Genomic DNA, 288,358 nt, shown 5'->3' with positions numbered 1-288,358 from the left:
CAGGAAAAGAGAATGGTGTAATTACTGCGACGACATAACCGTAACTTGGAGGAACACAGATAACCGCTTCACGGTGTGATAAAGTTGACACTATAGGCAACGGGAGCCACGCCTTCATTCACAGCTCTGAGGCAACGACCGAGGTAAACACGGACAGCGCGCAGCAGTCCAGTGAGCACAATTGCTGTCAGCTGATTAGATGTACCGAACAACTGTCGAACATACAGAAGGGGAGAGATGACGATAGCGTGTCGGAACGAATTAGTCCACGTCCCGAAGTTCATACGAATCGTAAGAACGCTCGAAATGATAACTGGAATGATGACCGGTTTGACTACAAGCATTTTGTATCAGTCCGAAAGTTCCTTCACTACAAGGATGAAGGTAATCGCTTGCATCCAAAAACTTTTATGGGACAATTCGAGTTATCTTTGCCCCAACACTGGCCATTGATGTACCAGCTGGATTTTTTGTGCTCCCATATGGAGGGCGCGACCGCTGAGTACATGAGAAATGTAGTGAAGACGAGCGTCTCGTTCGAAGAATTCAAAAATGCCTTCTTGGGCAAGTATTGGCCTAAAGAAACCCAAGAAAGGATCAAACAAGAAATTATGATGTCCAGAGATATGGAAGGGGCAAGGTACCGGAGTCCGGTCAAATTTTTTGAAAATGTGACAAAAAGGAACCAGTACCTAGACAACCCACGTAGCGGTGCGGAAATCATCATATTATGCTACATGAAACTTCCCATCTCGTATCAACAATCACTTGTCGGTTGTTGTGGTAGTGATACTGAGGTATTTTAGGCATTTTGCGCGAACTGGAATTCGCATTTCAAGAGGAACAGGCGCGGGAGAAACGCCGACAGCGTGAACAAGATAACAACCGTCGCAATAATGGACCTCAGTGGGATAGTAGGCCAGTGCCGAACTACAACGGCCACAATCAACTCGAAAAGAAGGTACACGGAAGATGAGCGACACTCTCCGGTGCAACATAATAAATTACAAAGGACTTGAGGCGGTAATCAGCAATCGGGAAGGAACAGGAATAATAGTTACCAAAATAACAACCAGGAAGAGGTCGAAGTCCGCTCCCCGAAGCCTGGTCCATCCCACCTTAACGGGCAGGATTACGAATGACTACACCAGAGCGCGGACGTAGTAAAAATAGGCTTATAATAAGGATTTTGTTAAAGTGTCTTGTTTGTTTGTGTATATACTGATCTTAGTGGTAGAATGTCTCGTTTATATGTGCCTATATTTTGTGTTTTATTATTAATAATGATAGCTCGCCTCTCGATGCTGTGAAAGTGAAGCACTAGATTATTTTGTAAAAACACATTATTAAAGAATGGAATGCAAGTATTTCTGGGCGTATCCCAAGAAAAGGATTGATTAGGAACTCTGTAAATTACAGAAAAGTTCCCCGTAATTGTATCTCCGTCAATGGAGAACATATTTAAGGCGGCCAGTCCCGTAGGTCGTTACGAAGACGCACTGGCGCATCTCGTATGCCCTGAACAAGTAAGAGGTGGACAGCTATGCGCATTGATACACCAGAAATACTTGTTGATACCAAAATAGTGTAACAACTGCGAGTGTGAGCAGTGAGCTATATTTGTGTTATGCCATTATGACATTGCTAATCCGAAACATGTTCACAGGCATTATAAAACCATTCGTGACAAAAGGAGAAAACGGGAAGAAAATAGAGGAGAGAAGAAGTATCGCAATAGAACACGACAAAGAACGCTATCCAAACATCCAACAAAAAATCTTGGTAAGACTGACACATGTCTAAGTTTGTTGTGTATTATACATGTTCGAAGACACATTAAGAGGGACGTCTGCCACATAGGGGATTCAGAAGAAAAAACAAGATTAGAGATAAAAAGTAGAAAATACTAGGTATGTAGTCGGGTTGGCCAACACCGTGTTAGTCGTAGGAATTGGTAGTTAGAAATGGTGATGGGATCCTGTCCAAATAATCTTGATTCCCTACTCCTTGATTGTGTGTGTGTGTGAACGACTGTGAAGCAAGTTGTCTTGTACATTTTTATGTTTATGTATAAAAAAATAAAAAATAAAGTATGGTACTGATGGTTAAACATAAGCACTTTAAATGTACTAAAATTAGTTGTCTTAGTGTGTTAAGGTGGCGTAACTGAGCAAGAGGGAGTTGAAGCTACGACAGCTGGCACACCGCACACGAGCTGACAAGGAACGAGGACGACAGCAATGAGGGGAGCACACAGCTGATGATGATGGCATGCAGACCACACCCTGAATCGACGGGGACGGTGTTCAACTCAGCAGCCAAGGAGAGGTGACATCGAGAACCTCTGTGTACGACTAAGAGGTCGGTCCTGGTCTCTGTACACGGTGCGGATCGGGGGCAGCAATGAAGAGGTCCAAGAAGGTTTCTATATTTGTTGCTCGCCACGTCAGGTGGAGCGACAGCCCAGCTGACCTTTTGTGCCTAAGGACACCAACTTTGAGGGCCTGTGCAAAAAATAGGCTCTTGTCATATCATGGTCCCTCCCTTGCCCTAAAACGTCTATAGAAGGAGCAATGGCTGAGCCGCGAGAGGTCACCGATCATAGATGCACCGATGGGGTCTTGTGCCTATCGGACAAGATGTCAACAACGACCTCTTAGGTGAGAGCCATCCTGCCTCAAGAAGATACGGGTGCGTGTGGTGCAATCTCGGTAATCGACGTTCCTCTCTTCTCAGCCGTCAGCCATCCCTCAACTTGCTAGTCAGAACTAATATCACTTCCGTTCCTGCAAGAAACTTGTGCCGTGTGTGTGAGTGTGTCAGTGTGGATTCAAATGAATAACATCTACCTCAAAAAAAAAAAAAAACGTAAAGTACTCATTTGTTCTGTTTATGAATTATGCTATAAGAAGGTTATGATGTTATAAATGTGCCATTTGTTAAAACGTCATACATTTGTCATGCCACGTCTCTTTGTGTTGGAATAAGATTTCATACATATACCTTGTTACAAATACGCAACAGTGGTTGCTCAATACTCGATGATTCTTATTATTTTGGTTCTTTTTCTATTGATATGTATAAAAAAATATGGGTACATGTGTGTACACAATCCCAGACACTGGACTGGGCCAGACCTCGTTGAATTGTGTAAAGATGACACTTACACCATGCACAATACAACGTCCAGAGACAATGAGACAAAAAAAACCTTTATTTATAAAATATCAAACGGGCGTTCACATATAATTGAATTAGAGCAACCACTATCAACTTCACAAAATGTTACACGAATATTGTTCATGTATGTTTTTAGGAATTTAAGTCGAGTAGGGATGGGTAACTGAGAGTGAATGGACCTTAAGTTATAATTGCGGGTCTTGCCATTCAAATGACAAGCACAGAGGTGCTTGAACATGTGTATTTGCCCTTTTCGACGTGTGTCCTTGTAATATAATTGTAGTTTTCTTTTGAGTACTCTGACCAATAATTATCTCAGGAATCGGCAGAGATTAAAGTAAAATTAGACTAAATAATGACCATGTCTTTAACAGTAAATCCAGTCATTGAAGGCAGGTACCCTAGGAATGAGTGGGAGTTTGCACCAGAGAGGAGGCAGTGGTAATCAATCGCCCGTAACTACTCACGTGAACGGATTAAAAATACCAGTTATGGAGATATTAATTTTGTACCACAGGTGGTAACACCATAGGAGTCATCACCTGTACTACAAAATTGATTTGAAGAGAGGGGCTATGTAAGATGGCAAGAACTATGCCCCTTACATGAAGTCATTAAAGATCACCTAGCTCTCGTTGAGCGAGCAGTAGGGCTGAACAAAATGACTGACAAGGCACAATGCATCTTGTAGAGGGTATAGTATGGACGTAGTGGAATAATTAATGTCGGGTGATGGTTTTAAAGTAAGTCACACGACATGAAAACTTTTTGGAAACGAGTCGATTTACTGGACGCTAGTTTACCCCATGGAAGTATTTAGAGATGAGCGTGGCCAGCCGGGGGAGCGGCTAAGGGAAGCGACAATAGGCAGCTTAGGGCGGCTCAAGCTCTGAGAAAGCGGTAACGGTGAGCGGCCTGCAGCCGCCTTAAGATGAGTGACAGTGAGTGGGTGGTTAACCTCAACTCCATGCTGCTGTACCGGGAAACAGACGTAGAACTTTACACCTGTTGATAAATGTCCGTCGTCCCGTTTTCTGTGAAACATGCGAGAAAGGCGCAAAGCTACGGTGGAGCGGTCAACAGAGGTCAAAATATGCGTGTTCGTGACTATAGCAACTTCACGGTGAATACTTTCTTTGCGTTATCCGATATTGCGGCAGTTTTGCACTCTCTGTTGATCTGTTAGTCAATTAGCTGGGGTGAACACACGCCAAAAGCAGATAAGTGACGGGTGGGGTGTTACAATACTACTTCTTTGAACTTAAGCTTCACTTACATAGTTTGAAAGGATTGGAGACTGTCTCTTAGAAAGGTGTCAACCTAATTTTTAGCTGCTTTTATAAATAGATATATTTCACGTTTAGTTTTGGTGAATTTCTTTGTTATGGAACTGAGACTCGCTACGACTGTGTGTTCACTAATCCCTGTATCCGTCGTGATGCTCAGGATTATTTGTTGCTAAGAGGTCAAGTGTGTTTTCGTAATCATTTACAATTTGAATGGCCTCGTGAAATAATTGTTCAAAATAATTTTTAAAAAAGCATTTAGAACAATTACGGCAGTTGTTTTCTACCTACAATATGGTCTGAAAGTGTATTTTTGTCAACATACGGAAGGTAGATTGAAATCACTGCCGACTATAATTGTATGAGTGTGGTACCTATTTGTGATGAGACTCAAGTACTTTTTGAATTGTTTCATCTGAGACCGGGGGTCGTTAAAAGGAGCCAGTTATTAATTTATTCCGGTTGTCGAATATAACCTCTGCCCATACTAAGTTACAGGAACTATCTGCTTCAATGTCGCTTGTGAGCTGGAACACACATTACATTATTTAGCCTTAAGTTGTGCTTCTTGTTTCTGTTGTAGTGCAGATCATTTCAATTACGGCTTTTCCCTCGAAAAACTAGGATGCTTTCTCTATGACCGTGTAAATAACAGAGCTAAACAATGTAGAACAACAACGTACGTTACAAGCATGGCATTCTGTATTACTTCATTTCCTTATTTCTAACATTTTAAAATTTTATGTCGACTTTAGATGACGTGTCAATCATAGATGATCTTATCTCTATTTAGTGAACGTATTTTCAGTCATGTTTTGAACATTGTCCCGCTAACTTTATTAACTAATGTTTCGCCGCAAGGGATATCGCATTTTAGAGAGTAAATTAATATGGAGTATGTCGTTCTTCTTTTCAAACATTCACATACCCATTTCGTCTTTCCTTATTGTCTTTTGGGCATGCAGTTGTTGTAATTAAAGTAGGCACAAATGCATTGAACAAAAAGAAATGATAAGCGTACATTCGCATTCACTTCGCATCATTCCTTTCTTGTTGGTCTCATGGCGATGGACTGTTTCTATCGCAATCAGTAAGCGTGAAAGGAAGCTACCGTACAGACAGAGGGATCTATATTTAAACTTGGCAAAACTAATTACATACTGACATAATAGGCGGCATTGCTTTCGTTTCCCAAAAGTTATAAATATTTCTATTTCGGAAAAGAAGCTCTGTATTTGGCCAAGATGGCGAAGACGAAGGTCCCTTACTTACTGGTTGTATCGAGTAAGATGTGGAGACGGCGGTTTGAAAGCGGACAGAAATAGGAAGGGCGTCCTTTACCTGAGGGATCGCTACGTCGCGAAGGGGCAAGTGTGGCAAATATCTGGCGTGGCCAATGTCCGGCATTCGTAACATTCAGTCCATCCAGATATTGATCTCTGTGATAAATGTGTGGTTCACTTTAGGCCTAAATGAAAACTCAATACATGCTGCCTAAAGTGGCCACCGCAAAAACAAATTGCGAGTGCAACATCTTCTTATCCCTGCGCTGGAATTTATGAGTCAGGGATTGGTTGCTTCGCCATCAGGGAAAAGAATATTATTAACTTTGGTTAGGATTAGCCAGAGAGTAGCGCAGTCGAGCTAGAGGGAATATATGGCGCTCGTGGAGTCTTGTGATTGGCACGAAACCCTTGTAGGCGCGCCGGCCGGAGTGGCCGAGCGGTTCTAGGCGCTACAGTCCGGAGCCGAGCGACCGCTACGGTCTCAGGTTCAAATCCTGCCTCGGGCATGGATGTGTGTGATGTCCTTAGGTTAGTAGGTTTAAGTAGTTCTAAGTTCTAGGGGACTGATGGCCTCAGAAGTCCCACAGTGTTCAGAGCCATTTTTTTAACCTTGTAGGCGTGATTGCGAAGGTGATTTTTGCAAGTTTATCGAGATTTCATGGAAAGGGAGGAGTGGAGAAACATGGCTTCTGATTCCCACTCTGGTCTGGAGAGGAGATTCTGGTCTTTTGTTATGAGTGGGTTGCACTTGGGACACTCGTCCTGAGTGTGACTTCGCACAGGTGTTGGCTGGGGAGCCTGTGGTGAAGTTTCAGCTGCACCAATAATTTAGACCACAGTCATCTCAGACATCTCTCTGTGCCAAGGACAAAATTATTCATATCAGGTCTGCTGCCTTGGCATTTGATCTCCTTGTGCACACTGTTGTGTAAGTGAATCAAATTGTTCCATGGTATGACCAGCGAACAGGTGTGTCACACGCTGGATTTTTCCGAGATTTCGGAGCTCCATCGGAGTTGTGATTCATCTAATAGATCACCAAACCGCGGCTTTGCACATTTTATGCCTGCGATAACGATTTACACGTGCCGTGTATCGGTAATCTGCAGATGCTTACGCCACAACCATCACGTGAGACAGCGCCAAGCATCGAGAAAGGAGTATAGTATAGCTGCTCCGGCTTGTTAGGGCAAACAGAATCACAATCACGTCACTTAGCTGTACCAATGTAGTTTCTGCGTAGAATAAATAAATCAAAGTCTATTCAGGGTTAGATAATTTCAGATTCCATTGTCCATGTTTTTAGCCAGGGTTAATGGGATAAAGAGACATACCTTGGCCTTTCAAAAACCAAACGCCACCCAGTGGAGTACTAATTTTTTGTTGCTTCTATTTGTGTTTGCCAAAATTTCATGATTTCTTTGACAGTTCGCTTGTGCTGTTTGTCCTATTTTATAATCAATAAACTTCTGCGATTATTTTAATAAAAGTTAATCATGTATTGGTATATTAATCATCCATCAATAACTGACTACAGTAATGACATGCCAACATTACATTAAATTATTTCAGCAATCAACCTTTATTTAAGATTCTGATAAAAGTGATAACCTCCAATGCAAGCTAACAACAACAACCACTGTCAGAGGAGAGAATCAGTGTACCAGACACATGCCAGGTAGACAGGTGGAAGGCTTAAAAGTTAAAGTGACTGTTGTCAGGATGTAAACTTACAATTGTCTGTGGCCTTTTAAATCAAACTGCAAGACAGTGTAGTCTGGCAAACTTCTTTTCCGTGTGTACAAAGTCCATAGCGTGCAGTCCCTCCAACCAATGGATTACAGTGCCTGGTATGACTTTGCTGTTGCCATGCTGGCTGAGATTGAGGAAAATGATGGCTATCTGGATCGTGTCCCTTTCTCAGATGAGACCAAATTTCAGTTGAACGGTGTTGTCAATTGACACGATGCCCAAAATTACAAACGTATTAAAACTGCACACAACGATCTGCTAGAACCTAATCAAACCCCAGTGAATAAATAACCCTACAAACCAAAATTACTTATGAATAAATAAAGCTACCTTGATATTTCATATTAATAATACTACACTACTTTTTTCATTTTACAGTCACCATTAGCTGACCCCTTTGCAATTAATAACTGGACCCCTGTACACCAAAGATAATGTGGTGTGTGACCAAAAAAAAAAAAAAATCAACATTCATACAAGAAAAGTAGAAAAACCGCATCTTTCTGATTTCAATTCTTCCCCGTTGCATGTCCAAATTAAATATATTCGGATACTATACAGTAGTTACACCTGTTGCAGTAATTGAACAAGAACTTTACTTTCTCCTTGATTTGTAGCTCATTACTCAACTCCCACAGTTGCACAAAACACATTTTTATTTCCACCTAAAATTCTTAAATATAACTAATAAAAATACTCACAACATATACGCATCCCACAGAAAAATACTCCTCCAAAAATCTTAAAGTAAAAATAATATAGGTAATAGAACTGACCCTCAAAGCATTAACGCGCCATATATGACGTCCACTAAAGCAGATTCCATTTTACCCACATCATTATTATTACTGTTGCAAGCTACACTTTTATCTGTAACAACACAACATACAAGTACTTGCTTAGGCTACACAGCTGATTCTGATTTACTGTTTAGTATAGATGCCAAACCAGTGCTATTGCCGTCTACATTCCTAACACTGCAGTCCCCTTCATTAAACAAACCACCCATATTAATTTCTCCCTCTTGATTCCTTGCTTTTTTGCACAAATTTGTCTTATGAGCACTTCATCGATTATGCTGCTTAAACACCCTCCCACGACTGCTTCCATTTCACATATCCTCTCTTCCCTTATTTCTCTATTTTTATCGTTATAGAGCCCCTGCTATCATACCTATAATCACTTTCCCATTTCTTGTTCCCATGTCTTACATTATTTCTTGTCGCAAAGCGGACACCAGTTGAAACCTGACAAAACTCTTTCATATTATATCTATCCCCTTTGTGCACTGGCCCATTGATCAATTCAGAAACTGGTTCTGTAATCTAGATTGCTTGGCTTGACTTTAATATCTATTTAAAATTAACTGTTGAGGCGCATATGAAGTGGAGTGATCAGGACATTGATTTGCCCATGCCTGAGCAGAAGCTTATAACAATTTTGCAACAAACTTAATTCGACTTTCATGATTCACTCCTTCAATTAAATAGTCTTTGCATGCTGCAAGGAAATTCATAGCATGGTATTTGCTTCCTCCTGAAAAACGTTTTCCACTACGTACCTGCATCGTACTCTATCCCATATTTCCAGAAGCACTGCATAATACCAAATTACTTATCATATTGTTCACTATGTTGATTTCGACATTACTCCTTACAGTAACATATTCTTTACAGTAACAGCAATCACACGTTTTTTTTTCCTTCCTCGGGTTTCTAACTGTGTCAGCCAATTCACCCATCAACAAAGTTTTTGTTTCTTTATTGCAAGCCACAATACTCCTATCTACCTCAGTCAGGACTTGCTCTGTCTCCTAAGACTTTGCGTTATACAACTGCTTGCCTGAATCAATCTCAGCCCTTAATTCAACCTCAGCCATATCAATTTAGGATAACCCCCCCCCAACCACCCACCCACCCACCCCACCCGCAAACTTTACAGTTAGGTCCACCACTTTACTGTCCGAAACACCTCATCTTTTAAACTCCCCATACAGCTTTCAAATTCAGTTTTTAATTCATCTTTGAAACTCCCATGTAACATCCTAAATCAGCTATAGAATTTCGTACTTTATCTTCCAACAGAACTTTCTACTCTGCCTACATTGATGAGCGAAAACATTAAGACCACCTAGAATGAGATTTTCACTCTGCAGCGAAGTGTGCGCTCATACGAAACTTCCTGGGAGATTAAAACTGAGTGCCCGACCGAGACTCGAACTCGGGACCTTTTTCCTTTTGTGGGCAAGTGCTCTACCAACTGAGCTACCCAAGCACTACTCCGAACCCTCCTCACAGCTTCAATTCTGCCAGTACCTCGTCTCCTACCTTCCAGACTTCACAGAAGCTCTTCTGCGAACCTTTCAGAACTAGCACTCCTGGAAGAAAGGATTTGCGGAGACATGGCTTAGCCACAGCCTAAGGGATGATTCCAGAAAGAAATTTTCTCTCTGCAGCGGAGTGTGTGCTGATATGAAACTTCCTGGCAGATTAAAACTGTGTGTAGGAGACGAGGTACTGGCAGAATTGAAGCGGGACGGATCGTGAGTCGTGCTTGGTGGAGCACTTGCCCGCGAAAGGCAAGGTCCCGAGCTCGAGTCTCGGTCCGGCACACAGATTTAATCTGCCAGGAAGTTTCATTATGACCACCTGTTTAATAGCGTGTTGGTCCACTTCTGAAACACAATACAACAGAGATTCTGCTTGGCGTGAATTCTACAAGTCCTTGACAGGATTCCAGAAATATGTGGCACGATGTCTACGCACAGGTCAAACAATTCTCGGAAATTACAGGCGCCTGATATGTGTTCCTATGGGTACAGATCAGGCTCATTTGGTGGCCAAAACATCAATGTCAGTTCATTATAGAGCCCCTAAAACCACTGTAGCACGATTCTGACCTTTCAACACAGACAGCTATCCTGCTGGTACATGTCATCGTCACGGGGGGAGACTTCAAGCGTGAAGCGACGCAAGTGGTCCGTAAAACTGTTCACGTAGTTAACTGCTGTCATGATGACTTCGATTACCACCGCAGATCTCATGGAAGTCCAACTCAATGTACCCCATAGCATAACTCTGTCCTCACTGGCCTTCATCTGTGGCGCAGTGCGTGTTTCGTGCAGCCATTCGCCTCCACGATAGCGTGTAAGGGCCCAGCATGGACCTGGAGTAACAAGAAATGCGATTCATTCGACAAGTGTCACGTTTCTGTCGATCTACGGTGAAAACTCAGTGCAATCATAACTGACGATGTCGTTGGTCCAAGGCGCTTCAGTCTGGAACCGCGCTACCGCTAGGATCGCAGGTTCGAATCCTGCCTCGGGCATGGATGTGCGTGATGTCCTTAGGTTAGTTAGGTTCAAGTAGTTCTAAGTTCTATGGGAGTGAATACCTCAGTTGTTAAGTCCCATAGTGACCAGAGCCATTTGAATTCTTGATGTCGTTGGGTCAACACAGGAACACGTAGAGGTCGTTTGATGTGGAGCTTCAAGTCCAACAACGGCCTTTGAACGGCGTACTCCGAAACACTTGTGCCTTTACCAGCACTTTACTCTGTCAGATCTGCCACAGATCGCTACCTATCCCGGATTACACAGTGGGGGATCCTCTGACCTCCATGTTCTGTGATGAGACGTGGTCGCCCAATACCATACGGCCCACTCGTTATTTCACCATCCTTCAACCGCTTTCCACAGGTGCTCACAACAGTGGTACGCCAACAGGTGTCCGACCAGCTTCGATGTTCCAGGGATTCACGTTTCCAGCCGCAGCGCCACAACTATATGTCCCTTGACAAAACCGCTTATATCTGTGGATTTCCGCATTTGTGGCCCGTATCGTCTCTATAATTACTGCCCATTCGTCTCTCTTCCGCTTACATTCCTTCCTTACTGCGTCACGTACCTGCAACACCATCAGGAGGTATCCACCCTCGCGCTGGACGTGATCATAATGTTCTGACTCATCACTGTATATCACTTGTCTGATTTCCAATAGATCTTTAGATACCCATTTTCATAGAGCTTACCTGAGTGATCACCGAACTAAACTTCTCCATCATGGTTAGCACTGCTAATTTCTCCCGTCTCTGGCGACTTCTTGCTCTCGTGGTCCATCGCTTTGGCTAGCGATAGTGCCGAAAATCACAAAATTAGCGCGCCTGCTGCTACACTTACCTCGTTTGTTGTGACTGCTGCTCTGCTGCTACTGACAACTGCAACTCTTGTACCGCTGCGTTGTGGTGAGGGGTGCCGCCAGCGTAAGGTGCATGGCTTGGCAGCGGTGACAGCTGCAGTTCTCAGCCAGCTAGTCCCCTCTCAGACAGACATTGCACGGTGATACTGTTACCCAACCAACAACACGTTTCTTGCAGATCGCTGAATTGGTTTCACACAGTCCTACACTGCCTTACTGAATCAGTTCACTGTCAACTATCCTGCACCTAGCCCACATATGTGATTTCACGGAATATTTATTAAATGGCAAATGCGAATGTTCTCAGAGAAGACCAACCATATTCGACAATATGGATAATAAATGATGAATGCAGAAGCTAAAGTTTATTTTTTCCACAAAATACTGGTTCAGTCGAGAGCTCATGAGCCACCACGTGCACCAGCACGAATCACAAATTGTAAAACCAAAAATCACTGCTTGTAGGGCCTCTGAAATGCGTGGTCGGCCTTTTCAGTGTTGGCTACACTACAGTCTAGGGGCCATCCAACACATCTGTCACGTTATATACCAAAAAATTCAGCCACGAGTTAAAATATATGCAGGCAGGAATTGGCGGTGAAAATAATGTGCACCACTCGCAGTGTTTTTACTCTTAACAAAAATGCCTTTACTTTAAACAAGGTAACACTTATCACGGTTGATAATCATTCAGCCGGCCGTTGTGGCCGAGCCGTTCTAGGCGCTTCAGTCCGGAACTGCGCGACTGCTACGGTCGCAGGTTCGAATCCTGCCTCGCACGTGGATGTGTGTAATGTCCGTAGGTAAGTTAAGTAGTTCGAAGTTCTAGGGGACTGATGACCTCAGATGTTAAGTCCCATAGTGCTCAGAGCCATTTGAACCATCTGATAATCGTTCAGTGAAATAATGATTTAGTGAGTGAGGGATTAAATGAAACAGAACAGTATCATGTTAAACTTCAGAAAAATTATGTAAAATAGTCAAAGAGCCATTAGATAAAGTTTAAGGTTAAAATTCCACAGTGCCGGACTGTATAACTTCTGAGTGCAGCTCACTCTCAAGAACAAGAATTAAAGTTCAGACTGTACTGTCTAATACAAAGTACTCAACGTCCACATACAGAAAATACTTCAGAGTTTCCACTGTTGACACACATGAATATCGCAAGTCCATGTCTCTGTACTTAAAATATTTCAACTCACTCGGAATGTGACCTACTACTACACATACATGCCGTCTGTTCTAGATTTCAATACTGACAGCCGAACGAATGCCAACAAGGAAGCCTTGCACAAAGTTGGCCATAACTGTTTACGTCCTGGCATTGATGTGAGTCAACCTTACACTCTTCCGGCCTAAAATTAATGTTAAATACACGTATCGTATATGATTTTTGAACTTGATTTCCTCAACTTTCCAGTTATCGGGATTTACCGCTACGGTCGCAGGTTCGAATCCTGCCTCGGGCATGGATGCGTGTGATGTACTTAGGTTAGTTAGGTTTAAGTAGTTCTAAGTTATAGGGGACTGATGACCTCAGAAGTTATGTCCCATAGTGCTCAGAGCCATTTGAACCATTTGAACTTTTATGTCACTAAGTATGTTTAGTTTTCGTTGCATTTAATTGCATTTGGTATTTTTTCTGGCCACTTCCGTGTTTCACGCCAGCGACCGGGTTTTCTATACCACAGGTCAGTGCCGGCATTTACCTGACTTGTGATCTAAAATACTCAAACTCTGGGCGTCTGCCAATCATTGCGCCTCCAAGGGTGCCGCCACCTATTGAAGACACTACAAAGCTCGTACAGCTACTGAGCCTGGCTTGCCTCTTGCGACCCACGTCCTCAGCTTTCTAACGATCGTCAGTTTCGATGCTGACGTCGTAAGACATGCTTGTACAGCTGCATGTTTTTTAAACCCTCGTCACCATTATCGGGATTTACCGTCTCAAATGGCACCAACTTTTTAACAATTAAGATTTGCCACAATTTGCTTTCTTAAAAAATATTTATTAGCTTAGTGGCCAAACAGATAGGTTGTGCGGGGCTCAAATGTTTGATTACAGACTTCTTGGTATATCTTTTGTTGCTCTTTGTTACGACTTCTGCACCACTTGTTAGCAGCAGACTCAGTGGCTGCTCCAAAGACTGAGACGGCGTGGAGTTTTACAATGATTTATTAAACTTTCTTTACAATTTCTCCCTCGTCGTCGCTGCCTAGCCCTGCGGTTCCCTCCGCCTGGCTGCTGACGTGTAGATTCTCCGACAATGCACGCAACGCGCGCTGCTGATCGCCCTCGTGAGCCTCAGGCCACCAGTGCTCCGCTGAAGCCAGGATGCCCTGTGGTTGAGATGAACCCGTCGCCGTGAGGTCAGCTGCCGACGCCTGCTGCACTAGTGGCTTGGAAGCCGTCCGTCGTGATGTCTGCGAGGTCCCGTCATGGACGGACCACGCGCCGTGGGGCCGGGTTGCCATAAAGTCCGGGCGTTAGTCCCCAGTGGGGCCTGTGACCAAGACCGCGCTGCGGCCGCTCCTGCTGGAAGTACTTGATGTAGTTAGTCAGCCATGGTGCCGACCGAACTCGGGCCGACCTCCAGAGCTGAAGTTGACATCTGACAGTGGCTCTGAGCACTATGGGACTCAACTGCTGTGGTCATAAGTCCCCTAGAACTTAGAACTACTTAAACCTAACTAACCTAAGGACAGCACACAACACCCAGCCATCACGAGGCAGAGAAAATCCCTGACCCCGCCGGGAATCGAACCCGGGACCCCGAGCGTGGGAAGCGAGAACGCTACCGCACGACCACGAGATGCGGGCATCTGACAGTGAACAGATGACTCCTGCGAGCTGGAACAGACTTCCGGAATCGCCACCTACAATGATTGAACATTCGGACACGGACCACGTCCGTCCTCAGATCCGAACTGCTTCCTAATGGCTTCTGTCTGTTACTGCCTGCTCTCCACTATTTATATCCGGCATGAGGACGTTTTTACCCTCGGTGGTAGCTTTTTGTTATTACTCCCGCAGTATATTGCAGCGTAACTTAGCATGCTGGCCTCACTTCCCCTTACTCAGCACTCTCTGAGCTTCGCTCGGCGCTCGGTCTGTGTGCGTCCTTGCGTCAGTCTGTTGGTACACTGTGCTGTCAGCAAGGCTATCTGTGGCTGCCTACTTCGCAATGTCTCGGTCGCAGGCGTGCCTCTGTTTTGCCTTTCTCCACTGCGTAAAGCAACGCTTACTACATGTGGCCGCAACATCTTATTCACAAGAAGCATGTAGCCGTATGGTTTTCTTATGTCTGTAAAGTTTTATGAAGTAATAACTCTATCTCTATCCTACAATATAAATAAATCTTTCAATAATTAAAAAAAAAGTTAGCGCAATAGGTAGACTACCAGGCTGTGAAAGGCAGGTTCGAGTCCCTCTCCAGCGCACAGTTTTAATCTGCCAGCAAGTTTCAAGTCAGTGTATACTTCCCCTCAGAGTGAAAATTCATTCTGGAAACCATTCTCCAGACTCTGGCTAAACCATGTCTGTGTCATATCCTTTCTTCCAGGACTGTTAGTCCCACAATGTATGAAGGAGAAATTCTATGAAGTCTGAAGATGAGAGATGAGGTACTGATGGAAGTAAAGTTGTTAATCAGGGTCGTGAGTAGTATTGGTCAAGGAGTAGCGTCTTTGATTCATAATCAAAATGTATGTGATCATGGTTTCGAATCCTGCCGCAGCTAAAATTTTGATTAATAATTAGCATTGGCGGCCGAAGACTTCTGGCATAAGAAGTCACCCTCATTCTGCCAACGGCCTTGTCAGGACAGACAGAGGTTAAGGGCACTCTGTTGTTCTAGGGGTGGGAAACTGCGCCTTAAAACAGAACAATCAGCAATGATCAATGGCATGAGGATGCAGAAGGCAATGAAAACCACTGCATTAAAGTCACGTAACGTGTATCCACAGGACATGTGACCTGTAGTTGAAGAAGTGTCATGATGATCTCTCCATTGGCAAAAGATTCCGGAATAGTCCCCCATTCGGATCTCCGGGAGGGGACTGCCAAGGGGGGCTACCACGAGAAAAACATTGAATAATCAATGGAAGAATAACGTTCTACAATTCGGGGAGTAGAATGTCAGAAGATTGAACATGGTAGGGAAACTAGAAAGTCTGAAAAGGGAAATGCAAAGGCTCAATCTAGATTTAGTAGGGATTAGTGAAGTGGAAAGAAGACAAGGATTTCTGGTCAGATAAGTATAGGATAATATCAACAGCAGCAGAAAGTGGTATAACAGGAGTAGGATTCGTCATGAATAGGAAGGCAGGACAGAGAGTGTGTTTCTGTGAACAGTTCAGTGACAGGGTTGTTCTTATCAGAATCGACAGCAAACGAACACCGACAACGATAGTTCAGGTATACATGCCGATGTCGCAAGCTGAAGATGAAGAGGTAGAGAGAAAGTGTATGAGGATATTGAAAGAATAATACAGTATGTAAAGGGATATGAAAAGCTAATAGTCTTGGGAGACTGGAATGCAGTTGTTGGGGAAGAAGGAAAAATTACAGGATTATATGGGCTTGGGACAAGGAATGAGAGAGGTAAAAGACTAATTGAGTTCTGTGACCGTGCGGTTCTAGGCGCTTTAGCCTGGAACCGCGCGGCTGCTACGGTCGCAGGTTCGAATCCTGCCTCAGGCATGGTTGTGTGTGATGTCCTTAGGTTAGTTAGGTTTAAGTAGTTCTAAGTCTAGGGGACTGATGACCTCTGATGTTAAGTTCAATAGTGCTTAAAGCCATTTGAACCATTTGAGTACTGTGACAAGTTTCAGCTACTAATGGCGAATACCCTGTAGAATAATCACAAGAGGAGGAGGTATACTTGGAAAAGGTCGGGTGATGTGGGAAGATTTAAGTTAGATTACATCATTGTCAGACAGAAATTCCGAAATCAGATATTGGAGTGTAAGGCGTACCCAGGAGCAGATATAGACTGAGACCACAATACAGTGAAGAGTAGGCTGAAGTTTAAGACATTAGTCAGGAAAAACCAATACGCAAAGAAGTGGGATACTGAAGTACTAAGTAATGACGAGATATACTTGAAGTTCTGTAAGGCTATAGATACAGCTATAAGGAATAGCTCAGTAGACACTACAGTTGAAGAGAAATGGATGTCTCTAAAAATGGCCATCACAGAATTTGGGAAGGAAAACATAGGTACAAAGAAGGTAACTGCGAAGAAACCATGGGTAACAGAAGAAATGCTTCAGTTGATTGATGAAAGAAGGAAGTACAAAAATGTTCCAGGAAACTCAGGAATACAGAAACACAAGTCGCTGAGTGACGAAATAAATAGGAAGGGTAGCGAAGCTAAGACGAAGTGCCTGCAGGAACATCGAAAAAGAAATGACTGTCGAAAGGGCAGACACAGCATACAGGAAATTCAAAACAACCTTCGGTGACGTTAAAACCAAGAGTGGTAACATTAAGAGTGCAATGGGAATTCCACTGTTAAATGCATTAAAGATCGGATATGTGGAAAGAATACATTGAAAGACTATATGAGGGGGAATATTTGTCTGATGTGATAGAAGATGAAACAGGAGTCGATTTAGAAGAGATAGGGGATCCAGTACTAGAGTCAGATTTAAAAGAGCTCTGGGGGACTTAAGATCATATAAGGTAGAAGGGATAGATAACATTCCATCGGAATTTCTAAAATTATTAGGCAAAGTGGCAACAAAACTACTATCCACGTTGGTGTGTATGCCTGCGACATACCATCTGGCTTTCGCAAAAGCATCATCCATTCAATTCCGAAGACGGCAAGAGCTGGAAAGTGCGAGAATTATCGCACAACCAGCTTAACGGTTTATGCACCCAAGTTGCTTACAAGAATAATATACAGAAGAGTGGAAAATAAAATTGAGGTTGCGCTAGATGACGATCAGTTTGGCTTTAGGAAAAGTAAAGGCAAGAGAGAGGCAATTCCTACGTAGCCGTTAATAATGGAAGAAAGACTAAAGAAAAATCAAGACACGTTCATAGGATTTGTTGACCTGGAAAAAGCGTTCCACAATGTAAAATGGCGCAAGATGTTCGAAATTCTGAAAAATGTAGAGGTAAGCTATAGGGAGAGACGGATCATATACAATATTTACAACAGCCGAGAGGGAATAATAAGAGTGGACGACCAAGAACGAACTGCTCGTATTAAAATGGGTGTACGAAAAGGATGTAGCCTTTCGCCCCTACTGTTCAATCAGCACATCGAAGAAGCAATGGCGGAAATAAAAGAAAGGTTCAGGAGTGAAATTAAAATTCAAGGTGAAAAGAGAACAATGATACTATCCGTTGATAACATTGCTATCCTGAGTGAAAGTGAAGAAGGATTACATGATCTTCTAAACGGAATGAAGTCTGATGAGTACACAGAGTAAATCGAAGAAAGACGAAGGTAATGAGAAGAAGTAGAAACGAGAACAGCGAGTAACTTAGCATCAGGATTGATGGTGACGAAGCAGGTGAAGTTAAGGAATTCTGCTACCTAGGCAGTAAAATAATCAGAGACGGACGGAGCAAGGAGGACATCAAAAGCTGACTTAGTAAAAAAGGTATTCCTGGCCATAAGAAGTCCACTAATATCAAATATTACCCTTAATTTGAAAAAGAAATTTCTGAGAATGTACGTCTGGAGTACAGCATTGTATGCTAGTGAAACATGGACTGTGGTAAAACCGGAACAGGAGAGAATCGAAGTATTTGAGATGTTGTGCTACAGACGAATGTTGAATATTAGGTGGACTGATAAAGTAATGAATGAGGAGGTCTACGCAGAATCGGAGCGGAAACGAATATGTGGAAAACACTGATAAGGAGAAGAGACAGGATGATAGAGGGCAAAAACTGTAGAGGAAGACAGAGACTGGAATACATCCAGCAAATAATTGAAGACGTAGGTTGCAAGTGCTACTCTGCGATGAAGAGGTTAGTACAGGAGAGGTATTCGGGGCGGGCCGCATGAAACCAGTCAGAAGACTGATGACCAAAAAAAACAAAGAAATCTCTTTTCAAAACACTGTCTACGCCGTTCAACCGGTCTTTCAAGTCTATAGCTGCATCTGACAGAGTTACAATGTCGCTGGAAAACTTCAAAGTTTCATTTCTTCCCCCTAAACTGTAATACCTTTTCCCAAATTTTTCTTTGTTTCCTTTACTGCTTGATCAATGTAAAGAATAAATAAAATCTCTGAGACATTGCAGCCCTGAGATATGACGACCTTCTCAGCTACCGCTTCCCTTTCATCCCTTTCGATTTTTGTAATTGTTGTTTGGTTTGTCCACACGATATAGATAACTTTTCATTGCCTGCATTTTACCCCCGATACCTTCAGAATTTCAAAGAGCGTATTCCACTCAACAAAGTCAAAAGCTTTCTCAAAAACTGTCAATGCTATGAATGTAGCTTTGCCTTTCTTAAATTTGTCTTCTAAGAAAGTTCGTAGGGTAAGTATGGCTTCGTGTGTTCTAACTTTCTACGGAACCCAAATTTTTCCGAAGTTGGCTTCTACCAATGCTTCTACAACAATTATTTCAAGATACACAGATGATAAGTTCATTCGTTACTCTGGAAGAGGAATTCCCCAGACATATCATATGCTTTAATTCAAGATAGATTATCGTAAGTATTTCCCGTACTTTCTTTATGCATGCATCAGTATGTGTGTCGTAGACAATTTATACTCCATACAGTTCGTGTCAGTATTTTGCAACCATGACTTGTTAATCTGACGGTTCGGTAATATTCACACCTGTCGGTACTCGAATTTTTTGGAACTCGCATCGGTACAATCCTCCTGACATGTCTTGCATACAAGATGGAACAGTTTTGTCATGGTTGGTTCTACCAACGACCTCAGTAATTACGAGGGATTGCCGATTACTCCAGGGAACTCCATTCGACTTAGGTCTTACAGAGCTCTGTTAAATTCTTCTCACAGTTATCGTATCTTACATTTCACCTTCATTTACTTTCACTTCCCTCTCCGGAGTACATAGCCTTATTGCAGCGAAGAAATTTGCGTGTTCGTGTGAAGCTGAGGGCTACTGCGGTGGTAGCGAAGCTACTGGCATGGTCTCCCATGCCGGACAGGTGTTAGCAGGAGAGGCGTGTCCCGTAACACCCCATCTCTTTTCACATTCCTTTCCATAATCATTTTCCCTACACTCTAGGAGCCAACGGCGAAACAGTTGGAATAGGAACATTTCACACCTACGATTCCAAACGGTCACGTAGTCGAAACCGGTCATGCCAGACTAACTGGCTGTAAAGGTGCTGCTCTACCGTCTTTGAAGTTGTGTGAAATCATATGTCTCTTACCCATGTGCCGTGACAAATGGTTCCAGAATCATAGTGAGTGGGTGCTTCTTCGAAAATTGAGATCAACCTTAAACAAAGGCGCGCGAATGAAAATTTCCCCTGTAAATTCAGTGGAGATGGGATGCGGACAGTGGTAGCAGGCTTGAGTAAGACTGCAAGCTGCTATTCAGGACCTGCATACTGGCAGCAGGTGTATGACGATCGCCTTCCTGGGTCCTCCAGTAACTACTCAGAGATCCGGTCCTACACTTGATAGTGGGCTGGCGTATTTAGGATAACCGCTGCTCGCTCTGAATGGCGAGGCCCTAGGGAAAAGTGGACTAAATATTGATAGTCGCACTTGTATCTGGTTAGCACCCTTTTGTGAGCGAAAACATAGAAGGAACAACTTGACTATTGGAACATGCAACGTCAGAGCCCTTTTGAACTTAAACGATAACAGACCAGAAAAACGAATAGCTCTCATCATCGACGTGCTACCTAGATTAGATTTAGACGTTGTTGCCTCAAGTAAACCCAGACTATCAGGTGAAGGACATATCACTGAGTCTAGTTCTGGGTATCAACTTCTGGAAATAAAAAGATGCAGGAAAACCACACAATAATGATGTGGGATTTGCAGCAGAAACAAAAACAGTGAAACAACGTCCATTAATGCCTATTCCTCTCAATGAAAGAATTATGACTCTTCGGATTCCCCTAACTGGAGGAAGCTTTATAATCCCTGTCTTTGTCCTGGCCCCACATTAGACATCGAGGAGGATACAAAATTAAGTGCACCATCGACTGCGTAGTGTTGCTGTAAAGATACCTACTAAATATAAATTATTTTTACTTGTCCACTTCAATGCTAGAGTGGGAAGAGACAATAATTTTCGGGGAACATCATGGGTGACCAAGGTGTTGAAAATTACAGTATTACATCTTTGTCTCTGAGCTGGGCATGAGCTTTTTATCACCAACACACAATTCCGCTTACCTAATCGTTATGAGTCTAAATGGGTGCATCCACGCTCCAAACACTGGCATCACTTGCCAGCGTGACAAGAAAGACGTCCTAATCACAAAAATGGCTGGAAATGTTATGATTGCTACATGTTCAAAAACTGCTGGTTAGCCATATCAGGCTCCTAGTCCATCGTAAACCACGGTTCTGCTTCTCAAATCCTTCCAGTAAATAACTCAATATCAAGAGCCTGCAGAATGAAACTGTTCGCTCTCTCGTGTAAGACACACTTCTGGATCGACTTAACAATACACTAGTTACAACAATGGATGTTGAAAAGGAATCAACCGCTTTAAAAAGCACCATCAGAAAGACTGAAGAGGAGGTCATTGGCTTATATACTAAGAAAAACAAGATCGGTTTGATGGCAATAACAAAGTGATTGAAGACCTCATAACTGCCATACCTATCTCTTGCCCCAGATCCATCCTCGATGAAAAAGAAAACACGTTTCCAACGGCTCAAGGCGAAATTTCAAACTGAAGTGAGAACTGTAGAGAACAACTGGCTGCAACAAAAAGCCAAGGAACTCTGAAGTCTGTCAGATGCCACGGACTTGCAGAGATTTTACGCTGGATAAATATACGGATCTTTTCATTGCTCATCAGGAACGCTGAAATCCACCGATATTATGAACCTCCTCACGGACAGTCAAGAAATATTGGAATACTGGAAATAGAATTTTAGGTCACTCTTACACCGTTGTTATACTGCAGCTGGCGACTTTTTCAAACATGTCCCACAACATCCAACACAACCTTAGGTGTCATACCCCCCGACATTTTATGAATGCAGCAAGACACTAGATAGTATAAAATCGACCAGGACTTGACAAAATCCGACTGAAGATCGTTCAGATTGGTGGACTGCCTCTAAAAACCATTCTCTTCTCTCTGTTTCTTCTAATGCACAAAACCATAAGTTACCATCTGACATGAAGAATAAGTTTGTTTGCGTAGCGAAACGCGTCTGGGAAAAAGAAATTAAGTTGCAGCAAGAAAAGGCGGTTTTATTTACAAAACAAGTATAATATGAAGAACTTCAAAATTGCCCCACCTTTAAATAAGTCGACCGAAGCATCTGTTTTAATTACTGTGGCATATCCTTGTCCTACGCAGCAGGCAAAAATTTTGCTAGAATTCTATTGAATGGCCTCCAGAATCTTCCCGAGGCTATACCTCTTGAATCGATACCTGCAGGAGAGGAGCAGAAACGACATAGGCCTTTACTGTTTATGTTCTATGACCTAGAAAAGGTCTTTGACACGGTGTGCAGAGAAGCCATATGGAAGCTCTTCAAACGTTTTGCCCTGAACACTATGGGACTGATTCAAGCTTTCCATGTCTGCGCAAGTACCAAATTGAAACACCTGACAAATTCCCTATTATTAATGGGCTCAAACAAGGATGTGTCCTCGCGCCAACGTCTTTTGCTCTGTACCTAGCAGTCAAACAATTCAACTATAGAACTTAAATATAGGATTGAAGGAAGTTATTTAATCAGTCCAGACTGCATTCTAAATGATTTAAAAGTCTCATTCAGGTAACTGAACTGCAGTATGCAGGCAATACTAGTTCTTCCCCTCGCACACCTGCAGAGCTGCAATTGTTTGTGAAGTGTTTAGTATTGCATATGAATGTTTTGGGCCTGTTCATCAACATCCGGGAAACAAAGGTACTCGCACAGCCAGCTCCTGGAACTTCCTTTCCGGATTTCAATATCTCCATTTCCAACACACTTTTCGAACTAGTAGATCACTTCCTCTACCTAGCAAGGCTCTTATCAACTTATCGTTCATCGGAAGAGTACGTGGAGAAGAGCATTCATGCTTTTGGACGTCTTTCTGAATAAAGGCTTTACACTATGCGCCAGACTGATGGTGTTATTGTTTTCTACGCTTCTCCATTGAGTTCTGTAATAAACTTCAGCTAGTAATAACGAATACTCTGTTCAAGAATCACAATAGGAGGAGGTATACTTGGAAGAGGCCGGATGATACGGGAAAATTTCAGTTTACGTCCTCGTGAGAAAGAGATTCCGAAATCAGAAATTGGATTGTAAGGCACACCAAGAAGAAAACATAGACTCAGATCACAATACAGTTGTGAGGAACATTAGGCTGAAGTTTACAACATTAGTCAGGAAGAATGAATACTCAAAGAAGTGGAATAAGTAAGTATTAAGGAATGGCGAAATACGCTTGAAACTCTCTTAGGCTATAGATGCAGCAATAAGGAGTGGCTCGGTAGGCAGTACAGTTGAAGAGAAATGGACATCTCTAAAAACGGAATTTTATACCGTGATGCAAGGGCAGAAGCACAAGTTGCTGGGGATCTGCCTTCTGTTTTAGCTAATGATGAGACGTGTGTGTCTAGGGTTTTAAAGTCTTGTGCTGTGTCTGGACTCTGGCCTAAACTTTTAGGCTGGAGGTTTTAGTGTTTTGCAGAGTGGCTGACTCCTCCCTTTCTTCCTTGCGGTCAGCCAGCCACTTCCATCTGCTACATTGTTTTAGCTCCCTCTACCACTTTCTTCCTGTGTTGTCCATGTTTTACTGCAGACGCCCTGCTTGGTCCCACGCTTCGGTGTGGGTAGGCACATATTTTTCAAAGCTTGTTACCTGTGTTTTATGTTCTGTTTTGTCTTACTGTTCTGAGTATTTTCTTGACACCCGTCTCACTATGTTACTGAGCGGGCGCTGAAGACCTTGCTGTCGTGCGCCCAAAAAACCCTCTACTATTACTACTACTCTAAAAAGGGCAATCGCAGAAGATGGAAAGAAAAAACATAAGTACGAAAAAGCTAACTGCGAAGAAAGCATTGATAACAGAAGAAGTACTTCATTTTAACGATGAAAGGAGGAAGTACAAAGATGTCCCGGGAAAATAAGGAAAATATAAATGCAGGTCGCTGAGGAATGATTTAAACTGGAAGTGAAGGGAAGGTAAGACGAAATGTCTGCATGAAAAATGTGAAGAACTACAAAAAGAAATGATTGTCGGAAGGGCAGACTCACCACACAGGAAAGTGACATTAAAAGCAGGGGTGGTAACATTAAGATTGCAACGAGAATTCCAGTGTCAGTTGCAGAGGAGAGAGCGGATAGGTGGAAAGAATACATTGAAAGCCTCTATGAGGAGGAAGATTTGTCTGATGTGATAGAAGAAGAAACAGGAGCCGATTTAGAAGAGATAGGGGATCCAGTACTAGAGTCAGAATTTAAAAGAGCTCTGGAGGACATAAGATCAAATAAGTCAGAAGGGATAGGTAACATTCCATCGGAATATCTAAAATTATTAGGGAAAGTGACAACAAAACGACTATTCACGTTAGTGTGTAGAATCGTATGAGTCTGGCTACATACCATCTGACTTTCGGAAAAACATCATCCACATAATTCCGAAGACGGAAAGAGCTGGAAAGTGCGAGAATTATCGCACAAACAGCTTAACAGTTCATGCAACAAAGTTGCTTACAAGTATAATAAACAGAGGAAGGTTAAATAAAATTGAGGATGTGCCATATGACGATCAGGTTGGCTTTAGAAAAGCTAAAGGCACCAGAGAGGCAATTCAGACGTTGTGGTTGACAATGGAAAGAAGACTAAAGAATAACCAATACACGTTCATAGGATTCGACCTGGAAAAGCGTTCCACAATGTAAAGTGGTGCAAGATGTTCTGAATTCTGAGAAAAATAGTGGTAAGCTATTAGGACGGACGGGTAATATACAATATGTACAAGAGCCAAGAGGGAATAATAAGAGCAGACGAGCAAGAACGATGTGCTCTGATTAAAAAGGGTGTAAGACAAGGATTTAGTCTTACGCCCTTACAGTTCAATCTGCACATCGAAGAAGCAATGGTAGAAATAAAAGAAAGATTCAGGAGTAAAATTAAAATTCAATGTGAAAGGAGATCAATGATACGATTCGCTGATGATATTGCTATCCTGAGTGAACGTGAATTACATGATTTGCTGAATGGAATGAACAGTCTAATGAGTACAGAATGTGGATTGAGAGTAAATCGAAGAAAGACGAAAGAAATGAAAAGTAGCAGAAATTAGAATAGCGAGAAACTTAACACCAGGATTTATGGTCATGAAGTAGATGAAGTTAAGGAAGTCTGCTACCCGGGCAGGAAAATAAGCAATTAAGGAAGGAGCTAGGAGGACATCAAAAGCAGACTAGCAATGGCAAAAAGGGCATTCCTGGCCAAGAGAAGTCTACTAGTATCAAACATAGGCCTTAATTCGAGGAAAAAATTTCAGAGAATATACTTCTGGAGTAAGGCATTAAATGGTAGTGAAACATGGACTGTGGGAAAACCGGAATAGAAGAGAATTGAAAAATTTGAGATGCTGTGCTACAGACGAATGTCGAAATTTAGGTGGACTGATAAGATCAGGAATGAGGAGGTACTGCGCAGAATCAGAGAGGAAAAGAATATGTGGAACAGACTGATAAGGAGAAGGTAAAGGATGATAGGACATCTGTTAAGACATGAGGGAATGACTTCCATGGTACTACAGGGAGCTGTAGAGAGCAAAAACAGTATAGGAAGACAGAGATTGGAATACATCCAGTAAATCAGCAAATAATTGAGGGTGTAGGTTACAAGTGCTACTCTAAGATGAAGAGATTGGCACAGGAGAGGAATTCGTGGCAGGCCGCATCAAACCAGTCAGAAGACTGATGAACCCCCTCCCCAAAAGAAAAAAACCTTTTCCATGGTTGCGAAACCTGGAACCTATTTCTTCGTGGTCTTAAGCAACTAGAAAGCTTCAACCAAGCTCAGATACATTACGATCATAAAATGGGATGACTTCGTATCAAACACTGCTGTTCTTAAGAAATCAAAATGTACAGTACAGGAGCCACCGTTATTGGTCACCATCTCGTATGGATTGGGCATGTCCAGCGGATGAGGAAGAACGGACTTCCTCGACAAATTTTGCATAGTGAAATGAGCACAGGTAGAAGACCCAATGGCGCTCCTCTGAAGCCCTATAAGGATCAGTTCAAGAATCTAAATAATGAACCGAGTAACTGGTGCACCGCAGTAGAAGATGGTAATCGCTGGCGTACATCGGCTTCAGTCGCTGTCTCACATTTTGAACAAAAAATGGTTCAAATGGCTCTGAGCACTATGGGACATAACATCTGAGGTCATCAGTCCCCTAGAACTTAGAACTACTTAAACCTAACTAACCTAAACACATCACACACATCCATGCCCGAGGCAGGATTCGAACCTGCGACCGTAGCAGTCGCGCGGTTCCGGACTGAAGAGCCCAGAGCCGCTAGGCCACCGCGGCCGGCCTTTTTGAGCAGAAACGTCGGAAGCAATAAAATGAAAACCGTCAGAGATGCAAACTCCGCCAGGCCCAGCCACACCCTCCATCCTGTATTATGTGTTATCTATGTGGCAGCATGTTTCACGCCAGCATTGGTCTGGTAAGCCATCAAAGGCACTCTCTTGCCTGAAGTGCTATGTAATAATGAAAGTGCAGGGCTAAAATGAAAACTCGGATATGAGTATCAGCCGACAGCGACTTCCTCTTCTCTTTCTAGAGCATTGTCCTCAAGTGCATTTCTCTTTTATAGTGTTCCTATGAATTCCTTGCATGTTTCAGCCTTCCGCTCTGACTATATCTCTCGAAAACACCACGAAGATAAATTCAGAAAAGATCGAGTTCGTAGACAGCACCTGGAACTGATTAGTGGGGAAGTACCCATGGTGCACGAAATATCCTCTGCCGTCTTGTGTATCAGACATTTGCGCTGTGCAACACAGTTAAGGATGACTCCTTCGGAACCACATTATTATGTCCCATCGCGACGCGTCAGTTTGAAGTTTGGTTCAAAAGTGTCTAAAACCCTTCTCTGTACCGGTGCAAAAGCATGGCGCTCTGCGACGTCACCCTCGGGTTCGGCGAAGCTTCAGACAGCAACATGTCGACAAGTGTGAAATAAAGCGCAGATCTCAGAAGTTCATTGGAGGTGTAAAGTGGGCTAATGACGTCACATTGGCACCAAATTCAACACAATTTTGCCCATCGCCACCGTGGACGTGTCACACGATGGCAAGATCGTCAGGCCTCACCCACATTTCACTTCTTCTTTTGACGCCTCGGGGATGGAGGTCAGCACCGCGACGCCCAGCGTTGAAATCACGCCGTTTTCTTGTGGATGGAAGAGGAAAACATTTCAGAATCTGAGTGAAAAGGCCTTAGAAGTTGGCATAAAGGACGTCAACGAAACGATTCATTTCCTTGAGGCGTGGATTCCCACACATTTCGCGGTCGAAAAAGACTGTTCGCAATGTGATGAACAACAGGGCGGCGTCCTTGACATATTTTGACACTTCTGAACCCCTGCGGGTTATTCAACCCTTCTCTAAAAGCATCCTAGGCGAGCAACCCCATTGGACGTGAGACTGCACCTCTTTAGACTTCAGTGCGACAGCAATTGTTGCTCTGGTGTACAGGAAGGAAACACTAGGAGCCGATCACAACCATTCGAAGAAATTTGAACGCGATCAGAAGCAGCAAAGGAATCTTGCGCGGTTTCAGTCGCGTCGGTAAGATGTAATTTGACACTCATTTCACAAGTATAACTGTTACTACTTGCATCGGAAGATTCAGTAAAAACGATTTTAGATTCGGCATGTAGCAGGCGTCTGCCTGTTGCAGGCTTGTGTAACGTGTTATGAATTCTTAGATTGCATCTGCTGACCGAAATGGGCTACTTCGCAATATTCAGCATCGATTCTGCAAGCGCTGATAATTCAAAGCTCCCGTTGCTATTTGTGACCACGGTGACGTATGAGTTGTCGAACGGGAACTCAGTTGAATTCGTTGTTCCTCTACCAAACTTTTATGTAACGCCAGTTTGTAGTAGTAGTAGTAGTAGTAGCTTTATTCATCCGTAAATCTCTTTTTACAAGGCTACAGGTTATGTCATAGTATTTACAAGTTTAGACCAATTTAAAATAAGCTAATTCGTGTACACATATATTTACAGACTTCTAGTTAGAGACAATCATTAGATTTACTCCAAGCATACAACATTATTTTTACAAATAACTTATTAAATAATGTAATGCCACACTGTTCACTCATATCTCACTATCAGTCACTGCACACACTATACGCACATTGTTTCATAATACTTCACTCACTACACACACACACACACACACACACACACACACACACACAGACACACACACACAATGGTGATCTCTGGGTCATTTTTTTTTACCGCAACTTCTCATTTGCTATCCTGAGAAACTGAGTCAGCATCCCTCCACAATGAGTGAGATGTTGAGCTCAGAAAGCGAAATAGATGTTAGTATTGTGCTATTCATAGCTTGGGGGTAAGTGTGTCTAGAAAGGAAAAAAGAAAGAAAAAAAATAAAGTGAAAGTGTTATATGGAATGGTGCATGTTTTATAATCATTCTTATTATTATTTATTTGTATAACATTTTTTTTACCGAACCCTTACTCTGTTTTATCTAAGTAATCCTTCAATATATAAAATGTATTGCACAACGAGTTCTTTTTAGCTGCCTTTTTAAATAATTTCTTTAATCTCTTTCGGTAATTTATTGTACAGTTTTATTCCTTGGTAGAAAATGCTGTTTTGTGTTTTATGTTTATTTTTTCTTGGTAAATGTAAGTTGGGTCTGTCTCTTGTTGCATGGTCATGGGCATATTCCTTAAAATATGTAGGACTGATATTAAGAACATAAAATGCACATTTGTTCATAACATAATTTGAATTGGGAAAGCAGCATATTGTGATCTCTTTGACAGTTAAATTCACAAAACTGATGTCTACTGGTGGAATACTGGATGCCTGCCTAAGTAAACCCGATAAATCTATTTTTCTTCGTCTCTTTTTGCGCGTGTGCTCTGTGCTACGGTTAGGAAGATGTCACTGAAAATAGTGGCTAACGATTACAGTATTTAACATCATCCGTCTTACACCTGAGTATCGTTTAGCTTAGAAGTTTCTTTGTTTAGCGCCAAATAATACTTTGCCTTTGTCCTGTTCTTAAAATTTTCCATTTTTTGTGAATAGCGCGGTTTTTTGTGTTGATACAGTGAAGAGTTTTTCAGCAATCCTTATCAATCACCTCCATCTCTTGATTACAGCTTGCTCTCTACGTTAAATTAAGCTCTCTCTCTCTGCTTACACTGTAAAGGTCTGTAAAGGTATTTCTGATACACCTTGTAACTTCCACACCTTTCACGTTATAGGTAGATGCATTACGTATTGCCAATAACTTTTTCCTATGAAGCGTGAACAAACTGAGATACATTACGCAAGAAACAGATTCAGCCTGAGTTTGTTCAAAATATTATTCCATATGAATCGAAAAACAAAAAAAATAAAAAGTGTTAACTTTTTAATTTATTGATCTTTAAAGCTGTCAGTTTTTCTTCAGACAAAAGTTACTGAGCCTAAACCTGTTATTAGGTCTACTAAGTCGTTATTGCAATGTAAGTTTTCATGTGTTAAATGTCTTTCTGCAATAACCTATCCCGCTGGACGTGCAGTTGTCCTACACGTGTACGGTGAACATTAAATGTGGAAAACTTGTACCTATTTCACATACAGCGTATCCACAATCGTCACATGCCACATTCCACACGAATTGACCTTTGTCACTGGTTAATCGACAATCATGATTTGCTTTCATTATTGTTGTTGTGGTCTTCAGTCTAGAGACTGGTTTGATGCAGCTCTCCATGCTACTCCATCCTGTGCTAGGTTCTTCATCTCCCAGTACCTACTGCAACCTACATCCTTCTGAATCTGTTTAGTGTATTCATCTCTTGGTCTCCCTCTACGATTTTTACCCTCCACGCTGCCCTCCAATACTAAATTGGTGATCCCTTGATGCCTCAGAATATGCCTTACCAACCGATCCCTTCTTCTAGTCAAGTTGCTCCACAAATTTCTCTTCTCTCCAATTCTGTTCAATACCTCCTCATAAGTTATGTGATCTACCCATCTAATCTTCAGCATTATTATTATTCACTAATGAAGTCACACTGCACGGAATGTAGTTAACAGCACATGTAATAATCATCAATGGTCACTCTATAATTCACACACTACAGTGGAAATCAATTTCCAAGTTCGCTTTTCGATCACTGTTTGATGCGGCTTGATTGGTAACTTATTGATAGGTCCAGTCATTTTAGAAGAACAAATGACGGGACACAGTTGATCAGATTCTGAGATGTAAAAACGAAAGGAGGAATGCGAAATGAACAGCATGGTCGCATCATGGACGCTACTGCTCTCATTAGGGAACGTTGAGAGAGACTGAGACAAGCGACACAACATGTTTTCCAAAAGTGCACAGGTCCACTGAATAGTGAAAAGTATGAGATCATCCACATGAGCACTAAAAGAAATCAGCTAAATTTTGGTTACACGATAAATTACACAAATCTAAAGGCAATAAATTAGCTAAATACTACAGACTGCAATTATAAATAACTTAAATTGGAATTATCACATGATAACGTTGTGTGGAAAGAGAACCAAAGATTTTGATTTATTGGTAGAACACTTAGCAAGCGCAACAAGTCTAGTTAAGAGAGCACCTACACTACACTTTTCCGACCTCGTCTGCAGAACTGTTGCGCGGTATGGGATGCATATCAGATAGGACTGACGGTGGGTATCGAAAAAGTTCAAAGAAAGGCAGCTCGTTTTCTATTATCGCGAAATAGAGGAGAGTGCCACGGATATGATACACAAATTTGGGTGGCAATCATTAAAACAAAAGGCGTTTTTCCTTGCCGGAGGATCATCACATATCTCTTCCAAATTGGAAAATATTTCGTTGGCGCCCACCTAACAGGGGGAAATGGTCATCATAACAAAATAAGAGAATTCAAAACTCGCACGGAGAGATTTAAGTGTTGTTTTTCCTGCTCGCTTTTCGACAGCAGGAGGTGTTTGCTCCGCCATTCACTTCATCGTGAATCGCAGAGTAATCCTGTGAATGTAAATGTAGATGCTGAAGTTGATGGTCGGATATTAGAAAATTTATTATCAATTGTACAATACTGCAATGTGATGTCTACGATAATGTTTAGAGGTGACTGTGTTAAAAATACGTATTTTTCGATTGATACTTTGTAAAACGCATGTTGTAACGTTTAATAACTGTTGCACATGTGTAAACCTAACAGTGTATTGAGTTGTACATAAAATGCATAACATTGTACATTGAATGTGTTCCATCTCCGAAACTATTCGGAATAGGGCGTATATCCATATGAAGTTTTTTTTCTGCAGATGATCGCTCCTCTCATATCCCTGTATGCTGACCATTCCTCCTGGAGCACCCTATAGATTCTTAACAGGAAATAAAAAGAGTAGGGGACTCGCGATCTAACCCAGAAGAACACCTAGTGTAGCAAATGACGTGCTGTCCTTTTGTGAACAGCTTAGTATGACGCCCTGCATTTATTTCTCTAATAGTACCTAAACCAAGCACTTGGTGAAAGCGTCTACCATGAAAATACAGCTTCTCTGGTAGTAAGTTTTGGCTAACGCAGTTAAACCTTCGATAACATCTAGAAGATTGTAGCCTATGAAGGGTTATGACTTAATATTGTTGTGTCGCCAGTAGACTTGTAAACATCTGTCTCAGTAGAGCTGGCCATTGGATATCCAAGTTATTACTGATTAAAAAAAACATATCATGGCACAAGTGAATGACAACGCGATAGTACATTATTTTTTCAAAAACGTTGGAAAACTGTGAGAGATGAGAAATTAGTCGGTTGTTATTGACATCTGTGCAGCCACGTTTCTTATAGAGATGCCTGGTGATATATTTTAATATGACTGACAAAATGCTCGTAATTTAGTTAATCATTGTAAATGTTATTGAGAACATTATCCATTATTGGATCACAACTTGTTAGTGCTTTATTAGAAAACAGAGAAACTTTTAGTTTCTCAGGTCTCTATCTTCTTCAGAGTGAGCATGTATGGGAAATTTCAATTTCACTAAATGTGTCATACTTTCTTCTATCTGGGTCCCCAACAGGTACAGATTTTTAACTGTGGTAAACGTTCTTTTATTGGCATTATTAATTTCACAGAAATCTGTACGCTATGCATTATAAACTAATTTTGGCCACAATCGTCAGTAGCAAGTGATCAGTATGTCTAGATGTATCAGAAATATGCGTTTAATGTTCGGACTTTATGTGCATTTGCTCCCAAATATTAACTGCCGGCATATATACTGAGCTAATTTAGTGACAACCATTGCCCTTCTGAACTCAGTCATTGTACATGGAACTTCACGCTAATGTTGGACAACTGCTTCGTCAGTGAGCTGTTAAACGTTATGTTCTGAGCTAGTAGAGCAATAATCTCATTTTCTTTTAGAATGCATTTATTAATAATTTCTGTTAACCAGGAATTGTGTTTCACAACATTCACATTTTCTTTGATAGAAACACGGTCGTCTCCTAAGGTTTTCTCCTTGCCTCTCTTTTCAAAATATTTCACACTGCTTTGAGCTTCAGTGTCAGACCAGGTGTTGCTCCTCATCATTTTATTACATACTGTACTATTTACAATATGAAAGTACCTCTGAATCCTTATACCAGCTGGCTATTTTGGCGATGTCCCCTCTTAATCCTGAAACTACTATTGTACGTGTAATAATGAAGGTTCCTTTCGTCACTTCCCAGTACGATGGTTTTGTTCGAGTACATGACATTTTTCCGTCACACAAACTTCGCGTAGAACGGATTTCGCACTAGCGTCATCAGTTACAGAGGTTTGAAAAAAGTAAGGAAACACCACTATGAATGCATGCTTGAAGATACATGCCGATGCTAGCCAAGCCTGCAGGTTGCACTGTCGGATTTGACCACAAAATGCACATGTGCGGTGTCCTCAGTTCCTCCCAAGTGTCAGGCGTGGTCAGAACAGTCTTCTGAGTAGTTGTGAGTGCACTGTGTCGTAGCTCAGAATGGTACAAGATTCCCATGAAAACAACACAGGACTTGGATTTATTCATTCCGAGGCGACTAACCTGTTTAGAATGTCAACATGTTTGCTACACCGTACTGGAGGCGGTAATGTGCTGTGTTTTTGGTGTCCTATATTTTTGTCCTCTCCCTTTACTGTATGAGTAAGTGATGTACAGTGTAGATCCGCCCTCAAATTATACCACTGCGGATCCATGCTGTCGGTATCCTGCCTCTATATGCAAGTTATTATGCACGTTTTATTGTCAATCACAGCGCCACGGTGGTGGTAAATTTGCGGCAGTATCACGGATTTAGTATGAAACTATCTCCGGATCACCGTAGCTGTCAGCAGAACGTGAAGTATCACACTGCTCTTATTTCAGGTCTGCTGTATGTAGAACACGCCCACCTTCAGTTAATGAGACATGCTGATATCAATCATATATGTAGATGATGACGATAGGGGTTAGAAATATATTCGTTAATGCTCTTTGCTATTTTTCCGCGTACTTTTCGGCACCCGTCATCTCCTGTACTTAGGTGTTCATTTCTCTAAGCAGCTGCATAGCAGTATTAATTTGTCTGGTTAAATCAATATTCTGATGATTTTATCACCCATAATTCCTGCCATGACATTATATTGGATGCGTTACTTCCATGATAGCTGGAGGAAGTGCTTGTGCCTATACGTTCCTGTTGTGGTAAATTATTATCTTACTCTGTGAGAAGCCAGTCTGATCGGGAAGTACAGAACAAGCTTTGAACTATAGATTTTCAGCGTCCGTCTTAGAATCTATCGGCTGAACTATAAATTGGTGTTGTGTCTCGTGGCCTAAGACTTTCCAAGCACTGTAACTGGTACGTAAGAAGTAACTGATCATTTTCTTTTCTATGGCATGCGGTGGTGTGGAATGATAGGACTCGAATTTATCACTTAAGCTATTCACACTTGAGAGAATCACTATTTATTTTCAGATACCAGCATAACCACAAAATCATGTGTACGGAATGGTTGATGTAGGTGCTATGTCTACCAACAGCATCACAATCGGAGAGCTAAATACAGAGTTATACACAGCTAGCAAGAAACGAACAATGAACTTCAATAGGAATATAGCTCACTCCACCGAATACTGACCACTCTCGACATAAGTAAAATCCCCGATGTCTCAACAACTTTTTACTTACAGATGTATGTGTGGTGCTACTTTTCAGTAGATCTATCTGCTCGAGGAATGTTGGACACACTTTTGAAATACTCATTCAATAATCTCAATCGATAAACATTTATTTCTAAATTACCTTGTCTCTGATGTCCTGAGAGTTCACAGTAGTTCACGATAAGGTCGTGCAGTGCCCTTATTGGGGAACAGCTCCATCTGGCCAAGTAGAGTGTTTGGTGCACAACCCATATATGGGACGCCGTTGTATTTTCTTCCATACGATATACCACCGGTCTTTATACTTACACAACTTTCAGTGGTGTGTTGAATAGCTAGGTGAGTCTGGGTTGGGTAATAGATACCTGAAGAAAAATAGTCCGGCGTCTTACTGCTCCTGATTATCACGTAGGTTTTGCTGAATGCATGGCGTCCTATCACAGCAAAAAAATCTGTTATAGATCTGCCTGCATATACTTACAATCAGGCAAATGTTTTGCCGTTGCATCCCATAAAAGTCATTAGCCATAGATAATCAACATTGATCCATTAGAGCCCTACTGCTCGTTAGAGTTTTCTGTCATGTTCTGCTACACGTATGCGAAACATTCCATTAAGCTGTTATCTCTTTCAATCTTCGAAGCGCACTTTGTTCCCTTCCCCTTCCACATCCATCATTACTCGCCCCACGTGAAGAATTACAGCAGGGCCGACTGTATTAATTTCTTTGATTTCGACATTAATGTGTCAGTGATAAACATTACATTGACTGTAACGTCATTACGGATCAATACAGCAAGTCGAGTATATAAATCTGTCACGTGTAAAAGAAGTTGGTGAATCAAGTACAGTTCGGTAGTATCGATCGAGAATAGTAAGCAACCACTGCCTCGAAATCTCAAAAGTTAGAGTATTGAAGCCTAAGTCATAGTTTAAGTTATTCGAAATATTGCATTAAGCATTTACAGTGAATAAGATAGTTAATAAGAAAATTGAAGCCACAGAGAGTGACAGCATACTACCATGTAACGCCTGTAGGTTAAGGAATCCTAGTTCGTATTTTTTGAATAGTGATTGGAAGATCAGGGCGTAAACTAAGTCATACTATCATGCTTCACGCGCTCTGTTCGCGAATGTTAGGAAAGGGAGAGAGAAATAGCAGTATAAAGAACTCTCCACTATGAGCTGTACTGGGATTTGTGAATACATTTGCAGATGTAAATTCAAGTGCCTGAAATACGCCTCGTTGGCCGTTTTGAAGCTTTAATCTGTTATGCCTTAGTGTTCCAAATACTGCTGAGCCCTGGTGCTTTGTTCTCTTGACTTGTGCATAGGTGGAGACGATGTGGTATCCATATTTGGATAGCTGCTATGATAGAGTAAACCGAAAATATCCGGGATCAATTCGGCACATACTCTATGTTCGTTTCAAAAGAGGCTCAGCTGGGAAACTAGAATTGATTGTATTTACGCGTAATTTCCTTGTTGTTTGGCACTGAGTCAAGGAATTAATACTGTATCTTGCAGTGACTCAACGGTCAAAAAATATCTTCTGAATATTGTGAGTTTCAGTAATTGCCACAACGAATAGGGACAGCATATTTCACCGTATTTATCTTCACCATTTGATATGACATTCACTCATTTATTTAACAAGCTATGAAAAACGATGAAATGTCTGTTACCAAGTAGGACAAGGAATACGAGAACCTAGCAAGGGTTTAATGATTACAGCAATGTTTCTACAATGTACATACCATCCTGACGTACAAGAGGAAAAATGGCATCATGATCTGTTTTCTGATGGAATTTTGCTTATAACAGTACAAAATGCATATTTTTGGTATCGAGATCTCGTTTCTTGGAAGAATTTGGACGGCTAGTGTTTCGTCTTTAGTCGTTGCCATCCCTGACTTGGAAACAATACTGAACTGCATCAGCACAGTAGCAGTGTACAGGACGCCGCCAAAAGGGAAGTGTTTTAAGATTTAGTTAGTACATTTCTCATCGCGTTTTTCAAATAATCCAGAACAAATTCTCTGTGGTCTTACGTACCAGGCACAATCGAGGCATTAGCAGACGCTACCGTTTCCAGTACTATGCCGATAAACCAGCTACATGCGCCACAGCTGCTCGCTAATGGAAGTCGTGAGAACCAGGACTGTGCCCGAGGCAAGATGTACGGCTGGGTCTCATACCTAAATATAGCAACTCAATTTTATTGTTATCTTGGAGGGTTTGACATGATTTAAACATGAAGATTAGCGTTTATACTGGAATGATTGCTGGTTGATCTTCGAATTCAGATTATTCTTTGTTAGGTTCTTTACGTTCTGTTGCTCAAACCATTTCATATGACGTTAGATTAGCCTTGATTTTACTATCTTTAATTATTTTAATTGGTAGTTTTAATATATTTGATTTTATGACTTAATACTATTCGTGGAATATTAGACACAAACAAAAAATATTTACTAAGATAAAATATAGAATAAATATACTAAAGTATAAAAATGATAATAAAATATAATAAAAATACGAAAATAAAAGGATAACATGGTGGAATGAGATATGTGAAGAAGCCATAGCAGAAAGGACTAAAAAGTGGGAAAAATGGAGACGCTCAAAGAAAATTGAAGATTATGAGCAAATTAAACAACACAGAAAGGAAACACGCAGATTAATCAGAAATACCAAATGAGCCTTTGGCAAGAAACAATACTCGTGATGTTTATCAAAGTTTCAAGAACAGATTAAAGGGGTACCAAACTTCAAATGTCTGTTTCAAAAATGAAAATGGCAAAATTGGGTTAAACAATACCGAAAATTGGGAAATACTAGCACGATATTTTCATTAGCTTCTGAACTGTCTTCAACCAAGTCATAAATTGTAATTCTCAGATATTAATGGAAACTATAGAAGAAACTATAGAAGAAATTCAAGAACTAATTAATACTCTCAAAAACAACAAAGCCATAGGGGATAATTCTATTTCAGCTGTACTTCTGAAGTGGTGCTTGGCAAATATAACAAAGAAGCTAAATTTACTCTTAGAAGAAATATAGAAAGCAGAAGAAATCCCAGAGATATGGAAAATCGCCTTGATCTACCCATTCCATAAAAAGGTAATAAAGATGATGTAAACAATTACAGAAAAATCTCTTTACTGCCAGTAGCGTATAAAGCATTTTCCATGACTTTTTTTAAGCTGAACAGAGACAACACTAGATAGTCAATTATGTGAATATCAAGATGGTTTTAGGAAACCAAAGGAAGGTTATGATCAGAACAAATATTTAATCTCAAGTCAACAGACTACTTACTTCTAAGGATATTGTAGTTCTGTTCGTGAATTTCAAAAAGTCTTTTCATTCTGTTGATAGACAAACTGTAGACAAAATAATTCGAGAATTTGGCGTAAAGTCTAAACTGGCAAACCTAATCTGTGAAACACCCACAGATACAGTCTGTAAAGTAAAATTTATGGGAGAAATTTCACAGCTTTTCAAAATAAAAATAGGCATACGACAAGGTGACGGCCTATCCCCAACTCTTTTTAATAGTGTGTTATAGAAAATAGCAAGAATTTGGAACGAATAGCTTATTGAACTCAACATCTTACCTGTAAGGTTACTAAGAGGAAGCAAAAAGATCGAAATCCACTGTCTTGCATTTGCAGATGATTTTGCTATAGTTTCCGAGAATGTGGCATCTGCTACAATACAAATAAATCTCCTGCAAGAAGGAGCCATCAGAACTGGCTTAAGAATTTCTGCAGAAAAAACAAAATTTATAACAAACGTTAAAAATGCTCCAAAATTTTTGAGAACAGATACTGCCCAAATAGCGAGGTAAGAAAATTCAAATATCTAGGGAAGATAATTCAAGAAAGTGCTTTGGAAAAATCCTCAATACAGGAAAGTTTGCAGAAAATGGGAAGACTATATGGTATCACCATATCACCAGCTGGGTCAACGAATTACAAAAGGATTTAGAAAGAAACAATATAAAAATGGAAGACAGAAACAACAGATAAGCCTTTCTGGAAAAAGTATTGAAAATGGAAGGATTCCAAGGCAGGGTAGCTAAAAAGACTCGTTCAAAGTGGTCTGAAGACAGAAAGAAGAAACATAGTGAACAGATGAAGGCACACTAAAAGAAAAGAAAAGAAAAAAAATAAAGGAAACGAAAATGAAAGAAAAGAAAAGAACAAAGAACGAAGAACTGAAATTACAACGTGGTCCTCAGATGGCCTATTTGCAGTAAAACAAAAAGTAGAAAAAAGTTCTTATTGAACACTAAAGATATCTTCACAAATGCGATCGGTCCGTGCACAGTGCGTGAAAATGCTGTACTTCAGGGACTCATTCTCGGATTCTATTGATTACAGAGATACGGGGTGAACTGTTTTGAACAGCAGTTGGTCTAGCAAGGATTTGTTTACTTATTGGAAGAAATGGCATACTGTAGCTATCCTACAGTATATAAGACTTAAACGTTATGCACTTCTCCAGTTCAAACAAATTAAGTGAATGGGTTGATTCTTTTGCTTAGGTGTTGCCTGGGGTGGACTTTAGGGGTCTTAGAAAACCACGATTTGCTCATGGCCGATTCCTGAGGAAACCCTAAAAAACCGTGACTTTTGGGTACGAAAACTGCCAGTTGTGGGGGTGACCACTTCTATAATCTCCATTCAAGACAGACAGTCGAGAATTTTACTGTATGTTCTTAAGATAATATTCTCATGGCATTTACAAACTGTTTTCGATGTTGTAATCCGTTACCGATATCTAGAGGTTCAAAGATACCATACTTATGCAGAAAACCACAAAACTGGTTTCTATAATTTTTGCACTGTGTGTCGTAGCTATCTAAATAACTAACCATACCAATTGGCTCAAATTTTAACTGGACATTCTGTAACATTCATTGAGAAACAAATTCCCGTTTCTAAAATCTGCATTCGTTACACACCAGAAAAACCATGATTTTAGGGTTCTAAAAGTACCAATTGTGGAGATGGCCACTCCTGTAATTTCTGTGATGGAGGATCATCGTTTACAATATATTCTTTAGGTGATAATACTGGGTCATATCGAATCTTTTTTAATATCATTATCCATTACCAAGAACCACAGGTTCAGAGTTGTACTTTAGCAGGATAACATGCATGTAGTATTTGGTCTCAGGTGTAAATGTAGTTTAAGTGACTTTTTCAACATGTGGCAGGGTTCTAGGGTCTTCACAAGAGTTGTGAAATCATCAGACTATGTCTTTAATAAGCATTTTTGCACCAATGAAACTTTATGATGCACTGGCTTCATATAAGTGGCACTTCACACCTATACAGGTATACCCAAAGTGGTACTGCAGTCATAAAAATGGACTAAAATGGTCTTAACTTAAAATCACTGCCAAAGGTATGTAAAATAGAGGGCTGCAGATTCAGTAAAATATTTCTAGCAACATTTTACTCTTTTATGATACAAATCATAAGTTAAGCACTTGCAATGAACTGCAGTAGATGAGGAAAGTCTTGAGAAAAAACGTGAAGCAAATTATTTTGTGTTAACTTCATATTATAAGTACTGTTATTTGTTGTTTGTATGTGTAAAAAATATAAATGTCTCGAAGTATCTGAATTTACTGTCAAAACTTTACTGACTTACAAAATTCGTTCATTGCTGTAGTTGGGAAAGAAGAGAAACTGCAGAAAATGCTTGTCACAGAGCGCAAAAGTCGAATGTTTTCTTCTTGGAAAGACTGACAAAAAAGGGAAACCAGCTGCTTCAATCCTCATTCCGCCTTCCTCACCAAAAATTTTGGCATATGAACATATTCGTGCTTTTTTGTGCTAAAAGTGAACAACAGAGAGACAATGACAGTGGAAGAGAGGGGAGACAGTACCAGTGGGAGAGAAAGAGAGAGGAGACAGTGATGGTAAGGGAGAGAATGTGTCAGTGAAAGAGAACAAGTGTTGAATGAAGACAATAACAATGGCATCGCCCCACGTTGTGGGTTTCCTACATCAGGGGCAAGTATACATTCAGGGGCAAACCTATTGTTCTGTTGATTGACAGGTTCTTAACCTATTGTTCTGCTGAGAGGGTTATGACCCACTAGGGATAATCCATCCTTTTGCTTGGCCTTCCTTTTGATATATGGTCAGTGAGAGATGGTGGCAGTAAAAAAAAAAAGAAAAAGAGATATGGACAGAGATAGAAGCAGTGGAAGGAAAAGAGAGAGGAGGCAGCGGAAATGTCAAAGATAGACGAGTGGAGACCATACTTAGACTTCAGGATCTGGGTCCTCCCAGACCAACAACACATAGGTATGGGGGGGAAGGATGCATTTTGGACAGAAATTTTAAACACATGGATACAGGGGGAAAAACAAGTTGGACCCCCTGAAGAAGTATGGTGGTGACTGTGGCAGTGGTAAAGAAAGACAAAAGGAGACAGTGTAAATGTAAATATGTGTGTATGTTTGTGTGTGTGTGTGTGTGCGTGTGTGTGTATGTGTGTGTGTGTGTGTGCGTGTGTGTGCGTGTGTGTGTGTGTGTGTGAGAGAGAGAGAGAGAGAGAGAGAGAGAGAGAGAGAGATGGCAGTGAGAAATACTGTAAATCAATGGGAGAAAAAAGTGACATTAGGAGAGAAACATATAGACATTGGCGTGGGAGGGACATGCTGAGTATGAAGGCTTCACTACAAAGAAAGACTGGATAAAAGGATTTAGAATGTTATATGTTAAAAGAGCATGAATATGTTGGCATGTCAAAATTTTTGGTGAGAAAGGAGGAATGAAGAGTACGGCAATTGTTTCTGCACTTTTCTGTAGGAGTCTTCTCAAGAGGAACATATTCACCTTTTTGTACTACGACAAGAACATTTTCCTGCTGCTTTATACTATGGTACTGTGCGTTGCCGAGCGAATTAACGGTTGTTGATAGTGTAATAGATAGACTCAGAGCACGCACCAGTATGATCGAGCCACTATTAACAATACTAACCTCAGTTGCATGTTGGCTGCAATGTTATCCCGTGTTGAACATGAGCACATTGAGGAAATTATGGAGACTGTGACATGTCATTTCATTGTGCAAGAAAAAGCACAGTATTCGGATGAAGAGCAGTAAGTTTATATTTAGGTGTATGAGAGTAACTGTTCCTGATTTTCTGATGGCGTAGAGGACAAGACTAAACTATACTTATCAATAGTACAGTGTCTGCAAAGATTTCGTTTCTTGTGCAAAAGCCAGGGCTCGTCATTCTGAATGTGGATGCTATCGTTTCAGCTGTTACTCTTACCATGGAAACAATAAACTTCTGAAGCTAGTTTGTTACTGCTGGAGACAGAATATCTTCTATGAAAACTGTTAACTTAGTTTCGGGTGTTAAGATACACAGAATTGTCTTACTACGAAAGTGAGGAAAGACAGGCTTTCTAACTATAGAACTGACACCGAAAGTTAATTTGTCTCCCTTCAGTAAGAAACGTTTTCTGAGCAACTTTTCTGCATTCACATTTCTGATTTCTACAGACATTTTCAATCACAATTAAAGTAGATTACTGTGGCTACCAATTTAAATAATATTTATGAATACTTTACAATTTTCACTGTATTTAATTGCAATAATTTCGTAGAAATAAAACAGTTAATAGTACATCTGCGAGATGTGCCCTTGATAAGATCATGCTCTAATTTTCACAATCGTTTCGCAATGAAGTCCTACCAGCTCTCTTATTACGCTTGTTTCATACAAGTGCAAGTTAAAAACGGAGTGTTACTGGTCAAGCTCTCTTAAGAAAAATGTTGAATTTTATGCCCTTTAGTATTTCAAAAAACCTTGTATAATGTTCTATTACAATCTGAATTACTTGGAATTACTGCGGCTTTGAAAGAACTAACACACCAATCAGATTAATCATGAATGAGTGTGCAAAGATTTAATATATCGAAAAAGAATACTAGCGCCATGATTGTCATGAAATAGGAGACAAAGAATAGTAATAAATGATTTGAAAAGTAGTGAAGAAGAGTTTTAACAGCCCAAAACCACCACAGCTATGGAACTCCTCTACATCACCTACACCCTACATGGAAACGGAGGAAATTGATACGCCTGATAAATTTGCAAGGTCGACTTCATACTCTATCGGTAATGAATTATTGTAAAATGTGTGTATGATTCGTTTTGTTTTATTTTTCAAATGGCTAAATTTACCTTCATTTCACATTAAAAGAAAAGGCTAAGTATTGCACATTGAGGAAATGTCTGCCGCCAGTAACTCTGCCATAAGCCATTGGAAGAGTGTCAAAGATACACATAGGTACACATACATTTGGAAACAAGGTTAAAATTTTAAACGTATGCGTCTCATTCAAGAAGTCCAATTGGAGAAAATAATGTATTCAGTGTTGATGTATGGATTGTTTTTTAAATATTTAATTTCTTCTTCTAAATCTGTTGTGATACCTTTATGGTATTCATTGATAAATAACTTGCGTGCCTCAGAGACATAACCGTAAGTTATCTTTGAGTATTTCCACAAAACCCAAATGTTTCAACCAAAAATCTTCACTGTTTGATGTTGAGTTTTCAAGTTCGACACTAGATGGTCAATAATGACATAAAATACACTTATCTTGAATAAATCTTTGGAGTTCACATCTGTCACTTCCTTTGGTCATAATCTGATTTCGTCTTCTTAGTACGCACGTCTCGAAATTCAAGATCGATATTAATTTCTATGGCAACAATTTTAGATAGGGAGAATGGCATCTCAGTTTTTCACAAACATATTTTAAGTCATTTAATTAGCTCTCAAAGTGTTTTACCTCAACATCAATGGTAATACTTCGAGCTCGTAGTAATTTTATCCTGTATTCAATCAGTACCAACAATTTTAGCTAAACTAATCCTATGATTAAACACATGAATGCTCTCACTTAATCCAGAACACGCTGTACCTCGGGGCGTATTTCAGTTGACAAATTTAACTTACTGAGCGTTTCAACAACAATGGCAATCTTATCCAGGTAAGCTGCAATTGGAATTGCAGCGTCAACCCTTAGCACTACAACAGGTATCAGCCATGGAATATAAAGAACTTCGTACACATTGTTTCAGAATTTTCAATCGTTATTGATTGCACTGAACAAGCTGTAAAGAAGTTGAATCCCTCCGAAAAAAGTGTATGCTTCATGACAAATCTCAGTTGCATGAACTTCACATATATGACGAGCACATAGAGGAAATTTTGCAAGAGTATTTCACTGAATAAAATGTGTCTGTGAGAACCTTTAATGTTATTTCTGTTTCATTACCTGGTTCGCTGCATTCACTGACAGGAAATGAGCATTTCACAAGTGTTTATCGAATTAAATGTGCAATAACAGCTCTCGTTTTCTCATTACAATCTATTAATTCCAAAAAAACGTTCATTTATTTCACATTTACCAATTTCCTTCTTGAAGTAAATATAAAACACAGGATAAATGTTGTTTGTTCTGTATGATTTGAATCAGAAGTTGGATAAACAATAATTGTATAACACTTCTCACTTTCTCTCTGTTCCAAGATGGACACAACTAGAAGTAGATTCATTATATCACTTGATAGATAATGCTCTTGTAAAGACTTTCCATCTTCTTGTTCGTCTGTGACTTTCTTAATATGTTTCGCGAGAACTGCATCATAGTGATGCTAGAGCTCTAATTTTCCATTATTTGTACATCCAATTTTCAGAGTTGAACTTCTGAAGGTCAAGCCTGTTTGACCAAGAAATAAATTCACGTCAAGACACATGAGAGTTCTCACGTATGCTGCCTATTATACACGCAAACAAAAGAACATCATTTCTTTACTTCCGAGCATCAGCAGGGTCAACATACCTCGTTCATGTTATTTCATTTCTTCACCTTTATGAATGCATGCATGTCCGGAGTAACAGGCACTGCGACGATTATAACTGTTACGAAACAGATGAAATGTATTCGCAGTTGCGAATATAGACAACCATCATCCCTATAATGGAACGACGACAGTGAAAATTTATGCCGTATCGGGGCTTATCCACCGAAACCGAGCAAGCGGCTTTCCCTTAAATTTTTTTTGTATGTCTAGCCTTTTGAGAGGAGGTCTTGGGGACGATGGCCGTTTGCTATTGTGAGAAAATGAAACCCCTACAGCCGTACCTATGATTTTATTTATTTTTTAGCTACCAGTTTCGGCGCTTCAATGTGCCATCTTCAGGCTGCAGTTGATGCTGAAGGATTTTTCATGATCCCTATATATATATTGTATCAGTGGCCAACATAACTGGTTATGCAGACTGTCTGAAAACTTTCGTGTCAGCACTCGAACTATAAACATGTTTCTCCAGTCAGTTGGCAGTTGGAGTGGTATCACCAAAGTTTTCAGATGGAATATACATGTTGGATGTACGAGTGCAGTTTGTAGACACATCCGTCTTCTTTTAGAATACTGCTCTGCGGTATGGGATCCTTGCCAGATAGGATTGACGGTGTACATCGAAAAAGTTCAAAGAAGGACAGTACGTTTTGTATTATCGCAAAAGTGGGGAGAGAGTGTCACTGAAATGATAGACGATTTGGGATGGAAATCACTACAACAAAGGCATTTTTCGTTGTGGAGGAATCTTCTCACGAAATTCCAGTCACCAACTTTCTCCTCTGAAAGCGAAAATATTTTCTTGACACAGAACTACATAGGGAGAAACGATCACCAAGATAAAATAAGGAAAACCAGAGCTCGCACAGAAAGATACAGGTATCCGTTCGTTCTTTCTGCGAGCCCTACGAGATTGGAATAATAGAGAATTGTGAAGGTGGTCCAATGAACCCTCTGCCAGGCACTTAAATGTGATTTGCAGAGTATCCATATAGGTGTAGACAGTTGATGACATATGGAAGTTTGGGGCACTCTGTGAAGCGTGATCGGATGCCTAATAGTAAGGCGATCGCTCGTGATAAGCGGGAAATCGGAGTTCGAGTCGTAGTTCGGCACACATTTTCAATATCATCATTCCATTATACAGCTGATGGTTACCCATATTCACAACTGCGAGTAGATTTCATGTACATCACAAGATGGTTTTAGTGCGCAATGTCTAAAGAAAATACTGTGCATTCGATATTAAACACGAAAGTGAATTGAATACGATTGGTCTGCATGACTGATAAAGCTGAAGAACTGGCGTGGAAAGCAAAAACTAGATTGGTTACGCTGGTGTTGGGGTATTGTTTTTTTTTATTTATTATACGACACAAATTTATTTTACTATATCAGTCTGATATTTGCCGACTTCACAAATTGGGATAACCGAACACTCAGAGACTTGGTCCACACCCTCGAGGCTTGGGGATGGAGGTTTGACCCGTCAGGCCTGAACAACCCGGCGTGGGACACAATATCTCTCTCTCTCTCTCTCTCTCTCTGTCTCTGTCTCTCCCTCTCTTGTACATGAGCTCCACCATAGGGCAGGTGGCTGTGTGCTGTCTGCCTCTGTGCCTCTTATGTTCCGGCCTTCCTACAGAGTCTGGTACTTAGTTTCATGTAAATAGCCCTTTTGCAGGCAAAAAAATGTATACATAACCTCTAAACTCTTTTCTCATCATTTTGGCAGAAATCATGACCAACTGTCACTCAGGCAACAATCCCAATGTAATTCATAATAAACCTCTGTCATACAAATGAATAAATTAATGAAACGCAGGTTAATGTGGGGTTATCTTCCAGTAATTCATGGGTTATATATAGACGATACGTAAATGAATGTTGATATGTAACTGTAAGCCTTGAGAACTCTTACATACAATTTTAAGTAATCAGTAAGTACGTGTTTCCACGTAATACTGTTTTCTTAAAAATGTTTGCATACATGTCGTCAATATGTAACATAAATTTTATATTTACCCTAGTAGGCCACTGGTGCCACCCCCTGCTTCCAGTGCCAGATCTCTGTAGTTACTTAAGGGGACATTGTACATGAAATGCATTGAAATATGTCATTTTCTGTTTTCTACTTCATGATGTACTTCGGACTTTCCTGAACGTTTCGGTATATAATACAAACTCTGATATTTGTGAGGCCAAATAGTGTTTTGAATTTTGATGTGTGACTGTCAAACTTCACAGCTATTCATATACTGCCACAGTTGAGCAGTCATATCTTGGGAACTACAGTGTCTAGAAGGCTGTGAATTGCTTTGTTTTCTGCCTATTGCTACGTCTCAGAAGCTGGCATTACGAATAAACAAATCGGTCCTTTGTTTCTGATATTAGTTTTCGTTGAGCGTAATGTGATTATAGGCTATTTTTGTAGTAAGCTAATTTCTATTGCTTTTTATAGGTCAATAAAATGACTAAGCCTAAAAGTAACTTCAAGAAACGCAAGTTTGCGGGTAACAGATATGTGAGACCTGCATTTTCTACTGAAGTACTTGAAAACACGTGTGCTAGCAGTGAAGGAAACCACGATAATGTTTCTGAAGTGATCACGCCCCTAGTGCATCGGAAGGGAAAGTAACTTTAGAAACCGGTGACCGTGGTAAAAGTAATGATATTATGGAAAACGTCATTATTTATCTGCAAATCCTTGCACAAGTTTTTTCTGAAACTCTCTCTTGCTGTCTTTGTGGTGGTGAAGTTAAACTTTGTATTGGATATAGAATAGGTGTTGTGAGAACCGCAAAAACGAAAAAGCATTTCATACTTCATCAACGGGTTCAGGTAATGAATTGTATGAAACTAAGGTGAAACTCTTCTATGGCCTTAGACGCATTGGTAAAGGTTCAAGGGCTGCTAACGTTCTTTGCACTGGGTTGAATTTGCCAAAACCACCTTCTAGGTATACGAAATATGTAACAGCAATTGGGGACTCTGTAAATGCTGTGGCTGCAGATTCAACTGTTGCTGCTACATCAGAAGCTGTTGAACAAAATGAGGGTGACACAGACATCAACACTGCTGTGGAAGGATCCTGGCAAAATCGTGGGATTAGTTCCAAAAATGGTTTTACATCTGCAATAAGTATTGAAATTGGAAAAGTTATGGATTTTGAAGTTCTCAGTAGGTACTGCCAAGGTTGCACAGTGAACCAGAAGAACAGATTACTTCATAAGCAGCAATCTATAAAAGTTATGATAGCACTAGTGGAGGAATGGAGGTAAAAGGAGCAGTTAACATCTTCTAGCGTTTGCAGAAGGAGAGATGTGTCATACATGTGCATTACTTAATCGATGGAGACAGCAAGGCTTTCATTGCAGTACAAAAGAGTAAGCCATATGATATTCCTATACAAAAACTTGAGTGTGTAGGACATGTCAAGAAAAGGATGGAAACACATCCGCATAACCTAAAAACCAAGGTGGATAATACAAAATCGTCTGATGGCAAGACAATAAAATGTGCTGGAAGACTAACGGAAAAAGTAATTGAAGAATTACAGGAATATTATGGGAAGGCCATTAGAGATAACTGTGACAATTTAGAGAAGATGAAAAGAGCTGTGTGGGACACTTTCTTTCATCGAATATTAACCGATGAAAAGCCATGTCATGCTTTGTGTCCACCTCCACCAAACACTTGGTGTAAATATAGGCAAACTGAATTTTCTGGCACCCTACATGAATTTACACATAAACATTCTCTTCCTTTGGCAGTAATGGAGGCAATCAAACCAATTTACAGAGATTTGGCAAATCCTGAGCTACTAAAGAAGTGTTTACATGGGAAGACCCAGAATGTGAATGAGTCCGTCAATAATGTTGCGTAGTACCGTGTTTCTAAAACAGTATTTGTTGGCCTTATTACTCTAAAGTTAGCAGTGTCTGATGCTGTAATAACTTTCAGTGGTGGGAACTATAAAAGACTTAAGGTTCTGGAGAAGTTAGGGGTAAGATTTGGGCAGAACACAGGTAAAGGACTGCGGGAATCGGATGAACTTCGTGTACATAAGCAGAGTTAGCAGCTCAGCAAATGATGAAAGAATCAAGAAAGAAAAGGAGGAGGCAAGCACTGGGCTGTTGTGACACTGAAGAAGACCCAGGAAAATTCTAGTGCATAAAAGACGCAGAAATGTAAGTCTGTATAAGAATTCGTAATAAAAACGTTTTAAACCTCAATATCTCTTAACTACATTTTTTGCAATAAATGTCCCATTTCTTCTAAAACAGTACTGATGGTAGAGACACGAAATATTCATAGCATGCAAAGTGTGAGGTTCGACACATATGAAACTAGAATAATTAAAATATCTTGAGTTGTTTTGTTTTTATGTTCATTTATTTACAAAATTCTGTCAAAACTAGAGTGTTTGAAAAAAAGATAACTTGTCCCACTATATAATTTTAGTAATAATTCTAGTACAGTGTATCTAGAAAGGTGCATTCAATAATTATGGAAAATTGTAAGTTGGTGTCTTAAAAAGTTTCCAAGATAATGGGTCACAAAATTCGATAATTTAACATTGGTGGCATAGGACATACAATGTCCCCTTAATTATATCCCAAATACTGTGACAAAGCAATGTTGGTGAGGCTACCGTTGAAGTTACTTGAGCCTATAACTAGCTGCAACTCGTCCTCGCGGTTCATTTGTCATGGACGTTTATCGCCGATAGCACACAGATTGCTATCGGAATACAGAGTATAGATAATAATGTGGAAACACCGGGGGGAAACGCTTGCTTGAACATAAATGCAGACTTGTAAGCTGCGCTGTTGTATTTGTCCACGAACGGCACCTCACTTTGCAAGTGTCAGTCGTGGTCACAACATTGTTTTGTGTGTTGTGAGTGTATTATGTCGGATATAAGCGACTTCGAACGTGGGCAAATGTTTGGTGCTCATATGTTGAGTGTTTCCGTGATCGTATCGAAGATTTATACCGCATACACGGAAAGAGGAAAAAACATCCGCTGAGTCACAACACGGACGAAAGTGTGTGTCGAGTCACAGGATTGCGACGAAAAATATGAAGACAACAGTTGCAGAAGTCTCTGCAGAACTGAATGTCGCATTCGTGAACCCTTTCACAACGAAAACAACGCGAAGGGATCTCCATAAGCAAGGAATTGTAGGGCGAGCTGGAATTAGAAAATCGCTCATCAGTGATGTGAATGCCCGTAACAGGGAAACATGGAGCCGAAGCCGTAAAAAGCTGGAATACGAAGCAAAGGATGAGTCTTCTTTCGCGCTATTTCCAATTTCTATCCGAGTTTATGGTCCAATAAGAAACGTGGCGGGTTCACTGTTGATAAGTGTAGCCATATCGTGATATTTCATCGTCCATGGGTAATCCCCAGGACAGCATTCCAAGGATTGTGACTACTTTGGTTGACCTGCCCCATCCCATGGAACAGTGTGGTTCCCAATGTGGATATTTTGTTTCAAGACGACAGGGCCGCTGTTCATACAGTTCGCATCGTTCATGACTGGTTTTGTGAGCACGAGAATGAATTGACGCATCTTCTCAGGCCACTACCACCAACAAGTCAGTACAGCTCATTATTATTGAGCCTTTGTGGTCGACATTTGACATCCATCATCGTTACCTGCATTTGCCACTATTTTGTAAGAAACACGGTCTAAGATTCCCATGGAAACCGTACAGGATCTTATTTTATCCATTCCGAGACGATCGGAAGCTGTTTCAAATGCCAATGGTTATCCTACACCGTGTTAGGCCTGGTAATTTGTTGTGTTTTTGGTGTTTCCAAATTTTTTTCTATCCCTCGTATGTGTAAAATAAAACCAGTACTGCCAAATCCAAAAATGTCATAATAAAATAATGGAAGTACTCACCTTGTACCACCATGTGACAAACTGGAACACTGGCAGGCTAAAGAATATATGAAATAAAACATCTCTTTCTTCCTGTTTCTCGCTCTCTCTCCAGCCACCAAAGAGAATACCTCTTTATTTAGTAATACTTAACTCAGAAAAAAATCGTTGAATACCGAACAAATGCAGCTTCCCCACGTTGAAATGAAACATGTGGTACATATCTTTATTATTTTATTTTTCTCCATACAATATACAAATTAATAGTTCCATAAACACTTAATATGCATAAATAAATACTTTACAAGCAGTCAAAAATTAATTCATTAAACATGCAACAACAGCATTTTGCCAAATGTTCTGGAATAATTTGAGTAGACAATTTCAATAGGAAAGCTATCGTTATTTGTGCAGTATGATATGTTCGAAGTAACAGGGTGACAGACATATTGTTCTTTAGAAAAAGACAAACTGTTTCATTTAATTTATGAAATTGGGGCAGAAGCTGCACTCGATAACACCAAGTACAGTAAAAGTTTTTAACTAATTTTTTTTGTCATAAACAACAATGGGTTCATAGATGATCAAAGCTGCATAAATGGTACAATAATCAGTATCCATATAGATATAATTGAAAAATTTCACATAGAACCAACAGAGTTATAAAAGCGAAGTAAAGACATTAATAAGGCAGCCAGTTCACAGTGTGGAAAATATCTTCACATAAAGTGATTCGAGAGCGTATCTCCCAATTATTTTGAAATCAACCATTTCACAAAGAAAATATCTACAAATACATTCACCCTAGATATATTTCCCAGTAGTTTTCAAATCAATCGTTTCGTGCAGTTGCAGCAGACGATAGTCTTTGCATGACGCATTTATTTGCATTTTAACGAGCGAAGAAATTCTGTGAAATGGCACCTTTAGCGTAGGAAAACAAGATATATGAAAAGATGGTAGTAAATGACTGGGTGTTAATGAGACGAATCATGATAAAGAAGCTGTGGAATAACGTTCTCGTAGAATAATTAGAGAAGTATTTTTGCTAAGTACGTTGAAAAACGTGAAAGAAATTGTACATTTTCAAGAGAATAAATGAACAGTTGCCAAGTATTTGTAGTACTTTCGTTTAGTATGCTTATCGTTGTGTGGTTCGTAAATTTTGAAAGAGAGTTATTATCTCTCGCCTTTTTGTGATACAGAGACAAGATATTATACCACTGAAAGTAGTTTCAGGTCAGTTTTCATCTTACAGATGAATTTATGTAAACAAAATTCAGTGGCAGGAATTTTTTCCAGTTTTGGAAGTTTAATGTCATTGCAATCGCTGCGTACAGCGTGCGTAGCTTTTCTTAACATTAAATATAAAGTTATTTCACAATTTTTTTTTACCAATTCACGTTTACAAATTCTGATTCTAAATAACTAGCTTCTCTCTAAAATATCGCTACAGCGTACAATTTCTGCCTGTATTTGTTGAGTGCTGAAAGCGCTTTTCTACCGTAATTATCTTTCGTACTTCGTAATCTGGAACCCTCGCGGCTACCGTGCACTAAATCCAAACACTAAACTAACTTTTGACTGTGGTGTTCTGCTGGCGTTGTTGATAGTACAAATTGAATACTACTTAGCACTTGCCGATCCGTATTATGAATACAGGACTGCAACCTCACTTTAAAATCTATGTGCCTAATAAGCTTTCTAAACATTCCATACTCCGATTTAGCACGTTCTTGTAGTCGGCAGGATTCTTCACAACCGTACACAGAGAAACGTACAAAAAAGGAAGGGCCTTGAAGCGAAACGTTAGTTTTGTATTGAATCTGCTCTTGATACAGTGTGTAATTTGACGAGCGCTTGTTCGAGGTTCATAATTGACTAATGGATGGGTCATGGATGCGGGAGTTTACGATTCACGTTCCCAGCACTCCCAATGGCGAAAGGCTCCCGGCCAAGTGGGGAGTGCGACGATGTTCAACCAGTTGCTGACTGCAAGTGCAAGGCATTTGATAGCCGGTTAATCATACAACGAAAGAAGTGTGCGATGTGCATTAGGTTATAAGAGTGTAATCGAATACAGTTGTATTTGATCAAAAAAGTCTTATTAAAGAAATTAATATAATTTGAGTATTTTTGTAATAGCGGAGTCGTTCAGCTCATTTGAAACAGTGAATCAAGTCTTTAAACATGCTTATGTAAATGTTTCACTGGAGAATATATTTTATGCGTTAATGTATTAATTTTACATAAAAGATGGAGAAAATGTTGCGAATGAAGACTGGGAAATACGCAAGAACCATTGTCAGTCATGGCGGCTGTTGAGTCACAATGTTGGATACGCACGTACGTGTTACATCGTACGTGGCCGATATTTTCTTTCATCAACTCATCTCTGAACTCTTACGTTGTCAATAAGGTTTTTCGTGGAAACAGAAACACGGCGTTACTTCCGATTGAATATATTTACAATCATTACGAAAAACAGTGGGTAGGAGAAACTGTGCAGAATTTCAAAATTTGTGCTTCGAAATAAATGTATAGCAGAACAACATGTATGTCGTTTCGTGTTCTCGTAGATTTTCAGTCTTTGAAATTAATTACAATGAAACCTTCATTGTTCTCGCGTTACCTTGATACGGCTTGGATAGGCAAAGTTGATCCATTCAAAGACATTGTTGATCCCTTAAAAAACAATTTACGACTCTCAAGCTTAAAGCAAAACAAAATATAATCTCTTCACTTTCGTAGCTACTGTACTGTCAACGTGTTTTTAGGTTTTACTTTTCTAGCGATGGTGTTGTCTTTCTCATAAAGCAAATTATGAATCCCAGAAACGACTGCCTTATTTCTTCTGATAATATATGAAAGTGACAAGAATTGGTTCTTATCTTACGCACCAAACGTAAGCATCTCTGAATATTTAATACGACAGTATTTCCTCTTTCTAGGCTGTGCATTTATCCCGAAGGAATACTTCAAATTTTCCAGCATTAAAATTATACTTTCGACGTTCCTTAGGGTCTTAGGGTACGATAGACTACACAACAATTTTTTACTGGGAACTACAGTTGGTGGGGGAAGTTTTTATAAGATAGTTACCTCCTAAGCATCTTTAAAGACCGGTAGTTTCTCGTCGATCACTAAACGTCATACATGTATTTATACACAAACATTTTTACGTATTGGAAATTTAAATAGAAAGTAAATATAGTTTTCTAAAGACGTTGAAATAGTGTGTTAGTGTGGAAGCTAAACGGCACACCAAAAAAGCGCCGACTGCGGCGCCGACTGCGGCGCTGGTTGGCGGCGTCCGTCGACATCTCACTTCGGCCTGGAGTCTGCAACAAGAAACAACAAAAGAAATCCATTATAAATATAACACTGTGGGTACGCTCATTAGAATATTAACAGAATGTCGGCTAACAGCAACATTATTATTCTATGATTTCTACAGGATGCTTAAGGAAGGATTGCAGACGATCTAGGAAACTTTTGCACAAGCAGTTAGAGTTTAATAGCTCGTTTAAACGTTACTGATGCTCCGTATAGACTGTCGTCCTGCTACAAGGCTCTAGCAGACGGATTTCTACACGAAGTGCTGTGTGCTGCCGGCAAGACGTGGCGAATAATACACCACTGGCCATTAAAATTGCTACACCACGAAGATGACGTGCTACAGACGCGAAATTTAACTGACAGGAAGAAGATGCTGTGATATGCAAATGATTAGCTTTTCAGAGCATTCACACAAGGTTGGCGACGGTATCGACACCTACAACGTGCTGACAGGACGAAAGTTTCCAATCGATTTCTCATACACAAAGAGCAGTTGAGCGGCGTTGCCTGGAGAAACGTTGTTGTGATGCCTCGTGTAAGGAGGAGAAATGCGTACCATCACATTTCCGACTTTGATAAAGGTGGGATTGCAGCCTATCGCCATTGCGGTTTATTGTATCGCGACATTGCTGCTCGCGTTGGTCGAGATCCAATGAATGTTAGCAGAATATGGAATCGGTAGGTTCAGGAGGGTAATACGGAACGCCGAGCTGGATACCAACGGCCTCGTATCACTAGCAGTCGAGAAGACAGGCATCTTATCCGCATGGCTGTAACAGATCGTGCAGCCACGTCTCGATCCCTGAGTCAACCGATGGGGACGTATGCAAGACAACAACCATCTGCACGAACAATTCGACGACGTTTGTAGCAGCATGGACTATCAGCTAGGAGACCATGGCTGCGGTTACCCTTGACGCTGCATCACAGACCGGAGTGCCTGCGATGGTGTACTCAACGACGAACCTGGGTGTATGAATGGCAAAACGTCATTTTTTTGGATGAATCCAGGTTCTGCTTACAGCATCATGATGGTCGCATCTGTGTTTGGCGACGTCGCGGTGAACCCACATTGAAAGCGTGTATTCGTCATCGCCATACTGGCGTATCACCCGGCGTGATGGTATGGGGTGCCATTGGTTACACGTCTCGGTCACCTCTTGTTCGCATTCACAGCACTTTGAACAGTGGACATTTCATTTCAGATGTGTTACGACCCGTGGCTCTACCCTTCATTCGATCCCTGTGAAACCCTACAGTTCAGCAGGATAATGGACGACCGCATGTTGCAGGTCCTGTACAGGCCTTTCTGCATACAGAAAATGTTCGACTGCTGCCCTGGCCAGCACATTCTCCAGATCTCTCACCAACCGAAAACGTCTGGTCAATGGTGGCCGAGCAACTGGCTCATCACAATACGCCAATCACTATTCTTGATGAACTGTAGTATCGTGTTGAAGCTGCATGGGCAGCTGTATCTGTACACGCCATACAAGCTCTGTTTGACTGAATGTCCAAGCGTATAAAGGCCGTTATTACGGCCAGAGCTGGTTGTTCTGGGTACTGATTTCTCAGGATCTATGCACCCAAATTGCGTGAAAATGTAATCACATGTCAGTTCTAGTATAATATATTTGTCCAGTGAATTCCCGTTTATCATCTGCATTTCTTCTTGGTGTAGCAATTTTAATGGCCAGAAGTGTACTCGCCGCGTCCGCGACGTTTGATACGTAACGTGTGCCAAATGGCGAACAACTCAGTAAACTAGGCCAATCTTGGCGAACCGCAGGTTCCTGAGTTGAGTCCTGATGGGCACAAGCAGATCTCGTAATAGTGAGCTCAGTGCGTGTTTCGGAGAGTACTGTGCGGAGCGTTGGTGCAATATTGTGTAGTATACGCTGACGGGGAAAAGAATCGTAGCACCAAGGAGTAGTGCGACATAAACGGAAGTTGGTAGGCGTGCTTCTACATCTGTAAGATGATGTCTGTTTAATTTTCGCGCCAGTTTTGCGTTCAGTACGTGCTGTAACGGTCTTGAGAGCTAGTTACCTTCGATATTGGACACGGTTAATTGATGTTAGTCAAGAACGCCTTTAAGGCGACAAAGGCGCCATTATCAACAGCTCACTGAGCTTGAACGAGGTATGTAACAGGGCTACTAGAAGATGGATGTTCCTTCCGCTATATTGCAGAAATACCCGGAGAGTAGCAACTCTACATTATTGTTGGCGGTGGTGGTCGCGAGTGGCCTCCTGATTGCTACGTAGCACTACCAAGTGGGAAGACCATCGTGTCCGGCGTATGGCTCTGGCGCACTGCACTGAATCTACAGAAGTAATCTGGGCAGCAGTTGGCACCACCGTGACACAACGAACTGTTACAAATCGGTTACTTCAAGTGCGCCTCCGAGCCAGACGCCCTGTAGCGTGCATTCCAGTGACCGCAAATAATGGCCACTTGCGACTTCAGTGATGTCAAGCCAGAGTCACTGGAGGCAAGGTGGAAGTAGTTGTATTTTCTGATGAAAGCTGGTACTGCCTCGGTACCAGTGATGACATCGTGTTGGTGAGGAGGAGGACAGTTGAGGACCTGCAGCCTGGAACCAACCTCTCTGCGTGCTAGACACACAGGTCCTATATCTGGAGTTATGGTCTGTGGTGCGATTCCGTATGACACCAGAAGCACTCTCGTGGATATCTCAGGCACCCTGGCTGCATAACTGTTCGTCAGTCTCGTGAATCGACCTCTTGTGCTACTATTCATCAACAGCATTCCAGAGAGTGTTTTCCAACAGGATAACGCTGGCCCACATACCGTTGTTGCAACCCAACATGCTCTACAGGATGTCGACGTTTTGCCTTTGCCTGCTCGATCACCACATCCGTCTCCAATCGAGCACTTAAGAGATGTAATCGGATGACAACTCCAGCGTCAACCACAAACAGCATTAACCGACGTTGTATCCACCGACCAAGTGTAACAGGCATGGAACTCCATCCCAGAAAGTGACATCCGGCACCTGCCGAACATAATTCATTCACGTTTACATGCTTGCGTTCAAAATTCTGTCAGCTACTCCAGCTAGCTCTTTATTCGCACGAAGTAATGGCCGCTATCGACAGGTGTCTCAAGTTGATTCCGCATTTCTAGATTTCCGGAAAGCTTTTGACACCGTTCCTCACAAGCGACTTCTAATCAAGCTGCGGGCCTATGGGGTATCGTCTCAGTTGTGCGACTGGATTCGTGATTACCTGTCAGGAAGGCCGCAGTTCGTAGTAATAGACAGCAAATCATGAAGTAAAACTGAAGTGATATCAGGTGTTCCCCAGGGAAGCGTCCTGGGACCTCTGCTGTTCCTGATCCATATAAATGACCTGGGTGACAATCTGAGCAGTTCTCTTAGGTTGTTCGCAGATGATGCTGTAATTTACCGTCTAGTAAGGTCATCCGAAGACCAGTATCAGTTGCACAGCGATTTAGAAAAGATTGCTGTATGGTGTGGCAGGTGGCAGTTGACGCTAAATAACGAAAAGTGTGAGGTGATCCACATGAGTTCCAAAGGAAATCCGTTGGAATTCGATTACTCGATAAATAGTACAATTCTCAAGGCTGTCAATTCAACTAAGTACCTGGGTGTAAAAATTACGAACAACTTCAGTTGGAAAGACCACATAGATAATATTGTGGGGAAGGCGAGCCAAATGTTGCGTTTGATTGGCAGGACACTTAGAAGATGCAACAAGTTCACTAAAGAGACAGCTTACACTACACTCGTTCGTCCTCAGTTAGAATATTGCTGCGCGGTGTGGGATCCTTACCAGGTGGGATTGACGGAGGACATCGAAAGGGTGCAAAAAAGGGCAGCTCGTTTTGTATTATCACGTAATAGGGGAGAAAGTGTAGCAGATGTGATACGCGAGTTGGGATGGAAGTCATTAAAACAAAGACGTTTTTCGTCGCGGCGAGATCTATTTACGAAACTTCCGTCACCAACTTTCTCTTCCGAATGCGAAAATATTTTGTTGAGCCCAACCTACATAGGTAGGAATGATCATCAAAATAAAATAAGAGAAATCAGAGCTCGAACAGAAAGGTTTAGGTGTTCGTTTTTCCCGCGCGCTGTTCGGGAGTGGAATGGTAGGGAGATAGTATGATTGTGATTCGATGAACCCTCTGCCAAGCACTTAAATTTGAATTGCAGAGTAATCATGTAGATGTAGATGTAGATTTTTTGATTTGCAGAGGGGACCAAACAGGAGGTCATCAGTTCCATCGGATTAGAGGAGGAAGGAGAAGGACGTCGGCCGTGCCCTATAAAAGGAACCATCCCACAATTTGCCTGAATCGAATTAGGGAAATCAGTTTAAACCTGAATCAGTATGGCCGGATGCAGGTTTGCACCGTCGTCCTCATTTCACATTTGCAGTGGCTTATTTCGTGATTACATGAATCCGTCATCTTTCAATTTTAATCACTTAAATATGTTACCTTGACAAATGTATTCCCAAAATTTCATTACTCTACATAATTAATTTCTCGTCTTGCAATTTTTTCCGCCAGTGTGTATAGGAAGCTGTAGTCGTCGCTTACACGCCCAGATGAAAACCTCAATGTCGAGGCGTGCCACGTTCCGATGGAGTGGATGACTGTGGAAGCAAAACAGCTTTCAGCAGGCAGCCTCAGGAACAACTAATATACCCCCGCTTGTATAAGCCTTACCTACGCGAACGGCGTACTGTCAGGGTCGACCCGTAGTAACATCATTGCATCAACTCAGTTCACTAGAAGACTACTAATGAACGGAACGCCTAGGAGGAACAACATCCGAACCAACCGAAATGCCGGCCGGTGTGGACGAGCGGTTCTAGGCGTTTCAGTCTGGAACCGTGCGACCGCTACGGTCGCAGGTTTGAATCCTGCCTGGAGCATGGATGTGTGCGATGTCCTTAGGTTAGTTAGGTTTAAGTAGTTCTAAGTTCTAGGGGACTGATGACCTCAGATGTTAAGTCCCATAGTGCTCAGAGCCATTTGAACCATTTTGTTAAGTCTCACAGTGCTCAGAGCCATTTGAACCATTTTGAACCAACCGAAATACTGTGGAGGATAAGGAACAATGTCAGCTCTTAAGATTTCAGTTATCTGTATCATGTATTGCAGATGTTTTCTCAGTACTGAAATGCGATGAGGGTATTTCTCTTTTTTTAAAAAAAAAAAGGATTAACGTTTCATACTCAAAAATTGCATTCCAGGTGTCCTTAAATCAGTGAAACGGGTCAGGAATGCACTTATTTGGAAAAAAGAAAAAGCGCATCGGAAGGATATGGTGTTCATGTAAGAAGCATAGCCAAACGGGTGAATGGCGAGCATGAGAAAACACCTATCTTAGGCCTTCCTGGTGCATTATTATGTACCGGATGGTTATAATTAAACTTTCCCTGTTTAACACGTTGTAACACGGAAACTAATTACCGTACGAAGACCATGCTTGATAACATTAACGTCCAAAGTATGGGGCGCATGATTTCCATGCGTCGCAGCTCCACCGTCCAGTTCTAACAACGGTCACCAGGTGGCGTGATCAGTCATAGTGATTCATAGTCTCACATGCATGACCAGTCGCAGTGTGCTTTTTGACCGGTCAACATGAGCGTGGACAAAAGGAGCAGGGCATCATTGGCGAAGCTCTATTATCAAAACAACAGTAATGCTGTAGCCGCACTTCGAGAATATTGCCGACTGAAAGGATTACGGAAGGGTTCTCTTTCTCCACCCGCTGTGCGGAGCATGGCGAAGAAGTTCGAATCATCTTGAGAACTGGGCGTCGCACCGGGAAGAGGCTGACGACCGGTTCCAACACAGGTGGTTGATGACAACTCTGCGAGCAATTCCCTATCTTCAGGCAGTGTGCGTGCTGTGTCACGACAGTTGAACATCTCGTGGTCCACTATATGGATGGTGGTCCGAACCATTCTCAAATGGTATCCGTCCAAAATCCATATCGTACAGCAGCTTGCACCATAGGAAGCCCAACGACGTGTTGACTTCACTCTTCACTTTCTCGCAAGGATTGCAGTTGACGAAGGCTGGCCCTGGACCATCTCAAGGACTGGCGAGTCTCATTTTTCTCTGACGGCAGAGTGAACACACAGAATTTCCGAGTTCGGGATCTTCACCTCCAGTCACTGTGTATGAAGTTCCTCTTAATAGTGAAGGTGTCACAGTATGGTGTGGCTTCACGGGTACGTTCATCACTGGCTAGTTCGTTTTTGAACAGGTTGGCGCTCAAAGACCAAACACGTGCAGTGTTACTGGCCAGCGTTACTGCGATATGCGTCGACAACATATCATGCCCGCCCTACAAGAGAGAGACGCATTGAAGTCAACAGTTTTCATCCAAGATGGGGCCTCGTCGCACATCACTCGTAAAGTTCATCTGTTTCTGCGAAACACATTTAGAAAAGATCGAAGTATCAGCCGATCGTTTCCACATGTTTGGCCCGTACAATCACATTATCTCACTCCCTGTGATTTCTGGTTGCATGTCTACCTGAAGGACACAGGTTAGCAGGAGAACATTCACACATGTGCTGATTTGAAGCACAGCATATCAAGAGGTAGCCAGAATACCAACGGACATGCTTCGTTCTGCTGGGCAAAATGCAATAGTGCACTTTCAGACTCTTCTGGACACTGATGGGCACAATATTGAGCCCCTTTTGTAGCAGTAATGGTAGCGGTATGTAATGGTATGATATACCGTAACAGCACATTAAAAGTGTTTCAGTTGAACTGATTCTGCGTTATTTCTCTTCCCCATGTCCTTGGCATTAATGCTACCAAGTTTGGTCCTCGTAACGTAATTAGTTTCCGTGTTATAGCTTGTTAAATAGGGCAAGTTCCATTGTAACCTTCAACTAGAACTGCTCTCGAGTATTCAGCCGTCAAGATAGTGATATATCTCGGCAAACTAACCTGTCCCATCCTCAAGCGCTCATGATGAGTGAATATCTTCACGAGGGTGACGAGACGATCGCGATATACCTTCTTTCGCGAAGATGGTCCGTAAAATTAAAATTGCTGCCACCGACTGGATCACTAGACGAGCCAGTCAGGTCCCGTTCACAGGAAAGACTACATAGACACGACACGACACCGTACCAACATTCCCCCTTGACTGAGGGGCGTGTGTTAATGCTAACAATGCACTAGAACCGGCGATATGCACGTATGCCGGGAAATAAGTACGTCTAGCGACTAAGCGGACGAAAGTTGAACAACGAAGAATAACTGTAAACATCTATGAAGGGAAGACAATGGTAATGTGACTTTACCTGTCCCTGAGAAGGGACTAAATTCCGTAGCGAACACTTGGTGTGTTCATGGCACATCGAAGCGGATGCGCAATTGCGCTCGACAAGGATTTCTGGTCTGATGAGTACAGAGTAATATTAAAAGCAGCAGGAAATGGGTTAACGGGAGCAGGATTCATTATGAATAGAAAGATAGGGCAGAGGGTGTGTTAATGTGAACAGATCAGTGATAGGGTTGCTCTCATCAGAAACGAAGAGAGAGAGAGAGAGGAAAAGAGAGAGAGAGAGTATATGAGGATGTGGGGAGGGTAATTCAGTATGTAATGGGACATAAAAATCTGATAGTCAGGGGGGGGGGACTAGAATGCGGTTGTACGGGAACGAGTAGAAGAAAGGATTAAGGGAGAAAATGGGCTTGCTAGTAGGAATGACAGATCAGAAATACTAATTGAGTTCCAGTAAATTTCGACATGGGGTCCTAAAACGCATACTTTTCCAGAAATCAAGAAACTTTTACAACTGCCGCTTCTGTACCCACATGGTAAACACTTACCGGCTACAGCACCGGTAGCGCAATGGCAAAGGTAAGTGGCTCGGAATCAGAGAACCCGGATACGAATCTCGAAGAAAGTTTGCGGATGTTATTCTTTCCGTTTGTATTTTTCCATATCTCAATTAATAGGGATAGGAGGGTTAATATGGTAGTAAATCAATAAGGAATGATAATAATAAGGTAAGAAAATAAATTTCTCAAACGTCTTTGGATAGTAAGCAACTAAAATGTTACTCCAGGTCACTTTACAATGGTTCTTCCAGTCACTGTTATGTGTCCTCACTTTTCTTCGAAAACATTCGAAACAATTATACTCACGGCACCAAGAACATCTAATGAATGCAATCTTTCGACAACTACACTGTTCCTTCTGAAGAGTCGGCGGAAAACAAACTTGGTTTACATTTAAAAATATGTCTTTTTCGGAAATTAATTTTGATGCGTACAACGCATACGATATCATTGCCTGAAAAATCGGTGCTGAAAGTTGGTTATGAATTGTGCTGTGAATAGTTATTGCATCCGTGCGGTTGTGCAATTCCCGCTGGGTTTCCAGAAGCACACTGCAATTCTGAAGCCTGGAAATAAAGTTTTTCGCCTTGCGATAGAAATAAACATCGCACGGCTGGCACACAGGTGTGTAGTTCGGCAGTATTACTTTTACTGTGCACCTCGGCTGACCCTCGCCATCTATTGTGTCATATATTGTAGTATTAATTTGCCCACTCCAGGAATCCAATATTAGACAAAACTTGTTATGAGAAACGTATGGTTTTAAAACATTCTCAAGAAATGTTCTGTAAATCGCATTCGTCAGTTTCCCGGATTTGGAGCAGGTAATGTAAACATTTTTTAACGAGTCGGTTAAACGATCGACCTCTTCTATAACCCGAGGACCAAATGTAACATTCGTTTCTTGTAAACACAGGAAAACTTTAGGGAACACTTTTCCAGAGGATGTGATAGTATATTGCGCCGTGTACGAATGTGTTAGTTTGTTTTTACTACCAACTGCGACAAGGGTTCGTTTTTCTCCCTTATGCGATAACGTGCGTCTAATGTTCACCCGATACTCGCATCCTGTTTGATCGGTGTTGATCACGTAATCTCGATTAAAACCGGTCATTAAGTGACGCCGTTTGCGTGCTGAAAAGAGCCGCCACTTTCTGTATATCTTCTATATTTTGTACCTCCTTATGAGAGACGTATTTAGTGACGTGCCGTTGACGAATTTTATACTCCGATTTGAAATTTCTTGCCCAAGATAATGATGCAGCAAACGTAAAATCCTTGTTGGCCGTATGTTGAAGTGGTGCACCTGCAGCCCACTCCTGAAGTATTCTCGTTGTTACATTCTCGTTACGACAACGAGATTCGACAAATCGGTCGTATGTCCACTTATTTGTCGCCTGGTAATTGTCGTATTTTGTCCCTCCTTTAACGATATCACTTTCCCACAATTTCATGTCCTTCTTCCTTTTCAGGGCTGTTGTTGCTCCATTCTTTTGGAGTGCTTGTAAGTTCCAATTTGGATTATTCCTAGCTAGCTCTATCGCCTTTACTTTTACTTCAAGGGATATAGCGCCGTAGTTCAATCGTTTAGTAACCGGTTCGTAATACTCATCGGGAACAGATGATGCACATATTCCCAGTGACGTGGAGATTTTCAGTGTTATGACCATTTTGCGATTCACTAGTCGGGATATTTTCTACTGAATCACCTTCTGCTTCGTCTTCATGGTATAGTACTTCGGTATCAACAAAAGTCTTTTCGTTCGTCAGCTCCAAAAATCGCTCGACGATAGCCGCTCCTATCAATCTGGAACGCCGAGAAACACAACTGCCTGCTTCCGGTAGTGCATTGATAATGCATCTGTCTTGCAACCTTTTTTTACAAACCAAAACACAGCGTCGGTAACTTCCCGCTTGCCATCGTCTGTGACAGGCACCCAACTATATATTACAGCGCTAGTCGAAGGGTGTACATCCTCCATTATTCAGATTATGCACCTGAAAGATATGACACAGCAAACAATAACTAGCTACTACGGCATAAACAGACGATCTAATTACTACAAACTACATACGGAAGAACACTGTATTCATTCACAAAACGTATTTCATTCGGCCTATTAACGATGGAAAAATCACCACATGTGTCCGCGAGGTTCGCGGGAGCCTAAATAACGGAAAACAACTCTTTCCGATTGACTTCTATAAGGCTCGCGCTGGACAGTTTCACTATTCCAGGTTCACAACTATGATATGACGAAGAGGCAACCGGGACAACATAACTCTCCCTCCGTGCCTTCTGTCCCGTGCCTCGCTGTAAACAAGCGTCGCGCGGTTGGCTATCTGTGATCCCTCGTGAGGAATTCGCAGCACTTTTACTCAGAGTTGTTTTCATGTGACAAGGCTTAAAAGTTTAATACTTTACTAACTCACGGCGTTTGGGAAACTAGTTTGCCTACCTTATTATTATCATTCCTTATTGGTTTACTAACCATATTAACCCTCCTATCCCTATCAATTGAGATATACAAACGGAAAGAATAACATCCGCAAACTTTCTTCGAGATTCGTACCCGGGTTCTCTGATTCCGAGCCACTTACCTTGGCCATTGCGCTACCGGTGCTGTAGCCGGTAAGTGTTTACCATGTGGGTACAGAAGTGGCAGTTGTAAAAGTTTCTTACCGCGATTTCTGGAGAAGTATGCGTTTTAGGACCCCATGCCTGATGATGAAAAATGCTCTATTTACAATTATCTATCGAGCCCGCCCAGTCTGAGTCCATTGCTCGTCATAGCCTTTAGGGGCGATTTTCTCAAAAACGCGGGGGTGTTGACCCAAGATATCTTAGATTCCTTCGTTTTAGGTTGTACACAAGCGACCTGCCAAATCTGAGCCGAATCGGTTGGCCGTGTCTGAGGCCTTCCCCTTGTCAGTCCATATTCAGTACTCATTAGACTATTCATTCCAGTCAAAAAGATCTTGTAATTCTTCTTCTCTTTCGCTGAGGATACCACCGTCATCAGCGAATCGTATCATTGACAACCTTTCACATTGAATTTTAATCCCACTGTCGATACTTTCTTTTATTTCCCTCACTGCTGAACAAGCTCTTGCAGCAACAGCAGTCACGGTGGCCGACCAGGCGAGCACCATCGCCAAGGACGACCACGGATAATCGCCATCCACAGACTCTCAGTCTGTGGCTTTAATTCCCCAGCGACGTGAGTTTCGCCAGTTCCTTCAGGAGGAAGGTTCAAAAATGGTTCAAATGGCTCTGAGCACTATGGGACTCAACCGCTCCCCTAGAACTTAGAACTACTTAAACCTAACTAACCTAAGGACAGCACACAACACCCAGCCATCACGAGGCAGAGGGAATCCCTGACCCCGCCGGGAATCGAAAACGGGAACCCGGGCGTGGGAAGCGAGAACGCTACCGCACGACCACGAGATGCGGGCTCAGGAGGAAGGAATTGACGTATGTCTTTTGTGCGAAACTCACATCAAAGCTGGCACAAATGTGCTTGCCGCAAACTACCACTGCTACCGCAATGACGGCTGACGCCGGCCGGAGAGGCCGTGCGGTTCTAGGCGCCACAGTCTGGAGCCGAGCGACCGCTACGGTCGCAGGTTCGAATCCTGCCTCGGGCATGGATGTGTGTGATGTCCTTGGGTTAGTTAAGTTTAATTAGTTCTAAGTTCTAGGCGACTGATGGCCTCAGAAGATTTTTTTTTTTTTTTTTTTTTTTTTTTTTTTTTTTTTTTTTTTTTTTTTTTTTTTACGGCTAACGGCTGGCGGTGGCACCGCCGTAAACATCAAGAGACTGTTGCAGCATGATGCGATACACTTGCCCGAGCTAGACGCCATGGAAGGCAGAGGAGTGGCAGTCAACAACGCTGTCGAGCAGATCGCATTCATCGCGGTATACCAACCGCCCTGCTGAACCTGGAAGTTGCTGACATCGACGCTCTGTTGACAATGAGGCGGAGATGCTTTCCATTGCTGGTGGTTTTAACGCTAGGAACACGCAGAGGAACTTCCGTCTCACAAATGTCAGCGGCCGTCGCCTCCTGCGCGCCGCTCAGCAAAACGGCGCCACCACACTACGGCCATTCGATCCGACGATCTACCCAGCCAGAGGGCAGCCGGACGTGCTCGACGTCTTTATCCTCAACGACATCGAGCAACACACTTTCCCCACAACATGCTGCGCTTTATCTTCGAACCATCTGCCAGTCATCTATGAGATCGACATCGTAGGTACAGCACTACCTACCCACCGCCGCTGCTACAAGAAAATGAACGTAGTTCTCGACCTGCTGGAGGACTTTCCTAGATATTGACGCCGCAGGTTCCGACGCCGCAGTGGAGTTATTCAATCGTCAGCTACTACGAGCGGCCGAAGCAGCCACACCAAGACGTCCACGTCAGCAGCAGGAGCACTCCCGGAAAACTCTCGCCTCACATTGTGGAGGCGATCAGGGAGAAGAACAGGGTCTTCTGCGAGTAGCAACTCACACGCCAGCCGGACGCCAAACGCCTTCTGAACCGTACGAGGCGTGACTTCAATGCGGCGGTTGAGGAAGACAGAAACCGGTGTTGGGGTGGCCCGGTGTCCACACTTAATCCACAAGATGGTGGCCCGTGGCGAGTCGTGAAGAGCTTCCTTCGCCAGCGGCAGCGCATCCCTCAGTTACAGGTCGACTAGAGCGTCGTCTCCAGCCCAGATGAGAAGGCCAGTGTGTTGGCAGACACGTTTGCTGAAAACTTTACAGCTATATGGAAGGATGCGGAAATAGAGGCAGTACCGAAGACAAAGGATGCTCATCTGGCCACCAGCCACAGACCCACCAGCCTGCTTCCGTCCCTCTCGAAGGTGTTCGAGCGGCTCTACATCGAAAGGCTGCTGCGACACGTCGAAGAAGAGTCGATCACGAGCAATTTGGGTTCAGGAGCGCAAATTCCAGCACCCACGAGCTGCTGCGGTTGGTAAAAAAAGCTATGCGTCCCTGGAGACGCGAGAGTACCTTGGGTCGTTGCTACTCGATATTTCTAGGGCCTTAGTGTGGCACAACGGCCTCGTGTACAGACGGAGTAGCGACGTCACGCGGAGACCTGATCCGCTCCTACCTCACCGGACGGACATTCCATGTCCGTACTTACGACGCAAGATCGACGCAACGGCCGACACGAGCGGGAGTGCCGCGGGGGTGGAGTTCGGCCCTCTGCTGTACTCCATTTACGCTGCCGACGCTCCGCGGGTGGCGCGTGTGAAGCTGGCACCATATGTCGACGACACGGCGCTACTCGCGCGCAGTATGAACGCGGCAGAAATGAGGCGACTTTTTGCAACTTGGCTGCGTTACCCTTGGCGCTTGGTCAACCAAATGGAAATTGAAGTATAACGCCACCAAGAGCCATGCAGTGGTGTTCACGAGGAAGCTGCTGCCTCTACATCTGCCGCCGGTCACCATCATGAGAGGCCCCCTACCGTGGAGCAAGGCCGGCCGCTACCTAGGGGCTACTCCAGACCATCGGTTGATATGGCTGCCGCACGTCAGAGACATAAAGAGCACAGCAATAGGGTGACTTCGCGCCCTATACCCTCTACTCAACCCGTCGTCGTCGCTGCCTCCAAGCCATGACGTAACACTGTATCGGACACTGATCAGACCAGTACGCAGCAACAGCGTGGGAAAATGCGGCCGACACCAACATCGGAATGCTGCACAGGGTGCAGAACCGAGCGCTCAAGCTCGCTCTGAGGCTTCCGAGAACATACAGCACGCAACTGCTGCACCAAGGCACTGGCATCCCGCTGCTGGGCGAGAGATTCAAACAGACAGCACGCCACTTCTACGGAAAGGCGGAACATTCCTGGAACTGGCTCATTAAGGACTTGGGCCGCCAAATACACCGCAGGCCGACCACGAGTTGGCCTGAACTGCTCCGGGAGTATCCAACTACTACAGCAACCTGAGGACGATACAGAAGCCAACCAAACAAGAGGAAAATCCGCAAAGAGAGGCAAAACAACACTGCCACAGGAATAGTGTACCAAACGCTCAGCCCGCGCAACAGTAAGCGCAGGATATGCTTGTCACTTTCAGCCACCACCGACCAAGATGGATATTTCGATAGCCGGTATATTGACGCAGAAGAAGCTGAGTAACATTATTACCGTGGTTAGTGGTTATGATACTAAACTGTTGCATGGTGGGTCGTGAGTTCAAAACTCACCTGAAGTGTAAAATTTTAATTTCCATATTCGGTTCCAGTAAATTCTAGAAGTATTCACAAATGTCAAGAATCATTGTATTGGAACGTTCTGCAACTGTATACATACCGTATGGGTTCTGGCGGGAGGCAGTTCGCTCCGCGCTCTTGTAGGTGCAAGTGCCGAATAAACCTTCCTTGAGTGAAATTAGTGTTCGTCATTCATCTAATTACACCTTATTCTACGTGACATTATTCTGGTGAGGCCGCCGGGTATTGGAACTTGTGATAGCGCACATTATTGACGACACAGTGGCTCCCATCAGGCCAAGACAGAGCCGCCGTTTACGTGGCGTGAAACCCGAGTTCGAGCCATATTCAACAGATCGCAATCTATCGGAGACAGAACAAGAAGAGGACGTTACGATGACAGCAACTGTGTGCCAGCACATGAGACATCCTTCCAGGTTATCTGGTGACGTTGGCCATGATCCAAACAAGGGGCTGAAGGTATACGAGCGTATAGCCAAATTTAGCAAATGGGATGACACTGTGTGTGTGGCTATCGTATTTTCCTACATGGAGGGCACTGCCAAGCAATGGTATGAGAGCAACGAGAAGAAGTTCACAAGCTGGGAAGTATTCCAGGCGGAACTGTGCAAGTATTTCGGCGACACGCAACGACAGAAGTGCAAGGCTGAAGATAACTACAACATCCTACATTTAAGACGTCTTGGAGCTGTGTAAAATAGCGGATCCTCATGTGGCATTCTAGGAACGTAACTTCGCCTGGGTCTCGACATTTTCACTGTTTTAAAGGGAAATGAAGGACGAGAGATTGGGTTCAATGTTTGTTCAACTTCCTCTCTTATGACCTCTTGAAGCGTCTAGGTTTTTTGCTCGCCGTGAAATCCAAGTGCCTTCTGAACTTCCTCTCTCACTATCTGCCGAAGAATGAAGGAGGATGTAAGTTTGCACATCTCCTGAAGGAGGTTTCGACAGCAGACGACTTCATAAAATGGTGCCAGTATATCGAGACAATGCATCAAAAAAGAATTACACGCAATAAGTTTAACGGCTTCCAAACGCCGTATCGATGACTGTGATGGAGTAAGGAACTGATTTCACAAGTGTTCTTCGTCAGATAGGTTCAAAAATGGCTCTGAGCACTATGGGACTCAACATCTTAGGTCATAAGTCCCCTAGAACTTAGAACTACTTAAACCTAACTAACCTAAGGACATCACACACACCCATGCCCGAGGCAGGATTCGAACCTGCGACCGTAGCAGTCCCGCGGGTCCGGACTGCAGCGCCAGAACCGCGCGCGTCACATAGTGAAAGAGGAAGTTCAGAAGGCACTTGGATTGCACGGCGCGCAAAAAAACGAGACTCTTCAAGAGGTCATAAGGGAGGAAATGGAACAGAGATTGAACACAATCTCTCGTCTTTCATTTCCCTTTAAAACGGTGAAAAAGTCGAGACCCAGGCGAAGTTACGTTCCAACATTGTCGCATGAGGAACCTGTTTGGGCACCAAGGAAGACTGACGTCTGGAGGACCAAGGATAACCAACCAGTAAGTTTCCACTGCGGACGACCGGGACATGTGGTGCGCTGCTGTCGAGAAAGGCAGCGGATATTCGATGACGCCCGCGCCAGAAGACAGCAGATCGACCTTAGCCGACGCTAACTCCGGGACGACGAAGATGAACAAGAAGATGTGGGTGCAGGACGACATAGGTCACCATCACCGCAAGCTAGCAGCTGGAGAGGCCGCTCCCCAACACGCCGATCAAAGTTGCCATCGCCGTTTTGAAGCTCCAGCCGATCACCTAGCCACCGCAACCAGAAAAACTAAAGGGTGCGACCTTCCTTGGAGGCGAGGCCGCCGAAGAGGGAAATCCTCCGCCTCGATCATTACAAAAATGATAGGAAACTACGTCGATATCCTCATGGATGGCCGACCAGCCCAAGCTCTTGTGGACTCTGGAGCATCATATTCAGTCATTTCGGACAAGTACCGTCGCCAGTTGCAGAAAACCGTATTAGTCGACATAAAACATCTGAGCTGAAGGTGGCTAATGGGAAATGTGTAAAACCTACAGGAAGATGTGTCATTCGTGTGAGTATAAGTGGCCATAAACAGCCCTTAGAATTCATCGTCTTACAAGAGGCTAGTAATGACGTCATTCTCGGATGGGACTTTTTTAAAGCTTCTCAGGCAATTATAGATTGTGGTCGCTCGAAGATTATGATAGACGGGATGAGATGCTTGGACAGGAAGATGCGCAATCGAGTGTGTGGAGACTATGTGTGCTGGATGAAGTGATCATTCCTGCAGTCATGTGTCATGCCATGCATCAACCCATGGATCTTGTAGTGGAATGTAAGAGAAGCATACCATTGAAGAATAACTTAGTCATCCCAGCCTCTGTCGTCTCGTTTAAGTACGGATTCGGTGCATTGTGGATAGTTAACGGTCGCAGAGAACCGCAGATCCTTCCAAGACGCATGTGCGTAGCAAACGCTGATCCGTTAATTGCCGAACAGCTGAGCCTCGCAGAAACCTCCCATGCCGAGTCTGTGGGCAAAATTAGCGCTACCACTATGAGAAAAGATCTTCTAGCTCGACTATCACTAGATCTCTCTATGGAACAACAGAAGAAGCTACTTGCCATTCATCTGTTCCATTCTAGTTCAGTTAGATCTCTGAGTAAATATCTGTACACGAATGTTTTTCAAAAGTATAATAAGTTGACATGTCCAGCATCCTTGAAGTGATCCACGGATGAAACACACTGGGTTTACGATTACTAATAACGTAAACCGGAACCATCACACAGATAATGTTTGGAGGAAAACAATTCAAAGACTTTGATTTACTGGCAGAACACTTAGAGAATGCAACAGATCTACTAATGACTACAATAAGCGTGGTCTTCCTCTCCTGAAGTACTGCTCCGCTATGTGGGATTTGCATCAGATAGGACTGACGGTGGACGTCGAGAAAGTTCAAAGAATGGCAGCATGTTTTGTAGTATCGCGGAATAGGGGAGAGAGTGTCACGGATATGATAAGCGAACTGGGGCAGCAATCATTAAAACAGAAGCTTTTTTCGCTGCGGTAGGATCTTTTCACGAAATTTCAAACATATTTCTCCCCGAAGGTGAAAATATTTTGGTGGCGCCCACCTACATAGGGAGAAATTAACATTGTAATAAAATAAGAGAAATTAGAGTTCGTACGGAAAAATTTAAGTGTTCGTTTTTCCCTCTTGCTGTTCGAGACAGAAAAACAGCCGAAGGTGGTTCGATGAAACCTCTGCCAGGCACTTACTTGTGAATTGCAGAGTAAACTTCTAGGTGCAGATGTGAAAAAAAGCTACTACTACCGCTGCCATATTAGGGACGCAGAAAAGGCCTCTTGAAGCAAAACGAAAATAAATGATTTACAAAACAGAAATGGATGGTTGAAATTACTAGCGAATTCCTTCTCAACACATCACAAGCTGCAGGAAATGCGGAAGGTGAAGTTCAGTAACAACTTATTCATGGCGTTACATCGTTCTTCAGAACAATAATAGCAGCTAAAGTTCATGTGTATCTCATAACTACCTCAGACTCTAAAATAAGTGTTAGATTAAGTTTTCCTGCATGTGGTATTAAGTGGCAGTGTCCTGGTACCTAACAGAGCTGTCAGATTCCTTTAACAGTGCTTACGGTAGCTTGTTCAAAGAATCGTTTGATATCGCAAGTACTACTTGGTCAAACAGGAACCTCGGCTCTGGGACCTGGGAATATCTGGACTAACATTCGCGAGCTTTCCAAACAGCACCACGCCACAGACTCATTGATCAACAGGTAGTAAACGCGATATGTGAACGAAAAAATTTATTGTTGTTTGAGATCATAAACTGTGCCATCTCAGAAAGCTTGAACTTAGATCTCATAAATGGCTCTGAGCACTATGGGACTTAACATCTGAGGTCATCAGTCCCCTAGAACTTAGAACTACTTAAACCTAACTAACCTAAGGACATCACACACAACTATGTCCGAGGCAGGATTCGAACCTGCGACCGTAGCGGTCGGGCGGTTCCAGACTGAAGCGCCTAGAACCGCTCGGCCACACCTGCCGGCGATCTCATAAATCTCTTCAGTTGGGATGCGTTCGAGAGCTGTTATTATGGAAGCGCATTAAATTTCATGCTAACAGTGGTTAACGAACGAGAACTGGCAGAGCCGTAAATGGTAGGAAAAAAACTGATAACACTGGTTTTTTCGCTGTTACGTTGCAGTAGAAGTAGCGCTATGGAGCAGCTAATATTAACATAACAACGCTGAACAGCGCATTTTTGCACACTTGACAACAATGGCTAACACACACGTAGCCTTAACAGTAGCAACTGCAATCTCAATATCAAAGTCCACTTTTAGTCGGCCAAAAAGATAGGGTCTTCGACTATCCCTGTCTGTACTCCAGTCCATGTGACCTGTGGTGTTAGCCGCATGAGAATAACTACACTCCTGGAAATGGAAAAAAGAACACATTGACACCGGTGTGTCAGACCCACCATACTTGCTCCGGACACTGCGAGAGGGCTGTACAAGCAATGATCACACGCACGGCACAGCGGACACACCAGGAACCGCGGTGTTGGCCGTCGAATGGCGCTAGCTGCGCAGCATTTGTGCGCCGCCACCGTCAGTGTCAGCCAGTTTGCCGTGGCATACGGAGCTCCATCGCAGTCTTTAACACTGGTAGCATGCCGCGACAGCGTGGACGTGAACCGTATGTGCAGTTGACGGACTTTGAGCGAGGGCGTATAGTGGGCATGCGGGAGGCCGGGTGGACGTACCGCCGAATTGCTCAACACGTGGGGCGTGAGGTCTCCACAGTACATCGATGTTGTCGCCAGTGGTCGGCGGAAGGTGCACGTGCCCGTCGACCTGAGACCGGACCGCAGCGACGCACGGATGCACGCCAAGACCGTAGGATCCTGCGCAGTGCCGTAGGGGACCGCACCGCCACTTCCCAGCAAATTAGGGACACTGTTGCTCCTGGGGTATCGGCGAGGACCATTCGCAACCGTCTCCATGAATCTGGGCTACGGTCCCGCACACCGTTAGGCCGACTTCCGCTCACGCCCCAACATCGTGCAGCCCGCCTCCAGTGGTATCGCGACAGGCGTGAATGGAGGGACGAATGGAGACGTGTCGTCTTCAGCGATGAGAGTCGCTTCTGCCTTGGTGCCAATGATGGTCGTATGCGTGTTTGGCGCCGTGCAGGTGAGCGCCACAATCAGGACTGCATACGACCGAGGCACACAGGGCCAACACCCGGCATCATGGTGTGGGGAGCGATCTCCTACACTGGCCGTACACCACTGGTGATCGTCGAGGGGACACTGAATAGTGCACGGTACATCCAAACCGTCATCGAACCCATCGTTCTACCATTCCTAGACCGGCAAGGGAACTTGCTGTTCCAACAGGACAATGCACGTCCGCATGTATCCCGTGCCACCCAACGTGCTCTAGAAGGTGTAAGTCAACTACCCTGGCCAGCAAGATCTCCGGATCTGTCCCCCATTGAGCATGTTTGGGACTGGATGAAGCGTCGTCTCACGCGGTCTGCACGTCCAGCACGAACGCTGGTCCAACTGAGGCGCCAGGTGGAAATGGCATGGCAAGCCGTTCCACAGGACTACATCCAGCATCTCTACGATCGTCTCCATGGGAGAATAGCAGCCTGCATTGCTGCGAAAGGTGGATATACACTGTACTAATGCCGACATTGTGCATGCTCTGTTGCCTGTGTCTATGTGCCTGTGGTTCTGTCAGTGTGATCATGTGATGTATCTGACCCCAGGAATGTGTCAATAAAGTTTCCCCTTCCTGGGACAATGAATTCACGGTGTTCTTATTTCAATTTCCAGGAGTGTATCTATGTTGAACGCTGTCTTCAGCAGATGTGAGAGATACTAGGTATATTATGTGCTGAATACTCGTCTTTACGTGGTACCATAGTCTAAGAAAACGCAAGATAGGTTTCCAGACCCAGAGTTAGGGCATGTTCGCCACTTGGATGCTAGGAATAATGTAGTTTTTATATCCTTTTCCTTTTTCTGCCGAGCAGGAAATATATATTCGAAGCTCCCAAGGCATCCGAAGAGATTTTTAACATTTTCAGTGTTCCATTAAATTCATCGTATTTCTGGGATGTTGTTCGCAGCACTGCACCCAGCGGTATTTGCCATGCTACAAAACTACTATTGGCATTTGACTACAGCATGCCGATATCGAATCTTTTCTGTGTGGAAGAAGAACCGATACGGTGTTCGGAGGGTGTTGCTGGTTGAGAAACACAGAGTGCTTATAACTGAAGTGCAGATACAGAGCTCCAATGTGGGCTGTAGCTAACGTATGGCAGCGAAGCTTGGTAGACATTCTAATGCGTTAGCGCGGAACTGATCTACGCTGGGAAAAAAAATTAGTTCCAGTTTTGGCCATTAGGTGCAAACCTGGCGCTGTGAATTCAAGAAAGAAGGATAGAAATATGGTTAATTGTATGGAAACTTTTCGGTCTATTTTACATTGTTACCACTACAAAACCCAGACGATACAGTTGCTGAAACCTCATGATCCGCAGCAACATCTAAATTTGCTCTTCTGTCTAAGAGCGGTTAGAAGTTGATGATATGTGGCCGGGCAATATTCTATGGAGTGACGAGGCAAGTTTACTCTACAGGTTGTAAATATACACACATCAAAAAAAGTTTTGCATCACCTCGGTTCCGAGAGTTCCGGAACCTGTACAGAAAACTGGAATAGAGATCAACATAAACATCATTTCCGCCCTTTTTATTGTTCATGAAAACCACACATTCCATGTTGTACCACCTTATAGCGAGACCTTCAGAGGTGGTGGTCCAGTTTACTGTACACACCAGTACCTCTAGTACCCAATAGCACGTCCTCTTGCATTGATGCTTGCATGTATTCCTCGTGGCATTCTATTCACAAGTTCATCAAGGCACTGTTGGTCCAGATTGTACCACTCCTCAACGGTGATTCGGCGTGGATCCCTCAGAGTCGTTGGTGGGTCACGTCGTCCATAAACAGCCCTATTCGGTCTATCCCAGGCATGTTTGATAGGGTTCATGTATGGAGAACATGCTGACCACTCTAGTTGAGCAATGTCGTTATCCTGAAGGAAGTCATTCACAAGATGTGCACGATGGGGGCGCGAATTGTTGTCCATGAAGACGAATGCCTCACCAATATGCTGCCGATATGGTTCCACTATCTGTCGGAGGATGGCATTCACGTATCGTACAGCCGCTACGGCGCCTTCCATGACCACCAGCGGTGCGCGTCGGCCCCACATAATGCCACCCGAAAACAGCAGGGAATCTCCACCTTGTTGCACTCGCTAGGCAGTGTGTCTAAGGCGTTCAGCCTGACCGGGTTGCCTCCAAACATGTCTCTGTCGATTGTTTGGTTGAAGGCATATGCGACACTCATCTGTGAAGAGAACTTGATGCAAATCCTGAGCGGTCCATTCGGCATGTTGTTGGCCCATCTGTACCGCGCTGCATGGTGTTGTGGTTGCAAAGATGGATCTCGCCATGGATGTCGGGAGTGAAGTTGCGCAACATGCAGGCTATTGCGCACAGTTTGAGTCGTAACACGACGTCCTGTGGCTGCACGGAAAGCATTATTCAACATGGTGGCGTTGCTGTCAGGGTTCCTCTGAGCCATAATCCGTAGGTAGCGATCATCCACTGCAGTAGTACCCGTTGGACGGCCTGAGCGAGGCATGTCATCGACAGTTCCTGTCTCTCTGTAACCCCTCCATGTCCGAACAACATCCCTTGGGTTCACTGCGAGACGCATGGACTCTTCCCTTGTTGAGAGCCCTTCCTGGCACAATGTCACAATGTGGACGCCATGGAAACGCGGTATTGACCGAGAGACATGGTCGAACTACAGACAATACGAGCCGTGTACCTCCTTCCTGGTGGAATGACTGGAAGTGATCAGTTGTCTGCCCCCCCCCCCCTCCGTGTAGTCGGCGCTGCTCATGCATGGTTGGCCGGCCGCGGTGGTCTCGCGGTTCTAGGCGCGCAGTCCGGAACCGTGCGACTGCTACGTCGCAGGTTCGAATCCTGCCTCGGGCATGGATGTGTGTGATGTCCTTAGGATAGTTAGGTTTAAGTAGTTCTAAGTTCTAGGGGACTACTGACCACAGCAGTTGAGTCCCATAGTGCTCAGAGCCATTTGAACCATCATGCATGGTTGTTTACATCTTTGTGCGGGTTTAGTGACATTTCTGAACTGTTAAAGGGACTGTGCCTGTAATACAATATTCGCAGTCAACGTCTATCTTCAGGAATTCTGGAAACCGGGGTGATGCAAAAACTTTTTTTGATGAGTGTGATTATACATACGCAATGTATTAGGAACTGGAACGTGGGCTTAGTCGAGAAAGACATAATGTTGATTTTATTATTAGCCACCGTTTACACAATTTGTTCAGTGTGAGCACCAGAGACGTCGCCAAAACGCTGCATTCGTAAAATGAGGTGATCAGCAGTTACTCGCAGCAGTTCCGGTGAAATCTCAGCAACTCGTCCCTGCATAAGGGGCTTCAGAGACCTAACGTGTCCCTCGAAAACGCTCTCTTTTAGATATCCCCAGAGTCTAAAGCCACGTGGATTCAGATCGGGTGATCTTGCAGGCCATCCATCAGAAAAACCTCTGGAGATAACACGTTGGTGGAAGGGTGTCTTAAGAATTTCTTTCACTGTGTGAGCGAGATGAGGTATTGCCCTATCTTGCATGAGAACAGTCTTCCAAATCGGGAATTGCATACTGTACAAGGAGGTCTCGATAACATGCAGACGTCACGGTACATCTGACAGGCCCTCTGCGTGTGTTCTCGTCATAGAATAACGGACCGAGAAGATGCTTGTCAACCCACGCCACACAGTCACTTATGCCGAGTGCAATGACTCTTCGTCCACAACAAGCGCACTAACAGTACCCAAATTCGGCAGATCTGTGTATTCACTACGCCGAGAGGTTCTAGGCGCTTCAGTCCGGAACCGCGCTCCTGCTACGGTCGCAGGTTCGAATCTTGCCTCGGGCATGGATTTGTGTGATGTCCCTAGGTTAGTTAGGTTTAAGTAGTTCTAACTCTAGGGGACTGATGACCTCAGATGTTAACTCCCATAGTGCTTAGAGCCATTTGAACTATTTGTGCATTCATTGCATCCTGTAGTGAAAAATGTACCTCGTAACTACATAGAATATTGTCTGGCCACCTGTCATCAACTTCGATCCGTGCCAGAAGCAGAAGAGCAAATTCAAAACGTTGCTGCTTATCTTGAGTTTTCAGTTACTGCTCCGATTGGGTCTTGTATGGGTACAAATGTAAAATAGACAGAGAACTTTCGTACCACGGTATGAACAGTTCTCGTGGCACCGCACTAGCACCACCCAGGACACGCGCTGCGTGGTCAGTTACAGTAACAGAAACCTGGTCAGTAACTTCCATCAGGTTAGGGAGCCTATCCCTCCCAGGTGCCACACCAAACTCACCCGTGTTTTCAAATTTCATTACCATCTTCTCTAAACCATTTCATGACATCGGGCCTGTTCTCTCAATGCAGCGCTGTAATTGCTGCCATTCATACAAAACAGTTTCACTAAGAGCGCATGGTTCCTCTTCTCGATATCCTTTCTGCTCACTCACATTGCGCCTTGTCAAATGACAGTGTAGATGTCATACAGTCATACGAACAGTGTACAGCGCCAGTTTTGTAGCTGGTGGCAAAAAATGGAACAAATTTTTTCCAGTGTAAATCGGCTCCACATTAACTCATTAGCATACCTACCAACTCTGACTGTCAAAAGATAATTACCTCCGCAAGTAGCTGCACCCGGTACTACAGTCTATAATGCATACGTGTGGTACAGTCACCTGTCCGAGGCGGAAGACCACCCCCGCCGCCACCACCACCGCCCCCGCCGCCACCTGGGCCCCCGCCGCCGCTGCCACCGCTATCCGAATTCTTGGAATGCCGCGACTGCTGCTGCTTATGTTGTTGCTGTTGTTGTTGGTTATGATGTTGCTGTTGCTGGTAGTGCTGTTGCTGTTGCTGTTGTTGTTGCTGCTGCTGGTGGTGCTCTGGGGGGTCGGGGCTGTCTTTGCTGTCCGCTTTGCCTGCAACAAGAAATACGTATGTTTTAGATCATGTGATAGTAGAATGTGAGGTTATATCCCTACTCATTCTCCTGAACAAAGCAGCTCTAGGACAGGCTCAGGTGAACGAGTGCACACAAATCTTTACACTCACTTTTCCGCAAATGCTTGTACAGTTAGCTGTAGACCTCCCCCCCCCCCCCCCCCCCAACCCCTCACAAGAAATAGCTCAGTTGTAGGAAGAAGCACTGGAGTGGAACACAGCTTTATTTATCATCACACAATATAGTTTAAACATCCTTGCCAAAGATTTCCGTAAGTAAACGTGACTGACTCCTAAATCCTATCAGTACAAAGGCCCTTTCAGGTTAATCATAGTGTAATTAAGACGCCACAACTACCGCTCAGTGCTAAGTCCTATCCTCATGGCATATATACTTGCGCAACCAGATAGCATGCATTTCAAAACCTTGTATGTAAGTGTGTCCTGCGAAAGACTCCCTGATTTCAAAATTAAATATCTACAATACTAAGATCGATAAACGAGTGAAAAACAATTTATTGTGAAATCTATAAGAATTTTATACAGAAGTTTCGAAATAGTTCGAAAAACTGCTAAGAGATGGCGCTGCACTCTCTGCAGTTCGTACAATATAAGCGTGAATAGCTAAACTCGTCGTCTTCAACCACTCTTAGCAAATTATATCATGATCTTTTCGAAATGTCCACCACTCGCAGTACGGAGTTGGTGCGAAAGAACAATGGAATTTTCCACCACATCCTGTAGTGTCTCAACAGAAATCAATTCATGTGCCGCACAGAACGCCGATTGAAGCTCTTGCAGCGTGGTGGGATGGTTCCGGTAGACAGGGTCTTTCAATACACCTCACAAAAAGTAGTCACAAGGAGTCAGAGTTTTTTATGGTTTTAGGGCGCAAAACTGCTACGGTCATTAGCGCCCGGTCTGTAACTTAGGAAAAGGTAAAAAAAAAAAAAAAACCTGGAAACCAGCAACAATATGAGCGAAACGCAAAAAAAGTGGGGAAACTAAAAACATAAGGAAAGCTTAAAAAATCACTATATAAGGGGGTTGTTTGTCTCCAAAAAGAGCTTCAAATGACTGACGTCATCTCACTGACACTAATGAACTCGAGAACGCGATCGGCTGAGCGTGTGTCATCTGCTAAAATGGAAGATATATCAGGCGACAGCTGTAGACGGGCGCGTAACGGAGGAAAATAGGGGCACTCAAGTAAAAGGTGTCTCACCGTCCACAGTTGAGAGCAGTGGGGACAAAGCGGGGGAGGATCGCCACTCAAAAGATGTCGATTGCTAAAAAGACAGTGCCCTATCCGGAGTCTAGTTAAAATTACCTCCTCCCGACGACGAGTTCGGGAGGAAGAGGTCCAAGCACAGAGAAGAGCTTTCACGTCCCGCAATTTATTATTGGGAAGTGTCGACCAATGTGCGTGCCATAAAAGAGCAACACGACGACATAAAATACTCCGTAGATCGGCGAAGGGAACCATGCGAATAGCAAGCTGAAGAAAGACTGCGGCCTTGGCCGCTATATCGGCCGCCTCGTTTCCACAGATACCAACATGTCCTGGAATCCAGAGGAATGCCACAGAGACACCCCGCAAGTGGAGCAAGTGGAGGCAGTCCTGAATCCGGTGGACCAGAGGGTCGACAGGGTAGAGAGCTTTGAGGAGAGAGTTGAGCGAATCTGCTCGTATACTGTATCCGCTGATGGCGACGGATGTATTGGACAGCCTGGAGAACAGCGTGAAGCTTCCCAGTAAAAACCGAACACTGGTCGGGAAGCCGAAATCGATTAGGGCTTTCGCCAACAATATAGGCACTCCCAACACCAAATGGTGAGGAGTCAGAGTTGGTGAATATTTGCAATAATCCAACACAGTGACTCTATTCCTCAAGTACTCCTCAAGAGAGTGAAACACCTTTTCGGTGCGACATGGTTTGGCCCCCTCTTGCATGAAGCACTCTGTGCCTGGTCGATACTCCAACGCTAGCTGTGTGGCGCTAAACTGTTCCAGAATTGCAACGTACCGTACACGAGTGATCGTTTTTCGCATAAAAAGTGGCCAACAACGCCTCCACTGCATACCGCAGCCCAGGGAGTAACTCTGGGAGAATAAAGTCGTTTTGTTTCATACAAATGGCGACTTTCGGAACCCCAAAACCGGGGATTTTATTTATTCGGAACCCCATTCATAAGGAAGTGTGCTTCATCTGTGAACCAGGTGCAGCCAACATCACGTCCTTCAATACCAATCATCGTGAGACCCTCGTCCACAAAGTCAGCCCTCTGTGTCACAGCTTGTACAGGTATGGCCTGGTGACACTGGATTATGAATGGAAACTTGTGTACGCTCTGCCTCAGTAATTTCTGCATGCTGTAACACTTAAAAACAGTCTCTGTTGTAATTCTTCGGACGGATTTCCTTCGATTTTGCTGAATAATTCCAGAGACTACGCCAACATTTTCATGGGGACCAACATTCGCCGCTGCCTGTCCGTTAGAATTCGGGGAAGGGTTTGCGAATGGTTTTTGCAGCAGGTACTTTTCGAAAATTAAATCGTGTTTGAAAACTGCGCTTTGTTGCCGTAGGACTGGTTTTAGGGCTTTTTTTTTTTTTTTTTTTTTTTTTGTGATACACCAGCATCGGAGCAAATGATTTCAACCTCTTCCTTTGGTACGCTAAGCTCGTTTCATATTTCGACGGTGGAAGTGATCACTGAGCTGCGGCACTTTATTTATATCCACTACGTATTGTAATTATAACGCTATCTGTTAACAGTTTTTCGAACAATTTCTAAACTTCTGTACAGAATTCGTAAACCTTTCACAATAAACAAACCATTTGCTTCCAGAATGAGATTTTCACTCTGCAGGGGAGTGATCGCTGATATCAGGCTTCCTGGCAAATTGAAACTGTGTGCTAGATCGAGACTCGAACTTGGGACCTTTGCCTTTCGCGAGCAAGTGCTCTACAACTGAGCTACTCAAGCACGACTCACGACACTTCCTCACACCTTCAATTCTGCCAGTACCTAGTCCCCTACCGTCAAAACTTCAAAGAAGCTCTTCTGCGAACCTTGCAGAACTAACGTTCCTGGAAGAAAGGATATTTCGGAGACATGGCTTAGCCACAGCCTGGGGGATGTTTTCAGAATGAGATTTTTACTCTGCAGCGCAGTGTTCGCTGATATGAAACTTCCTGGCAGATTAGAACGGTTTGACGGACGAAGACTCGAACTCGAGACTTTTGCCTTTCACGGGCAAGTGCTCCACCGACTGAGCTATCCAAGCATGACTCACCATCCCTGCCAGCAGCCTCATTCGTGCCAGTACCTCGTCTCCCGAGTTCGAGTCTCGGCCCGACATACAGTTTTAATCCGCCAGGAAGTTTCATATCAGCGCACACTCCGCTGCAGAGTGAAAATCTCATTCTGGAAACATCTCCAAGGTTTTGGGTAAGCTTTGTCTCCTCAATATCCTTTCTTCCAGGAGTGCTAGTTGTGCAAGGTTCGCAGAAGAGCTTCTGTGAAGTTTTCAAGGTCAGAGACGAGATACTGGTAGAATTGAAGCTGTGAGGAGAGGACGTGTCGTGCTTGGGTAGCTCAGATGGTAGAGCACTTGCCTGCGAAAGGTAAAGGTCCCGAATTCGAGTCTTGATCCGGCATACAGTTTTAATCTGCCAGGAAGTTTCACACAATTTGTTGCCCTCGTCTACCGATCTTAGTTTTCGAGATATTTAAGTTTGAAATCAGGGACTCCTTCGCGGGACACACTGTATCATTACAACTTCCTGAGTGTGAAGAAGGTAGTATACCTTGGCCAGGTAATGAATTAATCAGCCACTCTTCCTGGTGTTCACACGCTATGCCTCAACAATGTGGTGGTAGCATTCAGGATTATAGCACACTGTGTCACCTTTTGTTCCTCACTTACCTTTCACATTGCCACGTCAGGTCTCTAGTTGACCTTTATTGCCATATGCCCGAGTAAAAGCCATAACAACTCTTCATTCCTCTACATTTTCAAGTGCAGTATGTTCGGGGATTCTTGCTTTTCTGTAAGCATATATTACTAAACAAAGGCATTGAATCAAATGACATTTCTGCACACCTGCATGTGTAACCTGCTCCAGTAGCCCAGAGATCACACACAGACGTCAATGCTAAATTGTTGAAGTTATACCACGAGAGGCCAGCCTACGCTTACTGAGACATGATTATGGTGCTCGTTTGATGTATGGCGATAGATAATCCTTAACGCACATTATCTGATCAAAAGTACACGGATACGTTTTAGTCTACAATAATACGTCCAACCTTCGCTTTTATGAACTCTGCTGGGGACACTTTCAATGAAGTGTCTCAATATCTATGGAGGAATGGCAGCTCATTCTTCCCCAAGAGCCGAAATCAGACATTGGGGATCTGGAACAAAGTCGATGTTCATACTCATCCCAAAGGCGTTTCACTGTGTTCAGTTCGGGACTTTAGGTAGGCCAGTCCATTTCAGAATATAACTGTCTATAAACCATTGCCTTTCACACGAAATACACCATCATACCGCAACTATACCTCGTTCGTACTTCATTGTTGGTTTTATGCATTAAAACCCTTCCACTGATTGCCATAGGGCACAGAGTGATTAATATCTCCAAATCAATCGTTTCCAGTCATCCACCGACTAGAGGCATCTTTACACCAACTCCAGCGTCTCTTAGCACTGACTTCATTGAAATGTATGGCTTACGAGGAGCTGCTCGACATTTTGTCCGTTTCCTTTTAACACCTTAGGCCCAGTAATCGAGCTTGCTGGGCTGCTGGTAACACTCTGGATCTCACGAGTGATTCCATTCGCTGATTTCGTGAGATTTTTTACGACACTCCTTCGCAATGCTCGACATTCTCTGTCCGTCAACAGATGAGGTCTGTCTGGTCTTGGTTGAGCTATGGTTGTTCCACTTAACAATAACACGAATGGTCAACTAGGGCATCACTAGAACGGTTTGGAAGGTCCCTGATGGATTTGTTACTCTCGTGACATCCAATGACTTGCCCACGTTCTGAGTCGCTTAGCTGCGCTGACCGTCCCATTGTGATGTTATGACGTTACTGTTTCTGTACTGATAACACAATATCCTCGCCTCCTGTCATACTGTCGCGCCCGTCTCTTCTGTCAACATTGCACGTTGCATTGGAGTGTCCGGGTACCTCTGATCAGATAGTGCTTGTTCCGAAGTCATTAACAGCCATTTGATATCAGGTAAATACCTCCTCCAGACTTTTCCAGATTAATCGTCTCAGTCTTTTGTTTTGACCATCTACCAACCATGCGCCTGTTTACACGTCCCACCCACAGATATTTAATTATCATTGCAGTAATAATTACACAACTGGCCATTAAAATTACTGCACCACGAAGTAGACGTGCTACAGACGCGAAATTTAACCGACTGGAAGAAGATGCTGTGATATGCAAATGATCAGCTTTTCAGAGCGTTCACACAAGGTTGGCGCCGGTGGCGACACCTACAACTTGTTGATATGACGAAAGTTTCCAACCGAGTTCTCATACACAAACAGCAGTTGACCGGCGTTGCCTGGTCAAACGTTGTTGTGATGCCTCGTGTAAGGAGGAGAAATGCGTACCATCACGTTTCCGACTTTGATAAATGTCGGATTGTAACCTATCGCGATTGCGGTTTATCGTATCGCGACATTGCTGCTCCTGTTGGTCGAGATCCAATGACTGTTAGCAGAATATGGAATCGGTGGGTTCAGGAGGGTAATACGGAATGCCGTGCTGGATCCCAGCGGCCTCGTATCATTAGCAGGCATCTTATCCACATGGCTGTAACGCATCGTGCAGAGCCCGCATCTCGTGGTCGTGCGGTAGCGTTCTCGCTTCCCACGCCCGGGTTCCCGGGTTCGATTCCCGGCGGGGTCAGGGATTTTCTCTGCCTCGTGATGGCTGGGTGTTGTGTTCTGTCTTTAGGTTAGTTAGGTTTAAGTAGTTCTAAGTTCTAGGGGACTTATGACCACAGCAGTTGAGTCCCACAGTGCTCAGAGCCATTTGAACCATTTTTTTTTTTTTGGATCGTGCAGCCACGTCTCCATCCCTGAGTCAACAGATGGGGACGTTTGCAAGACAACAACCATCTGCACGAACAGTTCGACGATGTTTACAGCAGCACGGACTATCAGCTCGGAGACCATGGCTGCGGTTACCCTTGACGCTGCATCACAGACAGGTGTGTCTGCGATGCTGTACTCAACGACGAACATGGGTGCACGAATGGCAAAACGTCTTTTTTTCGGATAAATCCAGGTTCTGTTTACAGCATCATGCCGGTCGCATCCGTGTTTGGTGACATCGCGGTGAACGCACATTGGAAGCGTGTATTTGTCATCGCCATACTGGCGTATCACCTGGATGGTATGGGGTGCCATTGGTTACACTCAGATGTTTAGGACGGGTGGTAGGGACAGAGCATCGAGTGACATTATACTGAGTGCACTATCCGAAAATTACCTCGAGCAATTAAACAGAGAACCGACTCGTGGAGATAACATCTTGGACCTACTGATAACAAGCAGACCCGAACTTTTCGACTCTGTAAGTGCAGAACAGGGAATCAGTGATCATAAGGCCGTTGTAGCATCCCTGAATATGAAAGTTAATAGGAATACAAATAAAAGGGAGGAAGGTTTATCTGTTTAGCAAGAGTAATAGAAGGCAGATTTCAGACCACCTAACAGATCAAAACGAAAATTTCTGTTCCGACACTGACAATGTTGAGTGTTTATGGAAAAAGATCAAGGCAATCGTAAAATGCGTTTTAGACAGGTACGTGCCGAGTAAAACTGTGAGGGACGGGAAAAACCCACCGTGGTACAACAACAAAGTTAGGAAACTACTGCGAAAGCAAAGAGAGCTTCACTCCAAGTTTAAACGCAGCCAAAACCTCTCAGACAAACAGAAGCTAAGCGATGTCAAAGTTAGCGTAAGGAGGGCTATGCGAGAAGCGTTCAGTGAATTCGAAAGTAAAATTCTATGTACAGACTTGACAGAAAATCCTAGGAAGTTCTGGTCTTACGTTAAATCAGTAAGTGGCTCGAAACAGCATATCCAGACACTCCGGGATGATGATGGCATTGAAACAGAGGATGACACGCGTAAAGCTGAAATACTAAACACCTTTTTCCAAAGCTGTTTCACAGAGGAAGACCGCACTGCAGTTCCTTCTCTAAATCCTCGCACAAACGAAAAAATGGCTGACATCGAAATAAGTGTCCAAGGAATAGAAAAGCAACTGGAATCACTCAACAGAGGAAAGTCCACTGGACCTGACGGGATACCAATTCGATTCTACACAGAGTACGCGAAAGAACTTGCCCCCCTTCTAACAGCCGTGTACCGCAAGTCTCTAGAGGAACGGAGGGTTCCAAATGATTGGAAAAGAGCACAGGTAGTCCCAGTCTTCAAGAAGGGTCGTCGAGCAGATGCGCAAAACTATAGACCTATATCTCTGACGTCGATCTGTTGTAGAATTTTAGAACATGTTTTTTGCTCGAGTATCATGTCGTTTTTGGAAACCCAGAATCTACTATGTAGGAATCAACATGGATTCCGGAAACAGCGATCGTGTGAGACCCAGCTCGCGTTATTTGTTCATGAGACCCAGAAAATATTAGATACAGGCTCCCAGGTAGATGCTATTTTTCTTGACTTCCGGAAGGCGTTCGATACAGTTCCGCACTGTCGCCTGATAAACAAAGTAAGAGCCTACGGAATATCAGACCAGCTGTGTGGCTGGATTGAAGATTTTTTAGCAAACAGAACACAGCATGTTGTTATCAATGGAGAGACTCTACAGACGTTAAGGTAACCTCTGGCGTGCCACAGGGGAGTGTTATGGGACCATTGCTTTTCACAATATATATAAATGACCTAGTAGATAGTGTAGGAAGTTCCATGCGGCTTTTCGCGGATGATGCTGTAGTATACAGAGAAGTTGCAGCATTAGAAAATTGTAGCGAAATGCAGGAAGATCTGCAGCGGATAGGCACTTGGTGCAGGGAGTGGCAACTGTCCCTTAACATAGACAAATGTAATGTATTACGAATACATAGAAAGAAGGATCCTTTATTGTATGATTATATGATAGCGGAACAAACACTGGTAGCAGTTACCTCTGTAAAATATCTGGGAGTATGCGTGCGGAACGATTTGAAGTGGAATGATCATATAAAATCAATTGTTGCTAAGGCGGGTACCAGGCTGAGATTCATTGGGAGAGTGCTTAGAAAATGTAGTCCAGCAACAAAGGAGGTGGCTTACAAAACACTCGTTCGACCTATACTTGAGTATTGCTCATCAGTGTGGGATCCGTACCAGATCGGGTTGACGGAGGAGATAGAGAAGATCCAAAGAAGAGCGGCGCGTTTCGTCACAGGGTTATTTGGTAACCGTGATAGCGTTACGGAGATGTTTAATGAACTCAAGTGGCAGACTCTGCAAGAGAGGCGCTCTGCATCGCGGTGTAGCTTGCTCGCCAGGTTTCGAGAGGGTGCGTTTCTGGATGAGGTATCGAGTATATTGCTTCCCCCTACTTATACCTCCCGAGGAGATCACGAATGTAAAATTAGAGAGATTAGAGCGCGCACGGAGGCTTTCAGACAGTCGTTCTTCCCGCGAACCATACGCGACTGGAATAGGAAAGGGAGGTAATGACAGTGGCACGTAAAGTGCCCTCCGCCACACACCGTTGGGTGGCTTGTGGAGTATGGATGTAGATGTAGATGTAGATGTCTCGGTCACCTCTTGTTTGCATTGACGGCACTTTGAACAGTGGACGTTACATTTCAGAAGTGTTACGACCCGTGGCTCTACCCTTCATTCGATCCCTGCGAAACCCTACATTTTAGCAGGATAATGCACGACCGCATGTTGCAGGTCCTGTACGGGCCCTGCTGGATACAGAAAATGTTCGACTGCTGCTCTGGCCAGCACATTCTCCAGATCTCTCACCAATTGAAAACGTCTGGTCAGTGGTGGCCGAGCAACTGGCTCGTCACAAACGCCAGTCACTACTGTGGTATCGTGTTGAAGCTGCATGGGCAGCTGTACCTGTACATCGCATCCAAGCTCTGTTTGACTCAATGCCCAGGCGTATCAAGGCCGTTATTACGGCCAGAGGTGGTTGTTCTGGGTACTGATTTCTCAGGATCTATGCACCCATATTGCGTGAAAATCTAATCACATGTCAGTGCTAGTATAATATACTTGTCCAATGAATACCAGTTTATCATCTGCATTTCTTCTTGGTGTAGCAATTTTAATTGTCATTAGTGTACATTTTCGACTCCAGTCTGTTATCGGATCAATCCTGTCTTTCCTCTTGATTCCCAACAGATATCTTTCTACTGATCGCTGAACAACCCACAGTTTTTGAACGGTTTTCACATAAAAAGTCCATATCTCACTTCATAAATCAGAAATAGTCACACTTTCTTAGTTTCAGGCACATCACGGGCTCAGTTTTATAAATTCTCTCCAGTTTACCAAAAGATATCTACCTCGTTCATACTCTTCTAGTTATACACTTTGCTGCCCATTCAGTTATATGTACATTCATTTGCTTTAAAAACAGTATTATGCTTTCATTGTTAACCTGCACCATTTTCTTATCGAATACGTTACTGTAGCATTAAATGAATTGTCTTCCATACCTACTACCAAACTGGTTCTAATAAGTTCTTTCAACCGCCATTGTAGTTTATTTGCACTAGGCAGAAACATTGTAAGCAGAACATAAAACATTCGTGGTTCACATACGTTGCATTAACCCGAATGTTATGGAGTATGGTTTAACGTATAAAAGTATAAATACAAAACGCGCCTGAGTCCCAGTAACAACTGGCTCTACTCTCATTAACAAACTGCAATTTGATGGTATCCTATGCTAACTTCACATAGTTTTGGTGATGGTGAAGCACTAATGAAATATTCCGTACCTGGCTGGGCGCTGCAGTCTTCATTCGCCGTGAACAGCACCGCAGTACCAAAAACACCACGGCTAGGAATAGAACTCGCGTTAAAAGATACAGTCAAACATCTTCATGGCGAAGACAGTCGATTATTTTCTGAGAGAATGCCCCTGCTGATCCCCACATCATGCGTTCAGAATCGATCTTGTATTGGGCGTATGCCATGCAAAACTAAAGGCAGTTTACACTGTCAGTCCACCACGGTTGCGGAACTTCAAGATGCTGAGGGCTATTAGGATTCTTCACTTAAAGTGCGATAATTATTTTGGCTTATTTTTAGAAGTGAAACTCGGCCACCTCAAAAAACTTGTAAAACTTATAACAGAGCACTCATTTGAAGTTATGGTGATTTAAAATTATTATCAGAACGATTACACCACGCACATAATTTTTTTTCTAGTGACTTTTTTACAATCATTCCATCCACTATTACTCATAATTTGAAACCGAACATGTAGTTTTTTGCAATGGAATTCATAGATGAAATTTCGTGACAGCGAAAGTCCGAATTTTCATTCGAAGTCACAGAACTCAGTAACCGTTAAATAATGTTCATCTCGATTGAAGCTAAAGATTTGCGACGATCAGTGCTCACAGAGCACACCGTCTGCGAATAGTGAGCATTGAGCAAAATGGTTTATTATTTACGGTGGGCTACTACCGGCTAATCACAGTCGCAATTACAGTTAAAACCGACGTTTCCGGTAGCATGTTCTTTTAAAAACTGCCAGACTACCGGTATGTGCAGAAATATCTGTGAGAGGAATGGCAGTGCAATAATGGGAAGTCGATGGCAGAAATTCCGCTTTTGACGCAACCTGTATTGCATTTTCTAGGTTGCACTCACTACATTGCAAGCGACATCTGCTAGACGATTTCTGAGTAGAAAGACCTGCTGGATGTTCACCAGCAATAGGGCCTATGTATCAGAAGAATACATCGACCCGTAATGAAAACTATTAAGTACCTTCCTCTTGTCTAGCGCCCGGTTTATTCGGTAAGCCACTATTATCTCCACGATCTACCCACGTCCCCTTTCCCCTTGCAGGCTGTAATACTATGTTTCTCTATTCAGTTCTTTTTCTAGGCTTCAAACGAAACGAAGCCTAGTTCCCACATGGGGAAAGAGAAGCTAAACAATAAAACAGTGAAACTAAATATGCGATACTCCCGGCAGTGTTCTGAGAGTGCATTTCTAAAATAAGTAAATATCTGCGTTTATTTCATATTATTTAATTCTGTTTCAATTAGCTTACCGTAATTATAAACCATGTCTACCATCAGAATTCAATGAATCGATATTATAATGCTTGTGGAAACGTGTGAGTAGAAAACATAGGAACAGGCGAATATAATCTCTTAATGTAACACGCTAGTCAAATTAGGTTCCATATTATTATCCTGTTCTATTATTTTCACAAAAAGAGTTCTGGCCCATGTGTGTTAAAAATTTGGATTGAAAATCTACAAATTTGTATTGTGTTTTCATTTATTTTTGTTCGACTATCCCGAATCGAGCCATTTCCTCTACGATTTAATTCTATCTCGTTGCCATATTATGATTCGACATTCATTTTGAATTGAGTGCAACATATTACTTTTATCATCATTCTTTTCCTGTATCTTCTTTGGTGAACTCTTGCTTACGAGAACTGAATTATTTATTTGGGGCAACACAGTTACTGAAGTCTAGCTTTCAGTATTATTTGTGTGGCTGCGCAGTCCAGCTTCATATGTGAATGCTGCATTCAGCTATCCAGTGCAGCTTCGTATGTGAATGCTGAATGTTGTTTTGGTCTGAAGATAGGAACTCATCCTCGGTAAATAAGCGGAAATCTATTGCAGAAGAGTCTCTTAATCTGTCGTGTCTATGATATTTATGAAGTAATTTCTACCGCTTCAGCCACTTTTTACGAATATCTAATTAGCAGGACGCGTTTCTGCAGCATGCTGCCATCATGAGGTGCATTACAATTACATGTACATTACAGTAATCTTAAGTGCCATTACTAATTAGGTACATTTGCTGTGTCTTCTAGTGAGGTATCGAAATAGTATCACTGGTTGTATGTCGATACATGATTTCGTCTGGCAGAATTTCAGGGCTATTCAAAAGCACTCTCCCTAATCGAAGTAAAAAATTCCGCTAACTTCTTAATGTGGCGTCACACCGCCCTACTAGTGGCTCAAATGGCTCTAAGCACTATGGGACTTAACCTCTGAGGTCATCAGTCCCCTAGACCTAGAACTACTTAAACCTAACTAACCTAACGACATCACACACACCAAGCCTGAGGCAGGATTCGAACCTGCGACCGCAACAGCAGGGTGGTTCCGGACTGAAGCGCCTAGAACCGCTCGGTCACAGCGGCCGGAACTACTAGTTGGACCAGCAGAGTAGCAAGGTCTTTTCCTACCAGTATATGATACGTCGGGAGCACCCATGTTACAATCACCCGAAGAGGTACCCCTTTCTTGTCGATCTTCGAAAGACCATTTAACGTAGCGGGGAATAGTTCAATATCAATTAACACTCTTGGTAGTCTCCTACGACAAAGAACATTTCTTCAGGAGGCTGTTAGTCTTTCTCTCAATTCTTTGTGTGGGGTCAGCACCGACATTGAGATACACTGAATCAGATGGTAAACGCTCCATCTTCTAAAAGTAATCCTGCTTGTCCAAAAACGCTGTGGCATTTCCCTGTCCGCGAGTAAAATAACAATATCCAGCTCAGTTCTAGGTGAATGTTAAGCAGCCTTCTCAGTTATTGTTTGGCCTCATGGCTGTGAGAATTTGAACAACTTTTTGTTATACCGGAATTGAGTCCACCCAAATATTCTTTTCACGAGGGAGGTGGGAAAACGTGGCTGCTTTCCCTTCCTCGATGTGCTGGTCAAGAGGAAGGTTGATGGTAAGTTCGCACAGGCTTTTTATAGGAAGCCTACTCACGCTGACAGGCTGATAGTTGTCACCGTCCGGCTCATCCCCATGTGGTGCTTCGTCCGTTGCTTCACAGGGTGAACGTCACCTCAGATCCTGATAGTTTGTCGGCTGAGTTAGCCCGTTTTGAGGCCACCTTTCGCCATAATAGTTATAGAGAAAGAAAGATAAGACGTGCTTTGCGCTATCGATCAACTGTACAGCGGGTGACTGACGATAGTACCGAGGTGGTACCAAAGTCTGCAGCCTTTTTGCCCTGCGCAAGGAGCATTTACAACAGAATTGGTTGTATTTTGCTGACATATGATGTGAAATGTGTTTCTCGCCCAACATCTAAGATTAGGGTCCTTTAGATACCGTAAAGTATTATCTCTGTTTGCGGAAGGCGTGTGTCTACCGTATTCCTTGTACTTGTGACATGTCATATATTGGTCAAACTGTGAGGGCTGTGGAGGACCAGTGTAATGAGCAAAAGCGCCACAGCCTAGCAAATATGCTATTGAAGAACATTGTCTTGCCACCGGTCACCATATGCAATATAACAACACGGATATTCTGGCATTTACTTCTAGCTATTGGGATAGTGTTGAAAAGGAAGCAGGTGAAATTAAATTAGCGGGTAGCTCGAAGATTCGATTCCTGCCTCGGGCATCGATGTGTGTGATGTCCTTATGGTAGTTAGGTTTAAGTAGTTCTAAGTCTAGGGGACTGATGACCTCAGATGTTAAGCCCAATAGTTCAAAATGGCTCTGAGCACTATGGGACTCAACATCTTAGGTCATAAGTCCCCTAGAACTTAGAACTACTTAAACCTAACTAACCTAAGGACATCACACACACCCATGCCCGAGGCAGGATTCGAACCTGCGACCGTAGCAGTCCCGCGGAAGCCCAATAGTGCTTAGAGCCATTTAAACCATTTTTTTAGCCGGTAACCTAACAAATAGAGACGGAAATCTTGCTTAAATTCTGCATGGAATCCTCCCCTTCGTCAAAAGACAAAGTTGGTTATTAATTTTAGCATCTTTGGTCATGAGATGGCGCAAGTGTTTACAGTGTGTGTGTGTGTGTGTGTGTGTGTGTGTGTGTGTGTGTTTCCGGAATTACTCTCCAAATCGACGTTTTAAATTCCCTTATACAGCGCTCGCTTGCTTGCCACAGGTTTCCCTTCAAAATGACACCTGTCGAAATAGCGGCGGTTGTCGAAGACGTCATCCGGCTGCATTCCTTGAATGTTGTTTATTTCATTTTTCTTTAGTAATGCCAAGGCATTAGTAAATCTTACACATTTCATAATACTTCTTCGTGTTGTCACACTACTTTTTTTATTGGAATCACTTTTTAACTACATCACCTAAATCGAGCAGACTTGTCTAACCTCGCCACCTTATGTCCTACCGACACCTTTATTCCGTGTTATGTTTAAATTTCTGGCTAGTGTCCTGTCTTCTTGTTAATGCTGATCTTTTTGAGTACATCCGAAACTTTAGTGAACAAAACTCTATGAGAGTCTTTTTACAAGTCAGGTAAACTGCACATATTTCCCTGCGTTTTTAAAGGATCTTTCACGAAGTATTGGTGAATCATTACCTGTCTTGAACCTATTATCATTCCGAAGCCGAACTGCTCATCATCCAGTTCTCTCAACTTTAAATTGCAATCTTGTGTCATTCTTCTTCTTAGACTCTTTGCTGAATGATATACCATACTCATTGCCCTATATTCTGTAGATTTCATGGATACGTTCTAGACATCCACCGATGTCCTGGAGCAACAGGTTGACATACTGTTAACTCGTCTAATAGTTCTGTGCGCCGCAAAAGTAATTTATTATGGACATTATCAAATGTTCATAATAATGCACTCGACAATGTATAGCAACTCGTAGGACTGTGAATGTACCGCAGTTCTTTATGTGACAGCTCTCTGATGTCGTTAACGCCCAGACACATTTTTGCTCTGCATGTGACAACATTGACATCACGATTGAGCAATTTAAGGGTATTATGCAGATACATTATGTGATCAAAAGTATCCGGACAACCCCAAAAACATACCTTTTTCATATCAGGTGAATTGTGCTGCCACCTGCTGCCGGGTACTCCATATCAGAGACGTCAGCAGTCATTAGACATGGTGAGAGAACAGAATGGGGCGCTCTGCGGAACTCAACGGACTTCGAATGTGGTCAGGTGATTGGGTGTTCCTTGTATAATACTCCTGTACGCGAGATTTCCACACTCCTAAACATCCGTAGGTACACTATCTCCTATGTGATAGTGAATTGGAAACGTGAAGGGACACGCACAGCACAAAAAAAAAAAAAAGCGTGCAGGCCGACCTCGTCTGTTGACTGACAGAGACCGCCGACAGTTGAAGAGGGTCGTAGTGTGTAATAGACGGAGATCTATCCAAACCATAACACAGGAATTCCAAAATGCATTAGGATCCACTGCAAGTACTATGACAGTTAGGCGGGAGGTGAGAAAACTTGGATTTCATGGTCGAGTGGCTGCTCATAAGGCACACATTACGCCGGTAAATGCCAAACGACGCCTCGCTTGGTGTAAGGAGTGTAAACATTGGAAGACTGCACAGTGGAAAAATGTTGTGTGGAGTGACGAACACAGTACACAATGTGGCGATCCGATGGCATGGTGAGGGTATAGCGAATGCCCGATGAACGTCATCTGCCAGCGAATGTAGTGCCAACAGTAAAATTCGGAGGCGGTGGTGTTACGGTGTCGTCGTGTTCTAAGCATCTTCTTGCTTACCACTGTTAAAGAGCAATTCGGGGATGGCGATTGCATCTTTCAACACGATCGAGCACCTGCCCAAATTCACGGCCTGTGGCGGGGTGGTTACACGGCAATAACATCCCTGCAATGCTAATGGGCTGCGCAGAGTCCAAACCTGAATCCTATAGAACATCTTTGGGACACCGACGGAATCGATACCTCTGTTCAGTGCAGCACTCCGTAAAGACCGGGCTGCCATTTCCCAAGAAACCTTCCAGCCCTTGTTTGAACGTATGCCTGCGAGAGTGGAAGCGGCCATCACGGCTAAGGGTGGGCCAACACCATACTGAATTCCAGCATTACCGATGGAGGGCACCACGAACTTGTAAGTCATTTTCAGCCAGGTGTCCGGATACTTTTGATCACATTTGTTGCTGTTTACACAGAGATATTGCCATTGAGTCCTCCTGCTGTCTCTGTTGTGCACCACGTGAATAAATATGCGTTTTGAAATATAGAAGTGTACACGTCAACTGCCAAGATCGCTAAATGTTACTTTATTTTGGAGAACTAGTTTCGGCAGTTTAAGTTGCCATCATCGGATCTCATGCAAGCACGAGTAAACCTCAAGGAATCAAATGGTTCAAATGGCTGTAAGCACTATGGGACTTAACATCTGAGGTCATCAGTGCCCTAGACTAGAACTACTTAAACCTAACTAACCCAAGGACATTACACACATCCATGCCCGAGGCAAGACTCAAACCTGCTACCGTAGCAGCAGCGCGGTTCCGGACTGAAGCGCCTAGAACCGCTCGGCCACAGCGGCCGGCCTCAAGGAATGTCCATCACCTGTACGATATACACTCCTGGAAATGGAAAAAAGAACACATTGACACCGGTGTGTCAGACCCACCTACTTGCTCCGGACACTGCGAGAGGGCTGTACAAGCAATGATCACACGCACGGCACAGCGGACACACCAGGAACCGCGGTGTTGGCCGTCGAATGGCGCTAGCTGCGCAGCATTTGTGCACCGCCGCCGTCAGTGTCAGCCAGTTTGCCGTGGCATACGGAGCTCCATCGCAGTCTTTAACACTGGTAGCATGCCGCGACAGCGTGGACGTGAACCGTATGTGCAGTTGACGGACTTTGAGCGAGGGCGTATAGTGGGCATGCGGGAGGCCGGGTGGACGTACCGCCGAATTGCTCAACACGTGGGGCGTGAGGTCTCCACAGTACATCGATGTTGTCGCCAGTGGTCGGCGGAAGGTGCACGTGCCCGTCGACCTGGGACCGGACCGCAGCGACGCACGGATGCACGCCAAGACCGTAGGATCCTACGCAGTGCCGTAGGGGACCGCACCGCCACTTCCCAGCAAATTAGGGACACTGTTGCTCCTGGGGTATCGGCGAGGACCATTCGCAACCGTCTCCATGAGGCTGGGCTACGGTCCCGCACACCGTTAGGCCGTCTTCCGCTCACGCCCCAACATCGTGCAGCCCGCCTCCAGTGGTGTCGCGACAGGCGTGAATGGAGGGACGAATGGAGACGTGTCGTCTTCAGCGATGAGAGTCGCTTCTGCCTTGGTGCCAATGATGGTCGTATGCGTGTTTGGCGCCGTGCAGGTGAGCGCCACAATCAGGACTGCATACGACCGAGGCACACAGGGCCAACACCCGGCATCATGGTGTGGGGAGCGATCTCCTATACTGGCCGTACACCACTGGTGATCGTCGAGGGGACACTGAATAGTGCACGGTACATCCAAACCGTCATCGAACCCACCGTTCTACCATTCCTAGACCGGCAAGGGAACTTGCTGTTCCAACAGGACAATGCACGTCCGCATGTATCCCGTGCCACCCAACGTGCTCTAGTAGGTGTAAGTCAACTACCCTGGCCAGCAAGATCTCCGGATCTGTCCCCCATTGAGCATGTTTGGGACTGGATGAAGCGTCGTCTCACGCGGTCTGCACGTCCAGCACGAACGCTGGTCCAACTGAGGCGCCAGGTAGAAATGGCATGGCAAGCCGTTCCACAGGACTACATCCAGCATCTCTACGATCGTCTCCATGGGAGAATAGCAGCCTGCATTGCTGCGAAAGGTGGATATACACTGTACTAGTGGCGACATTGTGCATGCTCTGTTGCCTGTGTCTATGGTTCAAATGGCTCTGAGCACTATGGGACTCAACTGCTGAGGTCATTAGTCCCCTAGAACTTAGAACTAGTTAAACCTAACTAACCTAAGGACATCACAAACATCCATGCCCGAGGCAGGATTCGAACCTGCGACCGTAGCGGTCTTGCGGTTCCAGACTGCAGCGCCTTTAACCGCACGGCCACTGCGGCCGGCCCTGTGTCTATGTGCCTGTGGTTCTGTCAGTGTGATCATGTGATGTATCTGACCCCAGGAATGTGTCAATAAAGTTTCCCCTTCCTGGGACAATGAATTCACGGTGTTCTTATTTCAATTTCCAGGAGTGTATTATGTCACATGAAAATAAGTCATTCCAGGAACATGAAGTATGTGATGCACCAGCATGTTAATTATAAAACTAGGTTTAAATAAAATGTCATCCATGTTGCACCGACTCCATTCATATGTTGTATGAACATGAGCTTATGTAGTTGGAGTAACATGCAGGACATGTTATATAAACCTTGTGTTATACTTGACATGCCGCTGTATCACGTTCTTCATGTCCCTGGAATGATTTCTTATAACGTGACACGATATTTCCACAGATGATGGAGATTATTGAAGTGTATTTGCATCAGATCCGGTGATGGCAACTTAGATTGCTGAAACCGGCACTAAACATAAAGCTACAGCTAGTGATCTTGGCTGTTGAATCTTTTTAGTTCTATATTCCATATTATCCTAGACCGGCCTCATACTTGAGTAATGTCAGACATATGAAATATGCATCAGGTCGCCTGCCACGTTTCCTCCTGCAACTATACACATAAAATAGCGTGCCGCATGTGCAAATATCTTTCTCAGTCGTTTCTTTGAATTTAGAAGGCCGCAGAGTGTACCACTTAAGGTACATTTACACCAGTGTGCCCTGCGGCTAGTCGCCGTGCGGCTGTAACTTGCTCCAGACGCAAGCAGAGGCGCTCAGTGTGAAAACGGCTGTGAATGGAATCCACTTGCACGTACATACTGAGGGAGAGGCATGCACCTATACGCGTGCGTCTACTTGCATGTGTGGCGAGCACAGTCGCACGGCGACTAGGAACAAGGCGCACAGGTGTAAACGCACTTTAAGAACGATACGATACCTCAGTGTCGTATACAAACTGAGATGGTGCAGTGTTTAACAAACTCGAATCCCTTCCTGAGGAGAGGAAGGTGGAGTGGGGGCGGGCGGGGGGGGGGGGGGGCGGAGAGGGGAGCAGTAAAATAATCTTTCACTCATCCATATTTCGAGTTATCCGGTCCCTTAAATCATTTAAAGCGAATTTTGGAATGGTTTCCTTGAGAACTGGGACACAGTTGATTTCCTTCTCCTTACCACTATTTTCTTTTGCCAGGAAATTAAGCAGTGCTAGCCCTTTTTCTCTTACTTCCTAACGTGCCTCTGTGAGAAAACGCTATTAAACAGTCAACAGAACGTCACGTGCAGCGCTATGTAGACATTAAAATATTGTCTGTGGAAATGTAATGATATACCACAGCTGCAAGTGGGATACGGAAGTACTAAGGAATGATGAGAAACGCTAGAAATTCTCTGAGGCTTTAGACACTGCGATAATTAGTAGTTCAGTAGCCAGTTCAGTTGAAGACTGAAGAGGAATGGCCTACTCTAGAAAGGGCAATCACAGAAATTGGAAAAAGAACATAGCTACAAGGAAGATAACTGCGAAGAAAACTTGGGTGAGCAGAATAAATACGTCATTTGACCGATGACGAAAGGAAGCACAAAAACGGTTTGGGAAATTCAGAAATACACAAATACAAGTCACTTAGGAATGAAATAAACAGGAAGTGCGGGGACACTTAGAAGAAATGGCTGTATGAAAAATGTGAAGAAATCGAAAGAGAGATGATTGTCGGAAGGACTGACTCAGAATGTAGGGAAGTCAAACAACCTTCCGTGAAACTAAAAGTAAGGGCGGTAAAATTAACAGTGTAATGGGAACTCTACTGTTTACTGTTAAATACAGAGGAGAGAGCGGACAGATGCAAAGAGTACATCGAAGGTCTCTATGAGACCTGATGACGCAATAGAAGGACAAACAGGAGTTGACAGGGAACAAATAGGAAACGCAGTCTTAGAACCAGAATTTAAAAGAGCTTTAAACAAGATCAGGTAAGGCGGACGGGATAGATAAAACTCCATCGGAATTATTAAAATCATTGGGGTAAGTGACGACAAAACGACTATTCACGTTGGTCTGTAGAATGTTTGAGGCTAGCGATACACCATCAGACTTTCGGTAAAACATCATCCGTCCAAATCCGAAGACAGAAAGAATGCCCAGGTACGAGAATTATCACACAATCAGGTTAATAGCTAATGCATTCAAGATGCTGACAAGAATAATATCCAGAAGAGTGCGTAAGAAAAATCAGTACGTTTTAGATGACGATCAGCTTGGCTTTAGGAAAGTTAAACGCACCAGAGAGGCAGTTCTGCCATTGTGATTAATAATGGAAGCACGAATAAAGAAAAATCAAGACATGTTTATAGGATTTGGCTATCTGGAAACTGAAAATGGCGTAAGACGTTCGAAATACTGAGGAAAACAGCGATAAGCTAAGAAAAATAGGGGTAAGTTGTAGGGAAATATGGATAATATACAATATGTTCAAGACCTGTGTAAACAGTAAGATTGGAAGGCCAAGAACGAAGTGAACAGATTAAAAAGGATGTACGACGTGGCTGTAGTCTTTCGCCCCTAGTGTTCAGTCTTTACATCGAAGAAGAAAAAAATGACAGAAATGAAAGAAAATTTCAAGTACGGGTTTAAAATTCAGTATGAAAGGATAGCAATAATAAGATTCGCTGATGACATTGCTATCCTCAGTGAAAGTGAAGAAGAATTACAGTATGTTGAAAGAAATAAACAGTGTAATGAATAACAGTATATGGATTGAGAGCAAATCGAAGAAGAAATAATGAGAAGTAACAGAAATGAAAACAGCCAGAAACGTAACATCAGACTTGAGGATCACGAAGTACACGAAGTTATGGGATTCTGCCGCCTCGTAAGCAAAATAACCTATGTAGGACAGAGCAAGGAAGACATAAAGAGTAGACTAGCACTGTCAAAATGGCATTCCTGGCCACGAGGCCAGGAATAGGTCTTAGTTTGCTTAGGTCTTAGTTAGAGGAAGAAATTCCTGAGAATGTACGTTTTTGAGCACAGCGTTGTATTTTAGTGAAACTTGGACTGTAGAGAAACAGTAACAGAAGAGACTCGAAGAGTTTTTGCTTGGTGCTGCAAAAGAATCTTGTAAATTAGGTGGACTGATAAGGTAATGAAAAACTGAAGAAGGCGACCATGGTGAAGAAGTGGGACCTAGAGAAGATAAGATCCAATAAAGAACAAGTTACAGAAATGCTGCCACTTGAGTTTCTTAACACATTACGAGACAAAGAACCACCTGATAATGTCAACGAGTACTGGAATATGCTAAAAGAAGGAATCATTAAAGCAGGACAGCAAAATATAGGATATGTAAAAGGGAAAAGGGCAGAAAAACCATAGGTCACACAGGAAATGATTTCCAAGATGGAGGAGAGAACAAAATTTAAAAATAAGAACACTGAAGATGCAAGAGAGATGTACCGAAGGTTAAATAATGAACTGCGAAGAAAAACAGAGCAGGCTAGGAAAATGTGGCTAAAATGGGAATGTATTGCAATTGAAGAACTGAACAGGAAGTGAAGATACGACTCACTATTCCACAGAGTAAAGACTATGACATGGGATCAAAACAGAGCTGGAAGTGCTACTACGGAAATTTTGAGTAAAGACGAAGAGGTAGTGTACAAACATTGTGACGATGTCCTCCAGAGATGGGAAGAATATCTAAAAGAGCTATATGACACAGATCGCAAACCAGAAACTCTCGAACTCGAATCACTCAACAGTGTAAGTGATGACGAGAAAGTACCAACCATCATAATGGAAGAAGTGAAGTCTCCCATAGCTGCCATGGAAAAAGGCAAAGCAGTAGGTACAGATACGATACCGGGAGAAATATTAAAATGCTTGAACCAAGTTGGAATAAGAGAAGTATTGAGGTTATGTAATAAAATATATGACAGTGGTGAATGGTCTCAGGACTTTCTGATAACAGTACTGATTCCATTACTGGGAAATCAAGGAACCGAGAAATGCAGTGAGCACAGGACAATCAGCCTCATTTCACATGGAGCCAACGTGATGTTAAGAATAATTAATAAGAGACTTAAAAAAAGTAATGGAGGAGAATCTTGGAGATGAGCAGTTTGGCTTCAGACGTAATACGGGCAACAGAGATGCACTACGGCTCCTACGAATCTTGTGAGAAAGGAAGAGACCTCTATATTTGCTTCATCGATCTAGAAAAGGCATTTTACAATGTGGTTTGGGACAAGCTGGCGACTATAATGAGGGAAAAGAGAATGTACTGGAAAACCAGAAGACTGGTAAACTCATTACATCTCAATCAAAAAGCCTCAGTTAAAGTGAGAAGAGAAAGTACAAACTGGATCGGAATAGGAAAAGAAATAAGACAAGGATGCTGTCTATCACCTATCCTTTTCAACCTCTACTTGGAAAATATGATTGACCAATGAGAATTAGATGACAAAGGAGTAGGAATTGGAGGAAGAAGAGTAGGGTGTTTGAGGTTTGCTGATGACATGATCTTTCTAGTCGCAGGGGAAAAAGAATTACAGGATTTAGTGAACACCATTGAAGCTAACAAAAAAAATTATGATATGAAAATTAAAACAAAGAAAAAAGTATTGGTCCTAGGAGGAAATAAAGATTATGCTGAATTGAGAAATAATAGAACAGGTGCAAAATTTTAAGTATCTTGGAACAGGATACACACCGACTGGAAGTGCAGCACAGAAATTAAAACAAGGATAGCAATCGCAAAAGAGGCATTTTATAAGAAAAGAAGAATTTTCTGCAGCAGTCTGGACAGAGAACTGAGGAAGAGACTCATAAAACAAGGACTTTGAGGAAGAAAGACAGAGAAAGGCTGGAGGCTTTTGAGATGTGGACATGGCGGAGGATGGAAAGAATAAGTTGGATGGACAGAGTAAAAAATGGAGAGGAACTGAGAAGAGTGGGAGAGACAAGACAGTTACTAGATGTAACAAAAAGAAGAAAAAGAAATTGGATTGGGTATATATTAAGAAAGAATGACGGACTGATAAAAACAGTTATGTAGAAGGGAAAAGGAAGCGAGGAAGAAAGAGATTTCTGATACTGGATGACGTGATGGACGGTACAACATTCAGCAGCCTTAAGAAGGAAGCAATGGATCGCAGAAAATGGAGAGGTAAAGGACTCGGTAATACAGAAAAAAATTAATGATGATTATGATAAGGTAAGGAATTTCTCCGCAGAATCACCGAGGAAACGAATATTCGGGAAAAAACTGTCAAGAAGAAGGCACAGGACGATGGGACATCTGTTAAGAAGTCATGGATTAACTTCCGTGGTACTAGAGGCAGCTGTAGAGGGTAAAAACTGTAGGGGAAGTCAGAGACTGGAATATATCCTGCAAACAACTAAGGGCGAAGGTTGCAATTTCAACTCTGAGACCGAAAAGTTGGCACAGGGGAGTAATTCGTGGTGTTCTGCATCAAACTAGTCGGAAGAAAAAAAAGATAGAGAGAGCGAGAAGCAGATAGTTGTAACGCCATCCACATACCAATTCTATAAGTATGGAAATATTACGCAACGAATTTCCCATCTAGAAATTTCTGTAAGTTTCTATTCGAAAGCCATACAATCTTGAATCGGCATGCCAATCAAGCAAAATCGCTGTGAGCACTGGGGCAATCATCCCACCGATGCACCAGGTTGAAGGTAGCCGCCGGCCGAAGTGGCCGTGCGGTTCTAGGCGCTACAGTCTGGTACCGAGCGACCGCTACGGTCGCAGGTTCGAATCCTGCCTCGGGCATGGATGTGTGTGATGTCCTTAGGTTAGTTAGGTTTAAGTAGTTCTAAGTTCTAGGCGACTGATGACCTAAGATGTTAAGTCGCATAGTGCTCAGAGCCATTTGAACCATTTTTTTAAGACAGCCGTTCGGCAAAACACCATGTTCTGCTGTGCGACGAAGTCCGTAGCTGCCTCCAGCACATCATCGTCCCACAGGAATCGTCGCCCAGTCAATGTCTTTTTTAAGCAACCTACGGCGTAATAATCGCATGGGAAGGCATCAGGACTGTAGGGCGAGTGCTCGAGTGTCTACAACTTGAGTTGGCGTAACTTCTGCGGGGCAGTATTTGCTATATGGCGACGTGCGTTTTCATGAAGCAGCAACAGCCAGCACGAAACTTGGCGCACCATTCTATAAAGGTGGTTTTCCACAGACACACTGCACAGGCGTTAAATGGGGGAGAAACTTCTGAGAATGTACGTTTGGAGCACAGCATTGTATGGTAGTGAAACACGGACTGTGGGAAAACCGGGACGGAAGAGAGTCGAAGCGTCTGAGATGTGGCGCTGCACAATCTTCACTATCGGATGGTCGTCTGCCAGTATTTGAGCTTCGGCAGCAAGAGAATAACAGCACGTTGGTCCTGTTTGGACGCATTTGGTAATAATGTCGCCATACTTCACGTTTCGCATCTACCGCACGCACGTCGGAAATACGCGAATGCCGTACTAATCCCTTGGCTACAAGTCTGTGTCTTATACGTCCGCCTCACAGTTGCGCTACGTTGCAAATACACTGCAGCAACGCCCTCAAACCGAAACGTTTTGATCTCCTCTTATGCAAAAATTACTCTGGAAGATTAAAGATTTTTCCAAATGTGAAAACTGCGCCAAGGTGTATGATCATACCGGCCGCTGTGGCCGAGCGGTTCTAGGCGCTTCAGTCCGGAACCGTGCCGCTGCTTCCGTTCGCAGGTTTGAATCCTGCCTCGGGCATGGATGTGTGTGATGCGCTTAGGTTAGTTAGATTTAAGTAGTTTTGAGTCTAGGGGACTGATGACCTCAGATGTTCAGTTGGTTCAAATGGCTCTCAGTACTATGGGACTTAACATCTGAGGTCATTAGTCACCTAGAACTTAGAACTACTTAAACCTAACTAACCCAAGGACATCACACACATCCATGCCCCAGGCAGGATTCGAACCTGCGACCGTAGCAGTCGCGCGGTTCCGGACTGAAGCGCCTAGAACCGCTCGGCCACTGCGGCCGGCAGATGTTAAGTCCCATAATGCTTAGAACCATTTGAACAATTTTGCATGATCATGTACATATGACCAAAAACTGTCGTAATCGAGAAAATTTTGTTAATACTGTACGTAATAGACGATGTGTTACGTTATTACTCTACTTCATACCAATTAGTTAGCAAGTGAAATCAAGTTAAGAAGAATGTTATCATAAACAAGTTTCAGTTTAGAAACCTTTTGAGACAAAAGCTAATGACAATCAACAGAAATTTCTATTATTGAAGCACCGACCACGAAACATCCTGTGTTCCGAAGTACACTATCCTCTAGGCGTAACACTCTCCCCTACTGAAACCAAAAAATAATTGAAATTTCGTTGTTTGCCATCATTCCTGGTGCTGCAATTTTAAGTGCCAACTGTGTACCTCTCTATCCGATTACTCCAGCGAATCCTGGTATAGTATCTGCCTTCCTAAAACTAGTGGTATGTGGTCATTGCATTTCAAATAGCTCCACCCTCATGCTCACAGAGGTTTAGCAGTTGTTGCTGTTTCCAGTAATTAATGGCCACCAATGAAATAAGCAAACAGTATGGGGAAATGGATTGTATATTGTTCGGTAAGCAACCGTGCACATCCTTATCAACAGCTTTCCGAAATTCTTTAAACGCATTATTTAGCTCGACGTCACTAGTTACTGCGTTTGGTATGATTATCTCGTTGTGTAACAAAGCGAGCAATGAAACTTAGCGGCGTATGGACAGTAGCTCTGCAGAATCGCTAGACAGTTTTGTCTTTGACAAGACGACAATCGATAGTTAGGGGAAGGAAGCCAGTGTGCACTCCGTGGGCATTCCCGGGGGAGTCATTCCGGATGTGGAAATGGTGCTTCCGGATGCCACGAAGAGTACAGAGTGCAGCCAACTGCAGGTGGTGGCTCATGTCGGTACCAATGACGTGTGTCGCATTGGATCGGAGGAGATCCGGTCTGGTTTCGGGCGGCTAGCGGAAATGGTAAAGACTGCCAGTCTTGCTTCCGAGATTAAGGCGGAGCTCACCATCTGCAGCATCGTCGATAGAAGCGACTGTGGTCCTTTGGTGCAGAACCGAGTGGAGGGTTGGAATCAGAGGGTCAGGCGTTTCTGTGACCGTGTAGGCTGCAGATTCCTTGACTTGCGCCATCGGGTGGTGAGTTTCCGGGTTCCGCTTAATAGGTGAGGAGTCCACTACACACAGGAGGCGGCTACACGGGTAGCGGGGGCTGTGTGGAAGGGACTGGGCGGTTTTTTCGGTTAGACGGTCTCAGGGAACCACAAAAGGGACGTCCGTCTAAAGTGGGAAGATAAAACACAGTAAGGTAGTTGTAGAAGCGATTGGTATTGTACTTGTAAACTGTAGTAGCTGTGTTGGGAAAGAACCAGAGCTCCAAGCCCTAATATAAAGCACTGAAGCTCAAATAGCTGAAGGTACAGAGAGCTGGCTAAAGCCAGAAATAAGTTCAGCCGAAATTTTTCAAACGACCTAACAGTGTTCAGAAAGGATAGATTAAATACAGTTGGTGGTGGAGTATTTATTGCTATGAGAAGTAGTTTGCCTTGTAGCGAAATTGAAGTAGATATGTTAGTCAAACTGCCTATTGGCTTCTGTCTCGGGTTCTTCGGCCGACGTTCATCTAATGAAAAATCATTAGATGAACGTCGGCCGAAGAACCCGAGACAGAAGCCAATAGGCAGTTTGTCAACAAGTGGCCACGAAAGCCTCAACAATTTTGTAGATATGTTAGTGTTTTGTAACGTCCCGTCGACAACGAGGTCATTAGAGACGGAGCGCAAGCTCGGGTTAGGGAAGGATGGGGAAGGAAATCGGCCGTGCCCTTTCAAAGGAACCATCCCGGCATTTGCCTGAAACGATTTAGGGAAATCACGGAAAACCTATATCAGGATGGCTGGAGACGGGATTGAACCGTCGTCCTCCCGAATGCGAGTCCAGTGTGCTAACCACTGCGCCACCTCGCTCGGTTGAAGTAGATAGTTCGTGTGAAATAGTATGGGTAGAGGTTATACCTAACAATCGGACTAAATTATTAACTGGATCGTTTTACCGACCCCCGACTCAGAAGATATAGTTGCTGAACAGTTCAAAGAAAACTTAAGTCTCATTTCAAATAAGTATCGCGCTCATACAACTATAGTCGGTGACGACTTCAATCAACCCTCGATATGCTGGAAAAATTATACGTTTAAAGCCTGCGGCAGGCATAAAACGTCATCCGAAATTGTACTGAATGCTTTCTCAGAAAATTATTTTGAACAATTAGTTCATGATCCCACTCGATGCGTAAATGGTTGCGAAAGCATACTTGACCTTTTAGCAACAAATAATCCTGGACAAATAGTGTTGTGAGGAATACAGGGTTTAGCGACCACAAGGCAGTTGCTGCTAGGCTGAACTCCGTAACACCTACAACCATCAAAAAGAAACGCGAAGTATATATATTTAAAAAAGCTGATAAAAATGCTCTTAACGCCTTTTTAAGAGACAGTCTTCACTCCTTCCGATCTGATCATGTAAGTATAGAAAAGTTGTGGAATGTTTTCAGAGAGATAGTATTGACAGCAATTGGGAGCTACATACCGCATAAATTAATAAGTGATGGTACTGATCCCCCATGGTACACAAAACGGGTCACATCGTTGTTGCAGAAGCAACGAAAAAAGGATTCCAAATTTAAAAGAACTCAAAATCCCCAAGATTGGCAAAGTTTTACAGAAGTTCGAAATATGGCGCGTGCTTCAATACGAGATGATTTTAATAATTTCCACAACGAAATTCTGTCTCGAAATCTGGCAGAAAACCCAAAGAGATTCTTGTCATACATAAAGCACACCAGTGGCAAGACGCATTCAGTACCCTCAATGCCCGATAACAACGGTGAAGTCACTGATGACAATGCCACTAAAGCAGAGTTATTAAACACAGTTTTCCGAAACTCCTTCACCAAAGAAGACGAAGTAAATATTCCTGAATTCCAATCAAGAACAACTGCCACGATGAGAAACATAGAAGTAGATATCTTCGGAGCAACGAAGCAGCTTAAATCACTTAATAAAGGCAAGGCCTCCGGTCCAGATTGTATACCAGTCATGGTTCCTCTCAGAGTATGCTGATAAAATAGCTCCATATTGAGTAATTATATGCAACCACTCGCTCACAGGAAGATCCGTTCCTAAAGACTGAAAAATTGCTCAAGTCACATCAATACCCAAAAAGGGAAGCAGGAATAATCCGCTGAATTAGAGGCCTACATCAGTAACGTCGATTTGAAGTAGGGTTTTGAAACATATACTGTATTCGAACATTATGAAGTACCTCGAAGAATACGATTTATTGACACATAGTCAGCACGGTTTCAGAAAATATCGTTCTTGTGAAACACAACTAGCTCTTTATACTCATGAAGTAATAAGTGCTATCGACAGGGGATGTCAAATTGATTTCATAGTTTTAGATTTCCAGAAGGCTTTCGACACCGTTCCTCACAAGCGTCTTCTAACCAAACTGCGTGCCTATGGAATATCGCCTCAGTTGTGCGACTGGATTCGTGATTTCCTGGTGGAAAGGTCACAGTTTGTAGTAATAGACGGAAAGTCATCGAGTAAAACAGAATTAATATCCGGCGTTCCCCAAGGAAGTGTTATAGGCCCTCTTTTGTTCCTGATCTATATTAACGACATAGGAGACAATCTGAGTAGCCGTCTTAGATTGTTTGCAGATGATGCTGTTATCTACCGTCAGATGATCAAAACGACTTGCAAAGTGATTTAGATAAGATATCTGTATGGTGCAAAACGTGGGAATTGACCCTGAATAAAGAAAAGTGCGAAGTTATTCACATGAGTACCAAAAGAAATCAGCTAAATTTGGATTACGCGATAAGTCACACAAATCTGAAGGCTGTACATTCAACTAAATACTTAGGGATTACAACTACAAATAACCTAAATTGGAATGATCACATAGATAATATTGTGGGCAGAGCAAACCAAAGACTGCGGTTCATTGTCAGAACACTTAGAAGGTGCAACAGGTCTACTAAACAGACTGCTTACATCACTCTTGTCCACCCTATTCTGGAGTATTGCTGTGCGGTGTGGGATCCGCATCAGGTGGGACCGACGGATGACATCGAAAAAGTACAAAGAAGGGCAGTTCGTTTTGTATTATCGCGAAATAGGTGAGATAGTGTCACAGACATGATACGTGAATTGGAGTGGCAATCATTAAAACAAAGGCGTTTTTCGTTGCGACGGGATCTTCTCATGAAATTTCAATCACCAGTTTTCTCCTTAGATTACGAAAACATTCTGTTGGCACCCACCTGCACAGAGAGGAATGATCATCACTATAAAATAAGATAAATCAGGGCTTGCACAGAAAAATTTAAGACCTCGTTTTTCCCGCGTGCTGTTCGAGAGTGGAACGGTAGAGAGACAGATTGAAGGTGGTTCATTGAACCCTCTGCCAGGCACTTTATTGTGAATAGCAGAGTAATCCTACAGTATTTATGGCGCTCTCCGTTGTCCGACCGGTCAGTCGGCAAGATTCGGCGGAGGAGTGCCTGTGAGGATGTCCAGCGCAGTCCCGGACGAAACGTCAGGAGCAGAAGAGTTTCATTGACCACGGCCTCACATCCCGAAAGATTTACCAGCATCTATGACATCCGGTCGTGAAAACTTTCATTCTATGATGTGTTATGAAATTGTTTTGGTGTCGTCTATGGGTTAACGTTTTAATTCCCTTTAGAATATGGACCATGCAAATGAACTACATATTCATTCCAAATTAACTGTTTACTGCGATGTCTACCCTGATCCATAATATTGATATTCGTTTCATACATCTGCTCTGAGCAGAGGCAACTAACCTCAGAACTTAAAATTAGTAATTTTCTCTTCTCCTTCTCAAAAACAGTACTTAATCTCCCTTCAACCACATCTCTTCGTAATTCCATCACATTATTTTCTTTGCCACTACACATTTCGCTCTTCGCATTTCATTACTGAGCGACTGTTATGTCTAGCATTCTTGTGATTCTTTGTCTGTCAAGTTGGCAAAGTGAAACCACTGTTTCCTTCGTAATCACTTCTACTGCTGTACAACCAGCTGCCTTCAAAGCCGTTGCTTGACATTGTGAATTCGACTCATAATTTCTCAATTCATGTTACAATCCTAGCAGGGTGAATATTCTGAACATTAGATCGAATTTCTCCATTTGCCGTTATTGACTGTTTATTTCCCCAGTCGTTTCAGTACCTTTGTATGCCTTTATGCCATTACTGCAGAACAAGGTTTCCAAAATCAATGCCAGGTATCAGGTAGCTCAGTAGTAACTTCCTAACTCTCGATATGAAACAACCATATGTTCTCCTCATGGAGCTTTTGAATAGGAGTTCTTGAAACCACATTTAATAATCTTTCTCTTGTCTTAGCCACTACCCGTAAACTGTACTCTTATGAATTCTTTTTTTTCTTCGCATCCATGTCTACCATGTTCATCAGATTTAAGTCCCTCTTTTGTTTTCGCATTGTTATCCAGTGATGTGGAAAAAAATCTCTACAACTGAGCCTTTCAGATACCTCTGATTTTGATCAGGATAACTCACTGACGGTTCTGGGTCATTAACTGATTCTACGTCTCATTTTCGCATACAGAAGAATGTCTTTTCCGTAATTAGTCAGCATTGTGGTTTCCACTTCTTCGTCAACACAGTAAATAAAGTTCTCTTTTTTACATCACTCGGATTGATCCTCAGTAAATCTAACGACTGTGTATCCATTTTCTCATAACGTAGAGCTCAGAGCCGCTATAATTGATTATTATAACCATTGTGCGAGCAGACTTACACAGACAAAAGTTATACAACGTATCATATAGTCAGTCACCTGCTTACTTTCGATCTTCGTACCAGTACATATCCAAAAGCACACTAACAAATATGAAAAAATATACAAAATGCGAAAGCCGTGAGCGAAACATTAGGTGCTGGTAGCTGAAACTGACGAATCGACTGACACGTTCTGTAATTTACTTCAAGAAATATGCGAGATGTTATCATAAACAAAAACGAAGCAAAAATTTACATCCTGTAATTCAAATTGCAGTTACCAAATAAGTAAAAAGGACTATTAAAATTTTATACTAACTCTCAAAGAATAACAAAAAACAGCATACGCACATTATATGACAGAAACTACATACAATTACTTGTGCTCTACTGAAACAACACAGATCTAGACCACACTTGAAAGGTAGTTAATTAGACATAGAAGCTTAGGAAATATTAAATCTGTCTTTTCGATTATGAAAAAGGTGTATTCATTTTACCATAAGCAATCATTTCGGTCATTTAAAACGTAACCAGTGTTGCATTTTCGTCTAATTTCCACTTGTATCTGGACGTTTTATCTCCACGCTAATTTCAGAAATATTCCTGCGTTTGGTAGCGTTGTTCTTGGCCTAGTATCACACTGATTTGCAGTACGTGAAACACTAAATATTTCCACACTAATATTTGTCAAACATATGTTACTGGAATGAATATTTCTTTGTAGGGAGGTCAAAACACCGTATCTTGGATGGAAAGTTATCGAGAAACGAAAAAGCAACTTGAAGAGTGCCCCAGGGAAATGTGTTGGGACTTTTGCTGTTCATATTGTTAGAGATAATTAATAGTAACAGTTATCTCTAAAAAAAGTTCTAGGCGAAAAAGGGTGCTCACATATTCTGGCAGTCTTGTTACGACTTCCAATTGATGCAATCATTGACAATTTTAATTTTCATTAATGAAACATTATGTGCTTCACATCACGCAAAATCTGTGGTTTCGTATGACTGCAATGACGAAGAGTGACAACTGGAATCAGTCAGCTGGATGTGACAATTTCTAGCGGTGTAAATTGAAGTGGTCATAGAGGTTCAAGTGTTGGTTACTGCGACGGGTCGCCTTAACCACTTTGGCTATCCCTATACCTAACGCAACTGATGGCAAAGAATTAGCAGGCAGTACATAAATTTCGAATTATTTCGGACAGCTGTGGATGGTAAATAATGTCTGTTATTTGAGAGCTGTAAGTAAAGCATTACAAGCCTAGACGGGTACTCTACTATACCAACAGTGGTCTCGGTTCCCTGTAGTGTCATTCTCCCTGGGCAGGAATACAGTTAGTAATGTTGGACAGCATTCGGTGGTGAATGTAGAGGACTATGACTTAAGGATGTAGACAATGTGACATATGGAGGTTCCGGTCACTCTGGGGAGCGTTCAAGTATAGCGCAGGTAGTTAAGTAGTCTGCTCCCGATAAACGGGGAACTCGGATTCCAGTCATGATACGGCAGAAATTTTAGATGGTACATCTACACCTAATACAGCTGATGTCAAAGAATTTGCAGTCAGCGAATAAATTTCGAATACCCCTAGAAGTTACATATACTAATTGGAGACTTTTACAAAACAGATGTACAAGTGAAAATGTATTTTTAATGTCTCCTTACAAGGCGATAACGAGGCATGGGAAAAATACAGATATTTTCAGCAGTAATCAACTTATAAATCACCATACCAATTATAGGGCTCAGCTAATTTCCAAGAAAATGATAGAACATTTCAGTCAGCCAAAGGAACCAGCTTCAAGAATTTACAGAAACAACAGGCTGATGAAGCTAAATATCATTTCTATGAAATTATTTCCTAGGATATTGTCTCTCGATGGAGGACAAACAATAAAAAAACACTGTCAGAATTTGATGATTCATGTATTGATTTCTACAACAAAATTTTGAACGCAAATTGCTTAAACAGATAGTAAACAACTATAATTGCATCAATGACAGCACGAACCCTCGGACACAAGCATTACATCACCCCCCCCCCCCCCCCCGCCCTCATTTTTTTTAAGTCATCAGTCATTGGTCTGCCCTACACTAACTCCTCCTCTATGTCAACCTTTTCATTTGCAATATACGTCCTAAACTATTTGCTGCATTTATTCCAATCTCTGTCTTCCTCTATCGTTTTCAATCTCTACAACTCACTGTAGCACGATAGAAGATATTTCCTGCTGTCTTAATAGATGTCCTATCATTCCCTCCTTTCCTTTTGTCAGTGTTTTCCTTAAGGTAGTTTCTGCGTCGATTCAGCAGAAACGTTCCTCATTCCTTTCCTTATCAGTTCATCTAATTTTCAACATCTCAGGTTCTTCGATTACCTTCTGTTCCGGTTTTCCCCAGTCTACGATTCACTGCCGTACAATGCTGCGCACCAAACGTATATTCTCAGAATTTTTTCCTCAGATTACGGCCTATTTTTGATACTAGTAGACATACCTTGGCCAGTAATGCCCATTCCGCCAGTGCTAGCCTATTTTTTGTGGTCTCCTTGCTACGTCTATCATGAGTTATTTTGTTGCCTACGTAGCAGAATTCCTTAGCTTCAACTACTTCGTGATCTCTAATTATGACGTTAATTTTCTCGCTGTTCTCCTTCTTTCTTCGACTTACTCTCAATCTGTATTCTATTTTTTGTTAGACCATTCCATTAATTGGTCCTATAATTCTTCTTCACTTTCACAGATGACAGCAATGTCATCAGCGAATCTTGTCATTCATATCCTTCCACCTTGAATTTTAATCCTACTTTTGGACATTTCTGTTATTTCCGTCATGCTTCTTCGATGTATAGATTGAACAGCAGGGTCGATAAACTAAATATTTATCTTACGCTCTTTTTAATCAGCCCACCTCGTTCTTTGTCTTCCACTCTTATTATTCTCCTCTTGGTTCTTGTGCATACTGTATATCACCCGTCTTTTCCTATAGCTTACCACTATTTTTCACAGGATTTCGAGCATCTTGCACCATTTTACACTGTCGAAAGCTTTTTCCAGGTCGGAAAATCCTTTGAATGTGCCTTGATTTTTCTTCAATCTTGCTTCCATTATCAAACGTAAAATTAGACTGCCTCTCTGGTGCCTTTACCTTTCCTAAAGCTTAACCGTACGTCATCTCATAGACCCTCAATTTCCTTTTTCATTCTTCTGTATATCATTCTTGTCAGCGATTTGCATACATTAGATGTTAGGCTGATAGTGTGATAGTTCTCGGACTTGTCGGCTCTTGCAGAGTTCGGAATTTTGGTGGATTATCTTTTTCCGGAAGTCTGATGGTATACCACCAATGTAATACATTCTACACACCAATGTGAACATTAGATTTTCTTTTTGCCACTTTCCACAATGACTTTAGAAATTCCGATCGAAAGGTATCTATCCCCTCTGCCTAAGTAGTCCAAAGCTCTAAAAAATTTTGATTTTAATATTGGATACATCATCTCTTCCCCTTCGAAACCCGTTTCATCTTCTATCACGTCCTCAGCCAAGTCGTTTCTATCACAAAGACCTTCAGTGAACTCTTTCAACCTATCCACTCTCCCCTCTGCATTTAACTGCGAAATTCCCATTTCATTCTTAATGTTACCGCCCTTACTTTTAATTTCATCGAAGGTTGTGTTTACCTTTCTATATGCTGAAGCAGTCCTTCCCACAATCATTTATTTTTAAATTTCTTCGCATTTTTCATGTGGCTGTATTGCCTTAGCTTCCCCGTATTTCTTCTTTATTTCATTCCTAAGTGACTTGTATTTCTGTATTCCTGACAGGACTGTCAAGTTTGAGATGACCATGAGAAGAAGATTATATTCCTATAGATCAAATAAATAGTGACGACATCTGCATAATTGAAAGTAACACAATTGTCAAAATCCATCTGGTAAGTTCCGTCAGTTTCAGTATGAAGACATGAGAAATGTCAGATGGAGATGAATGTTTAAACATTTCACTCTTAAATAAGGTTACTAAATGTACTTAACACAATTGAATTATACAAAGAATACACAGAAAAATAATAAGTAACATACACAAAGCTGATAGTCTTCTCATTAAAAGCTTAGGATATCTTCATGCACTTTAGGCAGTATAGCTGAAGTAAGTACTGAATTTGGATTAGAAACGGATAACAAGTAAGTAATAAACTTGTTCGTCATCTTGGTCGTTCTTTATCCCTTGGAATCCAATAAACAATTCGCTTTGTCATTCTACCATCGCTTAGCCTTGCTACACTCGCGCTCTCCTCCACTTCTTCTTCATTGTAGTCATGTTTATCTCTTCAACTTCAGTTGGTTCTCTGATACATTTTTTATCTCAGTGCCTTAAGTCAGAACCGCTTGTAATCACTGACTGTAAACTTTCATTTTTAGTGACATCTAAAGATTAGTTTTGGGAACTCTCTTTAGCTTATTGAAAGCCATTCATCAAGTTGCCTTATGCAACACCCCTAAATTAAACTACTACTCACCCAGTTCTATGGCTTCATTGTTAAATTTATAATTTTCTTTCGATATGTAAATAATAAATCACATCAATCATATACATGATTTTCAGGTTAATTTTAAAACTTGCTCCATGAAAAGTTCTTGTACATTGCTGAAATCTATTGTACTGCAGACTACAGTATAAAGTCATTTGTAAAATGAAGATGATAGGGATATGTCCTATTAAAATGTTTGCTTCCTCAGCGTTTTAATTTATAGGATCACAAGCTTCTTCTAGAACTGATGAAAAAATCTTGTACTATGAAATCTTTTTGCTTGCTTCTTTATCAGTTTTCATTTTCTCAATATCTTTGTGAAGCTTAATGGAAACTTCAGTATTGATGTACACAATCTTCAATATTCTAATATTGGTGGAATGAACATTTTGTTTTTCAGAGACTGTTGGTACAAATTTTGTGACACTGAAACAAACTCTTTACAATATCGACGATTCTTAGGAAAAGAATTAATAGAACTCATTGGTCCTTCCCATGATTTCATTCACAATTTGCAAATGTTCCATCTAATTCTAAAATCAAATTTCTTCTTTTGACAGATGAAAATTCAACTCATTCCTATGCAATTCATCAATATTTTAATGACTATTTTATAGATATATGAAGATGATAGCTCCTTAGCTTATTATGTCTTCTCAGTCCCATTACTGTGAAATACAATAAGTGCAGCATTGCTCATGTTTTGGGGAGTTTCCTGTACTGCAGGTCTTTTGTAAACATTTTCCAAGTTCAATTTGTGTCAGTTTTCCTTGGACTTTAACAGTTTCTGTTTAAATACCTTCATTTACCAGGCTTTTTCACTTCATTTGTTATTAACTGTAGGCTATTACAATTTTCATTTCTATCTGTGCCTCTGACCAACTTTTTAAACTTAGTAAACAAATGAAGAAATCTTGGGAGGCATGTATAATTTTATTTTTGTTGTTAGTTACAATGCTGCCAGATAAAAGTTTCTGTCTTTTCTTCTTCATAGTCTTACTGCTTTCAATTGATTTCTCTTAATAAATCTGCTTTATATATTTTCTGTCTTGTCAACGACATTTCTTATTAGTATTGTTTAATTTATCATATTATGCAGAAAATCCAATATTAAATAAAAGTGTAGACCTATACACTGCATATGTAATTGGATTCTCAATTCAAATTTTAGTAGCAATGGTTAGTAATTGTAAAACGAGTTTTTGATCTTAAGTGAAATGCTTGTCATAAAATAAAAATACACTCTTGGATTTGAGGTAAGTACTTATTTCTTCTATAGAACTTCTTTGCAATAAACTGACATGAAATTCTGAATGTGTGTTAGCTAAAATAGATTCTGTTGTAAGTTTCCCAACATCAAATTTTTGTATGATGAAGTTATTAACATTAAAATATTGAAAATTGAAAACAAATGGTATATTAACTAATAATACAATACTTTACACTCATAAGTCATAGTATAAAAGAAGTGAATAAAATGGTGCTCAAACTACAAGTCAACAATACATTTGGAAATTTTGTAAAATTTATTTCTAGTGATCTAAAATCTATTTTGGTATTCTAAATATATACAGCATGTACAATAGCTTTAATTAAAAGTTAAAGAAGTGAATCTGAAAAACTTAATTTGGAAGTACCAGTAACTGTGTTACATTAAATACTATGTAGAAAAACTAAAAGAATAATAATGGATAGAAACTAACTGGAAATTACTTTGGAGAGGATTTGACTCGACAGTAACAAGTAATAAACACCAGTTCAAACCCAGACCACAGATCTAACTTGAGCATCTGATTATATCTTAGGGTATCTATAGAGTAGTGACTATAAATAGCACTAGTTTTATAGAATTTAAGTTAACAAATATATGTTTATGATTATATGACATGAATTTTTTTCCCCTGTTACAATGAGGTCATTGGAAACAGAAACCTAAATGTTGATGAAGACATTATGAAGAGGCATTATTCTTTCAGCATTTTCTGTTGTCAATATCATAATATTTAATGTAAAATTAATATGTTTGCTCATTTATCCCTATCAAACAATAACATAAAAGCCTCTATCTGCTCCCAGTTACGATTCTTTATATTTTTAGTTTCTGAGTTAGTCATGACAGTTTCTCTCATCCTCTGTTGATCTCTTGTGATGTATTACAGTTTCCTCTGTCTCAACCTCTCCCACCCCTTCATTCATGACCACTGCTGTCAGTACCCCCAGTTTAAACATACCTGCCTGTAATTTAATTTTTGTTCTGCTTTTCATCATGTAGTGTTAACTGTTTTTTCTGTTGTAGCTACTACTATTTCCATCATGTGTATCAATTATTTCGAAGTGTTGGGTTCCATGTTAGATGTAAGGACTTCTAAAATGTGAGTGATAATCACTGTAATGTAAAATGTGTAACAAGCCTGATACCACTAATCTTGCCAGAGCAAACAAATAAACGAAATACAAAGTATTATATTTATACTCTAACTATCTCATTCACACAGATAAGTGTATGTAGGGATCTCTAATCTCTCTAATATGACCAGAGTTGTCTTGGAATGTTATAACAGCTAGTCTTTTTATATCTTTTTAGATTTCCAAATTTCTTAAGTTACATAATACTAATGCTCACTGCACTGAGGTTTTCCCATTTTACTATGCTTTTCAAAAAATATAATGCTTCATGACAGGTATAAAAAGGTAAAGACTTTTGTAAGTGTATGTATTACATATTAACACTGAAAAACAGATAAAAATACAATAAAAATTATCAGAAGTAACGACTTGTCTAAGATTCAAAAATTGCCATAAAGAGGCCTAATGGAACTATAGAAGTCTAGCATAAGAATGTGTTTATTTGGAGTGTAGTGCATTGTTTAAAAAAATGTGGTACAATCAATAGACATGTGGCTTTTAGAAATATGATGATTAGTTTGAAATAATGGAGACTAGATGCATTCAGTAAGGTGTGGCTTAGGATTGATTTACAGGGAAAGATATAAACAGAACAAACATGTTAAGGGGAAGATCTCACTTGCAGAAAGTTAAAACAACTGTAACTGAAGATATTTATTTGGAACAAGCTATACCTCCGAAAATGTTTTAGTTGTGGAGGCTTTCAGGAGTTACAGCAGTAAAATGTATTACAAACCATACTGAAGACTGTTAACAGAAGTATTGCTAGTGCAAACTTACAGTCACTGTTTAGCCTGTTGTGCATGATATTATCTCTGTTCCTCCCATTGCTATGAATCTCATAGAGAAATGGACTGACTGGTCGTTCAAATTTGAAATGTTTTTTAAAAAAGTACTTTTAATGCTGAAAGTGAAGTGGAACAAATACCTTTAAAGTAGATCATAATATTATTTATTGTTTCTCCCACAAACAGATTTTCCAGTTTAGTTCTTTATCAAGTTATTGGCCATATTCCTTCCCAATTTTACGTCCATATGTAAGAACCAATACAACAGTTCTGTTTGTTGCTTCATGTTTCACAAGAATGCTTAGTGGTGAAGATATTGGACTACTTGTTAAGAGAAGCAGGGTTCAAATCCAATACAAATTATTTATGTTTTCTTGCTCATTGCCCTATTTCTATTAATTCTAATGTCAGATAAAGGTATCACTGTCCTTGACACCAAAATTAACTTGATCGCCCCATTGCTTTACATAGTGGTTATATACTCCTCTCTTCTGTCCTTTCAATTGGCTTACACAGCCATTTATAGAGAACCCATGGATTAACCCTCCTACTACCACGATTTTTTTGTTTCACTGAGTAGCACTAGGATCATATAGCTCGATGTTATTTACACAGGAAGGAACTAACATAAAACATAGATTACAGTTGTTTGATGTAATAGTCAGAGTTCTATTTTAGTAAATGCTACAATCAAGAAACAAAAATTTAGACTAGGGTCATAATGACCCCAGTATTACTCAGCACAAAAAACACGAATAAATTTTAATGTGTTGTAAATATAAAATTGACAAAATATCATTTTATACAACTGACTCAGAGGGATTAAGTCATATTTAGATAATAATAGCTTTGAAAACAAGGGAGATGTAATTTTCGAATGTCTGTAGGGGTCACAATGACCCCAGTGGTACAAGGAAAGCTACAACAACGTCTGAGACAAGAAACACTAACAACACATACAAAAATAGACGGTAAAAAGGCTTTTAATTCTAGCAGATGTTTCGGATAGCACCTGTTCAACGTAAAATTCATCATTTTGTCTTCGTAAATGTCACATTCAAGAAATAAATAAACAAAATTCGGGTCATATTGAGCCCACTGATACTCTGTGCTAAAACCATGAATAATTTTTAATGTGTTGTAAATATAGAAATGAAAGGGAGAAAGAAATATACTCTGAAAATAATGGTTTTGAAAACCAGGAGGATATATAATTTCATTGTTGTTATAGGGTCACATTGGCTCCAGTGGTACTAGAGCAGTTGACGTGCACCTGCAATCATGGTGCAGTTTGACATTTTTCACTAATACAAATCATTGCCAGGCTTGAAAGATGGAAATGGGTCTGGCCGCTATATGTCCCAATATTTCATCTGTTCCCAATAATATCGCTCTCTAACTGACATTACACCATTTATAATTTTCATTTACTATGTAGAAACCGACAGTTAATGAGCACAAATTTAATTTCCTTTTGGAATTCCCCTTTTGATGGAGAAAAGAGAGTATCATGTGATTTAGAGAACTTAATTTGCATTTGTAGTAAGCTACCCAACGTTTTCTGTAATTCATGTCCACAATTTTATTTTGTCCTCTTCTCTTAGCTTACTTTATTTTGAACAATGGTTGCCATTCTCTGCTTATTTTCAAAATTACTTTATTCATTGAGCTACTCTGCCTACATGTCCGTAAAAGGCATCACTGTCCTTTCGCTCTAGAACATGTATCTTGCATAACTGTCGAGGCCTTCGGTTCAGAGGAACTTTATCCTAGTTCCAAACGATTTCGGGACATTACTTCTTGCCGTTTCATGTTTTCTCTGTCGATGCCGATTACTGCTCACATACTTCACGTATTATGTACCTTTTTCTAAGTTTTCTAAAATACGGTTCATTCATCTTCAGCCTCATTTCCTTCACTATCTGCTTAATATGTTGCTTATCTTCCACATTCTATCTATTTTCCAGATATCTCCAAGCTGTGGTTCTCCATGAGACATAAGAAAAATCTTTATTTCATTGCAGTGAAAATGAAGACTATAATCGTCACAGCGAAAGCAATACATGATCTTACATTAGTCTATTCCTCGCACAGACGCTGCTTGTAACCCGATTTTGTCGTATGATTCAGATCGTTATACACATGTGATGTCTCGTGATAAATGTTCATACTTGCGGTGGCAAAGACAGTAGTGCTCTGCAAGTAGAGTAATGCTTACTGTTGAGCTTGATAACGAGGAGAACGCGGGAAGTGCCATAACCCGATTCCAATAAATTTCGCTCAGTGGAAGGGGAGCAAAAATAAGCGAACACTTGTCTCGGTTTATCCCTAGATACTCGACCGTCTCTGAGGAAACGACCGTCAAAATTGTTGACGTAATTTAGACGACTTTTTGCTCGTGATCAGCTCATCTCAATTGGTGGCATAGTGGCTAGCGTCGCGGCTTCTCACTTTTGTGTCCCATGTTCGAAGCACAATCATTGTTTTTATCTGTTTTCTTTTTTCATTTCTCTACTCATGTCCGTAGAAGATCACAGAATGAATGTTTCTTATCATCTTATCAACTTAGGGAATACAAAGGCGTCATACAATGAAGAACCAAAGAAACTGGTACGCCTCCCTAATATCGTGTAGCGCCCCCGCGAACACGCAAAAGCGCCGCAACACGACGTGGCATGCACTCGACTCATGCCCGAAGTAGTGCTGGAGGGAACTGACACCACAAATTTTGCAGGGCTGTCCATAAATCCGTAACAGTACGAAGGGGTGGAGATATCTTTTGAACAGCACGTTGCAAGGCATCCCAGATATGCTCAATAGTGTTCATGTCTTGGGAGTTTGGTGGCCAGTGGAAGTGTTTATACTAAGAAGTGTGTTCCTGGAGCCACTCTGTAGCAATTCTGGATTTGGGGGGTGTCACACTGTCCTGCCTGAATTGCCCAAGTCCGTGAGAATGCACAATGGACATGAATGGATGCAGATGATCACACTGGATGCTTAGGTACGCATCACCTATCAGAGTCTTATCTAGACGTATCAGGGGTCCCATATCACTCCAACTGCACAGACCGACACCATTACAGAGCCTCCACCAGCTTGAACAGTCCCCTGCTGACATGCAGGGTCTATGGATTCATGAGGCTGTCTCCATACCCGTACACGTCTATCTGCTCGATACAATTTGAAACGAGATTCGTCCGACCAGGCAACATGTCTCCAGTCATCAACAGTCCAATGTCGGTGTCGACGGGCCCAGGCGAGGCGTAAAGCTTTGTGTCTTGCAGTCATCAAGGGTACACGAGTCAGCCTTCGGCTCCGAAAGCCCATATCGATGATATTTAATGATTCGCTTGTTGATGACCCAGCATTAAAATCTGCAACGATTTGCGGGAGGGCTGCACTTCTGTCACGTTGAACGATTCTCTTCAGTCGTTCTTACATGATCTTTTCCGGCCACAGCGATGTCGGAGATTTGATGTTTTACAGGATTCCTGATATTCACGGTAACTCGTGAAATGGTCGTACAGGAAAATCCCCACTTCATCGCTACCTCGGAGATGCTATGTCCCATCGCTCGAGCGCCGACTATAACACCACGTTAAACTCAAGTAAGTCTTGATAACCTGCCATTGTAGCAGCAGTAACCGATCTAACAACTGCGCCAGACACGTGTCTCAGATAGGCGTTGTCGACCGCAGCGCCGTATTCTGCCTGTTTACATATCTCTGTACAACTAGTAAAGGAATAAGGACAACGTTATTTCAGTATACACTGGAAAACATTCGTGTAGTTATCTTCTAAGAACGTGGGTGGGTAAATGAAAAACAAAAATAACAATAGCAATCGGTTTTCGAACACGGATTAGAAAAGATGTGATGCTGTGGCGCTAACCACTGTGCCACCGTTTCGGTTGAATTATTTAGTCGCCAAAGGGCACAAAGATTTCGAATACTTTGACCGTCGTTTTCTCAAAAACGATCGAATATTTGCAGATAAGCTGAGATGTGTTCGCTTATTTTGATCCCTCTTCCACTCAGTGAGTTTCTGGAAAATCAGGTTATGGCACTTGTGTTCTCCTCGTAAGGAACAACTTTAGCTTTCAAACTATGTTCCACGAAGCTCAAACCTAGTCTTCGCGAATTAAACCCCTAATTTTCATTGAAGTCAAATTAGGCGGACTTCTGTCCGTGAGCAGCGAGTTCAGGACATCCCAATTAGTTTCTCTACCATTTCGCTGAATCACTTCCGCAGATCACGAAGTGGTTTACTTAGCAAGGCCCATCTCACCTGTCGAACCTCACTACCTAACATAACCACTGTCACGTATCAAACCACGTTAATATACGTGTACTCGACATTGGTGCATGCGAACGTGCACCGGTTTAGAAGTGGCCCTGGGCTGTTAAGAGGTACGAGGCACGAAGTGTTCTGAGTCTACGGTTTATTGACTGCTGTTTGTTAGAGCTAAGAAACTAACTGCATGTAAGCAAAGTGTAACGTGCAGGAGGAGAGTGGTGCTGTGGGTGCGTGTGTGGGTGTAGGTGTAAGTGCGTGCAGACTCACGCAGGCTGCCCCTGAGTTTGCGCTGGTGGCGCTCGCTGTACTCGTCGTGCGCCGTCATCCGCGCCGAGTCATGCCCGTGCAGCGCCAGCGTCGGGAACACGGCTGCAACAGCAGCGCCGTCAGTGCACAGCGGCTACAGCAAGAAACACAGGCAAGCGGCTGCCGCCAGCACTCCGCAAAGCTCTGCTGACAAGTGAGTGTGCAAAGGAAAAGCTCAAGCTCTGGCCGAATGCGTCCGCGCGGGTGAGAGTGCACTAGTGTAGAGTACGTGGTGCGGCCCACGTCTTTAAAACAACAAAACGAACAAGAAAGAAAGAAATCGTGGAGTGCGACAGCCGGTCCTGTAGTCCCTCTCGTATTCCAGCAGCCTCCGGTCTGACGCCACCACGCAGCGCTTTAAATACAGAGCTACATTTAGACGAAATCTCTGTATTTCATGTAGTCAGTTGACGCAGCTATAAACCTGTGTAACGAGTAAGTAAAAATACTGCGAAGTACAGATAAGCTCACTGGACAAAATAACAGTTACCCCCTAAAACATCACACTGGTCGATATGTTGCGCTGTATATGGTGTAGAAATGTTTCCATACGGTCATGTTACCCTCCACCACTGACTTGAGTCATGGCAGTAAAACCTTTGGTATGTGACACTCGGCTGTGTGAAATTATCGCAGTACGAAGGGTCGACTTCAACAGACGACCCAGTGGCAGAAAGGAGCTATCATGTTGCGACTTGCACGTGATCACCCCGTAAATAAACCTGCCAATTTGTGCCGTATCAGCTCGGGTAGTCCAACGTGTCTACAAAAGCTGGCGTTACTCTCGCAGCAATGTCACGCAGCACCGTCTACGGCTACATCTACATCAATGATCTGCAAGCCACCCGACAGTATGTGGTGGGGCGTACTTCTGATACCACTAACTGATCCCTTGTTCTCTGTAAATGGCGTGTGGTAAGAATGATTGTCGCGAAGAGTGTGTATTAGTTCTAATTCCTCGAATTTTCTGATCCTGGTCATTCTGCGAAATTTATGTAGGAGGAAGTATTAAACTGTCTGACTCTTCCCAGAAAGTACTCTCTAAATTATAACAGTAAACCTCTCCGTGTTGCCCTATGCCTCTCTTGTAAAGTTTGCCACTGGAGTTTGTTGAGCATCTCTGTTGCACTCTCGGGCCAATTAAATGATCGCTTGGCGGATCGCGTCGCTCCTCATTGCATCTTCTCTCTCTCTCTCTCTCTCTCTCTCTCTCTCTCTCTCTCTCTCTCTCACTGTCCCTCCCTCCTATCAGTCCCATCTGGAAACAGTCCCAGAGCAATACTCACGAATCAGTCAAACAAGCGCCTTGTAAGTCACTTCTTTCGTGGATGACTTACATTTTCTTAAGATATTTCCTCGATGGGGAATATACCTGGCATTTTCTTTCAATACTATTTGTTCTATATGGTCAGTCCACTTAAGGTCACTCTGGATAGTTCCTCCTAAATACTTTACGGTGGTTACTGTTTCCAGCAATTTGTTATCACTAGTGCATTTGTACAGTAGTGCATTTCTTTTGCCATATATACGCAACATTTATATTCAGGATCAGCTGCCACAGCCCGTGGCATTCATCAGTCCTCAGCAGGTCATTTTTCAAGTTGATACTATCTTCTGGTGTTGTTACTCCATTACACACAATCGTGACATTTGCGAATAATATTAAAGAGTTTCCGACGATTTCTACTAGATCATTTATATACATTGTAAGCAGTATCGGTCCTATCACACTTACTTATGGTTCTGCCGAAATTACCTTTATATCAATCGATTTTGTTCCGCTCAGAGCGACTGCAAGGAAGTCTTGAATCCAATCGCGTATCTGGTCCAATACTCGGAAAGCTCGTATCCATCGCAGTTAGTTTCCGAGCGAGCATTTGAACAGCGTGCTGTGGACATTTCTACTCGGTTCGTCTCAGAAGGCCACTAATCAAATCGGCACGCAAGCTGCAGAGCTTCAGTTGGCCAAATAACGCTGAAACTGCATAGCGGTTGACCAAAGTCGTGCACTGTGACCCCATGTGACTTCACGAGTCGCTATTTTGCCTCTTTTCAAATAATATAATGCGTCGTGTGCACCGACGACCGAACGAAGCGTTGAACACGCATTATGTGGAGGGAGGAGTTCAGACCTCAGATGGTTCTGGAATGTTTTGGGGTGCGTTTTTCGGGCCATGACTTGGGCCCATTCATTCACACTAGAGTGATTACGAACCAGGATGTTTATTTCAAAAGTGTCGGTGACTTCCAAATCTTGCATTACGACACGAGCTGAGTTCACTGGGCTGTACCCATTCGTTCCATGTTCGACGAACACTCAAGTAGCCAATAGGCACCTCGACTGAGCCGCTATATCACCCGATCTGTCCCACAGCAGAAGTCTCTCCGACTATTTGAAACAGCAAGAGGAGCTTATCAGTCATCATTCCCTCAGTTTGGTGATTCTATGAGATTTAACGATCAATTAGTCGGTTCAGCTGAATATGGGTTACAGTAAGAAACTTTTGCAATATCTTCGTCGAAATGAGGCCATTAACAGTGCCAGTGCCGGTGTTACACGGTACTAGCGTACTGTATCTTTGGTGTTAATGTTTCTTTCCTCCAGTCTGGTGATGTAGCTTAAAGTCAGCATTAAGCCCAAAAAGCTCCCATAAATAGAGAAGATAGTAGTTGTGAATTAAACACTGGCTATCTGTGGGAATCACAGTGATGAAGAACAGCAATACTTCTCAATGTACCCGACCAAGAACGAAACTTAGACCGCAGTATTCAGTAGGTCCTGATTTTTAAATTAGCGTTCTATGATCGAAATTTATTTCGTAATTTCAATTAAGTACTTGAAGGGAAAGCTGGGATGGTTCCTCAAACCAGGCCACGACCGATTTCCAATCCCAGCTTTTGTCCAGTGAGCGGTTGCGTTCCAACTAACCTTGAGGTCGACATGGAACTTACCTTTAAGCTACCTTCCTTTCTTACCGCCCATTAAACATGGAAGGACGCTTCGACTTACATCAAATCTCCACCATTTACGAGGGGCAGTCAAATGAAAACCGAACACCCGCCACAATGGGACCATTCAAAGATAATCACCACCTGCGTTAAGACATTTATCGCAATGAAACGAGGCGATCAGTTCCTGATTCGTAGAACTCGGTCGGCCGCTGACGGATTCACAACCACACCCACTCTTGTACTTCCTCGTCCGACCGAAACTGACGTCCAGTCATGTCTTTCTTTAGGGCGCCAAAGATGTGAAAATCGCCCTGTGAAAGATCCGGGCTGTACGCAGGATGCTGCAGTGTTTAACACAGCCTTCGTCCGATCAGCATTGTGGGGGCGTGCGTTTTCGTGCAGCGGAATGATTCTGTCCGATAGCATCCCTGGGCGTTTGACATAATGGCGCGTACAGTTTCTGCTAAGTGTCTTCATAGCTCTACGCTAGACTGTGGTTCCACGCTCGAGGAACTCGACGAGCAGAGGAAGCATACTGTCGCAAGGTAACGTTAGCCAGCAAATTGCCAGTCGGACGAAGGCTACGTGATTTGCGCATCTTTGGAGACCTGATCAAAGACTTGCATGGACATCGGTTTCACTCGGACGAGGAAGTGCAAGAATGGGTGCCGTTGTGGATCTGTCAGCGTCGGACCGTGTTCTATGAAACAGGAATTTACTGTCTCGTCTCCCAGTGGGATAAATGTCTTAAAGTGTATGGTGATTACTTTTGAATGGAACTGTTCCATGGCCCTTTGTGGCTGGAGTCCAGTTTTCTTTGGACTGCCCATTATATCCTTCAGGGGAACAACAGCGGCAGTGAATTGATGGAACGTTAATACGTTGTGTATCATCAGATTTCACAGCGACTGACAGAACCCTTTTACCGTTTTTATTAATTTCGTTACCTGAACGAGAAATGACTATGGAGTCAAATAATATAGCATGTACAGCACATTTTGTATTTTGAGTGTCATGAAGTAGTTAAGCACGTATTAAGGCACCAATGACACGATTTTGCGGTCAGAACCTCCTGTGGATGCAGGCTTGCGCGAGCGGAGGATATCAGATAGGCTAAATTGTCCACGATTATGTTATTACTGTCTACGAGATCTGAAAGAAACACAGTATCGACACTAGGTGTGACAAGCTTATTTTTTTAACATGAGATGATACTTTTCTCATTCACCAGTGATGTCTTCAAGCACCCTACTTACTGCAGGGACAAGACCACTAGGCAAAACAATAGCCGGCCGCGGTGGTCTAGCGGTTCTAGGCGCTCAGTCCGGAGCCGCGCAACTGCTACGGTCGCAGGTTCGAATCCTGCCTCGGGCATGGATGTGTGTGATGTCCTTAGGTTAGTTAGGTTTAAGTAGTTCTAAGTTCTAGGGGACTTATGACCTTAGCAGTTGAGTCCCATAGTGCTCAGAGCCATTTGAACCATTTGAACCAAAACAATAGCTCAGCGGAGTCGCTGGAGGCAAGCAGTGTGCCAATTAACCGGGATGAATAAATAACACGCACCGCAGCGTCCTTCCGCAGAGCCTGAGGTGCCTTTGTTATAAACCGGTTAGAAACGTCGACAAGTTGGAATATTTTACACGAAATGACATCCGTTTTTAGTGCAACAATTTATTATACTACAATCCGTGCGTTGTAGTCTCTCGTATTTCGTATTTTTCAAGTGCTTAAACTTGTTCTACTACAATTTACAGAATTATGTCGTAGCAGACTTTTAAAAATTAACAAAACTTTACGTTCACTCCTAACGATTGTATTTTCCAGTATATTTCGTGTATGAGATGAACCCCCTCCCCCCTCCCCCTCCTCCAAGCTCGTAGATATTTGAAAAAAGTCACTTTTCAGAATCTCCAATAACGCTTTCTGAAATGTTACTTTTGCTTTTTCCCTCTCTTTAACGAACTCCAAGCAGAATTTCATCAATTATGATTACGATATAGCCTATTTTAAAATAATTTACAAAATGGTTCAAATGGCTCTGAGCACTATGGGACTTAACGTCTATGGTCATCAGTCCCCTAGAACTTAGAACTACTTAAACCTAACTAACCTAAGGACAGCACACAACACCCAGCCATCACGAGGCAGAGAAAATCCCTGACCCCGCCGGGAATCGAACCCGGGAACCCGGGCGTGGGAAGCGAGAACGCTACCGCACGACCACGAGATGCGGGCAATAATTTACAGTTCATTGTGTAAAGATCAGTTACCACCCCAATGACTATCAAGGTTGTTTTCACAGTTGATTCCACAAGGGCCTATTACCGCCATTATGACCTTTACATCAGTCATATTTACCTGCACGTCAGAAATACGCAGATCACCAATCACAGTGGGCTGAAATAAGGGGAGATGTTACAATGCAGAGAAATTCTGACACCTCTGGTGAATCTTTTATTTTAAATCGCCGTTTCTTACTCGTAACGAAGGAAAATATTTAGTTTTCATAAAAGCCATTATACGTTTACAAAGTACACATTAAATACAATTTCAGTGATATACAGGGTGAGTCACCTAACATTACCGCTGGATATATTTCGTAAACCACATCTAATACTGACGAATCGATTCCACAGACCGAACGTGAGGAGAGGGGCTAGTGTAATTGGTTAATACAAACCATAACAAAATGCACGGAAGTATGCTTTTTAACACAAACCTACGTTTTTTAAATGCAACCCCGTTAGTTTTGTTAGCACATCTGAACATATAGACAAATACGTAATCAGTGCCGTTTGTTGCATTGTAAAATGTTAATTACATCCGGAGATATTGTAACCTAAAGTTGACGCTTGAGTACCACTCCTCCGCTGTTCGATCGTGTGTATAGGAGAGCACCGAATTACGTAGGGATCCAAAGGGAACGGTGATGGACCTTAGGTACAGAAGAGACTGGAACAGCACATTACGCCCACATGCTAACACCTTTTTATTGGTCTTTTTCACTGACGCACATGTACATTACCATGAGGGGTGAGGTACACGTACACACGTGGTTTCCGTTTTCAATTACGGAGTGGAATAGAGTGTGTCCCGACATGTCAGGCCAATAGATGTTCAATGTGGTGGCCATCATTTGCTGCACACAATTGCAATCTCTGGCGTAATGAATGTCGTACACGCCGCAGTACATCTGGTGTAATGTCGCCGCAGGCTGTCACAATACGTTGTTTCATATCCTCTGGGGTTGTAGGCACATCACGGTACACATTCTCCTTTAACGTACCCCACAGAAAGAAGTCCAGAGGTGTAAGATCAGGAGAACGGGCTGGCCAATTTATGCGTCCTCCACGTCCTATGAAACGCCCGTCGAACATCCTGTCAAGGGTCAGCCTAGTGTTAATTGCGGAATGTGCAGGTGCACCATCATGCTGATACGACATACGTCGACGCGTTTCCAGTGGGACAATTTCGAGCAACGTTGGCAGATCATTCTGTAGCAACGCGATGTATGTTGCAGCTGTTTTGGCCCCTGCAATGAAGTGAGGGCCAATGAGGTGGTCGCCAATGATTCCGCACCACACATTTACAGTCCACGGTCGCTGTCGCTCTACCTGTCTGAGCCAGCGAGGATTGTCCACGGACCAGTAATGCATGTTCCGTAGATTCACTGGTTTGTGAAACCCGCTTCATCGGTAAACAGGTAGAAATGCAACGCATTCTCTGTTAATGCCCATTGGCAGAATTGCACTCGATGATTAAAGTCATCACCATGTAATTGCTGATGTAGCGACACATGAAACGAGTGAAAGCGGTGACGATGCAGTATGCGCATGACACTACTTTGACTCAGTCCACCGGCTCTCGCAAAGTCCCGTGTACTCATGTGTGGGTTCATGGCAACAGCAGCTAACACACCAACTACACCCGCTTATCCTGTGACGGGTCTGTTACGGACCCGTTTGCGTGCTACGACCATACCTGTTGCATACAGTTGGCGGTAGATGTTTTGCAATGTGCGGCACGTTGGATGCTCTCTGTCCGGGTACCGTTCTGCATACACCCTGCAGGCTTCAGCTGCATTTCGTCGACACTCGCCATAGATGAGTATCATCTCCTCCTTTTCAGAGTTCGAATACACCATGGTCATAGTTCCTGCAACACTACACTATCACAGACGTCTGGTAACACGGTGTACTACAGTTGGTCTGCGTGCGGAGACGAATGCAGAGTAACAATAGCAGCAAGCGCTACATGCGGACACTGCGACAGCTAGACCAAACCACAACAGTGCACTACAGCCACACTCGTAAACACGGTCGTCATCGTAAACATGCTCCTGCAGATGCTGCTCGCCGACCGTGGCCCGTGTTTGTTACAACACGCAACTGAACGTCGGAGGTTTCAAGCGTCAACTTTAGGTTACAATATCTCCGGATGTAATTAACATTTTACAATGCAACAAACGGTACTGATTACGTATTTGTTTATATGTTCAGATGTGCTAACAAAACTAACGTGGTTCCATTTAAGAAAACGTAGGTTTGTGTTAAAAAACATACTTCCGTGCATATGCGTATGGTTTGTGTTAAACAATTACACTAGCCCCTCTCCCCACGTTCGGTCTGTGGAATCGGTTCGTCAGTATTTGATGTGGTTTACGAAATATATCCAGCGGTAACGTTAGGTGACTCACCCAGTATATTGCGTGATTTACCTGGTAAACTGTGGAAGTTGAAATTATATGTTAATCCGTGAGTGGAAAGTGCAATTACATATACACAGAAATATTAAATGCGCCAGCTGTAGGGAAGTTGTTATTTCACACGAATCGCTGACTTAAGACCACATCTAAATTTTATTATGGTTAATCATTTCAGAAGCATAAAATTCTGGACACACAACTTTTACAGTATTTTAAACTTTCTTACAACTGATTAGCATTAATGTTACTACAGTGCATTCGATGTATGATCTCTATCACGTTTCTTGAATGATAAGTCTCCACGGTTTTAAGACAAACTAGGGAAACTGACGAGCTGACTTGCACTCATTTGCACCGCGTTTTTTTTCTGGTAGATGGGCAACAATGGCAGCATTATGAATTAAATTATTTATTAAGAATAACTGTCGATTCAGGCGATAGACTTCTCGCCGCATTCTATATTAGCTCACAAAGCATTTCCATCCAAAAGCATCGTGACAGATAAGCCACGGCACCACCATCATTTCCCTAAGATCAACTCGTTTCAAAAAGGGCACATTCCTTCGGATCAGATTCACGGTTCCCTTCTACCTGTTACCTACATCAAAACTGCTGCTGAACTCTGTTTCATATCCTCTCCTGAGAACTGCTGTCCAGTTCTCCTCAAGTATTGTGGGAATTAACAAGATGGAACGCGCATCCTACTGTGTAATGAGTCACTCTTTTCCGGTGTCTAATATGAGACTCCTTCCTTAAAGAGGCAATACACTGGTCTCGAGTAACGCTCGACAGTTTGTAGCAGGGGAGGGTGTTGTCCCTTGGAACACACTTCTTACTTTCGCCCCTAGTCAGCTCAGGAATTGATGTTTAAATGAAGGCATTCACTTTTCATTTGCTGCAGTCTTCCTCCCTTTCTCCGAATTTTCAGAAACTGCCCCAAAAAATTAAGGTCTTTTCTAATGCGAAAACGTATTCCAAGGTAAATTATTTTTAGGCTACCTACGAACAATTAATATTCTATTCAAAGTTAAAAGCCTTGCACTCGATAAAACCTTATCTGTACAATATTCAGTAGTCTGTCTATTACAAAGAACTTTACTACACATCAATAATTTATATTAAACAGAAATATTATGAAAATTACGTTTTAACTTAAATACTATTTGATATTGAAAGTACCGGAATCCAACAGAAATTTGCAGTTTCAAGACAGGTGAAATTGTTAAGACATTAAAGAAACTCAGTAAATTTGCACCTATCACATTTTCGATGGTAAAAGACCTTCTTGTGTTTCAAGTTACATCATGGTGCTCCATTAACGAAACATGGCTTCACCGTCCACGCGCTATTTAAGCTGCTTTAAAAATATATAAAATTTTACTTGCCGTAAAATTCTGTAATTGAAGAATTAATAACATATTCCAAATTGCTTATAAGTATTATATAGCACTTAAATATGTGGAATTCCAAATATTTACAACTGCTGCACAAAAGACAATTTCATGTCTAACAACAACATAAAGCGTAGAAAGCGGCGGCAATTGCTTATGTCACTCTCCAATGCGCGTTCCATCATGTAATTCTAAAATCAGTCACCAGACTGAAATACCGACCGTAAAACGTAATATGTTCCTAGATACACTATCCTCTAGGCACAACACTCTCTCCTCCAGAACTGTGCTTTCCGCAAATATCATTCTCTCTCTCTCTCTCTCTCTCTCTCACACACACACACACACACACACACACACTGTTTTCACGTTAATGCATCTCTCTGAAAGCTATTGTGTGGGGGTCAAAGATGGATACTCAGTTATAATTATCTCATCGTGTGAGTGGTTCGCAAGCGCCTGTTTGCAGTAGTGGTACACATAAAAATCCTACAGCACAGTGCTGTAGCTACATGAGAACAAACACAAACATAATTACACATATTTAATTGAAACTTAATGACTACCCCTCGAACTCTGCGATCATTTATCAACAATTTCACACGTCACCGGACAATTTTTATCACGTTATTACTATGCGGTTGCTGTAGCACATACATTCTCATAAGCATTTAAGACAGACACAAACCTTGCACTGTGTAACGACCCACTGCGCCTTCATGAAGGCAACATTGCATTGTGGAATGAAATCCACAAGACACAAATTCGCGAGACACTAAAAGCATCGAGGTCATCCTGATTCGAAACGACTGAGGCGCCGTCCACAATACAGAGAGTTTGATCGGAGCTCGTTCGTAGACGCATACACACTGTTCGATGGTGTGCCAGACTTGTTCGGCACGATTAAGCGCCAGTGGTCGTGAGGGTGACATGTGCACCCCCATGTCCGTGTAGTCTTCTCAGAAAACATCCTGGCACAATTGGAGAGCAGAGCGATGGGGAGGAGTTAGGGAGACGGTACGGGTGGAGCATTGTCTTGCTCAAGGTACTAGACACGTGCCAAATGCTGTATGTACACGGCCGCCCGAATTTAGGTCTTTAATCTTTCGCCTGTAAGTGGCGATAGCAGCCCTATCAGGCTTCCCATTTCATCCCACGTTAACATCCGACACAAGAGAATAACCCAGCCACATGCCATACCGGTGCTCTGTTGGCGGTAGTCGTACATCCAAGATAATCGTTGTACCCGGTGAGATGCAGTGAGGAGAGATACAAATTTAGAAGGGTGTATTCTGAGTCCTATTGTGAAGAGATGCTTTTTGAAGCACAATGGCGAATAATTTTCTGTACTGCGGCCCATGTATCCCCTGTTAAAATCCACATCAGAGAAGGTGTACACCGTCGTCCAAGCGTTGTTGCCCGAGGCAGTGGTTTTCCCCGTGTCGAAGTGCTAAACGTTTACCCTTGACACGGTGGATGCTAAAGCCCGGTGCCTGCGCGGTCTCTCAGGTGGAGAGTCTCATGCGCAGCACAACAATAAAAACGTGCCAATGAGCGTCTGGCCAATCCCGAGTTTTACTGACACGTCGGTGCCCAATCCAAGCTATTTCAATCGTAGTGGCGACAAGATCGCTCTTTCTTATCTCTAATGTAGTTAATTATTTCAAATCATTAGCGTTTATTCACACAGAAGGCACTTTTTTCTCATCTGAGTGCGTTGGTATTTGAATTTTACATCAAATCGCTCCTGCGCGTGTCCATATACTTCTTGCCTCTTACTCAGCGAAGTGTCAACTTGTCCATTTCGTTGGTTGATAGAGGCAAGTCCCCGCTTTCTGTTACTGTCTTTCCTCGTCCATCTTAGACTGATTCAAAGGTTTCGAAAATATTCATAGACCCTGCAGTTATTGTTGACAATGCATCTCTGTCGGGAGAACACGTTGTAAGCCGGCCGCGGTGGCCGAGCGGTTCTAGGCGCTTCAGTCCGGAACCGCGCGACTGCTACGGTCGCAGGTTCGAATCCTGCCTAGGGCACGGATGTGTGTGATGTCCTTACGTTAGTTAGGTTTAAGTAGTTCTAAGTTCTAGGGGACTGATGACCTCAGATGTTAAGTCCCATAGTGCTCAGAGCCATTTGAACCATTTTGAGATGTAGCCCCACCGTGTCAGAGAGGGGTTGAAACGTCCGGCAGTATCAGCAGCGTCGAAGGTTGTCAAGAATGTTGTTCCATTGCTCATCGCACAGCCACTGTATTTTCGACCGCGAAATGTGACGTGATCAACGGCTCAAGGAAAGGAAAGATATCGCTAACGCCCTTCATGCCACCCCTTGATGCCTTTTCGTGTGTATTCTGAGCGGCTGGGTGTCCAAAACCATTTCCTCGCCCACACACAAGAAAGCAGCAGCAGGATTTCAATGCTGGGTGTCCCATTTAATCTCCATCGTAGAGGCGTCAAAAGAAGGGATGAATTTTTTTAATAAGAGGGAATGTGACGGGCTTCCCATCTTGTGACTTACCTCAGGTGGCGTTGGACAAAATTGTGGGCAAGTTTGTTGCTAATGTGACCCGACACATGAACTTCTGAACTCTGGTCTTCTTTTCGTATGTGTCGATACGTTTCTGTTGAAGCGTCGGCGAGCCCGAGGATGCGTCTCAGGGCGCGAAACTTTTGCACCAATACGGAGGAAGGTTGCAGCCACCTTTGAGCCAAGCTTCAAAAATACTCATTACAACAGTAGCTCAAATGAAGGCAAATAACATATACTTGCAGAGACAGTTCGATGCTGTGAAGGGGGACACATTCTTGTACAGTTTATTGGCGTCCACCCTGGATGCTAATACTGCTAGCCTAGTTGAACTTTTTTGGGCAAGACAGAAAAGGATGTAGTAGAGTTGGTGGATAATCTGTTGACAGCTGCAAAGCTCGATTGTTGTACAGATGACCGTTTGTTTCAAATGACCACATTACATTTAATAGGAGACGCAAAGACACATGTAATGCACCATAACCTGAGGGATGCGCATGAAGGGCTTAGTACCATAGTACAGAAAGCACAATCGTTGTAAGTACCGTCGCGAACACACAGAAACAGGATGAATCTATCGGAAGTTTCGTGAATGCATTAATAAAACTCAGTGTTAATATCTATGACTTTACATATAATGGCGACACGAATAGGATCCTTCTGCAAGAAGCAGAGAATAGGACATTAGACGCATTTTTATGAGTATTACCAGCCGATGTTTGGAGGAAAGTATGCGCAGGGTTTACGCAGAACTTGGTTAAAGCTATAAGCATAGCTGTTGTTTTAGAAGAAACAGATGGATAAGTCGAATCCATGATAGGAGAAATAGTTCTTACAATGCCATCAAGTGTTACTAGTATGGACATTGGGGCTACATGTGGCGGGACTGTTGTCAGCCAAAATATAGGAAACGTGGGAAAATTGGACATCGAGAATGCGGCTGTAGACAAATTAAAGGGCATAATAAGAAGGGACGTAGTGGGATTAACCAGCTATTTAACTGCAATGGAAGTCCCTAGGGTCGCCAAACGGCGTCGCCAGTAACTCAATGAAAATGTATAAAGAGGTGAAATCTTACTTAATTGGAGTAGTTGACGGAGGGGAGCACAAATTCTTAATAGCCACAGGTGACCAAGTGTCCGTGGCAAATTTGGGTCTCGTGGAAATGAGGTGATTAAATCCCCCATGGTATAAATTATGCAGCGTTGGTAGTAATGACAAACATTCGCTAAGCTCAGCGATATTAAGTTTTCAGGTGGAGCCAAACAATTCTGGGAATGTACGGACGTTTTACCTCGTACAGTTGATGCAAATCTAACCCCAAAATCGTACAGTAACTTTTACAAACATCACGCTAAAATTCTCTTTGGACAACGTGAAGTAGAATTTGGCGGCACATCGTCCCGTGTGGGAAAAACTGTAGTCATCCACACATTGTCGTAAGGCTCATATTTCGTGCAAGATAGACCAATTAAACTATGCCCAAGAGCGTTAAAGATCAGATCACACGGTAAAACACCGCAAGGCAGAGAAGATGCTATGCCTGAACATAGGCACAGTGCTGCCAGTAAACTTGTTGTGCGTAGATAGGGCACTGAGAAAAAAATTTCCCCTATTACTATCCTAAGAATTATTATTGGACATTTAGGAGGTTAAATCAAACATAGCTAAAACATCAACATTTAGGCATTTAGGGTGAAAAAATCATTAATTGCTAGAAAAAATGTTTGTGGACTATAGCACAGTGCTCTGTGACCAGTAGTGTTTTGTGCATATGGGAGACAAATGATGAGTGAATAGTAACTGTCTGTATTGATAATTTTCGGACCGAAGACATGGATTTGTCTAAATGGTTGCTGTTCGCCAGTTTAGATGCCCTAGAGAACGGTGATATGAATATCATGAATTCAGACGCCAAACATAAACAAGCTGAAGGTATAACCGTGTTATGGGAGGAGATGAAGTATTTAAAATGGCAGAGCAAGTAGTAACAGAAGGATTATTATTGGACTTTGAGAACCAGTTTAATCCTTGTGGGTCTTTACCAGTGACCCCGGTGACGGAACATAGAATCAACCACCGATGTACAATTTAGGCATATGCGATGCCCCATCACCTACAGCCGCTGATACAGGACTTCACTGATCAGTAGTTACGAGATGGTATTATTGAGGAACGTACCAGTCCGTTCGCTGCAACTGCGATGACAGGGCCGAAAAGGAGCTGGAACAGAATGAGGAAATATCTTTCCTGCTGTACCACAAGCCCCTCAATAGCTGTACCACTACAGACTCGCCTGGATCACATGAGGCAATGTTAAGTATTTTTCCGAAATACGCTGCTGGAACAAAAAAATTAGTGCACCTCGAAAGACGACATCGATTTTGATCTGATATCGGCATACCACCTGGGGGACAGGAGATGTACTGATAATGGCTTCAACGTCGTCCGCCAACAGATATCGTAGTGGCATAGCTATCAGACGGCCATCTGTGCCGGCCCTTCGATAAGAAATGCTCGCAGCCAGAAGGTTGAGTGTGGTGCAAACGTGTGCAGCAAGCAGGCGACCATGCCATAGAGGTACACTAGTGCGTCCTAAAGCCAAATGAGCGAGAGTGAAAGAGGTAAAATCGTGGAATTCCGAGGGTCGGATGGACTTTTCGAAGAATTGCCACACATGCTGGACGTGCTGCGTTAGATGTGCAACGATGCTGGTACTGTGAACATTCCTCACACCAGCAGAAGAAGTTCTGGACGTTCACTCAGCACAGACGCCTGCCAGGCTCGTCGTATTATGAGGCTAACAGTGATAGGTCGGCCAGCTACCACGTTACAGATAAGAGGGCTTGTGAGCCCAGACGTAGCAACACAAACTATTGCGCAGCGGTTATTACCAGCAGGAATACGGCCACGTACATCTCTAGCCCGTCTTCCGCTCACGCCCAGCATCGACGTGCAGGGCGTCAGAGGATCACACGGAAGAAGACCTGGCGCGCCGGGGACTTCAGCGACGAAAGCAGATTCTGCCTTTACGCAAGTAATGGTCGTTTGCATTTATGACGTAGACCTGGTGAATGCTGTCTTGTAGAGTGCATTCGTGCAAGACACACTGGGCCCCATTCCAAGCCTCGTAGTCTGGGGTTCCATTAGCTACCACTTTAGTTCACCTTTGGTGTTTCTGCAGCTAAGTAGCGCTCTGTACCTACATAATGTTGTTAGTCCCGTTCTCGTACTGCTGTATCAAGAGGAAGGTGAGATGATGTTCCAACAGGATAAAGCTCGCCCAGGCACTGCCCTTGAAACTCAACATGCCCTTCAACACGTGCAGCAACTTCCTTGGACAGCACGACCTCCGGATTTGTCTCTAAACGAGCACCTATAGTATACAATGGAATGAGAAAGGACTCAAGCGATTCGTCGACCAACAAATATTACAGAACTACGTGAAAAGGTCATACATGCGTGCCATAATGTATACCAGGACAGTATTCGCCATCTGTAAGATCGACTGGGCGACAGAATCAGCGCCTGCATTTCCAACTGTGGAAGCTACACCACATACTGTTTTGGATGTTTCAGCATGGGTCGATACCTAGTACCTCAGAACCACTTGTGCTATTGATCTGTAAATGTAATCATCTCATGTACGCCACATGCACTGTTACAACAATAAATCTTGAGTGAATTGGAAACATCCATAAGGGTGTACTTGGTTTTTATTTTTTTCGGCAATGCAGATTTACAGAGTGGCTGTCATCAGCTAGAGATAACACCGAAGAAGCAGCCTAAAATAGCATTTACAGTTCCTTGGGTCACTATCAGTATCTGCATAAGCCATCTGCATTAAAAGATGCACCAGCCACATTCAACGTCTTTTGGATGTGGTGTTGACAGTATTATAATTAAAGCAGCGTCTGATGTATATGGATGATATTGTGTTTAGAAAATGTATGGAAGACATTGAGAGACGGATAAGGGAGATACGGCATTTAAAAGCTTATGTACAGCACACCTAGCTCTCAATACATAAAAGTGTCACTTCGTGCTGCAGGAAGTAAGTTAACTGAACACTAATTTCTCATCATGGGATATGAGCAGTTCGTAGATCGGTGAACGCAGTATGAAGTTTTCCAACGCCTCATACAGGGAAAGAATTGTAGTCGTTTTTAGTCTGGAAAATTTATCTTGGAATTTGCATAAATAGAATAATCCCTGGTGCATTTATTGAAGAAGTATATAAAATTTCATTAGACGTGGAAATGCAAATGCGCATTGGAAAGCTGTAGGAATAGTTGACAACTGCTGCGGTGTTTGTCATTCGAAATATGAAAATGAATACATGATATTACCTTGTCACGTTAGTTATCATATATTTGGATGTGTGTTAAGTGTGGAGAAAAGAACATCCAGTCAGCTACGCATCACAACAGTTAAACAAATCGGAGAGGAACTACTCTACCACAGAGAAACAGATGCTGAGTCTAATATATGGCATGACTTACTTGCACTGTTATTTGTACGGTAAAAAGTGGAAGGTTGCAATGGATCACACAGTAATGAAATGTTTATTGGGATTAAAGCTTCCATCTCTTGGGCAAACGCATTGAGCTCTGAAACTGAGCGAATTTGATATCAGAGCGGTACATAAACCTAGTAGATATCACATTAACGCAGATGGCATCATTTGATTGATTGGTCTCTTACGGACAGTACATTTTACCGTTTCAAAGTGCCAAGAAACACAAGCTTCTCACGAGGATTGTAAACAATTTGCAATGCAATCACAGTTCATTGTACATGATGGTGTATGATGCAAGATGACAAACTTGGACTGCTTGTCGTACTTGCAGTCGTGATGTGAGGAGAAGTTTTAGAACAGGCATATGATCATGTATTATCCAGTCAGAACCAGAGAACTGCGAGAAGCCACACATTACTGGTGGCGTACGCTGGTGCCGAAGACTTCTGGCATAAGAAGTGACTAAAGTGAGAGATGACCATGAGCAGTAAAATGAATAACCAACGGCAAGATAACTTTCTACCAGTCGGGGCATGGAACCTCAGGAGTCTGAACATGTTAGAGAAGCTACAAAATCTGCAAAGGGAGGGTTTCTGCCCAGACGAGTATATCAACAGCAGCAGAAAACGGTATAACGGGAGTAGGATTCGTTATGAATAGGAAGGTAGGGCTGTGAGTGAATTAATGTAAACAGTTCAGTGATAAGGCTGTTCTAATCAGAATCGACAGCATACCAACACCGACAAGAATAATTCAGGTGTACATGCCAACATAAAATCAGGAGACGAAGAGATAGAGAAAGTATATGAGGATACTGAACAGGTAAATCAGTACGTAAAGGGAGATGGAAATGTAATAGCCTTCGGGGACTGCAACGGGGTTTAGGGGAAGGAGTAGAAGAAAGGGTTATGGAAGGATATATGAGATCCGTAGTACGAATGGGAGAGAAGAAGGACTAATTAAGTTCTGCAATAAATTTCAGCTTGTAATAGCGAATATCCTGTTCTTGAATCACAAGAGGAGGAGGTAAACTTTGAAAAGGCCGGGATATACGGAAATATTTCAGTTATATTACATCATTATCAGGCAGGGATCCTAAATCAGATATTGGATTGAAAGGCACACCCAGCAGCAGGTATAGATACAGATCACAATTCAGTAATGATGGTGTGTAGTGTGAAGTGTAAGAGACTAGTCCGAAAGAAGCAGTGCTCGAAGAAGTGGGATTCCGAAACACTAAAAAAATAAAAGATGCGCTTGAAGTTTTACGAGACTATGTAAACTGCGATAGTGAATGGCTCAGTAGGTAGTTCAGTTGAATGGCAAGGGGCATCTCTAAAAAAGGCAATCGAAGAAAATGTTCAAATGAGTGTGAATTCCTAATGGACCAAACTGCTGAGGTCATCGTCCCCTAGACTTACACACTACTTAAACTAACTTAAACTACGTGCTAAGAATAACACACACACACATGTCCGAGAGAGGACTCGAAACTCTGGCGGGAGGGCTGAGCAATCCGTGACAGTCGAAGAAGTTGTAAAGAAAAACGTAGGTACAAGGAAGATAACTGCGAGTACATAATGGTTTGCAGAAGAAATATTTCAGTTGATCGACAAAAGACGGAAGTACAAAAATAGTCAGCGAAATTCAGGAACACAGAAATACGAGGGCGATTCAGAAAGTAACCTCCGATTGGTCACAGTGCGGGTTGTGGGGGGAGTAGCAACGCCATCTGTGCGTTCACGCACTCAACAGGTCAGTCAGCATCAAGCCGTGGTCGAGTGAACGTCGTACCTGCGCTAGTTTAGTTTTTGTGGCAGTTTGAAATGTGTGCTGCAATAGAAAACCCCGCCAAATGTGAAGTGCGTGCTTTCATAAGGTTTTTTACAGCCAAAGGATATTCTGCAGCAGCTATTCATCGTGAGCTTTGTGCCGTGTATGGACCAAGAGTTATGAGTGAAGGAGTTGTCCATGAATGGGTACGTTTATTTAAAAGTGGACGAGAAAACGTTCATGATGAAGAGAGGAGTGGTAGACCATCATTGGTGACTGACGAACTCGTTCAGACAGTTGATGCCAAAGTTCGTGAAAATCGACGTTTCTCAATGTCGGAGTTGTCTACTGGTTTTCCACAGATTTCTAAGACTCTCTTGTACGAGATAGTGACAGCAAGATTGGGTTACAGTAAGTTCTGTGCACGATGGGTGCCCAAAATTCTTACCGACCACCACAAAACTCAAAGAATGGCCTCTGCATTAGACTTTCTGTCACGTTATGAGGACGAAGGAGAACCATTGTTAAACAGAATCGTGACCTGTGACGAAACCTGGATTAAGTACGTGAACCCTGAGACAAAAGAACAATCAAAGATGTGGGCACATTCAAATTCGCCTACCAAACCAAGAAAAGCCTCGCAAAATTTTTCTCCCAGAAAACTGATGGCAACGGTGTTTTGGGATGCCAAAGGGGTGTTGTTGGTTGAATTCATGGAACGTGGTACGACCATTAATCAAGACGTGTACTGTGAAACAATAAAAAAGTTACGAGGGGCTATACAGAACAAACGTCGTGGTATGCTGACTTCCGGTATCGTTTTTTTGCACGATAACGCCCGTCCTCACTCTGCTCGCAGAACAACGGCCCTTCTTGAGTCCTTCAAGTGGGACGTTATTAACCATCCACCTTACAGCCCAGACCTGGCGCCAAGTGATTATCACCTCTTCATGCATTTGAAGAAATGGCTCGGGTCACAGCGGTTTGATGACGACGAAGAGCTCAAAGATGCGGTCACAGGCTGGCTCCAGGCACAAGCGGGTGATTTTTATGCAGAAGGAATTTCAAAGCTTGTGAAGAGATACGATAAGTGCCTCAATCGCTATGGAGACTATGTAGAAAAATAGTGCAAAGATGTAGTTGTAAGATGTACATATTAAAATATTTTTATTTAACTTGGTGTATTTTTTTAAATCAACCGGAGGTTACTTTCTGAACGGCCCTCGTACAAGTCACTTATGAAGGAAATAAATAGGAAGTGCACGGAAACTAAGACGAAATGGCTGCATGGAAAATATGAAGAAATCGAAAAAGAAATGAGTCTCTGAAGGACTGACTCATCATATAGAAAAGTCATAATAACCTTCGGTGAAATTAAAATTAAGGGTAGTAGAATTAAGAGTGCAATGGGAAATCCATTGTTAAATACAGGGCAGGGAGCAGATAAATGAAAAGGGTACATTGAAGGCCTCTATGAGGGGGAGGACTGGTCTGATTGCGTGATAGAAAGAGAAACAGGAGACGAGAGGGAAGAGAAAGGGGATTCAGTATTAGAATCAGAATTTGAAGGAGCTCTGGAAGACTTAAAATCAGATTAGGCAGAGGGGTATACGATATTCTATCGCGACTTCTTAAATCATTGGAGGATGTGTCAACAAAACGACTGTTGTGTCGAATGTACAGAGACTCTGAATATACCACCAGACTTTCGGAAAAAATTTAATCCACACCATTCGAAAGGTAGCAAGAGCCGACAAGTGCGATAATTATTGCGCAATCAGCCTAACGGCTCATGCATCCAAGTTTCCGACAAGAAAATTGTACAGGAGAAAGGAAAATATTGAGGATCTGTTAGATGACGATCAGTTTGGCTATACTAAAGGTTAAAGCACCAGGGAGCCAATTATGACGTGATTAATAACGGAAGCAAGCCTGAAGAAAACTCGAGCTGGAAAACGTGTTCGACAATGTGAAGTGGTACAAGATGTTTGAAAGTCTGAAAAAATAGGGGTAAGCTATAGGGAAAGACGGGTAATATACGACACGTACAAGAATCAAGAGGGAACAATAAGATTGGAAGTCCAAGATCAAAGTGCTCGCATTGAAAAGGGGGTAAGACAGGGATGTAGTCTTTCTCGCCCACTGTTCAATCTATACAACAACGAAACAACGACAGACATAAAAGAAAAGTTCGAAAGTAGGATTAATATTCAAGGTAAAAGGATATTTCCTAACGGCATTTCTATCCTCAGTGAAAGTGAAAAAGAATTACAGTATCTACTGAAAGGAATTAACAGTGTAATGAGTACGGTATATAGATTGACAATAAATCAAAGTAAGACTGAAGTATTGAGAAGTAAGAAAAATGGGAATAGCGAGAACCCTAACATCAGAATTGGGGGATCACGAAGTAGTCAAAGTTAAGGAATTCGTTTACCTTGGAAGTAAAATAACCCATGATGGATGGAACAAGAAGGCCATAAAAAGGGCTTTCCTGGCCAAGAGAAGTCTTCTAGTGTCAAACACAGGCCATAAATTGTGAGAATATACGTTTGGAGTATGGTAGTGAGACATGGACGGTGGGAAAACCCGAACAAAAGAGCATCGAAGCACTTGAGATGTGCTGCTACAAAATAATACAGAAAATGAGAAGGTAAATAATGAAGTGTTTGTCAGAAAAAACGACGAGGAAAGGAAGATACGCAAAACACTGACAAGAAGAAAGAACAGGATGATAGTGCATTTGTTAATACATCATGAAATAATTTCCACGATACTAGAGGAAACAGTAGTGGCAAGCAAGTGGGTTGCAAGTGCTACTATTTGATGAAGAAGTTGGCACAGGAGAGGAATTCGTGGTGGGTCACAGCAAACTAGTCACAAGGGAGACGACTCAAAAGAAAAAAAAAAGACACGTAGAGAATACGTGTTAAAAGTTGCGTACCATGTGCACAGCAGGCTGAGTTGATAAATTAGTGTAATCCTCTGCAAAGGTTATTGGACGCCATTATTATTTTTTTTTTTATAGATGACTGCAATGGATATTTTAGGGCCACTTTCACAAATTCCAGTGGAGAAACGCTAGATTCGCACCATAATAGATTTTTCGTGATACGTGAGGTGGTAGCGATCGTGAATCAAAAAACATAAATGGTAGCACAGGCAATGATGAATAATTAATTACTAATCTTCGGTGTCTCTTAATCGCTAATCATGGACAAGGGCCGCAGTTTTATGTCAGAAACAAGGAAACAGTTGCGTTATCTATTGTCTATACAGAAGTCCATTACATTCAGAAGCAAATGAAAGAATTGAGTGTATGCATCAAACAATGGGGGAAATGTTATGCCGCTATGGGAATAGCCATAACAATTATCGTGAAACTCCTTTGCCATACACTGTTGCAGCTCACAATTCTGCATTCAGTGAAAGCGTAATCCTACCACCACATGAGATGGCATATGGTCGGAAAATGCAGTCGCCATTTGAGATAATCATACCTGAAGAGGGAATGAAAGGAGAGCCGGTATTAAGTTTCACAAGGACGATACGCGAAGTGTCGGGGCAAGTACAGGAAGCCAATAAGAAAGCTCTCGATCGTCAGGCAATTCTAAGTTACTGGATTACCGTGAGTGGTGCTAGCAAGCCCTTAAACCGCTAAGGGGAAAATGGAGACACTCATTACTCGGTATCACGGTCAATATTAACTGATGAAATGACGTCACTAGTTAGCGGTAACCTGCAGCTGCTGACACGTACCATGGTTGTATATGTCAGACATATATGTCCTTTTCCAGGTGCCCCGAGTCACTATTACTATTGCAGCACCAGTCCTGTAAAAGGGCAAGTGGATAATAAGACGAAGGACAGGCAGGTCACACGCCTGTAACCTGCACACATATTATAACATTCATCAATGCCGCAGAAGTGATGGTGTATTAAGATTTTAGGTGTATGGTGTTACATTTCACAATAATGAGAACATGTGAATTAATGTTGAACAAATCATAAATGATTTTGTTGTTGCATTTTGATTGAGACATTGGGCTGTGGCTTAAAATATGTGGGTGAAGTCTATTTGTGTGATAGCGTATCGTAAGGGGATATCATATGTGCAGTTTCTTGAATTGATTTGCAAAGTTAGCGTAGTAATTTAGGGGGTGGTTGTGTTGTTCAAGGAATGTCAGATGACGCAAATAGTTTGTATATTTTGTTGTGTGATGAGTGTAATTATGGGTATTTATAGATACAGGAACATTTTTGCAATGTTCAGGAAAGGTACGCAGGTAGCAACAAGGTTGTTGCCGAACTGGGATGGGAGTTAGGGAGAGGGGGGGGGGGGGGGGAGGAGAGGCTCTTGGAGAGATCGTTTGTTGTTTTATTCACGTGTGTGTCGATGTTACAGACCCGATGGACACGCCACAGAACGCAGCGAAGAAAGATGGATGAAGAACAATAAAAACCCTTCTCTACTTTGGCTCGCGTACAAATTTCGTCGAATAGTTTTGAACCATGTCCATTGGTTCCACCCCGTACAACAGAGCTAAAATTGTGGTCACACTATATTGCAAGCTGGTAAGATCATATCAAGTAGGATTGCAGCCCGGCGGTATCCTTAGATAAGGGTTGAATCGTCCGGAGGATGCCAACAGAGTCAAAGGTTGTTACGAACGCCGTCTTTTTGCACATCGCATTGCAAACTGCCATTTTCGACAGTGAAACACTTGAAAATGAACGTTTCCAGAGAGGAGGTGGTTTCATTCGCACGCTTTATGCCACATTCTGAGGCCTTTTCGTGTTGATCGTGAGCAGCGGTGTGTCCAAAGTGTTTGAAATGTTTTTCTTGGCCAAACACAACAAAATCGCGTTATTTCATGGCAGCGCTTACGATTCGCCTTCGCAGAGGCGTCAAGAGAAGGTTTGAGAGGTGGGTAAGGGGAGATGTGACGATCTTCCCGTGGTGTAACGCGGTTACGGTAGCGTTCGACAGAGTTTTGGTGAGATTTCGTGGCAATGTAACATCATTGATCCACCTTACACCTTCCCATATGAACTTCTAACCTCTGGCTTTTTATTTGCACATGTCGACATCTCTCTGTGTGAAGCATCGCTGTGCCCGTGGACGACGTCGTAGGCCGTCACGCTTTTACACCGTTACAGAGGGAGGTTGTGCTACACTTCGAGCCAAATTTCGAACTTCATCGTCGCAATGGGAGAGACGATGTTTCAAAGAAGTGACCCTTCAACGTTTCTTGTGCAGTGTATTTATACTGGCTCGCTCCAGTATTATTCTGACAAGGCGCCACTTGCAGCCACGTAGCTATACAGCGTGAGGTAACCTAGTGCTTAAGTGTGCCTAGACGGTGCCTTGCGCCATGTGGCATCAGCAGTATTGTGATGTTTTGAAGGCAGCATGCTGGCTCAACTTACTACAGGTTGCGAGGCCTTCTAGGGAGAGACGCTAACGCGACAGTGTCTGTGTACTTTCTTACAGAAGTCAATAGTCCAAAAGAGGAATATATTGATACGATACCTATTCTTACAGTTGTTAATGAAAGGTTTGGCAAAGCTTGATTAGGAGATATTTGGGACACGACAACCGACACAGTGCAATTTCGTTTGTTAGTCACGTGTCTCGATACAATCAAAATACACTACTGGCCATTAAAATTGCTACACCAAGAAGAAATGCAGATGATAAACGGGTATTCAGCGACCAATATACCAATATATTATACTAGAACTGACATGTGATCACATTTTCATGCAATTTGGGTGCATAGATCATGAGAAATCAGTACCCAGAACAACCACCTCTGGCCGTAATAACGGCCTTGACACGCATGGGCATTGAGTCAAACAGAGCTTGGATGGCGTGTACAGGTACAGCTGCCCATGCAGCTTCAACACGATACCACAGTTCATCAAGAGTAGTGACGCGTATTGTGACGAGCCAGTTGCTCGGCCACCATTGACCAGACTTTTTCAATTGGTGAGAGATCTGGAGAATGTGCTGGCCAGGGCAGCAGTCGAACATTTTCTGTATCCAGAAAGGCCGTGCATTATCCTGCTGAAATGTAGCGTTTCGCAGGGATCGAATGAAGGGTAGAGCCACGGGTCGTAACACATCTGAAATGAAATGTCCACTGTTCAAAGTGCCGTCAATGCGAACAAGAGGTGACCGAGACGTGTAACCAGTGGCACCCCATACCATCACGCCGGGTAATAGGCCAGTATGGCGATGACGAATACACGCTTCCAATGTGGGTTCACCGCGATGTCGCCAAACACGGATGCGACCATCATGATGCTGTAAACAGAACCTGGATTCATCCGAAAAAATGACGTTTTGCCATTCGTGCACCCAGGTTCGTCGCTGAGTACACCATCGCAGGCGCTCCTGTCTGTGATGCAGCGTCGAGGGTAACCGCAGCCATGATCTCCGAGCTGATAGTCCATGCTGCTGCAAACGTCGTCGAACTGTTCGTGCAGATGGTTGTTGTCTTTCAAACGTCCCCATGTGTTGGCTCAGGGATCGAGACGTGGCTGCACGATCCATTACAGCCATGAGGATAAGATGCCTGTCATCTCGACTGCTAGTGATACGAGGCCCTTGTGATCCAGCACGGCGTTCCGTATTACCCTCCTGAACTCACCGATTCCATATTCTGCTAACATTCATTGGATCTCGACCAACGCGAGCAGCAATGTAGCGATACGATAAACCGCAATCGCGATAGGCTACAATCCGACCTTTATCAAAGTCGGAAACGTGATGGTACGCATTTCTCCTCCTTACACGAGGCATCACAACATCGTTTCACCAGGCAACGCCGGTCAGCTGCTGCTTGTGTATGAGAAATCGGTTGGAAACTTTCCTCATGTCTGCACGTTGTAGGTGTCGCCACCGGCGCCAAACTTGTGTGAATGTTCTCAAAAGCTAATCATTTGCATTATCACAGCATCTTCTTCCTGTCGGTTAAAAAATGGTTCAAATGGCTCTGAGCACTATGGGACTCAACCGCTGTGGTCATAAGTCCCCTAGAACTTAGAACTACTTAAACCTAACTAACCTAAGGACAGCACACAACACCCAGCCATCACGAGGCAGAGAAAATCCCTGACCCCGCCGGGAATCGAACCCGGGAACCCGGGCGTGGGAAGCGAGAACGCTACCGCACGACCACGAGATGCGGGCCCTGTCGGTTAAATTCCACGTCTGCAGCACGTCATCTTCGTGGTGTAGCAATTTTAATGGCCAGTAGTGTACTTAAAGTGAATTCAGACAAGTAACACCAGTGCTAGTACCTTTTTTTCTCCCCAGTGCCTCACACGCAGTCGGCCACTTCCATTTTGCTAGGCCATTGTTTTTTCAGCTACACCCTCTGTGCGTTTTATAATAATTTTTTTTTTTTTTTTTTTTTTTTTTTTTTTTTTTTTTTTTTTTTTTACATGCTACGACTGCGGAAAGGTACATTTCTCCACACTGCATTTACGCCCAAGATGAAGTTGTGGTCTCGGGTTAGAGAGATCGTCTGATGGAACTGTGCGCACGTGCCGAGGAGACCGAGCAGCCTGCCCTCGCCTCCGAGCAGCCTGCCCTCGCCTCGAGCGGCAGCAAGTGGCTACGGCCGGCCGCCGCCCCTCACAAAGGAAATTCCCTTTCTCGAGCAGGCGCTGCGCCGCGCCGGCGCCCCTGCCTACAGCCGAAAGGTCGCCGGGTCGCCAAGGTGCCCTCAAAAGCGTTGTCGCAACGCAATTGACTACAGTGACGAAATTTTCGCTACGACCCTACTCCTCCTGTCAGAATTACTCCACCTTTGTAAAGACACTATGAGGTTATGGGTGCCAACGCGGCTTTTCTATTCTTTTTAGATTACTGTTAAATATGCGTCGTTATCATCACACCTCAAAGTGACAATTTCACACTCGCTTCTCAACCGTAACCCACTTTCGCATCGCTAAATGACATGCAGAGAACAACGAAGGAAGGTTACAGTTTATTTTTAACGTTTAACCTGTATTGCCCTCTCTGTAAACGATGTACTAACAGCGAACGAAGAACTAAGTAAATCTCTTGATATTCAACTGAGTCCTTTTAAGACGCAGAACTTATGAGTCGCCTGAGATTTATGACAGACGCGCAGTACTAATGTTTGAAGATCTGGTCAAAATATGAGGATGTTGTTTGCGTTGAAACAAAATTTCATTACTGCTATATTAAAGGTTCCAAAAGAAAACGGCGGATCTATACTTCCGAATTAAATTTAGACGAAACCGTTGTTTTTGCGGTCGCTTCTTACCAATCTGTATTTATGCATACCATCCATTAAAATTATTAATTAAATAGGTGTTTTTCGGAGTGTTACAAAAAGACTGTAATCTCTACGTGAACTGAGATGAAATCTTGGGGTTAATTTTAATTTGCCCGTATGAATATATAACTTTTATTTTCGAAAGAGTACTCTGACTTTGCCGGCCGCGGTGGTCTAGCGGTTCTAGGCGCTCAGTCCGAACCGCGCGACTGCTACGGTCGCAGGTTCGAATCCTGCCTCGGGCATGGATGTGTGTGATGTTCTTAGGTTAGTTAGGTTTAAGTAGTTCTAAGTTCTAGGGGACTGATGACCACAGATGTTAAGTCCCATAGTGCTCAAAGCCATTTGAACCATTTTTGAACTCTGACTTTTCAACGATATGTGTGCTACATGTATGTACACACAACAATGAGATACTTTTTATAATTACGTTTAGGATCAAACCTTTCATTTACCTTTCACAAATGCTGGACGTGTGGCAAACATCCACACGATCGTTAAACTCCGCCCATGCTTTTGTGATCAAACCAAAAGTTGCTGTATAGCGTCGCAGTTCACCTTCAATTGTTGAAGGAGGAGAGGGCATAGACGGAGTTATCAGAATTTTTTTAAAAAAAGGAAGTCGCATTTGGTAAAATCAGGCGACGTCGGTGGCAAACGGTACAATGAGAGAGCCACACGCCTCTTGACTGCACAAGATGCAGTGACGTACTCTGGATCAAAATCACACTGTACAGTATTAACAGGACTGGTCTTTCAAACGGAGAACGCAAAGTGTCTTTCTTCGTTGTACTATCGCCATCTCTACTCTACGCACATTTGGTAAAGAACGAACAAACGAGCAAATAGCCTGCACTGGGGGAAACCCGCCACGCTCCACCACCCTGTTAACAACATGAACCAAAACCTGACGACTGGCGTCAGATAAATTTAAATACTATGTCTAAGTTAAAATTCATCCCAAATTACCATCTTCATAATCTTATAAAGCGGCTAAAATACGCTGTACTGTAATGTTCTGCAAATCAATAGACATAAATCTGTAACAAAGTATGAAAGAAATTTAATTTAATCAATTACAAAGTCTTGCGCATTTGAGTACACACCTGAGAGAGCAAAATCACGAAACGAAAGACATAGCACAAGGCATATCAGTTCCTAACACTGCTGATAAAGACAAACATCTAAACATTCTACACGAACTACAAACTTTTACTCACTTGAAAAAATACCCGAGTAATATTCGTAACGTCCGCAGCTCGTGGTCGTGCACTAGCGTTCTCGCTTCCCGCGCCCGGGTTCCCGGGTCCGATTCCCGGACGGGTCAGGGATTTTCTCTGCCTCGTGATGACTGGGTGTTGTGTGATGTCCTTAGGTTAGTTAGGTTTAAGTAGTTCTAAGTTCTAGGGGACTGATGACCATAGATGTTAAGTCCCATAGTGCTCAGAGCCATTTCAACCATTTAAATATTCGTAACGAACAAACTAAATACCAAGCAACAGTTTCAACGAAACATAAGACTTTATACTCTTCGTATTAATCCTTACATATTTTACTTTTATATTAGTTATATTTTTACATATTTTGAGCAGCATTCGAAATAAGTATGGAGATTTAGCCAAGGAAGCTTCCCAATGCACCGTCACCGCGTTGGAATTACTCCAATAGCGTTCTGTGACTGCAATAACACTACAGAAGATGGTATCAACCACATTGTCTTTGGATGTAAAAAACTGGAGACACACAGCCAATTTTTTTTACAACTATTATGTCTTCTGAAAGCAGAATTTTCCTACGAGTGCCACCATTCTGCTTCCTTTGAATAATGCTGCATATAACAAAGAGCTTTCCAATTTTTTATAAACTACCCATATACAGGGTGGTCCATTGATAGTGACCGGGCCAAATATCTCAAGAAATCAGCGTAAAACGAAAAAAACTACAAAGAACGAAACTTGCCTAGCTTGAAGGGGGAAACCAGATGGCGCTATGGTTGACCCGCTAGATGGCGCTGCCATAGGTCAAAAGGATATCAACTGCGTTTTTATAAATAGGAACCCCCACTTTTTATTACATATTCGTGTAGTACGTAAAGAAATATGAATGTTTTAGTTGGATCACTTTTTTCCCTTTGTGATAGATGGCGCTGTAATAGTCACAATCATATGGCTCACAATTTTAGCACCCTGTATATTTGTACACACATCAAAAAAGTTCTTCATCACCCCCGTTCCCAGAACTCCTGAAGATAGTCATTGACTGCGGATATTGTATCACAGACACAGTCCCTTCGACTGTTCAGAGGTGTCACTAAATCCGCCCAAAGATGTAAAGAACAGTGCGCGAGCAGCGCCTATTAGACGGAGGGGGCCGACAGTCCATCAGTTCCAGTAATTCCACAGGAAGGATGTACATGGCTCGTGTTGTTTGCAGTTCAACCATGCCTCGGAGTGAACCAAAGCGATGTTGGAGGAGATACAGAGAGACAGCAGCTGTCGACGACATGCCTCGCTCTGGCTGCCCAAGGGCTACTACTGCAATGGATGACCGCTACCTACAGATTATGGCTCAGAGGAACACTGTCAGCAACGCCACCATGTTGAAAAAAACTTTTAGTGCAGCCACAGGACGTCTTGTTACGACTCAAAGTGTGCGCAATAGGCTGCATGATGCGCAACTTCACTCCCGACATCCATGGCGAGGTCCATCTTTGCAACCATGACACCATGCAGCGCGGTACAGATGGACCCAAAAACATGCACATGCGGAATGGACCTCTCAGGATTGGCATCACGTTCTCTTCACCGAATAATATGTATTCAACCAGAGAATCGTCGTACACGTGTTTGGAGGCAACCCGGTCAGGCTGAACGCCTTAGACACACTGTCCAGCGAGTGCAGCAAGGTGGAGGTTCACTGATGTTTTGGGGTGGCATTATGTGGTGCCGACGAATGTCGCTGGTGGTCATGAAAGGCGCCGTAACGGCTGTACGATACGTGAATGTCATCCTCCGACCGATAGTGCAACCATATCGGCAGTATATTGGCGAGGCATTCGTCTTCATGGGCGACAATTCGCGCCACCATCGTGCACATCTTGTGAATGACTTCCTTCAGCATAACGACATCGCTCGACTAGAGTGGCCAACATATTCTCCAGACATGAACCCTATCGAACATGGGCTGTTTATGGATGACTTGACCCACCAACCACTCTGAGGGATCTACGCCGAATCGCCGTTGAGGAGTAGGACAATCTGCACCAACAATGCCTTGATGAACTTGTGGATAGTATGCCACAACGAATACAGGCATGCATCAATGCAAGAGGACGTGCTACTAGGTATTAGCAATCTGGACCACCACCTCTGAAGGTCTCGCTGTATGGTGGCACAACATGTAATGTGTGGTTTTCACGAACAATAAAAAGGTCGGAAATGATGTGTATGTTGATCTTTATTCCAATGTTCTATACAGGTTCCGGAACTCTCGGAACCGAGGTGATGCAAAACTTTTTTTGATGTGTGTAATAACAGCCTAGCACTGGGAACTAAGTTAACTTTTTTGTTATTACGTATTTTATATGTATAAGCTCTGAACACTTGTATTTCTAGTGCTCCTATTTTTGTGGTTTTATGTAATAACGTGTGGTGTTAATCGTTAATGTTGTGCACTGTTATGTCATCAACATGTTGATTGCGCTATGTGTCTCGTATTTCACGTTTAGCTGGCTAAATGGCCGATAGCTGCCGGAGACTAAATAAATAAATAAAATACAGAGATCGCACAAACTACCGAAACAAAAAGAAATATACACGATCTTTGGCATCTTTAACAACAAATATGCCACTGATATTTGAAATCACGATTTGTCTCCTTTCTTGTCAAATGTACATGTGTTGGACAGTATATAAAATTAACGGAACATCTGAAAAAATTCTGTGAAGAAAAAATGTAAGGAAATACTGAATAGTCCACCCGAAGCATACGTACTTACAAACATATTCCACCTCCCATAACGTATAGCCTACAGCAATTATTATGTGTTATTTTCACATATCACCTGTAGGACCGCTGATGTTGGATATGTGCTCGATACCGGTACCATAAATTTTTTTAAACAAATAAGGTAAGTAGCCTTGTCATTAAATATGCAAACAAAAATGTCGTTCATCAACTTTCATTTTCTGCTTGATGCAAAAGAACTTAAGAATACTTTCGATATTTTCCTTGTGTGGGAGATATTTGATGGTGAAGCTCTTATATACACTATTGTGCAAAATGTAAGAACGAAAGTAACTTTCGCTTGATTATCTCTGCCAAGTAACATAGCTCGTTGAAACTTGAACCAAACGAACTGCTGCATTATCTCATGGAAAGTAACGGACGGAAGTACGCAGTGAGAGGAACAGAAATGACACCTTTATTCATAGATAATAATTACCTGAGGTCACCGAGGTTTGTGGTGATGCCCTGGACGTTACAAAAGGCAGGACATGATTCGTAATAGCTAGTGTGACACCACGGGCTGCACGGCATGTTCTGCAATGTACTCCTACGCTGGCCAAAAGGCTGGTAAGGAACTCTTGTGGCAAGTAGTTCCATTCCTCCACCAACGCTGCTGACAACTGCTGCATGGTCTTGTGTGCACGTGGGCTCAATACAGCTCCCCAGCGCATCCCACACATTCTCAGTGGGATTTAAGTCGGAGTAACGGGAACTCCAGTCCATTCGCTGAATATTCGTTAGTTCCAAGAGCTCTTATTCCTGCGCTTTTCGATACAGTCGCGCAGTGTCATCCATAGAATTAGTGACGAATCGAACGCACCTCTGAAAAGACAAACATTGAGAGGAGTATAATGTCACCATAACGTTGAACGATGATTGTATCCTGTTTGAAGATTTATAGGTCAGTGCGTCGATGTTATTCCTCCCGACACCATAACTTGTAGTCCACCAAATCTACCATGTTCGACAGTGTTACTTGGTGCATTACGCGTTCCCATGTCTCGTCATCTGAAAATATGTCCAGAATCACTACTCAAAAAATTCGCTCTCATCCGAGAACAGCACGCCATCCGAATCCTCGTTGGACCTGTTCCTATCCTCTTGCCACCATCACAGGCGGTACCGCCAATGCTGGGTTGTCAACGGAACAATGTACTGGTCGCCTTGCCCCTGTGGAGCGTATTCATACATCTCCCATGTAGTAACATTGAAGCTATTATTCAAGATCCGTGAATCAAACGTCTGTGGATGGAAGTTAGTATGCAAAACCAACTAATAAACTTTATAAACAGTCAAATTGTTCTGATTACATATTTAGAAAATTTGTCAACATTAATGTGACTCCGACTTGGAATTACTTGTAGCACAACGTAATATCCTATAAAGAACTTGCAGCAGATCCCAGTTTTAAGAAAGATCACACAAGAGAAAATAAATACTTAACGATTATGTCCTCGAGCAATACTACAATTTCTATTGGAAACCTTGTTTTTTTTTGTCTTTTGTCCTTTGATCACACAAGAGAAAATAAATACTTAACGATTATATCCTCAAGCAATACTTCCATTTCTACTGGAGGCCTCGTTTTTTTTTTTTCTCTTCTGTCGTTTTAACCTTTTCTGAGTGTTTTCTTTCACGTTTGTGCAGATATTGGTTCCGAGTGATATGTTTGTTGCACTTCAGGATCGTCCAATTATTGAATTGTTCTCCCGACTGGTTAATGGTTTAGACGCGATTGTTTAGTTGCAGAACTTAATTTTTGCGCAATGTTTCCATACTTCTACCTAGAAGGTAATTCGTTTTTTAATAGTAAAACACATCTCAATATCATTGTTTATCAAACTTAATTTATAATATTTAGTATCACAAAACTATCACTAAATTTGTGCAATTACTAGTTTTGAGTAGTTTACAAAACTATTATTTTAATCCGCTCTCTTCTTTGTAGTAAGACTGGGAGACCAAAAACGAACTGCTCGGATTAGAAAGGGTTTATACAGGGATGTAGTCTTTCACTCTAATATTCAATCTACAAAGAGAAGAAGCAATTATGGAAGTAAAAGAAAGGTTCAAGAGTGAAATTAAAATTCAAGAGGAAAGGATATCGATGGTAAGATTCGCTGATGGCATTGCTATCATCAGCGAAAGTGGAGAACTGCAGGATGTGTTGAATGGAATGAACAGTATAATTAGTTAAGAATATGAGTTGAGAGTAAACTGAATAAAGCCGAAAGTAACGAGAAGTAGTAGAAGCGAGAACAGCGAGAAACTTATCAGAACAGGGGATTACGGATTAGACGAAGTTAAGGAATTCTACTACCTAGGCGGCAAAATGACCCACGGCCGACAGAGTAAGGAGTACAAAAAGGAGACCATCACTGGCAAAAATGGTGTTCGTGGACAATAGAAATCTGCTAATATCAAACATAGGTCTTAATTTGAGGATAAAATTTCTGAGAAAGCACATTTAGAGCACAGCATTGTACAGTAGTAAAACATGGACAATGGGAAAACCAGGACAGAAGAGAATCGAAGAGTTTGTGTTGAGGTTCTACAGACGAATGTTGAAAATTAGGTGGACTGATAACATTAGGAATGAGGAGGTTTACCGCAGAATCGGAGAGCAAAGGAATATATGGCAAACACTGACAAGAAGATAGGATGGGATGAGAGGACATCTGTTAAGACATCAGGGAGTAACTTCCATGGTACTTAAGGGAGCTGGGAGGGTAAAAACTGTAGAGGCAGACAGAGATTGGAATACATCAAAAAAGTAATTGAGGGCGTAGTTTGCGTCGCTACTCTGGGATGAAAAGTTGGGCACAGGAGGAGAATTCGTGGAGGGCCGCATCAAAACACTAGAAGACTGATGACTCAAAAACTTATTTTAATGTAATCTGACAGTTATTACGGTTTATCTAGCTTATGTAGTGCCTGTGAAGTACCCCAACATTATTTTCTGTGGCAGTAAGCATTTAGACGTATCTTAAACATCTTCTCCAATCGACACTTCTTACCAGTTACTTTGGTTTTACTAATTGTGTGAACACATATCTCTCACGATAAATAATTTAAATTCTTTCTTCTAAAAAAGTTATATTTCATGAATAATTTTCATTTTCTTTTGTAAGGAAATTTGATTGCACAAAGCATTCAAGCTTAAGAAATATGGAACATTTAAATTACATAAGGTAATTGTCGTGAAATAATTCTTGTTTTTAAACAATATCGTAGATAATCCATTTCAGAAATATCTTAGGTGTTATCATTTCTTGAATAAAGCTTTTTAACGGAATATCCTCTCATAGAGGACAAATGTGCACACTGTCATAGAGTAATGAAAAATGGCAATGAGTGAGAGGAATGTCAGTGTTGTTTTGATGTGGGATGTTTGATAAAACCTACATGAGAAATTATGGTGGTCACTCCCGGAAATGGAATTACTGTTACCACTGTTACACAAAATTGGAAAAAAATCAGCTTATCCAGAAATTTAGAGCTGATTCTGCAGTTCTGCAGAAAGGATTAGAAGGTTTGCGTGCTGTGGTCTGCAGCAGTAATTCTAATATTAGACCAGAAAACTGGATTATAGTCACACCTTGCATTGCACCAATGTATTTCATGTCAAAACATCGTACATCTTACTAAGACAGGCACTACAGTGTCGTACAATATACAATGGTCAGATGTTAACAATAAAATTTATTGTCCGGTTAGATACACATCATACAAGAATACAAGAAAAGTGTTGTACAGTGGGACCATAAACACTAACCCATTCGCAGGGTTTGAGAGATTACGGGTAAAACGCTGCGGAGAAATGTATAAAGCAGACACTGTAGATGGAAAATTTAATTCTTTTGTACACACATTCCTACAGCACTGAGTTTTGTTTTCCACTGAAACAAACAATGAGCAGTTGCACAGAAGCAAGGACAAGAGGTGGATAACCCGTGGGATTAAAACATATTTTTCTTGAAAGAGTAAGCTTTACGTAATTCAGAGAATAAACATTAGTCAATATTACTGAATTATCACCAGTGTTATTGAAACTTCCACTCTGTCATTATAGCCAAACACTCATACTACGTTCAAAAAATTCAACGCTCCAAAAATTGCAACATTGTTAAATAAGAAACAAACAAAACTAGTCATCCAAATAGAGCTCCCAGAAACAACTTTGAAAAAATAATGACGCATTCAAGTCATTGGTCATCAAATTCACTGATTACCTCCTCACAGTGGCTACAGACATTCCACCCAGATAATAAGCAACCAAGTACAGTGGCATTTGAATTACTTGTGCAGACACTGCATGTCCTACCGACAGATATTAGTTTCAACAATGCTACAACTCAGGAGATTACAGAATTATAACAGAATATTGAAGTCTCGTGCTGACATTATATAGGTTTACCCTTAAGCTATCTTTTTTAATCAAGCAATGATCCAGACTAAAATATGCTGTAGTAATATACTCTATAAAATTGGAGACAAACAAAGCACCTCCGCCTAGAAACATATATCATTCGTCCCAATCTTTTCAAAATATTTGATAAAATAGTCTGTTATAGAAAACAGCCTAGTTTGACGGAAGAGAACTTGTTACCCGCCTCTCGTTTTGGCTATCGTAAATGATCTTCTACACAGAAAACAACACATGATCTTACAAATGAAGTGCTAGCAGAGATAAACAATTCCTGCTGGAATATTCTGTGACCTTGCTAGGGCCGTCGATATTTTTAATCACAAACTATACTTAGCAACATTAAGTGCGCCAATAATGGCATCCCTCCGTAACAGGAAGTAGGTCTCATTAACAAACTGTATCTTGGGCTTCGAAATAACCTTGGAGAGTGGGTATATGTGAAGTTCCACAAGGATCGGTACTGGAGCCACACTTGTTTCTAACCTGTATAAACAATTTTCGAATAACGTAACAGGGCAGGTCAAAATTTTAATGTCTGCTGACGACACAAGCACACTAATAAAAAGTCCAAATTCAACTCCAGCTGACACACCTTAGATGATTACTGAACAGGTCCACAAATGGTTCACAGCTATCAGTTTAAGTCATAATCTCATATTATAATGTTACGCAGTTTCAAAGAAGCAACAAAACTATCATGCAGCGTGAAAAGTAGACATTAATGGTCATACACAGAAGGAAGCGTAGATTGTAAAATTCCTAGGGTCCTGATGGGTAACAAGTTAAAATAGACTCAACATATGAATGAACTAATGAAGTGTCTTACTATCTTGACCTAATGAGAAGAATGTTGGGTTATTTTTCCACTCGCTGTTAGCCTCTTGGGCAGTACACACAAAGTAAACAAAGTGTATGTTCGGAAGAAGCTAGTAATAAGAATATTGTGTGAAACAGATAATCGTAGATCATGCAAAAGCCTTTTTAAGGATATTTGAACTCTTACCTTCACTTCCCAATACATTCATTCCTTAAATGCTTTTTTTGCTGAGATTAAAAACCAGTTTCAGTCAGATTTAGTGTGCAGAGTCACAATATAAGCCACAAAAACATTTTGCAAAAAAACTGTCGCCTTGGAAGCAAGAAATTGAGAATCCCTACAAATTCCGTAGAATATTAAAATCACCCTCATAAACCACACTCTATAAATCATCCGAATATCCAAGTAGGATATTTTTGCCGTTTTTCTTTGAAAAATATCTTGTAATAAAGTAAATATTAAGCTACCAACAATAAATAGCTGTCATATGGTAAAACGGAGGACGTGACAGTTCTCTTACTCGTTTACTGGATCAAATTTAAACAGCGTAAGCGTACAGATAAGGTTTCTATGATGGCTTTGTCTCACGTCAGTGTAGGTCTTGACTCTTTCCACATCCCTGAAGATTTTCATTCAAGGTGGGATCCACGGAACACGACGAATGAGTGAATGAGCTGAATGAAAGGATGAATGGTAACATGACAAGACAAACGAGTAGCGTTTCACAGCATGTCCGTTACAAGCCAGGAAAGAGACAATACCATTGTTAATCTAAAAAAAAGTACATTTTCATTTTGCATTCGAAAGAATTAACTTGTTTACCCAAAACACAATTATGAAATGGAAATACTATGCCACAGTAACGGTGTATGAATAATAAGGTAATATAACTGCAAGAATCTCTTTCGAGTACTGAAATTTCATTCTACTTACTCGAACACTGTCCAGTGACTTTAACGCATTGGCACCCCATTTACGTTAATTAATGTATATTCTTGAATTTTGGAAAATGTATCTTGGCAAACCAATTTATAGAAATATGACGAACTTGGGGCCTAAATGTGAAATTTTGATCCGTCCTCATTTGAGGACACTGAGCTGTTGGCAGTTGTTTTAGCCTTACACTGCTTAATAGAGAAATTAGAAGGGATAAGAAAATCGGTAATAATAAACTCATAACATAATTTCAAAAATTGAGACCTTTTAACATTGCAGCGCATCATCAATCGTGAATAATTTAATGATTATAAAGAATCCGCCTCGATTGCAAATAGAAACCGGATGTTGACCTAGGTTTCGGCGCCGATAACCATGCCTTTTAGTGTGCTCCGAAGAAGGCGTGGTTATCAGCGACGATACCTAGGTCAACATCCGGTTTCTATTTGCAATCGAGGTTGATTCTTTATAATCATAAATTTCAAAATTATTATTTACTTTACAATAACTCACATTTACAAAATTTTTAACCCACAATCTTTCCAAAACCCAAATTTAGTTAAAGTCTCATATAATACTTGAGGAAGCATTACACGCATAGCATAGCATTAAGCTTCCAACAATATGTACCAGGATTTCCTTTACAGTTCTCAAACTGTCATCTTCTTTGCTTTTCACGCTTCTGGATGACTTGCAGTTTCAAGTAATACTGTATGCCTGGTACATTAATCCTGGGAGATTAGAGGAGTTTCGTTTGTCTTCCCTTAGTCGATCTCATTTCAAGTATGTTCTGGCAATCTGTCTTCTGAATTCATTCACTTAAACAGATGTTCCTCTTAATAGCCAGGTACGCATTTACAACAGTCATATATACCATCCTCGTAAAAAGGTACCTGTGCCACTTTTTACCACTCACTGCTATTGTATTTTCGTCGAAGATCGACACCTCTCACGAAACTCTTGAATGTGTTCAACGCATGTGGTCGTGGAACACTGAGCTTTCCATTCTCGGATGGATTTCAACTTTGGACTTTGATGGTACGGAGCACAGTGTCAAAATTAGTTGCTAGTGCAACACACTTGTTATCATTCCATTTCGTGACCAAAATTTCCTTCTATCAAATCTGAACTCAAAATATCCCCGTCTTTCGTGTTTGATTACACTATCTAGTGACAGGGGTAATTCCCTGTTCTGTTTCCTCTGATGGTTCCTAACTCCTTCAAGTGAAAGAGCAGGTGAAAAAATACGTTGTAACTGTTCGGTTCATCAATAATGGACAACATTTTCAAAACTACTTTGGAACAAAATGGTAGATCCGCATTGTCATCTTTGTGGTACTTCCCTCAATATAGTAAGAAATTTTAACAGAAGCCATCATTACCACTTTATGTCCATAGTTCATACCAAAAGCGTCTGGGCTTGAGTCTGATCAACTGCTTTACAGGGTGATATCCATAGTATCTTACAATCATTTCATCAAGCTGATAGAGTTTTCTGAAAGTACAGATTTCAGTTCAACATACCTTTTACGACTCATTGTATCTTTCACTCTTTGAACATCATGATCATTATCTGCAGACCAATAATCTTTTTTTACTGGACAATTAATGGTAGGGAATAAAGGTCAAGAACACTAAAAATTCACGAATTTCATCAAGTGCAACTGACAAAGTATTTTATTTTTACTCTTTATTCTTTTTTATTTTTACGCTACCTGGCGTATCTTCCTGTTCCCTCTAGTCATACTTACAATATCTTCTGAAAAGAGTTCTTCGAAAACCTGTACTATACTTTTCTTTCAACTCTATTTTTTTTCATTTTCAACTTTTCTTTCAATTCATTCGACGAAGAATAAGCTTTCTTCCCTAATCCGGGAAATCAAAATTTAGGAATCTGAAATTTAATTTAATCTTAGCGGGCTCTGTTAGAAGGAACAGGAACAACGTCTTTGTTCTCTCTTTCAAGGAAAATTTCGCTAGTACCTACAATATGGCTTTCACAGGTAATTTCTAACAAATCATCTTCAATATTTTGCTCATTTGTCCGCTCATTTATATCTGGAGGTAGAACTACTATATCTGCGTCTTTCTACTGCCCCTTCCACAGTTTTAAAAATTTGGCGAGTCCTCACAAAGAAATCTAAAAAAAAAAAAAAACGAAAACCATTTACTACGGAAGTGTCCAGTGTCCTCAGATGAGGACAGCAATTTTTCATGCACTAGAACACAAAGTGCAATAAAGTATTTTAGCCAACACTAGTACTAAACGCTTCACAGTTTTATACAGCAGCCATAAAGTTGCTGTGGTCATACCTTAGACCAAAACACTAATAAAAACAAAAACAACCATCAGGCTCTACAAAAAACTCGACTCTTCTTAACAGTCTTTAACTAAATACCTGTAACATAAAGATAACAATATTACCCATTGTGGAAGGAAGCCCTACTTTACCACAACAAAAGCCCATTGTTAAAGTAGCATACATATTAATAATAACGGAGAAACCCGCTGTCCTCAATCGATGACAACTGTCGCCAAGTGGTTAACGCGACCACTTGTCAAAAGCATGAATATGCTCCGCTAGGACATATGTATATTTTTGTTGATCCATTGTGCGTTCCAAAATGACGAGATCACCCAGGGGATGCCCCATATCATAATGCTCCCTCCTCCGACCTGGATCCTTCTGATGATTGTTGCAGGGTGTTTGCTTTCAGACGTTTCAGGCGTTTCACGCCGTACATGTCACCACCCATCTGCCCGGTGGAGCATAAACCGTGATCCATCTTAAAAGGCCATATGTCGCCACTCAGTGGATGTCCCCGATGAACTACGCCAGCATGGCTGCATGAAACAGCCGCCTCCTGCGAAGGCCTGTACCCGATAACGTTCGCTGAACGGTCGTTGAGGAGACACTTTTGGTAGCCCCCATCCCCCCGGTTCATCTGGTTGGTCAGCTGCTCAACAGTTGCATCAGTTGCATGTCTATATGCCCGTATACATCTCCGCCGCCTTCGTTCAGCCGTGTCATCTCGGCAACAGTTTTGCATAGCGCCATTTTGCCATGCACGGTATACTTTCGAACATTTTGCAATCTTAGCCGTTTTGGAAATGCTTCCACCCCTGGCTCGAAAGCCAACAATCGTGCCCTTTTCCACGTCAGATAAATCGCTCCGTTTCCGCATTACGACGAAGAGTGCACTGTTTGCCGAATCCTCCGATACGCTTTTTTTTACACTCCATTGCTAATTCTGCCACCTGCCGTCTGTGCGTGGTTATTGCACTCTGAGGTGCTCACATTAATGTGACTGGACAGTGTAGTTCAGCGCGAAGGAAAAAGTTTACTCAATTCAACCAAAATCACTTTTGTTGAGAACAAAGTACTGACTTAAAAAATTAATGACTCCCGACAATCAAGAACTATTTCATGAACATCCTCCTGTATTCTGGTTTTTACAAATATTTCTTGTAGAATAAAAAAGACTCAATCTTATATGTTTGACAATGTATGTTTGTTAGTTCCTCCAGTACCCCGATGACAATGGTGAAAACCACTGTTTGCTATCACTTGAACTTCCTCTCTGGAAACGCAATCTGCGCTCGCCTGAGTGATTTATGCTGTCGCGGTGCTTGTCACATTCCGTTATTTTAGTACTGTTATTGCCTAGTGGTAGGAGCAGAGAGGCGATGGATAAACCATATAAGTATATATCGTAATTGGTTTAATAGCCCAGATTTATCCACTAAACACCACAGCAATTTGCGTCTAATCAAACTTGTTGTGGACGGGTATCTTTATTTGGCCTGAAGTTGACTGTTCATCTGAAACCATTAGCATCTGCTAATTTAATTACTAAATGTGGTCTTTAGTAAAACAGTATTTAGTTCTGGCAACTTAGGTTAATTATAAATACTTCTCCTCGTACGTCGTTGATTGACTGTCGTTTCATGGCAGTAGCTACAAAACTGTGTGCTTCAGACCTGTGATTATTTGTACAATTCAGGCCGATTCGAGCTACCCTGCTCCTACTCTGGGCTTCATCATCGGCATGTTTTTTTCCTGCCTATATATCGTTGCATCTACAAAACTGGGGGACTTTTATTGCTCTGATAGAATATTTTGCATTAGCTGGTGCTGTTCAAACTGTCCTAAAAACAAAGCAATCGAATTTGCAATTTATATTAAAAACCTCCCCTAAATTATTGCGATTTTAGCCCCCGTTAAGTGCAATTGATGCGCCCATGTGCCTTTTGATGTCCTCGGCAAGGTCCGGCCCTTATTTCTGCGGTTACCTTCATTGGAGGCGGTGGGAAGGGGAGGGGGGTCGGATCTCCTCTGTGTTCGGCATATTACTGTTTCTGCTGGACAGGAAAGCCTGCCTATAAAGCTAACCGTACATCACCTGTCGGTAATCTTAACCACTTTTGTCTATTCTCTGCAGATTAGTCTACATTAAGGCCAATCGTCAGTGTTGCTATTTTCACAAACGTTGGTACACAGGGTGAACCTAACATACACCGATGAAATTTCGGAAGTTGTTCAGGAACATTATCTGAGCATTTCGTACAAGAGATCTGGTGTTTCTTTACAGATTAATTGCACTTCTTACCACGATATACCTCTGATTGCATACTGCATTGAAAATACGTACACAACAGTGCAAATGTTGTCAGTACGTCAAATAATACATTAGTTCCATTCACTCACAGTACTTTCTGTTACGGCGTAAAGTCAGCGCCGGCACGCCAGTCGGACACGACAGAGAAGAGAAGGCTATGAGAAGAGGTCAGCCAGTCGCACGCTGACCGATCTCCCTCCAGGACGACAACTCGAAAGCAGCAGCCCCCACGTGAAGAGGACATAAGCGCCGCGCCCGACTGGTGGCAGACCACTTCGATAGCAGCGTCAACGTTAGCCACTTCGTGAGGAATAGTGTTTGACCATGTGCTTGCGACACATATATCAAAGTTATGTATTGTATCTTGTCATATTGTAATAAAGCTCATTAATATGAGTTGTTTGATTAGCGAACTGACAATGCAGGACTCCTAGACAACATTTTCTATTGAAAATAGCAATACCCACTTCAATCTTCGGCCTCAGGCTTGCATTCATTACTGTTCTAGTATTGTTTTCTGTCTCGGATTGTTTTTCCGGCTGTATCAGTTGCACCTTAACGGCGAAGCTCATGAAAAGTTGGTCGATATACACCTATTTGGTTCATTCTGTGAAATAAAAGCGTAGCACATCGACGATAGTCTAAGCTTTTCTTTCAGCAACAACAACCACACAACAATACTTTTCGATTTACGGTTAAGAGAAAGCGCAGCCTTGGCAAGCTAGAACACCGGATCTATAAGTGAATGTTACAAGCCATTGCTGACAATTGTACCACTAGTAGTTGGGACAAATGGTTCAAATGGCTCTGAGCACTATGCGACTTAACTTCTGAGGTCATCAGTCGCCTAGAACTTAGAACTAATTAAACCTAACTAACCTAAGGACATCACACACATCCATGCCCGAGGCAGGATTCGAACCTGTGACCGTAGCGGTCGGTCGGCTCCAGACTGTAGCGCCCAGAACCGCACGGCCACTCCGGCCGGCTAGTTGGGACATTGCATAAGCTCTGAACAAAGCCAAACAAGAGTTCTGAGAATCTCACATGAACAAAAACTTATCAATATCATGATCACATATTAGAGGATTTTTCACTACTGTAAAAGTACTCGTACATTGCCTGAAAAAAAAAATCATCCAGAACGGAGGAACAAACGAAGTGAAACTTCGCAAGTTGGAAGAGTATGTGACATCATTTCAGTGAGTAAAAAAATCTAGTCGGATTTACGAATAACTTCACAGTACGGGTCCATTTATCAGGATGACATTGCACGCACATCCCCCTCCCCCCCTCCCACCCCTCCACCCACGTCCCACGCCATCTAGCTCTCTCTCCTCTAGGCTGGATGCATCAGTGGTTCGGTTGGGATGGATGTCAAAGTAGTTGTATCCTCTCCTGAGACTAGCTGGCCCACCTGTTGTAACTGGTCCTTGATATCCTGCATACTGGCACTGGGATGAAGTAGATGTCGAGCTAGTGCCACACATGTTCTACTGGGGGACAGATCAGAGAATCTCGTTAGCTACGGGAGTACCCCAGTATCGCGCAGGCTGTTCATAAAAACACGTTCTATGTGTGGATGAGCATTGTACTGTTAAAAATGGCGCCACGCCATTGTTACTTGAGAGGGTAACACATGAGATAAGAGGATGTCCGTGGTGTACTACTGTGCAGTCAGAGTGTAACGCCGGAAATGCATATCCTTCCTATTTCCATCTATTGTACTGTAAGTTTTTTCCTTAATTTGTTACCTGAATATATGACATTTCTGTGCCTTTATATATTGTAATTGGTTTACTATTTGTATATATATATATATATATATATATATATATATATATATATATATATATATATGTATTTATGTCGATGTATAATTGGTTTGTTTCGTAAATATTATTTGTATTTTTACGCTGGGTCTTGCCTAGGGAAAACTGCTATCGAACGATTACATCGATAGGTCGTGTGAAGAATCAAAGTGTGTAGGATCTTTGGTAGTGTTAACTCTGCCGCGTGGAGCGCGGGCAGAGCAGTTGGGGTCTGGCTGGAGTAGCGAGTGGAGCAGGTGTGTGGTGTGACGCTCCCGCGAGTTGCCGCGCTTTCGGGGTTTAGCAGCATGTAATTGCGCTCGACTTGCTATGTTAGTTTCTGGCACGGTGTCGCGGACGGGAAGCATTAGCCGGCGCACATCAAGAGCCCGTTTCGTTTGGTGACCGTGTCGAGAAGAAGGCGCGCCAACATCCAGCTTCTGCAACAGCGACGGCCGACAATGAGTGACCGTCGCCACCTCCTCGATCGACGGCTTCAAACCTTCAATCAACTAACAAGGAAGACCAAAAGCACGTAAAGTTTCAGAACTGTATGGCAGACCTCAGCTTTTCAAATTGTTCCATTTGCCTCGCAAAATTACAGCAACTCAGCATGAACCTTTGTTGCTCATTGTCCCAATTGCATTACCAAGCAGGGTCCCTTCCTTTTCCGAAATGAAACCGAGTGTCGTTGAAATTCAGACGCCAGCATTAAAGTACTATCATTGCATTTCATTACTTTAGTTTCCAAGTGCAGTTAAAGCATAGCTGGCTACAATAGTTAGATTACACAAGCACAAATTAAGAGTGCGAGTTTTGTTAGCATATTTTAGCTTACCTGTGACTGCAGCTCAGCTTGGTACGTACTAAATTTTACTATTGTTAATTATTCAGAATCATTTAATTCAAGTTCAAAGTTAAATCTCTTGTTTCTAAATTGCGTAGAGTCAAGTTGCTTTTGAAATGATTGTTGAGGTAGCCCAAGGCTAACCGTATTCTGCTGGATTTCGATGTGCTTCAGAAAGAAAGCTCACTATTAACTTCAGTCACTAAATTAACTTACGATTTTCGGTTTTATTAATTCTTTTGCTAAATTAAGTCAGAGTGTAGCGAAATTTATTACTTCTGACAAACTTTCAGTTTTCACACTACACGTGTCAACCTTCAGTTGCCACGCTTCTAGTGCTAATTATATGTGTAATAACCTTTCTTTTTCAGTTACTATAGTAATTGTCCTTAGGACTGGCGACCGTGATTTCCCCCAAATCTCAAATATCTAATTACCGCTAGTTAATTGTTGACGTAACGGCCGCACATTTACTTTCTTTATTAACTTTACCCCTTTTCAAAATTAATTTCCACCAGTTTCATTTGCAATTTTCCTTTCATTTAGATGTAACCCTTTCCTCCCTCTTTACCGACAGATTAACTTCGGTGACGATTGCTTTCCCAAATTTCCCATTAGGTACACGCGGTTTAATTTTTCACTGTCATTAAGGTCGATAAGTGAGGGGGAGGTTACACGTGGCGACCTGGTGACAGGACAATTTTCAAATTTGAGGTTGCTCTGGACACGAATTTTGCATTGTGCAAATCTCGTAACAAAGTACTGGTTACGAAATGGTCGATACGTCAGCGAGAATATTAGTCTGAGGAATCCTAATTAGATTTGAGATTTGTTATTTATATTGAAAATTATTAAAATGAGTGAAGGCAACAATTACCAAAATTTGGTAGACTTGGGTACGGAACAATCGGTCGAACAGTGGGAAACACGCACAGCGGTACCCATTGTTCAGGGGCAGGCGGCTAGCATGAAAGACGCGACCGCCGAGACGCAACAAAGAGCAGAAATGGAATTCCAAACATTAGAAAATGTTTCGGAATCGGAAGTGAAGATCAAATCGGAATCCCTTGATGACGAATACGGGGGGACAATTAAAGAGGAAGCCGCTACGGAAGTAAAACCGGTAGTTTCCGGGAATTTAACTGATTTATTGAATGTTTTGATTAACGAAATCAAGGCTCAGTCTAGCAAGATAGAAACTCAATCGGCAGAAATTAAAGCTCAGTCTGAAAAAATTGACAGGAAGCTAGACAATCAGAACAAAGCTATTAATGTTGTTAACAACAATGTAGGAGTTGTTAACACAAAAGTTGATAAAATCAAAGAAGATATTGTTGTGATTAATACCGAAATCGGTAATCTTAAACAGGAAATGATAGGCGTTCAGGCGGAAATTGCGAGCATAAATACGCGTTTTAATTCCGAAATTAGCAGAATCGAGAAAAGTGTAGGAGACGCAGTTGCTCCGATCATCGAGAATAAGGTTGTTGTTGTTGTTGTGGTCTTCAGTCCTGAGACTGGTTTGATGCAGCTCTCCATGCTACTCTATCCTGTGCAAGCTTCTTCATCTCCCAGTACCTACTGCAACCTACATCCTTCTGAATCTGCTTAGTGTATGCATCTCTTGGTCTCCCCCTACGATTTTTACCCTCCACGCTGCCCTCCAATACTAAATTGGTGATCCCTTGATGCCTCAGAACATGTCCTACCAACCGATCCCTTCTTCTGGTCAAGTTGTGCCACAAACTCCTCTTCTCCCCAATCCTATTCAGTACCTCCTCATTAGTTATGTGATCTACCCATCTAATCTTCAGCATTCTTCTGTAGCACCACATTTCGAAAGCTTCTATTCTCTTCTTGTCCAAACTATTTATCGTCCATGTTTCACTTCCATACATGGCTACACTCCATACAAATACTTTCAGAAAAGACTTCCTGACACTTAAATCTATACTCGATGATAACAAATTTCTCTTCTTCAGAAACGCTTTCCTTGCCATTGCCAGTCTACATTTTATATCCTCTCTACTTCGACCATCATCAGTTATTTTGCTCCCCAAATAGCAAAACTCCTTTACTACTTTAAGTGTCTCATTTCCTAATCTAATACCTTCAACATCACCCGACTTAATTCGACTACATTCCATTATCCTCGTTTTGCTTTTGTTGATGTTCATCTTATACCCTCCTTTCAAGACACTGTCCATTCCGTTCAACTGCTCTTCCAAGTCCTTTGCTGTCTCTGACAGAATTACAATGTCATCGGCGAACCTCAAAGTTTTTATTTCTTCTCCATGGATTTTAATACCTACTCCGAATTTTTCTTTTGTTTCCTTTACTGCTTGCTCAATATACAGATTTAATAACATCGGGGAGAGGCTACAACCCTGTCTTACTCCCTTCCCAACCACTGCTTCCCTTTCATGCCCCTCGACTCTTATAACTGCCATCTGGTTTCTGTACAAATTGTAAATAGCCTTTCGCTCCCTGTATTTTACCCCTGCCACCTTTAGAATTTGAAAGAGAGTATTCCAGTCAACATTGTCAAAAGCTTTCTCTAAGTCTACAAATGCTAGAAACGTAGGTTTGCCTTTCCTTAATCTTTCTTCTAAGATAAGTCGTAAGGTCAGTATTGCCTCACGTGTTCCAGTATTTCTACGGAATCCAAACTGATCTTCCCCGAGGTCGGCTTCTACTAGTTTTTCCATTCGTCTGTAAAGAATTCGTGTTAGTATTTTGCAGCTGTGGCTTATTAAACTGATTGTCCGGTAATTCTCACATCTGTCAACACCTGCTTTCTTTGGGATTGGAATTATTATATTCTTCTTGAAGTCTGAGGGTATTTCGCCTGTTTCATACATCTTGCTTACCAGATGGTAGAGTTTCGTCAGGGCTTGCTCTCCCAAAGCCGTCAGTAGTTCCAATGGAATGTTGTCTACTCCGGGGGCCTTGTTTCGACTCAGGTCTTTCAGTGCTCTGTCAAATTCTTCACGCAGTATCGTATCTCCCATTTCATCTTCATCTACATCCTCTTCCATTTCCATAATATTGTCTTCAAGTACATCGCCCTTGTATAGACCCTCTATATACTCCTTCCACCTTTCTGCTTTCCCTTCTTTGCTTAGAACTGGGTTTCCATCTGAGCTCTTGATGTTCATACAAGTGGTTCTCTTATCTCCAAAGGTCTCTTTAATTTTCCTGTAGGCAGTATCTATCTTACCCCTAGTGAGATAAGCCTCTACATCCTTACATTTGTCCTCTAGCCATCCCTGCTTAGCCATTTTGCACTTCCTGTCGATCTCATTTTTGAGACGTTTGTATTCCTTTTTGCCTGCTTCATTTACTGCATTTTTATATTTTCTCCTTTCATCAATTAAATTCAATATTTCTTCTGTTACCCAAGGATTTCTACTAGCCCTCGTCTTTTTACCTACTTGATCCTCTGCTGCCTTCACTACTTCATCCCTCAAAGCTACCCATTCTTCTTCTACTGGATTTCTTTCCCCCATTCCCGTCAATTGTTCCCTTATGCTCTCCCTGAAACTCTGTACAACCTCTGGTTCTTTCAGTTTATCCAGGTCCCATCTCCTTAAATTCCCACCTTTTTGCAGTTTCTTCAGTTTCAATCTACAGGTCACAACCAATAGATTGTGGTCAGAGTCCACATCTGCCCCTGGAAATGTCTTACAATTTAAAACCTGGTTCCTAAATCTCTGTCTTACCATTATATAATCTATCTGATACCTTTTAGTATCTCCAGGGTTCTTCCATGTATACAACCTTCTATCATGATTCTTAAACCAGGTATTAGCTATGATTAAGTTGTGCTCTGTGCAAAATTCTACCAGGCGGCTTCCTCTTTCATTTCTTAGCCCCAATCCATATTCACCTACTACGTTTCCTTCTCTCCCTTTCCCTACACTCGAATTCCAGTCACCCATGACTATTAAATTTTCGTCTCCCTTCACTATCTGAATAATTTCTTTTATTTCATCATACATTTCTTCAATTTCTTCGTCATCTGCAGAGCTAGTTGGCATATAAACTTGTACTACTGTAGTAGGTGTGGGCTTCGTATCTATCTTGGCCACAATAATGCGTTCACTAAGCTGTTTGTAGTAGCTTACCCGCGTTCCTATTTTCCTATTCATTATTAAACCTACTCCTGCATTACCCCTATTTGACTTTGTGTTTATAACCCTGTAGTCACCTGACCAGAAGTCTTGTTCCTCCTGCCACCGAACTTCACTAATTCCCACTATATCTAACTGTAACCTATCCATTTCTCTTTTCAAATTTTCTAACCTACCTGCCCGATTAAGGGACCTGACATTCCACGCTCCGATCCGTAGAACGCCAGTTTTCTTTCTCCTGATAACGACATCCTCTTGAGTAGTCCCCGCCCGGAGATCCGAATGGGGGACTATTTTACCTCCGGAATATTTTACCCAAGAGGACGCCATCATCATTTAATCATACAGTAAAGCTGCATGCCCTCGGGAAAAATTACGGCCGTAGTTTCCCCTTGCTTTCAGCCGTTCGCAGTACCAGCACAGCAAGGCCGTTTTGGTTATTGTTACAAGGCCAGATCAGTCAATCATCCAGACTGTTGCCCTTGCAACTACTGAAAAGGCTGCTGCCCCTCTTCAGGAACCACACGTTTGTCTGGCCTCTCAACAGATACCCCTCCGTTGTGGTTGTACCTACGGTACGGCTATCTGTATCGCTGAGGCACGCAAGCCTCCCCACCAACGGCAAGGTCCATGGTTCATAGGGGGGGGAGAATAAGGTGACGGAACAAATTCAATTAGTGAGAAAAGACGATCAACAGAAGGTGGAAACTTTAAAGGTTTTAGTATCCGAAGTAGATACCAAAGTGAGGAAGCAGGCTAATACCTGCGAAGAGAAAAAGAGGGAAGTGGAAACGCTTGCGACAACCACTTGCCAAGTGATTACGAGAGTGTCGGAATTAGAAAAGAAACTTGAAGAAAAACAGAGCTATGTGCCAATCTGTGCACATAGTTATTGTTGACGAAAGAGGAGCGGTTCGACCCCTTGAAAATAGGCGGTATATACGCGACGGATTTAATTAAAAACTGTGAAAGAGTTTTACCCAGATCATGGACTAATGAGAGAAAAATTAATGCGGTTATTGATGTGTTGGCTGGTGATGCCAAGCGTTGGGGCTTAAACCTCAACATTACGAACCTGACCTTTGACGAGTTTAAAAATTTGTTTCTGGCTGAATACTGGTCAGAGCAAAAACAGCAAAGTGTCTGGCGCGAATTTGTCGTATCGAGGCCTTTCGATGCAAATTCGCGCGGCTCGATGAAGGAGTTTTGTGAGGGCTGGATCCGCAAGTTGGAATATTTGCGTGATCGCCGCACGGAATCCGAAATAGTCTGGGAACTCTACAAGAAGCTTCCAGATGATAAACGCTACGTAGGAAGCAATTACAGGACAATCAATCATTTCCTGGAAAGAGTTGAGGACGAAGACAATTGGCGCAATAATCGCGATACTGGTAGAGGCCGTGGTAACAACAACGGGTACCACAGCAACCACAACAATCATAACTATGGGAATAATGCATACCGCAATCTTGGCAGCAATAACAATAGTGGTTCGGGCCGTAATGACAATCGATACACTGCAAATAATAACAGGAATGACGGAAACCAGTATCATACTAGCGTGATACGGGCTTCGCAGAATAGTAATAACGCCAGAGTGTGTGATCAGCCGCCTCAGCAGCATCCGGGGAGCGTATCTGCTGGGACGAGACAGGGAAACCATTAGCCGCGCCGGTGAGGGGCCGACCGGGCGTGGAGAAATTTTGGCGGCCCAATAACAGTAGAAAACCCAGGTGTCGTCGTTATGAAAATTCCGTGTGGAATAATCAACGGCGGGAGAGTGTGCCAGTGTTAGGAGAAAGGAGTGCGCCCACAGGTAGTAAATCAGCTGTATACACGGCAGTAGGAAGTACATTCACTGTCAGTGAGAACAATTTAAGTAGTGTTCCGGAAATCGATTATAAAGTGGTAGCTGTAATACCCACAGCGGAACTGGAGATTGAGTTTAAGAATGATTCGCAAGTGTTGAGAGAAGATCAGATGTCGGATAAAACGTCCGTCATCGAGCGAGGGGATGCAGAGAGGGATGAGGTCTGGTTAAGGCAGTTCGGTCGCTTATACGACGAACTAAGAGATTATAGGGGTCTGTATGGGAGAAGCGTTTATGGGGAGCGCGGGCAGGATTTGCCGCGTTTCGTCCCACAGGAAGATAGTATTTGTGAAGTGATAGGAAGTTCTGGCCCTAACCGGCAGACTTTACTAGAAATAGTTGATGTTAATGGGGAGCACGAGCAAGGTTCGTCGTGTTTCGTCCCGCAGGAGTTAGATGTTGAATCAGTAACGGAAAGTTCTGGCCCTAACCGGCAGACCTTACCGAAAGTTATAGTGGTAGAAGTAGCCGACCCATCCGACGCAAAACTCCAGTTTATACATTGCGAAAGTATTGAGGAGAGAGATTACGAGAATTTTAGTGATAGCCGGACACGATTGGTAGAAAAGCATGTGGATTACAGCGTGTATGAGGTTAGAGCTGACATTATACGGTCAGACGATGGCAGTGTGGGTTGCGCAGATCCAGAAGAAGTAATTGCAGATACTACTGGGCACATTCCTCCAGGTAGATTGGCAGATGAGATCGATCTGATCAAAGAGGAATCAACGAAGGTGACAATTAGTGAATCGATAGCAAAGCAACACTCACTAGTTGACGAGTTACAGGATAAGGTTTCGGTATTGGAGGCGAAGCTACAGACTAAGCCTCAGGACAAACGTGTTGAAATTAAAACTGTATGTGAACAGATGCTGAAAAAGCCGCCAGATAAGCCGGATTTAGGATCAAAGCCGGATGGTTTTTTCTGGAATGACCTGGATATAGACGAGGATTTACTGTGGGAAAATAAAGAAACAGTCGAGGAGAAGTGTAGACAGATAGTAGTGTCTGTTAATATGCGCGACCTACAACTAAACGGGTTGATTGACACCGGTGCAGAATTGAGTGCTGTATCTGGGAAAATATTTGAGTTACTGAAAGACAGACCTGGTATCGTAGTTATGCCAGTAACAGGAGTGAAAATTATCGGTGCTACTGGGAAGGCCAGTAAACCGGTCACAAAACAGATTTTTATCCACTTCGAGATATGTGGGGCACGATTTGAGCAAGAGTTTGTCGTCGTGCCAGACTTAACTACGGAAGTAATTATCGGGTTAGATTGGCTATTAAAGTACCGTGCAGTGATTAACTGCGAAAGCAAAACTTTGACATGTATGTCACTAGATAAAACAATGGTAGTTGGTTTTTGACGAGGCAGGAGACGGTGTGCATAGGCAATACCAGCCTATACACATTGTTAACTGGCCGGATGACATTGACGCAGGAATGAATTTGAACTGCTGTAACGTGAGGAATCTCAGCATTGACAAAAGTGTAGAAAGTGAAGTGGAAGAGATAATCAAATTCCCTCCACGGATTGACATTAGTATTGGTGTGAAAAAAGATCGTTTGCGGGAAGTAATGAAGCTAAAAGCTGATGCTCGCATACGTCGTCATGACGCTAAAGCGCGTTTTGCTAAGTTTGCAATCGGAGACTTAGTACTTGTAAAAGCTCATGAGAAATCGAGCGAGATAGACAATGAAATCTCTAAATTTAAGTTTGTTTATAATGGACCATATAAAGTCATTGGTATACCTCGCACAAATGCTTATTGCTTAGAGTATCCAAGCTCTGGAAAACGATTAGGTATACGGAATATTGTAGACTTGAAATTGTACCAACCTAGGATTGATTAATACCACAGAATGGGTAATTTGTACAGTATGTAATATAGAGTGTAAGATTTAAGGATGTGCCATGTTGCGATGCTTTTGCCTGACCTAGAGGTCATTAAAGAACTTGTAATTAACAAGTAATTAATTTTTGATTAGACGTTTTAACCAATTGAAAAATCCAAGCTGCTAGTTTAAGTTTTCAGCTGAGTCACAGTAGATTAAGGAATGTATATATGCTTTTGTAACTAGCTGTCAGATTTCATGAATGCATGAATGTGTGTTTTACTAGTCATTGCCGATGTACTTAGACGCTGTTTTAAGTTTCAGGCTAGTACATGCGTGTGATGATGGACAGTGTTGAGTTATCCACTGTGATAGTATTAAGGGACTCCTTGAGATTACTCGGGAGTGAGTTTTCCTAAAGAATTCAGTGAAACGGACGTTCTGGAAATGCCGCTACACAGGCGAGTGAGATCAAGCGTGCCGCACAGGCGGGCGCAACAATACTGGCAAGGTGGAGCCGCTGTCGGCTCTTGGGTCGCTGTCGGCTCTTGTGCCGCTGTCGGCATTCTTTGTACTTGCGAGTACGGAAGGCGGAGTTGTTTTTCTTCCCGGACAGCTGATGTGAAAGAATTCTGCTGTCAATATTTATGTTTTTGTCGATCTACTGTATATTATTTTCTTGTTTAGCGTTAAGTGGACTCTCATGACGAGATAATAATTATGAAAAGGTTATATAAAATGTGTATTCTATGTAATTAATAATTAATTTGCGTATTTTGATCTACCTGTTTTTATGACATGTACTCTAATTAATTTTGCAAATAGTATTCCATTTCTTATAGTGTTACGAATTTTAATGATTTTGGAATAGCTAAACCATTTTCTATGCTTTCTATGAATTTTAATATTTTGTCAACCTGTTTTATTTTGTGCAAGATGACAGAGTGGAATAAGATTAGGACTGTCTCCACTCAATTTTTATGGTCTAAAAATTGATTTATGCTTAATTAGACGAATGCTAAATTTTGATGATGTTTTGAGCATATGCATTTCCGCTGTTTCTTTTTTGGGACATTTTCTGAGTCTGTTTAGGTTACACGAACATCCTCAGACAATGTGGGGCACGTGTAACGCCGGAAATGCATATCCTTCCTATTTCCATCTATTGTACTGTAAGTTTTTTCCTTAATTTGTTACCTGAATATATGACATTTCTGTGCCTTTATATATTGTAATTGGTTTACTATTTGTATATATATATATATATATATATATATATATATATATATATATATATATATATATGTATTTATGTCGATGTATAATTGGTTTGTTTCGTAAATATTATTTGTATTTTTACGCTGGGTCTTGCCTAGGGAAAACTGCTATCGAACGATTACATCGATAGGTCGTGTGAAGAATCAAAGTGTGTAGGATCTTTGGTAGTGTTAACTCTGCCGCGTGGAGCGCGGGCAGAGCAGTTGGGGTCTGGCTGGAGTAGCGAGTGGAGCAGGTGTGTGGTGTGACGCTCCCGCGAGTTGCCGCGCTTTCGGGGTTTAGCAGCATGTAATTGCGCTCGACTTGCTATGTTAGTTTCTGGCACGGTGTCGCGGACGGGAAGCATTAGCCGGCGCACATCAAGAGCCCGTTTTGTTTGGTGACCGTGTCGAGAAGAAGGCGCGCCAACATCCAGCTTCTGCAACAGCGACGGCCGACAATGAGTGACCGTCGCCACCTCCTCGATCGACGGCTTCAAACCTTCAATCAACTAACAAGGAAGACCAAAAGCACGTAAAGTTTCAGAACTGTATGGCAGACCTCAGCTTTTCAAATTGTTCCATTTGCCTCGCAAAATTACAGCAACTCAGCATGAACCTTTGTTGCTCATTGTCCCAATTGCATTACCAAGCAGGGTCCCTTCCTTTTCCGAAATGAAACCGAGTGTCGTTGAAATTCAGACGCCAGCATTAAAGTACTATCATTGCATTTCATTACTTTAGTTTCCAAGTGCAGTTAAAGCATAGCTGGCTACAATAGTTAGATTACACAAGCACAAATTAAGAGTGCGAGTTTTGTTAGCATATTTTAGCTTACCTGTGACTGCAGCTCAGCTTGGTACGTACTAAATTTTACTATTGTTAATTATTCAGAATCATTTAATTCAAGTTCAAAGTTAAATCTCTTGTTTCTAAATTGCGTAGAGTCAAGTTGCTTTTGAAATGATTGTTGAGGTAGCCCAAGGCTAACCGTATTCTGCTGGATTTCGATGTGCTTCAGAAAGAAAGCTCACTATTAACTTCAGTCACTAAATTAACTTACGATTTTCGGTTTTATTAATTCTTTTGCTAAATTAAGTCAGAGTGTAGCGAAATTTATTACTTCTGACAAACTTTCAGTTTTCACACTACACGTGTCAACCTTCAGTTGCCACGCTTCTAGTGCTAATTATATGTGTAATAACCTTTCTTTTTCAGTTACTATAGTAATTGTCCTTAGGACTGGCGACCGTGATTTCCCCCAAATCTCAAATATCTAATTACCGCTAGTTAATTGTTGACGTAACGGCAGCACATTTACTTTCTTTATTAACTTTACCCCTTTTCAAAATTAATTTCCACCAGTTTCATTTGCAATTTTCCTTTCATTTAGATGTAACCCTTTCCTCCCTCTTTACCGACAGATTAACTTCGGTGACGATTGCTTTCCCAAATTTCCCATTAGGTACACGCGGTTTAATTTTTCACTGTCATTAAGGTCGATAAGTCAGGGGGAGGTTACAAGAGGTTCCTCAACTACTAGCAACAGTGACCTGAAGTTATAACGGTTCTCCACACCATGACGATTGAGCAACATGCTGTGCCTCTCCAAAACAATTTAAGAATCCAACCTCACCCCAGCTCGCCACTGTATTTGCCAACGATGGTAATCCAGGGTAGTGCAACACCGCGATTCATCGCTGAAACAATGCTACGTCATTCATCAGCAGTCTGTTGTGCTGTTAATGGCAGCCTACATATGGAACAGTAACTCCTTAGTTTGGCCGTTGCTAGTCCCCCTCCTCGCCCCACTCCCCCGATGCTGAATGACATAATGTTGCAGGAAGTCCATTTCTTACTCTCGGTTGGCAGGCACAACTATGAAGAGGTTTCGATGTGGTCGGTGCACAATACAGCGATCCTCCCTTGTGGTGGTCAGCCGTGGTCTACCACAACCTTGACGACGACTGTGCTTGACGTCACGCTCCCAAGCAGCCAAACATAGGACCACCGTCACGGACGATTATACCAGCTGGTCAAGTGGGTACACACAATGAGCCCTTCTTTCATTTTCAGGTGCCGACAACGCTATCTCATACAAGAGGGCGACATCTCCGTGTCCTCCACAGCGATCAGTCCTCATCTGACTCTGTTCACGCCCCTTATATCCCCTACCTGGTCTGGCTCAAATGGCTCTGAGCACTATGGGACTTAACTTCTGAGGTCATCAGTCCCCTAGAACTTAGAACTACTTAAACCTAACTAACCTAAGGACATCACACACATCCATGCCCGAGGCAGGATTCGAACCTGCGACCGTAGCGGTCGCGCGGTTCCAGACTGTAGCGCCTAGAACCGCTCGGTCACCCCGGCCGGCTACCAGGTCTGGTAACAATACTAAACACGAACGACACTAATACACCCTGGTAGCCGTTCTACCTCCAACAGAGAATTGCCACTGTAATCGCTTCCATATTCGCCAGTTATGTGAAAGTGTTCGAAGTTATGTTGGCGTCCGATACTGTCTTCTGGGTGCTTCACATATTTTGTCACGCAGCATATTTTGACAGAAACAAACTGGAATAATAAACCGAATAAATCTTTAGTACCTTATTGCCCTGTAGCTAGCCACCAAGCACCGCGGATCACCGACGACGAAATCGAAAAATGTTCCTGAATAACATCCGTTGGTGGAGTTCGTATTCACCCGATTCATTCATGTAAGGTGCTAAACGTCGTCAGCTTTTGGTCAGAGGAACAACTGTAGCGGAGCGATACAGCTGGTGGCAGTGCTCATTTAACAAGTGACTCTGGGCCCGAGGGCAGTGATTGGCGCGCCAGTCGGCGGCTAAGTGAGGCGGCGGTGCGTGGCGCCAGGCCAGCCGCCCCCGCTACCCCAGACTCCGCCTCCATCGCCCCCGCTGCCTCTGCCACAGGCCCCGATCAATGCGCGCCTCATTCAGCCAGCACCGCACCCGAAATAGCGCGCAATCAGCCCTCACCACTCTCAGCCGCTCTCGCTCACTAAACTGCTGCGAGCCTGTTACCCCTGGATGACACTACTGAGCGGCAACGTCCGATGCAAGAAACTTGCTTCCATTATTTGTGACCTTCGTAACGAGGCAGAAGCTGGTGTTTAATCGTGTTTATAGGAGCAAGTGCTTTCAGACCTCGTTGTTCTTGTTGTTGTTGTTGTTGTCTTCAGTCCTGAGACTGGTTTGATGCAGCTCTCCATGCTACTCTATCCTCTGCAAGCTTCTTCATCTCCCAGTACCTACTGCAACCAACATCCTTCTGAATCTGGTTAGTGTATTCATCTCGTGGTCTCCCTCTACGATTTTTACCCTCCAGAGCCGAGGTCGGCTTCTACCAGTTTTTCCATTCGTCTGTAAAGAATTCACGTTAGTATTTTGCAGCTGTGACTTATTAAACTGATAGTTCGGTAATTTTCACATCTGTCAACACCTGCTTTCTTTGGGATTGGAATTATTATATTCTTCTTGAGGTCTGAGGGTATTTCGCCTGTCTCATACATCTTGCTCACCAGATGGTAGACTTTTGTCAGGATTGGCTCTCCCAAGGCCGTCAGTAGTTCCAATGGAATTACTCCTGGGGCCTTGTTTCGGCTCAGGTCTGTCAGTGCTCTGTCAAACTCTTCACGCAGTACCTTATCTCCCATTTCATCTACATCCTCTTCCATTTCCATAATATTGTCCTCAAGTACATCGCCCTTTTATAGACCATCTATATACTCCTTCCACCTTTCTGGTTTCCCTTCTTTGCTTAGAACTGGGTTTCCATCTGAGCTCTTGATATTCATACAAGTGGTTCTCTTTTCTCCAAAGGTCTCTTTAATTTGCCTGTAGGCAGTATCTATCTTACCCCTAGTGAGATAAGCCTCTACATCCTTACATTTATCCTCTAGCCATCCCTGCTGAGCCATTTTGCACTTCCTGTCGATCTCATTTTTGAGACGTTTGTATTCCCTTTTGCCTGCTTCATTTACTCCGTTTTTATATTTTCTCCTGTCATCAATTAAATTCAATATTTCTTCTGTTACCCAAGGATTTCTACTAGCTCTCGTCTTTTTACCTACTTGATTCTCTGCTGCCTTCACTACTTCATCCCTCAGAGCTACCCATTCTTCTTCTACTGTATTTCTTTCCCCCATTCCTGTCAATTCATCCCTTATGCTCTCCCTGAAACTCTGTACAACCTCTGGTTTAGTCAGTTTATCCAGGTCCCATCTCCTTAAATTCCCACCTTTTTGCAGTTTCTTCAGTTTCAATCTACAGTTCATAACCAATAGAGTGTGGTCAGAGTCCACCTCTGCCCCTGGAAATGTATAACAATTTAAAACCTGGTTCCTAAATCTCTGTCTTACCATTATATAATCTATCTTATACCTTTTAGTATCTCCAGGATTCTTCCATGTATACAACCTTCTTTTATGATTCTTGAACCAAGTGTTAGCTATGAATAAGTTATGCTCTGTGCAAAATTCTACCAGACTGCTTCCTCTTTCATTTCTCTTCCCCAGTCCATATTCACCTACTATGTTTCCTTCTCCCCCTTTTCCTACTCTCGAATTCCAGTCACCCTTGACTATTAAATTTTCGTCTCCCTTCACTACCTGAACAATTTCTTTTATCTCATCATACATTTCATCAATTTCTTCATCATCTGCAGCGCTAGTTGGCATATAAACTTGTACTACTGTAGTAGGCATGGGCTTCGTGTCTATCTTGGCCACAATAATGCGTTTACTATGCTGTTGGTAGTAGCTTACCCGTACTCCTATTTTTTTATTCATTATTAAACCTACTCCTGCATTACCCCTATTTGATTTTGTATTTATAACCCTGTATTCACCTGACCAAAAGTCTTGTTCCTCCGGCCACCGAACTTCACTAATTCCCACTATATCTAACTTCAACCTATCCATTTCCCTTTTCAAATTTTCTAACCTACCTGCCCGATTAAGGGATCTGACATTCTACGCTCCGATCCGTAGAACGTCAGTTTTCTTTCTCCTGTTAATGACGTCCTCTTGAGTAGTCCCCGCCGGAGATCCGAATGGGGGACTAGGGGACTATTTTACCTCCGGAATATTTTACCCAAGAGGACTCCATCATCATTTAACCATACAGTAAAGCTGCATGCCCTCGGGAAAAATTACGGCTGTAATTTCCCCTTGCTTTCAGCCGTTCGCAGTACCAGTACAGCAAGGCCGTTTTGGTTAGTGTTGCAAGGCCAGATCAGTCAATCATCCAGACTGTTGCCCCTGCAACTACTGAAAAGGCTGCTGCCCCTCTTCAGAAACCACACGTTTGTCTGACCTCTCAACAGATACCCCTCCGTTGTGGTTGCACCTACGGTACGGACATCTGTATCGCTGAGGCACGCAAGCCTCCCCACCAACGGCAAGGTCCATGGTTCATGGGTGTAGGTCAGACCTCGTGTATGAAAAAAATTTTAAAAAAAGAAAACTCACCCATCGAAAAGCAGACTATCATATGAGATGTCCTCCTTATATAGTGTGTAAACAAATAGCTCCTCCGGCCCTGCGTCATCCTATTTGTATTGCAGGAACGTGGGTTGGCTAGTCTTCGCTTACTGCCCGTCTGACACTTTTTTGTATGGTCAGAAGTCGAGCTTATTGACAGAATTACAGACAAATGGTAACAGAACAATGAAATGAAGACCATATTGTGCGTATTTTGTGTGCCTGAAGCTAAAACACAGTATCAGCCCAATTGCTACAGAAACGGCTGTAAGGGATTCGCTTCAAGTCGCACACACACTGGACTGTGTATACCGTAAAGCGCTGTTAACTGGGCGTGCAGTTTCGGTTGGTTCCTGACCCACCTCCCAACCTCAGACTGTAGCGCTGGAAGTGTTGTACAGTTGAAGGTGAACAAGCCAATAGAACCTTTACAATTAAACTGAATGTTCAAAGTCATTGGAAGGACTGTCCCATTTGAAAATGTGCCGTGTATGCCACCCCAATGTTGTGGCTAAATGCAGCATATAGTGCGAGTGTAGGCAAGAATTCTGAACAGTCGGTTACAGACAGGCGAGCGCAGAACACTGCGAAAGTAGCTAGTTAACATGCAGTAGTCTGAACGTGGGATGATAATCTGTACAATGCACATAGGACACAGAGTATCGGAGCTTACACAATATTTAGGATTTCCAAGGACAAAAGCGTCTAGGGCCATCTTTAGTATGATGCTTTAAACACCGCAGTATAACAGAGAATTTTCATTAGGTTTCAGAGGACAGTGCCTAACGCAAAGGAAAATGGAGTGTTAAATAACAGCATTCTATTTTGAAGGCCGTCAATGTTTTGAAACTTTGTCCCGGAACTCTCGCGAAGCGTCACGGTATATTTTTGACAGACTCTAAAGATTTGTCTGTATATACCTGTGCCAGAAAAAGATATTCCAAAAAAGATGTATTTCCTGTACCAAGTTGCCTCTCGCCTAGATGAAGTTAAAGAAAAACGAATTATTCTTTTCAAATAGGCCAATAAACATGAAATCCTGTCCGTACAGTGGTATATGTAAGTCATTTAAACAAATTTTTCATGTCAACGAGGAACACTAAGTTAGTTGAACCCATATGTCATCAGTTAGTAACGACTGTGCTTCTTCTCTGACGTCCAAAAACATAGTGATCTTTAGCCGAATGTCAATGAAAAAGCAGAGTTTTTAACGTTTTCTAAGTTTTGAATTTGGCTATTTGATCAGCGACCGTTTACAAAGTAAAATTGATGTAATAGCCCTCGGTGGCAAAAAAAGTCTTTTGACCTAGGTTTTGGCACTACAATGAGTGGCTTCATCAGAAGTGAAACACTCAAACTGTCATATCACGTATAAAATAAAAATCAAGTGATAAAGTTTGAGCCACAAAATTTCTTTGGAATAGAATACATGGAAGGCAAGCCACTATGGACTGCTCACACATGTCGAGCTACAGGTAGCATCAGACTTGCCTTCCATGCATTGTATTTCAAGAAAAATTTTGTGAGTTAAGCTTTATCGCTTGATATTTATTTTATATGTGACATGCCAGTTTGAGTGTTTCACTTCTGATGAAGGCACTCATAGTGGTGCCAAAACCTAGGTCAAAAGATTTATTTTTGCGAGCGAGGCCTGTTATTGATTTAATTTTAGAGTTTTTAACCTTTATTATCGTACGGCTTAGAGAAGGGTATACAATATGTGTGAGAAAAGTAATAAAATTGATTTTTTTATTCACCAACATTTTTAATTTTTTAAAACAATGATGCTGTCCCCCTGAAATAGTTCCCTTCGGCAGCTATATACCGGCGGAGTCGTCGTTCCCAGTCATGGCAGCAGTGCTAAAAGACTTCAGTTGGTAGGACCTTTAAAATATCGGTCATATTCTTCTGAATGTTCTCCAGAATCCCAAAATGACGACCTTTTAAGACATTTTTCAACTTCGGGAAAAGAAAGAAGTCATAAGGACTCAAATCAGGTGAACAGGGGTGTTGCGGAACAACAGGAATGCGTTTTGAGGTCAAAAATACCGTCATGGAAGTGGCCGTGTGACACGGGGTGTTGTCATGATGCATCATCGTCTTGTTTGCAATGTCCGATTTCGCTCTATTCACTCTTTTCCGGAGCGTTTCAAGGACATCTTGGTAACAACTGATTGACAGTTTGTCCTGGAGGAACAAATTCTTTATGCACTGTACCCCTATTGTCAAAAAGACAAATCAGCACCGCTCTGATCTTTGATTTGCTCATTCGAGCTTTTTTCGGTCGAGGAGATGTCTTGGTGCGCCACTCCTCACTTTGTCGCTTTGTATCATAATTCATCACCACTGGTCACATGACTGAGCTATTCGTAGTCATTGGCAATCATCTCAAGATCAGCGCTCATGTTTCTTCGAATGTCCTTCAGCTCAGTTGTGACGTTTTTCGGAACCATTTCGGCACAAAGTTTTCGCATGTGAAAATCTTCGGTCAAAATTTGATGTTCGCTGGAATTGTTTAACAGGTCACGCATCATCTTTATTGTTAAAAGTCGGTCTGATTTCACAAAAGCATGCACACATTCGACGTTTTCGTCCTTTTTTGTAGTGGAAGGTTTCCCTGAGCGAAGCTGTTCTTCAACGTGTTCTCGGTTTTCCAAAAATGATCTGTGCCCGCGAGAAATTTGTGTTCATAGGGTCTGTTGCAACTTTTCAGAGGTCACACTCACGCCAAGTTTAACACAAAACCAGACTGCATAAAATTGCTCTAAATTCCACTGTTCCATTTTCGTAACACACAACAAAAACACCACTGATGGCGTCCTAAAAAAATTATGTAGTAGCTGTACGGAGCTGAAACTCGGACGGATCATCTGGGAAGGATGTGCACACCGGCCTATACAAGTAGAACAACACACAGCTGCCAGATCGCTCGCAATTTTTCCAGTCTCATTATTTTTCTCACACACCTCGTATGACGACGTGGTGTCCCAAAATTTTGCAAAACGGCTTTGATTTCATGGTGTCTGCCCCGTAACTAACGCAATGCAAAATGTCCGCGGCACTCCAGTATCTCTAAAAGAACGATCTGACGCCAACCAACATGGAATGGGAAAACATCGGCCAAGCGAAATACAACTCGCGCTTTTCTCAAATGACATCCTGAAAGCCAGATACAAAGCAGACAGTTGGGTGCAGTGCCACACCATCGCTTATTAGCAAAAGTGCGATTGTATGGGGCATCAAACTAAATTCGTGACTGATATGACAATCTCTTGGTAGACAGGAGGCATCATGTTAATTTGGATTGAAAGGCATCGACAGACGTAGGAGTAACTTAAACCGTGCTCCTCCAACACCAGAAAAATGTGATGAGACTCTTGTTGTTCACTCTGTCTGTTAAAGACCTAGCAAACAAACTCTGAGATTACTATTAATATCATCAGTGATCTCAAAGATTTTGCGTAAGATAGGGGTAACTATAATGAAGTACTATCTGGAGAAAGCTTGTCCGTATTTCGTTTTATGTTCACACGGTATATGCACGTATATTCAGTTGGATGTTAACAAGATTTCACTTTGGTGCAACGTTTTTGTTAAAATTTGCGCTCATGAAACAAAGAACGTAGTAGTCAATGACTACGACATCAGAGATTCACAGCTAGGATCATACGATACCTGATGTATCAATTTTTAGGGATGTTCAGGTGGACTCATCACATAGCCTCATGGAAAGCAGATACGAGATGCGGCTGAGTGGTGGGACACTAGGAAAATGCAATTTACATACGAAATTTCGTCATTTTTTCACTTGCTATTGGCTGCATTTGTTGCTATAGGTACATTTTTGTTCATAAGTAAGAAAGATTCTGCGATGCATTTTGCACAGCATGCAAACCATATTTAAAGGTGTATGAAACTCTAGAATTTATTTAATTTATGAAAAAATGAATGAGCTGTTACATTTTAAACTTCATGTTTGGAAAAAGTTCACACTTTATAGTTAACTATCTCAGTTTTTACCACAGTTTTTAATAGATTTGGAAAATTCTAGAGTTTCATACACCTGTAAGTATGGTTTGTGTGCTGCGCAAAATTAATCGAAGGATCTCTAACTTATGGAGAAAAGTGTACCTGTAGCAACTAATGCAGCCAATAGAAGGGGAAAAAATTATGAAATTTCACATGTAAAAAAAATTATTTTGTTACGTTTTTGAACTTCCATTGTTATGAGTGTGAATCCTGAATCCCTCCTGGCCGTGCTGACAAAGTTTTACAAATTTATTTGTTAAAGTATAGATAGTGAAAATTAAAATGTCGTATGGTGCCTCTCCTGCTCCAAGTCGGCCCGTTTGACGTCCTACCCCCCTTAAACACTTCACGGCCACGGTAGCTCGCGATGTGTGCTCCACCGCTGTTGTTGCACTTGGGAGGGTGTGTCTTGGGTAGCGCGCATTTTGAGCTCGCGTGTTGGCGCGCGCACTTCACGCGTGGCTCGGGGAAGCTACAGCGGCCTGTCACATGTGCCACCCATGAGCATCAGAGGCACTGGGCCGAGTTTCATTCCGCAGACTACTGACGGTGGCCTGAGTGTTAGCCACCCTCATCACCAGAAAGAGCTTCTTGTTCTCCTTATTCTTACAGCCGATCTCCAAGAGTGAAGGTGACGCGCTCTGCGTCTTTGCGGATTTGATGCGCTCCACTGTTCGCACATCAAATCTGATGTCCTCCAGGACTTATTTTAGAGCCCAAATCTGCAGCAAAAAACAACGGAAGAAACAAACATTAATAGCTGCTAAGCATTTTACTACAAACGACGATTCTCTACCCCTAATCATTTCCAAGTTATGATTTTTTTTAAATGATAGCGGAACGTTATGGGCACCCTGTATGTAATTAATGCACTATTTGTGTCTTCGATGCTCGGTTCTGTTCAGACAGCTTGCACGTATTGATGATGAAGTTTCTGATTACATTCTGAAAATGCAAAATAATTACCCATAATGCTGTTCAGTGGCGGACAAGGAGTATTGAAATTCTTCTGCTAGCATGGCAAAATGCTGAGAACGTTAAATTATTCAGTACATCTTTCTGCTCGATGACAGAAGTAGGTAACGGCTGCTGGTATAATTTCTGATTTATCGGTCACATTTCAGTACGGGAGAACCTTTTAAAGAACTTGATACAACCACGGAGGAAGTGGAACGTGGAGACGACGCTAAATCCTGCAATGAATGTTAATGTACTCGAGGGAATCCAGCAGAGAATATTAACTACTGCTGTGACGTAAGTAGGTCACTAAGCAGACGCCGCTTGCTGCCGCGTAAAGTCATTACGGCAGCTCGTGGCAACACCGCGCCGCGCTGATCTAATCAAGAATCAATGAATCTGCGCAACCAGCTCGTGCTTAGTTTTGTTCTACGGCAACACGATCGTCTGCAATAGTATGAAAAATCCAATTACAACACAATATATCAGTTACAGGTAGGCTCTGCTACCATCACTGCTTTTAGCGGAGTACTGAGACGCTTGTCAGTTTATAATTTCGTGTATTACATGTCCACAATAGAGACGAACGAATCTAGAATCCTGAAGCAATAGGTATAGCGTCATTGGAGACAAAGTCAATTTTACTATCATGAAAATCGTTCAGTAACGCGTTAACTGAAATGGAAAGTGTTACTGAATGAAAACTTTGGCCGAACGCTACCAAAATGATACTCCAATATTCCAAAGCCTGTGAGATACGTTGACGAAAATTTCCTCCTGAAGTGAGTACGTTTCAGTACAAAAAGAAAGCCAATCTTACAGATGAAGAATGTTGTGAACAGAATATCTGTGATGATGGATATGGAAGCATCATACCGACGAATTGCACAGACATTTGGCTGTGAAGCAATGACAAAAGAACGAGCGGTGACGAGATGGACTCAGGATAACAGCGTTGCAACAAGAGTGGGCATAAGCCTTACCACTACACCACGAGATCACAGTAGGATTGTTCAGATGGCTGTGACAGATGGCAACGTCCGAGGAGCTAAAGACAGTGTGTCTCCACCAACCGTCGGAAACACACTATTAGAATATGAGTCGTGGTCTCGGGTTACCAGCTGTCATGCACCACAAACATTGTGCAAGAAACAACACAAAAATGCATGCAGCAGACTTAGCGTCAATTGGGATATGAGTGGTTTTTAGTGTTCAGCGATGAGTCTCACTTCTGTATGTGATGGTCTCACTGATACTGACGTGTCTGTAAAGGGTCTGGTGAAAAGTCACAGCAGACAATGATTCTCCTTTACCTCCCCGGGCTTCATGGGGTAAGGAGTATTGGATATATAACAGGTCTGATTTGGTAATTGTTGAAAAGAGTCTCAGTGATCTCCAGTATGTGGGAAGAAATGTAAACCTCATTATTATAACCTTAATGAGCAAGTTATCAAATTATACATTCCAGCAAAAAAATTCACCACCCACACTGCGGTTCACACCGCTAACGCCTTCATGAATTACGGATCCTCGACTGTTTTGCCCAGCCCATTGATTTTATAACCCAGTGTGGCTCCAGCCAGCAATATTCACGAACTGACTCAACACTGGCATTCGGAAGCTACTGGATGCCAAGTTAACGCCGAATAAGAAAGTGTGTTGATGTCCATCTGGGGTCACACCCCATATTGGTGTTGACGATGGGCATTAGTTCCAAATGGAGTGAAAGTTTAATTACTTAAGACCTGTTATATGATGAACATTTTCTCAAAAACTTTGATACACATCTGACATTCGCTTCTTAGTGTAGCACTTGCCATCTTTGACAGTGTATGAGAAACTGTTGTTACGGTATTATGTCTTCACTACGTGACTGGGTTCAATAATAGCTTTCAGTTCTTCAGTCTGCTGTCTTAACTCTAAGTTGCGTCTCCAAATAATGATGTGCTGAACTCCCTTTAGGAATCCACCAAAGGTTTTGGTGCTGAGCTCTCTTCATTCATCCACATCTACACACTGCAGTTCACCATGAAGTAAGCGGCAAATAAACCTTTTTATTTTATCATTTGTTGTGGCTTCTTCCGTTCCGTACAGGCGTGGAAGGTGGGAAGAATTACTGCTCGCACGCATCTGTGTAACCCGTTGTTTGCCTAATTATATCTCAGCGATCTCTACAGGATACATACGTACACGGCTGGAAATTAATCTTTGTTAATGGTCCTAAAAGTCAGTTCTTGAAGTTTTCTTAGCTGGTTTTTGTGATACGTAAAAAGTAGTGTCTCTACAGCGCGTAGCGTCTCCACAGCGTGCAGCGTCTCTCAAAAATAGGAGTAGTGTCTTCAAAAAGTAGTGTCTGGCAGGTAACGTTTTTCAATGTTTTTGTTTCATTCTCTCGCTGGTCACATAAGCTTCTACCCATTCACACCACCCTTCTTTGTACTTTTCGGTATTCCTTATCTGCTTGACTTGATTTGGGTCGCAAGCTCTTCATTGGCATTCGAGTATGGGCCGTAAATGTGTATTGTATACAGTCTCTTTTTGTATACAAACAGCAATTTCCTAGTTACCTACCAATGAATCATAACCTATCATTTCCTTTCCCTACAATTATGTCAATAAGTTCACTCCGTTTCATAACTCTATACATATAATATGGCATAATAGTGCTATTCTTCCTTTTCTGTCTTTTTATTCACACACATGTGGGTATCTGTCGGGTTCCATTAAGAAAGATGCCGTGGCTCCAGACAAAGTTTTAATTTGACACAAATATGGGATCGACGTTATCTTCGAAAGCAAAATATAGAGGTGTCCCAGGAGGACTGGTCAATATACAGGAATATGACCAGATGTAAAACATTTAATGACATTTGTCTTTGGACTTGTGATGCTTACGCACCCAACCTCTCTGGCGTTTTATTCTAGCCCAACCCACCTCGTTGCTTACATTCTCTTTTCTCGGGATGTCTTTCTGCCGCCGGCCGTGGTGGCCGTGCGGTTCTAGGCGCTTCAGTCCGGAATCGCGTGACTGCTATGGTCGCAGGTGCGAATCCTACCTCGGACATGGATGTGTGTGATGTCCTCAGGTTAGTTATGTTTTAGTAGTTCTAAGTTCTAGGGGATGATGACCTCAGATGTTAAGTCCCATAGTTCTCGGAGCCATTTGAACCATTTGAACATCATGGTCACGAAGCCGATATCATTCAATAAAACTGTAAGTGCAACAGTGCACCCATGTAACTAAAGTGAACTTGTGGCAGAGAAACAGTATTACTAGTTAGGACCATCCAAGAGAAATAATTCACTCTGTGTATGTTGAATACTTTATGGTACAAAAAAAATGACTCTAAGCACTATGGGACTTAATATCTGAGGTCATCAGTCCCCTAGACTTAGAACTACTTAAACCTAACTAACCTATGGACATCACACACATTCATGCCCGTGGCAGGATTCGAACCTGAGACCGTAGCAGCAGCGCAGTTCCGGACTGAAGCGTCTAGAACCGCTCGGCCACAGAGGCCGGCTTTATGGTTTGGTCGACATGTCACTGCAGTGCTACGCTTTTTGAATGTAGATGATTTATCAAACTAATATTCAAATAGTGAGTACTTCAGCTTTAGCTCTGTTACAGAGCAAGGAGTACCAAAGTTGAAAATGTAAGACTGTCACTGCCACGCAAGTGAGTTTGCTGCATAGGGATCACTGATGGCAAACATACACTGTCTCTTTTCATATGAATCCGGAGCCTATCACGGAGGAAAATACACTCCTTCGCCCTCGATAATACTCTTAGTGACATTGGTTTGCTTTAATGAATAAAGAGCTGAGTAACGTCGTTGTACACTTCCGTATTGCATTTCAACCGTCATTCGTCGATTAGCTCACACTACTTGCAAAAGGCATTTCAAATTTAATACAATAATGATCACGTTTTGATAGACCTTCTACCGCTCTCTAAGATATTTCTGTTGCCATGACTAACATATACTAGCTGATCAAAAGTATCCGAACATCCTTATTTAATGCGAAGATGATCACTAAATGCTATGAGAGGTGGACCCGCCAGTATAAAATGAGGCGGGTAGTATTATGTTGTCAGTAGAGTTGGAGTAACAGCAGAATGCATCCGTCAAAAAGCGTTCAATGGCCTAATCGCTGGATCTCACCTGAGTAACATATCCATCAGCGATATTTCGATCCTTCTAAAGCTGCCAGGGTCGACTCGAGGTGATGAGACTGTTGAAGTGGAAACGCGAAGGAACAACCACAGCTAAACAAAGGTCGAACAGACAGACGGACAGGGCTGCCGATCATTGCAGAGGGCAGTTGGGAAAGAAAAGTGAAAAAAGAAAGAAAACGGGAAAGTGCGAGTAGTCACGTGCTATGAGGGTTCCCTACAAACTTAGTTATGTATTTAGGTAGTTAATCTATAGATTATGATGAGTGAGTTTGCCAGTGTCGAAATATGTGACATAAATGGCCGTATCTTTTGCCTAACTTGGAAGCTTAATTTTTTTGCACCATCAAGGGCCCCGTAGACCGTAGTATTTGACATAAATTTGAGGTTGATACGTCTCCCCGTCCCTGCTGATAAAAAGGGGCATTAAGAGACGGGCAGGCAGACAACAAAGTGATCCAATCGGGGTTCTGTTTTTACGAGTTAGGGTACAGAATCCTAAAACCGCATGAAATGCTGCCAGTAGTGGTCCTTGCAACACAATGACTGGATATGGGGAGTTAAAAAGAGTAAAGTACAAGGGTCGATGAAAGGGTTTGGTTTTGGCGAAACCCTGGAAACGTTGCATGCTATTATGTGTAGTTCCAAAGCTGAAATAAGAAGATGGTGGCGTTACGGAACCGGCGATTTTTCTTGCCTAGCGTGCGGTCCTCTTATTGCGCATAAGAAAACGCTAGATATGGAAGAACATGGATACATTTTACAGCATTATTTACTGTATACAGTAGAGAAACTTCGGAGACGATATTTGTATCATGGTGACAGTGCACCCTGTCATAAAGCAGCGTCTGTGAGGCAATGATTTGTGGACAACAACATTCCTGAAACGCACTGTCCCTCGCATTGTGCCCCACCTGAGCTCGCTGGAACACAACTACGGAATGAGTTAGAATGTCGACCTCACGTCCAACATACTACACTCTCTAATTCTGGCTTTTGAGAAAGAATGGGGTGCCATTCCTCCACAAACATTCACACACTTTACTGAACGTGCCAAGCAAAGTCATCATGAAGACGAAAGAATGATAACACCCCCTATTAATGTCCACTAATAGATGCCCGGATGCTTTTGATTAGGTAGTGTATAATGCGGCCGGCCACTGTGGCCGATCGGTTCTAGGCGCTGCAGTCCGAAACCGCGCTGCTGCTACGGTCGCAGGTTCGAACCCTGCTTCGGGCATGGATGTGTGTGATGTACTTAGGTTAGTTAGCTTTTAGTTCTAAGTCTAGGGGACTGATGACCTCAGATATTAAGTCTCATAGTGCTTAAAGCTATTTGAACCATTTTTTGTATAATGGGTATAATTGGTGATTTTTTTTTTTTTTTTACTTGTTGCATCTCGTCTGAGTGTCTTGCTCTTGAGTTTTACTGGTTGGAATAATTGTGTTCTCTTTCTGTCTGGATAATGCATACGTCACGTCTATGTCAAATGGGATGCTAAAGAGAGACATGGACTCAATTCGGAACCACTGAGAAAGTTTCGGAAAGCTGTGAGGAAAATACAGGAGGTTGAATTGAGCATTTACAATGTGTGCATACAGATCGAAAGAGGGATCGTTCACAGCAAAATAAAGAATGTTGTCAGGCGACAGGAACGCTCACAGTGAAATAAACTTTTGTAGTTCTCTTCCAATCGTTCTGCGGTACTCCCAGGCAACAGGCGATGGAGAAGATTTACGGAACCAATCTCTAAAAAGATAACCTAACTCTGGTTAAGTTCCTTTGGACATACATGCATGAATACATTTCCAAAAGAACAGGCGCTACGGCGACTACAGCTATTATGACATATATTAAATGAATTCGCAATTGCGAATAAGGACAGCCATAGGCTGCAGAATGGAATGACGACAGTAAAATTTGTGCCGGACCGGGACTCGACCTTGGATCTCCCGCTTATCGAGAGCGGACGCCTTACAATTTTTTTATGTATTATTTATTTATTTTTTAGATGATTACATTTAGGAAACGAGTATAAATGATAATTCTAGTAACTGAGTGTCACAAGAACAAAGGTGGCATTCAAAGAGTAAACCAAACAAATGTAATCACTGATGCAATTCCCGCTAAAAAGTTCTTCAATAAACGTAACTGGTTCCATTTGGTACTTCGCCATCGCTATCTGATATCTCCAACAGCACCTTTGAAGGGTATCTGCAACGGAGGCATTCTGCTTCGCTGGTCCTCAAGGAAAACAGCAATCCTTGAAGTAGCCTGTCCCTTCCTTCTCTCATCGCTGACAAGACAGGACGCTCAGCCATAAGTGTGATGCGGCACAGAACATTAACCGCAGCTTGGCACTCCTCAGCTGAGTGGGGGGTTAACGAAAACACAGCGTAAATAATTTGCGATGAGCGTACAGTATCTCTGTGTTCGTTCGAGGGCATTGTGAGCATTTTGTAGGAACCACCAGTAATCAAGCTGCTCTTTCTCTCCGTCGCTAAAGATATAGGCGACGGTAATTCCTTTCAGCCATATAAGCGCATGATTTTTTTTTTTGGGCGGGGGGGGGGGGGGGCGGTAAGATTCATCTGGACAGAGTAACGTCTGAGGGTCAATCATACCAGGCGTGACCCGGAGGTAATAAGCCAGTATCTTCTGTGTTAGTCGCCAAACTCCGGACGACGATGCACATGTAAAACGATGTTCATCGGTATCCAAGAGATGACAATCTGGGCAATAAGGTGAGGTTGCCAGTCCAATAGCGTGAAGCCGCCGTCCTGTGGCATATTTTTTGTTGGCGATCTGATACCACTTCGAAAGCACCGTGGACGACAGACAGTTGCGGTGTATCGTTTTCCACACTCTTGGCAAATGAACCGTAGGGTACTTGTTTTCCACCACGTTATGGGGAACAGCCCGCAAAAGGTTGGTATAAAAATCTTTCGCCTTATGTGGACGTGTGGCGGAGAGGTTCGAGCTGACATAGCTGTAATCAAGAATGAAGGTCGACACATGCGACGTGCGCAACCAACACCTGCGGTACGTGAGAGACTGGCATCAGAACCTGTAGTAAACGACCCGTGAGAGAGGTTTGTTGACTTTTCCATCGTTTCCTCATGTTGCTCATGTAAAGGGCAGCTGCTCTCGCCCTGACGTTGACCAATCCCAGCCCCCCTTTGTGCACTGGGAGGGTAAGAGTGTCCTATCGTACTGCGGAAACGTAGTAACTGAAGGCCGCCTGAAGCCGGCGACCTATCTGCTGGGGTAGTGGGAGGACTTGTGCCAAATGGTTGAGTTCTGATGCCACGTAGAGGTTCAAGTTGTAGCTGATTCAGGTCCCGGGGCAGATTCTATTGCACAAATGCAATTATGATCTGTAGTAACCGTCGATAGTTTGCTGCAGCTGTTTTGCGTAATCCATCGTGAACGTGATTCCCAAATATCGCAGATCAGAAACTGGTGGGAGGGGAGTGAGGGCTTCCGGTCCGAGGCTACGCCCAATATCCAACGCCGTCGACTTGTTGATGTTCAGAAGACTGCCTACGGCCTGCCCGTTTACCTCGATCCAGGTTAGTACGCTTTTAACTTCGTCATTGGAACGAACCAGCACTAGCAGGTCGTCAGCGTATGCCCTATAGCGAAAGGCAACGTCCCGCAGCGTGATGCCTCATAGTCGGTGGTTAAGGTCCCCTAGAAGTGGCTCGAGTGCGATTACATAAAGGTACGTAGAAATGGGACTACCCTGTCGTAGAGACCTCTTAATGGGTACTGGTCCTACCGTCCTTCCATTGACCTGGACGTGTGAGTTGGCTGCGGTCCAAAGATGCCGTAGGGTATCAATGAGGCCCGGGGGGGAATTCCATATTGTCCATCACTCGTAGGAGGAAGTATTGGTGCACTCTATCAAAGGCACGATTGGAATCTATGTACCATTTGTCTATCCGTGCACGACTCACGGTCATACCCAAACTTTCATCTGTCGTCAAGCATACATTGTCCTTATTCGCAGTTAAGAATTAATTTAATGTATTTCATAACGGCTGTAATCGTCGGAGTGCCTGTTCCTTGCATCGTAATCAGAATAACACAGGCACTACAATATAGTATATACCTGCCGATACGGGGCGCGTTACACTACTGGCCATTAAAATTGCTACACCACCAAGATCACGTGCTACAGACGTGAAATTTAACCGACAGGAAGAAGATGCTGTGATATGCAAATGATTAGCTTTTCAGAGCATTCGCACAATGCTGCCACCGGTGGAGACACCTACAACGTGCTGACATGAGGAAAGTTTCCAACCGATTTCTCATACACAAACAGCAGTTGACAGGCGTTGCCTGGTGAAACGTTGTTTTGATGCCTCGTGTAAGGAGGAGAAATGCGTACCATCACGTTTCCGACTTTTATAAAGATCGGATTGTAGCCTATCGCGATTGCGGTTTATCGTATCGCGACATTGCTGCTCGTGTTGGTCGAGATCCAAAGACTGTTAGCAGAAAATGGAATCGGTGGGTTCAGGAGGGTAATACGGAACAGCCGTGCTGGATCCCAACGGCCATATGAATCGTGGGGTGAGGAAGGTAATACGGAACGCCGTGCTGGGTCCCAACTGCCTCGTATCACTAGCAGTCGAGATGACAGGCATCTTATCCGCATGGCTGTAACGGATCGAGCAGCCACGTCTCGATCCCTAAGTCAACAGATGGGGACGTTTGCAAGACAACAACCATCTGCACGAACAGTTCGACGACGTTTGCAGCAGCATGGACTATCAGCTCGAAGACCATGGCTGCGGTTACCCTAGCCGCTGCATCACAGACAGGAGAGCCTGCGATGGTGTACTCAGCGACTAACCTGGGTGCACGAATGGCAATACATCATTTTTTCGGATGAATCCAGGTTCTGTTTACAGCATAATGATGGTCGCATCCGTGTTTATCGACATCGCGGTGAACGCACATTGGAAGCGTGTATTCGTCATCACCATACTGGCGTATCACCCGGCGTGATGGTATGGGTGCCATTGGTTACACGTCTCGGTCACCTCTTGTTCGCATTGACGGCACTTTGAACAGTGGACGTTACATTTCAGATGTGTTACGACCCGTGGCTCTACCCTTCATTCGATCCCTGCGATCCCTGCGAAACCCTACATTTCAGCAGGATAATGCACGACCGCATGTTGCAGGTCCTGTACGGCCTTTCTGGATACAGAAAATGTTCGACTACTGCCCTGGCCAGCACATTCTCCAGATCTCTCACCAATTGAAAACGTCTGTTCAATGGTGGCCGAGCAACTGGCTCGTCACAATACGCCAGTCACTACTCTTGATGAACTGTGGTATCGTGTTGAAGCTGCACGGGCAGCTGTACCTGTACACGCCATCCAAGCTCTATTTGATTCCATGACCAAGAGTATCAAGGCCGTTATTACGGCCAGAGGTGGTTGTTCTGGGTACTAATTTCTCAGGATGTATGCACCCAAATTGCGTAAAAATGTAATCACATGTCAGTTCTAGTATATTTGTCCAATGAATATCAGTTTATCATCTGCATCTCTTCTTGGTGTTGCAATTTTAATGGCCAGTAGTGTAGTAATGGATGCACGAGTACAGGTCGTAGACGCATGGTTGTCGAGATATGGACATTTGGGTGTGGCCGTGAGTCATGCTCGGGTAACCAAGGGGTAAATCGACCGCTCGTGATAAGCGGGAAATCCAGGTTCGAGTGCCGGGTCCGCACAAATTTTCTTCGTCATTCCATTCTGTACCCGATGGTTATCCTTATTCGCAATTGCGAATTCGTTTAATGTATATGATGGTTTACATTCGCACAGGCAAATAACTTTTACGCATACGTTTTCAGTATTACATGATTTGGATAAAATGCCGACACTTCGAAAATTGATAGATATTAGCAAAAACAGACGGCATAAGCGAAGTTTTATTCAAACAAAAGGGCCGCAAGGAATACTAGAAATTTGTTATTTTTCTTCATGAAGGACATGGTCTGGGGCGGGATATGAGTTTTCTTTTTCTTAATTGTACCGAACACCGTTCACCAATGTCACACGGTCGGTCTCAGTTGTAGAACCAATATTTACTGGCTGCTGGATTGAGGAAGGATGTCTATTGCATTAGGCGCAACTGACGAAGTATCTCAAGTTTGAAAATGCTTGGTTTGGTCCCCTTCTGATGTCAAAAAGTTAGTTTCCTCATTGTATTCAGTCTGCTCAACTATCCTTTGTTTCTTTTTCTTTCCCATAAAAAAATTAATAATATCGACTATAAAAGTTTGTTCTCAGTGCTCCAGTTTGCATGTGAACGAAGAGCCCTCTTCATCTCTTTCCCTCCAAAGTGAAACTCAAACATTGTGCCCTGATAAAGCACACAATTCACTTGGTCAGGTCATATAAGTTGAGTCTGTACAATTGGGGCGCTTCATGCATTTTCATAGGGCAATTGATTTTTCAGTATGCGGTACTGGACCTCTTTTCCTTCCTCACATTCCGAACAAAAGCGTAATTCACGAAGTTGGAATTCGCAGACAATACTTAACAGCTACCTACAAGGAATGAACTTGCCTTCCTTCTCAGAGTGTCGATGAATCATTTCTCTGTTATGATTGAAAAGATTATTTAATGGTGATGTGGACTGCGTAGGCTGTTCCAACGTCTCGGTTTTGCCGCGACAGCCCCAGTTTTTACGTATAAGATGCTCTGATAAAATCGTTAGGCACACACAGCTGTGCCGGTTTCTAATCGAGAAATAAAATGCACGCAATAATATTTCTCATTAATGAAATATTTGTGGAAAACGATTTTCCTGGAAGTGGAGCGGTATAGAAATTTATGGTTTCACAATGTATACAACATATAATTTAACTCGTCTTACGTCTAGCTAAAGAGAAAGAGATATATTGAAAAAAAAAGCAGGCATTACCTACCCCCACCCGAACTCCATGACCTTCCACTTTATGGCGTTCGAGACAAGTAAAACGACAACCAAAGGAGGTAAAAAGGAGCAGTTCTTGAACCACTTCTCCTAACGGGACTTCTGCCATTTGGAGGCTAATTCTGTGAAGTATGTGAGCGATGTGGCGCGTGTTAGCAGTGCTGTTATGTATGCACGTTTACCCCTAACAGTCTGCAACCAAACGAAAGGGCGGCTCATTATTGTCAGATGTAACTTAGGGAAAAAACTTCAAGTTTACCGATTTACGGACAGAAGTTCTGACTTAGAAGTGAAAGTCGACCGATAATAAGAGTGAGGACAGACTTGCTACCTCCTGTTGTTACAAGTAAGTGAACGTGAATTTTAAACTCAGAGGGTATTGTCTCTAGCGAAACTGCCCAAACAGAAGTGTTCATTTAATGAAACGTTAAAAAAGATTTTCCATTTGTTAAAGAAAGTGACAGACCATAAAGTTGAGTGAACAGTGTGCAGATCTGTGTTTTCGATAGCTCACGGTGTGAAGAAGAAGAAGCAGAAGGAAGCGTCACCGGCGTCTACAAGAACTGGTAAGAATATGAATATGAATATGAACTCGCTTAAAACACTCCAGGAATGCCGAATTAAAACTGGCTGCTGAAGAAAGTACATTTGCTTATCATGCCGTCTGTCAAAATCATATCTTTAGATCAAATGACTGACTCTTTGCTTCGTAAGGTTTTCGACGGACCTAAATATTGTTGCGTAGAGCTAAAAGTGAAGTAAATATGATTAATGTGTTTGCTCTCGGGCTCTTACTGTAATAGCTAATGAATTACAAAAAGCAAAAATGTTTCTAAGATGACTGTTGCATGAAATCACAAAGCAATGAAGATTCCTTTAATGGCTGCATTTATATTTCTGCTTTCGGCATATAAGTCAAAATTTCATATGTTACCGATGTCCCAAACGAAATATCTGATACACAGATACAATTTACTGAGAAAATTTTTACGAAATATGTTTTAATGGACAGTGCAATTGCATTTTCTGCAGACGGTACAAATACCAATTTTGGGGGAATCGTCCGTAGTGAAACACAATGTTTACCAGAAACATCAAGCAAAATTAGATAAATCACTTGTTGGTGTTGGCTGTGATGCTCACATTTTGCACAGTTGTGTTCAGTCAGCAGATGGTCTGCCAGCTGATGCTGAGGCAACTTTGTTCAAACTTTACTAACATGTTGTAACTAATATGTTGTAACTTGCTTTAAAAGAATTCTGTCGGTTTAATGGTGTCGATTATAAAACCCTGTTAATTAACCGCCAACTACGTTAGCTATCTCCTCTTCCTGTTTTTCAGAAGGGTGCTAGATATTTTCGAAGGACTAAAATATTTTCTATCCCGTGACAACTGGCCTCAAATTTTGCTAAATTTCTTGTCTAAAATTCTTCCCCATTGTGGTTCAGGTCATTAGCAAATCAGTTAGAAGTTTTGTTCCCACCATTAAACAAATTTAGAGACAAAATATGTCACTCACTGAAACTTCTCATTTCATTGACAGTCTTACATAAAATAAGTCTTATATAAAAGCTAATTTCTAGAAAGGTCAACAGATTCCTAACAGCAGCAGTTTAAAATGGTGAAATACTGAATTATTACGGAGAAAGAGCTCTTCAAATCATTCGAAACATTTCATGGCCCTGTGAATTACATAAAGAAGTGAACCTCGAGTCCATATTCACACATCAGGGATCTGTCTTGGATTTGTTGCAACAATCTGGCTCACTGGACACCTCGTTTTCAGGATTCTCTCAGGTTTTGTCTCAGAACGGTATTCCTCCGTCTGCTTTCAATGACAATTCATTATTTGATGAGATTGAATATGTGAAGAACATAATGGAACAGCATATCAACGACTGGGTAAAAAAGAAAGTGCCTCTAGCAGAAAGATGGATTGCAATATTTTTTAAAAATGTGATATTTGTGGTATTTCTTTGGAATAGTAGAGAATATTGTTAATTTCACGTTATGTCTATCAGCTGCAACAGAAATTGGTTTCAGTTTAAGATATTCTGACATGGTGAATGAGGTCGTGCTAGTTTTTATACAATGACAGCTATTATTAATGTGAAAATTCATTTCAATCTGTCTTGCACAAATTATATGATTGTCTTCTTTTAAATAAGGAACTGACAGAAAGAGGTCATTCTTCTGTTAAAGCCAGGAAAGGTAAATTTTAGGATGAAATGTATCATTGGCGTCTGATTACTGATTAATAATACGAGTAGTACATAGTTACTAGGATTAGCAAACTGCTCCAGTTGAAAATAGTAATTGACTTAACATTACAGAAAATGTATTAAAATAAAAAAGTATGTATCAGTCTTTTTTTTATTTTTGACGAAAAGAATTTTATTCATGTGTAATGTAACTACATTTTCCTTTCCAAACCACAAAATGAAGTTATATTGCTGCAGTGGGTTTTTCTCCTGCTGGATTGTCGTAGACCTATTACCGATTTCAAAATATCACGATAAGTGACAAGGTAAGTGCAAGTGTAGTAATGAAGTTAAGCATAAACATAAGAGTAGTGTTTCTTTTTCTCATTGGAATCTGATCGGCCTAGGATTGCAGAGTATTTCATAAAAGTCGTGCAAAGCCGGAAATCTGACTAAAAAGGAAACCCGTGAGTGCGATGTCGCAAAACGCCAATGTTGTCCACGGCATTCGACGACCGGCATATTGTCTGCCATGCCATCACTATATTAGCTCCTAATGGCTACAGGAGACAGGACTAGAGGTACACAATGGTGAGCACAGCATGAGGCTGTGGAGAGTAGCTGAACTGCTTGGTAACCCACAGAAATACAAAGCAGAGCAGTGGTAACGATAAATAAAGCAAACAATGCATTATATCTACAACACCAATTGCCGATGCTGACATTTCGTCAGAAAGAAACCCAAGGAACTTCGCAGAGTGAGAAAGAAGTGGCAGATGAAATATCAGCGTTTCTTCAAGATGAGGCAGTGGAATGTGTGGTGTCGTATACGCTCGAATGTGCGGACAATGTACGTGAGGCCTACATTGATGATGGTATGTACTTAACAGGTGAACGTGATATTGAAACAGGTATCGTGCCATGTAGTTCGTGATCCTCATCTGACAGGAAGCCACAAATCTCGTCTCCAGTGCAACGTAGTAAAAGACAAATCGTTGTCCAAGGAGCGGGTACTGCACATAATTACGTACCTAGAAGATCATCTGCAGCACAGTAAAAACACAACTATGTACAGATTTCGGATGAGTCCGCAGCAATACAACCGTGTAATGCATAAGTACGGATACTCAAGGAAAGGACAAGGCGCACTTGCTACAAAAACGGATGTTTGCACTTTTCAAGGATGTTCGATACTATTTACAGGGCGTGTATGATAGTGACCTACTACGCTATGCACATCAAATTGCGAACGACATAGATAACAGTGATATCAAGGGAAGCAGTGGATGGTTGTGTAACTTCAAACAGTGCTACAGAATCGGAAGACATAAGGTAAGGAAATTTCAAACAAAGCGTCAACTTGACGATACATAGCAATCTGCAGAATCGGCCCAAAGATTTCTAGATGAGATGAACAAATTTATCGCATCGTTCAGTAAGGAATCTGTTTTCAAATCTGACCAATCCGGATTTCAAGAAGAAATGCATATGAAAGGAACCCTGGAAATTAGAGGTACCAACACAGTTGTATCAGGATCAGTTAACATTAATGCCGTAACGCATTCGTGTATAATTATGCCCACTGTTAATCTGGATGCTAAATCGTGTTACAATTCCTTTTCACGTGCGTGATCTTCCAAGGGGAAGATTGGGAAAATGGGCGTAAGAGAGCTACAATTATGGTTTGAGCACTGCTTTTGGCCAGTAGCTGGTCAAAACAACTCACTTTTACTGGATTCCTGGTCTGCGTATAAAAATCTTACTCCTTTAGAGCAAACCATTCATGCTGAACAGTGTGTGACATTGCAGTTTATACTATCGGGAACCACTGGGACCGGCCGCGGTCGTCGTGCGGTTTCAAGGCACTTCAATCGGGAACCGCGCGATGCTACGGTCGCAGGTTCGAATCCTGCCTCGGGCATGGATGTGTGTGATGTCCTTAGGTTAGTTAGGTTTAAGTATTCTAAGTTCTAGGGGATGTTAAGTCCCAAAGTGCTCAGAGCCATTTGAACCATTTTTGAACCACTGGGCAAATTCAGCCACTGGATGTTTGTTTTTTTCGTGCTTATAAAACATATTATCACGCTATCTGCAGCTATGCCTTGAAGGATAGCCAGTTTCACGACAAACTGTTTCGTATTCGGCTGCATGCCATCACATTCAGCCAGTTCTCATCACTCCGTTACACCAAAATGATCCGGCACGGTTTGCGACTCCTAAGGAGCTCACCTTCGATTCTGAACGTCCGTGCCGGCCGGGGTAGCCGAGCCGTTCTAGGTGCAACCCCCCTCCCCCTCATGAAAAACACAGCCACACCATAACACCACCGCCTCCGAATGTTACTGTTGGCACTACACACGCTGGGAGATGACGTTCACCGGGCATTCGCCGTACCCACACCTTGCCATCGGATCTCCACATTGTGTCCCGTGATTCGAAACCCCACACAACGTTTTTCCACTGTTCAATCGTCCAATGTTACGTACCTTACTCCAAGCTTGGTGTCCTTTGGCATTTACCGGCGTGACCATGAAATCCAAGTGTACTCACCTCCCCCCAACTGTCATAGTACATACTTGCAGTGGATCCTGATGCAGTTTGGAATTCCAAGCCGGCCGCTGTGGCCAAGCTGTTTTAGGCGCTTCAGTCCGGAACCGAGCGACTGCTACGGTCGCAGGTTCGAATCCTGCCCCGGGCATGGATGTGTGTGATGTCCTTAGGTTAGTTAGGTTCAAGTAGCTCTAAGTTCTAGGGGACTGATGAACTCAGATATTAAGTCCCATAGTGCTCAGAGCCATTTGAACCATTTGAATCTGATCGTCCGAACCCTTCTAATCACTGGCGTTCTTTGTTCATGGTACAAGTTAACAGTCTGTTTTTAACATTTCTTGAATGTCGACGATGTTCATTTTGTGAAGTGTAATACATACATTCCATAGAAAGTTGGTCTCTGCACCTCCCGGACAATCGTTTTTTGTTGCCCTCTTGATGCACGTGTTGAGTCATAAGCAACTAATATTTTTCCTATTATAGTTGTGAACGTAACACTTTCAAATTAGCTTTCCTAAAGATTGAACTTGTACGCAAAGTGTTCCTTGTGAGCCGTCGTGATTGAAGCAGAAGTCATTCAGACAGGAAGAGGGTCGCGTTCCGACACGCCCATCCTGGGCAGCGAGGGAGGGCGTACGTGCGCGCGCGCTAACGACGTGGATATCGACGCGGCGAGCCGGGCCGCCCCTGGCGGCAGGCAGCTGGTCGATCCAGCCACCTGAGCGAGCGCGCACGCCGGCCGGCCGCCCAGCTGTTGCGCCTCTCGCAACAAGTACCGCCCACGGCCGCACCCCGCGAGCACGTCCGGGCCATCTAGCGCCTGTCACCGAGGTCCCCGTCCCAGCGGAAATGTTGTTCTTCCTGCCAGTCGCACCTTCAGAAGCGAGAACCAACACTTCTGGGGATTGCGGGCCGCGGTGGCCGAGCGGTTCTAGGCGCTTCAGTCCGGAACCGCGCGACTGCTACGGTCGCAGGTACGAATCCTGCCTCGGACTTGGATATGTGTGATGTACTTGGGTTAGTTAGGTTTAAATAGTTCCAAGTTCTAGGGGACTGATGAACTCAGATATTAAGTCCCATAGTGCTCAGAGCCATTTGAACCATTTGAACTTCAGGGGATTGTGATCTGAGCCTTATCACCAAAAAGCCTTCAATCAGACTGATTCCATTAAGAACAAATTTGGCCAAGTGCGAGATGGTCTCACGTTCTGAAAGTTCCGTACAAACTTAATTAGATATAAAGATCATTCATCCATCCCGGGAAGCGAGAATCTCGACGACTCTTGCCTGTTACCGACGTCGATACAGGCAACATATCGGTCCCGGTAGTTCAGAGACTTTCAAGAATGTAAACCTTGGTTGGTTTCTTCAGTATAGAGTTTCTCTTTATGACGCGGTACGATACCTAGAAAATTTTTATATCAAGTAGCTCTGGCCCCGGAAACCTAAGCAATTACATTTTAAGTTTGAAGTCTAATAACAAATGACAAAAGATATATTCATTTGCGTGATATTATTACGAATTGCCAGTTATCTGATTTTTTTCTTTATTTGTACTACGAAACCTCGCTTAATGCCTAATTCCATGATTCTAGGTCAGCAGGGAGTACCCTATAGGTTTTAATAAAAATATGACATAAAAGGCTGTAACTTTTGATTGCATTGACAAGGAAGGCCGGCCGAAGTGGCCGTGCGGTTAAAGGCGCTGCAGTCTGGAACCGCAAGACCGCTACGGTCGCAGGTTCGAATCCTGCCTCTGGCATGGATGTTTGTGATGTCCTTAGGTTAGTTAGGTTTAACTAGTTCTAAGTTCTAGGGGACTAATGACCTCAGCAGTTGAGTCCCATAGTGCTCAGAGCCATTTGAACCATTTGACAAGGAAGCTAACGTTTATTAAACTACCAAGAAACCATATACCTTACTAGGTGACATTAATTTCAACTTGATACGTCACCCTTCCTGACGGAAAGGGGTCCTAACAGACAGATGGACAGACAGTCGGAAAACAAATGACAAAAAAATTTTCCTATAATTTCAAATTAACGATTTTATGATTTTTTTTCCTTTAGCTGTACTGTGAAACGTTGCTTCTTGCCAAATTTCATGAGTCTAGGTGAATGGGAAGTACCCTATTGCTTTTGATGTGTGAGTTTGCGAGTGTCACAATATGTGGCATAAATGACCGAATCTTTTGATTGCATTGAGTTAGAAGCTTCAATTTTTTACACCGCCAGGGGACTGTAGACCTTAGTGAGTGACAAATTTCACCTTGTTACCTCAAACTGTTCCTGAAAAAAGGATATTTGATAGTCGGACAGACAGACTGGCTGACAGACAGTGGGGCAGGCAGACAGACAGACAGTGGGGCAGACAGACAGTGGGGCAGACAGACAGACAGTGGGGCAGACAGACAGACAGACAGACAGACAGTGGGGCTGACAGACAGACAGGCAGTGGGGCAAACAGACAGACACACACAGTGGGGCAGACAGACAGACAGACAAACAGACAAGGGACAGACAGACAGACAGATAGACAGTGGGGCAGGCAAACAGGGAGACACACAGTGGGGCAGACAGACAGACAGGCAGGCAGTGGGGCAGACAGACAGACACACAGTGGGGCAGACAGACAGACAGTGGGGCAGACAGACAGACAGTCGGGCAGATTGACAAAGTAATCCTATGCGGTTTCTGTTTGTACCAATTGAGGTAAGGAACCCTACAAACAAACTTTCGATATTTTTAGTCCAATGGCTACATTCCAGTCCTGCATCGAACGTGAATCTCCCGATACTTATGCGAATACATTGATGCAAATGAAAAATTTCTCTTCATGGCTATGTACAGGAATATGATAATCTTATTAGGCGCAGATTGAAGCTTGGCTACAGACTAATGCAGACTGATGCAGACAAATGCAGACTAATGCACACTGACTCATCGGAGGTCTGTACACTCGTTATAATACCTCGAGCGTTCAGGTATCACTGCGCGAGTGTGATCCGCGAGGAGAAAATGTTCTACGTTAGCAGCAACCTCATTGGCTGCGTTACATATTAATACGCGGATCGGCGGAAGCAGAATTTGGTCCGTCTCTAAGACAGCGCCTTCTCGTAGTGCGGAGACGGACGAGCGCTGCGCCTGCGCTGTTGTGGTTAGCGGGGCGCGCTCTAGTGGGAAAGTTGTGTACGCGCTGACTACGCGGAACTATGTACACAACCCTGCAGTTCTGTCGGTTTCTCGACGGGGAAGAAGTAAATCTAAGTAAGGAAGTTGGAAAACGAGCAGTAATATCGATCGTAATATGCAACACATTGTTGTATTGCAGTTTGAATTTTATGCTTCTGTGTCTTTTATTTAGGTTTCGTACAAAATCTCGATTTTCTTCACAAAAACTCTGGCGGCTCCACGGTGGGCTTGTATTGATTGTGTTTGTTGTTTGATCTGGCCGGTGTGTTACTATCGTCGACCGCTTACGTACTGCTTCTGTAAATTATTGATTGTAATTGTGTTGTACTTTGTTCAGTGCAGGAGTTCAGTAATAATGCACGGCACTTGGTACACAGAGCAGGCTCCTGCCTGGAGCAATGTAGCGTGTGTGGACCTGCCAGCGCTGACGGCTCAATCTCTCCCGCTGGCGCGCGGCCCGGCCCATTGTATCTACTTCAATAAGGCTATCCGCCACACGATAGCGACACACGACTGGTAATCTCGGTGACAATATCGCCTGCAGCCGGTCGTTCTTTTCGATATTACCTCACACGAGCGATGCACTACGCAATTTCAAGGAGTATTTCGAACGGCGCTGCCATGGAAAATAAACTGCAATGTTTAGCATGCTCGGGATTTTATCCAAATTTGACGCGGCAAGTAAACCGAGAACTTTTTATGCAATGTTTAGCATCAGTGACACTCTATCAGTAAATGTAAATTCATTCTCAGAAAAAAATCTTAACTGAAATTCATTAAATTTGCTTTCGTACATTTTTGGGAGGGATATATTGCCAAATTCGTCCAGTTGGTGTGTTAGATCGTCTGAACCCCGAGATGGTTCGAGGACCCTGCCCATAATGCTCCAATCGTTCTCAGTTGGTGAAAGTCCAGCGACTTTGCTGCCACGGTATCGTTTGGCAAGCACGGATACAAGCAATGGAAACTCTCACCGTGTGCGGGCAGGCATTATCGATTATCGTCGACTTATCGCTGTCCTACGACGGTGTCGCGCATGACAACCGAAGAGGTCTTGCTTTTTTTCTTTTTTCGTCGCCAGCCATACGGCCCGACAACCAGATGTGATAGTCTGGGGCGCCATTTATTTTCATAACAGGGCACCCTTGTTTGCATTCGCGGCACCCTTACAGCACAGAGAAACGTCGACGATATTCTACGCCCTGTTTTGTTATCTTCACTGCAAGCCAACCTGGTCTTATATTTCAGCACGATAATGCCCGTCCGCACACAGCGAGAGGTTCTCCTGCTTGTCTTCATGCTTGCCAAAAGCTACCTTGGGTACCAAAGTCACCGGATCTCTCCCCAATTGAGAAAGTTTGGAGCTTTATGGGCAGGACTCTCCAACCAAAACGATATTTTGACAATCTAATGCACGAACCGGACAGAATTTGGTACGATAACCCTCATAAAGACGTCCAACAAATCTGTCAGTGCCAAGCCGAATAACTGCTTGCATTAGAGTCAGAGTTGGGCCAACGCTCAATTTGTGACGCTCTTTCTCTTGAATAATTCATCCAGATATCTATAACTGAAATCATTCGTTTTTCTGTGCATGAACATAATATATACCGATTTACATCCAATTTGCATAATTTCTTCTTACGGAGTCTATTTTTTCCTCTTGGAGTGCACAAAATCTGTCGTAAAACGCTGTTGCGGCCTCTTGACCTTACGTGATAAGCTGCGGCGCACACGTTTCGCGCAGTACTAGAGCACTACGCGTACGGGATAACGTATCTGGACATCTGTAATGGTTCTAATTCCGTTATGTATGAATAATGTCACCGAATCTGTACCTATCTATACATCTCGTCATCGTGTGCGTCATGTGTTTCGTTGGCGTCCAAGTATTTACGAGTCTGTTTTAGATGCGGAGATGGACTACAGTATTAATGTTGATACTGCTAGGATTATTGATGCTCTACGAGATACATCAATGGTTCGTGGTGGTCGTGTCGTTTTTGCACTGAGCGATGCTGATATTCAAGCTGGTCAAGCGTGGCTCACTGTCGCTGTTCTTCATCCTGCTTTATGTTAATTGGCTACTAGTTTGGAGAACTTTGCACTCCGTGATTTGATTGCATATCGAACATGTTCGTTTGCTTATGCAGTGTCGTACAACCAATTCATTTATCCTGAGTAAGTAAATAAGCTAGTTTTTGCCGAGACAAGCATTCACAATGAGATGATTTTAGGAGCACCGCGGACAGCCGGCTCAGCAGGCACTCTTGTGGCCTGCCGTTACTCGGAGGCCGGAGGCAGTGGCGGCCCCGAAACACTCTGGACACAGAAGTGGCTCCACGTCGTCGTTCCAGACATGTCCCGGTCCATCCTACAGCCATCACTATGGACGTCTGCATATGTGAAGACTCCGAGGAGAACAAACACAGCCAGATTCTAAGATGTCATTGGGTACACAATACGATCACCTCTGGTTCACGCAGTAGACAATCTGGAAAGCTCCGTTACATTTCGGACAGGATGAGACTGCCGGTGTGGCCGAGCGGTTCTAGGCGCTTCATTCTGAACGGCGCGACCGCTACGGTCGCAGGTTCTAATCCTGCATCGGGTATGGATATGTGTGATGTCCTTAGGCTAGTTATGTTTAAGTAGTTCTAAGTTCTAGGGCACTGATGACCTCAGGTGTTAAGTCCCATAGTGCTCAGAGCCATTTGAACTATTTTTTGCAAAAAATTTGGGAATTTGTGGTAGGGTTCAAACTACTAAGGTCATCTGTCCCTAGGCTTACACACTACTTAACCTAACTTAAACTACCTTACGCTAAGGACAACGCACACATACACACACACACACACACACATGCCCGAGGGAGGACTCTAATCTCTGACGTCTCTGTGGAGTTATCTTTCAACAGGGTAACCCAATACAGCTTGTTCGTTCCGTCCTGGCCAATCTTGACGCTTAGGTGTTCAACTATCGCTCTGGTCAGCACGTTCTCGAGATCTCTTGCGCATAGAAAACATCGTGTCATCGGTTGCAGAATGACGTGTCACCCCTCTGCTTCGCTACGACTGATGATCTCTGCCGTACACCCACTATTACTGCCAGCTGTGGCAGCTCTGTGTACTGAATTTTGCTACGTGTATTCCTACAAATTACCGAAAATAAATTATGTATTCTTCCTTCTGGTATCCGCACCCAGCGACTTTCCATGTCCACCGCAGAGCATGGAACTGGGGCCTCGGCCGCTAGGTGGAGCTGTTGTAACCGTGAAGCGCGTGAGTCGCTCGCCGCCGAGATATACGGTGTTCCGTCGGTGCCTTGTAAGTTAAGCTGAACAGCAACACGGAACACACGTCAGTGGTTTATTTGTTCGTTATTGTCTCTTTGTCGTAATACAATGTTGGCTCTAGGCCTCCGGTTTCACTACGTCAGATTTTCTCTCCGGATTACTCTTGGACTTTGCTCAACCTTCTCCTCGTTGTCCGTCTTTTCTGTTCGCACGCGACAGTCGGCTGTTGACGGCCTAGTTGGTCCCGGCCCATCCTTCTCCAGTCGTTCACAATATTCCTCTGTGCCTCCTCGGATGTTGGAAGAGATGATCGGATTGCGCATTCGACAGCTCTTACGGTGTGAAAGTATTCCAGCCGTCGATAGACAAGGCAATAAAACAACATTGTCGAATACATATTGACAGCAAGTTATATTTGTGGCAGTCTATTCAGTGTGGGAGGCAGCTGACATTTCCAGCTGTTGAGCTTTTTACATAATAGCTTAACAACTGAAATTAGTACTCATTCAATAAACTGAAAACAACTTCACTACATAAATATAAGCTTAGCGAAGTTATCTTGTCTACTGAAATAAGAAAACTGAACAGGAAACGCTGAAGATGTGTGGTCTGTCTGTAAATTGAAAACCAAACAACGTTAGTGATGGGGGAAGTCGCTTTTCCCAGGAGGCGGCTACAGCTGCAGCACAGGATAATTAAGAATTAGTTTCCCCCTTTAGCAATGTAGAATACAAAGGTGAAAAAGGTCATGGGCTAGCAATATACGCATATACATATGGCAGTAGTATCGCGTACACGAGGTTTAAAAGGGCAGGCCATTGGCGGAGCTGTCATTTGTACTCAGGTGATTCGAGCGAAAAGATTCCCAACCTGATTATGACCACACTATGAAAGTAACAGACTTTGAGCGCGGAATGGTAGTTGTAATTAGACACATGGAACATTCAGTTGCGGAAGTCATTTGGAAATTCATTATTGCGAGATGCACAGTGTCAAGAGTGTGCCGACAATACCACTTCAGGCATTACCTCTCTCCATGGACAACGCAGAGGCCGACGGACTTCACTTATCGACCGAGAGCAGAGGCATTTGCGTAGAGTTGTCAGTGCAAACAGACAAGGAACACTGTGTGAAATAACAGCAGAAATCAATGTGGGTCGTACGACGAACGTATCCGATAAAAGACTGCGGCAGAATTTGGCGTTAAAGAGCTATGGCAACAAACGACCTACGCGAATGCCTTTGTTAAAAGCACAACATAGCGTGCACAGCCTCTCTTGGATTCGTGACCATATCGGTTTGACGCTAGACGACTGGAAAACCGTAGCCTGGTCAGATGATGCCTGATTTCAGTTGGTAAGAGCTGGTGGTTGGGTTCGAGTGTGCCACAGACCCCAAGAAGCCATGGAACCAAGCTGTCAGCAAGGCACTATGCAAGCTGGTGGTGGCTCCATAATTATGTGGGCTGTGTTAACGCGGAACGGAATGGGTCCTCTGATCTAGCAGGACCGGTCGCTGACTGGGAGTGCTAATGTTCTATAGATGAGGACCATTTGCAGTTATTCATGGTCTCCATGTTCCCATGACGACGTGCTCTATCGTCACGCCACATCTGGCCAAGATTGTAAGCGATTGCCTTGAAGAACGTTCTGGACAAGTCGAGAGACTAATTTTCCCACTCAGAGTGCCAGAAATGAATCCCACCTAAAGTCTGTGAGACATAATCGAGAGGTCAGTTCGTGCACAAAATCCTGCACCGGCAACACTTTAGCAATTATAGAATGCTATAGAGGCAGCATGGCTCAATTTCTGCATTGCATTTTCAACGACTTGTTAAGTCCATTCCACGTCGAGTTGCTGCACTACACCAGCCAAAAGGAGGTCCAACACGATATTAGCAGGTATCCCGTGGCTTTTGTCACCTCAGTGTAGTTTGCACAGATTTGTGTAGAATCTTTCCACAGGCTTTAGTATCATTAGTGTGTCGTACCTTTATTCCATGTAGTATCAACGCGCTTTGTGGAAAATACGAGGTGTGGCTAGAAAAAAACCGGACTAGTACTGGTGAAACAATAAAACGAATGCAATAAGGCTGAAAGTCGCGTGGCCTGTCACGTGACTCTCGCTCCGCCTACTGCTCGAGTTTCATCTGCCTCCTGCACTCAGTCTGCCCGTGGCGTCTGTTTTAAGTAGTTGACGTTTTGTCTGTGCGTCGGAAAATGTTGAGTGTACAGAAAGAACAGCGTGTTAACATCAAATTTTGTTTCAAACTAGGAAAATCTGCAAGTGAAACGTTTGTAATGTTACAACAAGTGTACGGCGATGATTGTTTATCGCGAACACAAGTGTTTGAGTGGTTTAAACGATTTAAAGATGGCCGCGAAGACACCAGTGATGACACTCGCACTGGCAGACCATTGTCAGCAAAAACTGATGCAAACATTGAAAAAATCGGTAAACTTGTTCGACAAGATCGCCGTTTAACAATCAGAGGAGTGTCTGAGTTAACAGGAGGTGACAAGGAAAGTGTCGAACAAGTTTACCGATTTTTTCAATGTTTGCATCAGTTTTTGCTGACATGGTCTGCCAGTGCGAGTGTCATCACTGGTGTCTTCGCGGCCATCTTTAAATCGTTTAAACCACTCAAACACTTGTGTTCGCGATAAACAATCATCGCCGTACACTTGTTGTAACATTACAAACGTTTCACTTGCAGATTTTCCTAGTTTGAAACAAAATTTGATGTTAACACGCTGTTCTTTCTGTACACTCAACATTTTCCGACGCACAGACAAAACGTCAACTACTTAAAACAGACGCCACGGGCAGACTGAGTGCAGGAGGCAGATGAAACTCGAGCAGTAGGCGGAGCGAGAGTCACGTGACAGGCCACGCGACTTTCAGCCTTATTGCATTCGTTTTATTGTTTCACCAGTACTATTCCGGTTTTTTTCTAGCCACACCTCGTAAACACGCCCCGGGCGTGTCTGCCTTCTGTATCTACAGTGATTTATAAGCTGAACTGCTGAAAGGTCGATATAACTCTGTGAATCTGCCTGTGGTTGCTTCTTTTGGCATAGTGTGATAGAGAGAGTGGGAAATCGCCTGTTTACTCTTTAGTTAGCGACCTGTGAAAGAGGGCAGTGCTTGACCACAATCCGGCGACCTATTTTCCCTCACGCTTCTACCTCCTCCTTCACCTGTTACATCCCCAGAATACCATTTATCCCTTATATGGCTCTACTGCACTTATTCGTGGTACTCACGTTTAATATTTGTTCTTAAACCACTCCATTTCACAATAAACAATTTTTTTGTCATCAGTCTTCTGAATGGTTTGATGCGACCGAAGACTTCCGGCAAAAGAAGTCATCCCTCATTCTGCCAACGGCCTTGTCAAAGACGGCGAAGGAGCGGACAGATTTTCAGGGCACTCTCTTGTCCTTGGGGTGGGAAACTGCCCCTAAAGGCGGAAGAATCATGATGATCTCTCCATTGGCAAAGATTCCGGAATAGTCCCCCCAATTGGGATCTCCGGGAGGGGTCTGCCAAGGGGGAGGTTACCATGAGAAAAAGATTCAATAATCAACGGAAGGAAAACGTTCTACGAGTCGGGGTGTGGAATATCAGAAGCTTCAACGTGGTATGGAAACTTTAAAGTCTGGAAAGGGAAATGCAAAGGCTCAATCTAGGTATAGCAGGGGTCAGATGAGTATAGGATAATATCAACAGAAGCATGAAATGGTATAACGGGAGTAGAATTCGTTATGAATAGGAAGGTAGGGCAGAGAGCGTGTTATTACGAACAGTTCAGTGACGGTTGCTCATATCAGAATCGACAGCAAACCAACACCGACAACGATAGTTCAGGTATACATGCCGACGTCGCAAGCTGAAGATGAAGAGAGAGAGAAAGTGTAAGAGGATATTGAAAGAGTAATACAGAATGTAAAGGGATATGAAAATCTAATAGTCCTGGGAGACTGGACTGCAGTTGTAGGGGAAGGAGTAGAAGAAAATATTACAGGAGTATATGGGCTTGAGACAAGGAATGAGAGAGGAGAAAGACTGATTGAGTTCTGTAACAAGTTTCAGCTAGTAATAACGAACACTCTGTTCAAGAATTACAAGAGGAGGAGGTATACTTGGAAAAGGTCGGGTGATACGGGAAGATTTCAGTTGGATTACATAATGGTCAGACAGAGATTCCGAAATCAGATACTGGACTGTAAGGCGTACCCAGGAGCAGACGACAATATAGTAGTGATGAAGAGTAGGCTGAAGTTTAAGACATTAGTCAGGAAGAATCAACACGCAAAGAATTGCGACACGGAAGTACTAAGGAATGACGAGATACGGTTTAAGTTCTCTAGGGCCATAGATACAGCAATAAGGAATAGCTGGTAGGCAGTACAGTACAGTACCACTAAAAAGGGTCATCAGAGTAGATGGGAAGGAAAACATAGGTACAAAGAAGGTAACTGCGAAGAAACAATTGGTAACAGAAGAAATATTTCAACTGATCGATGAAAGGGGGAAGTACAAAAATGTTCCGGGAAACTCAGGAACAGAGGAAACAATTATATAAAATTAAATATTATATTTAATGAAATGCGGTTTTTCCATCGTCTGCAAAGCGGGGACTGTCCCACCAAAAAAAAAACCTGTATGCCCTTTTATGTGTTGAATTTAATGCCGTTTAATAGTGTACGGAGAAACATTTTCGCTAGAAGCGGCGTTTTCGAGATATTCAAGAAAATCTTTTAAAAGTTACCTTTAAACTCAGCCCTTTACTCCACCCGAACCCATCCCACCGGTCAGGATTTATATGTTCCTCATGACAGTCCCTCCCATCGTTGTACAAAAATGTGCGACTACAGGACTTTTCCCCCTATCCTGCCATTTTTGGTCTTCGTACGTGGCTGATCCCGGCGGAGGTTCGAGTCCTCCCTCGGGCATGGGTGTGTGTGTTTGTCCTTAGGATAATTTAGGTTAGCTTAGGGACTGATGACCTTAGCAGTTAAGTCCCATAAGATTTCACACACATTTGAACATTTGAACACCTTCGTTCGCTGGGCAGTAGTATGTGGTATGGATTCGTGTACAACTTGACATTGCTTTGTCAGTCAGTTGTCATAACTGCTAATATTAACTATTTATTTCGTTAAAAATATACGATAACCAGCGTGGAGGGGGGTAATCTGTGCAGATAATACGAAACGAACTATTTATTGGGAAAAGGAAGATACTGTCAAAGCGTGTAAATGCAGTACTAATAACATTAACAGTCAAGGTGAAATTTTAACACGAAATAATGAAAGCATTGATGGCGATGAGCTGTGAGAGGACTGCATCGAAGATTTCGTTGTTCCTGCAACAAAAAGAACTGAATTAACCCAAAGTTTACCGTTGTACTCGGAATGCAGTTGTCAACAGTAGTATCTGTTTGGCCGGCCGCGGTGCCCGAGCGGTTCTAGGCGCTTCAGTCCGGAACTGCGCGACTGCTAGGGTCGCAGGTTCGAATCCTGCCTCGGGCATGGATGTGTGTGATGTCCTTAGGTTAGTTAGGTTTAAGTAGTTCTAAGCTGTAGGGGACTGATGACCTCAGATGTTAAGTCCCATAGTGCTCAGAGCCATTTGAACCATCTATCTATTTGTTCAGTGTAAATGTCGTGTTCTGTTTTCATTTATTTTTATTTATTTATTTATTTATTTATTTATTTATTGTTCCGTGGGACCAAATTAAGGAGAAGTCTCCATGGTCATGGAACGAGTCAATACAAATAATTATAACACGATAGTAGAAATAGATAAAATGAAATATAAAAAACATATTTAGGTGATAAGTCATAAGTTTTAATAAAGAAAATCAACAATGTAATACTGAAATTTGCTTAATTTTTTAGCTCTTCCAGGAGCTCCGCGACAGAATAGAAGGAGTGAGCCATGAGGAAACTCTTCAGTTTGGACTTAAAAGAGTTGGGGCTACTGCTAAGATTTTTGAGTTCTTGTGGTAGCTTATTGAAAATGGATGCAGCAGAATACTGCACTCCTTTCTGCACATGAGTCAAGGAAGTGCATTCCACATGCAGATTTGATTTCTGCCTAGTATTAACTGAGTGAAAGCTGCTAACTCTTGGGAATAGGCTAATATTGCTAACAACAAACGACATTAAAGAAAATATATACTGTGAGGGCAATGTCAGAATTTCCAGACTATTGAATAGGGGTCGACAAGAGGTTCTCGAACTTACACCACATATAGCTTGAACAGCCCCTTTTTGAGCCAAAAATACCCTTTTTGAATCAGACGAATTACCCCAAAAAATAATACCATACGACATAAGCGTATGAAAATATGCGAAGTAGACTACTTTTCGTGTTGAACTGTCACTTATTTCTGATACTGTTATAATGGTAAATAGAGCAGCATTTAGTTTCTGAACAAGATCCTGGACGTGGGCTTCCCCTAACAGCTTACTATCTATCTGAACGCCTAGGAACATGAACAGTTCCGTCTCGCTTATAATATGCCCATTCTGTCTCATCAAAATATCGGTTCTTGTTGAATTGTGAGTTAGAAACTGTAAAACCTGAGTCTTACTGTGATCTAACATCAAATTATTTTCCACAAGCCACGAACTTATTTCATGAACTACATTATTTGATACTGTTTCAATATTACACACAAGATCCTTCACTACCAAGCTGGTGTCATCAGAAAACAGAAATATTTTTGAATCACCTGTAATACTAGAAGGCATATCATTTATAAAAATAAGAAACAGCAATGGCCCCAGCACCGACCCTTGGGGAACGCCCCACTTAACAGTGCCCCATTGGGACTGAACATCACTACCACTCTCAATATTGCGGAGAATTACCTTCTGCTTCCTGTTCTTAAAAATTGTAAGCTACTCCCCTTACTCCATAATGGTCCAACTTCTGCAGTAATATTTTGTGGTCAACACAGTCAAAAGCCTTCGTTAAATCAAAGAAAACACCTAGCGTTCGCAACCTTTTATTTAATCCGTCCAAAACCTCACAGAGAAAAGAGAATATAGCATTTTCAGTTGTTAAACTATTTCTAAAACCAAACTGTACATTTGACACCAAATTATGTGAATTTAAATGCTCCAGTAACCTTGTATATACAACCTTCTCGATAACTTTAGCAAACACCGATGGCATAGAAATAGGTCTAAAATTGTCAACATTATCCCTGCCTCCCTTTTTATAAAGTAACTTCACTACCGAGTACTTTAATCGGTCAGGAAACCGACCACTCCTAAAGGAAAAGTTACAGATATGGCTAAGTACTGGGCTAACATACATAGAACAGTACTTCAGTATTCTGCTAGATACCCCGTCACATCCATGAGAGTTCTTGGTCTTTAGTGATTTAATTATTAACTCAATCTCCCTCTTGTCAGTATCATGAAGGAGCATTTCAGGTAACAGTATCGGAACATTTTTTTCTAAGAGCGCTATGTGATTCCATGTTGGGACTAGGTTTCTATTTAGTTCACCTGCTATATTCAGAAAGTGATTATTAAATACTGTACACATACGCGACTTATCAGTAACACAGACATTCCCACTACGCACTGATTCTATATCCTCTACATGTCTCTGCCGACCAGCCACTTCCTTTACGACTGACCATATGGTTTTAATTTTATCCTGAGACTTAGCTATTCTATCTGCATACCACATACTTTTTGCCTTCCTAATAACATTTTTAAGCACCTTACAATACTGTTTGTAATGGGCTGCTGCATTTATATTTTGCCTGTTTCTAACGTTTTGATATAATTGCCACTTTGTTCTACAAGACAGTCTTATCCCTCTAGTCATCCACCCAGGCTGCCTGTTTGTGCTAGTACCCTGTTTTGAACGTTCTAACGGAAAGCAACTTTCAACGAGCACGAGAAAAGTCTTGAGAAAGCATTATATTTATCATCTACTGTATCAGCGCTATAAACATCTTGCCACTCTTGTTCCTTGATAAGGTTTACAAAGGTCTCTACAGCAACTGGATCAGCTTTCCTAAACAGTTGATAACGATATTTTGCATGTGTTGCAGAACAAAAATCTTTTAGAGTTGAAATTTGTGCATTATGATCTGAAAGGCCATTCACCTTTTTGCTAACAGAATGCCCTTCTAGTAATGAGGAATGAACAAAAATGTTGTCTATGATTGTTCTACTGTTCCCTTGCAATCTCGTTGAAAGGAATACGGTTTGCATAATATTATATGAATTAAGGAGGTCTACCAGCATCCTTTTCCTTGCACAATCACTTATACAATTAATGTTGAAGTCACCACATATAACTAACTTTTTATATTTCCTACAAAGTGAACCAAGAACCTCCTCTAGCTTTAGCAAAAATGTGAAGTCGGAGTCTGGCTATCTATAAATAACAACAGTTAGAAGTTTAGCTCCATTAAATTTAACCACACCTGCACAACATTTAAACACCTTTTCAGTGCAGCACTTTGAAACATCAATTGACTGAAATGGGATGCCGTTTATCACATACAAGGCTACCCCCCCACACCGCAAAGAGCTCCTAGAAAAGCTGCCAGCCAATCTGTATACTGGTAAAGGAAGCCTCTGAACTATGCAGCCACACAGTATGTGTCGAAAATGGTTTCCATGTTCCTCAACGCATGCGTTTATCGCTGACAAAACGCAACAGAGACCTGTATGGTGTGAAGCTAAGTTCTTTTGGGACATTGAGTGGTTCAAAAAATGGCTCTGAGCACTATGGGACTTAACATCTGTGATTATCAGTCCCCTAGAACTTAGAACTACTTAAACCTAACTAACCTAAGGACATCACACACATCCGTGCCCGAGGCAGGATTCGAACCTGCGACCGTGGCGGTCACGCGCTTCCAGACTGAAGCGCCTAGAACTTCACGGCCACACCGGCCGGCTACATTGAGTGGCATTTAGTATTCAGTGATGAGTCTTACCCTGTCAGATCAACGGCAATGCGTTCGTAGATGAAGTGCTGGAGCCGGCCGAAGTGGCCGTGCGGTTCTAGGCGCTGCAGTCTGGAACCGCGAGACCGCTACGGTCGCAGGTTCAAATCCTGCCTCGGGCATGGATGTGTGTGATGTCCTTAGGTTAGTTAGGTTTAACTAGTTCTAAGTTCTAGGGGACTAATGACCTGAGAAGTTGAGTCCCATAGTGCTCAGAGCCATTTGAACCATTTTTTTGAAGTGCTGGAAGGTCACAGGAAGCAGCAATTCTCGAGAGCAGTACCTCTCCAAATACACGAATCTTGACGTGGGAGCCATTTGGATGTAACGTTAGTATTAACCTCATAACTTTTGAAGGGAGGCTGAATGCTCGCCAGTATGTGGTAAGAATGATAAACCTTTCGCCAAGTGGTACATTCCGGCGGGAGAATACAAAAGTCCTCGCTGAAGTTCACGCTAGAAAGGAACGAGGAATTTAGGGATTCCTGAGAGTCCAGCCCTGTCTTCTGAGCATGTCTGGGACGCTATTGGAAGACGTATACTTTCATATCAGCCACCAGTGGGCACTCTTCATGAACTGTGAGAAACGCCAACGAGAATGTTTAACAGCAGACGCAGCCATGCGCGCGCGATCTGTTATAACTCTTGCAACCAAATTGGGGAGAACTGCGACCGTCAAGAGAGCGTGTTTTGAGTGCTGAGTGGAGTGTGCGGGCGACGGAGTGGGTGAGGGGGGTTGGGGGGGGGGGGCATGTACGAGAGACGAGCACGAGCTTTTTTGGGCGACGTCAATAGCAGGCGGCACCTTTGAGGTGCGATGATTGGCAGGCCTCAAAATATGAGAAACCGTGAATGCAGATCAACCATCCTGAGGCTCTGAACGAGCGGTGAGAAAAACTTTGCCATTTTAGCAGACTTGAGAGCGTCGCGACATGGCCGAATCGACTGAATAAAGAAAATATTGAATCAGCAAAACTCTAAACAAAAACCAAACCAGTGACAGAGAAACCTGTCACATGATTTTAAAGACAAAAATTAAAGGACCGCACGAGTAAAGACCCGCCCTCGCTCCGAGATTTAGTTCTGACGTCATTTAACGTTAAATGATTTGCATACACTATGATCTTTAAGAATTAATAACTCATTTACGCCTTTAGCGGTTCGTACAAACGTGTCGATGGATATTGTTATTGAGGATTTTTTTTTTAATATTACATATTTTAAATCACAGATCAGAATGCCCCTTCCGCACACGAAAAGGCGAATTTTCTCGAGAGTAAAACATGAAATAGTGCAAATAGGGGTAGGTTACAGATATAACTAGGGATGTATGACTAATTAGCTTAATATTTATTGATGATATAGCGACGCCAAATGACATTTATGTGAATAAAAACACTATTTCTGACCGAACCATTAAAGCTACGCGTAGAATTGGAGCAGTATTGGAAAATTGATGAAATTTGAAAAAATGGTTCAAATGGCTCTGAGCACTATGGGACTTAACATCTATGGTCATCAGTCCCCTAGAACTTAGACCTACTTAAACCTAACTAACCTAAGGACAGCACACAACACCCAGCCATCACGAGGCAGAGAAAATCCCTGACCCCGCCGGGAATCGAACCCGGGAACCCGGGCGCGGGAAGCGAGCACGCTACCGCACGACCACGAGATGCGGGCAAATGAAATTTGAATCCAGCTTCATGTGTAATGTGCAATATAACATTAAATTTATAGTTTATGTATGCTTTCGTAAGTCTGAAGTGTGAGAGCTTGACTCACGTCAGTGCGAGGCTATAAATAATGGTGGCCATTTTCGCGTGGGGGCACATTGTATTCCGCGGTCATTTGGAGTGAAGTTCACAGACAGGACGTATGCGCAGCTGGACGTAGCCTCGCGTGTGTATAAGACGTTTTCTAAGTATTTGACGTGGACTTGTAAAAAATTTCGCATGTAACGATCGCAAGGGCTCAGATATTTTTACCTCGTGTGTACTTAGAAAAATCCACTGTTGAGTAAGAATGGTTGCTTTGGACTGAATAATTTCGTGTTAGGCGACCTAGTCTAAACTTTCAGAAATGTTCTTCAATTAACTTTGAGAGTGACCAATACTTAGAATATCGTTACTTCACGATCACAGAACTTCAGCTTAGAACTGTGCTAAAGAATTTCATTTTGGGTTGGTTGGTTGATTCGGGGGAGGGGACCAAACAGAGAGGTCATCGGTCCTTTTGGGTTTGGGAAGGATGGTAAAGGAAGTCGGCCGTACCCTTTCAAAGGAACCATCCCGGCATTTGCCGGAAGCGATTTAGAGAAATCACGGAAAACCTAAATCAGGATGGCCGGACGCGGGTTTGAACCGTCATCCTCCCGAATGCGAGTCCGGTGTGCTAACCATTGCGCAACCTCGCTAGGTGTTTATTTAGGGTTAATGCGACAGATGCGTTGTTTGTCCCGATAATCTGAAATCTAACCACGTATTAAGAGGCCCTAGGAACTGCGCTTTCTATTGCTTTTATCCCATTTTTTTCTTTCGTGCAGATGCAAGTCGGAGCTCACGAGGCAATCTTTAGCAGAAGCAACAGTTGTTAACTTCACCATTACACAATTATTGTCTTACAGGAATCAGCAAGAAGAACAGTGTGAACATTCATGGTGACCGAAATCGGTCTTCCGAAACCGTTTCACAGCGGAGTATCGTAACGCGGTCATTCATTACAATCACCCTATGAACTTCGAAATGGCAGGTATTGAGATAACTGATAGTGGGGTAGGAAAACAAATAAGTCGCTTTGTATTGTAAAGGCATCAGGACCATATAAGGGCCTGTAATATTCTACAGAGACTATGTGAAAGAAGTTTCTCCCTTTTTAGTAGCTGTTTATCGTAGATCGCTTGAGCAACGAAGGGTATCTAAGGAAGTAATTTCCGTTATCAAGAAGTGTTGCAGGACATATGCACATAGGCCTGTACCGTGACATAACTGTGATGTAGAATTTTTGAACATGTTTTATGCTAGTGTAATATGACGTTTTAGGAGAACAAAGATCTCTACAAAAATCAATATGCGTTCTGCAAATAGAGATCTTGTGAAACTCAGCCCGCTCTGCTCCTCCATGAGATCCACAGCGCTGTAGACATCGGCGCTCAGGCTGATGCCAGTTCGTCGACTTCAGGAAAGTATTTGAGATTGTGTCGCACTGCCGTTCAGTGAAGAAAATACGAGCTATCACGGAGGGGTTTGCTATTAAAATTTCCAGGGAGTACTTTCCAGGAAGAGTCTGACAACATATTGCTTCCTTCCACAAACGTCTGGTTAAAGACCATCATGAGAAAATTCGGGAAATTAGAGCTAAAACAGTGGCTTACCGACAATAATTCTTCCCACGTGGCGTTTTCGAATGAAACAGCAAAGGGCGGACAGTTAGTGGTACCAGAAGCACCCACAACCACACGCCGACAGGTGGCTTGCGGAGTATTGATGTAGCTGTAGATGGACATCAGTTCAGAATGGAATGAAAATGTAAACACTTGATGCCAATTATGGGCTGAACATCTCTGCAGTGTTCAATAAATCGACTGCTGCTTCGTGGTGTATAATATTTCCGTCAGTGTAACCTATTAAGAAATATTCACACGCTAGCTTTTTCCCTGCAACTTGGCTTTCATATGCATTCGACAGATACAGTGAACACACCACCTCTCCCTCTCTGTGTCCACATCTTTCTCTCTCTGTCTACCTTCTTCTCACCACTCTCTCTGTCTCTTCCTCTCCTCGTCCCCACTCAGTCAATTTCATCATCCCCTATCTCTGACCACATCTTCCCCTCTCCCTCTGACCATATCCTACTCACCCTCTCACTATCTTCATCTCGCCTTCCTTTTCCACCTGCACACTACTGCCGACACCTTCCACCTGCTTCATGCATCTCCCCTTCTTCACCCTCTCTCTCTTTCCAACTGCTCCTCCCTATTGCTCTGCTCATCCCTTCCTCTATCCATCTCAACCTAGACCCAGCCGTCCTCATTTCAATAGAACAGGTCGATACTACTGCTACACCATATATGTCATGCATAGCATGACAGACATCAGGGGTTTGAAAATCGTTTATTTGCCCCTGAGGTACAGGTGGCAATGTAAAGCCAGTTGATAAGCCAGGCTGATACTACTCCCTACTCCAGCACGACACTTCTCACTCAGGGTAGCCTATGAGTCAGGGCCCAATAAAACCGTTCCTTGCCCCTGACATGTAGGCCTACAAAGCAGGTCGATTCGGCAGGCCAATACTGTTACCCAACAACGTGCATTTTGTGCAGAGCAACCTCCATACCAGGGGCTGGGAAAAAACACTTTGCCCGTATCTCCGCTCCTAGTGAAACTAGGAGATTAGAAACCCCACTGCTGTTTCTGCGCCAAATTTGGTTGAAATCGATCCAGGGGATTGGGAGGAGATACCAGACAAACATATGTACACCCACATACTCTGCCTTAAATATATAACATACAGGGATAATCAGATTAGAAAACACGTGCAGCGATGATCGAGGATTTCGTTGCTTCGCCAATGTTTTTAGGCATCAAAGGCCATGCGCTTTAATTAAAAGATATCGCATAGGAAAAAGAACAGAAAATGATGTCCCACTAAGTAAATCCTCTGTGGGTTTCCCTTTCATTTCTGGAATCCCCCTCCAAAATATGAGAGAGCAAGATGCATGGGCCCTATGCGTAGCGGTAGGGAACAGCTGGCGCGCCAGACAAAGGCGAAAATAAGAGAATAAGAGGTGTCTCCGAGTGGACAGCGGAGAATGCCGAGAGGGAAGGCGGCCCCTCCCCGGCGCCCAGCGCCGCTACAAAGGAATAACGAGCCCGCGAGGACAATGGGCCGGCGCTTAGAATGCGGCGCCGCGGCACGAGAGCGCGCCTGGTCTCGGCTGCGCTGGGCTGCACTCCAGACGCCACGCCTCGCCTCGGAGACGCTCGGAAAGGTCGGCGAAGCTCGCTCCATTTGTGCGCTAACTACCCCTGCGCCGCTTCGTTGCCGTCCTCGGAACTGCAATTAACGCGCGGCGTCCTGACCCAGAAGCTGTGACAGACAACGCAGAGGACCTCCAACACGGGCACAAGCCGTGAATCCAGAACTCAAAGTCGCGTCGATGTGGTCATTCCGACGGAAAATACACTCCTGGAAATTGAAATAAGAACACCGTGAATTCATTGTCCCAGGAAGGGGAAACTTTATTGACACATTCCTGGGGTCAGATACATCACATGATCACACTGACAGAACCACAGCCACATAGACACAGGCAACAGAGCATGCACAATGTCGGCACTAGTACAGTGTATATCCACCTTTTGCAGCAATGCAGGCTGCTATTCTCCCATGGAGACGATCGTAGAGATGCTGGATGTAGTCCTGTGGAACGGCTTGCCATGCCATTTCCACCTGGCGCCTCAGTTGGACCAGCGTTCGTGCTGGACGTGCAGACCGCGTGAGACGACGCTTCATCCAGTCCCAAACATGCTCAATGGGGGACAGATCCGGAGATCTTGCTGGCCAGGGTAGTTGACTTACACCTTCTAGAGCACGTTGGGTGGCACGGGATACATGCGGACGTGCATTGTCCTGTTGGAACAGCAAGTTCCCTTGCCGGTCTAGGAATGCTAGAACGATGGGTTCGATGACGGTTTGGATGTACCGTGCACTATTCAGTGTCCCCTCGACGATCACCAGTGGTGTACGGCCCAGTGTAGGAGATCGCTCCCCACACCATGATGCCGGGTGTTGGCCCTGTGTGCCTCGGTCGTATGCAGTCCTGATTGTGGCGCTCACCTGCACGGCGCCAAACACGCATACGACCATCATTGGCACCAAGGCAGAAGCGACTCTCATCGCTGAAGACGACACGTCTCCATTCGTCCCTCCATTCACGCCTGTCGCGACACCACTGGAGGCGGGCTGCACGATGTTGGGGCGTGAGCGGAAGACGGCCTAACGGTGTGCAGGACCGTAGCCCAGCTTCATGGAGACGGTTGCGAATGGTCCTCGCCGATACCCCAGGAGCAACAGTGTCCCTAATTTGCTGGGAAGTGGCGGTGCGGTCCCCTACGGCACTGCGTAGGATCCTACGGTCTTGGCGTGCATCCGTGCGTCGCTGCGGTCCGGTCCCAGGTCGACGGGCACGTGCACCTTCCGCCGACCACTGGCGACAACATCGATGTACTGTGGAGACCTCACGCCCCACGTGTTGAGCAATTCGGCGGTACGTCCACCCGGCCTCCCGCATGCCCACTATACGCCCTCGCTCAAAGTCCGTCAACTGCACATACGGTTCACGTCCATGCTGTCGCGGCATGCTACCAGTGTTAAAGACTGCGATGGAGCTCCGTATGCCACGGCAAACTGGCTGACACTGACGGCGGCGGTGCACAAATGCTGCGCAGCTAGCGCCATTCGACGGCCAACACCGCGGTTCCTGGTGTGTCCGCTGTGCCGTGCGTGTGATCATTGCTTGTACAGCCCTCTCGCAGTGTCCGGAGCAAGTATGGTGGGTCTGACACACCGGTGTCAATGTGTTCTTTTTTCCATTTCCAGGAGTGTATTATACGTCATAATTAATAGTGAAAACTGGCCCGGGTGGAAGTATACCTAAATAGAAAAGAATCACAGTAACATGGTAACGCGAATGTCAACTTCTAAGTTAAGTTTCCGTCTATTTATGCCTGGCCTACCTTAACAAGAAATAAAAGACCTACCGTTCCACGTTAGGCCGGCCGGTGTGGCCGTGCGGTTCTGGGCGCTTCAGTCTGGAACCGCACGACCGCTACGGTCGCAGGTTCGAATCCTGCCTCGGGCATGGATGTGTGTGATGTCCTTAGGTTAGTTAGGTTTAACTAGTTCTAAGTTCTAGGGGACTGATGACCTCAGCTGTTAAGTCCCATAGTGCTCAGAGCCATTTTTTTTCCACGTTACATGTTACAGTTTACAGTGCACTGTCATCCTTGCATTTCGATGCAATAGTATGAATGCTATACCATGAAGTGAGTTACGAATCCTTTGGAAGATGTACGGATAAGGCTTGACAAGTCTCTACAACGAGAGACAAAAAGATTGCCCGGCCCGAATAATTTAGAGTCCAAGAACAGAGCATTGCGCATGTCCAAGCTCAGAAGTGCCAGTTTTCACAATTCTAGCTGTCCTTGGAGCTTCAGCTTTGTGTTTACATTGTCAAATAGAAGCAATATAAAAGTTAGGATATAGTATTTTTCGAGATCGATTTCAATTTAAGTCATCGTATCATTGCTTTTGAAAATCATTATTCGAGCACGTAAAGACGGTTGAAATGCAGGGTGATGTTTCCCACCGTGTACAAACTCTATGGATTGGAAGGATACGAAATAAAAAAGGTCTAATGTCTGGGAATGCATGGTTTCCATGCTAGAGACCATTTATTCAAGCCGGCCGGGTGGCCGAGCGGTTCTAGGCGCTACAGTCTGGAACCGCGCGACCGCTACGGTCGCAGGTTCGAATCCTGCCTCGGGCATGGATGTATGTGATGTCCTTGTGTTGTTAGTTAGTAGTTCTAAGTTCTAGCGGACCAATGACCTCGGAAGTTAAGTCGATAGTGCTCAGAGTCATTTGAACCATTTATTCGATGACACATTGTTACAGAGACTGCGGTCTAATACGCGCTGTACCACGCAGCCACAGTTACAGTATGCATGGTTTCCTTCTAGAAGCTGGTACTGTTCCTCATACCTCATGCCCTAGTGCCCTCTCCTGCCATAGTCGTTGGTTGTGTCCGATTCACTTCTCTTGCTGACTCACCTTGTAGTGGATGTGATACAGCGTTGTACACAATGGTTCCGTATTCGTATCGAGAGCTTGCCGACATGGTGTTTACTTACAGAAAGACAAATGGCAACTGGCGGCGGGCAGCAAGGTTGCATCAAGAGATCTATCCCCGCCGATAACAACCACAGCAGTCAATGTTTGCATCAGTGTTTCGCTGTTTGTCTGAGGCAGGGTCATTTCAGGAATCAGAAAATCATGAAGGATGTACCCGAAATGTCCGGACACCAGACTTGGCGAAAAATGTGATTAACACTGGAAGGCGACCGCCGTGTCAGTACCAGGCAGTTGATCCAGTACAGGGTAACCCAGACGACCTTGTGGAACATTTTCCATGACAATTGTTACTACCCTTATCAGTTACGGCGTGTGCAGGGCTTGCTAACGGAGCAGTTTTCTAGCTGGTTTCTTCACCAGGTAAACACGATTCCGGGATTTGTGTCATCCGTCCTATTCACAGATGAGGCCACCTTTACGCAGAGTGGGTTGGGTTGGGGTTGTTTGTGGGAAGAGACCAAACTGCGAGGTCATCGGTCTCGTCGGATCAGGGAAGGACGGGGAAGGAAGTCGGCCGTGCCCTTTCAGAGGAACCAGCCCGGCATTTGCCTGGAGCGATTTAGGGAAATCACGGAAAACCTAAATCAGGATGGCCGGACGCGGGATTGAACCGTCGTCCTCCCGAATGCGAGTCCAGTGTGCTAACCACTGCGCTACCTCGCTCAGTACGCAGAGTGGTCTACATGATGGTGCTCCAGTCCACTTCGCCGTGAACGTCCGTACGCATCTCAGTCGTGTCTTTCCTGGTTGATGGATCGGACGAGGGGGTCCAGTTGCACGGCCTGCTCGTTCACCAGATTTCAATCCGTGCGATTTCTTTTTATGGGGCCATCTCAGAAGTATCGTGTATGCTGAGCCCATTCCAGATGTGGAGACAATGAAGCAGCGTATTCATGCTGCCTTTGACATTATTCGGTTGCAGCCTGGCCATTATGAACGTGTGAGATAGAACATGCTACAGCGCGTACACGCATGCGTTGAGGAACATGGAAACCATTTTCGACACATACTGTGTGGCTGCATAGTACACAGCGTATTAAGACCGCAGTCTCTGTAACAAAGTATGATTGAATAAATGGTCTCCAGCATGGAAACCATGCATTTTCCAACTTCATTAGACCTTTTCTGTTCCGTATGCTTTCATCGATCAATCCCTAGAGTTTGTAGATGGTGGAAAAAAAATCACCCTCTACAAGAACTCCACGGCAGTAGAATTACTACGACGACGAGATTCACGTCTGTTTCAATGGCATAATTATTGTTGTCTACGTGAATAACATGGGGGACTTTGTCTTACAAGATTCCTGTTTTTTTTTTCTCACTATTGAAGTCTCCCACTTTAAACTTAAAAAAAGGAAAAAAGGAGAACTGGTTTATTTTTTAAATATATTACGAAAAGTTTCAAAAAAAAAGGCTTAGTGGATAGGCTGACGGTTTACGATCTTAAGGACGAGAGTTCGAATCTAACTGTAGTCAATTGTCATTTTTTTCATTTAGAGCTGTGCAGGAGACATTTTAAACCTTAATTCGTTACAAACTGTCCAGTTGTAGACTTTTCTAGGTTTCTTTCAGAATATTCCATTTTATAATAGTCTAATCTTTAAACAAACAGACAAATGGCCATAGTAAAAATATTGAAAATGGGTGTGTAATTACTTTGACTGCCACCTAGTGTCTCTATAGTTTTTAGCTAAGAGAAACGTATCAGCTGATTGACGTTATTTTACTAAGTCTTTACGCGTGGTTAACACGAGCGAGTGAGTGTGCCTTCCTGTATCTATTGTTTCCAGTTTGATATCCGTTCTTCAACTACGGTAGGCCTATTCGACAGTTACGCTAAAAAGAATGGACGGGTAGCGTCTTTGTAGCGTGTGAGCTTACTGTACTGATAGCTGTAGTATGTGTTGTGTCGAATTTCACCACAGATTTTTTTATCGCGTCGCAAATGTTTCTTGCTTTATTTACTTTCTGTTATTAATTATTTTTTCTTTTTACTTTTTTCAATATTCTTTTCAGTAAATAATTATGGTTTGTGAATTTGAATTCTAAAAATAATCTTCCTCGGAAGATAATATTTATTTGACTTCCCATAAAAATAAAAGTAACATGGTAGCAAGTAGATTTGTATTTTGAAATTAATTCTGTAGGCCTAATAATTCTGTAGGCCTTTCACAGAAAAATGAAATAAAATAAAATGAAGAGTAGGCTACGTAAAGCTTCAGTATTTTGTCCACATGTCATTGGCATCAAGAACAGTTTGGATCCATCGAGGCAAAGGATTGACAAGTATATTGACAAAGTCCGCATCCGTGGCAGTTCTCTCCCATGAAGAATGAACCAAATGCCATAGGACATTCACAGTTCTGGCCAAATGTCCCGCGGAGTCTTCTTAAATTGAGCCCATACGTGCTGTACGGGGTTGAAATAAGATGACTTTGAAGGCCACAGAAGGCCCTGAATAATATTCTTCCTCCTTTAAGACCAGCTCTGAATCCTAATGCTAGTGTGTAATGAATGATTATCACGTTTGTAAGTGAGACGTACTTCGGGGTACTAAAGTCGGGCTCCAGAGATGATTACATTTTCAAGGAAATGTTCATAGCATATTGAATTGAATTTACCTTTGATACGCTCTGAAGTTCCTGCACCCACGTAAGGCATTCAGTCAAAACATTTCTCCTTTACGCGTCCGCTTCCAGCGCGTGTGGCCACGAAGCGCGCCTCACGTCGTCGCCCATCTGTGTGGTAAAAAAGAGCAGGACATCTGCTCGAGGACTCAGTTGTGCACTCGTCGGAGAAAATGACTTTCCTCTTCCCAGGAACTCACAATTGCTAGTGTATCCACAGCTTGTTCATCAGACAAGTTCTTTGAAAAGAGCACGACGGGACCTGATTCCATGGCCCTTTTAATCTTCTGAGAGCAGTTCTCGACGAGTCCGGGAAATGTGAAGGTCTCCTTACTTCCCGGATGGGTGACAAAAAAGCATTCTGGACCGCCCTGATCAATTCTTCACCCTGTCTACGAGTAGAGACTCGTGGTCTTCTCGGTATTGAACGTCTCGCTACCTCACCATTACTTCTAAATCGTCTAATCCACCTTCTTGCTGTGAAAGCATTAACACCATAACGACATCCTGCCTCAGATTTACTAACATAGTTTCCAAAGAGAGCAATTATTCGCTCGCGAACATTCACATCAGTCTTTTTGAAGCAGACCTATGACTTATGACAATCAGCTGATACATTTCTCTTAGCTGAAAACTATTGGGACACCAGGTGGCGGTCGAAATAATTAGAAATAAATACATCCATTATCAATATTTTTACTATAACCATTCGTTTACTTTTTTGAAGATTAGGCTAATATAAAATGGAATCTTTTGAAAGAATGTAGAACTTAGAAGAGCCTTTAACTCCATAATTTGTGGCGAATTAAGGTTTAAAATATTACATGCACAGATCTAAATAAAAGAAGACGATTGAACCCAGTTGGATTCAAACGCCCGTCCTTTACGTTCGTAAAGTGTTAACCTATCCATTCAGCCAATGAAACAACGTGGAGGTACCGTTTCTACGTGCTCCAATAGTGATTTTCAAAATCAATGATACGATGAGTTACATTGCAATTAATCTCGAGCAATACTGTTTCCTAGCTATTATATTGCATCTTTTTGACGATGTGCCGGCCGGAGTGGCCGAGCGGTTCTAGGCGCTACAGTCTGGAACCGCGTGACCGCTACTGTCGCAGGTTCGAATCCTGCCTCGGGCATGAATGTGTGTGATGTCCTTAGGTTAGTTAGGTTTAAGTACTTCTAAGTTCTAGGGGAATGACCTCAGAAGTTAAGTCCCATAGTGCTCAGAGCCATTTGAACCATTTTTTGACGATGTAAACAGCAAGCTGAAGCTTCACAGATCGCAAAGGTTTTGAACACTGGCGCTTCTGAACTTCGGCATGTGCGTTATTCGGACCGGACAAACTTTTTGCCTCTCATTGTAGATTTCGCTGCTCCAGATCTTCAACCGTATCAACGAGAGTGCTGTAACTTCACTTTTGAGATGATGCCAGATATAAAATGAGGTCAGATGAACTTGGGTGCCAAAGTACAGGCCTCATTCAACCTAACCATCTTAGACTTTGTCGGGTGTTAGTTGCCGTCTGGCGTCAGCTGCAGCAGAATGTTCTGGTGCCTCGTCATGCATGTACCACACTCCCCTGCCATGGGTCATAGATCAAATTCGAAGCAAATGAGACGAGGAGTCATCAGGAAAGTTTAATTTTCATATAATTTTGAAATAACCAGATAATATTTCATACTGAAGTGGCTCGTTTCTGGACTCATGTTTACTGGAACGACGTTGCTTCTATTATCGTATATTTTCACCTTTTTCTGGTCTCACTATTTATTACGACACATATTATATATGTCTGCAGAACTAAAAGATTTTATTTTATTTATTTATCTGTCCTTTTGAAATCCCCAACAGGGAGCGGGACTGCAGACAATATATTCCTGCTCTTCAACCTTTGAATAAAACAATAACGAATACACAGAGATAATTCCGAAAGAGTGCAACTGATGATACAAAGAGATCACATACTAACCCGATTTTTTAATTTTTTGTATTTATGGTACGTGAAGTTCAGAAGTCGAATATCAGCCTCGATGCAACTCTCAAACATCCTCGGAAAAAAAAAGACTTTGAAGTTTTCTGAGCATCTGTAATACCCTAAACGAAGGTCGATTCTTCGGCAGGCACGATGGTTGTGTGTTAAAGTGCTCGCTTGCCATGTGGACGGTCCAGGTTCGATTGCCGGGGGAAGTAAATTTTTATAGAAAGGTCCATGTTCTAAGTGCATTACCGTAAAGCGTGAAATACACAAAGACGGGAATAATCGGTAGTGCTCGAGATTGATCTTGTTTCGGATAGAACGTTTTTCCTTTTTTTCATTTGAGTTCGAATACCTGCGTCATTTAAATATAAACTTCATCAATTAACTGCTAATTTACGTATATCTATTTGCCATTGTAATGAAAAATACACGTCGTCTTATTTCTAACTACACACAAAAATACAGTTTTCTTTAGAAATATGATTCTTTGTTACCTATCAAATGGTTCAAATGGCTCTGAGCACTATGGGACTTAACATCGGAGGTCATCAGTCCCCTAGAACTTAGAACTACTTAAACCTAACTAACCTAAGGACATCACAAACATCCATGCCCCAGGCAGGTTTCGAACCTGCGACCGCAGCGGTCGGGCGGTTCCAGACTGTAGCGCCTATCTTTTGTAAATACTTCTTAAATTAAAAGGACATTGCAAATTAATTATTTTCATCTTTACGGATTTTACTTTTCACGTTAACGCTCGTAGAACATGCACTTTTTTAAAAAAATATTTCCATCGGCTGGGACTCGAACTGAGGCCAAGCTCGTGGCAGACGAACACACTACTACAGTGCCATACTGCTTGTCGAAAGAAAATCAACGTTCGTTTAGGTTTCTAAAGATGTTCAGGAACCTTAAAGTCTATTTTCGAGAGTTGCATCGAACTGCTATGGGGACTGATATTTGAGTCCTGAACATCACGTCCCGTTAACATAAAAAATATATACAAAAATTCAATTGCTGGGTGGTTACTTATTAATGCTTGTGGTTTTGAACCCTGTGAGGATGCAGCTGCTATGTGCTCCTGGTACCATTCTCGGAATGGGATTGAGAGTGATATGAAAGAAGGATGTGGCATGAATACCGAGATACATAGTCTGTGGTAGGAGGCGAGTACTGTTGCAGTTATGCGAGACAAGTAGGCTGGAGCCTTGATTTAGTAACGAAAAGGTTGAGTGGGTTATTATTGGTACGATAGATACATTATGGGAGAGGAGGGGTAGCAAGCAAGATGGTTGAAATCACTCAGGATAGGACGTGGAGTAGGACGAATTAAATAAGGCTGGTGGGAATTGTAATGTTACAACCTGAAGAGATGGCAATAAAAATTCATCATTATTTACACCAGAAAATATAAAGCAATAGAGGATAAAAGTCAGTTCAGAAACTTCGAAAATTAATGAGTGCTCAAATTTACATATCAATTTTGTGTGTGTACAATGGCAGACGAGAGATGACAAACAACGAACGACGATGCATATTTATAGAAATAATTTTCTCTGATTTTTGCAAGTCATTACCTGGTTACAGTAAAAGCTATTCGTCACCGTCAAGATGACGATTTTCCCTAAACTAAAGTTTTTGAAGGGATTTTAAAGCTTTCACGTGCAGTGATATATTGGCAAGATCAAATTGGCAGTTAGGAAACGTCAGTGCCGAACAAGCTAACGCCGTAAGTGGCTTTTCCAGAACTGCTGCCCAAGATACAGATAGGCTGGTCATAAAATCAGTGCCCTTTGGTCTGTGGGCTGTTTTTTGGGAGCTGAGTTTTTAAACAGCACATAAATATTTCGTAAGGCTATGGCCTGAGAAGTTTAGAGAAAGTTACCGGTTTTCGATGAGCAAATCATTTAAACTTCTTGTTCCTTTTGAGAAAATTGTTTCCTCTCAGCAAACGTTATGTAATTACGACACACGGAAGAACAGGGTGCAACACACGTAGGTACAAGCACATATAAGGACGAGAAGGCAATTTCTTCCACCACTGTGCAACTATAAGAAAAGGAGCGATCCCTATTACAACGAGTGTATATAGCCGACACCACAGTTCCTGATCCGCCTTGACTGATGTACACGATATGCCCAAACTCAAGGAACATTTGGTTTCCACACTCGTCGTAATTATTTTTGCAATGAGCAAAGAGAACTGTCTACTGGTACGGTTTTGTCAATGCATCTGTACAACGGAAATTCTTAAACTCTGTACAGCATTCTACAAGGATTTAGCACCGAGCGCGATGGCGATCCATACTTGAGTCATAGGAAATTCGTACAAACTTGAAGAAACCACTTACGGGAACCGAATTTTTTAAACTACCAACATATTTTCTCACCTGACCACTGGTCACAGGCAGACGAATTCATTTGGAACCTCTCGGAATTCCACCGTTGAGTTAACAATTTTACGGTTGTTTGCAAATTAATCTGCAGAAGCTGGCAGACCGAAGTACGACAGTGAATCGCCAAGAAGGAAAGGGGAAGGAGGAGACTACTACGACATTGTAATACGGCTCTTGACAAAGAAGTATGGGCATCTTAACGAAGACCAATGGAACGAATCTCGCTGGTACAGGAAAGAGGGAGGTGGTAGAACTTGTAGAAGCCTTTGAGCAGGAGGAAATTGGTATTATTCCTCTGATTCGTCGGATTTAGGCTAATTGTCGTATTCCACTGACTGACTGCTGGTCCAGCTGAGCTTTGAAGGAAGTTCACGTCGCCCTGCTTGTCCAAAACTGAGATTTTATCCGTGTATAATTTCAGTTTGTTGCAAACGAATACAGTCACAACGAAAAAAAAGAAAAAAAAACTATGCCGTAACGCCGCCTCCTCCGTATTTCGTTGCTTCATTGTTGGCACTAACTTGATGGCATGTAAGTTCTCCAGGCATTAACTGAACTCAAACCCTTCCATCAGACTGCCGCAAGGTACAGTATGGTTCAACGATCACTCCTTTCCAATCATCCAGTGTCCAGACGCGTCGCTCTTTACATCATCTCAAGGGGGCGCTTAGCTCTGACTACAGATACTTGTGACATATGATGAGCTGGTTCATTGTAGACCATTCTTGTTAACTACCTACACACATTAATTGTGCTATCTGGACAGCTGCTAGCAATTTGGAACTAAGGGATGATCCCCTCCGCAGATTTCATGCGATTTTTTACAACCACCCTCCATAGCGGTTGATGTCCCCGTCCGTCTAGTACATGTGATCTGCGTGGTCTCTGTTTAGTTTTGGTTGTTCCTTCGCTTTTCCGCTTCACCGTCACATCAACAGTCGACTTGGACACCTTTAGATGGGTTGAAATGTCCCTGTTGGATTTGTTACTTAGATGACGTCCAGTGACTATCCCACGGTGAAAGTACATCATTGACAATACAAACTCCTCACCTCCTTTTATGGTGGCAGGTCAAACTGCATTACACAGAGGTGTCCCCATACTTTTAGAGAGACATTTTACATTTATGTGACACTCACCATAAATTAAGTGCATGTCGGCCAATTCTTCTTTAGTGAATGGCACTGTGCTCCTGAAAATGGTTTTCGTATTATTAACAGTTCGACTATGACGATATTTTCCAAGCACCACACTGTAAACAAATTGCAGCACTCATTGAAACAAATCTGATGTACGTAGAAAGTTATTCCAAGCGCTTCAGTTGATTCGTTCTAAAGGCAACACACAACTGACAATGTACCAAATTCTCGACGACAAGTATCCGTCGAGACATAATGTAGCTGTTGCCTCGACAGCACAATTTTCCTCGGAGAGTGGCGTAAGCCTTCGGGTGATGGGGCATTCAACGGCAGCAGCGACAGAAAAAATCCCAGTATCCGACAATTTTACTATGTGATTTCTTATTTGATCTACAAAAGAGGAATCACTGCATTAAAGAAACGTAACGCGTATCCTCAAAACATGTGACTTGTAACTGAAAAAGTGTCATGATGATCTCTCCATTGGCAAAAGAGTCCGGAATAATTCCCTATTTGGATATCTGGGAGGGAACTGCAAAGGCGGAGGTGACCATAAGAAAAAGATTTCATAGCCAACGAAGTGATAGCGAGTCGGGCGTGGAATGTCAGAAGCTGGAACGTGGTAAGCAAGCTAGAAAATCTGAAAAGGGAAATGCAAACGCTCATTCTAGATATAGTAGCGGTCATTAAAGTGAAATGGAAAGCAGATAAGGACTTCTGGTCAGATGAGTATAGGGTAAAATCAACAGCAGCAGAAAATATTATGACGATCAATTTGGCTTTAGGATAGGAAAAAGGCACAGGAGGGGCAATTATGACGTTGCGGTTTATAATAGAAGCAAGACTAAAGAAAAATCAAGACACGTTTATAGGATTTGTCGATCTGGAAAAAGCTTTCGACAATGTAAAATTGTGCAAGATGTTCGAAATTCTGAGAAAAATTGAGGTAAGCTATAGGGAGAGACGGATAATATGTACAAGAGCCAAGATGGAACAGAAAGGGTAGACAACCAAGATCTAATTGCTCGGATTAGAAAGGGTGTAGTACAGGGATATAGTCTTTCGCCCCCACTGTTCAATCTGTACATCGAAGAAGCAATAATGAAAATAAAAGAAAGGTGCAGGAGTGGAATTAAAATTCAAGGTGAAAGGATATCAATGATACGATTCGGTGATGACATTCTGAAAGTGAAGAAGAATTACGTGATCCGCTGAATGGAATGAACAATCTAATGAGTCCAGAATGTGGATTGAGAGTAAATGAAAGAAAGAAGCGGGTGTAGGATTCGTTATGAATAGGAAGGTTGGGCGGATAGTGTGTTACTGTCAAACGTTCAGTGATAGGGTTGTTCTTATCAGAATCGACAGCAAACCAACACCCACAACGATAGTCCAGATATACATGCCGACGTCACAAGCTAAAGATGAAGAGATGGAGAAAGTATATGGCGATACTGAAAGGGTAATACAGTACGTAAAGGGAGACGAAAATCTGTCATGGTGGACTGTAATGCAGCTGCAGGGGAAAAAGTAGTGAAACCTTTTACAGTGGAATATGGGCTTGGGACAATGAATGAGAGAGGAGAAAGGCTAATCGAGTTCTGTAATAACTTTCAGCGAGTAACTCTGTTCAAGAATCACACGAGGAGGGGGTATACTTGGAAAAGGCCGGCTAGTACGGAAATACTTCAGTTACATTACATTATGGTCAGACACAGATTCTGAAATCAGATACCGGATTGTAAGGCGTACCCAGGAGCAGACTCAGACGACAATATAGTAGTGATGAAGAGCAGGCTGAAGTTTAAGAGATTAGTCCGGAAGGATCAATACGCAAAGAAGTGCGATACGAAAGTACTAAGAAACGAAGTGAGAGGCTTGAAGTTCTCTAAGGCTACAGGTACAGCAATAAGGAATAGCTCAGTAGGCAATACAGCTGAAGAGGAATGAACATCTCTAAAAAGGGCAGTCACAGAAGTTGGAAAGAAAACCATAGGTACAAAGAAAGTAACTGCGAAAAAGCCATGCGTGACAGAACAAATACTTCAGTTGATCGATGAAAAACAAAGTAGAAAAATATACAGGGAAAATCAGGAACACAGAACTAGAAGTCGCTAAGGAATGAAATAAGTAAGAAGGGCAAGGAAGCTAAGACGAAATGGCTGCATGAAAAATGTGAAGTAAAAAAAAAAATTGTTGGAAGGACTGACTCAGCGTATAGGAAAGCCCAAACAATCTCCTGTGAAATTAAAGGAAGGATGGTAACATTAAGAGTGCAAAGGGAATTTCACTGATAAACGAAAGGAAAGAGTACACTGAAGGCCTCTGTGAAGAGTAGGACTTGTCTAATGACGTCATACAAGGAGAAACTGGAGTTGATAGGGAAGACAAAGGGGATCCAGAATTAGAATTCAAAAAAAGCTCTGGAAAACTTAAGATCAAGTAAGTCAGAAGGGATACATAACATTCCTTCAGAATTTCTAGAATCATTGGGGGAATTGGCAAAACGACTTTTCCGTTGGTGTGTCTTAGAATGAATGAGACTGGCGACATACCATCTGACTTTCGGAAAATTATGATCCACACAATTCCGAAGACTGCAAGAGCTGACAAGTTTGAGAATTATCGCACAATCAGTTTAACAGCTTATGCATCGAAGTTGATTACAAGAATAATATACAGAAGAATGGAAAAGAAAATGACGATCAATTTGGTTTTAGGATAAGTAAAGGCACCAGAGGGGTAATTCTGACGACGCGGTTTATAATAGGAGCAAGACTAAAGAAAAATCCAGACACATTTATAGGATTTGTCATCCTGGAAAAAGCATTCGACAATGTAAAATGATGCAAGATGTTCGAAATTCTGAGAAAAATAGGGGTAAGCTATAGAGAGAGACGGTTAATATCTACAAGAGCCAAGATGGAGCAGTGAGAGTGGACAAACAAGAACGAAGTGCTCGGATTATAAAGGGTGTAGTACAGGAAAGTAGTCTTTGGGCCCTACTGTTCAATCTGTACATCGAAGAAGCAATGATGGAAATAAAAAGAAAAGAGTGGAATTAAAATTCAGGGTGAAAGGATATCAATAATACGATTCGGTGATGACAGTGCTATCCTGAGTGAAAGTGAAGAAGAATTATGTGATCAGCTGAATGGAGTGAACAGTCTAATGAGTACAGAATGTGGATTGAGAGTAAATGAAAGAAAGATAAAAGGAATGAGAAGTAGCAGAAACGAGAAGAGCCAGAAACTTAAGATCAGGGAGGATTGATGGTCATGAAGTAGATGAAGTTAAGGATTTCTGCTACGTAGGCAGCAAAATAACCAATGACAGACGGAGGAAGGAGGACATCAAAAGCAGAATAGCATTTGAAAAAAGGACATTCCTGGCCAAGAGAAGTCTACTAGCACCAAACATAGACCTTAATTTGAAGAAATTTCTGAGATTGTACTTTTGGAGCACAGATTTGTGTGACAGTGGAACATGGACTGTGGAAAAACCTGAACGGAAGAGAATCGAAGCATATGAGATGTGGTACTACAGGCGAATGTTGAAAATTAGATGGACTGATAAGATAAAGAATGAGTAGATACTGCGGAGAATCGCAGAGGAAAGGAAATTGTGGGAAACACTGACAAGGAGAAGGGACACGATGATAGGATATCTGTTAAGACATCATGGAATGATTTCTGTGGTACCAGAGGGAGCTGTAGAGGGCAAAAACTCTAAGGGAAAACAGAGATTGTTATACATCCAGAAAATAATTGAGGACGTAGGTTGCAAGAGCTTTTCTGGGACGAGGAGTATGGCACAGGAGAGGAATTCGTGGCGGGTCGAATCAAACCTGTCAGAAGACTTATGACAAAAAAAGTCTCTTGATAATAAAGCTTAGAGAACGCATTGCCGTTTGTTTCACGAGCCCTCGGTCACTGTTCGTGTGGGAGAAAACAGATCGCAAATGTCGGATCAAAATTTATTTGAGATGAATTAAGTATGGCGTCGCACCGTGTATATTCCGTATAGTAATGATCTCTAGAAGAAACCGTCACGTCTGAAGATTTCTCTCCGTTATGAATGACCTACTGCGTTCTGCTTGCTAGGAACTGTTCAGTCCAATCGAGAAGGGTGTCTGATACCACGTATTCCCATATTTTTTTCATTTGACGACGGTGCGGAGCTATATTACAGAACGTTGCTGCTAGTGATCAATACGGGACTTGTCCACCAATCTGCTATTTGTTTGGCGCTTCAGTTTCATATTTATTTTATTTATTTATTTATTCGACAAGTTCCGTAGGACCAAGTTGAGGAGCAAATATCCAAGGTCATGGAACCTGTCAGTACAACATGAATGTAATAACAGATAAAAATAAATGTTCATTAACCTTAAAAAAGTCAGTCCATAAGTTTAAGTAAACGCTGTCAGCAATACAATAAAAATCAGCTTAATTTTTCAAGGAACTCCTCGACTGAATAGAAGGAGTGACCCATGGGGAAACTCTTCAGTTTCGATTTGAAAGCACGTGGATTACTGCTAAGATTTTTGAATTCGAGTGGCAGCTTATTGAAAATGGTTGCAGCAGTATACTGCACACCTTTTTGCATAAGAGTTAAGGAAGTCCGATCCAAATGCAGGTTTGATTTCTGCCGAGTATTAACCGAGTGGAAGCTGCTTATTCTTGTGGTGGTGGTGGTTAGTGTTTAACGTCCCGTCGACAACGAGGTCATTAGAGACGGAGCGCAAGCTCGGGTTAGGGAAGGATTGGGAAGTAAATCGGCCGTGCCCTTTCAAAGGAACCATCCCGGCATTTGCCTGAAACGATTTAGGGAAATCACGGAAAACCTAAATCAGGATGGCTGGAGACGGGATTGAACCGTCGCCCTCCCGAATGCGAGTCCAGTGTGCTAACCACTGCGCCACCTCGCTCGGTGCTTATTCTTGGGAATAAACTGATATTGGTAACAAGAAACGACAATAAGGAATATACGTATTGGGAGGCCAATGTCAAAATACCCAGACTCGTGAACAGAGGTTGAAAAGAGGTTCGTGAACTAACACCACTTATTGACCGAACCGCCCCTTTCTGAGCCAAAAATATTCTTTTAGAATGGGAAGAGTTACCCCAAAAGGTAATAACATACGACAATAGCGAATGAAAATAAGCAAAGTAGACTAATTTTCGTGTCGAACGATCACTCACTTCTGATACCGTTCGAATAGCAAAAATGGCAGTATTAAGTCTTTGAACAAGATACTGAACATTGGTTTTCCACGACAGCTTACTATCTATCTAAACACCTAGAAATTTGAACTGTTCAGTTTCACTAATCATATGCCCGTTCTGTGAAATTAAAATGTCCGGTTTTGTTGAATTGTGTGTCAGAAACTGTAAAAACTGAGTCTTACTGTGATTTAGCGTTAGTTTATTTTCTACAAGCCATGAACTTAGGTCATGTACTGCACTATTTGAAACAGAGCCAGTTTTGCACACAACATCCTTTACTACTAAGCTAGTGTCACAAGCAAACAGAAATATATTAGAGTTACCCGTAATACTAGAGGGCATATCATTTATATAAATAAGGAACAGGAGTGGCCCCAACACTGATCCCTGGGGCACCCCCCACTTGACAGAACCCCACTCAGACCCCACACCACAGCCGTTATCAACATTGTGAATAATGACCTTTTTCTGCCTGTTGCTAAAGTAAGAAGTGAACCAATTGCGAGCTACTCCCCATGTTCCATAATGGTCCAACTTCTGGAGCAATATTTTGTGATCAACACAATCAAATGCCATAGTTAAATCAAAAAATATGCCAAGCGTTAGAAACAAGTATCCGAGGATGTGAATGGGGTTGTGACTACGAGTGGGCCGCTGCCGACAACGGAGCATGCTGCGCCGCCCTCGCCACCGCCCACGCTCTGTGTCCGTTGACAGGCGTGGGCGGCTTCCGGCAGGATTGGCGGGGTGGGGATGGTAGGTCGCAGCCCTGGCACAGCCGTGGGCGGCGTGGGGAGGCAGCTTACGGCCTACAGCCCGCCGCTCACACACGAGCACCTGCGTTTCGTCACACAGCAGATTATTACGGCGCTTACACCTGCATTGGGGGAAGGAGGCGGGTTCGGTTGGTATAGGTTATGTAATTCACCACTTTCAGATTACGTAACATCCTTGTTAAGAGAAGGGTACTAATGTCGAAAAACTACATTGCGCAATTGCTTTTGGGATTAGAACTTTGAATCTATATTTTCTGTTGTCCATGAAGCTAGAATGTGGCCTACCTTCTTTAACAACTATTTTCCCATGTCACTACACTGCGTGTCTCCTTGCACACAGTTACCGAACGGCCTACTCGGGAACTAAAGCGCGCATCCTGGCCAGATATCTGGGCAGCCCCAAACCGGCTGCAGCATCCCATCCAGAGATAACTATGTAAATTGCTTCCCGCAAGACACCACAATAGAAACTGTTATACAGGAAATCAACTGAAAACCTGGCTGGGGGTAGCAACACTATAATGTTTACGTAATAGCAACAGAGAGAACAAGTGGCAGTAGCGTACACCCTAGTATGTAGGGTGGTCAGAAACAGTCTCGAAAGCTTGTAAACGTGTTGCAGTGTAGGCTGTGCTCAGAAATAATTGTTAAGAAAAAAAGTTTGATACGTTGTGCCGTTTACCAGTTAATTAGCATTGAAGTTAGCCATTCAGGCCATTGTTCCTGCAGATTCAAGTAGTCCGCCAGAGAGGGTGTCGCAAAATGTGTTCTTAATTTGGTTTCTTAAAATCAAGCAAGAGGGCGATACAAAAATTGGAGATAGGACTGCAGGAAGGATAAAAGTCGAGCCAAAGGCTGAGCAGTCTCCTGCGCTACCATCTACCTACGTTGCGACAACTGACATTAACTGTATCTTGCGGTACGCGCAATGGCCTGACTGGTTAACTTCAATGCCAGTTAACTCGTAAACAGAGCAACTTAACGAACTTGTTTCTTAACAGTTTTTTCTCAGCACAACCTACCCTGCAATACTCTTACAAGCTTTTCAAAAAATGGCTCTAAACACTATGGGACTTAACATCTGAGATCATCAGTCCCCTAGACTTGGAACTACTTAAACCTAAGTAACCTAAGGACATCACACACATCCATGCCCGAGGCAGGATTCGAACCTGCGACCGTAGCAGCAGCGCGGTTCCGGACTGAAGCGCCTAGAACCTCTTGGCCACAGCGGCCGGCTACAAGCTTTTCAAAGTGTTTCTGACCATTCTCAATATTCTGGCGAGATGGCAGTCACACGCTACCCTTCTGTGCATCAACGCCCTGCGTAGCACACTGACCGGCACTTTTGACGGAGAATACTCCTCGTTCATCATCGGTGTGATGGCATGTGCTACTCACACAGTATGAATCCTCGTTTGGTCTGAATAAGCCAATGGCCGTTTTAATTCTGTCCTTTTTGAAACTATGTTGTCACATTAGCACATGTTGCCTCTTCCATTGTGGTACATTTTGAAATCAAATCCTACACACACTCGAGTTTTATCCGAGAGTTTCCTTGCTAGTTCTGAAGTTCAGTTCTGTGCGCAAAGAAGTTTTCTCAAAATTGGAATTTCTTTATATTTTTACGACTTTGCAGAAATTGCTGCCGAATAACAGATTTATCAGTATAGTCAGTGAAGTATTTACTGTGTGCACTTTGCTTATTCTTCTTTGGGATATGTTTGAAACTCACTCCACTCAACACGGGGTCTCTTCTGCAATTGCAACTAAAGTGAATTACGTATCTGACGTCAAGGAATCTTCCTTAAACTTGATGTAGTGTTAATCCGTAAACTGAAGATGATCACTTAGTGAACACTACTTGTCTGTGAATAAATACTCGTTACAATTCCTTTAGGTGGTTCCGCGATGCCGTTATTTAAATATACTTCAGAAGTAGACCTGGCCTCTTTGAGGACGATCACGTCGAAACTGGTGTCAATGACACTGAAGCAGCTGTAGCAACAATGATTGGTAAAGTGCAAAGGGCATCTAAAAAAGTAGAAAAAATTTATGTGTTTTAGGCTTTATATGTTTTGCGCTTGAGACACGTGGTTGACTGGACAAGAGAGTTATGCACGAAGGGTTCTGCTACTACCGGAGCAGAATATTATCGAACTATCCCACACAAAACTCAAATCAATTCTGTTCATATGTATCTGCTGTTAGCGGCACCAAAGGTAATATCCAGACACTCGTGAACGAGACAGGAACTGAAATTTATATTTGCTAAGTAAATGAGTGAGTGGTGTCTGTTATTTCAGACATGTCCGAAAGAGCAGACACTATGCATTCATACGTAATTGATTCGCCTCGATGGTCACTGAATCCACAATTTTCATTTACGTTCAATCTAAAATTATCGAGCATAGAGGACATAGACGAGGACTGTGGACAGGTGGTGCTTGATGGGAAAGTGAGTCAGCACGGGAGCTTGCCGAGAATTCACGGTAAAGACGGTTCAGGTGGAGCAGTGGTTAACGCAGCTACCTTGTAAGCAGGAGATCCAAGGTTCGAGTCCGGTTCGACACATATTTTCACCCGTTGCCGCTGATTATGTAGCTGACAGCGTTAGTTCCTTGCCTTGCCTTTCCTTTCCTCTCTCTCATCCACCTTCAATTTACATAAAATCAGAAACGCTGAACTCCGTTTTCAAATGTTCCGTTACGAACGAATACCAACGAATATTGTCCCAACTTAATTACCGCACCATGGCAAAGATAGAACGCAGATAACGTACACTGTTATATTTGGTATTATTCAATACAATGTCACGTGTACACACGTACTACGGTTAGTAAACGTTAAAAGATGAGTTTTACCAAAATCAACAACAAAATACGTATTTTTAACACATTCACCTTCAAGCGTTATCCTACATGTCGCATTAACTTCAATGACTTTGTGCTCTCTTGAGAGAAGCATGTGTCGCTTGTCTGTGTGCCTCTGCACGTTCCCTAATGAGGACAATAGCATCATCCACGATGCGACCAAGTAGTTCATCTCGCGTGTTCACCTTTCCTTTGTACAACTCAGACTTTATCCAACCCCGCAAAAATGTAATGGCGTAAGATCTGGAGATCTCGGTGACCAGTTAATACAACGAATCCAGCAGTTACGATACAGTTGAGATGTTCCCTCAAACGTCTGATAAATGTGGAGGGGTTCCGTTACGCTGGAAGTACAGTGCACTTATAAAATAGTAATTCTGTCCCGTCATTCGCTCTTCTAAAATTAGAATACCTGTCAACATGTTATCGATCACCCAGCACCAAACACTGATCGAAAAACGAACTCGGAACTTGGTTTCCATTGTAGCGCCTGAATTTTCCTGAGACCATAAATGATTATTAGGTGTGTTTGGTTTGCACTCCGTGTAAATGTGGCTTCATCAGTGAATAGCATTATGGATGTAGATGACAATTGTCATTTAACCATTAACAAAATCCAAATCGTATTACATTGTCCCCAATGTGAGGAATGTGGACTCGCTGTTTTTAAAACAATTACAAGTTTTCCGCATGTAGTGTTCGCTTTCGCCGTACATGTGTTCGTCTGACATTAACACGAGCAGAAAGTCGCTGTCTGCTGGTAATAGGACTACACTGTACCATTTCAACAATGTGGTGCTATTCCTTCTTAAGTTGTTGAACTACATGTTCAGAAGGAAAACAGAAACTTTGAAGAATACTTGTTGCACGGAATTTGCTGAAAAGTCCCGTAAACACTCTACGGTCAGGAATTTGATGTGTCGGAAAGCGTCGATGCGTCTTGTCACGGTCCGTGCGGCTCCCCTCGTCGAAGGTTCGAGACCTCCATCGGGCATGGGTGTGTGTGTCGTCCTTAGCATAAGTTAGTTTAAGTTAGATTAAATAGTGTGTAAGCTTAGGAACCGATGACCTGAGCAGTCTCTTCCCATAAGACCTTACCGCAAATTTCCAAAGCGCCAATGGGTTTCTTCGACACAAACCGTACGTATTAACCATATCTGCGTATTCTTCATTAATGTAGATGTGTGGCACCGTGGCCATCGCGTGTACAAACCCTTACTTCTCTCTGATACACTCTTCATCCCTGCGGCTACTTCACTCACAACGCACGATGCACTGAACGGACTATTTTAATGGCAGGACAACATCCCAAGCAAAGAGGTTGAAAGCAGCGAGGTAGTTTGGACTAGAATAAAACGGTCGAAGATAAGACATATAAGACATACGTGTGCGACACTAGGTCAAAAACAAATGTACATTAAATGTTGAAGTGGTTCCTTTAGCATTATTTAATTAAGTGTCCTGTCCAAGTACGTCATAAAGTCTCAAACAAAAGAATCCACCTCAAAGACAGTAGAAAAGAGAGAAGTGAAATTATTGTTATTTGCAACTGAAATTGTAAATACAGATTTTTTTTACTTTAAATAAAATCAAGTTCACTGGCTTTACTTGCTTGAATAAAAATTAAACTCACGCCAAAATGTCCACTTTGGTTAACGGTGCACTTTGTTACGAATGATCGTGTACGCAGTTAATGTTCATACAAAAGAAAGAGATTATTTTTTGAAAAGTTAATGGGACTTCGAATTAATATGTAGGTTCGACTCTCTAATAATAAAATAACTTACAATAGAGCACTTACGGTTGTGGATCGCTGCCTCACCAACAAATCGCTTCCAGCTTAATTTAAACGGTCAGAAATTAGTTGCATTATGTAATTAAAACAGGAGAACTGAGAGATTGGTCGTTTTGCAAAATAAAACCAAGTTTGAAACATAATAGTCCAATTATTATTGTCAAAAATGGTTCAAATGGTTCAAATGGCTCTGAGCACTATGGCACTTAACATCTGAGGTCATCAGTCACCTAGAACTTAAAACTACTTAAACCCAACTAACCTAAGGACGTCAGATACATCCATGCCCGAGGCAGGATTCGAACCTGCGACCGTAGCGGTCGCGCGGTTTCAGACTGAAGCGTCTAGAACCGCTCGGCCACACCGGCCGGCTTGTCAAAAATGTAGCAATGAAGACACTTACACATCATGCAGCTGGAAGATATGGAAGAAGGAAACAATCTGACGTCGCTTATTTCATAGATAAAATAATTCCACAAACTTTTTAACTGAAGTAACATTAGGAATTATTACATGGAGTCAATAAGTTGGAACATTATTCGAGTTATTATCAGGTCCCCTAAGGACTCTTCAGTTAGACACAAAAGTTCACCAATTTGATTTTATCAAAAGATATGCTACAATGTGTTAAGCAAAATACCCGGCTATTTTGTATACTTATCTTATTAGTAAGTTGGACTATCTGCAGGCAATAGCTGGTCTTAATTTCATAGTTACACGGGGCAAACAGTGTCGCTAGAGTGTCTGGGCCAGATCCTTCGGGGAGTGGCGCCAGTAAACTGCGCATCTGGGAGGGGAGTCGCCAGTTTCGGTGGCGGCCCTCCAAGAGGCCGGGCGTTGCTAGGCTGCAGGCGCCAGCGGTCGATGCCGGCGACGGCTGGCTGACACCTCTGCCACAGCCAGCCTGGGCTAACGACCTCGCAGACCACCGCAACGGCATGGGCCAGAGAACACCAATTTCCTTAGCGATAGTGACACACTCGGTATTATATTCGCATGGAGTACGTAGTAATTTCAGAATCACTGAGCCGATATTTTTTGTCTATTGATAAATAAACCCATAGTTAGTGAAATACCAACATGCCAAAAGGAAACGGTACGCACTTAGGCAACAACCTAAGACGGTGGCTGCTCGTTACCATACAATGGCTGTTATCTCTTAAAATGCTCCTTTGTGCAACCATTTATTTGCTTCCGTTATCATTTAGGATCACCCGTGTCAGTTTTCGCTTTTAGTTATGATACATCTTGTATTAAGGATGGATGCGACATGATGCGACCAGACGTGCAACGTGAGTGTGTGCTACGTACTTCAGCGGCTTCTCAGGCGCTGGGAGCCTCAGTACCGCTCACCATACATCGTTCATCGTCCTTCATAACTGAAATACACTCTCTGCCAGTCAGGCCCTGGTAGCTATGTGGTTAGCGCGACGGAATGTCATACCTAACGGCCCGCGTTCGATTTCCGGGCCGGCGGGTGCGGCCGAGCGGTTCTAGGCGCTTCAGTCTGGAACCGCGCGACCGCTACGGTCGCAGGTTCGAATCCTGCCTTGGGCATGGATGTGTGTGATGTCCTTAGGTTAGTTAGGTTTAAGTAGTTCTAGGTTCTAGGGGACTGACGACCTCAGATGTTAAGTCCCATAGTGATTAGAGCCATTTGATTTGAATTGATCAAGACAATAAAGCGTTCGTCCAACTCTGGTCCTTGTTGTTGTTGTGGTCTTCAGTCATGAGATTGGTCTGATGCAGCTCTCCACGCTACTCTATCCTGTGCAAGCTTCTTCATCTCCCAGTGCCTACTGCAACCGACATCCTTTGAAGACAAGTAGCAGAAACTCGCGCGGTGTACAGGCGGACATTATTTTGCTGGAATGTTAAACCAGGATGGCTTGCCACGAAGGGCAACAAAATGGAGGGTAGAATATCTTCGATCTACCACTGTGTTCTAAGAATGCTGCGAACGACAAGCAAAGTGGTGGGTCCTGCTATGGAAAGAAATGGTACACGAGACCATCACTCCTGATAAAAAGGAGGTTTGGCAGGCGACAGTCAGTTTGGTTCCCACCGCTGTCCATGCCGTCTCCAAAGATGTCTTCGCTGGGTTTCTGGGCTCAGCTCGAAGCGGAACTCGTAACTGAAGGCAGTTCTACTCCAGTCAATGAGATTCCAGGCCGAAGACGCGTCTGGAGACGCCCTGGACAGCGGTGGGATACCAACCTGACTGTCGCTCGCCAGAGCTGAAAACCAGGAGTGGTGGTCTGGGATGTCGTTTCATTTCATAGCAGGACTCCAAGTCATCCGCGGCACGCTTACAGTACATCGGTAAGTCGACGAAATTTTACGTGCAGTTTTGTTGCCCTTCATGGCAAGCCAATCTGTGCTCACATTTCAGAGTTCTTGCCGTTCTGGGCATCGCATGTGGAAGAAAACAGTCTAGATAGGCCAGGAAGACATGGGCAGACAATCTGTGTCATTAACGTAAAATCTCTGAAAATAGTATGGTACGTTTTCAGGAAGTCTGATGGGCCTACAAAAGAATTTCTCGGCACATTCGACATGGTTTGAAATTTGTGTACCAGTTTCTGTGTCTCGGCAGCTCTAGATCATTTGGCCGTTCCCTTGGTTTCGAACAGCTGATAGAGCGTAGTGGCACCATAGTTCTCGCATTTGACTCACAACTGACAAAACCAAGAATCAATTCGCCGTCTGCTGCCCTGTTATCAGTTTTCAGTGCTTTTCCCAAATTGTGTTAACTGAACACCGAAAATTGCTCTTTGAAGAAGGCTGAGATTTATTCAACAAAGTAAGTCTGCTTAGGGGCCGAGTTACGTTACGTGCGAAGATGTGAGCCATCGACTCATAGATCGAAGGTAAGATTGTTATGAGCGAACTACTGAGTCTCCAAACAGTGTCCAAATCAAAGCTCAACAGTAAGGTGAAGTCGTAATACAATGCTACTGTGGTGCTTAACTGAAAGCTCGATAGGCGCATGTGCACTGACTGCAGTCAGTAGCACTCGTGGCTTTACGCTTTGCTTACGCGCAGAGCACTACGCACAGCTAATGCTGTCTATAGCCTCTGTTTACGCGTCTCTGTCCTGTGAGCGTTAAAAGTTTCTGTCGCCGCATCACTGCTTTGCGACGATACAGTAACGTTGATAAACAGCATCAGCGAAAAAAAAAATTAACTCACAATGGAGAACATAATACGTGAGGTCTAAAGAGTTCGGCACTGGGCCACGCTCCCGATTCTCGCCTACCTAAATGGTTTGCCAAAGATTTCAAAGAACGGTTTTTTGTGATAAAAATATACATTTCATGTGGCCAAACTAACCCATGCCAGATACAGCATACAAGGCAGCTGTATATCACATGTTCATGAAAACAGAAAACTTATTGGGAGACTTTTTGATTATAAAGTCTACTGACTGTTTCACGTTTTGACGATGTTAAGGTGCATTTACATGCTTCATCATCAGGGCTTCTGAAACAGTATTTAAACAAGCCACAAACGAGAATTTTTGGGCGTTATGGAGCTTTCTTATTTGCAATTTGAGAAACAAAAGTCGAATATATACAAAATTACAGAAAATTATATGTAGGTTTTTGTTAAAACTTATAGTACAGCTGTGAATTTGGTCGATTTTCTTCACATACTACGTTAATATTAAGTTACTCGCATGTTCAACATAGAGTTTTCAAAGATGACGCTACAACTCCGAATGAATTTGACACGTTTTATGGATATTTTACCGCTACAAAGATAATAAAAATCTTACCTGTTAGACAACAAAAGCTAACGTTTAAACTACTTTTTACCTACATAATCTACAGGCAAAAGTCAGTATCGTTTATTCTTCTCAGTTGTCGAAACTAAACAGTAACACTATCATCACAGGTTAACAAATGCAAGTGAATTATTTAATAATCGTTTGACTTTCAAACAGAAATCAGTAATAGTACATTTGACAGGAATACAGTGCGGTTAACTTGTTTTGCAATGTGCTACAACCGTTTACGAATATGACCAAATAGCAGTAAATGATTAAGCTGTGCTGCATGACCTGAGAGTTATTTATTGTTTCTGAAATATCCATTCAGTGTTCTTCGAAATCTGTAGTGTCATATCTGAAAACTGGGTAACTTGATAAAGTTGGATTAGTATCTTGGCGATGTCATGAACAAAAGTAACCAACTAAATTCGAAAATGTAATAAAAGCTTTTACAAGAAATCATCTTGTATTCTCATGTAAATCTGTACAAATTCCTTTCGAAAATTGCAATGAAGACCGCACTATTAAGTCCTACAGTTACTCGTTTCCGTCATGCTAATATCGCAATGAAAGTTCTCACTTAGGAACAGATGCAGTTATGATGAAGCTGTGAATTATAAAAGCAGAATGCTATAGAAGAAATGCCGTAAACAGAATAGACGATTTTTTATTAAGTTTTCCAATAAAGCCCCGGTATGCCGAGAACAACAATTATGACTAACATAGAACGAACTTCTTGTTTCATTGTGTCTTAAGTTCGGAGACTAGGCAGCTTCTATGTACTGAAGGAAAAGGAAACATTCGAATTCGGCAATTGTACCCACAGCGCCTCCGGAGCGGCACGCACGAACTCGCCAACTTCTACCTGCTCGTGGCAGACCAACTGCACAAACCTTTCCAAATCCAAACGGAGCGAGTGCACGACCTTCGGCCGCTATTTACAACCTCCGTGAAGGATATTGTAAATACTGCACCAAACAGCAATATACAAAAGATGTGCAATAAAAGATTTTATTACAAACTGCACATACAAAAATATTTCCTGAGAACAATTATATTTATTTTAACTTACGTTCTGATCATGGCGGTTTGTATGAAACACGCTTCACAAATTCTAATTCGCCAATTTCACCATTTCTGAATAAACCTACCTTTTTCTGTAGAACATCGTGCCTTTTCCTGGTTTTTGGGTCTGTTTCTATGATGTGGCCTTATTTACATAGTTAATTCTTATGTAGGTATCAGTTTGTTCGTGCAACAGACTTTTCACAATCTTGAACATGTTAGGGTGGGGAGATTCGCAAGAAACTGGAAAAAAAGTTGTCACAAGCGTTAGTCGTTCTCCATAAGAAAGCATATTCTTCTGCCCAAAAGTGAGGAGGAAATAGCGCATCTTCTTCGTCATCGATAAATTTTCAGTTACATAATCGGCAAATTTGGCCAGTTTTTGGTTTTTTGGCTGTATGCTGTCTAGGTCAATGAAAATATCAGTAACATCTTGAGCATTTGTATAACTAAGCCCAAAGTTGTAATGCAGCCACTGGACTGTTTCATTGTTTTGGTATTTGTACATCGAAATCCAAACAAGTATTTGTATTTTTACCTACGTGGAGTATGTAGAAAAAAATGTTTGGGGAAATTTAAAAGCCAATTGTCTTTTAAGATCCGCAACCTAAGCAATGTAGACAATCCTTGGTAGAGTGAATGATGCATAGTTAATTTTAGGAATAACGTAATATTAGGAATAACTGTATTCTATTGTTTTTCTGAAGGCAAATAATTTTCTATACTAATTAGCAGGGAAAAAGTTTTCTATACTAATTATGGCCATTTATCGTGAAACAGTAAAAAGGTTTTCTTAAAATAACAGTTCCAGTTGTACTTACCAAGCTTGGGCTAGGCGAATCCCACAACCAGTAATCTTGACTGATAGGAAGGCAAACTTTTTACGCTCGTGGTAGGACTGTACGACGCCATTTACCGCCATTTGGTTCATCTCGATTATAGCGTATCATTTTCAAATGTGTTTCTTCTTCTGGTCTTTTATAAGGCTGAACACTAATGGTCTGTAAGAACGTCCAGAATAACTGTAGATTGTGAATAACTCGAGAAAATGTTTCGATGCATACTGAAAAGTATCATTCATCAGTATCCGTTATAGGCACTGTAAGTGGAGACCGCTGAATAAACAACGTGACTATCTTCCATATCATTATAAAGGACAAAGTTTGTTGGTTAGTTGATCTAGTGGAGGGGCCCCAACAGTGAGGTTATCGATCCCATGATCTAGGATGGCAGAAATCAAGGGAGGAACAACACAAACAGCACAGTCCAGACAGGGCAGCAGGAGGAATGAAGAACAGGAGGGAAGTGGGTGGAAACGAGGAGAGCGGGATGCCCCAGAAACGCTACGCCCAGTGGGGCACCAGCACTGCTTTCGACCCATCCCGACACCCTTTCGATGGAAACCCCAGTGGGATAACCTGATCATTGGGAGATGGGAAGGGAACAAGGGAATCAATGGGAAGTGGTCTCTATCGCAGAGGTCACCGTGTGGCCACCAGTGTAAGAAAGGAAGAAGGAATGGTAGTAGAGCGAAAGATCAATTGTAGAGAAAGTGCCATATGTGGCACTAAAATGAGTAGAGGAACCATCATTAAGAACGCACAGATCACGGTCCACAAGAAATTGGTCAATAAGGAGCCCCTGACTATACGAGAAAGCACTGCCCAGAAAAAGACGATGGACATTAAAATCCCAAGGAGGAGGAAGTGAGAGGGTATTTGCTGAAGGAGAGCAGTTAGATCATTAGATGTAGGTGGCCTATCAGGAGGAAGATACAGACTGCAAACCGTGACTACAGATTCCAAGTGGACCTGGACTGCAACTGCTTCAGTTGGGTACGAAGTGGGAGCTTTGTACTAACTGAGGGATTGCAGCTCTGGAAGATGATGGTAGTACCCATTACAATTACTCTGAATAAGCACAGAGTGGGTATCCAAATGGGACAAAATGTCAGGTATCAGAAGTGTCCCTGCGTTGTCAGGGAGCTGCCAGGTGAGTACACAACAACGCCACCACATAGGCTATCTACACGTGCTGGTGACCTGGAGGGGCATAGAGGGCTACAAAGGGGGTAGAGGGGAAGGAAGATGTGGAAGAAGAGGGAGGGGGGAGGAATCCACATCTTAGACGCTAGGGAGGCTGTGTTGCGGTAGCATTCCTTCAGCCTGAGACACCAGGAGAGGGGTCCTAGGAGGGAGCCCCATCAACATCGGGCGTGGAAAGAGGGAGACAATTGGCTCACACTATGGTGAGAAAATTTAGAAGTGGAGGTCAAACCCCAAAGGCGGTCCAAGGCCAAGAAGGAAGGATGAAAGAGAAAAGGTAAGGGGAACAAAACCGCAAAGAATACAAGAAGCAGGTGAATAGATAGTCGACGTAAGTAAGAACACCGGGAGAGGGAAAGGAGGGGGCAGCAGGAAGGAGCGAATATGGAGACGGAGGGGCATGGGGAAGTAAATGCAGCCTAGGGAGGAAGAATAGACAGCAATAGTTCGAGGTCCCGTGGACGCCACGCACGAATTCATGAAAGAACTGTGAGAGCCCTAGGGAGGATTAAGGACAAAGCATCACCTTTTGAAGTTGTCACCTCCATCTGTGATAAGGTAACCTGAATTTTATCGCGGATTTTGGAAGTTTCGGCATACCCTTCAAACGAGAGTGAGTAATTTGTTACGAATTTACCTTAAATCCTCTATTGTTAATGTGTTCACAGTTGTCGGACTCATCTACTTCTCTGAGTATGATCTTTGTTCGCCTTTCACCCGAAACTGCAGTATTCGATAACATTCCCCTGTTTAACAAGTGTTTTGGAACTGATTTGTGGTGATGAGCGACTTCCAAACGCGAATATAAGTTTTCGCTGTCTAAACAATTTAACAGAACGTCGCAAATTTTTACCACAGCATGGCCATCCATGTTCTTCATTTCGTAGAACCCTCCTTAAGGTTTTAATTTATAATCGTCGCAGGTGAAATATATTTTACCGCACTTACTAAAAACAGGTTTCAAAACGTGGCTTTCTGCCATATTTTTCGCCTCGATGAATAACTTGTACTACACAACGATACACTATGTGATTCTCACAGATGTTAGCAAGTTGCTGTCGTTCACGCGACTGTGAATTCGGTTGGGACCAGGAATACCACCCCGTTTACTCAAACTTAGGATCAGGCAATCCTGCTATCTGCTAGGTATGGGAAAAACCGACTGGTTAAAACCAGTACCAATATTTTAGTTCTATACAACCAGTATCTTTAGGTATTTATTTGGTCTCGCTTATGAAAATCTTTTTTAATTTTTTGTACTAATAACCGGGTATGAAACTGACATATCAGTTTGCCATAGCAGCACTGCTAAAATTTTTGGTTTTTAAGTAAAACATTTTTTGAAAACGAGAAATGTTTATTTCTAAAATTACCATTGCTTTGAAATATTGGGAGAAACGATCAATGATAACAACGACGACAGTTAGGAAGTAGGAACAAAGGCATGATACAAAATCCATATAGCAATGCAAATAATGACGTATTTGTTGGTGTGATGTGGTCTAGCAGACGCTACACACGGACGTGCAGTGTGCAAGACTTGCTCCGACCTGGATGTACAATAATTCTCTCTGTCGTTCCCAGAAATCGGTTGTATCAGAAAATAGCACCTTTCCTAGTTATGAAGTATTTCAAGAAATGCGGTAGCAATGAACTACAATGCACTACTTACTTTAAAAAATTAAAAACAAGAGGAGGCACAACAAATTTGCGTTATCCACATATAGTTTTAGTGACATGCCTTGAACTTGGAATAGTAAAAACACTTAATTTTGTAGTTGCTTCAGTGCGAAGATTTGATAAAAGTGAGGATGAAAGAAAGTCGTCGACTTGTGACCTCCTGCTCTTTGCTGGAAACCAATTTCTGCCATAGTCTGAACAAAATATTGGTCCAGGTCTCTTACTCCTTCTTCTTCATTAGAATTTTTCAGTCTTTGTTCGAAGTCTATGTTTATTACTTGGAAACAATAACAATAAAAAATCGAAAATCGGTTATTTCTGAAAACGGTTATTTTCAGCAGTTTTAACAGTCAAATTAAACTAGAAAGATGAAAAACACGGTATAACCGAAAATCTGTTGTTTCAGCGACAACCTCCATTCCTACTACGTGTGTACATAATTGCCGAATTTGAGTTTCGGTTTAAGAGACCCTTTCACAGTACTCTTCTTGTGGTCTTTAAAAGCTGCCGAGTTCGACTGTATCCGATGCAGCTCTCCATACTAGGCTATACTTCGCAAGCTTCTTCGTCCCTACGTAACAGCCTAGATGATAAGCTGCTTACTGTGTGACTTAAACTTGCAAAAATTCATGTAGTTTCCAAGACACAGAATCGATCTTTAGAAAAAAATAGTCACTACTGTTTACACATATACTCTACAGGTAAAAAGACGAGGGCTAATAGAAATCCTTGGGTAATAGAAGAAATATTGAATTTACTTGATGAAAGGAGAAAATATAAAAATGCAGTAAATGAAGCAGGCAAAAAGGAATACAAACGTCTCAAAAATGAGATCGACAGGAAGTGTAAAATGGCTAAGAAGTGATGGCTAGAGGACAAATGTAAGGATGTAGAGGCTTATCTCACTAGGGGTAAGATAGATACTGCCTACAGAAAAATTAAAGAGATCTTTGCAGAGAAGAGAACCACTTGTATGAATATCAAGAGCTTTGATGGAAAACCAGTTCTAAGCAAAGAAAGGAAAGCAGAAAGGTGGAAGGAGTATTTCGAGGGTCTATACAAGAGCGATGTACTTGAGGAGAATATTATGGAAATGGAAGAGGATGTAGATGAAGATGAAATGAGAGATACGATACTAGGTGCAGAGTTCGACAGAGCACTGAAAGACCTGAGTCGAAACAAGGCCCCGGGAGTAGACAACATTGCATTAGAACTACTGACGGCCTTGGGAGAGCCAGTCCTGACAAAACTCTACCATCTGGTGAGCAAGATGTGTGAGACAGGCGAAATACCCTCAGACTTCAAGAAGAATATAATACACTCCTGGAAATGGAAAAAAGAACACATTGACACCGGTGTGTCAGACCCACCATACTTGCTCCGGACACTGCGAGAGGGCTGTACAAGCATTGATCACACGCACGGCACAGCGGACACACCAGGAACTGCGGTGTTGGCCGTCGAATGGCGCTAGCTGCGCAGCATTTGTGCACCGCCGCCGTCAGTGTCAGCCAGTTTGCCGTGGCATACGGAGCTCCATCGCAGTCTTTAACACTGGTAGCATGCCGCGACAGCGTGGACGTGAACCGTATGTGCAGTTGACGGACTTTGAGCGAGGGCGTATAGTGGGCATGCGGGAGGCCGGGTGGACGTACCGCCGAATTGCTCAACACGTGGGGCGTGAGGTCTCCACAGTACATCGATGTTGTCGCCAGTGGTCGGCGGAAGGTGCACGTGCCCGTCGACCTGGGACCGGACCGCAGCGACGCACGGATGCACGCCAAGACCGTAGGATCCTACGCAGTGCTGTAGGGGACCGCACCGCCACTTCCCAGCAAATTAGGGACACTGTTGCTCCTGGGGTATCGGCGAGGACCATTCGCAACCGTCTCCATGAAGCTGGACTACGGTCCCGCACACCGTTAGGCCGTCTTCCGCTCACGCCCCAACATCGTGCAGCCCGCCTCCAGTGGTGTCGCGACAGGCGTGAATGGAGGGACGAATGGAGACGTGTCGTCTTCAGCGATGAGAGTCGCTTCTGCCTTGGTGCCAATGATGGTCGTATGCGTGTTTGGCGCCGTGCAGGTGAGCGCCACAATCAGGACTGCATACGACCGAGGCACACAGGGCCAACGCCCGGCATCATGGTGTGGGGAGCGATCTCCTACACTGGCCGTACACCACTGGTGATCGTCGAGGGGACACTGAATAGTGCACGGTACATCCAAACCGTCATCGAACCCATCGTTCTACCATTCCTAGACCGGCAAGGGAACTTGCTGTTCCAACAGAACAATGCACGTCCGCATGTATCCCGTGCCACCCAACGTGCTCTAGAAGGTGTAAGTCAACTACCCTGGCCAGCAAGATCTCCGGATCTGTCCCCCATTGAGCATGTTTGGGACTGGATGAAACGTCGTCTCACGCGGTCTGCACGTCCAGCACGAACGCTGATCCAACTGAGGCGCCAGGTGGAAATGGCATGGCAAGCCGTTCCACAGGACTACATCCAGCATCTCTACGATCGTCTCCATGGGAGAATAGCAGCCTGCATTGCTGCAAAAGGTGGATATACACTGTACTAGTGCCGACATTGTGCATGCTCTGTTGCCTGTGTCTATGTGCCTGTGGTTCTGTCAGTGTGATCATGTGATGTATCTGACCCCAGGAATGTGTCAATAAAGTTTCCCCTTCCTGGGACAATGAATTCACGGTGTTCTTATTTCAATTTCCAGGAGTGTAATTCCAATCCCAAAGAAAGCAGGTGTTGACAGATGTGAAAATTACCGAACTATCAGTTTAATAAGTCATAGCTGCAAAATACTAACACGAATTCTTTATAGACGAATGGAAAAACTGGTAGAAGCCGACATCGGGGAAGATCAGTTTGGATTCCGTAGAAATATTGGAACACGTGAAGCAATACTGACCTTACGACTTATCTTAGAAGAAAGATTAAGGAAAGCCAAACCTACGTTTCTAGCATTTGTAGACTTATAGAAATCTTTTGACAATGTTGACTGGAATACTCTCTTTCAAATTCTAAAGGTGGCAGGGGTAAAATACAGGGAGCGAAAGGCTATTTACAATTTGTACAGATGGCAGTTGTAAGAGTCGAGGGGCATGAAAGGGAAGCAGTGGTTGGGAAGGGAGTGAGACAGGGTTGTAGCCTCCCCCCGACGTTATTGAATCTGTATATTGAGCAAGCAGTAAAGGAAACAACAGAAACATTCGGAGTAGGTATTAAAGTCCATGGAGAAGAGGTTCGCCGATGACACTGTAATCCTGTCAGAGACAGCAAAGGACTTGGAAGAGCAGTTGAACGGAATGGACAGTGTCTTGAAAGGAGGATATAAGATGAACATCAACAAAAGCAAAACGAGGATAATGGAATGTAGTCGAATTAAGTCGGGTGATGCTGAGGGAATTATATTAGGAAATGAGACACTTAAAGTGGTAAAGGAGTTTTGCTATTTGGGGAGCAAAATAATTGATGATGGTCGACGTAGAGAGGATATAAAATGTAGACTGGCAATGGCAAGGAAAGCGTTTCTGAAGAAGAGAAATTTGTTAACATCGAGTATAGATTTAAGTGTCAGGAAGTCGCTTCTGAAAGTATTTGTATGGAGTGTAGCCATGTATGGAAGTGAAACATGGACGATAAATAGTTTGGAAGAGAAGAGAATAGAAGCTTTCGAAATGTGGTGCTACAGGAGAATGCTGAAGATTAGATGGGTAGATCACGTAACTAATGATGAAGTATTGAATAGAATTGGGGAGAAGAGGAGTTTGTAGCACAACTTGACAAGAAGAAGGGACCGGTTGGTAGGACATGTTCTGAGGCATCAAGGGATCACATATTTAGCATTGGAGGGCAGTGTGGAGGGTAAAAATCGTAGAGGGAGACCAAGAGATGAATACACTAAACAGATACAGAAGGATGTAGGTTGCAGTAGGTACTGGGTGATGAAGAAGCTTGCACAGGATAGAGTAGCATGGAGAGCTGCATCAAACCAGTCTCTGGACTGAAGACCACAACAACAACATACTTCCAAGTCCAGCTGGGTGATGAAAAAGTTTCTAATATATAGATAAGCAGCATGTTCTCCACATTGAAATGACTCTCACTGAACTGAAGCTAAAAGCGATGCCTTAATTTGAATACCTTCAATCAATAATGTCTTAGGAATTATCAAATGGTTCAAATGGTTCTGAGCACTATGGGACTTAACATCCGAGGTCATCAGTCCCCTAGAACTGAGAACTATTTAAACCTAACTAACCTAAGAACATCACACACATCCATGCCCGAGGCAGGATTCGAACCTGCGACCGTAGCGGTCCCGCGGTTCCAGTCTGAAGCGCCTAGAACCGCTCGGCCACACCGGCCGACACGGAATTATCTTAGGGGATTGCTCCCTCATTTGGTGGTCAGTATTTCCTAAAAGAATTCAATAACTGAGGTAAGCTCACAGGATAAAATGTTATCCATCCCCTTAAAGAATGAAACTGGACGTCTTGGAGCCCATTAGAACCTACAGAAATGGTACCAGACGCTAAACTATCAGTGAAGCAGTTTGTTTGAGTCACAGTAGTACTAGGAATGGTGTACCACTCGCTCCCATGTAACATGGTGTACAAACAGTTATCGTAACTGTCAGAGACCGGAAAAAATTGTCACGACTTGTCAATAATAATCAGTTCCAGATCCGATAGGAATTGCTGTTGTCAGTGAATGCAGGACCATTTTTATCAGTTTCCAAGCGAACTCTGCAAAGGGAACTGCATGCAATGGACATTTGGAGCCGGGTACTTCGCAAAAAGTCGCGATCTTGTCTGTTTCCAAACGAAGGACGACGTTAAATCCAACGACGGCCCAGTGACACGTTCAATCCGTAGTGTATGGAAGATGTAATTGAGGCCGGAGGTGATTCTGTGAAGTTCTGGTGGCGTTTTTCGTACCATAACTTGGTCCCACTCATTTAGGTCACCGTGTAAATATATCAGGATGATTATTTCGACATTCATCAACATTTTCATGGTGAGTACGCTGTGGATACTTGTGTTCACAGGGCTGCATGTTTGCATTCCTTGTTAGACGTACACTCGGGCGCCCTATACCGCCTTGACTGGCCATATTTTAAGCCTATGGATTATTTATGGGACTGTTTGGAAGAGCAGATGAAACATAGCGATCAATACCCAAACAATTTGGTAGTTCTAAGGAAAAATTGGAAATTTGTGGTAAGGACTATGGGACCAAACTGCTGAGGTCATCGGTCCCTAGGCGTACGCACTACTCAATCTGACTTAAACTAACTTACGCTAAGGACAACACACACACCCATGCCCGACGGAGGACTCGAACCTCCGACGGGGGGAAGCCGCGCGAACCGTGACAAGACGCCTGAGACCGTACGGCTACCCCGCGCGGCAGTTCTAAAGTATATAGTAAGTGGCTTCCGCAGAATATGAGAAATATGAAGAAAATTCCTCGCCGAATAGATGCCATAACCACTGCCGCATGTCGTGTTATACGCAGTTAGTGTGATATTTCCTGGATATCATTAATGTTTTGTTCGACGTGCTTATCGACTGGATCAAGAACTATTTCATCCCTACCTCTGTTCCTCACAGAGGGTTTTACATGTTCCACTATTTTAAGGGCAGGTGCAATAAGTCATCTGTCGTACTTACAGTCTACACTGACGGAAAAAATATTGCAACAGCAAGAAATAATGTAGACTGATGAAATTTCCAGAATTCATTTGTCAAGGTGACATATTCGAATTATTAACGTACAGGATCACCGTTTAATGTAAATTGCAAATGTGAAACGGTGGTGCATTAATAACCGGTGTAACCGCCACAATTGCATGCATTGTTTTTCACAGGTGCCGGATGTCAGTTTGTGGGACGGCGTTTCACGTCTGTTCATTTGGTCATTCAATACAGGGAGGGTTAATGATGTTTGCGTATGACACTGGAGGTGTCAGATAATGTCACATATGTGCTCGATTGGGGACAGATCTGATGATGGAATAGCTCAAGGCAACATGTCGATACTCTCTAGAGTATTACAACAGCGGTACGTGGGAAAGCGTTAAGCTACTTTCACATTGAGGGATTTGTAGCGGAGATCTGTGCCTGGTACAAGCCGCGGAGAAAAGTATCGCGGCATATGTATACCGCGACTTAGGTCAGGGATATGTGCCCGGTAAAAGGAGTCACCGCGAGCGTTCTCACTGGCCACGTGTAGCCCGTCAGTGTTACGGAACATGCAGTCCGATGCAGAACTTCTACTTTTTTGCGCTAACGCTATGAGTATAATCGTGAAAAGGGTGAATAACAGGAGAAAGGAACGTAGGTGGTGGGTGCGTAACTTTCTCAGTAAACGGTGTAGTCATGGAGCTTACAGTTCAGTGAGGAGTGACCTAAAAGTTCAAGACACACAGGATTTCAAAAATTTTGTTCTTATGTCTACGATGAACTTTGAAATAATACTAAATACGACAACACAATACTACACACTGAATGGTAAAAATTTTCGGTCGGCCGGTGTGGCCGTGCGGTTCTAGGCGCTTCAGTTTGGAACCGCGTGACCGCTACGTCTCAGGTTCGAATCCTGCCTCGGGCATGGATGTGTGTGATGTCCTTAGTTTAGTTAGGTTTAAGTAGTTCTAAGTTCTAGGGGACTGACGACCACAGATGTTAAGTCCCATAGTGCTCAGAGTCATTTGAACCATACCATTTGTAAAAATTTTCGAGAAGCTGGAAGCCGTGCAGTAAAACTTCCCATTATATTACGCATTTTAGCCACTGGAGATTGTATAGCTACTTTATGTACTTGCACGTTACATTACGCTTTTTAGCTACTGGAGGTTGTATAGCTACTTTATGTACTTGCATAGGATTTCCAAATCCAAAATCAGTGAAATAATACGAAAAATATATCAGGCTATAACAAAGACTCTTCAGAGAGAAATAAAGATAGGAACTGTTATATTTATCGAACTTTTATTTAGAATACCATACACTGCATTACATAACATTGCTATATTATGTTAAAATATAAACATTTTCTGACTGCCTCTCACTTAAGTTTAATTCAGTCACTGTACTTGAAGACTTGCTTTCAAATTCTTCAAGCTCCTCAAATTTATCTGTAAAAATTATAAATAATTACTACTAAAAACAGAAAGAGGTTCCTACTCAATGGTCTGAAGATGACCACAGTAGTGGTCGAAACCGGTCACCTTGTTAAATAAATCGTGATCAAGACCGTTTTTAGTAGTAATTATTTATAAGACATTGATCACTGCTGTTCCCATAATGCATTCAAAATGTAAAAATTATGTCGTGTGTCCTATTTTGTAGAGTAGCCAAGACTTTTTTGTTGCGAATTTCTCGAAGTTCGCATTCCACATACTTCTAAAAAGACATGAACATGGCCTCCTTTTTCCCAAGGATGTGTTCACTAGTACGTTTCAAATCTTCGAACGCGTCATCTGCGGAATTTTGATTTGTAACTTTAACCTTCTTCCATGGTAGATTGGTAGAAGGCTTCGAATTAGTACGTTAACTACTTTGTTCCTCTTCCAGTGGTGTTAACGACTCTTCGCATCTCTCTTCCGATGTACACTAAAAAAAGGGCAAAAAGTATTCTTCAGATTTTTTATTTTTTTAGGGGACCGAATTCTGAACGACTATGGGAGGAAATTTCCCGAGAATTTGAGATTCGCTGGAACTTTCCTCATTGCAGAGGGGCTTTAGACAGTTAACACACGCAAAATGTTAGTCCTGCTCAGGCTGGAAGTACTTACTACAACTATAAAGACACTTTCATCATCGAGTTACTGGCATTAGTGGATGCAGATTATCAATTTATATAAGCAAATGTCGGAGTGTGTTTGATCGTACAACCTCCAACGAAGCCCTTCAAGAGGGTGAATTGCACATACCAAAACCGGTACCTCCGTCTGGAAGAGATGTTCCAACATCCTATGTAATTGTTGCTGACGATGCCTTTGCACTATAAGAACATGTAAAGAAACACTTCCCAGGTAAAGGCAGCAAAGAAAGAATATTTAATTACGGGCTCAGTAGAGCCTGACGAATTATTGAAAATGCCTTTGGCATACTATCACCTATTCACATTTATCCACATAAAGCAACTAATGTGACTTTGCGCTGAGTTCGCTTACACAATTTCGTAAGAAGAAATCGAGAAGTTCGCCTAACTTCTTCACAACCAAACAGTTTTGATTCTGAAAACGTAGGAAGAGGGACTGTAGAATCTGGGAGATGGAGAGACCGCCTACCACTTCCATCGCTATCAAGGATCGGCATTAATGCTGCCAAAGACGATAACAGTTGAGGAATGAATTTGCAGCATATTTTGTTACAAGTGGAATGGCGATATTTGTTTGCTTACTGTCGAAGATAGTTCAGTAATAATTATCAAGTTCATAGAAAATGCTTTCTTTCTCATGCGCAACAGTAAACAACACATTTACATTCTTCATTGTTATGTAAATAAATATTTGTGTAAAAAATAGTGTAAAATAAATATGTTATAACTTACCTCAAATGTGGATAACTCTTTCTGGGTTTGTTTACACCCTTCAGGAAGAGCAACGATATGTGGGCATACCATTCAGAAATGTTCACATCTTCTCTTCCCGATCCTGATGTCTTCGACGAAGCACATTTATTGAACTCACTGAGGAATTTCAGCTTCAAGTTACGCAGTTTTATGTCCAATTATTTATCAGAAATGTTGAGTAAACATTCTAGCTGGTGAACTGCATCCTGTTTCGCATTCCGGTTTTTATAATCGGAGAATGTGGGATCCCACAACGAACGCCTTTCGCGAAATTCTTCAGTTAATTTTATGGTATTATTTTTTGACCACTCTATCTTCGCAAACTGCTAATAAAAGGAACTACTAGCCCACTACCGAACGCAATCACTCTGGCTGTACACAGCTGCTCGCTTGTTCCCAGCAGGAGTCAGCCGGTGAACTGCGTATGCGCAGCAGAAAATGTTTCTGGAATTTGTGCCGTGTTTTCGCTAAGCGGACAGATGCAAGCACATGTACCAGAACGGAGTATTTCTCGGAATGCTAGTGCCGATTTGCAGGTACATGTCCCAGAAACTTGCAACTTGTGCCACGCCGGATCGGCTACATGTGCCGGACACAAATCTCCGCAACAAATCCCTCAGTGTGAACGTAGCTTTATCCTGTTGGGAAACACCCTCTGGAATACTGTTCGTGAATGGCAGCACAACAGGTTGAATTACCAGACCTACAAATTTGCAATCAGAGAGGGCGGGATAATCACAAGTGCGTCTTCTAGCGAGCGTACATTCTCGTGACCACCTCTGTCAGCAATCATTTACAGTGCTAAATTCCTGCGATGTCTTTCTGCAGTATCACGGAAGGAACATCCAGCTTCTCGTAGCCTTATTGGACGACCTCGTTCAAGCTCTGTGAGACACTGATAATGTCGTCTTCGTCGCTTGAAGGCATTCTTGACTGACATCAGCTCACCACGTCCAGTCTCAAATATAACTAAAGCTCACGATCATTTCAGCGCTTATTTAAAGCAAACCTGATTTCCATCCTCATAGTGGCGCTACTAGCGCCATTCTTACGTAACTTGTGCAAAATTTGAAAAGACATCGTCTTTCAGATGTATAAACACGCCTGAAAAGTTTCGTTTATAGTACGCAATTCCTTCTTGGTGTAGCGATTTTTTTCTGTCAGCGTAGGGGAATCGCACATGACACGTCGTAAAATGGTAGCCAGAATTGAATTTTTAAGAATATAAGTTGAGGATCGTACAGTTTTAGGCGTAGGGATATTGAGAATAGCTGAGTTTGACACACACTGAATCTTATCCATGCGCCGCACTGGTACACGGGCTAGCTGTTGTGCTGTTACCACTGTGTTTCTTACACCATTAAACGAATGCCAGGCTGAATTACCATCTAGTCTTCGAAACCTAGTTTACACTATTCATCTATAATTCTCTTTTACTACTTTTTCTTATTAGATTTAAGGGACAGTGAGATGTCTAAAATGACACCAATGCAGCGGAAACAGGTAGATACCTAATAACTGATAAATACTTACCTCTGTTGCGCCCTGGAATTTCGTGTGATGCCCACAAGAAATGGTACCATAAAGGACACTACAAAATTAAGCTTTGTGCTTTTGTTTCAGCCGTAGAGAATATCCATATATATTAAATAAACACTCTTATAAAAAGGAACATCATCTCTCACAGTAATATGCTTAAATTATGAGTGGCCCGCCTCATCTTCATCATAGTTTTAACAACAATTCGTTGTCGACGACATTTCGTCTGATCACTGTCAGCTACACAATATAAGTCACTAGTTAAAAAGCAGACAGAATTTCAGATCTGTTGTGAAAGTAACCCTAGAATCTCATTTAAAGTCATGAAGCTTTAATAATAAATGAACACGTTTCAAATTACGTGACAGATGAATTGCTATATCCGTAATGATGAGCTCTAACTGCGCGAGGGACTGAAATCGAACTGTCAGCTCCAAATAGCATATTCTAATGCTATCCAGTCACAGATCGCGGTTACACATAATTAAGGCTTGTATGCATGCTATTTCCGTTATATCTGTGGCAGAGGGAATACTGATGGTAAAGGGAATACTGCAAAGTGTATCCACCGTTCACTTTTCACTTCACAGAATTCTCTCTGACAGGCGGAAATGTGATGTGGACGTAGCAAATTAATAATGGGAGAAGTATTTGTATTTTCCAGATAAGACTGGCAGTGGGATCATGATGAATACCCAGAAAGAGTAAAGAAACCATTAAGACTACCAGATATGAAAAGTATTACATTTTTAAGTCTTAAATAGTCGATGATGATTCTGAATTTGTGATGTCTCTAATAACACAACTAGGTCTACACGTTGCGACTCACTAACAAAGACGTGTCTCATCATCGAAATAATGGAACTGAGCAATTTTGGTTCGTGTGGTAAGTCGTAAGAGATGAGAGAGACTAGAGTATCTCCTTATCTATGAAGTTCCGACATAATACAGGAGCGAAGACCGGTAACTCGGATTATTAAATTTTATTTTTTCAATTTCTGTCATAGATGGGTTCATCACGCATAAAAAGTTTTGAACACAACTGCGACAGAAACTGAAAAAATGAAATCTCCTTGCCTGTTGGTTTACAATTCAGTTACAGAATTTGTAAGATGGCCGTCAGCAGATACTTTCAAACAACGGCCAAAATACTTATTCAACTTTGATGCTATCTGTCACATTTTATTTGCTTACACAATTTAAAATCTGACAACATTAATGGATTTATTGCATTATTTTCATCCCTTTCATTATTTCATGTTGACAGGGATGAAAAAAGGAGTTTTGAAAGCTATGTTTTGGGACTGTTTCTGTGTAGTGATCTAAGGCCGACATTCGACCAGATCTGTGTAGAATACTTCTCAAAATCAAGCTCAAATCTGCCGAGACAAACGACTTTTAGAAGCCTGTGAGCGAACCAAATTAATCCTCTTCTCCCCAGTTTGATACATCATTGTCCAGTATTTGTAACTCCATGATTCCATGTTCCAGAGAGCGGCCATCTTTTCGACCTTGACAAGTTCACACAGTCTCTTCTCTCGGCCCGACTGATGGTTTCGTGTGCACAGACGCAAAAACGTAGACACCAGCAGGATAGCATGGCCGTTTTCTTCATTCTATGACAATAGCTGTGTTGTATAGAACTGTTTGTATCGACCAAGGATCATCTTTGCCCGCAGACAGGTGGTTAACTACTCCTGCGATTAAACTGTGCAGTGTAAAATGTAGGCCAGTCCAGTTAGTGCAAGAAAAGCTGTCGCAATGGTAATTATTCCCGCAGTTCCAGTTTGTAATATGCTTTATAAATTGGCCCTCTATTGTAAGATCCAAATTCTAGGCTTTAGAGCGCCTGCCCGTGCACACGCCGCCTTGAAGAAGCAGCCAGCCGAAAACACGGCAAAGTTGCTTCTTCCCCGTGTATCTCCTTTCCAACGCAAACGTCAAGTAAAGAAGCTCGAAGAAATTGTGTAGAGTATAAAATTTCCCACAAACTTGTATTTGTAATTTGTCCTCAATTTCTTACACGTTCCGAGATGTAAAGATCAGAAGTGGGATTGGCGAACACAGGCCACGAATGCCAGCTGTGTACCTGCCGTTACACCCGGCACACACTCGCGACTGACGGGTGGCCGCGTTTCAGTACCGCAAGCTCCTGCCGGTTCGCAGGAGAGCTTCTGTAAAGTTAGGAAGGTGGGAGACGAGGTACTGGCAGAAGTAAAGCTATGAGGACGGGGCGTGAGTCGTGCTTGGGTAGCTCAGTTGGTAGAGCACCTGACCGCGAAAGGCAAAGGTTCAGAGTTCGAGTCTCGGTCCGGCACACAGTTTTAACCTGCCAGGAAGTTTCATATCAGCGCACACTCCGCTGCAGAGTGAAAATCTCACTCTCGTTTATCGAAATTGTTCTAGAAACGTGGCACTCAGAAAAAAATCAAACACACTTGTCTATTTATATGTGTTTTTATGCCTCGGAATCTATAAGAGATAGCAGTAAATGCTAAATGCTTATTGCTACGAAATTTTATGCTTTGCGAAAGTTAGTTGGTTTAATTTAACCGAAATTTTCATAAAAAAGATGATAAATTGGGTTAAGCGAGGGGGGAGACGATTTCGCCTTGATTTTGGTTCATTTCTCAACACGGCGGAGCACTCACAGACTCTCCACGATCGAGAACTTTGAGTTTTGCAACGGAAGGCCAGCTCATAAAACATTACTAACCTGGTGCTATTGGAATAATTACGAACGCAGATCACTAGTTGCCCTGGTTAATGGAGCGTCCTTGTGCTAATTATCGGATGTTAGGCAAGCATACTTCAGACATACGAGGCCTGTTCAGAAAGTAAGCTCCGATTGATTGCCAAATTGAAACCACAGTGAACATCAGAAATGTTTTACTTGTAACAATTAGCTACACCTTTCAGCTACTTCTCTACGTAGTCGCCGTTCTGACTTAGACTTTTGTCATAGCGTTGTACCAACTTTTCAATAGCCTCATCATAGAAAGCAGCCGCCAGTGCTTTCCGCCAATTCTCCACGCTGGTCTACACCTCGTTATCTGTGTCAAAATGTTGTCTTCAAAGACAGCGGTTCATGTGACCAGAGATGAAACTCAGGGGGAGACAATTGCGGACTGTATTGTGGGTAATCTAACATTTCCATTTGAAAACGATGCAGGAGCATCTTCATTGCCCCTGCAGAATGCGGCTGAGAATTGTCTTGAAGAAGAAACAGCACGACAGTTATGTAATGTTAGCTGCATAGCTTCAGGCGAAATTTCTCACCAGGCCCTCGTACTTGGCGGCAGACACTATTTTCTAGACATCTTTACGCACTCACTGCGAGCTCAGAAATGAGAAGAGCGACGTGATGCTAACTGGGGTTATACTAGAGACACTACCCAACACATCTGTGCAAAGCTTTATCGGATTTTCATAGTCGTTTCCATTTCGCGACCGATCGGAGCTTACTTTCTGAACGCCCCTCGTATTTACACTGACGAGCCAAAACATAAATGGCCAATTATCGTCGCCAGTTTGAAAAGCACCAGGTGACGTCACGGACATATGACGCGGTGAGGAAAGTATTTATTTATTTATTTATTTATTGGCTTTCGGGATGTGTCCATAGAGCCATCTCAACAGTGAAATGTCAGTTATGACGATACCAACGTAAGGAGAACACAACGTGAGGAAAAAGTCTGCGCCTCGGGTAAGGAAAGTATACAAGCGGGACAGAGACGAAGATCGGGCCGGAAACAGGGAAATGCAATGATGTAAGCCAATTTGACGAAGGGCAGACGGTTGTTGCCAGGAGCCTGGGAACACGCATCTCGGAAACGGCGAAACTGGCCGGCTTTTAGCGTACAGCTGTCGTGAGAATCTGTGGAAAGTGGTGGTAGGACGGTGAAATCACGAATAGGCGACGAAATGTTGGACGTCCTCACTTCATCACAGAACATGGAGGATGCAGGCTTACTCTCTCTGTAAAATAGGTAGGCGACGGGCTGTAGCAGATCTGAGGACACAGCGAATGCTGGTACAGGCACAAGCGTTTCCGAGAATACGGTTCAGCGCACATCATTGGACACAGGGCTCCGCATCAGTCGACCCCCTCCGTTTTTCCATGTTCATTCAACTACATCGTCAATTACCATTGCAGTGGGCACAGGACCATCGCAGTTTATTTACTACATTGTAGCCTGTTACCTATAATTCGAACACCGGTTATATTCTTCCTTACACAAATTATAAATATCAATAGCAATTTTTTTTCTAGACGTCAGTAACTAATGAGAGAAAATGAATTATTACACCCTGCACAATACTGCCTATCACCGAAACTGTTGTTATAATTAATAAAACTACACTCCTGGAAATGGAAAAAAGAACACATTGACACCGGTGTGTCAGACCCACCATACTTCTCCGGACACTGCGAGAGGGCTGTACAAGCAATGGTCACACGCACGGCACAGCGGACACACCAGGAACCGCGGTGTTGGCCGTCGAATGGCGCTAGCTGCGCAGCATTTGTGCACCGCCGCCGTCAGTGTCAGCCAGTTTGCCGTGGCATACGGAGCTCCATCGCAGTCTTTAACACTGCTAGCATGCCGCGACAGCGTGGACGTGAACCGTATGTGCAGTTGACGGACTTTGAGCGAGGGCGTATAGTGGGCATGCGGGAGGCCGGGTGGACGTACCGCCGAATTGCTCAACACGTGGGGCGTGAGGTCTCCACAGTACATCGATGTTGTCGCCAGTGGTCGGCGGAAGGTGCACGTGCCCGTCGACCTGGGACCGGACCGCAGCGACGCACGGATGCACGCCAAGACCGTAGGATCCTACGCAGTGCCGTAGGGGACCGCACCGCCACTTCCCAGCAAATTAGGGACACTGTTGCTCCTGGGGTATCGGCGAGGACCATTCGCAACCGTCTCCATGAAGCTGGGCTACGGTCCCGCACACCGTTAGGCCGTCTTCCGCTCACGCCCCAACATCGTGCAGCCCGCCTCTAGTGGTGTCGCGACAGGCGTGAATGGAGGGACGAATGGAGACGTGTCGTCTTCAGCGATGAGAGTCGCTTCTGCCTTGGTGCCAATGATGGTCGTATGCGTGTTTGGCGCCGTGCAGGTGAGCGCCACAATCAGGACTGCATACGACCGAGGCACACAGGGCCAACACCCGGCATCATGGTGTGGGGAGCGATCTCCTACACTGGCCGTACACCACTGGTGATCGTCGAGGGGACACTGAATAGTGCACGGTACATCCAAACCGTCATCGAACCCATCGTTCTACCATTCCTAGACCGGCAAGGGAACTTGCTGTTCCAACAGGACAATGCACGTCCGCATGTATCCCGTGCCACCCAACGTGCTCTAGAAGGTGTAAGTCAACTACCCTGGCCAGCAAGATCTCCGGATCTGTCCCCCATTGAGCATGTTTGGGACTGGATGAAGCGTCGTCTCACGCGGTCTGCACGTCCAGCACGAACGCTGGTCCAACTGAGGCGCCAGGTGGAAATGGCATGGCAAGCCGTTCCACAGGACTACATCCAGCATCTCTACGATCGTCTCCATGGGAGAATAGCAGCCTGCATTGCTGCGAAAGGTGGATATACACTGTACTAGTGCCGACATTGTGCATGCTCTGTTGCCTGTGTCTATGTGCCTGCGGTTCTGTCAGTGTGATCATGTGATGTATCTGACCCCAGGAATGTGTCAATAAAGTTTCCCCTTCCTGGGACAATGAATTCACGGTGTTCTTATTTCAATTTCCAGGAGTGTACATTCACTTCCAAATCTACACTATGTGATCAAAAGTACCCGAACACACTGAAAACCTACATTTTTCATTGTGCTGCCACCTACTGCCAGGTACTCCATATCAGACACTTCAGTAGTCATTAGACATCGTGAAAGAGTAGAACAGAGCACTCTGGGGAACTCAGACTTTAAACTTGGTCAGGTGACTGGGTGTCACTTGTGTCATACGTCTGTACGTGAGGTTTCCACACTCCTAAACATCGCTACGTAACCTGTTTCCGATGTGATACTGAAGTGGAAACGTGAAGGTACACGTATAGCACAAAAGCGTAGAGGCCGACCTCGTCTGTTGACTGACAGAGACAGTTGAAGAGGGTTGTAATGTGTAATAGGCAGACATCTATCCAGACCATCACATAGGAATTCCAAAAAAATGGTTCAAATGGATCTGAGCACTATGGGGCTTAACATCTGAAGCCATCAGTCCCCTAGAACGTAGAACTAGTTAAACCTAACTAACCTAAGGACATCGCGCACATCCACGCTCGAGGCAGGATTCGAATCTGCGACCGTAGCAGTCGCGCGGTTCCGGACTGAAGCGCCTAGAACCGCTTGGCCACAGCGGCCGGCTAGGAGTTCCAAACTGCATCAGGATCTACTGCAGGTACTATGACAGTTGGGGGGAGGTGAGTACACTTGGATTTCATGGTCACGCCGGTAAATGCCAAATGATGCCAAGCTTGGAGTAAGGTCCGTAAACATTGGACGATTGAACAGTGGAAAAACGTTGTGTGGAGTTGCGAATCACGGTACACAATGTGGAGATCCGATGGCAGGGTGTGGGTATAGGGAATACCCGGTGAACGTCATCTCCCAGCGTGTGTAGTGCCAACAGTACCATTCGGAGGCGGTGGTGTTATGGTGTGGCTGTGTTTTCCATGGAGGGGGCTTGCACCCCTTGTTGTTTAGCGTGGCACTATCACAGCACAGGTCTACATAGGTCTACATTGTTAAAGAGCAATTCGGGGATGGCGTTTGCATCTTTAAAAACGATCGAGCACCTGTTCATAATGCACGGCCTGTGGCGGAGTGGTTACACGACATTAACATCCCTGTAATGGACTGTCCTGCACCGAGTCCTGACCTGAATCCTAAAGAACATCTTTGGGATGTTTTTGAACGCCGACTTAGTGCCAGACATCAGTGACCGACACCGATACCTCTCCTCAGTGCAACACTCCGTGAAGAATGGGCTGCCACTCCCCAAGAAACCTTCCAGCACCTGACTGAACATATGGCTGTGAGAGTGGAAGCTGTCATCAAGGTTAAGGGTGGGCCAACACCATATTGAATTCGAGCATTACTGATGGAGGGCGCCACGAACTTTTAACTCATTTTCAGCCAGGTATCTGGGTACTTTTGATCGCATAGTGTATGTCTATAGCTATTATTATCCTATACCTTACTTCCCTTATTCACTCACTAGTATACACAGTAATAATTGAAACAGTGTATGAACGGTAACACCATATTCAATAACACACTTCATCTGCGTGATCCGCGGGAAAACCATACCGGTTGCTGGACCATTGTAGAGGATGTTGTGGCTCCACTGTGGTGTTGCCATCACCGTATATGCGCTGTGGCTCTTAGTCTGCCACCACTGTTGGTCTAACAAGGAGAGTTCCCCAGTGATGGGATCGACTATTTTTAATCAAATCTACGGTGATGAAGATCCCAGGTATCACACTCTGCAGCCATTCACCGTGCAGTTAATTGACAAAAAAATCTGAATTTTACGTGATCCTCAATAACCTTAACAGAAGGTCGTATTATGGGTGCGTGGTGTAGTAGACAGGATAATAGCTTCACATGCAGGATGTTGTGGGCTCGAAGTTAGTAAGGGGAAGCAAATTTTTTATTTTTAAAATATTAACGAAACGACTTTGATCTTTTCGATGAATATTTAAAAATAAAAGATTTACTGCACCTGACGAGATTCGAACCCATGACCTCCTGCCTCTGAAGGTGTCATCGAATCCACTACACCATGCGACTAGACAATGTAACTCAACTTTTTTAACACTATTGAATGTCTCACAAAATTCCGAGGTTTCTTTTCGCCAGTTACTCGCAATCGAGGGCCCGCCAGGCTGTAGTAACCGTGTAGATGGTTTCAAAAAGTTGATCCCACCGCTGGGGGCCTCTCCTCGTCAGATGTCTTCATAGCAATGCTTCCCCATCTTCTATCTCTCGTAGTTCAATAGACAGGACTTGGTTGATTAGGAGCGACCCAAACATTTCTTGGAATAGCGTCGGCGCTGTTGACTAGGGTCTGCCTTTCTACCTCGCAACCTAGTATCTTCTTGACATCAAATCCTCCGTTTCGATTCAGACGCTGCCGGTCAGTATCAGCAACATCGGCATATAGCGGACATCCCTAGACATACTTTACTATTGTACAACTACAGTATTGGTGAGAAGCTGCTGTAAACAGTATCTGTCGAAAAATGTCGAGGAGTAATCATCCAGAGGAGCTTTAAGGGGAATTACTAACCAAAAAAATAAAAACAAATAATAAGAAAACCAAGTGCCAGACAAGTTCATTGAAAGAATCTTAAGGAAATGAAACTCATCCACTAAGGAAGTGTTTTACAAGGCACTTGTCCAATCGTAGAAATAGAGAAGATTCAAAGAAGAGTAGTGCGCTTCGAAACGGAATCGTTTAGTCGGCGCGAGAGCGTTACTGAAATGCTCAACAAACATCATCCGCAGACATTACAAGTGAAGCGTTCAGCATCACGGAGAGGTTTATTATTGCAATTTCTAGAGAGTACTTTCCGGTAAGGGTCGGGTAACGTTACTTCCTCTTACATCATCTTGCTTAATGACAACGATGAGAAAATTCGAGAAATTAAAGCCAATACAGAGGCTTACCGACATTCATCCTTCACAAGCGCCATTCGCGAGCCTAACAGGGATCAGTTACTGGTACCAGAAGTACCCTCCGCTACACACCATTAGCTGGTTTGCGGTGTATCATGTAGATGTAGAATTTTTGGCATGCCTTCTTTGCCATAGGCGAATTCGCAGGTTTGTCTTCGACCAATTCGATGCCAATAGGTGGTGTAAGGCCCATGACCCAAAAAGAAGTGCGGATCATCTCAATTGGACCTTGGACCAATGGATACATGTCGCTTTTCGAACAAATCATGCTTCTTGCTACACCAGGTCGATGGTTGTGGCCGAAAACTGTCATCCAGGAGAACAGTTGCTCGAAACATGCACCGCCATGGACCCACACCGATGGGGGCATATTGTGGATATTCATCTGTGCTTCCGTGGGACCTGTGGCTGTTATGAAAGGTACAATGACAGCTATGGACTACGTAAACATCATTGCAGGCCACCTGCATCCCTTCGTTGTCTTCACCGATAGCGATGATATCTTCCAGCAGGTTAGCTATCTGTGTCAAGAGGCCAGAATCATGGTACAGTGGTCTGAGGAGTATGGTAGTGAATTCATGTTAGTGTCTCGGTCGCTAGCTTCACCTTATCTTAACCCGTTGTAACGCACCCGGGACGTTATTGGTCGCCAACTCTGCGCTCACAAACAACCAGCCCGTAATTCACGAGAGTGTGAGCTGTATATACACGTCTACTGCTACATACGGCGAGACCTGCATCGTACTCGGCAAGCGGAGGTAGCTCTTGGTACCATTAAATGATCCCCCTATCCTGTCCCACTCAAGAATGGCACGTGGAAAGATTGGTTGGTTGGTTTAAAAGAGGGGGCAATGGACCAGACCGCTAGGTTATTGGGGCACGTGGGAAGAATGAGTGTCGGTAAGCTTCTGTATTAGTTCTAATTTCTCGAATTTTCTCATTTTACTCATTTCGCGAAATGTACGTGGGAGGAAGTAATATGTTGTCCTACTCTTCCCGGAAAGTTCTCTCTCCAATTTCACTTCTAAACCTCGCCGTAATCCACAACATATCTCTTGTAATATCTGCCACTGGAGCTTGTTGAACATCTCTGTAACGCTTTCGAACCGACTAAACAATCCCATGTCGAAACACATCGCCCTTCGTTGGATCTTCTCTACCTCGTCCATTAGTGCTACCTGGCGAGGATCCTCACCAGATAGGACTAATGGACGAGATAGAGAAGATCCTATATGAATGAATAACACTCAAGAATCGTTCGAACAAGCGCCTTATAAACTACTTCCTTCGTGGATGAGTTACATTTCCTTAGGATTCTTCCTATGAATCTCAATCTTCATCTGCTTTTCCTGCTATTCGTTTTATTTGGTCATTCACTTCCGGCCGCTCTGGATAGTTACTCCCACACTTTTTACTAAGGACACTGCTTCCAGCAGTTTTTCATCAGTAGTGTAGTTGTAGGGTAGTGGATTTCTTTTCCCACGTGTGGGCAATATGTTAGATTGATTCACGTTCAGGGTCAGCTGCCAGAGCCTGTACCGTTCATCAATGCTCTGCGGGTCAGTCAGAAAATCGATACTGTCTTCTGGGGTTGCTACTTTCTTATAGATAATCGCATCATCTGCGAACAGTCTTAAAGATCTTCCGACGCTTTCTACTAGGTCATTTATATACATTATAAACAGTAACGGTCCCGCACACTTCCTTGAGGTACCCCCGTAATTACCTCTACATCAGTCAATTTTGTTCCGTCAAGAGAGAGATGCTGAGTCCCATCTGGAAGGAAGTCTTGTTTCCGCTTGCAAATCTGGTGCGGTACTCGATAAACTCGTTTCTTTTTTACTAAACGCCAGTGTGGACAGTGTCCAATGCCTTCCTGAAGTCAATGAACACAGCATCAACCTGAGCGCAGATGCCTCCTACAGCGCTGTGGATCTCACAGTGGAACAGAGCGAGCTGAGTTTCACAAGCTCTCTGCCTGAGGAATCCACGTTCATTTTTTTATAGAGGTTTTCGTTCTCCAAAAACATCATAATACATGAGCATAAAACATGTTTCATAATTCTACAGCAGATTGACTTCAACTATGTAAGCCAATGATTATGTGCATTTGTCCTACGGCCCTACTTGAAAACAGGAATGACCTGTTCTTTTTCCCAATCACCAGGTACCCTCAGTGGCTCCAGCGATCTGTAATGAACCGCTGCTAGAAGAGGAGAAAGTTCTTTCGCATAATATTTGTAGGATCTTATAGGGATCTCATCTGGTCCTGATGCCCTTCCACCACCCAGAGATTGTAGTTGCTTTTCTATTCCGCGGTGGTTATCTCCGTATCTGCCATTTCGAAGTTCGTATCATACTGAAAGGAAGGACCCTGTTACGATCTTCCGCAGTGAAATAATTTCGGAAGACCGAATTCAACACATCGGCCTCCTCTCCTGTCAAGGACGTGTCGAATTCATGGCGCGCAAAATCGCTGTTGTACTACTCTCCAAAGGTGGACCAACATGTATTAAGCAGAGGCCATAACGTTTCGGCTTGTAGGTGTATATTGCGTTGGGGAACAGAGAAAGATCTTTAAACAGGGGTGTTCATTTGGCAGAGTAGCAAGATGCCATCATTTAACATTACACGTATTTATAAGCGAGTTATTTGACCAAAAAAAACCTTAACAAATATATCCATGAGTTAACCACAAACTAACTTTTTGCTATCAAAACCGCTTCCACTGTGATTCCGTCCTATTACGCATGGGCTTCCCACAATCAAGAAACCGTTGTCACCTGGGTTCTTGTTCTAGTCACTATTAAATAAAATACCTAAGATGCCTAATTCAGCGACAAATTCAAAGACTGTCACTTGTTCTGTCATCTACCGAATGAATGGTTACTTGGCCTCACTACTAAATCAATGGCTCCTTGACTTAATTCACAGGATACATACTATGCAGCTATTTGTTCCTAACAGCAAATGGCATCCGCTACACTGCTATTTCCGACAAGGACAGGTTGTGTCGTCCGGAATTATTCAATAAAACACATACGACACATAGAAGAAATGCATTCGCAATTGTGAGTACAATTAGACTTCGGCTGCACACAGTTTACTGGTGACATGAAGATACATGCTGGACTGGGACTCGAACCCGTATTCCCCGCTCTACGCAAGAGTTCGGCTATCCGAACACACCTCCCAGAACGACCCAGATCCCCATGTATCACCCTGTGTCCACATCTTGCACTAACACAGTTGCGTGATTCCAACACAGGGAAAACATTTATTACTGTCGAGGCGACACTTAGACTTCTGGATAAATATCATCCACACTTTATCGAATACAGCTCATATAACCAAGCTGCTGTTAATAACACTTTACAGAAGACTGGAAAAGAAGATGGGTAATATACAATATGTGCAAGAATCAAGAGGTAAGAATAAGACTGGAAGACCAAGAACAAAGTGCTCGGATTAAAAGCAGGTCTGTAATCTTTCGCTTCCACTGTTCATTCTATGCATCAAAGAATCAATTATGGAAAAAAGGAAGGTTCAAGAGTGGCATTACAATTCAGGGTGAAGGTTCATCAGTGATAAGATTCGGTGATGATTTTCTTTTCTTTAGTAAAAGTCAAGAAGATATGCAGCAACTGTTGAATAGAATGAGTAGTCGAATTAGTAAAGAATATAGATTGAGAGTAAGCCGAAGACGGACGAAACTAATTAGGTGTAGCAGAAATGAGATTATCGATAGAAGTACCAACAACATTTGGGACTGCAAAATAGACGAAGACAAGGAATTCTTCTGCCTTGAGACCAAGATAACAACCTATGGGTGAAGAAAGGAGGTGTGGGTCTTAATTTGAGGAGGAAATTTCTGACATTTTTTTTTCTTTATTGGTATTTCACTCCCCAAAAAGGGGCGGGCTGGCAGCAGCACAATACACCACTCTTCAGCCAAGTGAGTTACAGAGAAAACATAGGCAAATGAGAAAATAACACATAACATAGCATGGTATGAACTGATGAATTAACAAGAACAAAAATAGATGAGTAGAAACGGTTGATTTAAAAACAACATAGACAAGAGCCACACACATGCAGAGAATGAACACTGTGAGTCGACCGAAAAACAAAGAAACACCACAGCGGGAACACAAATGAATGACGCTGGCGACAATGCTGGTGCTGGTGGAATGTAGCGCTGCACACGGTACTGGAGTAACACTGACACCACAATGAAAACAATAAAAATCACTGCACCGAACGGGACCTACCACCAGGTGAAGGGAGGAGGGGGGGGGAAGGGGGAAGAGATGGTAGGGGGAAACCAGGAGGGCGGTAGGAGGGGGGCAGTGGAGGGGAGAAGGAAAGGAGCTGGAAGCCCATGGGGGAGGGGTGAAAAGGAAAAAGAAGGTGTTCGGCAGCGGAATAGAAGGAAGAAGGGAAGGGGGAGAGGGAGGGAGAGAGGGAGCCCTGAGGAGGGGGGAGAAGAAGGAGGGATTAGATCTGGTAGGAGGGGTAGATGGAAGGCACGAGGACATCATCCGGGAGGGGGAGCTGGGCGAGGGTATGGAACGTGTGGAGATGGAGACCAGGCGGGACACTGGTACAGGCTCAGCAGCGGGCTAGGGTGCGAGAGGATGGGGGAAACCAAAGGATGGGGGGGATCCAGTTTGTGGGAGGCATATAGGATCCACATTCATTCTAGGAACAGGAGGAGATTGGGGAAGGGTATCAGATCATAAGGGATCCGCATGCGGGATTGGAGACGAATGCGATCAGTGAGGTGCTCAAGGATTTGTAGGGATTTGTAGTACGTGGGGGGGGGGGGGGACGAAGGTCCAAGCAGGGTGGGCTTAACATAGGATGGAGCAGATAAGGGGCTTATAGGTATGTAGGATAGTGGAAGTGTCTAATCCCCATGTTCGACCAGAGAGGAGTTTGAGGAGACAGAGACGGTTATGTGCCTTGGCTTGGGGGGGTCCAGGAAAGGCAGTGGTTGAGGATGATGCCGAGGTACTTGAGGGTGGGAGTGAGGGCAGTGGGGTGGCCATAGTAAGGTAGAAATCTAGGAGGCGGAAGGAGGGGGTTGTGCAGCCTATGATGATTGTCTGTCTGATAATGTACACTTGGAGCATAGCATTGTAGGATAGTGAATTATGGACTGTGGGAACACGGGAGAGAAGAGAATAGAAGTGTTTGAAATGTGATGCTATAGAAAGATGAAAATTAGGTGGACTGTTAAGGAATAAGGAGGACCACCTTAAAACTGACGATGAAAGAAATATGTGGAAAACATTGGCTAGAAGAAGCGACAGGATGATAGGACACATGTTAAGACTTCAGGCAATAATTCCCACAGTACTAGATGGGGCTGTAGGGGGTAAAAACTGCATGCGAAGGCAAAGATTGGAGTAAATTGCAAAAAGAAAAAAACGGAACTCCCAGAAGGGGGTAAGGAATTTAAATGAAATTTCATGAGTTGAGAGGGTATGTGATATTATTTAAGTGATTACTGTCAAATTTACGAAGAACTTGGAAGTATGCTGTTACACCTCTTCTGGTCTCGATGCCTGTCCTGATTCTGCTGGAAAGGATGTCGTAAAAATGTTGTATCCTCTGCTGAGGCAATCTGGCCCACAACTGTTTCACTGGGTGCTTGATATCCGTGATACTAGCAGCGGGATGGAGATGACATCCAAACTGAACCCACACATACTATCTGCGTCAGATCTGGATTCGTGCTGGCCACAGGGGTACCTGAACACAGGCAGTTCATAAAGATACGTGTCATATATAGGCGACCATTGTTCTGTTGGAAAATGGCTCCATGATACCGTCGCTTGAGCGGTAATACATGAAGACGCAGGATATTCATGATGTACGGCTATGCCGTCAGAGTTCCCTCAATTACTATCAGCTTCGACTTGAAGTCAAACGCGATTGTTCACCACACGATGACAGCAGGAGTAACACCGTTGTGTCTCTCCAAGTCAATGGAAGAATGGACTGCTGCCATGATCACCATCCTGGCGATGGTCGTGCGGGATACTGCGGAATCGCCATTCCTCGCTGAGCACAGTGCGACGCCATTTATCAGCAGTCCACGTTTCTCCGTCATGGTGCCCCTCCAGAAACAGCCGTTCTGTCGTAGGGCTTAGGGAATTCTACGTGTGAGACGGTAATTCAATAGTTCTGCCGCTGCTAGTCTCAGACAAGTGATGTGGGACGACGCAGAGATTCCATTACTTGTTCTCGAATGGCAGACGCAGATGTGAAGGAGTTACAATGTGCTTGCCACACAATACGGCACTCGCCCCTTGTGATGGGAAGGCGTGGTCGACCGGAATCTTGATGACGAGCGTGCCTGTCCCCACGTCCCTATGCAGTCCACCAGGCCATGTCAACATCCGAATGCCCAACAATTCTGGATGGTGTACTAGTCGACCAACCGGCCAAATGGAGAGGCACAATGAGGCCCCTTTCAAACTCTTGTCAAGTGATGATTACGCTGTCTCGCACGAATACGCCGTATCACCGTGTCCATAACCGTAATCACTCAACATATGACGCTGTTCACGCCCCATATATACCCTGACAGGCCTGGTAACAACACTACACGAACGACACTCTGGTGACTGTTTGCAGATCACAGTGAATTACAGTTCTATCAATTTAGATACCCATCGATGGTGTGTACAGTACGAAGTTACGTCGACATGTGACCATGTCTTCTTGGTACTTCCCTTTTTTTGTTGGACGGTGAACATCCAACAAGTAATTCAGGATCTAGGATGCGAATGCTACTCTGAAATGAAGCGGCGGGTCACATCAAACTACTCAGAAAACTGAAGACTAAAGAAACCTCATTTTTAATGAACATATTTTTATTTGTGCTCTTCGGGCATGGTCCACAAGCCGTTGAGCACAAGTGTTAGGATATATGATGAAATGTATTTTGGGTTCTGTGCCATGTCTCTGTATAAAATAAAATACTTCGAATATAAATCATAAAACAACGATCTTCCTCAGGGCCAGACTGGTTTTACAAGAGGAAAGATGACCCTATTTATTAAAAATTATCGGTGTAAATACACCATTTTTGTGGAACTTTATTGGTCCTAGAATGTAATAGGCTAGTCAGGAAGAGAAAGAGAGGGTAGGAAGGAGGGTGTTCGCAGACTATCCCGCTTGTCGATGATTAGCGCCAGCCTGAAAAATCGGCGCCTGGCTTCTGGAAGCCGGCCGTTGTGGCCAAGCGGTTCTAGGCGCTTCAGTCCGGAACTGCGCTGCTGCTACGGTCGCAGGTTCGAATCGTGCCCCAGGCATGGATGTGTGAGATGTCCGTAGGTTAGTTAGGCTTAGGTAGTTATAAGTTCTAGGGGACTGACGACCTCAGATGTTAAGTCCCATATTGCTTCTGGTGGGCACGTTTATTGGATACCATTGGGAACACAAAACCATCACGTCTTCCTTACAGAACTGATCATTTGGATAGCATGCGCTGATTTTGTGATGTGTCAACATCGGTGTTGTACCATGTCGTTAAGTTGTCGATGACTATCTTTCAACGCTAAACCGCTTGTTGCCCTTATTTGTCAGCCAAGCTTATTTCGGATCGATGCCCATCCGAGATATAGCCATTGCTGGTGGCAGCTCAGTGTACACCCGAAAATCAATGCCAATTTAATGATACGAGGGGCATTCAATAAGTAAAGCAACACCTATTTTACTCCGCCAGTTTCGGTTGAAAAAATTCGGAACTTGTTGTGGGACATCGTGTAATATCCCCGTTTCAGCCCCCTACAGTTTCATGAAGTTCCCGTAGGTAGCGGCGCTATACGTAGCCTTCAAAATGGCGTCTGTAACGGGAGTGCGTTCCAAGCAGAGAGCCGTCATTGAGTTTCTTCTGGCGGACATCCAGAGAATCACAGATATTCATAGGCGCATGCAGAGTGTCTACGCACGGAGACCTGACAGTGAAGAAAAGCACGGTGAGTCGTTGGGCTAGGCATCTGTCATCATCGCAACATGGTGGCGCAAACATGTCCGATCTCCTGCGTGGCTGCCGGCCGCATACAGCTGTCACTCTTGCATTTATTTAACTTGTGGATACAGTCATCCAAGGTGATCTGACGACTCGCTGCTCAACTGGACGTCTCTGTTGGTAGGGTTGACACACTCGCCCACCAGTCATGGTACTCAGATGTGTGTGTGCCCGCTGTGTCCTCGCCGTCTGATTGAATAAGTCCATCTGTTTGGTACAATGAAGGACACACTGAGCGGGAAGCATTACGTGGATGATGAGGTTATTGATGCAGAAAGACGTTTACTGTGTAGTTCGCCGGTAGAGTGGTACCATGCGGGCATAACGGCCCTCCCAGTAAGGTGCCGTAAGGTCGTCGCAGTGAACGGAAGTTATGTTGGAAAACAGGGTTTTGTAGACAAAAGAGTGGAGAATAATATGTTTTATTGGTATCCTGAATAAAACCAACAAGCTTTCATAAAAAAAGTGTTACATTACTTACTGAGTGACCGTCGTGTATTCTTCCTACTACACTACTGGCCATTAAAATTGCTACATCACGAAGATGACGTGCTACAGATGCGAAATTTAACCGACAGGAATAAGATGCTGTGATATGCAAATGATTAGCTTTTCAGAGCATTCACACAAAGTTGGCGCCGGTAGCGACATCTACAACGTGCTGACACGAGGAAAGTTTCCAACCGATTTCTCATACACAAACAGCAGTTGACCGGCGTTGCCTGCTGAAACGTTGTTGTGATGCCTCGTGTAAGGAGGAGAAATGCGTACCATCACGTTTCCGACTTGGATAAAGGTCGTATTGTGGCCTATCGTGACTGCGGTTTAGCGTATCGCGACATTGCTGCTCGCGTTGGTCGAGATCCAACGACTGTTAGCAGAATATGGCATCGGTGGGTTCAGAAGGGTAATACGGAACGCCGTGCTGGATCCCAACGGCCTCGTATCACTAGCAGTCGAGATGACAGGCATCTTATCCACATGACTGTAACGGAATGTGCAGCCACGTCTCGATCCCTGAGTCAACAGATGGGAACATTTGCAAGACAAAAACCATCGGCACGAACAGTTCGACGACGTTTGCAGCAGCATGGACTATCAGCTCGGAGACCATGGCTGCGATTACCCTTGACGCTGCATCACAGACAGGAGCGCCTGCGATGGTGTACTCAACGACGAACCTGGGTGCACGAATGGCAAAACGTCATTTTTTCGGATGAATCCAGGTTCTGTTTACAGCATCATGATGGTCGCATCCGTGTTTGGTGACATCGCAGTAAACGCACATTGGAAGCGTGTGTTCGTCATCGCCATACTGGCATATTACACGGCGTGATGGTATGGTGTGCCATCGGTTACACGTCTCGGTCACCTCTTGTTAGCATTGACGGCACTTTGAACAGTGGACGTTACATTTCAGGTGTGTTACGACCCACGGCTCTACCCTTCATTCGATCCCTGCGAAACCCTACATGCACGAGCGCATGTTTCAGGTCCTGTACGGGCCTTTCTAGATACAGAAAATGTTCGACTGTTGCCCTGGCCAGCACACTCTCCAGATGTCTCACCAATTGAAAACGTCTGGTCAATGGTGGCCGAGCAACTGGCTCGTCACAATACGTCAGTCTCTACTCTTGATGAACTGTGGTATCGTGTTGAAGCTGCATGGGCAGCTGTACCTGTACACGCCATCCAAGCTCTGTTTGGCTCAACGCCCAGGCGTATCAAGGTCGTTATTACGGCCAGAGGTGGTTGTTCTGGGTACTGATTTCTCAGGATCTATGCACCTAAATTGTGTGAAAATGTAATCACATGTCAGGTCTAGTATAATATATTTGTCCAATGAATACCCGTTTATCATCTGCATTTCTCCTTGGTGTAGGAATTTTAATGGCTAGTAGTGTATATTGTATAGGGACAATAAGTAAAATTCGTTGTTTTCTCACCATCATTCCTGTTGCTGAAATTTTAATTCGAAGTTTCTTTGAATGGTGCTTCCATGATATTGCATTTTAATATTTATAGCTCATTACTGTGATGTGCTGTTACGATCTGTTATCAGCTATTATGTGCTTTGCGTATCCTTACACAAGTTACTTTAACGCTTTTTACCCCACCCTTGTATTAAGATGCTGCCAGCACCAATTCTACACCAACCTCTAAAAAATAAAAACATAAAATTAATGCTCCATAGCTGTTCCACTCTCTAGCTGCTCTCTGCTGCACTGTACGGGTACAACCGTTTTACTGGAAAATGGACTCAAAATTTATTTTATGAATGTATAAGAGAGGCAAGTCATCCTAGAGCAAGTCGAAAATGCAGCAATGCGACGATTCGATCTCTAACGTCCTGAAACTGTAAAAACTGATAGTACAGTACAACGTAGTAATGTTGGACTTTAAGGTTTAAGTTAATTCTTATGGGATCGTTGTATAAATACGAGCATCCAAAGTAAATTTCAGTTTTACACACAGTAATATCTTTATAATTTCAAATTTTGCATAGACTGAGAAAAACGTAAAGCGATCGACATGTGAGATCATAACAAGTAAACAGTTATAAATATAGCATTATAGAGCTCCCCAACTAAACTAATGGACGATTCAGAGTTGGAAGCAAGCAACGGCTGTAGTGCTCGCCCCAACCTACGGGCGCCACGGCAGTCCGTGGGCGGGAGAGGCTATTCCTCCACCAGGGGGAGGACGGCATGCGTCCGCCCACTGCTGTGGTAAACCGTCACCCCTTGTTTCGTGCATTACTGGAAAAACGATTTAGTACGCTCTGAAACGATTTGAGATTGGAAACACTAACGAGAAAGAATGAGATCATCTTGAATGTAGAAACCGTAAAAAAACACGTTCTCATCTTCAGCCTTTTAATGCGTCACACAAACATATCAAATTTCAGAAAACGGACTGTCACTCTTCCGAGGCAAAAAGGAAATAATGCCATACAAAACATGTATTTCTGTGCAGGTTAAGTCCTCGATGAGGCATATAGTCATAATGAAATGCACCCAGCACTCTAGATGCGCTATTTCGTTCCGAAAGAAGACTGTGTACTTCCGAGACTGAACAGTCGTTCTGTTGAAAATTCAATAAAACTTCCAGTCATTGATTCATGATGTATTTTCGAAGTAAATATTTACTCACAATTTTTTTTTCAGAATAACATTCAATTCTATGAGTATAAAAATCACCTTCTGTTTGAGCAACTGCGAACTAGCTCTGGCGATGAGTTGAATATTTTAAAGCGAAACACAAATTAAAACAGAATAATTCGGAGGATATGAAGCTTATTTAAGAAAGAGGTAACTGTAAGTTCATATTAATTTCCGTTCGGCTACTTCTATCATTCAGGTAGCACATTAATATTTCAATCTCTAGCATCTTTAGAAATATTTACCACACATTTTAATTACATACAATTACTTTTCAAATTGTTCATTTGCTCAATGTATTTCACATGAAGAATAAGCAAGGAAGAATTGCGAATTTTATTTTACTGTATATAAAATAACGGTAAGTTCAAAACCCACGCCCATGGCCGGCGTGAGATTCTAAACGACAGTCTCTGCCTCGTGACGCAGCGGACGATGACAAAGGCCAGTCCAAGAAATCCTTCCAGGGGACTAGAGAAGTATAAACGATCGATAATACCGTTCAAGTAAGTTACGCTCTATGCAATAAAGACACTAAAAAATTCCAAATGCAAACAATAAGATCGCTGTTGTGAATCACGTCTTAAAATTTCGATAATCTGTCTTCTAAACCGAAGTTCCTTTCCTTATATACACAAAAGGATCGCAACGACGAAATTAATTACGACGACCACCAAAGACTGGACCGTCTGTGAATGGAGTGGAGTGGAAAAGGAGGAGTGGGTTATGATGGTAATACGAGTTATTGACTGCTGATTATCAGACGCTGACGCAAGGGAAGCAGAACACGACAAAATTACGGTCAATATTCTGCAGTTACCAACAGTGCTACATTCGATGTAATGTTAATACGCATTAACAGTTTGCGACGAAACTTAAGTCATAACGAGGAAAATGAAATGAATTACAAACACGTAACAGACACATATCTCTGTGTAAACGCGACGCTAGCTTCTTTGCGGGCAATTGGCAGGCTTTTAGCGACGTGCGGCACGCTGAAACGCCACAGGTAGAGGGGGCGTCGCGGAGCGGCTGCGAAGTGAGAGCGGCGCACTCACCCTTTTTGACACCTCCTGGCATGACATAGGAGGGTCTGGCCGTGTTGGCGGACGAGCTGAGCCAACAGTAAATGGTGCCGGCTGTGCGTGCACGTCGTCGGGATGAACAGCGGGCCGTGCGCCCGCGCCGTCAGCTGTCGAGTGTCGAAGTGTGCAGTCTGGGCTGCGCAGCGCTGCCGGGCCCTCCTCCGCGACGTCAGCGCAGTCTGCCGGCTGCGTGCGCAACCACCGCCGAGCCGCTCCGCCCGGGCGCACTGTCAGAGGTCACGGCGCTCCTTCCACACGCTGACGCTATTTTCTTTCTCTCTTTTTATCAGCTCTCACGGTAAATCTAACTGTTCGACTAATATTCCATGGTAGTGGGGCAGAGGGAGTCCCTACTGGGAACACACTGCTGGCGATTAAGAAGCAGCACCAGCAAGTATAGCAAATAACACAATTCTTCTTATTGTGCTTGTCCAGTATAATAGGAAGAATACATGATAAAATTCGTAGTCGAGTTGGGAGTGCACAGGGTGCGAAATTTAAAACACAAAGGTGACACCCCTGGCAGTAACAACGGCTCTAATCCGGAGGGGCTTCGAGTCGCACTGACCAGAGGACCCCGCCCACTTGTCATCATCGATTTCTTCAAAATTTGTGGTATATGCAATTTTGTTCAGAAATGAGAATGACTAAATTGGGAACCGCAGATTACCGAGCGTCTAAAAAAGTGTATAATTTTTTGGCGTGGATCGGGAGAGGTATGAGTCACTTACGGGAACGTAGTTTCGAAACAGTAGCCGGTGGAGAGAGTACAGAACACTAATCCCAGGGTCGTGGAACCGAATCTGTAAGCGGAAAGTTTATTTTTCATTTTCAGTTCTCACGTTTCTTACTCTGCATATAAACGGAGATAACGTCCAATATATATGCGATGAAACCCTGTTTGCAGGAGAACAAATTTCTTGTGTTACCTGACTCGTGGGGAGGATAAACAAGTTCACAACCATACGACGAGATTTTTCAAGATGAAGAAAGATTGCCGTTGTGCAGTATTCAAGTGATTCCCACGAAATGCACACCGCTAGTGCCACCCTGCGATGTCTATTTTTATTGTCAGCTTAAAAATTTGATCAAAGAGCTTCAGTAACAGCTCTTACGTCCTTGAGAAAGAAGGAGAAGTCACATACCGAGAAGTAAGTTCCATTGCACATCACGAACTATCTTCGCCAATAGTTGGTGAAATGATGCATTACGCTTGGTTTAGTGCTAAACTGTGCGATCAGAGAGAACCTTTTATGTTTTTGTGTAAAACCTTAAAACAACCATGAATTGTAAAAATGTGGGGTTTCTAAAGTGTGCAAGGTGCCGAGAAAACTAACGCTTCCCCCGTTTTTACGGTGACTATTAACCCAGCACGTTTAAATAGTCAACTATAAAATAATAAAAGTATGTAAGTTTATATGCGAAGTGCTCATGTACGCCTTACAATCCCTTTCTTGACGTGTATTTACAATCTCAAATTTTCCTTTGCCTTTCCTTTTCATGGCTATTACGAAAATATTAATAAATGCAACGTACTGAGTATTTTTTTGTTTTATTTGCAGTATAAGTAACGCAAAAATTTAAAACAAAAATTTTTCCGTGTTTGGACTCGGACCCACGACCTCCGATTACAGTTCTGTACCCTTTCTACTGCATCAGCCGATGCTTGGAAGCGATGCCAACGTAAACGGCTCGGGCCTCCCCCGGCCCTCGAAAACTGCTATAATTTTTGGATGTATGGCCATTTGGAACTCCCGTTTCTGCCATTTACATTTTTAGTCGAGCGCTGTATATACCATAAATACGTGCGATCTACTTGTGACTTTGGACGACAGATAAGATTACGACATTCTATACGCTTCATCTCTATGCCAGAGTTCATAAATCGTAGTGTTTGGCATGATTATCTCTCGACAGTCCATCACCGGAAGTCTTCATCGGGTGAAACATCTGGAGAATGTGGTACCCAGAGCAACTGTCAAGAACTGCACCTAGGAAGGTTAGAACAGCAGTGAAAACACGCGATACTGCGTCAGTTTGCTGAAAGATAACATCGTGCAGTTCTCGAAAATAGGACACAGCCATCAGCCTTAACATGTCAGAAATGTAACGCCTGTGTAAGTTAACTTGGTGGGTGGAGGAAGTTATACAGAGTGTTACAAAAAGGTACGGCCAAACTTTCAGGAAACATTCCTCACACACAAAGAAAGAAAATATGTTATGTGGACATGTGTCCGGAAACGCTTACTTTCCATGTTAGAGCTCATTTTATTACTTCTCTTCAAATCACATTAATCATGGAATGGAAACACACAGCAACAGAACGTACCAGCGTGACTTCGAACACTTTGTTACAGGAAATGTTCAAAATGTCCTCCGTTAGCGAGGATACATGCATCCACCCCCCCCCCCCCCCCCGTCGCACGGAATCCCTGATGCGCTGATGCAGCCCTGGAGAATGGCGTATTGTATCACAGCCGTCCACAATACGAGCACGAAGAGTCTCTCTCTACGTTTGGTACCGGGGTTGCGTAGACAAGAGCTTTCAAATGCCCCTATAAATCAAAGTCAAGAGGGTTGAGGTCAGGAGAGCGTGGAGGCCATGGAATTGGTCCGCCTCTACCAATCCATCGGTCACCGAATCTGTTGTTGAGAAGCGTACGAACACTTCGACTGGAATGTGCAGGAGCTCCATCGTGCATGAACCACATGTTGTGTCGCACTTGTAAAGGCACATGTTCTAGCAGCACAGGTAGACTATCCCGTATGAAATCATGACAACGTGCTCCATTGAGCGTAGGTGGAAGAACATGGGGCCCAATCAAGACATCACCAACAATGCTTGCCCAAACGTTCACAGAACATCTGTGTTGATGACGTGATTGCACAATTGCGTGCGGACTCTCGTCAGCCCACACATGTTGATTGTGAAAAATTACAATTTGAATCGAGGAAGTACAGTACATACTGACGAAACTAAAATGAGCTCTAACATGGAAATTAAGCGTTTTCCGGACACATGTCCACATAACATCTTTTCTTTATTTGTGTGTGAGGAATGTTTCCTGAAAGTTTGGCAGTACCTTTTTGTAACACCCTGTATATGTAATTGGACCCCATATTTGACATACATTAATTTAACACCCTCCAAAATTCAGAATTACTTCAGTTTATTCCGTTAAAGCTACTCGTAAAACGCTTGACAACCAATTACAATATTACTATAATGACTCTGCACATCTAACAAAGGGGTCGGTGGGAAAGATTCTAATAATAGCGCAAGTGAAGTAGTTGCAATTGCGAAGTTGCACCCTGATTGTCATGATGTTAACTGAAAAGACAGGTAGTAGTACAGAACGGAATATGTTGCATGTGTGGCTGGAGCTGAAAGCAGACTGTTCATTGACCGTAAATGCAAGTCAGTAAAAGGAAGCTTGAAGTAATCGAATCGAAATACTGTAAAGTGACTTTAATGCCCATACGCAATGTCTCGCAGTTGCCGCTCATTCTCACCAAACTATAGGTGGAGACTGAAGTGACTGCAGAATCAGTCACTGTCGGCACCAACGACCCTCACCAATGGCAAAATGCAAATCAATCTGAAAAGTCCCTCGATACATCAGCTCAGACAGCGGCAGGCCATTGGCGGCTCTCAAAAGCGAAATCTGATGGCAAAACCTCCCGAAGATGAAGACACCCAAAGGTCAAGTAATTTCTGATCGAATGTTCAGTGAAAGCAAACCTCGCAATGCCACATTTTACATCCCTGGCTATATTTAGATTGGCTGGGCTTCGTATCTTTCGAGCACTCAGTGGTAGAACTGCTCCTTAGAAAATACTAATGTCCTCTGGGCTATCCTCTAGTTGGTTAACAAGTAACGTGCGCTCTACCGCTTAACACAGAAAAAAGTCATCTCACTTTCTTTCCCTCTCTCTCTGTGACCAACGAGGCGGGTCGTCATCGTCAAAACAGAGCTTTTCTGTCTAATCGCTAGTTTATTTATGTTTCCCAATCCCAGCGACTCTTAAGTTACGTGAACGTTTGGTTTTTGTGAAGTTAAACGTCCAGCTGCTTCTCACATCTTCAAAGGCCCAAAACTGTGTGTTCCCATTTCATTTTCGAGACATTTACCTGTGGCGTCTGGTTCTTTCCGGACAAAATCTCAGTTTTCTACTTTTGTGCACAACATTTCCTCCTACTAAAAAGCATTCCTCCTCCTTCCAATCCGAGGTTGTAAATCAGTCACTTCTGGGGGCTTGCGCCACATAAGATCCTTTCTGTTTTTGTCTGTAATACTCCGGGTGCCCCAGGCGGGATTACAAAACGCTGTCTAGCAGCCTGCGAGCCATTGAGCTGCATCTCTCCTAGCGCGCCCTTTTGATCCTCTGACTGCCCGAGTGTTTCTGCACCGTCCCAAATTTGCTCTCAACGTCCTCTTTGTATATAATGCGTGTTTTCCAAATAGAAGAATAAATGAACAATAATGTCCCATTAGTCAGCTACCAACAATCATGATCGAGCAGTGTGTCGCAGTGGTTAGCACGCTAGACGCATTCGGGAGGACGACGGTTCAAATTCGCGTCTGGCCATTAAGTTTTAGGTTTTCCGTTATTTCCCTAAATCGCTCCAGACAAATGCCAGGATGGTTCCTTTGAAAGGACACTGCCGATTTCCTTCCCCATCCTTGACACAATCCGAGCTTGCGTTCCGTCTCTAATGATCTCGATGTCGAAGGGACGTTAAATCCAATCTTCCTTCCTCTCCTTACCAACAATAACTAGTACGGTTATGTAACACATTCCTCAGCCACGATTAAATATTCTTGTCAAATGGGTCTTTCATTATGATTTTACATATGTTAAGGAACCGTTTCCACAAAAACAAATTACCAACTACGCAAACCAGAGGTGAATGCGTTGTATATCTAAGAACACTTCAAATTATTACGCCAATTGCTGCACCTGGACAAAGATGACAAATGCAATCTTGCAACGTTCTTTCTCCTCAGAGCCTCCACACACGAATACCTCCATCGTCATCCTGCACATAGAACCAGGACGTATTTTTCATCCAGTGTCACCGCTGGATGTACTACAGAGGGCCAGCCTGTCTCTATTGCTGCACCAAGCGAAGCCGCAACAGTGGTCACCCAGTTGACAATTCCTGGCGCTTGGCGCTGCAGACACCGATGCACTGTCTGTGTTGATATTCGTCTTGCTGCAAACAGTATTCTGTCCTCTAGGGGCCCTACAGATATGATTTCATTATAAATTATTTTAGTCCTATTACAAGTGACTTTCATGGCCACTTAGACACTTGTTCAGTTAAGTTCTTTGACTAACTGTTGAAGCTTATCTTCATTGCTGGCAAACAGTACAATCTCACCAGCAAGTCGAAGGTGTTTCGGAAACTTTCTGTAAACATATATTTTATCATCGTTTCACCATTTTAAGGATCTGAAAACTTGCTCTAGGACCACGGTGGCATGAAATCTCCTTACCCAACTCCTCTTCCAATTTCGAATTTCTCACCATCGTCATGAAAATGGATGAAATGTCTGACGCGGACGTATACGCTGAAACACTGTGAACTCGCCGGCCGGGGTGGCCGAGAGGTTCTAGGCGCTACAGTCTGGAACCTAGCGACCACTACGGTCGCAGGTTCGAATCCTGCCTCAGGCATGGATGTGTGTGATGTCCTTAGGTTAGTTAGGTTTAAGTAGTTCTAAGTTCTAGGGGACTGATGACCTCATAAATTAAGTCCCATAGTGCTCAGATCCATTTTTGAACTGTGAACTCGAACTTCCCGTCAGAATTTCGAAGATTGTTCGGGGATTCTTCATGAGTAATATATCTCGGCCGAGCGCCTACACTTACAGGCTACCTGCGCAACAGATCCATATAGCGGCTCCCGTACCGGGTAGGGGCCCTCTGTCGGCCTTCAAGCAGAAACCAGGTTATGCCGGCAGCCGCAAGGAGGCGTCAGATTCACCGCTAGAGTTCTCGACGTAAACGAACTAGCATGGACACTTAATTGAAAATAGTGCGCGGAATATTCTACGACGGGTAGCCCATTTAAGTCCTCACACAGACAACCGAAAGCAGTCTTCACCGAGTAAGCCGCTGGGCCAGACGCCGAGAGCAACGGCTGTTCCACAATCAGGGACTTAGGGGCATCCAGGACGACGCGTCGCAGCTCGCCGCAGCTACGCTACCGACTCGTCCTCCC

At 43.0% G+C, this 288,358-nt stretch overlaps 1 protein-coding gene across 1 annotated transcript; it reads right to left on the bottom strand.

Moving 5' to 3' along the window:
- Positions 1-50,332: 50,332 nt before the first annotated feature.
- On the bottom strand, positions 50,333-282,263 carry LOC126249053 (G-box-binding factor-like). Its single transcript, XM_049950690.1, has 4 exons — positions 282,103-282,263; positions 121,041-121,142; positions 77,504-77,746; positions 50,333-53,425 (listed from the first exon to the last, which is right to left on the bottom strand). Exons 1-4 carry the CDS (start codon positions 282,122-282,124, stop codon positions 53,409-53,411), a joined length of 384 nt encoding a protein of 127 aa, XP_049806647.1. The 5' UTR covers positions 282,125-282,263; the 3' UTR covers positions 50,333-53,408.
- Between the last annotated feature and the right edge of the window lie 6,095 nt (positions 282,264-288,358).

This window comes from Schistocerca nitens, chromosome 1 (genome assembly GCF_023898315.1).
Source record: "Schistocerca nitens isolate TAMUIC-IGC-003100 chromosome 1, iqSchNite1.1, whole genome shotgun sequence".
Lineage (NCBI taxonomy): Eukaryota > Metazoa > Arthropoda > Insecta > Orthoptera > Acrididae > Schistocerca > Schistocerca nitens.
The sequence above is the reverse complement of the archived record's forward strand: the minus strand, read 5'-3'. Positions and strand labels throughout refer to the sequence as shown.

What these genes read in the sequence shown, in the direction of transcription:
- LOC126249053 (XM_049950690.1), bottom strand. Translation starts at nt 282,124, where the DNA reads ATGCCAGGAGGTGTCAAAAAGG. An exon ending in GCCAGGAGGTGTCAAAAAGG is followed by an intron (nt 121,143 to 282,102) that starts GTGAGTGCGCCG and finishes CTGCTGTTGCAG; the next exon opens with CCGTGTTCCCGACGCTGGCG. An exon ending in CAAACTCAGGGGCAGCCTGC is followed by an intron (nt 77,747 to 121,040) that starts GTGAGTCTGCAC and finishes TTCTTGTTGCAG; the next exon opens with GCAAAGCGGACAGCAAAGAC.